Raw genomic sequence first — 288,358 nt, forward strand, 5'->3', positions numbered from 1 at the left:
ATCCCTCCTACAGCGTATCAAACTTGGATTCTTAACGCCATGAATAAAGTTTCAAATGTGAAGGAAATCTGGATCGAAATGCACAATGCTAAGCATAAGGATGATATCGGCGCATGTGCAAGACATCGACAATTAAAATTTCTAATAAATTTAAAGATATTTTCACATTAAATTTTATTTTAGGATCTATGAAAATGGATGGAATTCCGAGTAAATATAGAATAAGCAGGGAGAAAATTTATTAATAAAAATATATATAAATAATGAATAAAAAAATTATTAGTTCTGATTCCAGACTCGAACTTAAGACCTCCAAAAAGAATCGCGAATCAACATGCGAATCTAACCAAAAAGCCACGCACCCCTCGTACAGCGCTTCAATCTTAGATTCTTAACGCCATAAATAAAGTTTCAAATGTGAACTAAATCTGGATCGAAATGCACAATGCTAAGCATACGGATGATATCTGCGCATGTGCAAGACATCGAACCTTAAAATTTCTATTAAGTTTATAGATATTTTCACATTAAATTTTATTTTAGGATGTATGAAAATGGATGGAATTCGTAATAAATATAGAGTAAGCACGGAGAAAATTTATTAATAAAAATATGTAAAAATAATGAATAAAACAAATTATTCGTTCGGATTCCAGACTCGAACTCAAGACTACCAAAAAAAAGTGCAAATAACACACGACTGTATCCATCACGCCACGCATCCCTCGAACATCGCAGCAATCTTAGGCTTTTAACACCATAAATAAAGTTTTAAATGTGAAGGAAATCTGGATCGAAATGCGCAATGCTAAGCATACGGATGATATCTGCGCATATGCAAGACATTGACCCTTAAAATTTCTAATAAATTTAAAGATATTTTCACATTAAATTTTATTTTAAGATGTATGAAAATGGATGGAATTCTTAGTAAATATAGAATAAGCACGGAGAAAATTTATTGATAAAAATATATAAAAACAAAAAATAACAAAAAATATTAGTTCGGATTCCAGACTCGAACTCAAGACCTCCAAAAAGGAAGGCAAATCAACGCACGACTCTATCCATCAAGCCACGCATCCCTCGAATAACGCAGCAACCTTAGATTCTTAACACCATAAATAAAGTTTCAAATGTGAAGGAAATCTGCATTGAAATGCACAATGCTAAGCATACGGATGATATCTGCGCATGTGCAAGACATCGACCCTTAAAATTTCTATTAAATTTATAGATATTTTCACATTAAGTTTTATTTTAGGCTGTATGAAATTTGATGGAATTCGTAGTAAATATAGAATAAGCACGGAGAAAATTTATTAATAAAAATATGTAAAAATAATGAATAAAACAAATTATTCGTTCGGATTCCAGACTAGAACTCAAGACCATTAAAAAGAAATGCGAATCAACATACAACATTAACCTCGAAGCCACTCATCACTCGTACAGCGTATCAATCTTGGATTCTTAACGCCATGAATAAAGTTTCAAATGTGAAGGAAATCTGGATCGAAATGCACAATGCTAAGCTTACGGATGATATCTGCGCATGTCGAAGACATCGACCCTTAAAATTTCTAATAAATTTAAACATATTTTCACATTAAATTTTATTTTAGGATCTATGAAAATGGATGGAATTCCTAGTAAATATAGAATAAGCAGGGATAAAATTTATTAATAAAAATATATATAAATAATGAATAAAAAAATTATTAGTTCTGATTCCAGACTCGAACTTAAGACCTCCAAAAAGAATCGCGAATCAACATGCGAATCTAACCAAAAAGCCACGCACCCCTCGTACAGCGCTTCAATCTTAGATTCTTAACGCCATAAATAAAGTTTCAAATGTGAACTAAATCTGGATCGAAATGCCCAATGCTAAGTATACGGATAATATCTGCGCATGTCCAAGACATCGACCCTTAAAATTTCTAATAAATTTAAACATATTTTCACATTAAATTTTATTTTAGGATGTATGAAAATGGATGGAATTCCTAGTAAATATAGAATAAGCACGGAGAAAATTTATTAATAAAAATATATAAAAACAAAGAATAACAAAAATTATTGGTTCGGATTCCAGAGTAGAACTCAAGACCACTTAAAAAAATTGCAAATCAACACACGGCTCTACGAATCAAGCCACGCATGCCTCGAACATTGCAGCAATGATAGATTCTTAACACCATAAATGAAGTTTCAAATGTGAAGGAAATCTGGATCGAAATGCACAATGCTAATTATACGGTTGATATCTGCGCTAGTGCGAGACATCGACGCTTAAAATTTCTATTAAATATATAGATATTGTCACATTTAATTTATTTTAGGATGTATGAAAATGGATGGAATTCGTAGTAAATATAGAATAAGCACGGAGAAAATGTATTAATAAAAATATGTAAAAATAATGAATAAAACAAATCATTCATTCGGATTCCAGACTCGAACTCAAGACCACCAAAAAAGAAGTGCAAATCGACACACTACTCCATCCATCAAGCAAGTCATCCCTCGAACGTTGCATCAATTTTAGACTCTTAACACCATAAATAAAGTTTCAAATGTGAAGGAAATCTGGATCGAAATGCACAATGCTAAGCATACGGATGATATCTGCGCATGTGCAAGACATCGACCCTTAAAATTTCTATTAAATTTATAGATATTTTCACATTAAATTTTATTTTAGGATATATGAAAATGGATGGAATTCGTTGTAAATCTAGAATAAGCACGGAGAAAATTTATAAGTAAAAATATATAAAAACAAAGAATAACAAAAATTATTAGTTCGGATTCCAGAGTCGAACTCAAGACCACCAAAAAAAAGTACAAATCAACGCACGACTCTATGAATCAAGCCACGCATCCCTCGAACACTGCAGCAATCTTAGATTCTTAACACCATAAATAAATTTTCATATGTGAAGGAAATCTGGATCGATATGCACAATACTAAGAATACGGATGATATCTGCGCATGTGCAAGACATTGACCCTTAAACTTTCTAATAAATTTAAAGATATTTTCACATTAAATTTTATTTTAGGATGTATGAAAATGTATGGAATTCGTAGTAAATATAAAATAAGCACGGAAAAAATTCATTAATAAACATATAAATAAATAATGAATAAAAAATTATACGTTCCGATTCAAGACTCGAACTCAAGACCACCAAAAAGTAATGCAAATCAACATACGACTCTTCCCACCAAGACACAGATCCCGACAAAAGCGCTGCAATCTTAGATTCGTAATGCCATAAATAAAGTTTCAAACGTGAAGAAAATCTGGATCGAAATGCACAATGCTAAGCATACGGATGATATCTGCGCATGTGCAAGACATCGACTCTTAAAATTTCTATTAAATTTATAGATATTTTCACATTAAATTTTATTTTAGGAAGTATGAAAATGTATGGAATTCGTAGTAAATATAGAATAAGCATGGAGAAAATTTATTAATAAAAATATGTAAAAATAATGAATAAAACAAATTATTCGTTCTGATTCCAGACTAGAACTCAAGAGCACCAAAAAGAAATACGAATCAACATACGACTCTACCCACCAAGACACAGATCCCTCCTGCAGCGCTGCAATCTTAGATTCGTAACGCCATAAATAAAGTTTCAAACGTGAAGGGAATCTGGATCGAAATGCACAGTGATAAGCATACGGATGATATCTGCGCATGTGCAAGACATCGACCCTTAAAATTTCTATTAAATTTATAGATTTTTTCATATGAAATTTTATTTTAGGAAGTATGAAAATGGATGGAATTCGTAGTAAATATAGAATAGGCACAGATAATTTATTAATAAAAATATATATAAATAATGAATAAAAAAATTATTCGTTCTGATTCCAGACACGAACTCAAGACCTCCAAAAACAAACGCGAATCAACATGCGACTCTAACCAAAAAGCCACGCATCCCTCGTACAGCGCAGCAATCTTAGATTCTTAACGCCATAAATAAAGTTTCAAATGTGAAGGAAATCTGGATCGAAATGCACAATGCTAAGCATACGGATGATATCTGCGCATGTGCAATACATCTACCCTTAAAATTTCTATTAAATATATAGATATTGTCACAATTAATTTATTTTAGGATGTATGAAAATGGATGGAATTCGTAGTAAATATAGAATAAGCAAGGAGAAAATTTATAAGTAAAATTATATAAAAACAAAGAATAACAAAAATTATTAGTTCGCATTCCAGACTCGAACTCAAGACCACCAAAACAAAAGTGCAAATCAACACACGACTCTATCCATCAAGTAATACGTCACTCGTACAGCGCAGCAATCTGAGATTCTGAATACCAGAAATCGAGTTTCAGATGTGAAGGAAATATGGATCGAAATGCACATATTTAAGCATACGGATGGTATCTGCCGATGTGCAAGACATCGACCCTTAAAATTTCTATTGAATTTATAGATATTTTGATTTCAAATTTATTTTAGGAACTTTGAAAATGGATAGAATACATATTAAATATAGATTATGCACGGAGAAAAGTTATAATTAAAAATATATAGAAATAATGAATAAAAAAAAATATTCGTTTTGATTCCAGGTTCGAACTCAAGACCACCAAAGAGGAATGCAAACCAACATGCGACTCCAGCCTCCAAACCACGCATCCCTCGTAATTCTACGCAAGTTTTTTGTTCTTTTACTCATTTGTTTAAATAATGAACATTTAGCTTTCAGTGTCTTTGGATTTCTAAGTTTTTCTTCAGGGTCTTCAAGAAACTAAACAATTATATTATTTCCGACAATTATTTATGAACTGCTTTCAAATGATTATTTAGATTGCTCGATTGCTACACAGATTGCTCAACTTTTTATTACAATGATTTCAGATTGCCTTGTGTATCCCGAACTTTTCCAAACTATCCCAATCTTCCGACTTGCTCATTTTTATCTAAAAATGAAATTAAAGTTATTGAATAAATATTTTTGACTTTTATTTTACAATTTTATTATTTTAACTATTAATATTAATGCAATTTAAAATAATCTAATCTACACATTTTCTAGGAATTTTGAAAAAAAAAAAACACTTTTTAATCTAATTCCGATGCTTGCTAAAGACATAATTTATGTTAAAACGTTGCGAAAGAAAATATGGAATATTTTAACACCCTGTGTGTTATTTAAAATTCCATTAAACAGAAGCCAAAACTTCTTAATTTACTCTAATTTTTGATAGAAGAAATTTATATAATAAAATTTAAATTTTAAAATGTAAAATAGAAAATATAAACATAAAAATTAAACATACTTAATATTTACATATATTTATTATGTATTACATACGTAATAAAATTACGTATGTTTATTACATACGTAATTATGTATTACGTATATTTATTATGTATTTATTACGTATTTACTTCACAATATTAAGCAAACCTGTCGTGACACGAGACGGATTGGATTCTGAGACCACATTTCGACAATTCAATTTCATTAAGGGGTGAGACGCGGAACGATGATCACATTTGACCTTGGATTTCTCGCATTAGATACTTTTTTAGTTCTATTTTTTTTTTCATGTGTATGTGAGTGTTATGTCATTTCTGACAGCATTTTATTTTAACTGAATATTGATATGGCTAGTTTAATTGGTGTAAAAAAGCTTTCAGGAGTGGTATGAAGAAAATTTTATATGATATCATTAAATACTGTGATCAAGAATCAGAAAATGGGGAATTATTTAGTCCTTTCACACGTTCTTCGAAACGAGCCAGTCAAATTGCTGACGTTTCTATTAGCACTGACTTCATACCGATAGACAAAACATCCGACGAGAAGCAAGAGATGAACTTTTGTTTCACCTAGAAAAAAAAGTGAAAAGGAATGTTCATGAGAAAACATAAATTGACGAATTCGAGGTGCAACTGTGCAGTGCACAAGCACTGGCCAACGCAACTTGCAATGTTGAAAAAATGTGTTTTCTTCTCGTTGCATAGAATGAATAGCAAATTAAATAAGTTCAAAATTAATTTTTATATAATAATATGAATTCTTAAAACCGGTTTTCTTAATTTAAAAACCGGTTTTCGAATGTGACAAATTTACTTTAAAAAACCAGTGTTTTAAAACCGTCAAATCCTAATTACAATGTTAAGAATACGAAGCATTTCTGCGCATGCGCAATTTGCGGAATTTTAGAAGTGTGTTTATTTCATTTATATTTTAGCTAAAAAAATTAATTTTCGGACTTAGAATATGCAGTGTAATTCGTAGTAACCTTACAAATAATCTGAATATGATATTCAAAAAATTTTAATAAAATAAAAATTAAGAAAAATTTTATATAACTATTCACGAGCTCCCAGATTTGATCAGAAGACTTGCAAAATGTTCCAAACGGAAACCCATCAGACCACACTTGCGTCGAAATGGGTGTAGATATAAGGTTCTAAGTTCGGTTAACCAAATTATACTTCGAAATACTATGGGATTCTGAAGAATACGAGCTATCTGCTAAGAATACGAGCCATTTCTTTTTTTGCGCCAATTTGTGGAATTTGAGAAGTCTGTTGATTTTTTTGATAGTTCGAATAAAAATTTTAATTTTCCAACTTAAAATCTGTAGAATAATTCGTAGTAACGTTATAAATAATCTAGAATATAATATTCAAAAAATAAAAATTAAGAATAATTACACAGCTATTTACGAGCTCCCAGATATAAGCTTCTATGTAAATTCGGTTAACCAATTATAGTTCGAAACACTATGGGATTTTGGGTTAAAAGCACAATGGTAAAAATGTGAGTCATTTCTGTGCATGCGCAAACTAGTGGAATTTAAGAAGTGTGTTGATTTTATTTATATTTCGATTAAAAATTTAATTTCTTAAAATCTGTAGAATAATTCGTAGTAACCTTGAAAATAATCTAGATTATTATATTCAAAATATATTAAAATTTAGGCAAATTTTATATAGCTATTCACGAGCTCCCAGATTCGAACCGAAAACCTGCAAAATGCTCAAAATGGCAGGGACGTTCAATCCGCCAGTCTAAACATGCTTCGATGTGGGTGGAGATGTAAAGCTTTTAAGTTCGGTTAACAAATTATAGTTCGAAATGCGATGGGATCATGGTTTAAAGTATAATGCTGTGAAGACGAGCCCTTTCTGAGCACTCGCCAATTTGTGAAATTTGGTAAGTCTGTTTATTTTATTGATATTCCTATTAAAAAATGTAATTTTCGGATTTAAAATCTGTAGAATAATTCGTAGTAACCTTACAAATAATCTGTAATATAATATTCAAAAAATAAAAAATAAAGTAAAAATTAAGAAAAATCCTTTACAGCTATTCACGAGCTCCCATTTTCGAACCGAAGACCTACAAAATGTTCCAAATGGTAAAGACACTCTCTCCAGCAGTCCACATGCGCTGCGAAGCTGATGGAGATGTACGCTTCTAAGTTTGGTTAACCAATTATAGTTCCAAATACGATGGGATTCTGATTCAAAAGTACAATGCCAAGAAGACGAGCCATTTCTGCACATGCGCCAATTTGTGAAATTCGGTAAGTGTGTTAATTTTATTGATATTTCTAATAAAAAAATTAATTTTCAAACTTAAAATCTCTAGAATAATTCGTATTAACCTTACAAATAATCTGGAATATAATATTCAAAAAATAAAATTAGAATTAAGAAATATTGTATATAGCTATTCATGAGCTCCAAGATTCGAACCGAAGAGCTGCAAAATGTTCCAAATGGAAAGGGTCCCCAACCCATCAGCCCACACTTGCTTCGAATAGTTTGGATGTGTAAGCTTCCAAGTTCGGTTAACCAATTATATTTCGAAATACAATGGGATTCTTGTTGTAAAGCACAATGCTAAGACTACGACCTATTTCTGAGGCTGCTCCAATTTGTGGAATTTTGGAAGTGTGTTGATTTTATTCCTATTTCGATTGAAAAATTTAATTTTCGAACTTAAAATTTGTAGAATAATTCACAGTAACCTTACAAATAATCTGGAATATAATATTCAAAAGATAAGAGATAAAAGAAATATTAGCGAAATTTATATTTAACTATTCACTTTCTCCCAGATTCGAACTTAAGACCTGCCAAATTTTTCAAATGGCAAAACTGCTTGATCCATCAGTCTACACTTGCTACGATGTGGGTGGATATGTAAGCTTTTAAGTTCGGTTAACCAATTATAGTTCGAAATACGATGGGATTCTGTTTTAATGACCGAGACTAGTGACTTGTGCGTAGAATTGTCAATGTTAAGAGACAAGCAACACTGTGTGAAATAAAAGCAGGAATTAATGTAGAACGTACAAAGGACTTGTCTTTTAGGGCAGTGCGTCGAAATTTGACTTTCATGAATTATGACTACAAAAGTCCGACTCGAGATCCTTTACTGACAGCAAGATATCGCCTACAGCGCCTCTCCTAGGCTCTTGATTATATCGGTTGGATCCTAGACTTCTGGTAAACCGTGACTTGGGCAGATGATTGACGATTTCAGCTGGTAAGAGCTGATGGTAGGGTTTGAGTGTGCCACAGACCCCCACGAAGCCATGGACCCAAATTGTCAACAAGGTACTGTGCAAGATGGTGGTGGTTCCATAATGGTTTGGGCTGTTTTTCCAAGGAATGGACTCGGTCCTCTGGTCTAACTGATGCGATTTTTAACTGGAAATGGTTATGAACAACTACTTGGACACCACATGCAGACTTTCATGGAGAACGTGTATCCAAACAATAATGTAATTTTTTATTCATGACAATGCGCCATGTCACCGGGTGACAGGATTTTTATTGAACATTTTTGGGGCATAATTGAGAGGTCAGTTCGTGCACAAAATCCTGCATCAGCAATACTTTCGCAATTATGGACATCTATAGAAGCAGCATGGCTCAATTTTCTGCAGGAACTTTCAACGACCTGTTGATCCATGTTACATCGAGCTGCTGCAATTCGCCGTACAAAAGGATGTCCGAAGAGTTATTAGGAGACAAGTCATGACTTTAGTCACCTCAATGTAATTTCTAAATATGGCACTTTTCCTTAAAGTATTCAAAAGGGCACGAATAGTGTAATTCCGAAAGCAATCAGTAAAGGGCAGCTGAAGGCAGATATTAAATTATTTTTAATTATTTCTTTAATTAATTCATCAAAAAGTATTTTCTTCTTTCCTGCAGATATTCCACTCTAACACTTATAATGCAGTTGAAAATTTTCTCTTGAATTAATTCAAAAGAAAAAGTGATAAGTTGTAGATTGGAACCATAGGCGGTCGCATAAACCTTGGAGTTGCAAAAATCATACTTAAGTTCTTGTTTTGAATTCTTTATTACTAGTAGAAAGAAATATTTTGGTCATGTTTCTAAAAATAAGTTATATATTTTACTTCTACCGGAAACTATTCTACTTCTGTTCAGATGAGATAATACTCCAATTACAGGTAGAAATTTGGAGAAGGGGAAAGAAGAAGAATGCTACAGCCCCCTGGAATTTTTCGCGATTCAGCAAAATTTCGTCAATAACCAGCAATGTTTGAAGAGATAATCAAACATGATATTTTATTCTACGCATCTATTATATGTGGATAAATATAATTACAGAGCGAAAAAAAATATTGAAATTTTACTTCACAAATCGAAATTTTTGCAAAATATGTACTGAAAATCAGTTCAAATAATTTAATATCGAAAGAAAAAGTTATTGTCCCTGCGAAAACGGAAAAACTATATTTGCTGTGGGGAAAAAAATGCCGATTTTGTTCCACATTAATGCAATATGCATAGTTTTAATAGAAGTAATAGTAGATTTAGAATATATTTTTGTATAGATGAACAACTAGTTTATATTACTGTTTTAAATGTCTATCGATTCTCTAGAGTTAGTTCTCTAGATATGTATCAGATCACGTATCCAGTGTGATTAGTTGGCAAAGTCTGATGGTGCTAAAAATAAATAATTAAATAAAGCTGCATAAAATTCGTTATCTTAATTAGGAAACAAATGTCAACAGGAAAAAATAAAAAAATAGAAAAATAATTTTAACATATCATATATAATTTCTAGTAAATAAATGCCGCTTTTATTGTTTTTAAACTATATAATTTCCCGATTTGTATATTCATAAACTGATGCGACAAGATTTTTAAAAAATGGGATGATTATTAAGCTTTAGTTCGATAATAACAGAAATTACCAAGCTACACATATTCGTTATAAGTTACGGACACACATAAAAAAAGAAGGTTAATCCCTAAATCAAGAGAAAAAGTCTCATAGTGCACTGGAAGTCAATCTAAGAAAGTGTTTCAATGGGGAAGGTTTATTTAATGTTTTCAAAAAAAATTGTTATCGATACTATTTTTCTCAAATTTTAAAAATTGCTCGCATAATTTTTAGCTCCTTGAAACTATTCGAAGGATTCCATCTACAGTGACATTTTGCTAATGGATCTTATACATGTTTTAGGTTCGACAATTTAAAGAATCAGCCGATGGAAGGTCAGCCAAGTGAGCATGTATTCTATTGTATGCAAAAATCAGGGTATAAATTTTGCTGTTTTCTTCAAAAGTAAAAATTTAGTAATGAACATTTTAATCAGATAGTTTTTTTTTATTTTATTATAATCGCATGTAAAAGTACATTTGAAGATAAAGAACAAAGAAAATTAGTTATTTTTGGTAATAATTTTTAGTAATTTTTGTAACTAAGTTGTGATTTTTGATGTACCATTACTTTTAAGATGACTTTTTTCAGCGACATATATCTAAACATATGCTGAAAATTTACGATTTAAATGAAGTAATGGAACATCTTCATGTTTAAAAACTGCATATTTGGAATGAAAAATATCTCGGGGGGGGGGGAATAATCTCGTAATCTTGGTGACTTCTCCGGAAAGCATTCGAAATGAAATTTCAAAATTAATAGGTTTAATGAAAGCCGAGTATAAAAACATTAATATACCTAGGAAATTTCTGTTTATTTCATGCAGCAATGAAATGAATTTTTTCCTTTATCATTTGTCCTGCTAATTTTGGTAAGATTTATTGTTATTAATTTAAAAACTTGCTAAACAGATCGCCAATGTAATTAGACTTATGATGCAGCTGAATGATATATTTGTAAAATGGTTATTTATGCCTTTGTACATAAGTGAATAAAAAAATCCCACACAAATTAATTACATAGCTTCTTTTTAAATTCAGAACAGATATTATAGTATAAAAAAAATTCTGTAACACCAGATGCCGTTATTACTCATTGATGCAATTTTTTATTTATGGATGGTTAAAATATGTAGATTAAGAAATTTCAAGTAGCTGATCGGTATTTCCAGTAACGAAAAATAACTACTCAGCTAAATCAATAAAATTGATGCGGAATCTCATTTCACAGATGTTTGCAGAAAAATAGCAAAGTTTACTTGTTGAAATAAAAATGCTTCTAAATTCAGTGAACTAGCAAAAATGATCGCTTCGAAAAGATTTAGAATACTGTTTAATAAAAATATTGTCTCCCTTCGCTTCGCAAGACAATTATGGACTTTTGGCAAGGCTGTGACAGTAAAGAGTGCTCAAATTCTTATTTTCATAGTTCCGCACTCGAGAGTTTTATATTTCGTAGTACAGCAAAGTACACCAAATATATTTTTTGGCTGCCTTTTTTTTTTTTTTTTCGATGAATTCAAACCAAACATTGACAATTTTAAGTTATTCGATAGCTCAAATTTGTTACGTAATTATTTACCATTTATTTGCTGTTTGTAACTCATTGCGATAACTCAAATTTGATAAAAATTTTAACAAAAAGATAAAACATCCAATTTTATTTATATAAGTTATTGCATTTTTCAGTTATCTCGTTTGCATGCATGTAAAAGTACAGACCTATAGACGGTTAACCCCATTGACGGATTTGGTTCACAATTTAAAAAAAAAAACTAAATTTTAGATATTAAATCTATGAATCAAATTATATTCATTTAATTCGAACTTTGTAATTAGAGTGTCCACTTGTACTCAGGTAGCCAGACAGATTTCCTGTGAACGGATTTCATTCAAAATTGGTAGAAATATACAAATTTGATTTTAAAACCACATACTGGATTTCATCTGTCAAGCTCGCAGCATTTTTGAGTTATCATGTTACAGACAGACAGATATAATTTCAAAAATGTGTTTTTTGGATTCAGGGAATTCCGCGTCAAAATCTCAAGCTCGAACTTTTTAATGTTGACTGTTCTTTCTTTTTGTAATTTTCGCTTACTGAAAAGTAAAAATGCTTAAATTTTGAAAATATTTCAAGGTTAATATTTAAGTTACGAAATTTTCAACCTTTCAAAATTATTCTTATTATTTTAATATCATCTTTATCTTCAGAAACTTTTTTTATCTTCAAAATGGTTTAGCTAACGCTGATCTTTCCTTTTAAAGACATAGTGATATCCTAGTGTTTCGTGGCTTGTAAACTATTAGTCTTAATTGAAATTCAATAAAGAAAAGTTGTAGACAAAAGTTTGTTTAAAGAAAAGCGCCATGTAATTATTATATAACTCTATAAGATTATTCATAAAGATAAGTTAGATCTGGATACGTTTTGTTTATAGTTCTTTGTGAAGTTTTATTTTTATATTTTTAAATACATTAATTACTTTTCAACCTTTTTTATTATACAAACCACTTCCGCTCTTACACTCTCATTACTTATTAAGCTCTTTGATTGTATGAGATGCAACAGTAGACTTTGCATATATTATAATGCTTTCATTTAAAAATAAATTCAATCAAAAATGATGTAATATTTCATAATATTTGAGCATGTTTATAAGTTAAATAACATAAAAAATATTTGTTTTCAAAGTTAGCAACGTTCATCTCAAGATTTGACATTTTTACTGTTTCACACTCACATCCTTCCAAAAAATGAGAAACTCGTCACGTCCCTGATTACAGATCTTTCAAATGATGTACTAGTTTTTTTTTTTTTTTTTTTTTTTCTTTTTTCGAATAAGAGTTTCAGAACAAAGGTGAGCAAAAAGTGGTGCTGTAGTTATAAATAACTGATTTATGTGCTTCATTGTTTGATAAGGCAGAACACAAATTCTTTATATACTTGCCCGATGTGTCTCCCTTCTTTTTTAAAGACAAATTTGCTCTAATCGCCAACATTATTATTTTCTTTCGCAGAGTGCACCTGGTCTACTTGGATATCGAGAATATGATGGAGAGTTCTACTTTTCATTCAGGCCACGTATGATATACTTTTGCTTATAGAATTTTCAATAAAAACTCTATAAGCAGAAGAACTGGGTGATATCAGGAGAGAAGGGAGATGAGCTATTATAAAGTAAAGGGTGATCCTCTATGTCACACTGACACATTATATTATTATTCTTTTTCATTAAACAAGCAATATAACTATGACACTATCATGTACAAAGTGATGTCTATGTTATCATTTATGTTGTTATAGTTCAAGGATTTCAAAATCTCGTAGCATATTATGATAAAAGTTTTCCATTTTCAGAACTGGTTTGTGCACACATTGCAATGTAATGCACTGAGCGAATATAATGAATATTTATATTAAATATGACTCATTGTCCATTAGCTTATTGTTCTATAAGCGCCATATTTCGCCGAACTTTTAAACAAAAATTATTTATTTGATAAATGGCTTGAATATTATCTGAAGTTTCTGCAAGTTAAATTTTTTCTCTTTTGGAGCTGTAGAACGAATGCCAGTGCCATCTAAAATGGTTAAAGTAGTTTCAGGGTTATTTAATTTTTTTTAATTTTCATTTGATTTTTTATTATAATATACTTAAACATATTCAAACTAAAATCATATTTTGTTCGAATTTCAGATAATTATTCTTAGGATAATTTTTCCATATTTTCAAAGTGGCTTGCAAATAAGTTGTTCTTGTTTCAATTGGTAAATTGATTCGCTAACAGCCTTGGTAAACTTTGCGTTTAGTATTTAGAATGTGTTAAAAAGTTTTTTAATTTTATAATTTTGCTTTAAAATTTAAATTTAATTTTAAAAATTAATTTTATTTTTTCATGTGCGAAGTATTGAAACTAGCTCTCTGAAAACTATTGCAATTAAATATTTTGTTACTTCTGTTTTTTATAGTATGTGTTATTTAAAAACTTATAACATAAAAATTAAATTAAAATCAATAAAAAATTATAAATTTTGAAGTTTGGATGAAAAAAGATGGCTTCAAATCTTGCATTGCCTAAAGCTTCCTACATAATTTAATTCAGCCGTGAATATGGAAAGTTTCCGATGTAAAGATATAAAATTAACATTTTTAGAGTATCTTTACATCACAACAAATAAGAAAAGACTTAATAATCTCATTTACTCGTATGAAAAGAGTGATGATAATTTAAAGTACTTCAGGTCAACACAGGAAATCAATCTGGTAAAGTGAAAAAAAAAATGAAAAAAAAAATATTGACAAATAATTCAGAGCATGACTCTGAATATACATTTTTTTCTATGAGCGGTGTCAATTAAACTTATATCTAATAAAAGCAATCCTTCATTATCATGGCTCATACCCAAATCGCCGAATTAGCACAGGGGCTAAAGTAAAAAAGTTATCGAAAATAAGACTATAGGATTAATAAATGAATTTTTTCATAATATCCAATTGTCTATTTAGAGAATGTTTGCTTGAAATAGTAATTATATGGATAACTTAGCAGATATTAGTTGACTATCGCACTTCGTGCTTCTCGTTTTCCTCTATTGAAAAACTTACACATGGATTCGCTCCTTGGGATTAGACTAGCTCACAACGAATCATCACTGTGAAATTGAAATGCCGTCTTATTGAGAACAGGAAGTTCATCGTCAGATTGACTAAACTCAACTCCTTCGAGGCGTGATTCTGTTGGCTAAGCAATGGCTTCAGATTTGGAAGATCCTGTGACGGACGAAGAAAAGGTTTGTTAATTTTTTTTATTGAGAATATTATTTGTTTTAAAATGTGTTATGCATTAGTAAATCGCAAATTAATCGTGGTGCAAGTGAAATTTATTTGGTTGCGGGTGCAGACGAGTCACTTTTCAGTAATTATACAAATCGCTGTTGATGGGTTGTTTATCAATATTCTCGCAATGTGGCATAATCGGTTTCAATTAAATTTTTTTTGAGACTACAGTAATTTATTTTAAATCTTTCATTTAGATTTGGAAATTGTAGCTTTTACTACACCCTCCGAACATTTTATTATAAATTTTAGTTGATAATATACGGTAACCGGAAGTGTTGGGAAATTGGGGTGTTTTGATAAATCTGTAATTCAAAATCCAGCTAGTTAATCTTTCTCACTTGTGTAATATATCTTTTATCTATTAAAATATTAAGTGTTTATGTTAAAAATATCGGATGTCAAGTATTTTTTTAAGACTTTAGAATATATATGTATTAAGTAAGAATTTGCTTAATTTGGACAGATTGTAATTGATAAATTATTAATGACAATTCACAACATTATATTTATTTTGTAAATGAATTAATTAGTGGGCTACTTGCTCACATTAGATATCTTAAATCAAGAATATCAGTTCTCTTGATGTTCGGATTTGAAGTATCAAAGAGTTTTAATTATCTGTTTAAGAAACCATCGTTAGAAGTGATTTCTGAAGAGTCGGCTTTTTCAGTTGTCATGCAATTTTCAAATTGCATTAATTTGTTACTTTAAACCTTATTAAAAATGTTTATAATATAATTAATGTAGGACAATTGAGGCTTGCCACTTATTATCGTAGATTTATTGAATAAAATGCTTGTTTATTATTTTCCCTTGTGTCTGTTATTCCTTCTTTCAGGGTTTTAACATAAAGACAAAACTGTTTGATTTTTGTTATTCTTTATTGGCAATGTGAATTATTCAATGCAAATCTTAATTAATCATGGTCAAAACTTTTTTCCTAAGTGCTCTTTATTTTTCTCTTTTTCTATCAAACTATCGATAAGTATTTTATAAATTGTTATCATATATCAGCATAGGATAATAAAAAAATTATTTAAATGGTATTTTAATATTTAAAAATCGAATGTATATTAAAATATTCCACTTTTCTTTACAGATAAGAATTGCATCAGATTTCATTCTTCACAGTCCACCTGGGGAACTAAATGAAGTTTTTAATGGCAAGTTTTTTTTACATAACTACAAGCTATTGGAGACAACTAATGATGCTTTTTTAGTTAAAGGCAACAATAGCTTTAAAACAATGAAAAAAATGAAATCTTACCAGCAGAGAACAGTAGACAAAAGTGATCAAAATAAGTATTACTGATGAAGTAAATTTACTTCTGAACGAACTTGATGAAACTTCAATACTTAAGACTATATATGAATTAAATTTAGGTATTATTTGCTAGTTTTGACATTTTTAGGTTATTTTCTTATGTAGTAAGTATTGTAGGTTTCCTTTTCTGGAAACATTAAGGGTGAATGTAAGCAAAGCTGTTTTTTTTTAATTACTTTGTAAAAATTAAAATAGGAATTGTATACTTTTGTTATTTTTTGCAGTTTATACCGTGATGTGTCTTTTTGAATCTCCGTGACCACCTGTAATTTAATCATAAACTAGATATTTTACATGAATGTTATTCCTTCTCTTCCTCCTTTTTCCCATTTTAATTTTCATACCTAAAAGAAAAAAAGTATTCTATTTTAATAATTTTTATATATATATATAGTTACTGATATAGTCAATAAATATTTACAAGTCACACATATTTTGTATATAAGTATGTTCATCTTTAAAATTTAAAATATAAATATAATCTGTTAGATATGTAATGTTGTGTGATTATGTGACTATTTGTCTATTAATATTTGCTCTAAAAATTTTTTTTATAAATGTTAATGTTTAAATGTTATTTATTAAAAAGTAGAGAATAAAAATACAATTGATAAAGATTTAAAGTTGTTAATAAAGTATAGTTTCATTTTGTCCCCTATACATATTGGATTTTATTTAAAAATCAAATTCTATTTTTGCTTTTTTATGTAAGCACATAGGTGTATATATTTATATGTTTTAGACAATAGGAATCAATTTAATGAACTTATTACCTCTTACTTTTTTTATAAAATCTGTATTTTAAAAAAAATTGTTGTTTCAAGTTGGAAACTTGAAGAGACTCAATACCTTTGTAAGCAGTAAAATGTTAAATCATTTTTTCAATTATGTTGCTTAATGTCAATTAGCAAAGATTTTTTTCTGTTAAATCATTCTGTTCCTTCCCCCCCCTATCTGCTTATATTATCAAAATTTGGGTTTATGAAACTAAATGTTTTCATTTTGTTTTTAAAATATCTATCATTGTTATTGAAAATTGATTGATCTTAGCCTTTTATGGTCTCGTATAAAGAAAAATTTCTAGTTTCATTACAGTTTGATTACAAATTCTAATGAAACTTATTTTTTATAGCCCTTTTTTTAGACTAGTACCCTTATGTTGTTGTAATTCTCAATTTTCTAATCAATTACAAAATTCCATTTTTGTTAAATGTTTAAGGAGGCATAATACAGAATTTTAATTAAAGAGAAAGCAAGTTTTATCTTTAAGCAACTGGCTATGTATTTTTTAAAAAAAAATCCCTTTGGATTATTGTGGATAAATTCATTTTGCTCTATTTTTCTATCGACCTTTGTCTCAGTTTGTCATTTTTATACGCTGATTGGATAATTTCAATTTTGTATATGAAATTTTATTGACTGTCAGCTTGTCTGCCTTTATTATCAGCTGTCTTTTTTTCTGTTTGATGATTTTTGAAAGTTTTTTTTTTTTCCTGTTTAACATTGAATGTAAATAGAATTTTAACTCAATTCTGTCTTGTTCTTATAAAATATGTATATTCAGTTTAAATTTTCTTTTTACTCTCAAAATTTAAAATTTATGGGAATTTTTTTTTAAATTTGTAAAATTTTTACTTCACTTTCTTAAGGTTTACTTGAAATGTAGGAACTCTAGTAGAAATTAATATGTCAACTATAAAAAAACAATGCAATGCACCAACACAAGGAGATGTAAAATATTTGCATCCATCTATGTATTTATATGGTTGATAAAATGTTTAACCAAAATCTGCGAAATCTGAAAGAATATTGTCTTATAAATAATTATTTTTTAACAAACAGTTAATTTCAGAATCCGTAAATACATTTATTTGTTTATAACATAAGGCACAAAATATAAATCTTAACTCTTGTTACTAACAAGGTTAAAAAAAAAAGGGGGAAATCCAGTAAATTCCAAACAAACATGCTATTTTTTCAAACATTAATGTTGTAGCTTTAGCATATAGGATTGCAACAAAATTTGAAATTTTTAGATGCATGAAAACTATGCATATCGTTTATTTTTATTAAGTATGCTACATAATACTTTAGTGAATAATTAATAAAAAAAAATTGGTAGTATACTAAATGTGTGCACAGGAAATTGGTTATTTGTGGAAAATTAAGTGTGCGTTATAAACATAAGTTTTGAATTTTGAAAAATTAAGTTAAATTCTGAGCATTCTCAGGAAAAAATAGTTGCTGCTTTTTCTCTCCAGTACTGTAGTTATTGTGAAGTTAAAAGTGCAATATTTAGATCTGCATTTAAATCATATTAAAAAAGAAAAAGAACTTTTATATCTTTAATAAAAGAGGATAGGTTGTTGAAACAGATGAAAATACTAGGTATTATTATGAAAAGTGTTATTGAAAATTTAGAAATCTGAAATCAGTGTATATATTCATATGTTTTAGACAATAAGAATCAATTTAATGAACTTTTTACTTCTTACATTTTTATAAAATCTTTATTTTGGAGAATTTATAAAAATTATGTTGTTTCAAGTTGGAAACTTGAAGAGAATCATTACCTTTGTAAGCAGTAAAATGCTAAATCATTTTTTCAATTATGTTGCTTAGTTCCAATTAGCAAAGATTTTTTTCTGTTAAATCATTTTGTTCCTCCCCCCCCCCCATCTGCTTATTTTGTCATCAAAATTTAGGTTTATGAAACTAAATGTTTTCATTTTGTTTTCAAAGTATTCATTGCATGAATATATATATTCATTGTTATTGAAAATTGACTAATCTTAGTCTTTTATGGTCTCGCATGAAGAAACATTTCTTGTTTCATTACAATTTGATTACAAATTCTAATGAAACTTATTTTTTATAGCCCTTTTTTTAGACTAGTACCCTTATATTGTAATTCTCAATTTTCTAATCAATTACAAAATTTCATTTTTGTTAAATGTTTTAGAAGGCATAATACAGAATTTTAATTAAAGAGAGCACGTTTTATCTTTTAGCAACTAGCTCTGTATTTTTTTTTTTTTAAATCCTTTTAGATTGTGGATAAATTGATTTTGCTCTATTTTTTTATCGACCTTTGTCTCAGTTTGTCATTTTTTATACGATGATTGGATAATTTCAGTTTTGTATATGAAGTTTTATTGACTGTCAGCTTGTCTACCTTTATTATCAGCTGTCTTTTTTCAGTTTGATCATTTTTGAAAGTTTTTTCCTGATTAACAATGAATGTAAATTGTATTTTAACTCGATTCTGTCTTGTTCTCCTAAAATATGTATATTCAGTTTCAATTTTTTTTTACTCTCAAAATTTAACATTTATGGAATTGTCTTTTTATTTGTAAAATTTTTACTTCACTACCTTAAGGTTTACTTGAAGTGCTGGAACTCTAGTAGAAATTAATATGTCAACTATAAAAAAAACAGTGAAATACACCAACTCAAGAAGCTGTAAAATATTTGCATTTGTCTATGCATTTATATGGTTGACAAAATGTTTTACCAAAATTAGCGGAATCTGAAAGAATACTGTCTTATAAATAATTAATATTTAACAAATAGTTACAATTTCACAATCCGTCAATAATTTTGTTTATAACATTGGGTAAAAAATATAAATCTTAATTCTGGTTACTAACAAGGTTAAACAAAAGTGAAAATCCAGTGAATTCCAAACAAACATGCTATTTTTTCAAACATTAATGTTGTAGCTTTAGCATATAGGATTGCAACAAAATTTGAAATTTTTAGATTCATAAAAGCTATGCATTTTCATTTATTCTTTTATTAAGTATGCTGCATAATACTTTAGTGAATAATTAAAAAAAAAAATTGGTCGTATATTAAATGGGTGCACAGGAAATTGGTTGTATGTGGGAAAATCAAGTGTGTGTTATGAATATAAGTTTTGAATTTTGAAAAATTCAGTTAAATTCTGAGCATTTTCGGGAAAAAATATTTGCTGCTTTTTCACTCTAGTACTGTAGTTATTGTTAAGCTTGCCATTATTTTTTTAGGCCATTCCTTGCAATAACAAGCTATGCTCGTCATGTGACTAAAATTTCATTGGAATATGTTAATAATTTAGTTTAAAATTTCTAATGTATTGAATCTGCGATATTGTAACCTCGTAATTACTTGTGTAAATATTGCAAATTATTATCGTATATTTCTCATAAGAACTGATGGATATTATCGAATTTTGATACTCAATTGGATTTCACTCCTGTGAGCGTTAATTGTAAATACCGACCAATATATGTTTTCACTAGAAAAACAAGATGTGAAATAAATACTGTATTAGTAAAAGATTGTGCAGACTTTGAAATTAAAGATGATTGGAAAGATTATGAAGAATTTGAATTCTGCAAGTCGGAAGAAAGTGATGTTGTTGAAAAAGGTCGTCGTTGAAAGCAAGTCGTTGAAAAGTGATGTGTGCTACAGAATAAAATTAGAAGCAAGAATCCCTGGCATTGTAAACAGTGCAGGATTCTTTTTCACGTACCAAAAGGCTTTAAAAAGTGCTACATGCTTGAAAATTTTTAGGTAGGCCTTATTTAAGTGAATTTTTATAATTTTTGCCAATTTTGATATTTTATAATGAATTTCAATTCTATTCAAATTAATAATATAATTTTAATTAACAGTATGTATGAATTATAAATTAAAACATGTTTTTAAAATAAATTAGGTGATAATTTCATGCATAATTTTTCACAAATTGTATCGAAAACTGATAACTGTGATTAGAATTAATAACCAGTAATTATCTTTACTTGCTAAGCTTTTAAATTAGTTATAAGGAGTAATTACCATGGTTGGAATGAATAATAATTATCCATACTAACTGAAGCTAGTTCTTTAATTGCAATATACACAGATCTTCCATTACAATAGATGTGAAAGGAAAATTTATTGCAACTAGAGAGCAATTTCAAATATTTTAAAATTTCATTTATATTTAAAATTGTCTCATAGAAGTTAGGCCTATATATGCTTTGACACCTTTTCTTAGACAGTTGTTTATCTAAGTGCATTCTATATTCAATGACATCAAAGTTGTGTCGTAAATATTTATTGCAATGCCTTTTATTATACTAAGTGCTTGATAGTAAATATTAAAATTCGTATACGAGTATAAAATGTTGCATTTTTAAATATTAGTAATTGTCAGACATTTTATAAGTTCAAATAATAATTTTAAAAAAAAGTGGAGAGAAGAAAACACTTTAAATGCCTTCTTGTATATATCCTTTTAATTTTGAACCCATTCCATCAGATAATTTTTTTACTTATGTTCATTAAAATATAAATTTTTTTTCTGCAATATACAGCATTTAGTGTTGATATCACTGGAAAAAAATGTGAAAGATAGAATTTTAAAAATGTCTATGAATCTTTCTAACTTAAATGTAATCATGCATCAACTAATCAGCCTGCAAATTAAGCTATTATTAGGATTAGAAATAATTTGGCAACTTAAAGTACTTAATTAGGACAGAATACGTTTTTATGAAATAAATTGTATAAAAGACCTCCTAATAATTTCATTAGAAACTATGTTTATATTTTAAAAGATATATCAAATTTTACTTGCTATGGGAGGTTTTCATCTTACATATGATTGTTAAAAATTGATAATTTATTAATATTTTAGTTGTATGCATAAATTATATATAGCATAATTCTAGTAGTTGCATGGTTAAAAAGAGTAAAAATTTTGAATGAACTTCAATTAATTTTTCCATGGGAGGCATGACTTTTACATAAGGACAAATTCGAAATGCGTCCATTCACGCTAGAACACAACAGGAAAAACTAAGGAAACTTTTCACTTTACTAATTTTGCTAAGTGTTACTGATAGGGATTTCTTTGATACATCTTGACCTAGGAAAGGGAATCTTGGATATCTTTGTAAGGAATGTATAGCTGTTAGGGATTTCTATTCCCTTGCTTATGGTGCGAGAAACAAGTGTTGGCAATTTCTTAGAGCATGTATTAGAAATAATTAAATACAAAAAAAGGAAGGGTTGGATTAGGAAATAAGAGAAGATTTTGGAATAAAGTAACATCTGATTTGAATTAATCATTTGCAGTTTTAAAAATAAAGATTGGCTTAAAAAACTAAACACTGATAATACTTGTTGTAGGAATTTTATTAATGTCCAAAATAATTGTGATTTGCAATAATGTTAAGTTTTTGCCTATTGTTTTGCACTAGTAGGTATTGTACAAAATCTCCATGATTGTATCCTTATAAACAAATATTTAAAAAAAAATCAATCTAAGTAATCCACAATATTTCAAACAGAACACTAGTAACAGTATAACTATCAGATAGGCAATTTCAGAGGGTTTTCTGATTACTCTGCATACATATGATTAATAGTGAATATTGATCACTCTGCATACATGGCATTCAGCTGACCATGATTATTCTTTTAGTGTAGGCATTCTGCATCTATATTCTCTTGGCTAACATTTGAACTCACAGAAAATACTTTGATTTTCTTTCTCAGATTGTTTATTCTTGATAAAATCTCTTATAAAATATTGCAAAGGACCTTCACTGTAATGTTATTGACTGAACAAAAATACGTGAAATAATATTTCAGGAGTTATAAAGACGCAATTTTTTTGATATGCTGTAAACTGACACCAGACTCTTCTTAAAATTTAAAAATATATTTGATGTTATTAGTTAAAAAAGAAACTAAAATGGTGTTTGAAAAATGTAATTATTGAAGCACAAGAGTTTGCAGGAATTTGTTTAATATTGAAAACATAATGCATAAAATTGTTTTGAAATACAAACATACAACAAAGGACAAATATGAAGTAATTTTTACTGTACAGCATTGTATTTAATGCTTCTTGATTCTTCCTAGGTTAATTTTTAAAATAGCAGTGTGTACTTCAAGGTTTGTAGGTGTAAGTATGCATATTAAGGTTTGAAATCACTTTTTATTCTAATATATATTTCTTTTTATGCATCCTTTTGTCAGACTACGTTTTATTTCAGGTATAGTAGGTGAATATTCAAAAGGCAAATTCCCCTTTAAAAAAAAAAAAAATCCTTTTCAAGAATTTGCGTATGTCGAGTGGGGCTGTGCCAATTTTCGAATTTATCAAAAAACGATTTTTCGATGTCAGTTTTTGAAAAATATCGATTTATCGAAATCATAATTAATGGTTCACGATGAATCGCGAAACAATAAATCGATATTCACTATTAATTTGCGTTTTCGATTTCGTTTTGATTATCAGTTAGTGTTTATTTTTGTTACTCTTCATTCCTTTTCACTTTCATACATAATTATTGTTAATATTTCTATAAATACTGTAGTATTCTAATATATAAAAATACTTGTTTTAAGCATGTCATTTGGGAATAAGCTTTTCTTTTACCTAACTGAATGGTACCAATATGGAAAAATAATTGCGATAATAATAAAGAAGGTTGTTGATTGTCCTTTGTTTAATTGTTAAATATTAATTTTCAGAAATAAAAGCAAAAAGATTTCTGATTAAATTCACAATTTTATTCGCAGCTCGCATCTTCACACTTAAGGATACTCGCATAAAAAAAAAAAAAAAATGTGCCCTTATACCTCCGCTTTCGTTTGCGTTGCTTCTGAACTTCTTTCGAAACTAGTTTGAGTACTCGATCGGTCTTGATCGAATTTCTTATACTTATCGAATTATCATATTTTTTGATACTTATCAAATTGTCGATATTTAACGAATTTTGGGTAATTTCGATATAGATCGAATTTGCATGACTATTGAGAATCAGTCCTGGCAATATTTTACTTTTTTTTTTCCTGTGGATTTCAAGGCATTGTTTTGCATATCGATGGAAACAAAGTATTATTCTTTTCTGTTTAATCTGAATGCTTTTCTGTATTATGCGCTTTTATATTTCTAAAAGTGTATAACTTTTCTTGTTTTGTATCTAAAAAGCTCTTTTCCAATTATATATTTTTTATTACAATATATTTTTTATTTGAGATTAAGATTATTTTTAATGAATAAATTTTATTACTCCGATTTATTTCACTTTATGTGATTGGATTATATGTTGCACATTTTTCTAATTTTCAAGTAATTTAAAAGTTTTCTTTTCTTTTATTCATTTTCTTTTTTGTTTTTAAATACACAGTATTTTGAATTGATTTAAAAATTCCTCTTTCAATTGACTTAATTGAAATTTTTTTGTGAAATTATTATTCTGTTTTTAATTTAAAGATATTTTAGTAGTGATTTTTTAAATCTTTTAACTGTTTTTTATAATCTTTTTTCCTCTTCTCCTTCATTTTAATTCTCCATATTTTATTTTAATTTTTCATTTCATTCCAAATTTTACAATATGCCAAAATGTTGATAGAACAATTAGAAATAAAATATAATTAGCTATAATTCTTATATTCAGAAAAACAGCATTGTACTTGAGTGTTGGTTATTTTTTTCATCGAGTTTATATTATTGATGATATATAATGGCTTTTTTTCTGTCATTTGATCATGATTAGAACTTTTCTAAAATTTTTTAATATGTTACATCCTTTGACCGTAAATAAATTTACCCCCATAATATTCGTTATTAATGTTTTATTGATTTCGGAATTACTATTTTCTCTGTTTATTTTTGTGTCTGTTTTGAAATAGTAAATTGAATGATTAATTTTAGTTATATAACATACCTGTTGTTAAAGTTCTAGTGCATATTTAAATTAAATCTGCCAATAATGCTATTAAAATAAGAATAAAAATTTATGCAATTCATATACAAGATTAATTTTTCTAGACATTGGATTTTGAATTCAGGGTTTATTAAAACCATTGGTTTTTTATTTTTATGAATGAAATAAACCAAAGTTTTTTAAAGTCGTAGTGAAGAGGATAAAATTTTAAAAATTATTATATTGAAAAAACGCAGTGTTATACATTATAACATGCATTGTTTTGGCAGACTACACTTTATTAAAGGGGTTTTAACATAATTATTCTCTATTTTTATTCAAAAGAAAACGAATGTTATTATATCAATTGAAATTTCCTTTTATTTGGAGTCGTTTTAATCAATATGTTAAGAGAGTCTATTTATTACTTATAATAATATTTATAACTATAAATAATGATACCACAATATATCAAAAAATATTGATATGTATTTTCCAATATATCATGATGATGAAGTTGGGCCATAGCCCAGCCCTAGTCATGATACTTGTAAAGATTAATGAGAAATAACTCATGTTTCTTTGCATCTTAGGGTTAGTCTTTGAAAAAAGGCCTTTGGCTGTGAGCAAACTTCACATGTGCTTAATCTGTTAAGTGATATCTTGCCCTCATAACAAAATTTAAATCCTAATTAGTTTCCTAATTTTTTAATTAATTTAACCCATATTAACTTCATTTTAAAATGGTCTCTTCATTCCCTGTTCCAATTTCACCTTTTTTATTTAATCCTGCAAAACTGTTGTAATCAGCAAGTTCCCGCACTCTGAGTGAAGGGATAAAAATCTGTCGTTCTTAACAAATTCTTTTAAAAGATACCTCTGTTTCTCTTTCCTAAATCAACATGTGTCAAAAAAATCTCTATCAGAATCTCTTATTATAAAATCACCAAGGGAAAATTTTGTCTCTTTTGCTCTTCTCTTGTGTTATGAACCGATGTATCTCTTCGCATCTTGCTTGTACATAAATTATGCCTCTCGGATTGAATAAATAGAGTTTAAAAATTCAAGCGTCTTCTCTTCAGTCGTAAAACTACTTTAAAAATATGTTTTTATGTGTGTATATATATATATATATAATGTGTGTGTGTAATATCTCTTAATCTATTTAAAATTCTTATTAACTTTTTATTCTTTATCTTAAATTAGCCTGTTACTTTACTGTTAAAATTTTCCCTTATTTCCTCATCTAAATCTCGCTTTTTAATTATTTCTACACATCTCAAAAAAATTGCTGAATTTGTAATTCTCAGGCTGAAAGCAAAGGGATAAAAATGCCTAATACTTACAGCATTTTTTAAAGGTTACCCAAGATTCCATCTCCTGAATCTATATATGTCAAAAAAATCCCTATTAGAATCTGTTAATAGTACCTTTTTTTAGTACCTTTGTCTCTATATATAAATCATGTCTTCACATGGAAAAATAAATGGAAGTTAATTCTAAGTTTGTCTTCTTTTTGGCCACTCATTTGCAAAACTATATTGCATATATAGTATATGTAACAATATATAATATGTACCAAAATGATGCAAATACAGAGGAAGTAAAAATTGAATTTTAAAATCAGTGAAATTCTGAAAACACAGTATAGCTATGATAAATCTAATCAACAAAGTAAACTGTATTTATGATTAGTAACAAAAGAGACGAGTTGCTTAATCTAAATTTTGGAAATGATTAAATAAAATCCTGTTCTTAATGCTTTAATCTTTCATTGCTAATGAGACATATGTAATACTCACATTTTAAATCTGTAGTCAAAGGGTTAGTATCAAATTTTGATTCAGAAAATATGAGAGGGAGATAGCTTTTTAAAATTTATCGATATTTAGTTCGAAAATAAATTTTTATTGCTAAGATTATTAAATATTAGTATCTTAATCAAGATTGTGATTAAATATCAAATAAATTAGTATTGTTTCAGGGCTGTTTGATTGAGCATAATGATATATGTTATAGCCCTTATAGTCCAGTTAACCTATCTTTAAGTAAAAGAATTTAAAGCAGATAAATATATAATCTAAGATGAACATGAAGTTGAATGCTGTGAAATATATGAATTTATTTCTGAACTATGTCCCATCATATTTTGTATTTGTGATAATATTCCATTGGCATATTTGGGTTGCTTTTTTTTTTTTTTTTTTTTTTTTAAGGATTTGAATAATTAAATATAAAACCAATAGATGTAAAGTTTATTCTATGGCTGTTTACTTTGTGAGTTTCAGATCATTTTAAGATGGCCCTTTCTCACCTTCATTAGGATTTCCTATTGGTTACAGATACACTAAAAGAAATCATTTTCATTTTTGATCTTGTAAACCTTATGATAATTTTGAAATTTCACCAAAATTAATTCAGTTTACAGAGAAAATTATGGGATATCAATCCTGTAAAATAGTTACAGCATTCAGAACAAAATAATTATCTTAAAAAAATAAAGCATATTAAAAAAAATGCTTTGCTTTTTTAGAATCATGTTCTAAAATAAAAATCTAAGCATTAACTAAATGCCGTTATTTTCAGAAAATATATTGTACTTAATGCGTTTTGTTATACATTGGGTTGGAAATGGAGAAGAACTATGGCATTTTTTAAATGTATTTTTATACAGGTAGCATTAAACTAAAAATTTAGTTTCGTATTTGCAATTAATATAAAATAAGTTATGTTCTAATGTCTAATATTTGATAACTTGTTCATTTTGTCTTATCTCTGTGTTAAGCACTTTCTATATTCCTTAATATGCAAATTTCATTTTATGTTTACCTTTTATATTACTGACCTTTTATGTTACCTTTTATATTACTACCATATACATGCGAGTGCAAAAACATCCCTATAATACAGCAATATCATTTCTACAGAATCTTTGATAGTGTTTTTAATTATTTATCTGCATTTCTTTTTAAATATAATTAATTATTTATATATTTATCTGTTTCTGATATAGCAATAGCACCTTCCCGATGCTGGATAAGAGATTTTCCCTGATAATTGAATATGACTTTTTTGTTTGTTTTGTTATCTGTGATAACTGAAACAGACAAGATTTGTTTTTCAAGTTTCCAATCTGTCAGTCACCTACTGATTATTAAAAATGTGTAATTTTTTGCTCCCCTCCTAAAAATTAAGCAGTGTTGTGAAATATCATGAATATTATCACATGAAAGTTGAGCATTTCTTAGTATGATGATATGCAAATGTCTGCCTATTTACAGGATTGCCTCCAGTTTTAGAAATTCGTAGTGCCTATGATTTAGTTTCATCATATCGTGTGCTGACATAAATGAACATTGCTAAGTAAATTTTATGAAAGTCTGCATTACTTCATCTAATTCCTTCCTCAGTACGTTCTTGAACTTTTTGATCTTTCTTCTTTCCCGGTATGTGTTCAGTTATTTCATCATCATTATGAAAAAGTGTTGAAGGAATTAAATTATCTACATACATTCAAACCTATTCTTTATTTAACCTTTAGCTTTTGGGAACCAGATTTCAAAAAATTTCTCTAAATGTGGCTCTCAATGAGTAAAACTTAAATATGCTTTCCCCTTCTTTTAATCATATATGTTGAAAATGACCTCTGATTTCGATCACCCATAACGTTAATGGGTAGTCTATCCCCTCTTAGTAAGCAGGTTACTCTTTTAAGATTTTGATTTAGTCTGAACCGTAAACTTGTCTTTGTATCGCGATTTTATTTCATTTTTTCTCTTAAGAGTAATTCACTAATTTTGCTAGAGTCTATTAAATATTAAGTTAATGAATACATTTTGCAAATTTTTTCTGCAGTATAATTATTTGACATATTAAACAAAGCTGTACCAATTTTGTGATAATTTATACAGATACTACAAATAAAAATCTGCACTGCGATTGTTTTGAAATTTAATAAATTTCTCAATGACTGTTGAGTTCTGCATTTAGTTCTTTTAAAGCTTGAACATTGCGATATAAACTTCATTTTATTTTTACATTTCTAGCAAATCAATTTTTTATAAACAAGGTAGCGATTTATGCCTACTATTTGAAGATTCTTCTTCTTTGTATTTTCCCTTCAGTAAAAAGTAACTCATATTTTTTTTAAATCTTGATTTAAATTTATGCTTATTTATTTCTAGTTAATTAGGTCCCAGTTATGAGAGATTTTACCGATTTCAGCCATAAGATTTAGACATAAAATAGAATTTCGAAATGGAAATTTTTTGCTATTATGATTTCCCAATATATTTGAAGATTGTAAATTATATATAAACTCATTAAAAAAATTTCTATTTAAAAAAATGTAAAAATTGTAATACATTAAACCACTTTGAATGAAAGAATAATTCTAAGTTATACTATACACAATAATTCTGTATAATACTCAAACAAGATGCAATACCTGCAATGAAGTTTTAACTTTTATTTTCCAAGTTTTATATATGTTATTACAATATATTTTTCCTATCTTCAAATTATATAGATTAAAATTTTAAGATGACCATAATCAACATAAATTCAGGGAATCTTTAATGATATTCACATAATTTTATTAAAGGTTATATATCTGATTTTAAAATAGTTATTTTATAATCTGTAGGCGTATGTAAAAAAAATAGTAACACTGTTATCTGCCTCAGCGTTGCGAGGCAGACAACCAGTAACGAGGTAGAAAATGTGACCTTGAACCGCCTACAGAAAATACAGACTATAATATAAAAACTTTTATGGTAAAACTTGATAATTCTAAGAAATGGCTCTGAAAGTGAACTTTTTTTAAATCCCATTTCATACAGATGTTAATATAATTTTCTAAGTTATTGATTAATCAAGAATCATTTATTGGAAATAGGTTTATTTTATTTAAAATAACTGTAAAATTGCTGTGAATGAATTCCTCATAATTAAAACATGATTGATAATTCATGCTCATGTGTTGCATGTCACACAAAATTGGATAGCCTTAGTTATCTTAAAGGGAAAAAATAATAATAATAAAGAGGAAAGAGGCCAATGTAGTGTCGCAACTCAGCATTAGTCAAAATGCTATTGGATATTTTTCAAAGTGCTTATTAACAACTGAATAGTACATTGAAATTTTGCCGATGCCGAAACTAAAATATTTTAAGGGAATGCTTTCTTATACTATGTTAAGGTAGTTTAATGTTGCTCTCTGCAATCAGATGCAAGTCATCCTCATTATATGACCACAATTCAAAACTATGAAATATATTCCCCCTTCCCCTCGAAAAAGACTCTTGTTTAGCTTGAAAATGGGACAATGATTAAGCTGAACGGAGTTTTAATTAATAGTACATTTCTTTAGTCATTCATTGGCATAAATATCTTTTATACTTCAAATTTGTAAGAAAATTCCAATCAATTTCAAACTTAGTTGATATATGAAAGAAATTATTTAGGTTTACATAAATGCAGTTTATTACAGACAAATTTTACTCACAATAGTATTAAACCTTAAGCAAAAAATTCATTATGTTCTCTCATTCATTTTATTAAAAAAAAAAAAAAAAAAAAAAAAAACGTAAATTTGAATAATAAACAAATGGCAAAGATCAAGTGTCTGCTGTTTCAAAATTTTATAAATTCACTGAACATAAATTTATTCACTCATTTACTTAAAAAATAAAACTCAAGTATATATATATTTATTTTTCATTTGAAAATGTGAAGATAACCTATAATTTCGGCGACTTTCTGTATTTGCGTCGTTTTTCTGTAATATGAAAAAGTAGATTAAATTATTTAAGAAAACTTTTCTTATTCCAATCCATTTTACGAGTACTAAATAATATATTAGTTAAGTTTGGAAAATAAATTTTTTAAAAAAAAAACAAGTTATTTCAAAAAGCAGTAGATATATACAGCAGAATAAAAGATGGTGACAGTTCGAATAAAATTTAAAATAGATTATAAATTAGGATTTTCGGAAAGCTGTAAAAGTGATGAATTTGGGGAGTTTTTTAATTCTTATTACTTTTGAGAGTAACTTAATTGTGAGGACGAAATGATGATATATAATAAATGTAACTATTATTTTCATTCATTTTTTTTCAAACTGTTTAGTATTTAAAAGAAACGTTTAGCTTCTTGAATTACTGTTTACCGATTGATGTGAAAATTAAATCATAAGATTTTCAGTTCTCGATTTTGAAATAACGGGTCTTTAAAATTTAAATATTTCCGATAAAGCTGCTTTGTATTTTAATTCCTTCCTTAGTATATTAGTAATGAATTCTTATTTCATAAAAAATATCAAGTATTGAAAGTATGTAAAGCTTATTGTTTTGATTTTTTAAAACAAACTGTTAACTAGCTTAAAGATCCGCTGAAAATACTAATAAAAAAGGGAGTGTTTCATTAAATCCAAAGTGCAGGGTTCTTCTCCCCCATATCAGGCGTTTTTTGATTGACGATGTAGGAGAGCGAAAGATAACTTTTTACTTAAAGAACGATTCGATGTGCAAGATTAAAAAGAAAAGAGGTAATGGGTGAAGGGCATCATTTAGGTATACTCTGCGATACCACGACCTAGCTAGAGGCCATGCGGGAAATATTGAATTTTTACAGATTATCTTGATTCCTACATTAATAAGATTTTTGTTCATGTATTTATTTTTCTTGATTAGAAATTTTACAAACATTTTATATTTTGCTGACACTTTTTCTTGTTACCTCAAAATATCATGAGAAAAAATGTCACATAAGAAATTAATTTTTTTTATAATTTATTCTGGATAGATTAATGAAAATTGATTTTTGTTTTGTTTAAAGTTGCATGTTTTGTTTAATTTACACAATAAAGCTAATATTCTTGCAATGTCATTTGAAAAATACTGAATCTTACGTGTTTGATGCAATTTATCTTCATAAAAATATACGAATTGAAGGGGCTTATTTCTCCTCCGAACAAAGTTTTTAGAAAGTAGCAGTGTTGAATATCCTCACCTGCCCCTCTGATTACTTCACTTTGCATTATGCGATGAATTTCGTTGAAGTTGAATACAAACCAAATTGGGGGGGGGAATCACATTTCAAAAGTAAATTGGGGCAAGTCTATTCGTAAATAATAATTACGTGGAAAAAATTTATTCACCTTAGATATGCTTAGAATTTTTTTTTTTAAATGTAGCAAATTGTAAAATATTAGTTTTATTTAATTATTTAAATGGTTAAATATTTATCAAATCTCTTTGAAAACTTTAAATTTCAAGACATGCTGGAGTTCTTTCTCGTATATCTGGAAAATAATGTATTCTGCATAATTAAAGATCTTCTATTCATTAGTTTTTTTTTAAAGTTCAAGAGCAATATTTCAAGAACAATGTATTTAAAAATGCATATAATTGTATACTTCCTCCAAACTGTGGAACGAGAGATCTCCTAGAGAGAAGCAGTTTTATTATGTATATATTTTAAAATTTAAATGATTTCAATGAAATTAAATTTTTAATTTTTGTTTCTGAAACTCATTTTATTTCTCTAAATTGTCTTTTTAGATGTACGAGTATTGATCAATGATGATTTTCTTCTGAAAGAAGGTGCATTAGGGTAAGATTACGCCACTTACTCATAGTAATCTTGTTAGAAATTATTATAAAAATATGTAACTGAATTGAATTATATTGATAAAATAATCAGAATTTCGCATTTCAATATCGCATGCTTAATTATTTTAAACAGATTTTTTTTTTTAGTGGTAGCAATTATAAGAGAAGTTTTAATTTTACACTAAACATTACTTTAATTCTGAGCAAAGCAATGCAGTGCAATGTAAATTTGCAGGTAACTGTGCTTTTTCTTCTACTTGTATGTAAAATTATAAATTTAATGTTAGTTCGAATGATTTAAATACCACAATTGATTATTTGGTATTAAAAGATAATATATTTTTTGTGTTTCTTGTAATGTCTCTGCAATTTTCAATTCTATAAACTTTATAAAAATTCGGTTTTCATGTATATATTCATTTGTATGAAGAAGATGGTGTCTTCTCTACTAATTTACATTCAAACGATTTACTTTGTTTCCTTTTACTGCTTAAGAACATTCTAACATTTTTCCTTTACATTGAATAGATGAAATGCTGGATTTTCTATGGGGTGTACTAAAAAAAATTTCATTTATTACTTAGTAGCATAAATTTACTCGTTTAAAGGTAGCGTGAATATTACTTTAAATATTTCAGGGCCGCTGTGGCCTGGTGGTAAAGTCTCGGCTTCGGAACCTGAGGGCCGAAGAGCCGTCGTTTAAGTTGGTCTGGTGCACGTTAAAACCACCTGGGCCAAACGTCATCCTGTTGGTGTGATGTGAAGGGGGGGGGGGGAGGTGCCAGCTCAGGTATTGTCCTCGTCATCTGACCGCGGTTCAAAATCACGAAATCCGTCCGAAATTAGCCCTAGTGTTGCTTTAAAACGGGACGTTAATATAACTAAACTAAACCTTGAAATTTTTCTGTCTGGCATAGAAGGGGGGGGGGTCATTGATGTAACAATGATTTGTATTCCTAGCATTTTTTCCCTTCATTAATCTAATCATCTGTTGCAGATAATTCCTAAATTCAGATATAATAAAACCTATTTGTATTAATAATGTGGGAGCCTAGATAAAGTATTATTATATACTTTTTTTTGCTTTAAATAATTTAAACTTTAATGAAAACTTCAAGAAAAAAAACTTTTAGTAACAATAAGTAAACAATATAAAAGTGTACACAAATGAAAGGGACAAGTATGAGTAGTTTATTCCCCAAGAAAATTACAGATAAAGACTTTATTATAAAAATATAGATATATGCTTATTTTATGTACGTAGTATTTGCATGCACATATATTTTTGCCTATCTAAAGAGTTCAGATGCACGACTTAAGCGTTTAATATTGTTGCAACAAATTCCTAAAGAGTTAATTCAGTATATGGCATGCTCAGAAGAAATTTGAGAACAATCAGCTGTCTCCATTTTAATTACCTGGAATTAATTCTGATAAAATATCTTCATCACTTGCATCGCTGAACGCTTGCACATCTTGTCTGACTTTTTAAAAAATATTTAGCATTGAATGGTAAAAATAATTTGAGAAGCGTTGGAAGACAATAATAGTTTTGCATAAACTGATTTCTTCAGCAAATTTCTCCCTCAATTCGTGTTTTCGTCGCTTTTTCCTTCAGAAAATAAAGTTTTCTTCCTACAATTTGGATCATGGATGCTGTCACTGAATCCCTACTCTGGGGACCAGTCACCTCCTTATTTTTTACATCAACAACATAGAGATTTTGGTGCTTATTATCCAGATTTTAAGAAATGTTTTGAATTAATCTTTATTTATAGTGTCCCTTGAAACATGTGATGATGCTTGAATATAACAGCGGCAGTATCGACGTGCAGTTTTTTGAAAAATTATGAAAGCAACTTGGGGTGTTCTTAATCTCTTTTATCACCATCAAGGAGCCTTTTGTTCAGGATTTCCTTACTCATCTAACCTTCTTATTTGCCTAGTAGTCAACTGTCACACTTTTGACGTTTTTAAATTAACTTGGCTTCGCATATTTTCTTACGACTACTGATATCAATTTATCGGTCCCGATAATACAGCAGTACTGTCAGCCTCTACTACGATTTTTTTTTCATACCTTTACAGTTTTGTCCTTTCGAGATATCTCTTTCTCCGGCATCAACTGATAGATCATTCCTGTTTCATCTGCATCGCATACACATCATCAAAAAGTACATTTCTTCTATCTCCTCTTTTTCCCGCTATTTCCGGGATACGGCATCATGAACTGAAGTTGACTTTTCTTCACGTTGATTTTAAAAACAATCCTGTGTTGTAAGGCGAAAGTTAAGCCATCCATTGCTGGGTTTGAAATCGTTTCTTAGCAAAGACTCGATTTTTCAGAAATTGATCCCATGTTGGACCCGCTTCATTTTCCCATTTCGTGGAGTCAACTTGGGGTAGCTTTGTCAATATCATTTATGGCACCTTTAAATCTTTTTTCGTATGCTGTCCACTTTTTTTTGCAGGATCTTCATTTTTGTTTTCAGAAAAAGTAGCAGTCGTCTTCTGCGAAAGCCAATATTTTTTGCAACATATACTTCAGTCTTTGGTTAATTTCCGAAATGATTCTTAATATTTCTTCAAATGCCAACACCTTTCACCAAGCATTCCCTACAATTAAAAAAAAAAAAAAAAAAAAAACTGGATTGCTATGAATACGTTGTGAAGTGAACCCCTTTTAGGACATTTACTAACACGGCTCAAGCTTGATATTCGGTTCGCCTGATTAGATGGCCCTTTTGCTATCTCTTAATTATAGTAGAGAAGGAGTCATCTAATTAGATAGATGGTTTGATGCAATTAGAAAGTAGGTGTAACCTATAGTGAAGCTTATAGCAGTGAGCGGTTTAAGTTATAAGCAAGTTGGGCAGCCGTAAAGTCTTATGCTCTGTGCACGCAACAAACACACTTCCTTTACAATAGCGATTCCCATAGAACAGGCTTTTCTGAAAATCGGCAGAGATAACTTTCATCTTATTTAAGTTCATAAATTGGTCGCAAAAGCAAATGTATCGATATGGAGAAGGAAACTACTAAGAATTGACATTTTAAGGACTGGTAGTCACTAGCTTGTTTGTTGTATATCCGATAAACAGCAACCACCGATGCACATTCCAATCATTATCCCCCCCCCCTCGTGCGAAATGAAACAACGAAAGAAATGTATAATGTTTCGGTGTTTTGACCTTTTTGCTTTAAAAGGTTAAATCTTGGAAAGAATCAACATCTGAGTACGGAATCATACACCGTTCTTTTGTTATCTTATTTCGGATGATGTTGTGTTGTTTCCCAAGAAAAAGGTTTGTGTTAAATGTGCGATAAGCTTTCTAAAGAGGAAAAATTGTCATTTTATACAAGTGCAGGTAAAGAGCGATTATCTCTGCTTGCACATACATTGAGTAAATAGCAATTTTGTCATGACCAAAGAGAAATATAGTTATAGACAGTATCGTCATACTAAAATTTCGCAGTATACTGTTTTTTTGTTGCGAATTTATAATGTTGGTTATCTGTGCCGTTTTGAAAAGTAATAGCTTGTGAAATATTTGCATTTGAATGAGTTTTCAGAGTTTGATAAAATATATTTTTCAGAGCCTTTGCTCAGTACAACAAGGATCAGCTTACACCTGTTAAAATTGATGGCTCCAATTTTCTTGTAAGTATTTTGAATGAAATCTTTGCAAATTCTCTTTGTCTTTATTTATAATTTCTCAATTGTTCGTTGATCCATTTAGTCATGGAGGATAAAGCTGCTTGCCTTATTTTACTCTTGATTCTCAAAGATTTGGTATGCATTTTGTAATTAATCTAATTTTATTTTCGTTCATAATATAGTCATTATCCATTAAATTTTTAGTCGTTTTAGTCTCTTTTGACTTTTATTCTTAACAGTTACCTATCATAATGTTCGTTTAACTGGAGTCTAATCTTTATTTGTATTTTTCAGTAATCCATCTTAAATATGTTTTTAAAATTCCTTTAGGCTTTGATAACTGATTATAATGATTTGGGAAATGGTCGTTTTTATGATCCCAGGAGTCAACAATCCTTTAAATATGATCATCTAAGGAAAGAAGCTCTTGACTTTAAATTATGGGAGCCAGATAGAAATACGGAAGTGTATCGTAGGGCATTGGAAGAAGCTTGTACACAATATACTCAGGATCATTATAGGCATGGTACATGTTCTGTGTTTAGCAGTTCTCAAGACAAAACTTACACATTAACAGCATGTATTGAAGACCATCAGTTTCAACCTAAGAATTTTTGGTAAGTAAACATCAATTTTCACTTTTTAGATTTATTTGTATATGTTTGCATGTAAATGTTTGTTGTTGTTGAGAATTTACACTGGTATATCATTCCTTTACCATAATGTAACATTTCATTAAATGTCTTGAATATATTTCTCTGAAATGAGTTGCTTAGATGTTAGCAAAGTTTCATTAGAAAAGGATTTGCTGTCTTATGCTTTTGAAATATAATCCCCGACTATAATCTTGCCAGTTAAGCATTACAATGTTAAATCTGCAAGATAATTTCATCAGAAGTGCATCATAATTATTTAAAAAAAAAGGATTATTGACAAAAATTGTTCTTTGTTTATGCTTGATATTATTCAAGCAATTAAATGCTCAAATGCTTTCATGAAAAAGATATGAAGAATAGGATAGAATTATTCTTGAAAAATTGCAAATTGTTTTGAAACACTTATTAATGTAAGTAATTGCTACTTCAATTGAAATGGAAAGAAATTTTGTTAAATTATGTAGTTTTTTGCGGGAGGCTTGATATGCTATTTGTATTTACTCGCAAACTCTAATGTAAAAATATCTCATTCATGATCTCATACCCACAGGATTTTGAGGGTTAGTTTTGTAACTAATTTATTGATTGTAATCAATGCATATGCCGTGTAATATATATGCATTTTATAATAAAATTTGAAGCATTAATATTCTATATGTTGTGTACTATGCATGTTTGTTTGAGCAAATAAATGCCAAATTGGGATTGAACTCTTGAAATTTTGTTGAAATGTTGTTTCATGTTATACTTAAAACCTCGCATGCAGTACTTCAAATTAATTTCTAATAAAAACTTGTGCATGTGCCATTCAACAGTGACTGATCAATGTAGCATTGTAATTTACATCATCTGTCATTTTCTTGCATTTCAGACCGATCACTGATGTTTTTAAACTTCATAAGTAAAGAGTAAGCAGTTTTTAGCCTACAAATTTAGCCTACATATTTTAATGTTATTAATATTGTTTTAATCATTGTTAAAATTTATAAGCTAATTTTGTTTATGTATTTGTGTTCTCAGGAATGGACGATGGCGCTCTATATGGTCGGTAACATTTAGTCCGGATTCAACTACTGCAGATTTAGAAGGCATTGTCAAAGTACAGGTAATTAATCTTTCATATTTGTAGTTTGCTTTTAAAAGCATTATTTATTGCGTCTGTTGCTTACAATTCTTCACTTTATTTTATGTAGATATATATTGACCTTTTTGTCCTCTAAATAATAATCATGGTGATTCATTATTTTTCTTTGCAAAACTACCAACTACTGCTTCCAATTATTATTACATTGCACACAAAAAGCTAGACTTTTTATATTAGCATAGTTTTTATTGTTGGACAACTCAAAAACATTTTTAGGAAATATAGGTGAGAAATATACATTTACAACAATATAACATATTCTTTTGTATTTATATAGACTTCTATGGTTATTGTGCAATAAGTATCTGTAATTCTATTTAAGAATTTGAAATGAATTTCTGACTGTTAAATTAATATTTTTGGGGAGAAACTTATCTGTTTTGGGGCACTCTTAATAAAAGAAGAAAAAAAAGTTTTGTGTGTCCAACATGTGATAATTATATCTTAATTTTTTTAATATCAATGCTTACAAAAAATCATTACATCTTGTACCATTCTTTAATCTCGGTCTGACTGTTTGTTGTTCAAGCTTCATTAAACATATTTCTTAGTACTTTGAGCTTGTTTATACGTATTTAAATATAATGTGAAATTTACTTTGAGAATACAACTTTAATTTTCATTCAGTTGTATTATAAATAACTATTTTATACACTGCCAGGTTTGGGGTAAAAGACGTTTCTGGACTATAGTTATTTCTTTATTATTGTTATTGTTAATTGTATTTGCGCCACATATTGAATTAAATTAATTCGTGTAACAGTTGAATAGGAAATTTGTTTTATTTTGTATGTTTGTTTCTATTTAAATGCATACTTTCATTGATTAGAGTTAAATATCTGTCTGCACTATACAAATTTTATTCAAATTTCGATTTTAGGTACATTATTATGAAGATGGAAATGTTCAACTTGTTACCTCTAAAGAAGTTAAAGAAACTCTATCATTAACGGTACAGAGATTTTCCTTCATTTGCTTTATATTCATGATTCTATAAAATGTCTCATTTGTTTCTAAAATTGTTACTCTTTCAGAAAGTTCTATTTTATTTCTGATTGGCCTTTGGATTCATGGATATTAAATTTCCAGAGTTTTGCAGTCATTTTCTTTTGCTTTACATTACTGCACAGTGCATAACTTCTCTAAAAAATCCCCCTTAAACAACAACAACAACAAAAAAAAAAAACTTCCCACACTATTTTGATAAAATTCAGTTTAATTTTTAATATGAATCGTCAGAAAATTTAATTCATTCTTCAGAAAGGGTCAAATTATTTAATTTTCTAGAAAAAAAAATAAGTTAATTGCTTGGAAAGATGGAAATTATTAACATAAGCTATAAGAATCGTACTATTCCATTTTGACCATATAAATTTTTTTAAATTTTTTAAACTGGAAATACTGAAATAAGTCAGTTTTTGCACAGAATGCTTCTAAAGTTCTGTTTTGTGCAGTAAGCACTAATAACTTCTGCATCATTCATTATTTCTATTATGAACTTTACTGGTGCTTCAATTTAAAAGTTTATCATAATCAACATTCTAGATAATAAATTGATTTAAGAATAATTAGAAATTTTGCATTTCCATTTTTAAAAAAATATTTTTAAACAGTATTTTTGAACTTTGGAGCCTTTTGTAGACAGGTTTCAATAGCATAATTAAGTCTTTAAAAACTGCATATTTGCTGTACTAAAGATTTTTTTAAAATTCACTCTAGATCTGCTGAATTATATAAATGAATTTTCGTTACTGTCTGATCTTTCAACTTTGTTGGAATGCCAATTATTCGAGGGGGGGGGGGTCAGTGTAAAAGGTTTCCCTGTTTAGGGAAATTCTATTAGTGTATGGAAAATGTATCCCTTTCATTAATTTGCCTCTTATTTCATCTTCTCTAGGTATTAGGTGGAATTTTTCCATATTTATACAAAAAATTTTAAGCAAGCATTTTTTTAGAGTCCACTTTTATTCCAATGCCTTTTGCCAGAAAGAAGATATCTCTCAGTATTGTGTTTTTATCATGCATAAATTTGCAATCAAAACTACTTAAATATTGATTCTTATTTTTCTTTTAAAAGACTTATAAATTGCTTAATTTTAAGATTATGTGACTACTTATATTTTATATATTGTATTTTATATAACTTTATATTTGTTTTATTTCAATTTGAAGAAGATTGATTATCCATCGACATCTCAAATGCTGTATGAAATCTTGGTGTAATCAAAATAATGACTTATTCCCAGAATAGAAGTTGCTTTCTAATTGGATAATGGAGAAAATAAATCAGTTAGATAGTTAAAATGAGAGAACTTTAGCTTCTTCCTAGTGCTTTGTTTTTTGAATTTTTAAATAACACATTCTAATTTTCAGATTTGATGTGTGCTTAGGAATTCGTTTTTACTTTTATTTTAACAAGTAATAATGTTGAAAGATTACTGTCCTTTCAAAAGTATCCTTCCTTTTTTGTAGCAGTTTAATGATTTTAAAGTTATTTTTTTAAAACTTTTTAAAGGTGTAATTAGAAATTATTTAGTCTACAGTTTTATCATAAGACCAAAATAGTATGTAATTTTCAAATGCTGATCGAATATTTGATGGAACTATTATAGCATGAATAAGAGCCAATAATTATTTGCATCACATTTTATGAAGCATGTATTTTTAAACCAAATATCTTTTCTATTGTATGTTGTTGAGCTAGAAGATTCCTGCATTAACTGTTTCTAATTTTATGCATGCATTCTTTAATATTCCGGTTATTTTATTAATTTTTGGGAAAAGAGAATTTTGCTTTTTATGTTTCTTCCCATTTACATTTGATGTTTGGCTAAATTTATGAAAGACTTGTAATACCAAACACTTATTTTTATTTAACTTTAATTCCATGGTGTGCATTAGCCTTTCCATCTTTGAAAATACTGAACATCTTTAGAGTTTTTAATTTTATCTTTATGCAGTTTAGGAACAGTTTGAGTAGATTTCCTCTTGTGTTGCGCTTTTATGTCATTGTTTGAAAATGTTTAGATTTTAAAAGAAAATTATAAAACTTCGTATATTTGGCTATTGTTTGCAATTTTTTCACTTATGTCTATAATGATGTTTGATGATGAGATATATTTTAAATCTATAAATTTTTCGACATTTTCTGTCACTTTTAACATATTAATTACCATGTGAGTTGCACTTAACTCATGCTATTTTTGACGAGGAAGATTTGAGACATATGTTTTACAATATTTTTTCCTTCATTTTTATTTATAAGACCTTAGTTCCACAGGGGAAAAAAAATTAATGTATAAAAAGCATCTGGATTCATTAATATAGTTTTATTTTCATTTTGTGAAATGAAAATAAAATCAAGTGAAAATACTGGTTATCTTATGTGATTTCTTTACTGAAAGTAAGTAGACAGTTTCTAAGATGTGTTTTAAGTTTCTTCAGTTTTTATGAAATTCCTCATATGATGCAATCTGTTTTATTTTCTTTCTGTAAGGCAATGTACTTTTTTTGTAATTCTTTTGTTGATATTATTTAAATCTTTTCCATAAATATATTATGTACTTACAGAATAAAAAAAATAATAAATATTTAGCTTTCTTTTTGTAAGGTTTAAAAAATTCGGCTGAGAGGGTAATTGATATCCCATGATTATTGGATCTGTTTAAAATTGAATTTAAATTTCTTTTTATATACTTGCTGAAGAAAAACACAGAAGTTTTATTTTGACTGAATGGCAAAAGACTGAATTTTCTCCAAGTATATTTGTTTTTTATTTAAACAATTTTTGTCCAAGAAATACTATCAAAGTTGCCAGTCTTTTTAGAAAACATTATCATTTTGCATGCTTTTTTTTCCAGACTGAACATCAAACTGCCATTGAATTTATGCAAATTGTGGAAGAAGCGGAGACTGAGTATCAGATGGCAATCTCTGAGAACTATCAAACAATGTCAGATACTACTTTCAAAGCTTTGCGTCGTTTACTTCCAGTAACGCGGACCAAAATAGATTGGGCGAAAATTCTAACTTATAAAAAACTAGGCACTGAATTAAAACATCATTGATAGTAGTGATTTATGATACTCAAAAAGTCAACTGTTGAAAAAAAAAATTATGTAATAGATTTGTACAGTTGGAAGATGTTCCTTTAAAATTGTTTAATCATGTTTAAATCATGTTCATATTATGTTATTTTATCAATAATCTTTGTTATAATAATTTGCTTATGGATTACTGTGCCTAGAAATTGCATTTAATTGTTAGAATAATTCAATTTTGTACGAATGAATTGTGCTATTATATACTTTTAATGTTTTTAGTTTGTTGATTAGATTTATATATATATATTTCCTTCAATGAGGATGAAGAATTGGAGCTTCTTCTTTTAATTGTTCAGATAATTTTTGTATTAATTTATTTCAATGCGAATTTTGTTTGTACTGAATGGGTTTTTTACTAATTCTCAATCATTAATTATCTTCAACTTGCAACTGCACATAATAAATTGTTTAAAAATATTGCCAATTAAAGTATTTTGAGTTTTTTAATGTTTAAAATTTATTTTATAAACTTTTTATTCACACATCTGCCAAATTCAGTATTGCTATTTAGAACAAGGCTGAAAACACAAAGTATTGTTTCTACATCTTACGTAATTTAATTTTAAATAACATAGTCCGTTTGCTGCTAGTCTTAAAATTTACCTAAATTTGGGATGGGCTGTGACAATTTATGTGTCCCACTAGAATGACTTGGTATCTACAATATGGACTTGATTATCTGACTTTCTATAATGAACAACTGTTTTGCATTCTGTATCAAATGTATAACCACACGGGTGGGAGTAAGGGACGACAACGGAACTGTTAGACATTAATTTGTCATTTTTCAATGCAGATTTAAACAAAAGGTATCATTTGATAGAAAATGGCGTCTAAATGTCTAGATGAAAAGTTTATTAAGAGGTTGAGATATTGAGTTTCCTCAAAAGATTCAATTCCATGTTGAGCGAATTAAGCTTTATACATGTCTGTACCAACAAGCAGTAAACATTAAAAACCATCCAAAATTTATTTAATTTTATGTCATCATTTTTTTCTAACAATACATAATATATTTACCCCATTTAATTACTTTTTGCAGAAATTTTAATTTTATTTCATAGTATCTTATGATTCTAAATTATTTAGAACTTGAATCTATTTAAAGCATTAAAATTGGAAGAAAAAATGTCGACATTTTACAAAGAAATTAACCAGAATGCCAAATGATTTACCTTTTCAGTTTCTAAAAATATAGCAACGATTATTAAGTGTACGAAATATTATTTTTAAGAAATTTTCTTTAAGCTGTGTAATTAAAAATAATCATATTAAATATTAAACTTTTTGAAGTGTATTAATATAAGTTTACTATTACATAGGGATAAAATGCCTTGTTTATGTTACAGTCTTCGTTTTCGAGAAATCTGAGTAACATAAATGCTTGTTTGAAAAGCAGGACCAAAATCATAGTTAGAGATTTTATTAACTAACATTAATTTTGAACTAGGCATTTTAAAGAATGATTTATTTTGAAATGCAATAGCCAATCCTATTGTTGATTCTTTGTAGCCTTGAATTTCCATGATTTTTAACAATGTTTTTAAACGTCTGTAAGATGCATATATAAATGCTATTGACTCATCATTTTTAATACTTCAGATTGGAACCGGAATTTGTAATTTTGCAGAGCCCATCCTTTGAGCATTTTCAATTCTGAAGACGATCTATACCATAGTTAGTGATAAGTACTTTAATCAAAGCTGAGCTTTTTTTATAATTCAACACATTAAATATGGTGAAAACACAGGAAGCAAATGGATATATTAATGATATTAAGTAAATCACTCATTAAATTTTAATCGAAACTAAATCAATCGGTCATTCACATCAATATCAATCTACAAGAATGATAATATCAGAGTTTAAAGACTGGTGCTTTTTTTATTTGGATGTTAAGATTAAAATGTTTTAAGTTTTATCAAAACGACATTTTAAATCTTAGAATTATTCTGAGAAATCGAATGATTTATTATCACATGGGTTGATAATTGCATTTTAAAATATATTTTAATAAATAGTATGGTTATCTTACTTGCAAGATATTGTTATCAGGGTGGCGACAGAACCGGGATTTCAGGGAATTTTATCGATCAGGGAAAATTGAGTGCGGAAGCATTTCGCGCCAAGCTTACGCTCAATTAACAATTTCGCAATATTTCTTTACATCTGAAACCTTATGCCGCCAAAACAATCAGAGCAACACTAACTCATTATAAGCTGATTAATATTTCTAACAAAAACCTTTACAATTTTTTTTTCCCCCAAAAAGAGCAGTTTTCGTTTTTTTAAAAACATACTACGAATGAAATCTATTTTCAATCTGCTCTGAACTCAAAACCTTGCAATCGCGCCATATTTTTATTAAAGTTGATTATGATACTTTCCCATGGCAACAGTATTCTTGAAAAGACTTTTGATTTCGTTATGTATGAGATAATATGAAAGAACAAATGCTCAATGCAAAAATAATTATTTATGGCAGCATTCAAGCAAATAGTGGAATAAGTAATTTTAAAATTTAAAAACAATTGATTTTAAGTGTTATTATATGGCTTATGAATTCTTAAGAGTATAAAGAATGGAAAAATTATGTGAAAATTTGGAAATGAGAAGTAGAGTATCAGCTCGAAGAATTTTTAAAGCAAAAAATAAACATTTTTGAGGCAACTCCAAAAAAGTTCAAGAGTTGAAAAATAAATTGCAAGCTGCAAAAAAAAAAAAAAAAAAAAAAAGGGGTTTTAAAGTTTTAATCGTAACCAAATATTTTTTTATTAGTACTCTAATTATTGATATTTCATTTTTGAAATCATTGATTATCATTTGTAAATATTCTGCATTTTAATTGTAATAGATAAGCAATTGAGTTTATCTTTAAATTAGTTTTTTTACGTCTAATATTTTCAATGAAAATGAAATTAAAATACTTTTATTCATTTATTAAAACATAAGTTTTTGATTACAGGAAATAATTTGATTTGTTAAAAAGGGGAAAAAAATGGAAGTAATATTTAATATTTCTTTTGTTTAAATCTTTGCTAAAATATATATTATTAGGTGTGTACATGTGTTATATTTCTACTGCAGCATGCATTTCGAATATGTATGCAAAAAGGATTAATTACTTATTGAACTGTTAAAATTTTCTGCAAAGATCATAACCTTCACTATTAAAATTATTTGTGTTGCAAAGATTAGTTTTAATGTTTCCTAGAATCCTTAAGCAGTTTTAGAAACAAAATATTTTGTTAGAATTTATAGAATTTTTTTTTTTTTTTTTTCATATAAGAAATGTAATATACCGTTTTAATAGTTTTTTTTAGGATGCTCATTCCATTTAAAAAAATTAAATTGCAGGTAAATATATATTTTTATATTAAATAACTCCTAAAACTATTTTAATAATGTATATTGTAAAGTGATTCTGAGTAGGGAGAAAGACAGGAAACTAATATAATTAGTAGCTATAATTCAAGGAATTTTTTTTTACAGTTTCTAAAGCGACCCAATGTTATTGCAATTATCAACAATTTTTAAACTATTAGCATACGATTTCCCTATCTGCTCTCGTCAAAGTTTAAATTTCAAAAGAATAAACTTAAAATTTAATGCAATTGTATAATCCCCCCCGCCGCCTGTAGTAAATTATTAGAGACTGATTCCATTAAATTCATTTTTAATACTTCTGTACCATATCAAAGTTTAAATAATGTTTTCCTGTCTGATTGAAATGCCACAATAATAGAACCCTTTAAAATATTATTTTCATATAATTTTTTGCAATACTTTTAATTCTAAAATAGCAGATATTATTTTTCTTATTTGTTTCAAATACACGACCATGAAAGTTATTTGCCTTTGAGGATGCTCCCTTCCCAAAATTCATCTCTTTCTGGCGAAAAAACAACAACAAAAAACAATAGGAATTAATTTTGCATGACCGTACAAAATGATCCTCATTCATTTTCGTTAAATTTGATATCTGTTGTGTTTTAAATACTTTTTTTAATTTCGAGAAATTAAGATTAATGTCATGGGGAAAAATCTTGAGAATGACTTTTTTTCATAACCAAGGCTTTCCTTTTTTATAAGCATCTCAGTATATCATTGACCACATAAAAGAGAAAGAAATATTTTTCCCGATGATTATATACCATGATATTCTGATACGGATTTCTCTACACGTGTCGATTTAGGTAAGGGGAAAAGAGGTATCTTTTAAAAGAATTTGTTTAGATGGACAGATTTTTATCTCTTCATTCGGAATGTAGGAACTTGCCGATTTCAGCTATTTTAGAAAGCTGTGCAGCATTAATTAAATAAAGAAGTAGGTGGAATTGGATCAGGAAATAAGAGAACGATTTAAAATTAAGTTAATATTGGTTAAATTAAGATAAAGACTAGGAAATTAATTAGGTTTAATTTAGAGATATCATTACATGTATTCATTAAAAATGTACATATATGCAGAGGTAATATAAGCAAGTTTTGAATGTTCTTCTCACAAATGTTCAATATGCACTCCTTTTGTTATACGGCATACATAAATTCTGAAATGTAATTGTTGCCAAGCTTTGTGCGGCATCTCTGTATCAATGCTGGCGATTGCAACTGCATGTATGTGCTTCCAGGTTCAACAACTATGGTTGATTTGAAAGTCCGTATCACAGTTGCTATCGCCAGCATCGATGTAGACATGCTGCACAAAGTTTGTCAAGAATTACATTTTAGTATAACAAAAGAGTACACATCTAACATTTGTGAGCAATACATTCAAAACTTGTTTATATTAACTCTGCATGTATGCACATCTGCATTCAATACATTTTGCGTAGTGCATCTATGAAATTGGGGCATTCATTTTGATTTACCCTGTATATTGCTTAAGCCAATAGATCAACCTTTAAAATATTCATAAAATTTAGGAATGGTGATCATAATTTAAAACACTGCATTTCACTGTTCAGAAATAAATTTGAGCTTAACTCTTTACATCCCTCCATTTAATATATATAAAGGTGTCCCATAAGTTTCTTTGCTATTTCTAATATTAAGGTGCCCCATAAGTTACTTTCCTATTTCTAATATGAAATGAATACACAACAACATTTACTGTTTAAGATGTTTATATATATATATATATATATATATAATGAACTCCTTTGCTCTATTACCTTCCTCCATCTCTCAGGAAGCCTCATTATGCTTTCTTTCCAAAATTGTTGTGTTTTGGACAAGAAATAATCCTCGAGGTGCGCTTTTCTTTCGCTGATGGATTTAAAGAGCCTATCGCGAAGAGAATATTTTAAGGACACAAAGAAGTAATAATCAGATGGAGCGAGATCTGGAGAATACGCAGGATGCGGTAAAACATCCCAATCAAACTGTAAGAGCTTCTCTCTTACGACTAGTGCAATATGTGGTCTCGCGTTGCCATGATGGGAAAAAAAAAAAAAAAAAACGCCTCGTCAATTCATTAATTTTGGATGTTTTTTTGCTATGGCATCTTTCAATTGATCCAGTACAGTATTCTTTACACTGTCACCTTTTTTGAAACAATGAAGCATAACATGCCGTAAATGTTGCCTTTCGCTACCCATGTTAACGCTGTGGATGAAACTCTTAAAAGAGACTGTGGCACAAACGAAACGTACTGTAAAAGAGCTCTGGTACGACTGAAACCGATAACATAGACGGCTAATAGATAAGTCTGCATGTTTGCACAAGCAGAGCCAGATAAAGCCATTCATAGCGCGATGAGAAAGAAACTTTTGGGATACCCTAATATATATATATGTGTAATGATATTTTAAAATCTAATTTAAATCCTAATTAATTAATAATTTTAAATTAATTTAACCTATATTTATGCCTAATTATAATGTAAAAAAAGTCACTTTGGAGGCAGCAATCTGAGATGCTGAAATTGTGGTTTCTATCACTAAAAGATAGAAACCACAATTCCAATGACTATAGCGGAAGTATCATTAATTCCCACTCCCCAATGGATTAAAGCAACTTTTACATGAGGCCACTGCTGAGACGCCTACGATCATGCCAACCTTCAAGATCACGTAACTCCTATGGGATAATGGCAAATAATTGTCCCAATGGGGAAAATATTTTCCATTGTTCCGACAATGTTGTCTTAAATGCTCACATTATTACAATACCGGGCAGCAGAAAGGCAAGCATTACGCGCAATATTTGATCTCGGGCGAACATACCTGAAAGGCACTAAACCATTGCCAATTAATTTTCAAATAGGAACGTTAGAGCATACCCAAGAGATCTCGGAGATCACCTGAGCCAAACGGTGAGTTAACCGTGTCTACTTTATAAAAAAAATTATTTGCAACTTTGAATTAATGACAGATTTAAACATTAAGCATCCTGTAATTCTAAGGATATATTCCTGGACGAAACCTCCCAAGGTACCATCGGCAACAGAGATCAGAACGATAGGACTGCCGCACTTATGAAAGGACAAGATGCAGTAATTTTTCTTTCTCAGAGATGGTCTTAAAAATTGGTGAAAGAAACCCGATACCCGTATGTTTCATTTTACGTTCGCTTCCTACACCATCTATCAATCGAGTTTGAATTACTTTATACAAGATCTCACGTCGCTTGATAAAAGAGCTTTCTCTTTGGTTAGATCTGATTCTTGGCAGGTTCTGAATAAGAGTTAGCGGGTGTGGCATAAGAAATATCCGATGAGTTTATCTCGATAAATTTGGAGATGGGAGTGAATGAAATTTTACAAGGACTGGTAACGTTTCTCTTCGTCATAACACACAATTGAAGGTTTACAAATAATGAGAAATAGGGAAGGGGAGGGGGAGAGAACACAATTATATATATTACAACCATATTACATCCGTAACCCACGCTTCGTTTCATACTTTCCTCCCTCTCAATAAAAGCATTCTCCTTTCTGAGCTCGAAGGTTAACTATTAACCTGTCCGAGTCGCACTATATTATGAGAAGAAAAAGGAAATAAAAATAATAAATTAGAAATATTTTCATTTGAGCTCAAAATGGGAAAACTAATGTGTTGAAGTTAATAGTAGGTGACGCGTTATTGAATACCTGTAATGCTGTAAAGATATTTTAGGAATGAAATTAACAAAAATGAACCAGAACCACAACGAAACGACGTACTAAAAAGATTACGCTGTACGTTGTAAAATCTCAAAAATACATTTAAAGGGAATGAAAATTTCAATTTTAGATATGCTGTAAGTTATAAAAATGAATTAAAATCGCTATTTAATTAGAATATTTCTATCAAGATCTCAAACTCTAACGATTTTATTTTGTCGTTCATATTTTTGGTAAACAAATTAATGAAAGTAAAAAATGAAGAATATTTAAAAAAAATTAAAAACTGTATTCTTAGAATTGAATATTATTAATACGAACTAGAATATTAAATATATAGATTATATACAAATTAAAATATTTATTCTTAGAAATTAGAATATTAACTGACAATTTTTCTTCATGATGGACTTTTATATAACTGTCTGGAATATCGATGTAAGCTTAAAGAAAGCTGACCTATTTTATATAGTAGTTTAGGTATGCGGTATATATTATTATATATTTGACTTAGTAATTACATAATCCTGCTGACGCTGCAACGCCAGACAGCGTTCGGTCAACGAATACAGTTTAATTTAGTTCAGTTATATTAATGTCCCGTTTAACATATAAATTTTTGGTGTTTTATGTACTCTCTCGTATACGAAGTACAGAGAAAGTAATATAATCATCAAAATTTTTTTTGTCGAGATTCTGACGAATCTCCACGTTTCAGCCTTCCCTGAATTCGAAAATGTTTGACATTTTGTCTGTTTGTCAATGAACAAGATAACTAAAAGACTTTGAGTTAAATAAATGGCATTTGGTATTAATATTAACGAACAAATGTGTAGATTTCTATCAAATTTGGAAAGAAATCCATTCACAGGAAGTCTGGCTATACGATTACAAGTGAACTCGATAACTGCAAAACCCAAAGAGCTAGGTAAATGAAATTTGGTACACAGGCTTACACCTAAAATATAAATTCTTATCAAATTTGGAATTAAATCTGTCAATGGATTGACCGTCTGTTGGTCTGTACTTTCGTATATATGTAAATCCAATATTTCATAAACGCAATGACTTACATCAATGGATTGTGATCTTGTAATTACAAGTATAATTCCATGTCAAACTTTGGTTTCTATGGATCGGATAAAGGGCATCCAAGGACATATTCCCACGGCACATTCAGTAAAATTGTTAGATTTATGCAAAAGATCTATATTTCTTAACTAGTGTCCTCTAATGCCATGCAAGGCATTTGCGCCTTTCCTCAAGGTCCATAATTACAACCTTATTACATCCGTAACCACTCTCAATGGTATTTTTTTTAAGCCACAATGAATATTTTAAGAAACAATAGTAAGAAAATAAAATAAAAATCTTTAAAAAGCAACACTTTTAGCAATGTATTAAAAAATAAAGATAATTTTTTAAATCATCAGAACAAAAAACGTAAATGCATGGGTGAAGGGTAAAAAGCCTTAGAAGAAGTCTATAAAGTCATAATGAATATCAAAAGAAACAAAAATATATTCATTATATAAAAATTAAAATACAGAGCATATGTATTTAAGATTCCAATTTACTTAAAACTTTTTCATTTGCACCTCACGCTTTTACAATTTTTATTCTCTGTCCAGATATTCGAAAGCAAAAATCATTGTGATTTATTGCAAATCCTTTTTTGATTTACAAATAAAGGAGACTTTAAAAAAATTTCATTTACCAAAAATGTATAGTAACCTTTCCTGATAAATAATAGCATATTAAAATCACGATAAAATAGTATGACAATTCATACTAATTCTATTGTCATTATTCAATTATTTTAACATAAAACATTCTAATGAAAGGCATTGTTTCTGAATATCTATATAAATATTTGAAAAAATAGTTCGAATTTCAAATGGTATTTCTATTTCCAGTACTTTTTGTGTTTAAATGAAATTTCTAAGACATAATTATTCTTAAACTTTGAAATACAAATAATCTCAGTTTTTAAGTTTTTAGCTGTCATTTTATATATTTTTAAAAATCTGAAGAGAAAGCACTCCTGCGATGAGAGATTTCATAGTTATTGTTTCAAGGTCAGAGGTCAATGACAAGGTAAAGATAGCACTTTACCACACAAGCTACACCCCCATAAATGGTGGAGGCGAATCATGTCATTCGAAAGGAATTGGGTCATTAAAACCAAAACTACTCTGTAGCTTTCTCTTTGAAACTGGTTAACCGGGTTAAAACTATTCTTGCTAAGATTGTTATATAAATAAAATTGATTGTCTTAAGTGCAACTGATTTTGCGAAATGAACTAATACATTTAAAACAGTTTACTATGGGTTGCAGTTCCAAATAAGAATTGTATAGTTTATTTCTAAGGGTTTGAAAATTAAAAAATAAATAAATAAAAACTTTTCCAAAGAAAACTGAGATGCGGAACAATTGTCTTTCACTGAGCTCAAAACAATTTTTTGTGCATGGCAGTGAGCTTCATTAAATGCTGATTACATAATAAACAGGAAGAAATGGTACATTGATTTGGCAGTAGTATTTGTATCCGATGAAAAAGTAATCTAATTCGTTTATAGTATTAAAATATTTTCCATATTATTTAAGTATAAATTTTACAAAATTGATGAACTTTAATGATTTTTTCTGTTTATTGAACTTAAATCCATTATTAATTTATAGGCAAAATAATTATCAGAAAGATTGATGGCATCTTTTAAATGGTGCGAGATTGAGAAATGATTGACTGATGTTTTATAAAGCTTATAAAACTTTAACTTTGCATCTGAAATTTATTTCGACAACGTAAATTAATTTTTAAATATTAATAGTATTTATAATGGCTTTATTTATTCAAATTTAAGTTTTACTGTCAGATAATCATAATTATTTGTCTCCAAATATTTTTTTTCAAACATTACGCAATTAATAGGAATGTTTTAGTTTGCTGTAACAAAAGAGGCATCTTTCCTAAGACCACAATACAACTTTCATTAGTAATTAAAAAAATACTTAAATTAATTTTCTGAAAACTTTAAAATCTTTTGATTCACTTTTGGAAACTTGATAATTATAAAAAAATTTGTAGGCAAACTAATAAATGTTGCTATTCATTTCAAGAACAGTAAGAATTTTGAAGAAACAGTAGAGTTTCTTGACTTTCAAATATTTTGCTTTTAAATTTAAAAATGTTTCAATAATAAATTTGGTTCATTTCTCAAAAGTTTTTTATTCTCTCAAGTATAACTGTGAAATAATACCTTAAAAACAAACTTTTTATAAATTGAATAATTTTTTTCAATGCTTGGAAATTATATGAAAAAACAGATCATTGTTAAAATTCGTTCATTCAGTATTAATATCTAATAAATATCAGTTACTCCAGTTAGAACTACCATCATCATATTGATAAAAACGTGTTAGTTTTTTAACGCCATATGGTAATGTGTTGCAAAGTTCATAAAAACAATAAAAATGTTTTTACTCCAACGGAGAATCCAAACAACCATAGAATAAAGAAGAAACAGGTCAAATCTTGTTTCAATGCAAGTCAGTCTCGTCACGCGTTAGTTAGTAACCTGAAAGCATGACGAGTCTCGGTCGTTAAATGCCAGTCCATAAATGGAGTTGGCCAAATTACGTGTATCTGCAGGGTTTAGAGGTCTGCCAATTACTCTCAGTATAGTTTAATTCAACGATGAAAACTGATACTTACGTGTTTGCCTTTTAAAAATTAATCTGAAAAAAATTTAATTAAATAACTTTTAAGATTTCAAATATTTTAAATTAAAAATATAAATTTAAAACTAATTTTTTAGTTATTTCTATCCTAAACATTCCTTAACATAACTGCTCCTAAAAAAATAAAATATTGGGCAGTTAAAATGAAATAACAATTTTAGCCCTCTTTTTTTGTTGGTTTAAGATTTGCGAAAAATAATTAAACAAAATTATAGAAATAGAAAAATTTTAAAATATTTTTTAAACCATAAAGAGAAATGTACTCAGATTGCGATTGTTTAAGTCTGTGGGTATCCCTCCAGACCTAAGCAATCGCAATCTGTTGTAATAGTTTCCAATCCTAAGTAATTTAATAACCACTTTATATGAATATATAACAATTTATTAGAGAGGAGCTGACAAAATCAAACTTTTTCTAGATTGCACTAGTATGGAAACTATATTTATTGAATATTTGGGCTGTAAAATAAGCAATTTGTGCTGAACAATTCAAATGTCATTTATAGAATCTTTTTTTTTTTTTTTTTTTTAAAGAAAGGAGGGGGTGCTACGTGATTGCAGTTAGAGAACAAGTGTTGACATTTCAAAACCACCAAATAAATACTTTATCAAAAGACTAATAATTTCCATGCTCTTTAAAGTAATTATTGAAACATGTTATTATATTGTCATAAATGAATTTTGGATAGCTCAGTTTATGATAATTTATTAAAACAGTTTAGAGATAAGGTTACGTGAAATGTTTTGTTGGTGTCCAAAAGTTGCTCAAACTAAATCCACAAACAACTGCCTAAATTTGAGTAATAATGAGTAAGTGACTCGATTAGAGTAAAACTAATAATCATAATTGATTAAAGCATTAGGAATATTATATTGGACAATTTATAAAATAAATTAGCTCATTAAATGAAAGTGGAACAAACAAAAGAAGGAGGATATTAAAGATTTCAAAAATAACAAAAGTAAAGTTTTGTATCATATATAGAAACAAAGATAGAAGAAATGATACAGTGAGTACATAAAATGTCATAACCAAGTGATGTAAAATTTAGAATAAAAGACAACTTCTACTTCAATTGTGCTTAAAGAAATTATGGTCAATTTAGAGAAATCAGTTCCCATAACTGGTTCGATGATATAATTTTTATGCTTATTTTATTTTATTTATTATTTTTTTTCCTGTGGTAAATGCATTTCTTAAAACGTTACAATGATTTAAAGATCAATAAACCAAAAAAAAAAAAAAAAAATCAATTAAATTATTCCTATATGCATTAAGAAACGCTTAGGAATTTTAAATTCAGCAATTTTCCCCTATATTACAGGGCGTCACAATTAAAAACTGAACTGTGACAAAGATGGCTTTTTCTTCACTTTATATAATTTTCACCTAATTATACACTTAATAATGATGTATTTTTTCATAAAATGTTTTGGAATCTTTATATTAAAAAATTAAACATAAGGCATTTTTAACTGGGCAGGGATTTTAAAACATTACAGAACATTTTTCAGAAAAAGTTCTCAAAAACCTTCACGGGAAAAACCTTTTTAGAATGATTTATAATACTTTATCTCAGAATATAATAGAATATTTATCAAATTTACGAAATGAAGGTCTTCATCAATAAGATTTCTATTTCTATAAATATCGTACACTGATAAACTTGAAATTTTTCGATGGTGGAAAACTTAATTAGCACCAGTTATGCTTTTTTCTTCTTAATAGAAGAAAACTGAAAAGGAAGTGCGTTAAATAGATTTTTTTTTAAAAACCAGGTTTAAAGCAGGATTTAAGTCCTCCTATTTACAATATTTAAGGAGAAAAAAACTAATGAAGGAACATTTAATTAAACCTTTTATGTGAATTAAATTTTATTCCATTTTATAACGCATTACAATTTTGAAATATACCATACCCTTCACGGTAAATGGATTTCCACTTCCAAAATTCAAAATTTGAGTATTAATTCTTATTTTTACAATAGAATGCAAGAAGACATCTTATGTAGTCGAAAATTTCACTATTTATAAAGTTTATAGGATTTTCAAAATTGTACACTGTTAATACAAAGCTATATGCATTATATTCCCTCATAACGATACTGTTGCAGCGTAATAAAGTTGAATAACCTTTCTATACGTGTATTTGTATTTTAAATTGAGCATAAACGCCGAGAAAAGTAAAATTTTAAGAGCTGTATGAGTATTAATCATTCACATCAAATTAAATTAAATTTCTTAAGCTTTGTTACATCCATTAAGCAGATTAAATATTGTTCATTTGAAGCAAACGTCAGCAGGGGCGGATTGAGCATGCTGGGGAGCCTTGGCGATGAAGCTCTTGGGAGCCCTCCGGAAAAATACACATATGAATTTGTAAATTTCAACTTCACAACTACAATGTTTTAAATTTATTTTACATATTAATAACTATTTTTATTTAAAATATTTTTGTTTTTTAATTGCCTTTTCTTGTATTTTAATTTAGTTGATTATTTTAATTTTTTGTTAATTAATAAACCATAAAATCAGTGGATGAATTTATGAAATTTATATCTGTAATTACTGTATTTATACAGGAATTACAGATATTGTAATTTCTGTATGAAATTTATAGCTGTAATTCTTATGGATGAATTTATGAAATTCATATCTGCATATTTATGAAATTTATAACTGTAATTGTTCGAATCTTTCTAACAAAATTACTTTGAATATAATTGTCGAATAAATAAATATTCTATTCAGCGAGTTATTAAGATGAAAATGATAATTAGTTCGATTCTAAACACTGAAATACGATAAAGGAAGAATAATGATTTTTTTCTATAAAATTTTTCAATTATTTTAGATATGCTAATACTATTTAACAAACTTTGTTTCCCATACAATAGCGCCATAGTATTTAATTTGTCTTCTGACATTGAACTTTTACAATAGTTTTCAATTTTCTTTTTTCAAGACAGAAAATGATCTCTCTCTCTCAGTTGATGAGTTCGTCATGGAGGGAGTCAACAAAATCATATCCTCTTATGCTAATCCTAAGCGACTTATCAGATTTATTGTCAATTTTAACTGTTTCACTTTTCTTCCAGAAGTTGTAGTCGAGTCGATCGTTTTTATAAATTACACATAGACGACATGTGTTCTTTTGAAATCTCATGCTCACTTAAAATTTTGTTGATATTTTTCCAGTCCTGAAAGCCATTAGTTTAAAAAATTTGAATTTAAACGTATAAAATAGTAGTTTGCAAGGTTAGGAATAGACTCACTTACTTGTCCCTAGAATACAAGCCATTTTCTTTTTTTCTTCACTTTCATTTTGAACACTTTTATCAAATAAACATTCAAAAGATAGATCTCTAAAATAACTTTTGTTCCTATTTGCATATAATAATTTTAAGTTATCTACATTCCTGACATTTCATGGCTTGCTTGAAATTATATTTATCATAGCGTCTGTTAAAATATTTGGCCAGAGAGCAATATCCATGTATTTGAAATATTGTGGAACTTGATTTATCTTCTGGATTTATGGTAACTATTTTTGATGTAATTTTATTATTTATAGTATTTTCGTTTCCAAGTACTTCTTAATTTTTACGTTCATCATTATTTTCTGACTCAGCACTAGTGATTCTAGTTCATTCTTGCAGAATGAATTTGATGGCGGAGATGGATTTGTGTCAACAATCAAAAACTTAAGCATAGCATTTTTTTAAAAAAATTGTCATTTTTTTCCAAGTTTCGCTTTACTTTCCCCCCCCCCTACTCCTGACTGATATCGTTTCCGTTTTTGTTTGGCATATATAGATAAAAGCAAGGCATGAAAGAAGACCCTTTTGTAAACTGTTAAATAAATTGTTGGAATTATTATGATAAATAATTTATGAGATAAAAAAATTAAAAACATAAGCAAGGGCATCTAAGATTTACAAATATTATTTTACAAACTATGATTAATTCTCCAAAAAACTTGTGTATTCCTAATATAATCTGATTCTTATGGAGAAATTTATTTTAAGAAAATTATTCCTTTTTTCTTAATTTATTATATAGATTAGTTATTTCTATATCTGATCAAAACACAACATTAAGCTTCGTAGTATAATATTCAATGAGACATAATGAAATCATGCATATTATCAAGTAAGAAATGCATTGTTAAAATTCAACAAAGATAAAATACACATCAACCAACAAAAAAAGTCATGTTTCATTTTCATTTTAAAAAAATACGTTTATACCGCTGATTTTCAATTTGGCCTGATTTTTCATTTTTTTAATGATTTGCAATAAGCATTGCATGATTCAATTACTAAATAATGGCTTCATTTACAATTTATAAATTAAAATCAAAGACACATTCTTAAATAATATTCTAATATATTTTGTAAGAATTTTTTTAATAGAAAAATTTAAATTTAATGCCATGAACTGAAATTAAAATAAATATTTATTGTAAACAAAAAGTTAGATAGTTTTTTAAATTCAGGGTTATCGCTCTGACCTGTTACCCATATATGGAATTAAAGAAATACAGAAATTTAATTAAAAGCTTATTTTTTTATCCAATTATAAGTTGTTTGTAATATGGAATTTAAAATAATTTCTGTTTTTTTTCCAAATACATTCTTTATCAAAAGAAATATACACCATGGATTTTTTTAATGCTATATTTTTATTGGAATTATCAAATTTTTCCCTTTAAATCTATAAAAATCAATCAGTAATCTAAGATCATAATCACTGTCAAGGAGAGGAAAAAAAAAATAGAGTTTAAAAATTTTTATTAAAGCATTTTCTCTTTTTCCTCAACAATAAAAACATTTTTAATTGATTTTGAATTGAAATGAAGGTAGTGAAATTATGTCGCAATTTTCTTCATAAAATAGGGAATATGGTGCTAAATTTGCATATATGAATATATTTAGAATTTTTAGGCAATTAGTTCGACTTATTTTTTTGGAGCTCAGTAATCTAATTACTTCTATTCCAAAGGAGAAGAGTAATTTGTTTAAAAAAGATTACGTAAAATAAATCACACTTATGAATTTACACCTCGAATAAATGAAACTAAAGGGACTTCAAAATCTATTCCATGCACAGCGCAGAGCCAGGAGACAAGTTTTCTGCTTTGCAGTCTTTTCACAAGAGAAATATTTCCCATCTTTTTTTTTTTTTTTTAATTAAATGAATAAAAAGAGCCCAATGAAACGTAGTAGAAATAAACACTAACGAAAACACGGATTGAAAAATCAGACCAATAAACAATATTAAAAGCAGTGAAATTCAGGAAGTTCATGCATATAAAAATGATAAAAGATATAAAAAATTATTAAATTAACAATATTGTTTAAACCAAAAGACTAAAAAGAACTGCTATCCAAAGGGACACATTTTGAGTAAAATCATTTATATCAATCATCGATTTCCGGTGTTTGTAGTTAGATTTTTTCTTTTTTGCTAGAATCAGTGATGCTGTTTAGGGAATTGGATCAACGGTTAAAACCAAATGCGTGAGCAGGACTTCAGAAAAAATAATTACCACGATATTAAAAAAAGAGGGGTAATTTCGAGGCCCCCTAGTGGCCTCGCACCCCTAACCTTTAACCCACGCCTGAATATTAGTAATTTCAGTTCGCAAAATTTTACCCTATTGCAGGATTTCTAAAATGAAACTGGAAATAGGGAATTTGTAAAGGAAGGAAGATACCATCTTACTTTTTTTTTTTTTTTCCATATTGGTGTCATTGACAACATAGAAAAAGTATCTGCTAAATAAAAAACAGTTAACAAAAGGTATAAATTCGTTTCAAACTTAGATAGTCATACAGCTTTTTGAAAGTAAAATTTGGGGACTTTTATGACTTTTCTAAAGTTCCATTTCATTTAAAGCCTCGTTTAAAAAAATTATTTTAAAAATTCAACTTCTTTTACAGGGAAGAAAACAAAAAAAAAAAAAAAAAAAAAAAAAAAAAAATCGATTTTTCATCAATATAAAGAGGTAACAGGAAGAAAGGCAATTTGAAAGTTTTGACTCTGAAATTGTAAATAAATTTGCTAGGAAAGAAATTCCGACTTTTGTATAAGATTAAAAAGCATGGGAAACAAAATCCTTCTAGTTACTTTTAGTCAACCCATCAAAAGTTCAAGAGCCAAGATCCAAATATGCTATTACTTATCTGATTTTTCATGTATAAGAAACAAATTTTTAGAATTTTTTTTTGTAAAAGCTGAAACATTTTATTATGTGATGAAAAGAATGGTGACTTTTGATACATATTTGAGATTTTAATATGCTTCTCATGGCTGAATGTAAAATTCAAACTTAAAGTATTTCTTGATCAGCAGATAACATAACTATAGAAAGTAAAGCTTGCTTTTTGGCAAAACAACATTGCCTGGCATTAAAAGAAGATTTTCAGGGGTTAGAAAAAAAAATATATTGGTGGTATAATCTTGCTCCAGTGATCATATGTTAAACCTCTATTTTAATTGAAATTTCTGACATTTAGTAAATAGACTTAAAAATAATTTCTTTTTGAAAACTAGAGAACTGAAATGAGAAACAAAATTTAAGCATCATAAAACAGCTAATCAAGTTAAAGTTAAGTTCATTCTAATCATATTTTCTATTCCGTGTTTATGCTATCTTAATTTCTATTAAACATATCTAACATAGTGCAGTGCATGATTGAAAGGTTATAATAGTAATAATAATAATAATAAAAGCGAGTTAATTTTAGAACCTAATAAGAATAAATACTTTGTTTATAAATAATGTTACTTTGTTATTAATAATAATATCACTTTTTCAAAACTTTAGCTTAAAGATTAAAATTGAATACACTATTTACAAACCTTTTTTCTGTGATTTTTTTAGATGTCCTACCTAAATGAGATAAGGAAAACAATATCATGTACATATAAAAATTTAAATTTACTATACATAACTTAAACAAGCAAAAAGTATTGCAGAAAACACAACCAATGTCTAAATATAACATAGTGGCAAAAGTTTTCTTACAAAACACTTGAACAATAAACATTGCGTAAACAATTTGAAATTAACAGCAAAAATGATGTTTTGATTCAAAAAAATTCAGTACATTGACTTTCTTGAAATTAAAAGTTTTGTATTAGATTTCAACTTGCATCATTGAAATACCAAATTAATAACGTATTGTAAAGTAAGAACTTAATTTTAACAATAAAAAGCAGCATTGATTCCAGTTGGAAAAAGTCTTGTTCCTTTTATATAGATTCCAGATTAAATTAAAATTTTGCTCACTTTTGTGAACAATAGTATATGAAAAAGACAATGATACTCATCTTTCCTAGAGCTATAAAACCGATGAAATGAAATCCATTGAATTTAAATTATACAGTTATTAAATAAATGAAACAAGAGTAAACTAATAAAAATTTTATTATCTTAAATATAAATATTGCATAAAAATATTAAATTGAAGTCTTAAGATTTCAATAACAGTAGTTGTAGAATATGAAGAGAAAGATTAATAATTCTTTTCAAGCTTGAGACAAACATTTATGAAAATAATTAAGCTACATTTTCTGAAATGAATACAAAGTTTTTGATCAATGAAAGTTTGTAACTCTAAACAATTCTGTTAAGTGCATTCCAGTGATTAGAAATGTGTGTTAGATGAATATAATTTTAATATAAGATTCAAAATTCTGTATTATATAACAGATTAATAGATGGTAATAAACAATGGATAGATATCAAATAAGGCAATGTATTGAGCAACATGAAAATTTTTAATCAAAAAGATACGAAATGGGGGAAAGAGTATGAAAACACATGACATTTGTTAATTATCAAATGCCTTCACAAAGAAAATTACATGGTTTTAAAATAGAAGTATTGTATAATATACAACTATGAATAAATTTAACAATTCTCATTTAAAGAAAGAAATTAATATAAGCAAATTCAAAATTAAATTTTAATGTTAAAAATTTATTTGATAAAGAAATTTAAAACAGAAAATAGTTTCATAAAGAGAAAATAAATTCACAACTTTGCCACTATAAAATAATACGAGTAAATGACTAGTAAAATAATTGCAAATATTAACCATAATTCATTTTTTATACAATTTTCAAGATATTAAATAGATTATACTATTAAATTTTTAGCACATTTAACAGAGCATGAAAAATTCTCCGAGATTAAACTTATATCTACATTTTCTTACATCTAGTTTAAACTAATGTCTTAAAACCAATAAATACTAGCTCTCATTTATCTTAAAATTTAAAATACTTCAACCATCAAAATGGATAAAATAAATATTACTAAAAACACAAAACATTAACTACATAACTATATAAAAAGATATACGTTGTAGTATAATTGCAATTCTAAAAAGCATGAAAATATAACACAATCACCAAAAGCGATTAGTAAAAAACACACACACAAAAAAAAACACAGTAAATATATGAAATTATGATGAAAGTAAAATAGAATAAAATAAAGTATACAAAAGATGATAATGCTTGTTCACAAATTTAATTATGAAATTATTTTGGCTCGTATTGCAAAAAGGGCTCAAAATAAAGTTTTATTAAATTTTTTACAGAAAGCCTGTAATCAGGTAAGGGCAGAGCAGAAAAACTATTGCATGCAACATCCGCATAACAACTAGTACACTGGGCTTGGCGTATGGTCAATCTTGGTGAAGAACTGCCAATATTTGATTCTAACACTCCTATTACTTTAAGTGAATCCCCTTCTTTTAAATTGGTAACAAATTCAGTGCATGCATTGCCTGCAAATAGTATAACTTCAGGAGATGTGCGTGATGAGACCTCTAAAGCTATCTGATATTTATATTCATTCCAGTTATGAAGATGGCATTTATTTATGTTTAAATTTTCATACAGTTTACATCGCTCCTTTTCAAACTGTGATAATGTTTCAGAATCACAATTTGCATAATTTTTACCAAATAGACATACAAACCAGTCCTGTAAGGGTTGTGGCATTATATTTGCAATTAATTGCATATTATTTTTTACATGAATAACATCAACAGCTGTTATTGTACCTTCCAAAGATATTTCTCTTCCTTTCAAAGGAAGACAAGAAATCTGTACTTCAGCAGTATTAGTACGATACCAAGCATGATGATGACAGTAAGTTTGATATTTTTCCCAAGGTATAATCTCCCCAGGTGCAGTTCCTGCTTTCTGTACCTCTGGTTTAACAGCCTGATATGACAGAATTAATAAACTAAAACAAATTAAAGAAGGCCACAATTTGCTCTCATTAGAAGCTCTGAATTTTTTCACAAAGATACAACTTATAAAATATAGTACTATGAATACCAACGACAAGAAAAGTAATTCAACTTTAAAATCATCGACAGTGTATACTTTAAAAAGTGCATATGTTATAAAGGTAAGTACAATGCCAATATAATTTGACAAGATTAAAATGACAAGCCAAGAAAATAAACTAAACAACTGGGTAGTTGTAGTAGTATTTGCCAAATGGATAGATGCCAAATTCATCCAAACAAGTGATATCAAATGAGGAAGTAACACTAAATGCCAACCTCTCTTTTGTCCTAGTGCCATCTTAACATATAAATAAGGCAAAACAAATGGTAGAGCCAAGCACGAGATCAGACTCAGGTGTATATAAATATTTTCCATTATTTCATAAGTTATATTAAAATTCAAGAAAGAAAGAGAATTCCTAAACATATTTTGTAAAGCATTAGCTTTGTATAAACAAGTCAGGGCATTTAAAATTAATGAAACATTTACATAATACCTTTGATGAGTTATAGTTCTATCAACAAACAGCATAAGGACAAGACTTAAAATTCCTAAATCAGTAGATGACATTAGAGTAGAACTTAAGGATACCAGTGAAATGTATACAAATGAAATTAGGAGAAATGTTATTAATGGGCATGTTGTCTTTGATAAAAATTTCCTTTCCACCTGATCTGATCTGATATTTGGCTCAAAAAATTTCACCAAATGCAACCATTTTTTAATATTTTCACCACCAAAATTAATATGAACAACAAAGCAAGTAGATGAAATCATAACTGCCAAGGAAAACAGTGTTACACATTTTAACATAGATTGTTTAATAAAGTTGCTTGTTTCATTGCCAGATGGTGAAAGGAAATTAGCAAGCTGTAACAAAAGGCAAAAAAACAAAAATGTTATTGGATATACCAATGATGAAAGATTCTGAAAAAGATTTTCAGCAGATCTTAAGACAAGATCCCACAAGATTCGAAGATATTTGGTGGACAGCCATCTCTTGTATTCAGCATAATGAGTAACTTGTTTTAATGATACAAGGGGTACATTACCTTCCAAGCATGACTGAACTGAATTAACCACTTCACTGAATGAAACATGAGCCTGATTTCGAAGACTTGCTTCATCTATTTTCTTCTGACATGGCTGCTGCTGTGGAAGCGGTGGATCTTCAGCTGCCTTGGCAGAGAGCTTTTCTTTGCTCTCCTCTTTAAGTATGGTTTCAATCTTTTCTCGGAAGACTTGTTCTGGCACTAGATCTTCAGTATCGCTCATGATTGCTTCGAATAATGAATAAGCAACTCTACGTGATATTTTTTCTTCGTCAGAAAATTTAAGGCACTTTTCTATTTCAGGATGATTTCTGGCATTTATACCAACACCACCGCTGACACACTCTTTTAATAATGAAAATGCTTCTTCTTGACCTTTCTCGGCAGCTTGCAATAACCAATATACAGCTAATTGAGCGTTAAAGCTACGCTCCTCAAAATTATTTGATGGGATAGTTAATAAGCTCTTTGCCAACGCGACTTGACTTTCTTTACAGCCGTCCTCAGCTAAAATGTGTCTTAAACGAAAAGTCCCCAAGCTTCCTGTGCCCAGGTGATGCTCGCGAGGTAAAAGTAATGTTCTTGAAATAGATCCACCCTGACAACTTTCTGGCATCGCGTTGGTCGAGTTTTTCATGCACACGAACCAATTCAGTAAGAGTGTAAATATAACTCACGTGAAAGTTTGTAAAAAAGACACAGGCATCTTGCAGCTGCATTCTAATAATAACACTTTTAAATTTTCGTCTGCTCTGCTCAAAGAATGAACGTGTTGCCATTCCACACTTTTATTCCCAATAATAAAAAAAAAAAACTCTGAATACATTTGATATGGCTCAGCATAAAACAGTGATGTATTCATAGATTTCATTATGCTCCAAGAATGCATTCTAAATCAACTATATCATTTTCTTTTATTTCGTATTCTTTAATTACTCTTGTTCGATGCTGCCGAAATTCAAATGATTTCTTCTTATTATTTTTCTTTTTAATCCTTATCGCATTTTCAAAATTCAACACTTATTGCTTATGAGTTATCAATTTAGTTTTTAAAATTATTTTCAATTTTCATTAGTACTCTGCTTCTTATTTTGTAGGGGGGTGGGAAATCACTCCATGGTAGAAAAAAAAAAAAAAAATCATAATACCGCTGGTAAAAACACCTGCTGTATTTACCGTAGGAGAGATTTTCGCTCCACCAATTAGTATTTACTGTTTACATACAATTGGGTGTTTACGTTTGAGAATGAAAGGTGAGATTCCTTATTTTGAAATATTTTTTCTATTTTAGTAATCATTTCTTAACATTACTCACTTAAAGTTTGTTTAATTACTATATTTTTCGTAGATGTGATTATTATTCGAAGACCTATAAACAATATATCGATCAATAACATTTACTATATAATCTCTTCTTATAGAATGTATAATTTGTTTTTATTGCATTTTCCATTAAAATAACTTTTTTATATAAAGGCAGTTCATTCGCGTCTATTTTTTCTTCTGATGAGAAGCATGGATTTAAGTAATATAATGTCACTTGACATTTAGCAATTAAAACGCTGTTTGATTATAAATTAACTTCGCAAATTACTGTAGAAATCATCTTCTCTATATTTTTTATCGCATGCATTAGAAAGTAATTATTGATTGAAAGCTTTCTGGTTGCATTTTTTTTAAGTTAACTTTTTTTTTGTTCTTACATATTCAGAGTTTTTGTGAAGATGATTTGTTTCCGTTATTCTATAGAAATTACGATTTTTCAGTGAAATAGAAGAATCAGTAAATAAATAGAAAAAGTCATGTTCTTTGATTAAAAATTATTGTTGTAAAGAATACAGGCAGAAGGGATGTATTGTCATATTCTGCTGAATGTGAAAGATATAAATTAAAAAATGAGAATAATAAAAAATGAAAAAGGCTAATTAATTAAAGTCCGAATTTTTCATTTACATATAATACAAAATTAATAATAATGCTTGTAGATTTGAAAATGAATTTTATATGTTAAGTTGAAAAAAATTCAGTCGTATTAAATTAGTATGCTACAAGTATTTTTCTTTAAACAGTTTTAATTTATTTGTTTTAATTATTTTAATAATTAAAATTTAATTTTACTTTATGTTTAGTTAGACATTGCAGAAGCTAAGTAATGTGCCTTAAAAAAAATTTTTTTGAAGATCTGTATACATTATATAAATGTAATAAATATGAAGATTGAATTTGATTAGCATCTTTAATTTGGGTGAAATACAGATATAAATGCATTTATGAATTTTATTATATTCTGTTTGATTTATAAATAGAATATTTTGGCATTATTATGGTTAAATACCTGTCATTCTAGCTACCGGTTAAAAATCCCCTCCATCTTCCTTTCTCTTAAAGGTTTTATCCTAATTTGTTATTAGCAGAAATTGTTAAACTTGATGTAATTTTTTTTTTTTTTTGACATTTTCTTTATCTCTGTGTGTTTCCACACTGGTGCATCCAATATCAAAATTATATATCTAATGAAATTATTTTTTAAAAAAACATTAGCACTGTTAATTTGTTTTTAAGTCAGTTTATAGTTTAATTTATTGTAATAAACATTAGTGGTTATGTCTAAAAAAACAAATTTGGCAGTATAATTAGTCTGATGAGCATGTAATTCAAACATATATTGGGCAGATAATTTTCTTAAAAAGGGCAACATAGTGAACTGCTCTGCAATATATTCTTGAAGCGAAGCTTACCTATTCTGATACTAAAGAAGTCTAATACAATCTATACTGGTATAAGACTCCTCTTAAAAAAAAAAAGAAAAAGGCATGAATATTGGTGTTTTGTTAAAATGAAAAATTACAAATTTTTCTCTTAAAATAAGTAAAATTAATGTAAATCTTCAGATATATTTATTTATCTATTTTTACCATTTCAGTACTGAGATTGAATAATACTTAATAAGCATACAGTTGGTTCAAAATTATAATTATTCTCACAATACCTCTAAGACAATTTTTGCAATTAGTATTTCTTAAAATATAAATTGATTCTAGTTGATGAAAATATATCTATGCCACATTAACACAGTGGTAGGCAGGGCATTCAGAATTATTTTCCCTCTTTTTTCAACTATTTTTTAAAAACTGACTTCATTCTTCATAATTCTCAAATTCATTTATATTACAGCTTTCTAGATTCTTTCTTATCTGACTGTCAGTGATTTCAAGCATTTGCGTAGAAGGTATAACAATGAGTTCGTCTTCTGATGTTGGTATGTATCAATAATGAATAATTTTCCAACCTTTTAAATTTTCATTATATATCCAAGATCAGTTCTTTGCTTTGTCTGTTATATATTAAAAAATTTTTTTTAATTATTTATAATTATAGTGACTCAAATCCTTATACTGAAACATGAATATGTTTCATGTTTGCAAAAAATCTTAAGATTAAATTTATTCAAGTCATAATAAATTAAGATAATTTTTCTGTTTTAAATAATCTGGTAGAATTCCAATTTTGTTTTTGAATAAAATATTTAATTGATGTTTTTTAGGGGACAGCCATAGGATAAGGGTATTTTAGATTTAAAAATCCATTTTGTCTGAAGAGCAAATGCATAATTTTAACTAAGATTGTGGCATTTTATAGCACTAAGCAAGAAAAGAAAGCATTCTGAAAATGTGAACCTCTTAAATCTTAACCTCTTAACTAATGAACTTACTTAATTTCTTAGTTAAATGACTTATCATGTTTGAGATTTTTATTGTTAATTTAATTTTTAATTTAATTTTAGTAACAATATAAATTGCATTTCAAATAGTGAAACATTTGTAAATGATTTTTGCATTTTAAATTACTTAATACTTTCACTTAATTAATTACTGATTTAAAACAGTAAATTAAAACATAAATTCAATGCACTTATCAGATATTATTATTGTATGAAAAGAGGTTAATTATAAATTTGAAATGTATGATTTTGTGTTCATAGAATTTTTGGGTTAAAGAAAAACTATATTTTATTTAAAATTATCAATAAGTGCTATTATTATAAGAAAGTATTATACAAAAAATTGCATTTTATTGGATGATTTGAAATTTTTGAAATTATTATATCTGATAATACAACAGTTGATTAACATTTTTAAATATTTAAAAGTTTTATGGTTTGCAGATTAAATGCACTGTAAAAAACATAAATTAAGTATTTTATTTCATTTAAGTTCCATTACTTTTATATATATATATTGAAATGATACATCATTCTATAACTGAGAAATAAAATTGGCATAAAATTTATATTTTATTTATGATTATGTCTTAATTTAGTTATTTTGATTATGTGGCCTTTTATATGAAACATTGTGAGAAAAATTTTGTGCTTTATAAATTAAATTTTTAATTAAGGCACATAAAGTGTATGTGCAATTCATTAGGCTGAAATTTTCTTCACTGATATATCTTTTTGATTTCTCACACTTATATTAACACTATGAATATGGGTTCACCCCAAATTACCCTGACTCAGGTGCATAGCTGAGATATAAAGGTGAAAAGTAATTCTTGACCATCCACTCATATGGAAGTGATAATTCCATTCTGTGTGCATGCTAAAAATATTACCTTGGGTTTTTATGCACTGGAATTCTCATACTAGCTGGGGTTAAAGAATTAAAGACCTGCATAATCTTTGATTTAGTCTTAGGAGCATTTATAAGCAATTATTTCAGGTTACAGTGTGTATATTGAAAGTATTTGAGTGATGATATTATTCATGTGTGCAATTTCTTATTGAATCAGGATTTTAATGAAGGAAATGCACACACATACAAAAAATCGTTTTTTGGTATTTGGTGGAAGAAAATCGATTATTATTATTCTTTTGCACCAAACATATCATATAGATGCTAATTATTAGATGTAAAAGAGAGGAAAAACAGTAAATTAACCATTTGTCTGAAAAAATAAAATCTGATATGCAAATTTTGTTCAGAAAATGATAAATAAGGAAAGTAGATTTTTTTTAAAATTTGTTCTGGAAAACAGTCTTTGGATTTGTTATCTTTTGCAAACTGCTACCTCATTTGGAATTATATCTGTTTCAATATTAAAGTTAGAATTTATATTGACTTAAAAATGTCATTATTTACTGCAGTTTCTAGTGTTATTTTAGGTTAAAGCTTATCTTTTTTAGAATAAAATCAACTCTTAATCCTACTTTATATTTGTCATTGTTTTATTTCATCATGATTATTCACCTAAGTAAGAAGATTTTGTGTTAGATGATAGCGGTTTCTATGTAGATCAAAAAGTGAGGCATCAAATTCTTAAGCGGCGTTTAGAATATCTGATATCTGAGGGCAGAATATCCACACCAATTCCTGTATGTTGCATAATGATACTAATTTGGTATGGGTTTGAGGTAAAAAATGTTTCACCATTTTGGAGGCTGTGGTATTAAATACCATATATATATATATATATATATATATATATATATATATATATATATATATATATATATATATATATAATTCTTACTAGACAGCATACTCAAAACATGAAGCTTGATCTTCAATGATGTTCAGTTTTTGGTGTCCCAACTATATACTGAATAGAATGCTATACTTCAGTTGTGAAATTATTTTAGTATATTTGCTTTCAGTCGCAAATGGGATGAGCCAAAAATTTTGATAATTCACATTTGATTGTTTCATCTATTCATTTCTTGTTTAATTTTGATGATGTTAAACATCTAATGGATTATAGGTAGGGTTGCCACGACCTTGGGAAAACACAGGGAATTTAAAAACTATCTTAAAAAAAAATAGAAAAATGCAGGGAAATTTGAAAAATGTTCATAAAAAAACAGGAAAATATAGCGATTTCAAGTATCTTAGTTCCTTTTTTCCCCATCTAAAAAAGTGCCGATCTCTGAACATTGTAGGAATGAAAGATCATAGCAATAACACCAAAAACGAAACTATGTAATTGCTTTTTCTACTCGCTTCGCACTTTTTTTATATATATCTATACAGGAAAAAAAGCGATAATTTCAATTTAAGAGACAGTTTTTCTCTTTCCGTGAGATTCCCTGATTGTAGCTAATGAGGATGTCCGAGACTGCTATAACTGCGTGAGAGAATAGAATAAATTTCTCTGGCGAGAATAGTAACATTCAATCTGCCGAAGCATTGAGGTTTACTCACCCACACATGAGTTTATTGAATGATTTGCTTATTTTTTGAGAAATTTGAGCTTATTCAGAATAAATTAGAAAATTGTTTTAAACAATGAGCTGTTCAAAATTTGTATTAAATACAGATTGGACGAATAAAAATATGAATCCTGACTTAGCTGAATGGGTTAGAGAAGTTCCGCAAAATCCGTTTGTAGCATACTGCTCTGTTTGTAAGACGATAATAAGCTTAAGTAATATGGGAAAACAGGCACTTATTAGTCATGCCAAAAGAGGAAAAAATACAAAATTGTGTGCCAGTTTAAAAAAAGTTATAATTGCTATTGGACTCTGTATCTAAAAGGAATACAAAAGAAGATGAAACTTCAAGTTCAAAAACGTCCAATTTGATGTCCGAAAATAATCCGATTTCGAAGTTTTTAGTTCAAGAACAATAATCTAAAGCAGAACTTTTATGGACATTAAAACTTATTGCGTCACATTCTTCCTTTAATGCATTCTGCGATTCATCAGAAATAGTTTCACATACGTTCACTGATAGTAAAATAGCCAAAAAATATACTTTAGGTCGTAAAAAAATGTTATACTTTATTTGTTACGGATTAGCTCCGTTTTTTATACAATCTTTTAAGAAATCTTTAAGCAATAAAAAAAAATGTGATATGCTTTGATAAAGCTTTGAATCATGTTTCATGAAAATATCAAATGGATCTTACCATAAGGTATTAATGTGAATTAACCAATACAATCTCCACAACATATTGGAATTCAATATTTTTAAGGCATATCACTGCTCAAGAATTGTTTGAGAATTTTAAAGAAGTTATATCAAGTTTGGAGATTAGTATGGATGGACCAAATGTAAATTAAAAATTTTTAAAACATGTCAGAGAAAAACTTCCATGCAAAAATGACTGCAAAATTTTAGATCTGGGTACTTGCGGACTGTACATAATCCATTGATCGTTTCAGTATGAATATAAATGTACTGAATGGAAAGTAGATGTTACTCTAAGAGAAATGTACAGAATATTTAAAGATAGTCTAGCTAGATGTGCCGATTTTCTGGAAGTTATTGGTTCTTCTGGATTTTCATTGAAGTTTTGTTCTATCCGCTGTGTAGAGGATATCAGTGTTAGCTAAAGTAGTTAAAAAAATTTTCCCAATGTAAAGATTTCAATAAAGTAAAATGTTTCCTGGATTTAAAACAAGTGTCAATGTTAAAAATGCTTGTCAGGATAAATTGATTATGACTAAAATTAACTTCGCAAATATTGTTAATATTCTCCTGCCACTTTTTGAAAAGGTTCAGACAATGGTACCTTTCTTATGAAAATTCTGTCACATTTTTTAAGCAGTTAATAAAAGACATTGTCAAAAGAAGTATAATCGAAGAAACAAAGATATTAGACACTTATTTTTGATAGAGCTTGATCATCCTAAAAATATAAGGCTGAGAAAAAATACCGAAATTGGAATGATGACTACAAGTTATTGGCGGGGGCAAAAAGAGGCTTCTCAGCAGAATGTTTTATATTTGTGAAAAATACTATAAAAATATTTGAATGCATGTCTATAAATTTAACTGTTTTAAAAATTGCATTTTGTTTGAATCCATTTTTAACGAACATCCTTGCTTTTTCCACTCATTAAAACTATGGAATATTATTATTCCATTATAACTAACACATGAGTGCTTTTCGCGCATTTCCTCTTATATTGCGTATACCTACAGGGAATTTTACCCCCAAATTTGAGGGGCAGCCCTGATATTACACAATCAATATAGTCCCATGGCCAAATTTGCTATGAACTGCACTGCTGCTATGTGCTATCTTAATTGCATCTGTAGTGGACACTGGTTATATTAAATATTGAGATCATTTGTCTATTTTGATGGGTATCCACAACATCTTTGAAGTTATTTAAAAAAAATTATCATTTCATACTCAGATTTCGATTATCTAATAAAGATGCTGACAAAATCATTTGTTAATCATATTCTGTGATCACAATCTCAATGTGGACGATGAAAACTCAAGACATAAAAATGAAACCAGTTTGAATATTCTTCCCTTGATTTTCACATATACTTACTCAATATAGCACATTCTACTTATTTCACCAGATAAAATCTTCATTCCCGAGGAATGTCATGGGGGGGGGGAGGAACTCGTTAACGTGTAACGCTTCGGGATAACGCAACATGATAATCGATATGAAAAAAAAGTGGGATTGTTTCTTTCTGACTTCTGTCTATAATAACACAATATGGTGTTTTGTGCTTTATAATATAGTGATGAAAACCAAGTATGCATTTTGGGCACTTCCCATTCAACTGATTGAGTCCAAAATTTAATAAAAATGTACAATTTTGGTCACATTACTGCATACCAAATTTAAATTATCTGTGTCATTCAGTTTTCAAGCTGACATTCACATGAACATACAAACCAACAGACGTCCAACTTTTGGATTCAAACACTAATACACATTTATAATTATATTGATAAAACTATGTGCCAAATTTTGCTCTCTAGCTCTAGTATTTTTTAATTTTTGTTTTGACATGCAGACAGATGGCCAGACAAGCACACTTCGTACAGACGTAATCCAAAATTGATAAAAAATCTTTGATGTGATGCAAAAACTACATAACAAATGTGTTTTTGAGTTATTTTTTTTACAGTCTGAGATAATTCCAAATGTATGTTTATTGAACTTGAGGTCAAATTTTTTAATGATACAATACCTTCTCTTTCTGCTTCATATGCGGTATCCAAACAATTCAAGATTATGAGTATGATCTCTTTCTGTGCATAACGAAAGCTGAGGGAGGTTACAGGCCAGGTTGATTAAGAAATGTTATTAGCCTTGCTGCCAAATAAATTTTGTAAATATATATATTCTTTGAAATAGAACATATTAGGATGTCAATGTGTGTTTATCATTAATTATTAAAATCAATAAATATAATTATTTACTTATCTATTATATATTAATCATAAACTTAACGTTATATTATATTCCATTTGATATTTACTGAAAAATAATAATTTTTAATGCTATATTTGTGTGAAAATTATTGTTTCCTTATTATGTATCGTAATAATTAAATGCTTTTATACAGAGGCTTACATTCTTAAAATGGAGCCCAGGGCAAATATCAAAACAGCACCACCGTCTTAACAAGCAAACTGTAATGCATATATTTCATCCACCCATCTCTAAACTTAATGCCAGAGAACACTAAGATTGAAATTGCAATTTTAGCTGATATGATCTTGCAACTTTCAACGAGAAGCTAGTTCACTGATAAAATTAATTTTATTAATTTCGCAATATCAATTAACTTTAATTTAGTTATTGAACTTATTTAATTTTTGATACTCTGAAAGTATTAATTGCTACAAACAATAAAGAAATAAACTGAAAAATAAGGATTAGGGTGGGTGGAACACAACTCCCCCCCCCCAAATTACTGTTTGAATTGAATTATGATGTATAAACAAAATGAAAAAATACAGAATATTTGCAGCAAATGAAGTTAATAATTCAGGCAAATATTTGTGGGTGTGATGGGTTTTAATGCATCAGTCCACTTGAATTAGCTTAATCTTTTATTCTTGATTAACAAATGATGATTCTGATGAATTTTACAAATGAGAATTCAATGATGAAGGAATTTATATTACATGAAGATGGACAGTTGATGTTGTTTAAAGGATCTTTCCCACCTGCGCGTGGTTCACTAGCATTTGCAGAGGAATTCTTCAACGTAAGAATTCCAGTTTCGGCCCTTTCTCAGAGTATCACGGCTTCTCGGTTTCCGGTCGCACCCTTCTCGGCGGACGTCCGTTCTCTCCCCTCGTCTAGTGAACTCTGAACTCTGCCCTCCGACTGCTGGCTATCACCGGACCGGATGAACACAGAGTGCCCTCTCGTGGAGTTAATTTACCACATCGCTCGGCCATCGACATGTGAGGTCCTCCGAACTCTGAAACACACAAATGAAGGAGAAAAAAAAGAGAGAGGACATTGAAGACAAAGGATAGAAATAAAAAAAAAAAAAGAGTGATGATGAAAAAAGAAATGTATTGATCTCAAGTTGCAACTGCATCAGTCCAGGGCTTCATGTGATCAGCTGAAGTGGAAGTTGCCTCAGGCCCTTCATGAGATCCTACTTTTGCTACGTCGTAACGATCATGTGGCTTTATCTTGACCACTTTGTAAGGTCCAAGAAACTTAGGTCTTAGCTTCAGACCTTCTCCTAGCTGGGTTCTTTTAATTGCTACCAAGTCGTTTATTTTATAGAGTGGGGCAATTCTACGATGTTTGTTATATTGCCGTCGGTTCTCTTCTTTAATTTTGAAGATATTTGCTTTGGCCTCCTCACGAATTGTTTCTTTTTCTTGAATCATGGAGTGCAAGAATTCTTGATCTAGGATTTCTTTGATTCTTAGGTCCGTTTTGTTTCGCATCTTCACACCTGTCCCGCGAATGACCTCTAGTTCCATCGTTTTCGGTACAACGATGAGTTCACGTCCATCTTTGAGTTCTTTCTCGACCAGAGTTTTCAACAATTGCATACGTTCGTCAGCAGCTTCTTGTGCAGTTGCGATCTTAGATGTAATTTTGCTTTGGGAACGGGTGACCATGCACACTGCATTCCTGCTCAATGCATCTACCTGTTTATTTTCGGTGCTTACCAATTCATTATTCTGAATAAGACTCAGACATTTTGGCGGGAAAATTCCTTCCATTACTAATTGATCACTTATAACTGCCTCAATCTCAACGGGTTTACATTCCTCATTAAAAGCAAATGAAAAGGTTGCAGTTTGAGCAGAAATTTCATTTCCGAAACAAGTTTTAATTTTTATATTTCCCGTAATTTTTTTGATAGGAAAAAATGATTTGTTCACAATTATAAGTTCACTTCCTGAATCTTTTAGAAACTTTACTTTTTTTCCATCCACAAAAATATCAATATATTCTAGCATATTTTTTGGCTTAGTTCCAATTCCCGATATAACAAATTTGTTTTCTGTCTCACTTTCATTTGTAGATTTTTCAAATCGTTTTGGACAGTTACGAGCGAAATGAAAGCTTTCTCCCTTTTCCCCGCATACATAACAAATCCTTTCCGGTTTAACATTTTGATATTTGTTTCGACGAAACGATTCACTTTCCATTGCCTGTTTTTGAAACCTTGATGCTTTCGTTTCACTACTATGTACATTAGAATTACTGACTTCAGATAACGATTTACCCCGAGATGAAAAAAATAAATCACATTCGCGACCTAACTGAGTTGGCGGAAACCATGTTTTTCCTTCGCGAATACCTATGTATTCTTTAGTTTTGAAATCCAAAGTTTCGAACAATTTATTAGCAACAATTAGATCAAATAATTTTTTAAAATCTCTTTTTACTTCTCTTACCTGACAATAGTAATCAAATGTTGCAGTTAATCGCGATGCAAATTGAACATGCGATTCGTTTGGTAAACGTTGAGCATTTTTAAAATTACTAAGACATTCTCGAGGTGTCGGCTGAAATTCAGCTAAAAATAACTCTTTTAATTTTTCATAATCCGACAAATCCTGCTCAGTTGCATACGTTAAAACATTATTAGCTTTAACCCCTAGCAAATTAATTAATATCTCAGCTTGTAAGTCTTTAGGAACTTCTTTAGTAATAAATGCCTTTTCTAAGGAAGTAAAAAACAAATGCATTGCCTCGGGTTTATCAGGAACAGAAATTGTTAGTGTTTTAATACTTCTTATTAAATTTTCAACACTAAAAGGCACGTTTGATCGCTCACTAGGCAATGATTGTTTTTTCAATTTTTCTAGCTCAATCTCCTTCTCGAGTCGGGCCAATTTCATTCTTTCAATCTCTAACTTGGATTGTTCAGTAACTGCCTGAGCCGTACGATCCTCAACGATCGATTTTATGACGCCACGGACAAATTCTTGATCCGTTTTAAAAACATCAGAATTCTCAATTAATTTCTTAAGTTCCAAAATTTTAGCATTTTCTGACACAGTTTCACCGAGTTCTTCGGCAAGTATTTTTAAATCACACTTCTTTAAATTATTCAAGATACTCATTTTGAAGAAATATGAAAGACTAAATATAAAACAGAAGTAGCACAGTACCTTTTAAAATTTGCTGTTCACCGGCTCCGAGCCCCCATGGTTGTGGGTGTGATGGGTTTTAATGCATCAGTCCACTTGAATTAGCTTAATCTTTTATTCTTGATTAACAAATGATGATTCTGATGAATTTTACAAATGAGAATTCAATGATGAAGGAATTTATATTACATGAAGATGGACAGTTGATGTTGTTTAAAGGATCTTTCCCACCTGCGCGTGGTTCACTAGCATTTGCAGAGGAATTCTTCAACGTAAGAATTCCAGTTTCGGCCCTTTCTCAGAGTATCACGGCTTCTCGGTTTCCGGTCGCACCCTTCTCGGCGGACGTCCGTTCTCTCCCCTCGTCTAGTGAACTCTGAACTCTGCCCTCCGACTGCTGGCTATCACCGGACCGGATGAACACAGAGTGCCCTCTCGTGGAGTTAATTTACCACATATTTTTCACTATTAAAAAATTAGTAGGCCTAACGACTTCAAAAAAAAATATAAGATTTTGCTAAAATTATTTATCGTTTTTATCACACTTAAATTTAATTTAAATTATAGTAATTACTTATTACTTCGCTAATTATAAAATAACTTTTTAAACAAATCATAACACATCATGCAGCAACAAATTAATTGCTGCAGAATCTTGTATTTTGAAATTCACCAGATTCAAATGTATGTTAATTAGATGAGGATATTCTCACATTTCAGTATAACTTTCTTTTTGTTTCTACAAAAATAGATTTTTCCACCTTAATTACGCCACTATTTGGTGATTAAAAAGTAGAATTTTAGATAATAAAAGTAAAAGCTAACAATAAATTAAACTTTCGTTGCCAGGAGACGGTTAATTTTTATCTCCTTTTTGTGTGTTGAGTTACACGTAATCGTTACAATAAAAAGACTAGTTAATTCCAAATTATTTGTCACAAACTTCAGAAGTGATCGATTTTCAGTCAGTATGAACATGGAAGTTATAACGTTTTTTAAAGCCATGTTCCTCTTTTGAGGAAACTTGAGGTAACCTGTGGTTGATATTTGCCTAAAGTTATCTATTATTATTTTGATATCTGCCTTTTTCTTTAAAAAAAATCAATGAATTTTCGAGCATACCCTCCCTTTTCCCATTGAGACAGAAATCTTTAAAAAATGAGCTTTCCTTTGGCGGACCTTTCCTTAAATAAATTTGATTTTGTTCATTACATCACTTTAACATAGTGTTATTCGGAATTTTGTTTGGAAAACGTAACTTGAATTAGTTCTCTAGTTTTAAAAAGGACTGTGCATTTTCCGGCACTTGATTGGAAGCATTTTAACTTTTAAGAGGAGTAGAATAAGAATTAAAAAATGTACTTTTCTTGTATGAAACGTGTTTAATTGACCCCTCACTTTTGTGCTCTTTAGTGATGGCACACAGGGCACTTGCCCTACCCTAGTTACGCCACTGCTTTTTTATGTAAGTAAAGAAATCATTAACTAATAATTACATTTATTATATTTTCATTTTGTCCATAATTTACAAAATAAAAACGTTTACACAAAGTTATTGAAATGAGAAAGGTTAAATGAAAATAAATCATTAGCATGTTGATTAAAATAAAAATGTGTAGAAATGTAAAAAGTATATTGCCCAGTTACTAAAAGAGGAGCACTATTATATTGCTTGCCTGAGAAAAGTAAAACAAATTAACATTTCCAGTGTGATCCAAAGTACTTAGTATTTATTTCTAATAATTTGTTTATTAGTAGATTTAATTGTGATTGCAATTTTTTTTAAATTCCTACTATTGAAAACATTATTATGTTCGTATTATAAATCCCTAAAGTTTCCGTTTACCAATAACAAAAATGCGTGGCATTATGCCGAACCCGTGCTGACGTTATTTTCAGTAAGTAGAAATTGTGGTATGTACGTCGTAAGTTAATTGAAAAAAAATCTTGTCATTTTGCAGAAAGTAATATCGTGTCGCAATGAACTTTAGCTCGGTGCATTGCAAAACAACGGCGCTCGTCACAATAAGATAGATTTTTTTTTTTTAAATATTTTGTCTGCGAGAAAATATACACTGCTCTGCGAATTGCGCCTGATCCCCATGTGACTGTCTAGACGCATTCGATTCTCTAAGTTGAGAGGTTGATCGTAGGGACTTATATGTGTTTGTAAAAGTAGATAAAAGAAATAGTTCGAAAGATCGCTACGGCCTGCCAAAGACGTAGAATATGTCTTATTACATAATATAGCAATAAATATTGTATAGATTTGAGATCTGCCTTATCAGATTGACAGTATTGTATATGCGTTTTTTTTTAATATATTAATTTTTTTAGCATCGCCTGTCTCCGGTTTCCTTATAAGAACTTAGTGCTGTTGTCATTTCTTAAAAATTTATATTAAGTTGTACTGCAAACATACTACAATCTCTTTTAATTGAGAAGACCAGATTATCTTAAAAATGCATTTTTTGAAAGATAGCAGTCGATAAAACGAATAATTTTCTAGCGTATTAATTATTTGTTGTCTGATGAACAATAAGTCCATCAGGAATTTCAGTTATTTGCAGAAATATCAAGTAATTATTAGCAATAGTAAAATTTAATTCTTCTGCGAATTGTACGGAAATGAATTTGTTTTAGATGAAAATTGAAATGCATTTTACTTTTATATATATATATTTTCTCTCGTGGGAGTTCAAAAAGGATTATTTGGCTCGTATTAATTAATTATTAAATTACTCTTCCAGATTCTGCAAAATAAAATGTATGCAAAAGATACTTATTTGATTATAAAGATTTCGATAAAATTGGGTTTAATTGAATTTACTTTTATTTATCTTTAACTAATGCTTCATTTTCTTATTTATTTTCTAACTTTGGCATGGAAATGCTCTTTGTGTCTTGAATGGGGAAATTTTCTAAGAAATCCTGATTTGGAGAGAAAAATTATGAGTTCGATCCTTCATTACTGTAGATTGACAGTAATCTGCTCAAAAATAATCTGCTACAAAACAAACTTTTGTCTGTGAAATTATTCAGTATTCGTCAAACTTCTGAAATGACGGTTTACAATTTTTGCATTGTTTTTTCAACATCGCAAAACGTTTAGGTTGACGTTTCTGTGATTTTGTAGTGATTGAACTGATTGTGTAAGAATTTTTCTTTTCTTTCCTTTAACTCAAATTTAGATATCTTTTTCTGGAAAAGTCTATCGGGAAGATGCATCATAAATCTCATGGGTTTTGTTTCTGGATTTTCATTGTCTAGTATAGCAAAGTAAAGTATATATAAAAAAAATAATCCCATGAAAAATTATAATATTGAGATTTCATTAAAGAATAGACATATTAAATCATTTTCCGTTTGTTGAACTCTGGCGTGCCCACAGCGTTCTTCGCTGTGAAATAATTTGTAATCATAGAACAAAAATATTACTTTTTCCATTTATCTATTTCTCCTTATTCGAAAGTCAATGTTTTTTCTACGAAATAGTATTGACTTTCATAACGTCCTAAATGATCCTTAATCCTTTTCTTGTATCTGAAATGGTTTCAATTTTTCGTAGTTCATGAAATTAGTAATCATATTTTTACTAGCGCATTTGAATTCAAAGTTTTTGCTTTTAATATACTTTAATCTTACATTTGAAAATGATCCCTTTTCTTTCAAATGATTTGATATTTTTAATTATGAGACGTGTATGTTTCATTTTTTCTGTCATTTGTAATGAAATTCACATTAGTCTTCACATGTTTTATCTGCTGAAAATAAAGGGCGTCCGAATGTAAGAACCTTTAGAAGAATCTTAACATTTCGAATTGCCGAGCGTATTTAAGTTTGTCCTTTATCAACATGAGATGCTATTTGAAATTTAACTTGATTCAACTCAAGGTATACTAAAAGAATAATTTCTATTAAAAACTGACAAATAAATTCTAAAACGTCCGCGAAGAAATATTTGGATTTCATCAGTGTCACAAATGATGTTTTGTTCCGATTTCTGTTAATATTATTACTATTTGGATAAGATAAACGGATTGTTGCCAGACTTTTTAATGGAGCTCATAAATCATGGAACTCTAAGCATTAAATTTAGCAAGTTATCGTCTAACGAAATTATCTGTATATTTTAGTAAATATTCAAAACTGATATGTAGCTGAACATTTATTTATCTTTATTTATCAACCGTATTCATTTAAACATCTGTATTGGTGTGTAGTATGATATTGCTTTATATATATATATATATATATATATATATATAATACTGAGTGTATTATAAAGAAGTAATGTAAAGAAAAATTGGGAACATGCGACAAATCTTTTACTTTTTTTAATTTTATAGAAACTAAAGGGAAGAGAGAGCAAACAAAATGCTGTATCTTGTCTTTTACAGTAAAATCTTGATTTAGATATCAGCCTTTGGTAATTGCATTGAATAAATGCATACAAATATATTCGCAGATTTCTTTTCTTAAAGAACTTTTTTTACAACTGTTTTTTTAAAGGAAAAAGAGCTCATAATGGAAGCTAAAATGAAAGGTAAAGTTTACAATTATTTTTGAATTCTAACGCTGTGGTTGTAGCAATATTCTGAATGAAATTCAGATATTTCAGTCTGAGTGTAAATTTTCAGGTGAATTACTCAAATTATCAGTTTCTAAACTGTTTTTTTCTTTGTAAATGATTTTCATTTTCTTGTCTTTTGTTGTCTTGTGTGGCATTAAATCTTTTTTTGTTATTGATGATGTTGTTGTTGTTGCTTACGTCTCATCACTGTATTGGAGCATCCAATTATATAATACATATGCGAAATTAGTTTTGTTTAGTCCTTTCAGATATCAAACGGTTTCCTCCCCATCCCTTTTTCTTTCTATATTTCTTATTGCAGATCCAGTTGAAATTTTGAATGTTCTTTCAGTTGTAGCAAATGTAACAGGCCCACTTAAAATGCCGGAAAACCATTTCAACTACAATATTGGTGCCATGCGAACTCCACCACGATAATAATGGATTCCAGCGCTTTTATCATTTCCAAATAATTTTCTATCTATATTCCGTCCTTTTTTCTCGAATGAATGAGATCAGTTTTCAACTGAATACCGTCCAACTTCATTTGCTGCCCTATTTCATAAAGGAAAGCTAAACCATCAAATAAGTCGTATGGTTTCAAATCACCTCCTGGCGTCATTAGATTTAAAATCTCTATTGTAAGATGAATTGGACCGATATCAATTTTTTTTCCTTTTTTAATTTATCGAGAATTAGCTTTTTGTCAAAGAGATTGGCTGTTCTTTTATCTAAATTGTTTAATTCTGTATTAATTAAATTATCTTGGGGATCATACAAATTAAGGCGTATTTTCAACTTTATTATTAGTTTCAAAATGCATTCATCGCGTTCTTAAGCAGGCAATTTTTACGAATCAGCAAAATGTCAGTTTAAAAGAAAAGAAAAAAAGAAAAGAAAACCTGAATATTTGTGTGTATGATGCGACTAATTTATTTAGCGAGTTAATAATATTATGTTTTACTTCATGATTTCATGTTTATTACTTCCTCATTAGCGTTGATTTCATTTTATCTTTTTCCTATTTATTCTGCCTAAATGCTTGCAAATTTTTTGCTTCGTTTAAATTTGCTGACATATTTTCTTGTATTTCAATGCTACTAATTTTTCTCGCCTTTTATATGAATCAGAACTCACTTTCCTCTGTAAATTATATTTAAATCTATTGCGCATTTTTTACACAATACAAATAGAGGGTAACAGTCATCTTCCGTCCTGGAAGTATTGCCTTTCCAGGTAAAAGTAGGTAAATCACCACGCTTGCGCTAGAAATTATCTTGATGTTGCTATGGCAAAATCCATTATCTTTATTTACATTTGAGCGTGTCTAGAAACTTAGGAAGCAAAATTGGAAGATGTAAAAATAATAGGTTCTGGAATATTGATTTTAGTAAATAGAAAATCCATTCGTGTTTCTTGAATTCGATAAAATCTATTTTGGAAAATGACAAAATCGTTTTTAAAAAATTAGTTAATTAGTTGTTATAGTCATTGCATATCAAAAAGAAAAGCAATCTAGGGTTCGTGGTAGGGAAAGAAATAAATGGCTAGAAAATAATATGAAACAGGTTTTTAATATTCAAATTCTAGAATTCTCTAACCTAAAATTCTAATCTAGATTTTAATTTATTTGCAAATACAGAATTTTTTAATAATGATAAACTATAGAAACACCACATTGATTTCTTACTTCGTATACGAAGTATACAAATGATAATTTTTAGTATAATTGATAAATTATTGAAACACCATATTGATTTATTATTTCCTCGTATACGAAATATACAAAAAATTATATTTAAATATGCTTCAAGTTACTTTTTTATTTTGTTATCTGCAAAGTTCTTGATGAAAGAAATTGGATAATGATTCCTCATTACCATTATTAATTCATTTGGATCAGTTTCACCTTAGACATTTTTTTTTCTTTTCTATCAGTATATCATCTTCTGTGTAGTGCTCTTCAGGATCTTTCCCTACTGTTGCTTCCTATGTGTATTATTGTTATACCATTTTTTTTCTTTCTCGTATACAGGGTGAAAGTAATGTAATCATCAAAAAATTTGAAATCGGAATTTTGACGTCAGAAAGGCGTCTAAAATACATAATTAGTTTTATTCTTTGTACTTTGAAGCACAAAATGCTCATGTGTGGTATTCTGAAAATAAAAATCTGAGCACTCGTTCCTTTCACGGCCTTATTTAAAAATTTAACGTTGGAGAGGGGAAATAACACCTTTATTAGGTAAGGTGCGAGAAAGTTTTGGGGAGATAACTCTTGCTGTTATTTTATAACAGCAGTTGTGCAAAATTTTATATTGTGCATTCTTATTTGTTTAATCCTGTTATAAAATTGACATTTTTTAATCTTGTTTAAAAATTGACATGACTGTCGCATCATACAGTTGACATTTTTTTCTAAAGGTAAGTTTATTTATTATTATTATTTGATAATCTATAAATTTCGTAAACATAAAAGAAATTTGTTTTATAAGAATCAAAATAAAACAGCCGCACTACGTATTTATAAAAAATTATTTTTCTGCTTTTAGAATGTGATATTTCTTTATATCAAGTAAAATCGTTTAGCATTTGTCTTTAATTATTCTAAGTGAACAAAAGATTTGAAATATTCTCAACATTCGAACAATTTTATTTTATTTCTTGTATTAACCAAAAATTTAACATTAAATTACGGCTTGTTTTAAGTTTTTTGCTTTTTAAAAATAAAGAAAACAGATATCTGTCACTGCCTATAAATTCTCTAACTGCTGTGGCTAGCGTGAAGAAATTACCAAATGTTTTCACATTCTGTGTGTGCCAATGAGAATCTACACTGCCTGGCGTTAAATAATTCAAATATTTCCAATATATAGCGGGAAAGTACACCATTTTATGTGAAATAACATTATAAAAATTATACTATTCTTTTTTACGCTGTTATATAGTATTTATCTATTTCTTACCTTTCTGCTTTCTTACAGATCTATAAATATTAATGATACATACCTTGTATCGATAAATTTTAAAAATTTTTAGTTTAAGTAAGAGGGTCTGCCAGAAATTGCATTAAATTTCATTTAATCAATTTGATGAAGTTTCTATAAAAAAGTGACCTGGCGACTTACGAATGCTCCTGTTATACTTGAAAAAATAAATAAATAAAAATCCCAAAGTGTGTGAATATACCAGTTAAGAACATTTTTTAGTTTCTAAATGTAATAAGAGAAAAGTTATGGGCATTTTAGTTACACATCAATTAAATATTCTGACTTAAAAACAAAAACGAAAAACTTTACTAGAATTTATTATGAATTGTAAAGTGATTGAAAAAATTTTGTTAAAAAATGTGCTGTATTTTTAAAACAAATACATCTGTTACTAATAGTAATAATACAAACCAAATACGTTTCTTTCTAATATACAACGTATTTTGCAGAAACTCGTGCTCTTTCCAAGTCTTGTCTTTCCTAATTAACTTACATGTTTGTATGCCCGTTCACATCTTTATGACCTATCTTGGGTAGAATAACTCCGGTGTTTTTCTTCCCTCCATATTCTTTTTATAGTGAATAAGCGAGCTTGTGTGTTAAAAAAGATCAGCCAGTGTGGTAAAGTAGGAAAAAGAAAAACGGATGAAAAAATGAAGAGGAGCAGACCATTAATGGTCGGGAAGTACACATACACACGTTCTTCTTCACACACACAAATACAAAAAGAAAGAAGAAAACAACAACAGCAACATTAGTTTAAAATAAAATTTACACTTTAAAAATAGAAAATTATCATGTGATACAGTATATGCACTGCAAATTAAAAATGGAAGTGTGCTAACATTGTAAGAAAAGTTGAAATAAAGCGGAATGGAGAGCATTTTTGCATAAGTATTACAATAAATGTAAGGTGAGGTTTCAGTGAATTTTTGATTGCTTTGGAAGAAAAAGAAAAGCAGAGTATTAGGATTCGATTTCCTCCAAATAGTCTGTTAAAAGGAATGATCTTGCCAAGGCCGCTTAGCTGGTGAATAGTTTTTTGTAATTTAAGTGCCTCATCCAAGAATTTAATTGTCCTTGTTTTATCTTACAATCAGAGAAAAAATTTTTTTTTAATAGTGAGAAGGTTTTTGCTGAAATTTAAAAATTGCAGAATGCTTCGATACTAAATTCTTACAGCATTAAAAAATAGATATTTCTGAAGAAGATGGCATGAATTATCAAAGGAACGGTTATAAACTTATTTTTATTTAATGTCGAGCTGATTTTGAAAAATGATTTGAATTGAACCATTTTTATACTATATTTCCATTGGATTTATTTATATTTTATTCATTTCAGTGTGGTGATGTTACTTTTTTAAAAAGTGGTTTTCGAATAACTCTACTTGACTCGTTCCCCGTCATGCTGTCCATTTGAGGATCGATAATGTTTTTAATGTTTCTTCCTCCTCCCAGTTTCTGACTTTTTATTTGCTTTGAAGTTATGTTTTAACATAATAATCTTCTCTTAATATATTATGAACCACTTATTTATGTGATTTAAATGTATGTATATGTAAATATATTTTAACTAATGCTTGGCCGAGAAGAAGAAACTTTTGAAATTTTAAAACTTCGATTTATTTCATCCTGGGAGGCATAATTTTACAAGAAACGATCATCATACGCCAGTTTACATCGCGGCATAAGAGTAAAAGAGAGACAATTTTTTTCTTTCAATGATTTTACTATGAGATTTTGATAGACACATTTTGACACATGCCAATTTAGAAAAAGGAATTTTAAGTATCTTTAAAAGAATGTTGTAAGCATTAAGGATTTTTATCCCTTCACTCAAAGCGTGAGAAAATGCTGAGAACAGCATTTTTATAGAACGCGTGTAAAATTTATTAAATAAAAAGTGGAAAATGGATTAAGAAATAAGAGAACATTTTAGAATGAAGTTAATGCGGGCTAAATTTAGATAAAAATTAGGAAATTAATTAGAATTTAAATTAGATTAAGAAATATCATTGCATATATATATATATGTTTAATTTTTTATTTCGAAATTTACTTTTAAATGACGCTTTTTAACATTTATCTATTTGTAAATGAATACCTGATTATCAGTATTGAATTGGATTATATTTTAATATAGAGTTTATGTATTCTAAGTAACATAGTATCAGAATTGAGCAAATTGTTTATTTCATAGTTTGACCACCTCTAAAATACAATGATCTCCATTTGGGACTCACAGTGGATGCATGTAAAATGGTTTATTATTTTTACGCTACAAATTAAACTGACATTTAAACTAGCGCAATAATACGCTTTTGAAACATTTCTAAAAATTTCTTTTCAATAAAGTTTGAATTGTGTCTATTTGATAAAAGGAAATATAATGGGGATGGAAGGACGAGGTAGAAAGGAATACCAGGTGTTAGGAGTAGGTGATTTTGAAACATATATTTTAACTTCGTGGTGACGTCTTTACCAATCGTTTTCGTTCACTGGGCAAGATATATTTTTTTTATAATGCCGGTGGCCATGAACTTAAGGCTGAAAAGTTGATTCATTTAGTTGTTTTTATCAGCTGCGTAAAAGAAGCCTGGTTAGATTTTTATAAATGAATTATCTGTTCAGTTTTCTTTAGAATATTTTTTGATATTTTCAATTTGGATTGTAATAGGTCGAAAAAAAATTGAACACTGAGAGAACGTGAAGAATATTGGGATTATAATCTTGATGTAGATGATGAAGACCTTGATAATATTATAAACTAGCCAAGTTTGACTCGCCAGAATTCATGGCCGGAATAGAATTTTAAATATTGTATGTTACTTGGTCTTGTTTCCTTCTTCAGCAAAACATTTTTAAGATTCAAATTTTGAAATATATGTAATTCATACTATTTTAGAAGCCTTACAGTGTTCTTTTCATTTTTCTATACATTTCCCTTATTTTCTGTCAGCTTCCCTAAAATTTGTAAAAAATAGATACACTTTGCTATTTCTAGCTTTTTAACAATGTAATATAATTTCTAACCTAAAACAATTTGACATTTTCTCCATATTAATAGTATTTTAAATATAAATTTAAATCTTTTACAGATTCTTTCCAGAATTAAGTAATTAAATTGCTTGCTTCCCTGAAATCTGCTTCGCCGGTTGTGATTTGTGTTAAGGACAGTATAGTAATTTGGATTGTAAATCGAAAAAAAAAAAAAAAAAAAAAAAAAAAAAAAAAAATCTGCTTTAATATTGTCTTTTATCAATAACTCTGGTGTTCTTCCAGAAATCTTGTTTTTGTATTATCATTCGTAATACTTTTAATATTTGTTCAGAATTCTTACGGTTCTTGTTCGAAAATATACTTTTCTTTAAAAAAAAAAAATTGATCAAATAAAGAAAAAATATTTATACGGCCAAAACAAATGGTTTAATTGAATTTTAAGATGATGTAAAAATCATTTTTGTACCATAATATTTTCAGAAGTTATCGTGAAAAAGCTCCAAAATTGTACTTAATTTTTAATTAGTTTTAAAAAAAATCGCTCTGAAATGCACATTCCCACCCCCAAAAGTATATATGTGCCACAAGTTTGGTGGCTCAAGATCAAACAGCCTAGCCTGTAGAGCGCCAACACACAGACACCCTCGCGCTTACACACACATTCATCTTTATTATAAATGGAAGATATAGCTGAACTGTTATCGGATAGGGCAAATGATGTTTCCGATTTAGGAGATGCAGATGATAACTTACTGGAAGATACCAATTCCAAAAGATGTTCCAGTTTCATTAGAAATATTTGGCGGGAGGTGTAATGAAGAATTTATAGTATCGAGAAACAAGATACCTAAAAAAGAAAATCTCTTATCAAAGTAGGAAATAAAAAAAAGTGCATAACTCATCATTTCTACCAATGGAGAAGAAGATTGCAAGTAACCTAGGATACACAAAATAGAAATAATTAAAGATGAAACATCAATAGAAGTTTTTGAGATATTCTTCACAGATGATTTAGTCAATCATATCGTACATCAAAGAGTATTTTATGCAGCTCAAAGCAATCGTCACCAACTTGTACTCTCTGCAGATTGATTCAAAAATGTTGGGGGATTTTCACAGTTAATTGGATATTACTCTTTACTTCAAGAACAAATGTACTGGTCAGAAGAAAACACATAAATATTTGAATTATAGGAAAATGTGTGACGAAAAAATCATCTAATTGAAATAAACTAGTAAACCTACATTTTAATAATAGTACAAGTATCCCAATAATAAATAAAAACTAAAGTTATTCAAAATACGAGCAATTTTAGATGAGCTAATTAAAAAGTTTATGTAGTTCGGAGTATTTTCATATAATTTGTTTATTGATGAACAAATGGTGCTTTATTATGTTCATCATTTTTTGAAAAAAAATTATTAGATGCAAGCCCATTCGCTTTGGTTTTAATTAATAGACAATATGTTGTGATGTGAGAAAATGCTGCTATAATTCTAAAATTTATGAAAGTCATCTAACTAGTAATTCAGAAAAGGATACATTTAGATTAGGTATGTCGGTTATATTGAATACAATAGCAATAATAGAGAAACAAGAAGAGCACTGCTTTTATTTCAATAGTTGTTTTTTTTCACAAGTTTTGATTTGATGAAAAATCTAAAAGACGGAAATATATATGCAACAGTAACGATGATATTTAATTGGATGAATAAATCTTAAGAATAGATAAAGAGATTAAGAAAGAATTTTATGAAACTTTCGATTACAAACATAGTAAATTAAATGGAATATTGGGTCTTGGGAAGAGAACGGCTTTGTAAAGATGTTATCAAATCATTTGGACGTTCTACTTGTTTGGACGTACGCTAAGATGGTCTAGAACTGAGAAAAAAAAAGTATTAATTCTGCTGCCTAATGCCACTGCGAATTACAATAAGAACATGGCTACTGTTGACAAATTTGGCTGCAATATATAAAAATATGGAAGAATTAGAGGCACAAAAGGGTACTTTTCTAATTTCATCAATGCCATGGATATGGCTCTGCTAATGCTTATACAATGTACTACATTGCTAATAAAAAAATGCCATTTTTAAATTTCAGAAGAAAAATTACAAGCTTTTAAAGCTATCTTCTGTTCTAAAGAGTTTATTATCCCTGTTTGACTCGATAAATAATGGAAATCTATTGTAAAGTGGCACTCCTATAAACGAGTACCAAATGACATGAGAAAAACTCCTCAAGGTTATTCCTGTTATTTAAGAAGAATATTAGACGAAAAATATGTTTATAAACAGTGTGTAAGATTTGATGTTGGATTGCATGTCCAATGTGTTAAACTATGGCTTTATAAACGTGCAATTTTTTACATGCCATTTACCGTAATCCCCAAATCAGGGCGGATTTTTATATCGATAAAACTCATATATTTATATTGTAAAATTTAATGATACGTGTTTGTTTACATACAAAAGCATAGACTTATATTTAAAAAAAAATATTTTTAAAAGATCTGGCAGTTAATATGTTAATGAAAAATTTGAAGTCGAAGTACTTGCAAAAATAATTCGGTGGTGTTCCTTATAATTATGTTATTTTTCAGAGTCTTCAATTTGGATTACTTTCGTTATTTAATCATTGTTTATATATATATATATATATATATATATATATATATATATATATATATATATATATATAGAAACGGATGTATCTGTAGCTTGTGAGAAATAGAACAGAATTTTGCGAATGAATTTTATGGTTGAGCGACATAATAATTGGTAATAGGTATGGATTTTGTCCTGTGTGGTATTGATATAATGAAACAATTATTATTTTTTAACTTTTGGTAAATATCTCTATTGTGTTGATTACGAACTATTTTTTTAAATTTTGGTAAATTGTAGTATTGATATTTTTTTTATTTTACTTAACCCTTTCTAGGGCCGTGGGAAGTATGCTTCCCACCAAATTTATCAATCTTTGTTTGAATTTATGAAAGTTGGCATAAGTTCTGACAAATTTTTTTAGAAAGACAGAAACTTAGATGCTTTAGTTCTTTATTTCACACAAAATGATGCGTCTTGATTTGTTACTTAATTATTAATTAACCAAATTAAGTAATTAATTAAATTAAATTTATCTAATAAGCTAAATGAATCCCTTTTCTTATTCTAATTTCAAGCCTAAAAATATTTTAACATAATATGACTAGAAAAAAATGGCCCTTTAAAGGGTTAATTATCATGCTTTCGAAATATTTTTATTTAAAAATGATTATTTTATAATGAAAAAAAAATGCAGCTACTGATTTGACCAAAATAAATTTCATACATCTTTTTTAAAAAGAATTTGCTTTAATTAGATTTTTTTCCCCTTTGATTTTCAACGTAAGACTGAGTAAGAGCTATTGAAATAAATCAGCATGTTATAGTCAAAACTTTTCTCGTTTGTGAATATTTCTGAAACTATGTGATCTGTACAATTTAAATGACGAAAATTATTGCTTTGTTTACGTCTGAGACAGGGAATGCACATCTGGATATTCCTTTTCCGACAGTCATGGGTGATAATCACTCCCTCCTTGTGGTTCTTGAAAATACAGAAGGTCCCTAAACTTTCTCCCCTCTGAATAAAATTCTGTAAATAACGGGTGGCTGTTTTTAAATTCTTTGAGACAACTCCTGATTTACTGCTACATTGAGGGCCTTCCAAACTGTCCCTTCTGAGAAATTATCTATTTTCTGTGTGTTGTCAGTGAGAAACAAGGAGGAAAGAAATTCCTTTACAGGTTACAAATCTTGAGTTTAAGTTGGTAAAACTTAAAATATCTAATCAGAGAAAAGCAGGTTGGTGTAGAGATAAAATAAATAGCCAAATGATCGAAGGTAAAAGAAGGGGGGGAAAATGAGTAAAACGGGGATTTGAAGATTTTACGATTGGATTTGAAACAACAATTTGCCGTGACTTAATGACTGACCAAGAAAATCTCCAAGCTGTGGAGAATAGCGTCTTTTCAACTTGACATATAAAAGAGGGGATGTAAAGAAGTCAGGAATACGATGTGTGAATGTGGTAGAGCTTTGACTAGTTATCTCTCCTGCATCCTGATGGGAACCAACAACATAAGATGATCTCTTAACGGAAAACGAAGGAAGGAACCAACAACGCACATGAAGAAAAGAAAGGATTGGCTTGCGAACAACTTTAGCAACTTTTAAATTTTTAAAAAATCCCAGTTGATCGAGAACTATCTACTGAATAGTCAATTTGCTTAGACCAATAACAACCTCTGCCGTGACAAGAGAAGGAAACCAATTTCGGGAAGAATGCTGGGGCTGGTTGGAGGGAAGCTGAATGGACAAATCCCCTAAATTGACCCCCTGGAGTTCCCTGTGGGCAAAGGCCGAAAGGGCGTTGACTAAACGCCAACCGGACGAAGAAAGCAGCGCCTTCCCCTCGCTCCCGGAGAAGCTACTAAAAATGGTGGCAGAGAAGCTGCATTTACTGCCTAACTTGTGTCAGCTGAGTACGAAGTGTAACCGCATCGCCGGCACTAAAAAACTATAAAGAAAAGTGTAAATCTTCTTTCACATTTATTCACATTTTGTGGAAACCCATATCTTAAAGTTTGAAGGAGAACTTTAAATTTTTAAATTTCTTATTCTGTGAGTAAGTAAATTTTAAATTAGTTTTTAGTTAAATTCTTTGTTTGTAAATTCGTTTACATGTTAGGTAAATTCGTTTTTAGACCTATTTTTGTAAATTTTAGTTTTTGATATAGAAGCAGTTGTTTTGAGTGGGGACTTTCAGGTTTTTTTCTTAACATGTTAATGCATATTTTATCAATTATTTATTACAATGCACATATTCTAACAAGATTGTACTTGCATAATGTTGTCAATGATAATTTTGATTCTGAAGTCACTCAGGTCTGATTTCTAATCCGGTGATGAGTAAATTATAAAATTTTTATCAATATTGTGCACTTCAGGTGAATATTATTGTGTCATTTTTTGTTCCCTGAATTCATAAGTGAGGTATCAGGTCTTTCTTAACTAAAATTGAGTTTATTATTTAATATTTGAATATTACTATATTATTTTGATAATGAAGTATTTGTTTAATATATGTGAAGAGTACGATAGTATTAAAAGTTGATATAAACATAATGTGCTTTCATCGTTTACATATAATAATTTAATAGTTTGTATTAAAAACTATCAATCTGTTTGTAAATAAGCGTTAGTCTTATCAAAAATTACGAAATGTCTTTGTCAGTCATTTCCTACCATTATAGTCATACGGTATTATTTCCATACTAGATCCTGCAATTCGGTTCCGGTTATTATTAAATGTTAAGTGAATCAAATGGAAAAAAAAAAAATGTGTAGGATACATAACGCAATGCTATTTGTTGTATGGAATGCTTGATGTATGTAGGTTTTAATTACTTTCTAATTAGTGTGTAGATTCTATAATTCAATTTAAATATTTAATTCACCACATTTTGATATCAACAATTCTAATACTTCTAATCTTGAATTCCTTTTTAGAAGTATGAGAGAAGTTTTATTGAAGTATGAGAGATATTAGCATTAAATAAAAAAAGAAAAATATGCCCTTCCTTCTTCCCCAAATAATTACTACATGGAATATTGAGAAAGCGGAGGCAGAGTAGGCTAGGTTTAAAAATGGCACCCCTCCTTCTTGCACGAAAATTTCATAATTTACACATTCCATTTGGACTTCATGTTCCTGGAAGACTTTTTTACGGGAAAGAGTAAAATAAAATAACCTCTAGCACCAAAGATAAACATATTTGATTTTTAAAAAATTAGTTATTGATATAGAGTAAGGCTTTCTAAGTACATTATAGATATGTAGAAAGTAAGTCCAAAATGGTTTGCCTAAAACAATGCTTCTCTTCCCTCCATATTTATGAATTTTTATAGTGATGATAGCGTGGGAAACTATTTTGAAGAGCGAGTAAATGATTTCTTTTATCCTCATTTCGAAAGAATATTTTTGGCTTCTCGAACGGTATGGCTTCCGACATTGAAAGTTATTCAAAGCTGTTAACGCTTCAAATTGAATCAGCTAGGTTCGTCTTTGAAGCTGGTGTTTATGTTACATAATTGCTGTTCGCAATGGGGAGTAAAGTAGTACTTAAACTTGAAAGAAATTTACTTACTTTTCGAATGTACTCTTCTATTCCCCTGATATCATGATATTTTTTCTTAATTCTTGATATTTAACACTTATTTAAATGTCCATAAATGTTAATCAATTTGCTAAAATACGAAAGCCTTTTTTGTCAAATACTCAGTTTAAGAAATAATCCATTCTTTCTGTTGATTTCTATCATTGAAATGGCAACTTTCCCGAATAATTGTTGTTCATTATTAATAGAATTAATCATGGTGTTGTGTATGTCCCGAAAAAAATCACTTAAATATTGCAGTTGGAATTAAAAAATTCAATTTTCTCAAACCATTAAATTTTAGAATTTTGATAAATCTCAAATTAAAATATTCGATTTCCTTTAATAAATATTTAAAAAATGAAAACATAAACAATACCAAAAGTGCAATTAATTTATAAAACATGGCCTGTTTGTAGAAATGTTTGAACCATTTATTTTTTAAACTGTTGGAGAAAATAATTTTAGAACTTGTGTAAAAGAATATCGCAAGGCCAGATTAATTTCTTGAATATTATAACACGGAACTTGAATATCAATACTATCGTAAATGACATAGATATTCAATTAAAGTACATGCGATAAATATTATTGCATTTTTTAGAAGTTATGGAAGTCACAAATATTCGGAAAAGGCGTAAAGTAGTTGGGGCTGTCTAATGTGATTGCTTATTTCAAAAGTGGTTTTATGATAGCATTTAAAAAGGCAGAAGTTTAATGAAAATGTTGTTGTAGAATTTGTGGTTCACAGCTATATGGTCTAGGGATTACTGAAATCACTGAATTCTTTTACTTTTTGCAATATATAGGAAAGAGTAAAGTATTTATTTTAGTTTTTGTCAAATAAATATATATATTTGGATGAATAAATCATAATTTGTTAGAATACAAAAAAAAAAAAAAAAAAAATCTTATATGCCCCTCAAATTTCTTATCTGAACATGAGAAGAATTTGCACGAAGAAAAGCTAATTATTCAACCTAACTATTCATAATATTTATTTTCTAAAAAAGAAAAAGAAAATCTAAAGAGATGAAACAGTTATCACATATTTTGAACTTATCAACATTTATATGAAATGCTGTCATTTGATTTAATTTTTCTTTCTAGGTCATAATTTTGCTTTATTATGAGTATAAACATATTTTAATAATCGTAAATAATAATTAAGTTATAAAAGATTATATTTTTATTCATTCATGCTTTTAAATTTTATTATAATTTCTTGTTATTTGTTTTTATTGATTTGAATTTATAGAAAACAAGCATTTTAACAAACGGAAAAGGAATTCTTAATGAACTTTCTAATGAGATCTTGATACATAAAAAGCTATTAAGAGGTTGTTGAATGATCTGGAATAGTGTAGAAAGAATGAAATTATAAAAAGTTTTGAGAGTGTGTGCTCTAATATTCGGTTTCGTTTTGTTGAATAAAGTGTGGCGCCCCGTTTATTGATCCTGTCGCCGAGTGATGTCACGAGCTGAATCTTATATTGGCCCTTTTCCTCACGTGACCTGTAGGTTTATGTCTGCAGCGAAGAGGCTGAAGACGGTAAGATGGTTAACTCGTTTGTTTGCAATGTGCTTTCGTCGCAAATTTTTATTTCCAATCATAGATGAAGATGGTATTGAATCGTAAGTTGGATAGTTATGTCATTTAATGTATGGTAATTTCTAATTAGGGAATCGTTTCAGCCCTTCCCCTCTAAAAATCGATTGTTCTCAATGGTGAGAATAGCTTCCACTTACTAAAATGAGAATGTGCTTTCACTGCTCGATAACTGTCCAGACAGAAAAGATTTCCATTCCATCTACCTTGTTTGTGCCTATTTTAGTTCCGGTTTCTTCAAAACGTTTACAAGTTCGTTATATATACTCTGGAATATGAAAGATTTACCTCAAAAGTATTTTCATAATTCAATTAACACCAATAAAGTTTTCTGGAAAGTAATACTTTATTACTTGAAGGTGACCGTTTGCGTCCATTCTATTATTATAAAATTGTCTCCGGTGTTATACTTTATGTTTTCCTATATTAATAGATGTTGCAGTTGTATTATCCTTTCATTATGATAATAGATTAATCTCTTTATTATTGTGATAGTTTGATTGCTTATTAACTTCTTATGAACATATTTCTATTTACTAATGATAAAAAATAATTCAGTAACGAATATATGTTTCTTTTTTTGTTTGCTTGTTTAATTTTTATTAATGTTTGTATAACTTTATTTTTATGTGTATCGCGTATGTAAAAATTAAGCTGCATCACATTAATGAAAAGTAATTTTAAGTTTATGTTGTAGTAGATGAAATATTTTAATCAGTGTTTTGTGTTACATTGTACAAGGAATGTTTTTGTTTTATTGTTGTTATTGATTTGTTTTATTTAATTTACTTTTAATACATTTTGATATAATGTATTAAAAATCGTATTACAAATCGATTCTGATGTCAGCTGTTAAAGTATTAAACTTTTAATCGTAACTGAAATTGTAGTTGTAAAAATTGATAGAAAAGTGAACTGCGACGGTATATTATTTTAACGCATTTTTCACATTTAAAACAATATATAATTGAATTAATATCATTTAATCATAAGATTATGTTGAGAGAAATAGTTGAAAATGTTTCTTTTAAAACTTAAATCGGATTTATCATGAAATAATTATTATTTATGTTTTGATATCTGAAAGCATTTAGTCGATATACTGGTTTAGCAATCAATAGTTTAGGAAGCGCTAAATATCTGTTGAAAACATTACTGTATCAGTTTCTAATCTGTTTAATAGATTATTTCTTTTATTTTTTGCCATGAATTTTTGTGACCATCTTTTTTTGTATATATAGATAAAAAGAAGTGAGTATAATCATTTACGTTCTAAAATTGTTATCTGCATTTTAAGTATTGCTTGTGAAGATTATATTTTCATATTCTTATTGGTATTTTTAAAACTTTAATTGTGTTGCTGAATTAAATTTGAGTAAGTTATGAACTTACGAAATTTCTAATGTTTCTTATTGTAGCATAAATTTTCTCAAAATTTATGCTACAATTTGTAGTCTTAAAATGGCAATTAAATAAAATCTTTTCAGTCTTGGAGCTATGGTATTAAGCATTATGTGATGATTACTAAATAGACATATTTTCTGTATTATGATTCAAAATTTATACTTTATTTATCGTATTAAAATTATTTTTTGATTTAAAAAACAGTCCAGTTTTTCATAATAAATTTGCAATTTTATTTGCGTTTTTTTTTTTTTTTTTTCACTTTTATTTCCTGTAACGCGGTGGATTAAGATTTTATTTTCCTAAATTTCAGACAGAGAAATTAAATATTTCATTTAAGTAATAGGATTTTTTTTCAAACATTTTATTCGATATATTCGGAAAAGATGCGTTGTAAGTACGTCTCCCGTTAGTAGTTCTATTTTCTGAAATCTGGTTGAAATCGATAGTGATTATGTTTAGAATAGATGGCAGCAGGCAGAGTAAAAGATACTCTTTTGTTTTACTATCTCTGTATTGGTTTTTTGCATCTAGTCTCAATAAAAACAGATTACGTACGATATCTTCTTAGATCAATTAAATAAAATATAAAATGCGTCTAAAATAAAAATTATAAAATTTTCTAAAAGAAATAAAAAAAAAATATGTCTGGAATGTGAAAATTTCCTATTTCAGATATTTTCAAAATTAATTTTTTGGTTTTTTTTTTTTTTATTCGCATAATATTATCATTCAATTTAATGCATGATAAATCATTCACATGTTTTTTTTTAACATTAAGAAGAATAATTAATTTCGCATCATTAGATTTTCAGAGGAATCCTTTGGCTTCATATTTTACGCATATTTAAGATGTTCTTGAATGCATCATATCTTGGCACATCTTTTATTTAAAATTATATATTTTTGCAGAAACTGATCTTCTCAGCTATGCCAATCCAAACTATCAACTAACCTCTTCTGATGAAAATTGTAATATTGAAGTAGATGGCAGCTATGATGATATATATGAAGGTTTAGATGTTGCATGCAAAATTAATCGAAGATTAAGTATCCGAGGAAGACGTAAATATGCCAGTTTGGATCCTGTGTCTATGGGTGTGGACGTTGATCTAGAAACAGTACCTATGCTTACTACGAATACAGAAAACAATTTGTAAGTTTTTAATTCATTTTTCTTCACAGCAACTGTTCACTCCCCTCCTCTGTTTTGTGTGTTTGTTTAGAATCCCATTTTTGAAACTGCTTTTGATAGCTAATAACCTGTTCAAAAAAATTCTTAATTTTATATCTGATAACTAGTAGCGTTTTTCAAAAATATTTAATGGATATTATTATTTAATGTTTTTTGTGAATTGCAAATAATATGCTTGTTTATATTAAAGTAAATTAATTTGTTCATTTTCAAAATTTATTGCATAACAGTCTTATTATTTAACAGTCTTACTGAAATTAAAAGTTATTTCGCATGATTATCATCATTGGCAGTGTGTGAAATTCAAACATTTTACAAAAAGCTTAGATAAATAATAAAACATGTTTTGTTTCAATATTTTATAGGCGTGTCCAGTGATATAACTAGACAGTATAAGATCCCAAAAAAATGTTAAAGGAAGGATATGTTTTTCAGTCCCTGAATTTAGAGCTATAGCAATGTCTATGTGAGTGAATAATTTTATCACCTTGGGTTTGGGTTCCTTGCCATGAGTCCCTAGAATTTTGTCAGCTTTGGCATCTTATAGTTGCACCATTGGACATCTCCTAAGCATCGATAGTATTCATTAGACATATTTGCAAATCAAGGGTTTACATATACATAGGGTGTTAAGAACATTCCAAAATGTTATTCATGTCTACCTTTTAGCAACGAGCTCTTCAAAATTTGTCTTTATCTTTTTTTAATAAAAAAATTAAAAAAACATTTGTTTCTATACTCCATATTGTATTTCTTATGTTTATTTTGCGTCGTTTCAAAAAAAAAAAAAAATCTTTTGCATATTTTGCCAAAATAAAAAGAAATAAATCTTTCTGAATTTCAATGTAACAAGGAAGCAAGTAAAATAATTATTTTAATATATATATATATATATATATATATATATATATATATATATATATATATGCCCATCTTTACTAGTCACCTTTGTTTTGTGTGTGTGTAATGCAATGAACTTTGACCCCCCCCCTTATTTTGTTTAATGTTTTACATTCTTTCAAATTAAGTTGAGTTTACTTATAGACAAAAATGAAAAAGTAATAAGTCACAGCAAAACAATATATGTTTCAATGAATAAATAAAAATCATTGAAAATATTAAAAAGTAACTTAAAATATTTTTATTCTGATTTTTTATCTTGAAATTGATTATTCTTTGTCAAATAAAATTGCCACAATTTTGTAATATGAAATATAATAATGTCCAAAATGAAATTTATTTCATCCATGCAATAAATATAAAATTTTTATAATTTTGTAAGCATGCATAAATTTAATGAAAACTGAATCATTACATTGCAAAATTAATTTTGCCCTGAATTATATATATTCTTATTTATTTTATAGAAATCAGACACAGGGTTTGAAATCTTCAGATAGAGAAGAAACTTTCCCTGGGAATGACAATGGTAATTCTGTTTTCGATTCAAATGATAACAAAGAAATGGGGAAGAAATCAAGCTTTCTAGATTATTACATAAGTCTAGAAGCAGCAGCTTCTGTCAAAGAAAATAAATCTCCTTCATTTCAAGCACTGTGCAGTTGTGATTCTTCCATTCAGAAGCCAAGTGCATCGTTAGTTTCAGAAAAGTAAGTATTTCAGTGTATGCAATAATTTAGTTTTGATAATTAAAGAAATTAGCCATTTTATAAAAAAAGAATGTTTTTCATGTATTTTGCTATGAATATTGCATATAAATAGGATTTTCATTTTTCTGAATATAAGAATATATGAATTATTCAAAATTATGTGATTATTTATAATGTGCTTTAAAAAAGCTGGAATACTATTGTAGAATTTATGTACATTGTTGAGATTTTTTTTTTAGATTGTAGATTATATAGAAAATGTTAGAAATGTCTATAGAAAATTTCAGTTTCAATCTGTCTATATTCCATTAAAATGCATTATGTAATAGTACAAGCTTTATATATATATATATATATATATATATATATATATATATATTTGTTGATGAAAAGAATATGTTTCAGTATTTTTCATGGATAGTATTGATATTATCTGTTGATTTTGTTTTATGAAATTAGGAACAGAGAAAGAACAATATATGAAAATTGTTATAAAAGAGCGTGATATCTAGAAACTTTAAAATGTCTATTAAAATATTATGTCAGGAAATGTATTGTTTATTGTGAATTGATACATCATTGCTGATGTGAAGATTTATTTAATTTGTGATCTGTTTTCCTGCTTGGATTTTCCAGATGTGATTTACTGTGACCTTATCCTAGAATTAAGTTTATTAACTTGTAATAGCCAGTATACTTAACAAACTTTGTGTATTCAGTAATAATTAATGAAAATCTTCTGGTAAATATATAGTTTCTATCATTTTTATTTATCTCTTAGGTTAGCTGGATCTAACTGTGAGAAACATTCATGCAATGAGTCATCTGACAGTGACTGCCTTCCCTCTGGCTGGGAGCGCCATGAAGGTTCATATATATAGATATATTTTCAAATATAATACTAAAATTTGTATGTGTTATAACTTCTCGGAATAAATTAATGGGGTAAAGGAAGCTGTTTAATATTTTTTTTTAATCTTGAGAAGAAAAGATTTAATTCTATTATTATACATTCTTTGCATATATTTGTAAAATTGTGAATTTCTTTTCAAAGTTTATGAAATCAACATTATTTGTAAGAGTTCCAAATATAACTAACTATACTTAAGTTTTTAAAAAAATTAAAGATGTATTCCTTTCTTTATTTGGTATTTTAAAAATATTTTTCGAAGTTTTAATTTATTTTTGTTTTAATCGGGGAAAAGCACTCACTTAATAAGATCCACAATAAATTCATTGGATTGTTTTTTTAAAGACTAAAGATAAGTTTTAAGACAAAATCTTTTTTGAATTTTGGAATGACTGTTTCATTTTCAATCTTAATTTAAAAAAATAATAATGTTTTTTGCTAATTTGTATTATTTGTGATGTGTTTAATGTATTTTTAATTTTTTGATTCTATATTTTAAACAGGCAAAGCTTGAATTTTTACAGTTTATGCTGGAATACCTGTAACACTTAAATATGTCATAATTTTCATGGATTTTATATGTCACAAATAAGTAACCATTATTAAAGCTATATATTTTTTAAAACAAAATTTTTTTATCTTTCCCTTGCATTTCAGATGATAGTGGACCATATTATTGGCATATTAGTAGTGGAACTATCCAACGAGATCCTCCCATTACATATAGCTGTAACAGAATTTCCAGTAGAATATCAAAAGATTTAGAAGTTGTAAGTTTTTGAAACATTTGTAATACATTTTTTAGGCAATTATTAGAATTCAAGAAAATATCAGTACTTTTCACATATGTTTAATGATTTGAAAGCTAGATTTGCTGCTCTTAAGAATCGCCATGAATATAGATTATTTTTTATTCCGTTTTAGTTTCCTAAAAAAAGACATTTCTTCTGTGAAAGAGGAAGAAAGATTTATATGCTTCCTAAAGGCATGTTGAAAATCATAAAGCATGAAATGAATTTTTGTTTATGCCTACATTTCTGTACACATTTAATCTATTAAAATAGGAAGTAAAAAATTTGTAGTTTATTTAACTAATGGAAGTTATTCCTGCCAGTTTATTTTATTGATAATTCATTGTAAGGTTGCTAGTATATAACTAACTCACAGTTTAAAGTATATGTAAATAAAGAATTATTAAATATTATTATTCATTGGTTGAAATCTTTGAATGTAATGATATAATATGATTTTTTGAAGGAGGTAGGATGAAGGAGATTTGGTACAAATTTTTTTTTCTGCAATTTAAACTAAAATTGCTTCTTTTGTGGTGATTGGATGTAAATTGTGCGAAACTGGAATTAAAAAATTATTTAAGTTTTTTTTTAATTTTCTTAGAAGTAAGCCTTTTAAGAAAATGCTTTTTCTCATTCAATTTTCAATTATTGAGAGCCAGTTTGTTTAATAATCCTTATAATAAACAATAAAATTAGAGATCCGATTTTGAGTATCTAAATTGGTTTTGGATTTTTTTGTTAAAAATTCCAAAATGTGTTAATTTTTTTGAAAATATCAGGTGCTTCCTCTTTGTCGCTTTTTAAAAGTTTTCTAATAAAATTTTTTAAAAATCCATCCTTAATTTTATTAAACTAAAATTTGTGAGTTTTTAGATGTAATTTCAAATAATTTAAAGAAAATATATTTGACTTTTAGCATATTGTTTGAGAAATGATTGCGGAAAAAACTTAACTGAAAAAAAGAATGGGTTCAAAGATTTCAATACAAAAAATATTACAATAAAACAATCTTTTATGAATTCAGATCACAGCAATAACCAAATATATTATTAGTCAGGAAATAATAATTTAATACATGTTCATCATTAACATAGTGAATAATGACTCTATTTTATTTTAGTAATAATTAGAATTTTTTAAAATAAAATTGAGTAAATTTTGACATTCTTAGTCTGTATATTTTCGAAATCATTCTTAATTCCATTCAGCAAACATTCATTAATATTCAAAAGTAACTGTAAACAAACCATTTAAATAAAATGTAAATTGAAAAAGTCCTAACATATTATGAAAAAACAGAACAGATAAAAGTTTTCAGAAAAACAAATGGAATAAAAAGGTTTTAAAACTTCTATATATTTTTGTATGAAACAGAACTATATTGTGAAAACCAGTTTTAAAGATTTTTTGAAACTAAAATGTTCTAGTAAAATCCACAGCATCATTAATTTCGGTTTCATGACTAAGTTAAATGGTCAAATTCAAAACCATTTTCAAAGCTGCTTTATATAGAATATTCAATTTCTGCACTTTTTACCTTTTATCGTTTAAAATAAATGACTTTTTGTTATGCCATGGCATTTCCAAATCTGTCAACAGTAAAATAAGTAATAAATTGTACTTCAAAAAACTTTTTTTTTTCAAAAATTTACAAAAAAAATTAAAAACAACAAAGGTTATAAAACGTTATTTTTAGAAAAATGTTTTGCTTTACTTCATGATAAAAAATTAGTTGATTTATCAATTGAAATATAAAATAAACATGGTGTCTCAGTGAAACATCTATATATATAAAACGCTTACGTGGACACAAAATCTGGTCGAATTTGTTAATCGCCGTTTGGCAACACTTCGACCTCGCCCGGGAACATCAACACGCGGTTTGATAAGATTTCAAGAGAACGCTATTCTTGCATCGGTTTGAAAATTTAAAAAAAAAAAAAAAAAAAAAAATATTAACCGTCAAAAGATTGAGTAAATTTTTTACGATGAGTTTAAGTCGTGCCGTATCTATTTTAAAACGAAATCGTCGAAAAAGAGAAGACAAGTCGAATGAAATGCTCAAGAGTCATTCATAAGAAGATCGGGTTAAACGTTTATGTGTACGAAGCGAAATTTCCAAACTACAGGAGCATAATTGTGGGACTATGTCAATGAAAGTTTTTTTTTTTCTTTTTTTTTTTCCTTGCCAGGCACGTTACTGGGAAAAAGAAGTAAATTCAAGTGGCAAATACACGAAATGTTGTCATGTTAAAAAAATTGATTTGGAACATCTGTTGAATCCACCGGAAATATTGAAAGACTTGCTGATCAGTCATTCTTTTTTTTTATTTGTTTCTTTGGTGGATGTATATAGTTATTTAAATGAAAGGTTGTTTGTGTTTACAAAGAACTTTGATACATGTGATTTTTGCGAGTGTATTTTTTGCTTTACATTTTTTTATTTCCTTCATTGTTTTATCATATTTTGGAATAAATTAAATATGAATATATCTTGCTAGACTAAAGTGGTTTAGTAGATGGCGAGCGAACGAAACGAGCTTGGATCTCCAAGCGATCCGAGAGGAAATGTATTAGCAGTTCCTGGGGTTTGGCGAGGATAAGCGAGCAGGGTGCAGAGCTCCCTAGTACCAATTAAAACATAAAGTCGAAGATGGCATTGTCTGCGATAATGTGACTATAAAAGCGATTTTGTATCACTAAATATTTGCCCTTGTCTTTTTTGGAATTTACGGAGAATTTAGTTTAAGGTTCAGAGATAGTTTTAGGCAAAATTTAAAAAAGAAATGACATTTCCATTAAATTTATGTTACCCAGTCCCCTGAAGTCATTATTTTTTAACAGCATTCCTGTTTTTCTTTCAGCATTATTATACTGATTTAATTTAATTAATAAAAGATAATCATTGTGGCATCAATCCTTAATAGCTACATTTCTACATTTGTGCTAAATTTTTAAAAAATTTCTTTGAGGTGTTTTAACAGTTTTAAAATACCCTGAGTTTAAATATAGCATGCATAGATAGCACAGTGGCAGTCAAAATAACTCAACCTAAAATAACACTTCTGCAATCAAAACAGTCTAATGTGTAAATTCTAGCCATCTGATGCTTCACGTCAATAGATTTTTCTTCACGGATACTTAAATATAAGTAATGTTCTGCTGAAAATTATTCTTTCAAGATTAGGTTTACAACGAATTTCATGCGAGGATATGTTTTTAATTTTGATTTTGTGTATACGACTTAAGCTCCATTTTAAAATATATATTTTGTGATTGCAACTATTTTTATTGAATTTATTGATTATGCAGTGTATCTAGCTTAAAGATCCTCACGATAATAATTTATATTCAAGAGTAATATTTAATTTCGTCAAAGCATATACGTGAACTTCGGTAAAAATGTTTAATAAAAACTTAAAGCAATTCCTTATTGACAGCAGTATCTGCCCTTTAAAAGGCTATTTTTTTTCTAAACATGGTATATTGAAATATATTTAAGATTGAGATTTGCTTAAGAAAAGCAATTCATTTGGCCTATCAGATAAATTTAATTAGATTTATTAATTAATTTGTTTAATTAATAACTAAGTAATAAATCAAAACACACTATTTTGTATGAGGTAAAGTAGTTAAGCATCTAAATTTCTCTCTTATTGAAACATTTGTCAGAACTTTGCCTACCTTCGTAACTTCATTCCAAGATTGATGAATATGGTGGTAAGCTTGCTTTCCATGGCCTTAGAAAGGATTAAACGTGATTCCTCAATATAAATCATTACTTTTGGACGCCTTTAACTGGAGTAGTCTATGTTTATTTTAATCTCCTGAGTGAGACATACAATTTTTCTCTCAAAAAGTGTGTTCTTTTTCACTTAAAGTATAAAATACTGGATTTCTCTTTAATATGTTGAAATTATATTTTTAAAAATCTATATTGTTTTATGATTTTTGATGTATTGAATTTTTAAATTCCAATAAAGATGCTATGTTTCGATATTTGCAAGTATGTAGTTAGTTATATTAAGTGTCTAATCCAATGGTTTCTAAACTGGGCATATTATATTTTTAAGGGATAAGCTATGAGCTTTCAAATGTTATTGATTTGTTTGTTACTGATCTTGTTATTAAATAAATTGATGATGTTTCTATACTTTTTTGATGCTAATCGCTAATTTGTAAAAATTTATCTGATTTTTTTTTGTATTTATTTTACTTCGTTTAACTGTACCATAAGAAATCTACCATTAAAATGGTTATTTCATCATTAAATTGTTATGTTGATGAAAGGAACAAAAAACTGGTCTGCTGTAGCAAGAAAAAAAAATCATGTCACTGAAATTATTTGGCACCATTAAAGGGAGATATTTTAATGCATTAATGAAATCTTTATTTTTGTATACTAAGAAAAATTAAATCCATTGAATTGAAATAAATGAAGCTTTTGTTGCTTTTTCTCTTATTGAGTAGCCAAAAGAAGGCACCATATTTTTTGAGATTGAATATTGTTTTTTGTCCCTGGTGTTTCCTTCATATCTTCATTAAAAAAAAAAATTGAGAATATTTTGGTTACTTAATTTTAAAGGCATAATTCTGAAATATTGGTATTAATTTAAAAAACTATTTATTTTTTCAGATTTTTTCTTTTTTTTCTTCAGAAATAAACAATTTTTTTTTGTTTGTTTGTTCTTTTCCTCAGAATTCTTCAAAGAAGGAATTGTATTTAAATACACGCAAAACATCTTGTGAAAGCAATGCACCAAATGGCATTCACCGTAACAATGTTCTGGGAGTGCATTCCATAGATGAAAAAATAAAGTAAGCTTGTGATTTTTTTAGTCATTTATCTGATATATAATCTTTCAAAATAGGCGTTTGATTTGTGGTTTTTGAAAATATAGAATTTCTCTTTTATTTTTGCTCCTCTCATTAATGAACAATAATTAGTTATTAGCAATTTTACCCTTTTCTTTTATCCATTATTAGTAGTTACCCATAAGTACTCTTTAACCAAGCAATTTATCCTTATATTACTGGCTAGGTGAAGATTACATTACTACTTACAACAAGAATTTTAGCAAAGAAATAGAAAAATATATTCTTTATTCAAATAATTAGTAAATAAGGTCCGAGCTTTCCATCATTTGCTCATGAAGTTATTATTCTTGTTTTCTGTGATTAGTATTGGATATATTCTATCACATTTAAGAATTGTGAGTCATATTGGAAAGTAAACCGATCAAAATGTTTTAGAATAGATGCATATAATTTCAATGGGAGAAGGAAGGTGAAATATTTAATGGTTATTAGTACAGAATCAGTACCAGCTGTAAGGAAAAGGTTAATATTAAAGCTATACTGCAACTTTGTATATGATACATTCTAGTTGTTGTTCGCATTGATTTCAAGGTTGGTTGAAATGTGGCATTTTTGAGACTGCTACTTATAAATCTCTCTTGTTCATTTCATTCTCATTATTTATTTGCATCTTAATATTAACATTTAAATTATAATATTGCAGCTTATTTTATTTTTATTTGTGTGATAGATCTCCTGCTTTAACAAATAAAAATATATATAAATAACATTAGCTTTCATTGTATAAATAGGAATCTGACAAGAAATTGAATTAGTGAAATGAAGAAACATTGCATCGCTAGCCTCTGTGTTTACACCCCTATAAAATGTTTTCTGATTCAAGCATTTTTGAAAATTTATGGTATTTTTTACCTATGAGCAATACACTTTGTTTTTAATATTAGGTGAAAAAATGCTTCTAAAGTTTGATTGTTAATTACACTGCTTTGCAAAGAAAAAAAAATACTTTATAAAAATTGTTTTAATTTTGATGATTGATTTTTATATTACTTTTAGTGCTGATTCTAAAAATGAAACCCATTTATTTCTATCAAGTAAGGATATTTTAACAAAATAATTGCATAATTCGAAGGAAGAAGAAGTCGCGAAATTTTGACATTTCATTAATTTTTAAATCTATATAAATTACATTTACATTTTAGTTCAAATAATTACTAAGTATATGTAGAATCTGGCAGGTCCTTATAATAACTTTTTCCTTTACCTCAAAAGTTCTTTTGCCACTTTTTCTCTTGTGAATTTTGCAGGGATTGTCCATCAGTAGTTGGTTAGCATGCTGACATTCCATTTTCCTTGATATCCGCTTTCCATTTCTTTTATATCTTGGTAAAATCTTTCATCTTGTTCCTTACTAGCCACACCTAAATTTTAAGAAAAATAGTTCAGGCTTGAATATAGAAAATGAACTTTTAATCTCATACTACAGCCTAAAATCTGGAAATTTTTTATAATCTCATCTACAATAAATTCGTAATTTGGGTCCTTTTTGTTCCCAAAAAATCTAATAATTATTAGTTCTGAATATTTAAAGGCTTTTCTTTCATTCATTTCTATTTTAGTCCCAAAATTTTCATTTTTTTGATATCGGATTCAATAACATACATCTTCCAGAGTTGTCACGCCACCGTGAGAACAGGAAAAACGCAGGGAATTTAAAAATCGTCTAAAAAACCCAGGGGAATTCGAAAATATTCATTAAACAGGGAATTTTAAGTTTCTTGGTTATTCTTTCCCATCTAAAAAATCCCAATTTCTAAAGATTGCAAGAATAAAAGATCACAGTCATAGCTTCTAAAACAATACCATTCGCGATTGTGTAATGCGGAAACTCGCTTCTGCATAGATAATTCCAATTTCGATTTGCGAGTTTGTTGTTCTGTTTCCTTGAGATTCCCGAATTGCAGATAATGAACATACGCAAGACTTCTGTAACTGCTTGAAAGAATAGAATATCTTTCTCTGGCGGGATTAGCAACATTCAATCTGCGGAAGCAGCGCGGTAGTATTTATTCAACCATACTTACGTTTATTGAGTGGTTTGTTTATTATTTGAGAAACTGTTTGCTTATTAAAAGCAAATTACAGGATTCTTTTTAACAATGAGCTGCTCAAAATCCGTATTTAATACGAATTAGACGGATAAAATATCAATCCTGATTTTTCAGAATGGGTTCGGAAAGTTCCACAAAATCCATTATCCGCATTGTAAGAAGATAATAAACCTAAGTAATATGAGAACATAGATACTTACTAGTCACGTCAAAAGAAGAAAACATACAAGACTGCGTGACAATTCAAAAGAGTCATCGTTGATGTTGGACTTAGTATCTAAAAGGAATACAGATAAAGATGACAAGTCAAATCTGAAAACGTCAAATTTAATATCCGAAAATAAACCGATTTCGAACTTTTTAGTTAAAAATAAATAATAATTTAAAGCTGAATTTATACGGGCATTAAAACTTGTTGCGTCACATACGTCTTTGAATGTGTTCAATGATATAGCGGAAATATTTTCGCTTATGTTCACTGAAAGTGAAATAGCTGAAAAAAATGTGGTAGCTCATTTGTTCCAGATTAGGTCATTAGCTCCATGAAACTGATGACTGAAAAATCTGCAGAATTTTCAAAAATTGGTGCCCATATACTTGCATTGGCAAAAATGAATAAATAAAAAAAAATAATCTTGCTTTGTTAAGGTTTTTAAGTAATCATTAAATGATTTATATCATGATAATAAAAATGAAATTTGTTTTCATTTCTCTCGAGTCCTTAATTTTATGTGATTTACAGTTAAAGAGAATGAGAGGTAATATATCCCCTCCCCCTTAATATATAAATTTTGTCTTGCTAAATTCTAGATAATAAAGATAAAATCGTTTTTTCTTTTCTGTATGTAAATATAAACCTTCTTTTATTAAGTTATTTCGAATAATTTTAAATTGTTGTTTTCTTTCCTTGCATTTTCCACTCTTTAAAACCATATTCCATTATAACTAGCACATGAGCTCTATTTGCGTATTTTCTCGTATCTTGAATATACGTACAGGGAAAATAACAGGGAATTTTTTTCCAGACTAGCAACCCTGTCTTCAGGTTTATTTTCGATAAATCTGGGAACTGGTCGCAAAGGTAATTAAAGTATTCATCTTCTTTTGGTTAAGCCTTGACAAATAATTCCAAAAAAACCTAATTTTATGTGGAAGTAAAGGAATTTTATGTAAAAGTTTTTTTTTTCCCGCCAATCAGATTTTATCTTTGAATATTTTTGACCCCTGGATCTAATATCTTACTAATTGGCAATTCTTTCTTAATGTATATATTGTTTTCTGTCTTGGTTATCCCATTCACAATGAGAGGGAAATTTTGAAATTTTTGTTACAAGTACAAAAATAACAATCTTTTGCCATGATTTTGTTCTTTCCTAACCATTAATGTACCAAAGTGAAAATATTGTTCTTTACTTTGAATCCATTATTTTTATTCTTCTACACAAATACAACAAATTTTATGTGGATCTCAAAATTTGTTTCGATTACCTGATTTCATGCCAAAATAAACGTAATAGACTTTTTTTTTTTAAACGAATGTTTCTTTGTTGTTCGAAATGTTCCTTTGTTGTTTTTTCATGGTATAATTATCACAAATACAGCTGAAACAAATTGGTGAATTAACACATCCTCTGGAAACCACTGATATCTAATGCAACTAGAAATTAAAAAAAAAAAAAATTAATGACCCTCACAATTGGAATATAAACACATGTGTACAGCTCAGAACAAAGAAAACTACTGCTTAAGGAATAATAATAAAGTCAGTGGAAATGGTGTGATGAAAAGTTGTTGGAAAGACACATGCTAATAGGGTTTTAGCTGGTTTCCTTTTCTTCAGAATTGTGTTTAATAGACAGTTTACCAATTCAGAGGAATCTTCTAGATTGATATAGTTTATCTTTCTTGTTTAGTAGCTTAATCCACCAATTTACTATTTTAAATCCATAAATGAATTTATATAACTCTTATAAATAATATTTTTACTCCAAATTATACTAAATTCTCCCTCCCCCCCCAAAGAAAGACAACAATTTGTGATTAAACTGTACATGATGGAAATGTTTCATTATTTTTCCACTCATCAGCATTAAAGAACTTTTTAAAAAATCGCCACTTGCTTTATTGGTAATTTTTCTATCGCAGGCCTATGTTATTACTTGTTAAAAAATAAAATGAAATTTTATTGTAAAATCTGATCTCCCTATATATTTTGAAGATATTTCTTCATGCAATTCTATGATGTTTTGATTAAATTATGTAAATCATTATATTATTAATATTAGTAAGCATTTGTTTCCTCGTATCTCGGAGACCATTACTAGTTTATTGAATCTATTATTTGTGTATGAAGTTCAGATTTCTATTTATTTGATAATTGTTTTCGTGCTATTTATTCTTACAGAAGAAGAAGTTGTCCAGATGGATCTTGCAGTTTAACCGCAGATAAAGTAAGGAATACACTATTTTTTTAAGTTTGGATATAATTATTAAAATACACTTAAATTCTGGAACTGGTATTAATTGAGTATGCTATTGATATTAATTTTAAATGCATGCTAATGAAAAAAAAAATAATTTCATTATAAAATTTTCAATTTTTTATCAAAATCAAAAAGTTTTGTTATTTAAAACTTTGCGCAATCAAAAATTCCGTGTTTGTATTGTTTTTGTTATTCAGTTAATCTAAACTGCGACATATATATAATCCAAACCTAAATTATTTTACATTTTAGAGGCCTATACGTTTTGCTGTTCGATCACTGGGTTGGGTGGAGATTGCTGAGACAGACTTAACTCCTGAACGAAGCAGCAAAGCCGTTAATAAATGCATTGTCGACTTGTCTATTGGAAGAAACGACATTCTTGATATCGTTGGAAGATGGGGAGATGTAAGTATATATGTAATGATATTTTAACTCTAATTTCAATTTAATTAATTTTCATAGTAACTTCATCTTAATTTAGCCCATAGTAACTTCATTCTAAAATATTCTCTTATTTTGTGATCCAATTCCACTGTCTCTACTTAATTAATTCAAGAGAAGCTTTGTTAAATTGTTGAATCAGCTAAAATCTAACTTTCCCACACTACGCGTGAAGAGATAACATACCGGTGATCAAGCAAATTCTTTTTTTAAATCTTCCTGTGTTTCCCCTACCTTCTCCGCGCCTGTAATGAAAATCCCTATCGAAATCTCATAATACATTAGCACTGTAAAGAAATATTTTCCCTATCAAAATCATAGGTTATATAAGACCAGGGATAAAATGTCCAAGAGCTCTTCCCTCATTCCTCTCTGTGTCGTTCTGTGTGCTCGTCGCTTGTACATATGCTTGCTTCTTCAAAATGAAATAAAACGACGTCACGAAATTAAAAGTATCTTCATTGTCTTCAAACTGCATCATGCTTCGCAACAAATAATATTACATATATATATAATGATATTTAAAAATTTTAATTTAAACTTAATTATTTTCTTAATTTTTAGCTCAATTCAGCCCATATTTTCATTCTAAAAATATTCTTTATTTCCTGATAACATTCCACTTTTTCTATTTAATTTATTCAAGAGAGATTTTGTAAAATGCTTAGGTAGGCAATTCACACGCTCCGCGTGAAAGGATAGAAAATTGTTCAGCGAGCACATTCTTTTTAAAAAGATCCCTGTGTATCCCTTGCTTGGGTCGACACATGTAGCGAAATTCCCTATCGAAATCTCATTGTATTAGCACTGTGAAAAAATATTTTCCTTATCAATATCTCATGTTATATAAGACCAGAGATAAAATGTTCATGAGCTTTTCCTCCTTTCGTTCTGTGTTGTGTGAATGTTCGTCGCTTCTGCTTGTACATAATGCGTGCCTTTCCGGGATGAAATAAAACGACGTCAAAAAATCGGAAGTCTCTTTACTGTCTTCGAAACTGCCTTCTGATTAAAAATTTATATGCTTACATACATACAGACACGCACACAGACACACACACACACACACACACACACACACACACACACACACACACACACACACATATATATATATATAATCATGGGACAAACTTTGAGGCGTGGTAAAGCTCACTATAAGAACAATTATTGTATAGGAATATATGATTGGAAGTGATGCGTTGAGGCACAAACACAAAAAATAACACATGAAATGAAAAACATTGTTTATTTACAACGTCGGCGCTAAATGATATTTTACAGCAATGTCTGAAAAAAATTGCTCCATATTGTGGCCAGTAAGCTTGGTAGCGTCGGTGGAATGATTGGCGAACAGATTCCCATATCCCGGGTATTTCACGTACGGATGCAGCCGCACAGGATAGTCGAGCAACGATTCTTCAATGGAGTCAACTGGAATCTTGTAAATAAGGGCTTTCAAATGCCCCCATAGGAAAAAATCGAGATTCGATAAATCTGGCGATCGTAGTGGCCATCGGACTGGCCCACCACGCCCAATCTAGCGCACTCCAAAAATAGCATCCAGCAATTTTCAGCAATTGTTTTAACACTTTCTGTACGGAATCACTGGTTAAGTTTCCTGCTAATGAACATTTTATGATTCCGTTAATGTGTTATCTCCCCCCCCCCCTATTTAGGAATCGGTGATTAATGTATCAATCGGTTACATTGTAATATTCACTCAAATTATCGGGTATACTAAACTGATACAATCACCAAGTTTTCGATATCAATTTTTGGATTCGATAGTTTATCTTCAATCGCATTCGTCTTCGTTCAAGTGATACTATATCAATCTTGTACAAAAGCATTAGATCGATATAACCTGGTTTGCCATCCTGCCTTGGCAAGGCAATTAGCAAGCATGATTTTTTTGGCTATATATTTCATAACCAGCCATTAAATACTTTATCGTATGTAGCAGTAGCGATATACCACTAATGAATCGCCGCTTCCTCTTATATTAACTATATCAGCAAAGTTTTTCTTCTTCTCATGCACATGTCAATTACTGTCAATACCAAAGCCACCGTTACATCCCCTTCAGTATCCCTTCCTAAAAAGTGAAATCTTAATTTAGAATAATATCAGTATCAGTTGCCAGTTTTGGTATCAATGCTCACCGAGTACGCGAATTAATTATCACGGGAATAGAATCGAATACAGACTACGTCAGGTAGAATTGAGTATTGGTATCAACTTGTATCTAATACAGCAAAATTGAATATCAGTCCAAACCTAATTTAATTGACGAGAACAATGTTGAGTGTTCTTGATAATATAAACAATGTATACACAGTGTACAAGCACATTATTTTTGTATTTTTCATCAGTGATAAGTTTTACTTTAAGTTAGTAATTAACTTCTTCCCAAATAAATACTTATTATTCTTTGATTTATACTTATTAATATTTGTCGCCGTTGCTTGAATTTATAAAATATTTTACATTTCACTTTAACGCGTGTTTCATTCAGTTGAATATATCAAATTGTTCAGAATATTTGAAAATAGCATAATATATTTGGTATATATTTGTAGGGTAAAGATTTGTTCATGGACTTAGATGATTATTCTTTGCGTTTAATGGACACTCAAGACTTAACTGTTCTGAATACCCAGCCTATCCATACGATTCGTGTATGGGGAGTTGGACGTGATAATGGACGGTTAGTAGAATAATATATATATATATATATGATATTGCAATGCGTTTTTATTTTCCGGAAAAACATTATACCAGAAATATTTTTTTATAATTATGTTTTAAATCATTGACAATAAATTGTGGATTTGTAGACATTATATATTACTTAATTATGTAGATTTTTTTTTCATGGTCGCCTGCAGCAGAATCTTCGAGAAAAATAATAAAATGTTATTTGCGGTTGGGACTTTTTTTATTGATTGTTGATCTGTTACTTGTAAAAAATAATAACAAGCAAGATAAAAATTAATGTCGTGATTATATGTCGTTCATTTAAATTTGGTTTTTAATGTTATATACAAAATAATTGTGATTACTTAATTATGTATTAATCAAAGAAATTTCAATACTCACATAATGTGGAAGCATAAAAATAAATGAAATGTTCGAATGAATAATTTAATAGAAAATATTGAGTTGCTTCTATTTGCTTGGAATCCAAGCTTCAGTAAACTTTTTTTTTTTCATTTTATTTTCTACTCTAAAGCGTTTGAGCTTTTTTTTTTTTTTTTGCCTGTTCATTTCAGGTTTTAGTCTTCTAAAATAAAGTCATGCTTATATTTCAAATTTATAACAAATAAAAAAAATTAAGGAAAATATAAAATAAAAATTTTGGATGCATTACTATATAAAGGAAACAGTATGATTTGATATAATTAATTATTATTATTTCACTGGTTTTTTGTTTTCTCTAATTTAGTATCCATATTTGCCGACTCTTATTCTTTATTTTTTTAAATTACATGAATAAATTTTTCCTTTTGTTATAATGTCATAGTAGATGAAATTTGTTTATTTGGCATTTGTAATTTTGATAAAAAATTTTAATATAATTATTTGCTCTTTCCTGCTATTCCATGATCCTGATCTTCAAACAGAGAAAGGTAAAGACATACTTTATGAATCAATATAACTTATGTGTGTGCTTTTGACTACATTAAAATGCTTTTATTTTAGATATTTCAGCTTGCATCTATTGCTTATTCCTATAAGCATGCTAAAAAATTTCAATTGCATTATAAGGAAATGTTGCTCTTTAATTTGTAATGTAAATTGAAGCAATGCTTTTCTTTCTTGTTGTTTTGTACATATTAATTTTGAACATGCTTTTTAGGGATTTTGCTTATGTTGCTCGTGATCGTGTCACTAAGAAATATATGTGTCATGTCTTTCGATGTGACATACCTGCTCGAATTATAGCGAATACATTAAGAGATATCTGTAAAAAAATCATGATTGAGCGTAGTCTTCAGAGAAGTTTAAATAAGCACAGCGAGTCAGCTGTTTTATGTGAAGGAGAGAAATCTGAAGGAATCCATGGGACTCCTGCTCGTCCAACTGATTTACCTATGGAACATGGGCTTTTTCATCATGATGACTCTCTAAGTTCCTATGTAGGTATGTAAACACAATGTTTATCATCTCCATCTTATGATCTACATGAAATTCATCTAGCATATTTGTTATTTATTAAACATAAACATTGCATAATCCAGCAGTTCTTCTTAATTATGTCTTACCTCAGATATAATTAAACTATGATATAATTTCATTGTGTACATTTACATTCATTTTAATTATGTACATTTGGCTTGTGATCATTAAATTGATCATTGAAATACTGTAGGAATTCATTCAACATTTTATTTGATACACACTGATGTATGTTCTACAATAGTGTTTTATAGCATTATTAATAAATAATTTAATGTTAATGCTGTAGATAATTTTGTAGTGCTTATGAACACTATTGTCTGAAGTAGATGAATATCAAACAATTATTTTATGAAAAAAGGAAGAAAAAAAATGAACGTAAAGGTAGTAGATAAAAATTTCCTGTTGTGTTCCTATAATTGATAAGAAGATGGATTTGCTAGTATTTTGTCTTGAAATTGCCATGGCATTTCAATATTGCATGAATGTTGATGGTGGGGTTAAAACAATTGGTTTAAAACAAAATAATTTTCATATTTTTATTTGCAGTTTTCCATTATATTGCAAAATTTATGTTAGTATTACAATATATGTGTTTTATCATTCAGGTCAGCTTTTTCCTACTCCCATGGAGGAGCCCAAGAAAGTTTTGAAGGTTTATTATTTAGGTTCAACAAACGTTGAAAAGGCAACTGGTGTGGATGTATTGAATAATGCTATCGAGGAACTTGCTGCTTCTGTTCGAAAATCTGATTATAAATATGTGAACGTAGCTGTTGCTCCTTCTACTATTACTATATCAGAGCCTGGGGTAAGAAAATTTCATAATTTCTTACGTTTTCCTTAATATAAGAAAAGAAAGCAGTTGTATCTTATTTTTATGTTAAATACGTAGTATGTCTAATTTAAACGTGATCCCATGACGGATTTCTAACTTTTGCATATGCTTCCATTTGAAAAAATGCCCAAATTGAAATGAGTGATTATGCTTGGGTCAGTAAAGGTAGTGCTGAAATCAAATTGCAAAATTTAATTTTTGTACAGTTCTCTACTCCTATTAGTCTTATTTATTGATGTTTTCTTGACACACAATCATTTTAAACAAAAATACTCTGCTCTTCTGCGACCAAAAACTGACTGTGAATTGCGAAACTGACTTAGAATTTCCTCAATTTAGGCCAGTTAGCATTTGCTGGAGGAAACCAGTCCATTAATTGATGGATCTTCTTAAAAGGGTGTATGAATTGCACTAAAATGTTGTGAAATAACGAACGTCAAAGTCCTTCAATCTGTTTAGTAACTTAAAAGAGGAAGTTGTTTTGTTTAAAATGTTAGTTAATTGGGATTATGATGCTAAATACAAGGTGATAATAATTAAAGTCACACTTTAAAAATGCTGTAAAAAAGAACCACTGGTCAGAATGGCTTCAAATTTGAACTGGATATACTTAAAAGGGAAAATGGTATGGTATTAAGAAGAAAAAGAGTTCTAAAGTGTATTGATAGATGGCGGCGTAACGAAAGTGGATTCGGCTATAAGTGACATTTTGAGTCAAAATACGACAACTTTGGCATGAGTTGCACATTAAACCAACTGTACTGTGCAGTGTGCGGGATTATTTCAATTATTTCTTGACTGAGGGCCCTAGGATGCAAGGCATATGCCTCGGTTAGGTGATCAGCCTAATACGGAACCCCCAGTGTTTAGTTCCCAAGCATGCTTGGTCCTCAGTTTATCGACCCATTGAAAACATGAAAGGCTGAGTCGACCTTTTCCAGGCCTAGGATCGAACCTCGGACCTGTGCGTTGGGTACCACTACGCCACAAAAGTTCATAATGATTTGGTTTTTTAATTGTTCATAGGCAATAAACCGCTTAAAAAACAACAATCATAACGCTTGTTAATTATCGCTGTACTTGTCAAGTCGTGTTCAATATGCTGGCCACCATTTTCCACCACAAGTTGAAGCCGATAAACAGCATATTCCACAACAATGTCTCAGGGTTCACATTGTGAAAGTGTTACGTAATCCATGCTTTCAATTTTGCTAAAGTTGCTATCGGGTCGAATATAACATTTTTAAGAACCCCACAGCCAGAAGAGATTGAGGTCCGGTTATTTTGAATTCCAGGCTGTTAGAAAATAACGGCTGATTATTATATTATTTCCGAAATGCCTTTTGAGCAGTTGCATTACTGGTTTTGCAATGTGCGGAGGAGCGCCATCTTGCATGAAAATAATTCTATCCAGACATGAAGTATTGGAATGGTTACACAAGATTCTTATACTTTTTACCATTGACAATACATGTGACGGGACCCGCAGGGCCCATCTCCTGGAAGAAAAAAGGACCTTACAATAATCGATACAATCAACTTGCAGAAAGAAGCGCTACTGATGTATGTGCGAACGGATTTTCCTTTGCCCATATCGTGCAATTTTGTATATTGACAAATATTTATAGATAGAAATGGGCTTCGTCTGTCCAAAAAATGTTCCATGGCCATTCGTTATTCACTTCCATGCAAGCAATAAATTCTAGAGCAAAAGTGTGTCTTACTGACAGGTCAGCAGGGAATAACTGCTGAACATGTATACTTTTGTATAGATAGTACTGCAGGATATTGCGCAAAATTTTATGGATCGTGCTAACAGACATGTCTAAAGATGGGCAGTTATCTATGTACTGCATGTTTGCACACCACTTCTCGTCCCTTCCTGTAATGCTGTGGCCATATCTTCTACTGACGTCGATGCAGTTGACTTCCTCCCTCTGCCAGATTTCTCTTCAATAGATCTTGTCTCTTCGAATTTATTAAACGATTTCTTCAGACCCATGGCAGACATCGGACCACAGATTTTTTTCATACCCTTTAATGACCAGAATTTCTTTAAAGTCGCTATTCTTATAAAAGAACCTCACAAGCATAGCGCGTTCCTTCATTGAGAGATTCGTGACAAGCCGCCCAGATGCAATATGAGGAGAACGCCACGTACTCCGCGTTTTCATAATAAGTGCAATGTGTTGTGGGCATGAGTGTCTTTTAATTTGCATAGTATGCAGTTAACAGCGCTATCCATTGATACCCTTTGAAACCTTTTCTTTTCTTATGCCTTTCTTCATGTATATTCAGTTCAAATTTGAAGTCATCTGACCAGTGTTCTTTTGTTACAGGATTTTTGAAATGAGACTTTTATTATAATAACTCTGTATCTTAAAATAAAAAGTCTTTTCTACTAGACTGACAAGCAAAAGCGCCGCTTGTACAATATATGCAAAGAAATACTATTTATCTCGAAAACGGACTTAATTAAAACTGGTCAAAAGTCAGCATCGTCACCTTGCACCGGTCTCCTCTCTGCATGAAATATGCCATAAAACTTCCGTTTCTATAATTGGTGAAAAAGAAATCTGCTAAAAGGAATTTTGGAACTAATAAACGACCTTGCAGTAGTGGATGGGCTTTCCACTAACAGTGCCACAATTGTTAAATGACTTAAAAGTCATTTTTTTTCCATCAAAAGAAAAAGAAGAAAAAAACGAAACAGTCATGACCTTTGAACAGTGCAGTTGGTTTAATGTGCAATTCATGCCAAAGCAGTCATATTTTATTAAAAATATCACTTGTAGCTGAATCCACTTTCGTTATACCGCACACAGCGCCTCCTATTGATATATTTTTGATTTTTTTTTTCTTATGTCGTACCATTACCCCATTCTTCAAGTATATTTGGTTTAAATTTGAAGTCATTCTGAACAGCGTTTTTTTTTTTTATAGCATTTTGAAAGCAAGGGTTTAATTGTTATCACCTTGTATGACCCATAGGACTGGGAGATTGCATAAAACTTCAAATTTCGTAATTTTTTCAACAGTACATTTATTCACATTTTCTTCACGGTGAAAAATAATTATTTACTGAATTTTTAAAGCATTTTTCCAACAGGAAGTATAACCTTATCTGCATCACTTTAGAAATAGGTTGTTAGAAGAGAGTGGGCATCTTGCATAAACTTTCTATTGTTCAAACAGTAATATTTTTGTTAATGAAAAGTATTTTCAGACAGTACATCTTACTGTCCAGTATTTTGGATTGTTGAATGGCACACACAAACATTTTTACTTATATAACACCAAATGTTTATTAAAAGTTATTTTGAGTTAAAGCATTATGGATAAATGCAATATAATCGCATTTTATTCTACTATGAGTTACCGATTCATACTGTTCACTAAACCTGTTAAGATTAGTTTTTCCAAATCTTATCAACTCATTGTAATTTAACCGAAAAAAAATCAGCTACTCAATCCTGAAAGACAATATATTACTTCATATGCTAATGATTCAAACTATTATTATTCATATAGTTGTATGTTATTATTTAGAAAGTACAAATATTCTATTTTAATAATATAATTAATTAATGTATTTTTAATGAGCTAAAACTATTATACTTAACAATACATCAGATTTCTCCTTTAGTATTTAGAGAAAATACTGAATTGCAAGATGTATTAAGATATTAAAAATTAATGTTAGTAATATTTTCTTAATATTTAAAAAAACTGAAATGATTGGTATAGTTTTCCTTGAAAAATAAAAAAATGCTAATGAATATATCGTAGTTGCTCTCTTATTCATTCAAATGAATGTGAATTGTGATTCTTTTCTGATTATAAAATTGTTTAATGTTTCTTTTATCAAACTCTTTATTTGTATGGATTTATTATAAATTACTTATTTAACCGAAAATTTGAAATAATATGGCTGATTCCCCCCCCCCCCTTTTCTTGGATAGGATGAAGGTAATCAGTTAGCAGAATGTCGTGTTAGATTTCTGTCCTTTCTTGGGATTGGAAAGAATGTTAAGTATGTATACTTCATATTGATTGATTTATTCATGAAAAATTATGTGTGTGTGTGTGTAGTATACAATTGTGTTGTTGTGCTGGAAGTTGTAATGTAGAGTGTTAGGCGCCAATTTTAATTATTATAGAAATGAGCAAGAATAAAATTATTCAGTCGAAAAATGGTACCCAAAACTGTTGTCCTCTCTCTGTGTGTATAAGCAGAAAACATCCATTAATAGTTGAATTCATTTCAGAAAGCATTCATTTCCATTTAAGATTTCTGCATTTAAGAAATCATAAACATAAGACTGCAAAGAAAGAAATTATTAGTAAATTCATAAAAATCTTTAATTTTTTTCCTTGCTAATTTTTCTTTTCAGATATCTATACAAATATCAAATTCTTCTCTCTTTTGATTTCTCCAATTTTCAGTGCATCCATTACAACCAAGTCATTTGATTCATTTTGTTAAGTTGTCTTTCCAACATACTAATTTTAAAGTAATGCTAGAGGTCTTTTTTTTATCATAAAACTTTACATCATTTTAACAATTTTTTAAACTATTTAATAACTTTAATATGGACCATTTTTATGGACTTTTACTTTGAAAATTATCATCCCTTTAGCCATTGAGTCACATATTGCTTATAAAATAGGTATAATGAAAAAACCATGAGCTGATTGAGGTGATGTTTTAAATTTTTAAACCAATTCTTTTGTGAGAAAATTTGAACCCTGGATATGATATCCAAATTAGGTTATATTTAATATGTGACGCTTTTTGCTATATAGTTCCTTAATTTTCAATTTTTTTTTAAATGAATGGCTGTAATATATATTTAAAAAAGTGAGTGATTCTAGTTTTATATACATATGCTTTGCTTAATTAAATTCAATTTACTGTTAGGAATAGTTTTATGTTGAAGAAATTATGTTTGAAATTACAAAATTTAATTTAAAATTTCACTATTACACTGAACTTTTTCTTATTTGATGTGGCTGAATGATCACTTATAGTGAGTTATTTGGTACATGTAAATAAAGGTTTTATTAAAATACAATTATTATAAAAAGTATCATGTTTATCTTTTAATGCATAATTATTGCTGGAATTATGAATTGTCGTAAACAGGTTTTCAAAATTTTTAGGCATTGTGGATTTATTGTGCATACTGCCCTGGATGAATTTGTAGCCCACGTATTTTATTGTGAACCATCCTCTGGAGCTCTCTGCAAAACTATTGAAGCTGCTTGCAAAGTAATTTTTTTATTTAATAATTTCTTTTTTTTTCTGTATTGAGTTTTCTTAGTTGAAATATACAGAGGTGCAAATTTATAATTTCAGTATGTGATTAAGAAGAGGAAGGCTTTTATAATATTTTTATGAGAACATGTTACATTTTTTTTAAAAAAATTCCACTGTTTAAATAATAAAATAAAGAATGCCTTTTAGTAATTTTATCCATTTTTGACTTCATTTACGATTTTTTTTTAAGAGGGGAGGGGGTTGCACAAAGGTAAGCATCAAGTGTACTTGATAGAAAAGATTTCAGAAGTTCATGTTTTTCCTTAGCACTAAAGGTTGATAGTGTCCGAATTTTATTTTGAAATAAATCATTAAATCATATTATATGTAAATCTTGATATAATACTTGCGAATCATTATTCATTATCTAAATTCTTATGTTTTTTATTTATTTTAAATTGTTATAAAATTAAAATTTTGTTTCTATTGACGGTTGCATGAGAATTATTTCACCAAGTTTCTTCCTGTGGTTTTTTGCTTGTGCGAAATCAGATTAAAATTTGACTTTTCCTGTTTAATTGTCTTATTATATTGTTGTCATAGGAACCATCTGTTTTGTTCGAAAAACATGTATTATTTGCTTATATATATTATCATCAATCCATTGTATTCATTATTTTTTATTGTCTGGTGTAGTTTGGTGTGTATTCAATTCGTGTTCTCTGTTCGCATTTCATAAATTATATAATTATCATATCTAACGGTATTATTTGCTATTTTAGTTGAGATATCAGAAATGTTTAGATGCACATAGACAAGATTCGGATTCTAAAAATCTAGAAGCCCAGAGAAAGGTATTTATTTTATCTAATAAAGTTGGCTTGATTATTATTTTGTGCACATTAATTTATTGATCAAGATTATGATTTAGTGATTAGACTGTTATTTCAATGAATTGTTTAAGTTCAAAAAGCCATTTTTTATGTAGGGTTTCCATACCCCGGTAGGTCGGGGCATTGCTTGTATATTCTGTAATGTAGGGTGTCCATTTAAATCGTGGTCCTATAGCTAATTACTAAACTGTTAGAGATAAGTGTATATTTCCAGTTGGAAAAAATTATCTGAATGTTGTAAAGAATTATTTTTTATGTTATTTGAATCAATAAATTTACTTCTGAAAAAAATTACAAAATCAATTTTTTCACAGTCTTTTTATCCTGTTAGTCCTGTTTAGTAAAATATTCTTGAGCCATTCATATTTTAATATAATAAAGTTCCACTATTCTGCTTTTAAAACAGACAAATGTATGAAGCTTTAAATATCAAGAGTTTTGAACATTTCTTTGCTCCTTTGGAGGAAAATTTCCCATCCCTGTTTTTTCGAGGTGACTGTTGATTAACCTGAAACAATTATTGGTTTGATACTAAGTCTTTTGAAGCAGTTGCAACACTATCATAAGCAGTTATCCATCTTAAAATTTCTTCGCATCAACCCAATATCCTTGTTAATGAAATTATTTTCCTCTCACAAGATAGGTGTAAGCTTGAATGACTCGACTTTCTAGGTGTAAGCTTTAAAAACAAGGTAGAAATAAACTAACGAAAAGATTTATATAAAGAATCAAAATACCACAAACTTTCCTCTGTCAGGCTTCAGTACAGGTTTATATATCTACTATTTTAGTACAAGCACCGAGTGGCATTCTTTATTTCTTGTCAACATTTTAAATCATCTACTTCACTAAATATAGGATGAAAATTTCTCTCACAGTAAACTGAAACGATTATTGGATCTGAATACCTTCCAATCCCAGATCAAACCCAGGCACTTCTACAAGGGCCGATGGAATATTTCATCTCTCTGTTGACTTGTACAAATTCAAAAAGTAATGTCATCACCCAACGAAATGTGAAAAGAACAAAGTGAATTAAATACAGGGTGCGGTATATAACTCGTGCATATGAAAATCATAATGAAAATGTAATGCTTAAAAAAATTGCGGTTTGCTGGAATATATTTAAAAATTCTTTGGATTTTTTTCCCATTAAAAAAATTCAAAAAAATGGTTAATAAATGGCATTAAACCGAGATGGTTTATGCAAATTAGGATAGCTATATAAAACAAGGTTGGAAACAGATCGGTCATTCGATGCCAGCAGCATGCTATCGTTACCTGTTCGTGTATTAGTAGTTAAGCTTTTCTATAAGAACGGTGAATCCATGACTAAAGCATTGCGAAAGTTCCGCACGCTGGAAGGAGTCAAGGCAAATAAAAATCCTACTTCATTGAACAGGATATTGAATTGAGTACGCCGCTTTTAGGAAACGTATAATTTGGACGATCGTCCGCGAAATGGCAGACCATCTTTCAGTGAGAACCTCGTCCCTGTAGTACAAAATGTCGTTTTGAATTTGACAGCCGAGACATCAACGGGGAGTAGTAGGGTATGTGAAGCTGAGAGAGTAACGGGGATTCCGGAAACATCGATCTCATGCATTCTACACGAAGTCTTGAAACTGCATCTGTACAAGATGAGGCACTTCACCAGTTATTGCCAGCAGATTCCGATAATAGACAAGCCTTTGCAACATGGGCGCTAACACAAATGGAGCATGATCCACACTGATAAAACCCACTCTTCATTACGTGCACGTGCATTCAGGCACGTGACATCAAGATGCAAAACAGTCATATCTGGACGACATCAAACTCGTGAGAACACGACCAAACAACTATATTCTCCGCATGTGACTGTTTAGTATGGTGTCCCCGCGACCTGTATTCTAGGCCTTTTTGAAGTGCATTGTTTTGTATCCGGTTGGAAAACCTGTTCCATCCCTACAGAACGGTATCTTACGCTTTTGCGAGACCACATTGAATCTGCTTTGCTGTAAAAGCGTTCTTTACCTGCCATCACCTTCATGCAAAATTGTCTCCGTTCTGGCATTGCCGTTAGATAGTGTCACGTGCCTGGACATAAGTGATGACACTTTTCTTGGTAACACAAGTTTATTATATTTTAAGGAATATATGATCGATAACTATTTATATACGTGCAATTAACTTCCAATTTAAATTTAAAATCATTTCGCAGAGTTCCCACCGGAGATTCTACCAACACACATTTACTGTTGTCAACCGCGCACTCCCGCGTTACTGTTCCTCTCACCACTTTATCTCCTTTCAACCGCGGAGTAGGGACAGCTATGTGAAGGTTAAAGGCACGAAAAGATACATTCAATGTAGACCGAGCGATAAGCTGAGGATGTAAGATTAAGTGGCCCTCAATATCGCCAGACTTTACTCCAGCGGACTTTTGGTTGTGGGGATATCTAAAATCTCCTGTATACTGGGGCTCACCAGCCACTTTGGTGGAAATGAAAGATGCCACTATGATACATTCATCTGTAATAGGCGTAGTTATGTGCCTCACTTACTACCAGTCTTCTTCTGGTGGCAGTCATGTTGAACATCATATGCTTTAAAATAAAGATACTGGGTTAAGTTACTGTGCTCTATTTTCCTGATTTGCACAAAATATCTCAGTTTGGCGTGTGAGCACCATCTTTCGGTCATTTTTAAATGATTTTTATTGGAAAAAATCCAGACTCTGAACATATTCCAGCAAACCGCAATTTTTTTCGAGCATTACTTTTTTTATTATGAGTTGTTGAAGTTTGCATGAATTTATGGCACACCCTGTATATAGCAATATTGTATCGATAAAGAATAAATTTACCTTCCAACTTTCAGTTGAAGCTCAAACTTGAAATCAGTATACACTGATGATGACAACAGAGAATTATGAAGCTGATTTACTTTTAATTCTGAATATCATAATTTAAATTAAAAATTGTATGATTTCCACAAATAAATATTGTAACCAGTAATGTATTCAATGCCCATATATCATTTATTTTTGTCTGATTATAACACTTTTTTTTATTTGTATATATTCTGTATTCCTGAAATCTGCACTAAATTGTTTTGTAATCTATTTTTGCTGATTCCATTTTTCAGCTTTCATTTTTATTATGTAGTTTTGAATTTTAATATTTTGATGTTTTAAATTTTAATGCATATTTTTAGATTTTATCATATGTTTGGTGCATTTTACCCACATGATTCTTGCACCACAAAAGCTCAACTAACTTATCTGCATAAAATTATGCTTATAACTTGAATGTGAAGTTTCTGAACTAATTAAAAAAATTCATTTATGATTCATGTCTTTTTTTGTATTAATTCTTTAGCTTTGATCTTTCATTTGTTTCAGGGCTTACGTACGGCTTTAAGAAGTGTTTTTGGGACTTTCTTCATGGCACGGCAAAGAAGAAGTGCTGAAACATGAAAATAGTGGAATTTCCTCTAGAAAAAAATTATCCAGCCATATTTATTTACAATGTTTCTTTTTATTGAACTAGGTATTTTATGTACAATACAGAAGCCATAGAACTTTCCTTTCGTAGATATTTGTTTTTAGTGCATTTAACCCTAGACTAATAATTGTCTAGGTTTGTTAGCTTACATAGAGCGCTTTGTGTCCCTTTTGGATTCATTCATTCTACACGATGCAAACATAGACTATCTTTCCCCGATACTCATTTTCTAATGTAAATATATGTAAAATATGATTTTGTTATAACATATTTTTTTTATGCTAATAATACACTCTTATTTCATAAAAGGAATTTTTGACATGTCAAAATGATAAATAGTAATTTTGAAAATACTGTCTCAAAAGTGGTAATTACTTTTTACTGAAAAATTAATTTATGTTCGGATAGTGTTGGCTGTGCCATTTCATTCCAGAAATCCTAGTTCACATATTATCATGGCCATTTGAGAGAAAATGTTGTGCGTACATCTTACTAAATGATTTCATGCTTAAAATTAAAACTATTGAAAACAAAAGAGCAAAAACATGTATTTATTCTGGTTAATATTTTAAGTAAGAAAAAGTTGAGCAGCTGCAAATTTATGAATTTTTGCTAAAATGAAGTTCTAATAATATTAGATTTGCTGGGTAATATTTTAAATCTAATATGTCATATATTTATATTTTTTGTAGATATGATGATTTATGTGGCATATAAATTTATTGTTTGTATTGGAATTCTTTTTTATTCATTTGTGATATTTAATCTATGTAGATATATATAAAATACATTTCATGTTGTTGCAAATAGATTTTTCTTTTAGAATATTTTATTGATCTTCTGATGCAGCTAAAGTTTTTAAAAATTTGTGTGGTTTTAATATTATTGAAGAATATGTGGCTGCTCTGTTTTAGTGAGTTGTATTATTTGTGAAAAAGGATCAAATCATAGATATTCAGAAATTTGTAAACTAATTCATGAATGGAATTTATGATATATTGTTGATTTTATATATTGGACATCGAATCACTGGCAAAGATTTCACTCTGTTTTGGTTCTGTTAATTTGTGTTTTTGATAAGCTGAAATGTTTTTGAAGATTTAAGAATGTATTATTCTTTTTAAAACAATTACTAAACATTTTAAGAATCCCCATTCGTGCATTTGTTATGCAAATTGTTATTATTGGTGTATTTTACTGAAAAGATTTTTGGTTTATAGACCCTATAAACTATAGTTCGGTACTGCATTTAAAAAAGAGCCTTGCCTATACAAATGATCAGTACATCTGAATGTCTGATTTCTTCAATTATTTGAAGATTTATGAGAATAATATTCACAAGTTCTTTACCATCAAAATTTTAGAAAAAGTATCGTGTGAAAGATGACATAGCTATTCTTTCTATCACTTTAACTGTGAAATAAACCCTTAACATTAAGTGGTCTTGATTTTTAAAAAGTTTGAATTAGGATTCATAAAAATGTAAGACTGATATTTGTATAGTGTCATGGGTTATAAGTTAAGCTGAATTCCCTCAAAGAAATTTTAAAAGCGCAGTAATGTTTGGGTAAATTGAAAGATTAAGTCCTCTTTATTTAAATCAATTTTATTAATGTAATCTGAGCTGGTATCTTTTAACCCTTTGCAGCGCAGTGTTCCACTACATGGAACTTTGCTCGCTTCTTAAATCATTAAATTAAACTATAAATGGAAAAAATATGTTTAAGAATCACATTTAACCTTCTTTTTTAATAATATATGACAATTTAAATTAAGCCGATCCATAATTTTCAGATATAGCACGCTATGTAAAAGCTTATTTTTTTTTCAAGGAATTTTGTTAATTTTTTTCTAGTAAAAAATAATTGTTAGAAAAACAATTGCAATGTTATTTTTATTGTCTGTATTTTAAACTAATTATTGAATTTTTTTTAATTTTTAATTTTAATTTAGAGAAAGCATAGGTACAATCGTTGGATAAAATTAGGTGTTCCATCAGCTGGAAAGCTGCACTCATTGTGTTACCCGGCAGGACGCTATGCCGGAAAGAGAATACCTGTGTCTCTTTCCGGAACGTATATGTAAAAGTATGTTATTTTTTACTTAGTTTTTAATGAACAAAATACTCTTGATTTTATTTAATATTTTGTAAGTTCTTGTCGATACAGCTTTTTATAATAATATTGCAGGTTGCCTCATGTTAATACACATGAATAGACATAACTTTTGCTTAGTTCTGTTACTTGTGATGAATATAGCTGTTTCATTATAATTTCTGTTATTCGTCTACTTTCAGTTTTAGGTTGGAAATTATATTTTTAAGAACATGGATAAATAAAACTTCAATGAATATCCCAAATGATTAGTCGTAGTTTGAAAACAAATATGTATGTGTGTGAAAAATGCTTAAGAATGTCCTGTCATGTAGAAATTGCTTCTAACTAGTCAGAAAACTGTTTACTAGTTTAATCTTTATACACCTCAATGATTTTATTTAAAATATTTAGTTTCTCTTAAAGTTTAAAATGTAATTATGATTACGCTGGTTTTAATATGCTAAGTAAAACAAATCGGGTGTTCATTTGAAAAATCTTATAGATAAAATTTCATAGAAATAATTAATGCAAACTCTTTGTATATAAATTTTGGAAAGAAACATTCATTAATATTTCTGCAAGTGTGATATTTGTATACATTTTTGTTATTGTTGAAATATTGTTCCATTTTTTTTTATTCATCTACGTCCTTTTAAAATTTTGCATATCAACTAAATGTATAGCTTATTTCAGGGCATCAGTGTCAGTTATTCACTCTGAAATTAATCCACATTTCAGAATAATAAATTCTATTGTTTATTTAAAGTATCTTGTTCAATTTAGTTATCTTTTCATCAATCTTTATAAAGTTACTTTCACTCTACTGAAATTTTATCGTGCCATCATAAACGAGTAATTTCTTGTATGATTTTACCTTGACCTTGAATGCAAAAGAGGGAGATACAAATGTTTAATCTGACCACCCCACAACGAAATGCACACTAAGACAATATTTTATTGCTTTTTTTACGTTTCATTTTCAAAGGTCTTTCATTTCCACTTCTAGAGTTGGTTTGTTTTTAAATTGCATTTGGTATTAGGTCTTCCATCCATCTGTAATTTTTAAACTATTTAGCTATTTGTCGAATCGTAGCTAGAGTTTTTAATTGAATCAAATCAAAATTAATTTTTTACAAAATAGTTATGTTATAATCAGCAATTAAATTTTCATTTTCTTGTTTAGGGTGTAAAATATTATAAGATAAAATCATGAAGGTTTTTTTTTTTTTTTTTTTTTTTTGCTGTTGTCAATGAACTGATTTCTAAATGCAAAACAATGGTGAAAAAGAATATGATTAAAATTTAACGCAAAGAATAAAAATGATTTATTTAATGCTAACGTTTGATTTAAACAAAGCTTATTTTTATGAAATGATGCAGAGTATAAATTTTTGTTTATGAAATGACATTTTTTTTTTTTTTTCACTGCAGTTAAATTCCATGAAATCTTTTAATATCTATTTCCTGATATTTCATTATTTGCTTTTAAACAACCGTATGCGAGCCCGTATTATTAAATAGATTAAAATAGGCAATTAGCTTGGGGTTTCAGTATCGTTTTTGCAGTCGTTTCATTATAATTTAATTTGGTACTTTAATTTAAATTACTAGGTCTATGTACTCGAACTTATTAAAATTAAGATGTTGTATTGTTTAAATTTTAAAACACTTTTCTAGCAATATTTTTACTTAATTACTTTACATTATAGATGTTTTATTGTGCTTAAAAAATGCTTTATGATTAAAAAAGTTTCCAGTCTTATAATTAAATATAATTTAGATTAAAATGTTATCATTTGTTTACAGTTTTATATAAAATACTTAAAAATATATATATTAATTGTTTTATGCACAATATACTAAAACCAACTATCCTGAACGTAGCTCATAATTAAGTTTTGTTGTTTCAGTATATCAAAATTTGTTATTTAAAACTACTCATATAGAGATTAAATTAAAATTAATTAAATACATCTAGTTTCGGAAGTTAGGGAAGAAGAAAATAGTGTACCGAAGACTTGCATTGCCTGAAAGGTCCTAGGAGGCTTAATCTGGCCCTGGCTGTGTGATTGCTATATTTATGTATTTCAGAAGAAACTGATTTTCTAACATTATATAGTAAATTCAAATTTATGTTTCTTTTTTATATTTTTTCCATTAAATACTTCCATGTAATTTGCAAAAATATATAAAGCTATGGATAAGTCATATTTTTCTTTCTATTGAATAACCTATTATTTGCATTTAAAATTGTTTTCAATTGTATCTGAAGTCAGTGAAATTTTAAGAATTTATGCAACAAGTCCATATGTGGTTCAGTAGTGCGTGAACTCCATATTGACTTCTCCGTGATTATTTCTTATTAAAAGTTGCTTGAAACCATATATATTATTTACAGTAAAATAATTGCTATGGGTGTAAATTATGAGGCTACTCCGGCACTTTTCATCCACAGGTTTTCGATGCCTACCTCACAAGAGATACCACGCTTACATCAAATTTTAGAAGACACTCAGCAGTATGACATGTAAGAGCAGGAATTTGTAACATCCCATCTGAACTCACATTAGTTCCCTTACCTTTGATTCCAACTAAAATTGATATTTGGAAAAAATACAAAGAATATCATATCGCACATCCATCAAAATTAAATCAATATAAAATCTTATATAAATCAGATATTTAAATTATCAATACCCTAAAAAGAAATTAACATTTTGCATTTCAATTAAACTTACAGAATTAAGGATTAATTTCGAGATAAGAAACAAATTGAACTGATAATTTTATGGTACTTTTAGGTGTTTTAATAAAGAGGGAATGGACTTTTTTATCTCGTCCCGGAAATATTTCTTAACTCCTTTTCATCATCCACATATTTCTGGAATATTCATCATTGATTAAAACTATATTATTCACCTTGAATGAAGAAATTTTACATGGCTGTGGAAGAATATAGGCTGATAGCAAATTAAATAAATATTTTTTCCTCAATCTGTTACAGAAATTATTCAAAAGAGCTTGCTGATATCTAAACCTCTTTACCGAAATATTTCTGTGTACACTTAAAATTCTCAGTTTTGGGTTATATATATGATAAAGACATTTATCTTTACCCTAAAAGAAAATGAGAATGAGTGCGAATCAATGTCGAAGATTCCGGGGGTTTGTTATGCAGATATGTGATAGACCTCGCTTCAATTTAAATAATAATGTCAATTCCTTAAGAAAAAGAAATGAATTATCAATAATTTTCTTGAAAAAAGTTTTAATTGTATCTGTCTCCAAGAATCCTACTTATCATGGGCTCTTTTCAACATTAAATTTCGAAACAATACCCCTGGATTCGAATATATTTATAATTTCATGATTATTGATATGATTTGGCCATTTTCTGAGTTCACAATTTTTAAAGTTTTTTCGCTATCAGAATATAATATAAAATATAAACCTCTACGAGAAATGAATCGTTTGAAACCTAATAATAATGGCTCAGTATTCTGCAATAAAGTTCTGCAATGCCCACACCGTACATATTAAATGAAAAATGTTCGTGAATTCTATCGGAAAATAGTCAAGCTATCCCCTGACCACCAACTTTCATTCTAAAAATGCTTACATATAATGCAGCTATTGAATACTTTTCTTACAATTATCTATGCCCTTGACGTTCCAACACCCGTAAATTGTATCGGGATTCATCATGTGCCGCCAGGTAAAAGCAGAAGTATAACGGAATACCTTTTTTTTTTTTTTTTTTAATGCGAGTACGCTTAGGTGTAAAAATGCGAACTGCGAATAAAACTGTGGATTTAATCTGAATTTATCCTTTTTGTTTTTATTTCTGAAGATGAATATTTAGTGATTAAACAAAGAAAAGTCAACAACCTTTTGATATCCGCAATTATTTTTCCATAATGGTATCATTCAATTAGGGAACAAGAAACAATTTATGCCAAAATGACATGCTTAAAATAAATATTTTTATATATTAGAATATGACAGTATTTATAGAAATATTTACAAAAATTATTTATGAAAGTGAAAAAGAATGAAGAGCAACAAAAATAAACGCTACCCGATAACGAAACCGAAAACGCAAATTAATTGTGAATATCGATTCATTGTATCGCGATTCATGATATCGATATTTTTCGAAAACTAGCATAAAAATATCGATTTTTTTCTCGATAAATCGAAAATTAGCGCAGCCTTACTGCACATTACATATAGTATTAGTCAATTGTTCTTGGAATATGCTTACAGTCTGTGTATTTTCTATAGGCGGTTCAAGGTAACATTTTCTGCCGCTTTACTAGTACCAGACAACCAATAACGAGGTAGAAAATGTGACCTTGAACCTCCTACAGAAAATACACCGACTATAATGTTTTTTTTTAAGTGTACAACAGTGAAGATTTCGAAATGTGTGATAAACGAAAAAAAGTTGTAATGACTGGTGTAACAGGAAAAAGTATAACTTCGGATTTTGGAGTTGGGTATACTGGGAAACAGAAATTGAAAAGTGGCGTGTTACACAAGCTAGTGGAAGTGGAATAAAAGTAAGAAAAACCATTCATATTCTACGTGGCTTGACATGGAGAGCTTAGTAAATAAGAAGTGAGAAAATACGTATTATAACAGCTTGTTTTGTTATAAAAACTTTGTCTTATAGTATAGGTGGGCAAAGAAATGAGTTTATAGAAATCCGGCCCATCCTGCTTTTTTCTTATCTGGCCTACTGTTCCGCCAAATTAAGCCAGATTCTCGGGAGTGTATTGTGAAAGTGACCCATTAATAGAAAAAATGCATTGCCAAATACAAAATAAAAATAATACTGAAAAAAAAAACATTAGAGTAACTTCCAAATGAAGTGAAAATATTATGAATCATCCGATCTCAGCATATTAACTTTTGCTGCGATAAAATGTGAAATTTACGAAATTACGGACTTTCCATTTTAATTAATTTTAAAATGGAAAGTCCGAGTCGTTAGATGCCAAAATAGAGTTTCAAATTTTGGAGAGTAGTTCTATATATTGAATCTAAGCAATAAATAAATAAATAATAATTAAAATCTATTGGATAAAAATACAAAAGAATAAAAAGTGTTTTTCCCCTCACTGAATTATTGCCGATATAAAATAACATAATCAAATTAAAGAAAAATAACTGTAATATTATTTCTATTTTTCTCAACATATATGAAAATTCTCACATGGCAAACTCTTCAGCTGCATCGTCTTTTTTTCCTTTCATCTTCTTCACTTTATTTCAGTACTACTCCCACATAATCATTTTGCATTTCAGGAACAAAAAGATATGATAAGGAAGAACTATTTCTGGTGAAGTAGAAAAATGATGTAGGGCAATGATAGATTAGTACCAAAAATCCGAGTACTGTTACTAATAAATATACAGTATTTGAGGACTATTTTTATACACAATCTTTCAAACTCCGAATATATTGTCAGAATCCTGTACACAGATGATTTTCCTTAATTCATTTCATCCGTAATCATTCGGATAATGAATCAGTGATTGCAAGATACATGAGACCAGACACAGAGCAATCTTATTTGGATTGAGAAAGGTATGAGCGCACAAGGTCCCACGCGCCTCTGACTCATATTGCAAAATAAAAACTCTTTTTATTGTTGTTTTAATCCAAATATATATACAATTGAATATTTTCATGATCTGAGCTCATCTCACGCCTACCAATTTAAGGGAAAGTTGAACTTAAAGTGTCTCTACGTTTATAGGTAGTTAATATCGACAACTTAGTTCTAGTCATAATCGAATCTAGTCATATTTTATCTTTAAGAAAAAATTCAAATTTTATCATGAACATGAGAAATTTTTAAACAATTCGAATAATATTCACAGACTCTCTGATGATGATCTCAAATGTTACAAAATTTTAATACGGTTTTAGAAGTCGATATTGATTTATTTGTTGAAATCAAAATTTGTCTTCGAGTCCTGCCTTCCAGAATTACAATATATATCTAAAAATAAAGTATTTGAATTGTATTAAAATTTTGTTACTATTTTGAAAATTATATTGGTCTTGCGTATATAATTTCCGCTACATCTACAAAATGATTTTTCTCAAGATCTAAAATAATTAAAAATTTCTTGAAATTCAGCAATTATCAAGAAATGCCCACCTCTTTAAACATTTTATCTATCAAATACGAAATAATTATTTAAAAAACACACACTTTCAATTACGATTTTATTATTAAAGTTTCTATAAAACATGTGAAATAAAAACTTCATATTGTAACTTTATTTTAACAATTCACGCACCAAATTGCATTTTATAAGTTAATGAAGCAATTATTTTGTTGTATGATTTATTAACGATTATATAAGTGAAATGTTAACTTTATAAAAATTATCTATCATTATTACTTGAGTTTTTACTACATCAGATCGTACAATTTAATAAATTGTGAAATGCCATAAAATGTTTTAAAAAAATGAAGCCATTTATCTCCTTCTCTAGCAATCGTCATGTCGCTTATTAAGACTTGGTCTAATTGAAAACAACCATTTTCTTCAGTGTATTATCTCCATAAACAATCTCAACATTTAACAAACTAAATGAGAACTTTTTTTAAACTTTCGTTAAAAAATTTACTTCCGAGTTTTTGTTCCATCTTTTTATCAAACTTAACATAGTGGTGTACGGGGGGCAACAGACGTCGGTACAATAATATAATTTTTCCATTACCTCGCTTATGAAAGTTTAGTAAATATAGATGGAGTCTGGGCATAGTCTTTTTTTTTCCGTTCTTGATATTTCATTTAAAAAAATCATACAAATGCAAGCACAAAAAATGTTATCAATTTAAAAAAAAGTTTCGATGGCGCCTGAGGCGTCAATACCCCTAATCGCTATGTCTTTGCCTTGATAAGGGTAAGAAATTAGATGTCACGAAAATAATTTGTTGCTGAAATCATTCTGCTCTGCTATATCTCCAGTACATTCTTAAAAATATTTTCAGTAGTGACCAATGAAATCGCATCCCTTTAGATTGTTTTATTTTATACGCCGACGCTATCATTTAAAGAATGACGCTGCATTAAAAACGATGATACAAGCATGCATTCTTATAGCAAATATCTTCTTTCATAAATATTGTTTGTTCAATATAAATTTGTGTCATTTTTATAAAATATAAAGTAAGTGTGGCTTCGTTTGATCATTACTGTATACTGTTCGTTTCAGTATCCCGAGACTAGCGCTTTTCGACGATTGTACTTCATTAAGGGATGGTAAGCAAAAAGATGAGCTGCTATTATGCCTCTTAATTCCGTAAATAAGAGTCCACCCTATTGCTAAGTGTAAACATCTCCTCCTACTCATTTTTTGACAAAATAAACGCCTCCTGATATATGCGCAAAGGATTTCCGAGTCCGAGAATGAACAGTACCTCCCATTTCATCCTGAATACTCCATTGATGCTGTTGCTAACCACAATAGGGGAAATCACTGTGATCTCAGATAAAGAGGGTGTGTTCCGAATCAGGGCCGCCACGATCAAAATACATCCAATAACTATTTTATTACTTTCTCAGAGGCCCCGACCGAGCGAGACCATTGAAAACGATCACGGTACAGGCTTCACTTTCCTTCGAGGCCGCTAAGAGATCGCATATTAGCAAGACTATTTTATTACCTCTTGTACTGGTAAGCTGTGGTAGTTCTAAGAGATATTAATAACATCATTCAGATTCCTGAAAATTTATATTTGAAGACAATTTTAGGGTATAAAATTTCATTTCGCTTATAGAGCCGTTATATGGATGAATTTTGGTTTTGTAGTTCATATTTAATACCAGCACATGACATAACGGTGCCAAATACATTTTCTCACCTTTATTTAGTTGTGCAGAGGGGAAAATTTTCTTTTATCTATCTACGAAAGGTTGTCCGTTAGGGGTTTCATTTTGTGTAATTTTCCTGACTTCCTGGAAGGATATATTTTAAGTATCTTTCGGTTAGTTTGGATTGCTTTAACCAACTTCCATTTGGAAAAGATCTTTAAAAACGATTATTACCTTTACATTAACGCATTTTTCTATTTGGTACGCAAGCTGCATTACTATGTCCTATTTCAGACTATTGTCACAGATCTATAGCATCCTGTTTTGGGTCTCAAATGCGAGTTACATGACTCGAAACTTTCGAAATATCACTGAAGTTTGTAATCGATGAAAGTTATTTCGACTGTTTAATTGATTCAACAAATAAAATATTTTAATTCCTTTAATAGACTGCACATTTCTAGCATAACTATGTCTATTGTATCAAGAAAGGTCGTACAATGATGTAGTGAGAATAATTTACGTCCGGAGCGTAAATAGACATTTTTCGCCCTCTAATCGTCATCAATGGTTTTTTAAGCACGATAAATTTTAGAAGATATGTAGGTTTTATAAGGGTTCAATTAGCCTTTTATTCTTATACCACATCAGGGTAACTAACAAGGAAAATCAACTGTTAGATCTGTAAATTATATACGATTGGGTGATATACCGGATCTTTACATTCAAAATCAATCCCAGAAACAATAGCCCTCTTAATAACAACCCTCAGAAAGATGCCTTTTTGTTTGGTTCTTATTAATTATTTAAGTGGTTAGCCTACCAACCGATTGATACATAGATCACCTGTACGAAAGGCGCTCTGCAAGACAACACATGGGATGTATTGCTGTCCATTAAAGGTAAATAAAAAGAGACAGAAAGAGGCAACTAGTATGTGAAAGTCCCCCACTTTTCATCAAACGAAAAAAATAGATTACAAAGGCGTTTCATGGAAATGATGCCCATCAAACTTTAAGATGAACCTCGGTTCGTTACATGATCTGTATTAATTCGCATACTTTCCAACACTGGTTACTTAATCATCATCAGCACTTCTTAGATATATTACATTTAATGTAGTATCAACAAATTATTAAAGAATAGATATTTCCATAGAATTTTAATTCATTAAATACAAATATTTTCAAACACTATCCAAAATTATTTAACAATGTTTAGTTAACTAATTCATTTATTATATTATATATTTAGTTAATAGTAAATGAAGTGAAATAATTTTTAAAAAAATCACACAAGCGATTTTGTCGATCAAACAAATTACTCGTTACATCAATTTTTTTTTCACTGAATAGCAGGCATTTTTTACTTTCGAGTCGTCATTGCTCAGTTTTAACATCATAATAAACTACCATATACATTTTTGTAATGATGAGCGATTCGCGTGTTTTTGTATTAATGCTGGAAAAAGGTTCATTTTTTTTCCTAAAATTTTTTCATTAACAGCATTGCTACGAGCGAGGTTTTAGAAAGGGTATTTTCAGTCTTTTGTGCAGTTTATAGTGTAGAAGTTATAGTTTGTGTATCCGTAATTCTGTTGTTTTCACCTAATTTCTGTGGCTGCTTAAGAGTATGCATTCGGCTTCATACATTTCTTGCTACCAAAGATCCTCCTTAATTCCTACCTATTTCAATGTTATGTTGAAAATCATTCGAAAAGGATGGTTTAAATTCATAATTCTTTCACACGAAAAATATCAATTTAATATATGTGTTTGCCTAGATTAAAAGGGAAATTTTTTATTTTCCTCTTGGTATGTTCTACCAGTTTTCTCGGTTAACAGACGCATCTTAATATAAATAAAAGTCACCATGGTTCTGCATGCACATTTCCAAATCTCCTTCGAAACAACTGATCCCAAATTTTGCGCACTTTTTATTTAAGACAAGAGAAAAAATACTGTGAAATTAACCAAAACATTTCCTATCACAGTAACTTTGGAGAAAATGATTGCAAAAAAAAAAAAAAAAAGCCAAACTCCAAAATTTTATTTTTTTAACTGTACTAATCCCATTATTGTTCTATTTCACCTTCAACTGTTAATTCTTTAAAAAAAATTACAGCTTCTCTTTAGCTGGGAAACAGAGAATATTTAATTCAAAATCTACATTATATTTTAATACCTATCGTACGACACTGTTTCTGTTGTTTTAAAATAGTGTATAATGATTCCTAAAAGCAAGCATAAGTCAGTTGTTCAAATAAACATAAAGATTTACTTTCTTTAATAAAAGGGTTTTGGATATTATATTTCAAACAAAGGTTTTTACATTAAAAATATTATACAAGATAAAATTTTAATCCCGAGAAATTCTGGGTATACTAAATATCATATAAAAGGGTATACTAAAACATCTCAGCAACTGTCATAATTTTTTCATAAGTTTTTAATTAGGTGCAACATTAAAGCTTTCGTGACATTCACGACCTTGGACATTTAGAAACTCAGCAGATCTTCAGGTCCTTTTCAATAACAGTGGAGTAGGATTTTCGAGAAACTCTAGTAGGTGACAATGGAAGAGTAAAATTGTTGTGAGACATTTGGTTTATTATGTTAATAATAAAAATTTCAATATGATATCACTGTAAATACTTAAAAAAGATTCAGACAAAAATAAGCGACATTCTTAGTTAAACAAACAAGAACTTTTATCTTAAAAATGAAGGTTGAATAATTTAATGGAGTAGTCCCAAGATAATTATATATATATAATTAAGTCGTTCATCAATGGATTCTATACAATATCAATTTGAAATGTAGCTGCCCATAAATGCAATCTAGCCAGGCCACTGCATCTTTATACTGTCAAAAACACAATTTCTTAAAGAACTAGTGTGTCAGTTTTGATTCCATAGAAATTCTCCATGGAGTTGGTGATAGTTGCATCTGTTAAAATTCATACCTCCACATTAGAGTGCTGTCTTTATTATAAGACCAAAGTTTAAAATTAATTTCTCAACAATTCTCATACAGCCCAATCTAAAACATGATGCTAATTTAATGATTGCTAGAATAGCTTTTAAGGTTTGGTAAGTCAAGTTCATGAAACTTGGTTAATTGTTACAATTACACTAAACATTTTCAGTCATAACGGTTAGACATTTGAATTAAATAGCTGTCTATAGATTATTTTTATTTTGCAACAAACAAAGTAAGTATTATTTGGAAAATTCCGATATTTATTGAAATTAATTTGTGATGCAATTTAAAAATTTTCATCTATAACTTTTTCTAAAATTAGTTGAGATAAATTTTTATTAAACAGAATCAAGATGAAAATTTTACTTTTTTGACTAAGGAAAGTAGATGTAATACAATGACTCAAATTAAATGAATTCACTTAATGATTAAGAAATTATTTAATCATATTGACAATATAACTTTCCAGTTTTGTGTGTGGGGGGATATGATAACTGTGATAGATTTCATATAAAATATATCAAGTTTGTGTGAAATCAAGTTTAAATACAAATGGTAAATAAATAAAAGTTAAACCGAACTTATCACACAAGTGTCGAATTATGTATATACTAATATTTCAGACAACTTTTTATGAAGAGGCAGTAAAACAATCAACATTTAGTAAATCCCTTGAATGAATACACATTTTTTCCAATTTAGAAAACTGTATTCTGAAACAGCAAAGAGGACCAAGCTGTTCAAAAAAGTCATTCACACAACACCAAAATAAATTTTTTGACATTTAATAACTTAATAACAAAACACATTAAAAAAAGTTTAAAATGATTTCACTTTTACAAGATGGATTTAAACATACATGAAATAAAATTAAATGAAAATGAAATTAAAATTTTAAAATTTAAATTGTGGCCTTGGATGCCCCTTCATCTTGGTCAGGTGGCTTGCAGTAAATAACCAGAGGTCTCCCACGTTCTCCAGAAGAGGAGCCATGTGAAGTGGAATCGGTTCCTGAAAAATTGGAAAATAAATCCAATGATACAAAAACTTTATTTCAAGTAACTTGATTAACAGTAGGTTGTAAAGATGGTTAAATTTTTTTTTTGTAAATTCTGATTAAAAAAAATAAACCTATGGAAGTAATACTGACCCCAAGGATTGTTTTTATCTCACCAGTGTCTTGGTAAGCACCACAGAAAAGAAATTTTATAAGCAGATGCATAGAATTTTGAAAATGCCACTCAATATATGATCAATTTGCATTATTAGAGTGCAATCTGATATCAACTGTGTGCAACTATGATCTCTTCATTTGTCATATATGTTGTGTTTGTCCACAAACAAACAATATATTTCTTTGGTAAATCCCACTCAAGTAAGTTTAATCTATTTACAATTTCAAAAGAATATTGCCATAAGTTTGTTGTTTTTGGCAAAGAGAAGCTTCTTTTGATGTGTGACTCAGAATACCTCAATTCAGGTTCTAATTCAAGAAGAATTTGGTCATTGCAAGTTGGCAGAGAGAGCATCTATAGTGGCTTATTGGCAACAACAAGAAATAGAAGTTAGTCACAGATGAGATAGTAAATGACCACTATTCCTACCAGTAAAATTACATTTCTCTAGATCTTACTAATATTAAGATACAATGGATTATACACCACTTTTAGCAGGGGTGTTTGTGGGACCCCAAAAAATCCCCTGAAACTTTTACGGACTTACTACCGACATTTTGGAGTTTCGAGAAGAGGGGGGGGGGAATGAAAAATTACAATTATGAAGTACTGAATGACCTAATTATAAAAGTTCAATGAATTACTTTTTTTGCAAAATTAAGACCTTTGAACCCAGGTCACGTGATCGCACATCTGGTCGAACGAAGTCTCTCCCTTTTTTTTCTGCCGCGCCTACTTGCCGAAAAGAATCCAAAAGAGAATGTCCGAGAACCGGGGGAATGAGTCATAACTCGCAATAAGGAAAGAACAAAAAAGAAGTTTTTCCCCCCTTTTCACGCATTATCACTGCCTTTGGAGAAAGAAAGGAAAAGTTTTCACCACACACACTGACCTTGCGTTTTCTGCTTTCAAAGCAAACAAAATTACCCAGATCAAAATAAATAATTCATTATTATTCCTACTTCCTTTTGAACGACGATCCCCGGAATTTCCGGGTATCGAAGTTCAAAATCCCCGGAATTCCGGGGTCTCCCCGGAGCACAAACACCCCTGCTTTTAGGCCAGTTTACAAACAGAATTCCTAAAAATGAAACATTCATAAAACAAATTAATAGCTTCTCTGAAAAACTAGCGAAAAGTTCTTTAAAAAATGAAAAAATTTGGTGCAGAGCAGTAAAGTGCCCCCCCCCCCCCATTGAGACCTCATTAAATATTGTAGGCATAGATAGCAAACCATAATTACTTTTGATAATTTATTTTCTAAATTAAATATTCTATTTAAATAAAAATCTGGAAAATTTTTATTTTTTAACTTACATTGAAAACTATCGTGAAGAAATAATCCTTTTTCAGTTTGATAAAATGTCTTTATTAGTCTGTTTTAGCACACAGGGCACAGTAATTATAATTTAAGTAACTTTGAAATGCACATGTTATAAGAATCAAGAAAAGTAATAATTTAAATTTCAACCACTATGTGGAAATATATCACATAAAAAAAAAAAATTGGAAACATACAATTTTGACCACAACATTTGATCAACGTATATTCCATTTGAATTAAAGTCTACTATAAAATACTAAACAGTACACCCAAGTACTTTCGAGTAGCTGCAGCAACATGACATGTTATACTTGCTTGTTGTAATAGGCACTTATGATAGATTACCTCACAGAAATTTAAAGGGCGATCTTCTCAAAGAAAAAGCAAAGAATGAAGTCACAGACCATTATAGTCTCAATTAGAATACAACGGATGTTCATATACAATATTGTGCTATATCATCTGACCACAAAAGTTTTCAAGGCCAACATCTTTTCTCGTTAGAAAATGATAACCAAAATCAGTATGTTACTCAGGTTTGGGGATTGAAATTTTTGTATCCCATGAATTTAGAGAAGATATCATTTTAAAATGAATAGCTGAACCTTTCATACTGTAGATCAGGAACAGAATTTCTTTTTATCACAGCAACAGCGAAATCTCCCCCAATCTAATTTGAAATCTGTTCCCATCTTCTTCCTGACAGCATAGATCAATTCCTACAAATATATTAATCGTTCTCTTCAAACTATACATCCTTTCCGCAAGCCTTTCAAATATTAATATTATAACAATGTTCGCAGAATTACAGCTAAACTGTGCCCGAAATTCTGGGAAATGGCTTAAGAGGAGCAACATCTTTCTTTTCTAAACGGGACAGTGAAGAATGATTTTTCAACAGTGAATAAATATTAATATTTTACTAATTTCCTAATTTGCATGAAAAGCACCATCTTGTGAAGATAAAGTGAACTAATTTTCTTAACGACAGACTTCTTTTCCAATAATTTCAACAAAATACGCTAGAACAAGTTATGCTGACAGCTGAATTAAGGATAACCAAACTGTACAAGAGATCTGATTTATGATCATGATCTCAATTTATTTCCCCACACACAAAAGCTTTCATTTTCCAAAAATTCATATTTCTTACTTCAACTATAAATCCAGCATTTGTGTATATAAAAGTGTTATGCATACATTTTCTTATTTAGGATTAAAGATGTTTGCATGTTAATTGAAGTAATAAGAAAACCAAGACGATTCAGTATATGTATCCAAAAGTTAAATATCCCACCAGTAAATGAATACAAATCGCAGTTGACTGTTTTTTTAGCCTAATTTTGGTTTTGAATATTATATTTTCCTAACACACACGACATTCAGATTATTACAATTCCTATGATACTCTAAGAGTGGCTTAACCACAAAACAAAACTGCAGAAACTGAATTTCCTTTAATGCCATCCAATCAGTTTATTATTAATTTTCCAAACTTGATGTAGAAATAGCCTATAAATAACTGTAGTAAAATGAAAATTTCGATAATTAAAAAATAATTTACTTTGTACTAAATAATCAATTCTATTTAAAATGAAATTTCAAGTTTTGCTCTTTCAACTTTACTACTGGCCACTTTACAACTTTATGGCTAGCCATCTTGTTATTTAATCTTCTGAAATATAAATCTACTTGATGAGAAACAGTGACATGAAAATCCTATTTTTTATAATTAATACTTCCATACAATTAACAGAATTGTTTCTGTCACTCTCGGCACATTCTGTAATAATATAATCATATTTCAATTTTTGAAGCATATAATTCGCATTTTCTATTTATTGGAAGGCGTTTGTGGTTGAGAACAAAGAACACAATGAGTATTTAAAAAGAGCTTCTGCATTGTTGTTATGCAAAGGATATAACAAAAGTCTGTAAAAATTCTGGTAACTATACCACATAAATAAGTACAAAACAAGGATAATACTAGGAAGAAGGAGGGTACTCGGGTTAGTGTAGAAAAATATGGCACAAAAGTTAACTTGATTAAAAAATATACCATTTTAAAAGTATTTATTGTATTACTTAACAAACAATATAAGAGTATCAAGAATAGAAGCAAATGCTCAATACTTTTAAATGTTTAATACTAAAATAAGATTATGAAGCCTGACAATAATTGATATTTAATTTCAATATAAAAATACTAACTGATGTAATCTTTCTAGGCCAAGTTCAACATTATAAAATTGCAGAAGGAAAAATAACAAAATATCTTAAAATACAATACAATAAACAAGATTTTTCTACATAACAAATCATGCGCTTCACTTTTCTAATTGTAGATAGCTGCAAATTTTATTTACAGATTTCACTATGGAACAATTCCTTCAATTAATGTCATATTTATACTAAAAGTTTAAAAAAAACCCAGTAGAATGTCTATAAGAGTTATTAATTCATAAAATGTAATGTTTAAAACTTAAGTGACAAAATTAAAAACAGTTTTCTTAATAAAAAGGTATTACATATTAATTAGTTTAGGAATATTTCACACATTGGAAGCGAAACATCAATTTTAGCATGCTCATGTATACTTCTGCATGCTTTATTTTGGATAAAAGCAACTAAGCTCAAGCTAAATAAGCCAAAAAACCTTGTGCAAAAACAAAAAGATACATAAGGCGAATAAAACTAAATAAATCTGTATTGGCTGGATTTTAAATTCAGAAAATAATACAAGTAGCAAAAAAAAAAAAAAAAAAAAAAACCTGTTCATTTTGTCAAAGTTAACAAGATTGAATTCATATTTAAATTGCTTACGCTCTTTCTCCGGCTGAATTTTGTTATCATCATTACTTGGCACAGTTTCTGAAAGAAAGAAGTTCAATAATAATTTTTAAACCAATAGCCAAGTCAAGTTATTGTTAACACAAAACTAACCAATCATTAATATGAATGAATGAACAGAATGAAATGCACAAATAGACAGAAGTTTGACTTAAGTAAACAAATAGAATGGAAATGTAAAGTTCTAGTAATATAATTAGCTGATTTCGCATTAAAAAAAGACTGATAAAATTTGATCCAATGAAATTTATCTCTTCTTTGGTTAATAAATAATCACTGGTGAATGATCTAGACCTTAAAAATACAGTTCAGTTATTATTTTTAATTTTCAGCGGAATTTTCTTTTTTTTACCAGTTCTAAAATAACAAATGAAAACAATTTTTAGTTTGAAAGGCTGAAAATTAGCATGCATGTGGAGGTATGGAATCTGAGCACATAAAAAGGTACCTCAAATTTTAAAAATACTGAATTTCCAGATGGTTTCTTTTTATGTATTGGAAGATTTCATTTATAAATTTCACAATCTCTATCACATCAAAAACTTCCTCCAGATAATGATGCATTATTCCAAAAACTATACTCTTACCTAATATTTTGCCAATTATTTTCAAATAAATAAATTTCAAAAATTCTCTCTTTGATTATTATGCTGTTTACTCAAGAACATCAATAAAAATAAACAGAATCTTATTGTATTCGATTCTGCACAAGTAGTTAACATAGACCTTTGATTTATTAAGAGACAGATTTGCAGAAGAACAAAATGGTCCCCATTCCTGAGACTAACTAAACTCCATTTAATGTCATTACCAATAGATTATAGCAGAAAATTTAAGCAAAAGTAAAGTTTATAAACTTCAAAAAAAAAAAAAAAATTGGCATTTTTAACAGAAAATATATTTTAAATTTTTGGATCACATAAGGCAGTATGTAACGAATTTTAGTAGCTATAAAACAAAATAAGTTACTGCATTTTTTCCTTTCCCAGTGTTTTCCCTGTACATCCATGCAGTAAAGAGGAAATGTGGGAACAGCACTTTTATGCTAATTATAATAGTATAACAATACACCTTAGTTTTTATCAGTACAAAAAACAAGCAACACTTCAGTATTACCTGAACAATAGTATATAAAATGAATGTTTAAATACAGAAAAAAATCTTCTCTTTATTTAAATGCCTAGAACAGGGATGGGCCAACTCCGGCCAGCCGGAAGGTTCTATCTGGCCCGCGGATATAATTTTAATTTTGCCGATCCGCGGCAAATTATAGAAATACCTATTTATATATTATATAGAAGGATCTCCTTTTCTACTTTGATTAAATATCAGTTTTTTTATTCCTTTTTTTTCAAAGGACTGATGATCTTTTTACTTACTCTACTTTTGTTCTACAGAACATAAATCGACGGAAAGAGAAAGCACAGACATCTTTCAATTGATAAAGTGTTAAAAGAGGAAGTTCTTTGTTGGTTATAGTTGTAGATTGGTGACAACAAAACTGCGCATAAAACTAAATAAATCTGTATTGGCTGGATTTTAAACTCAGAAAATAATACAAGTAGCAAAAACAAAAATGTTAAGTTTGTCAAAGTTAACAAGATTAAATTCATATTTAAATTACTTACGCTCTTCCTCCGGCTGAATTTTGTTATCATCATTATTTGGCACAGTTTCTGAAAGAAAGAAGTTCAATAATAATTTTTAAACGAATAGCCAAGTCAAGTTATTGTTAACACAAAACTAACAAATCATTAATATGAATGAATGAACAGAGCGAAATGCACAAATAGACTGAAGTTTGACTTAAGTAAACAAATAGAATGGAAATGACAAGTTCTTGTAATATAATTAGCTGATTTCGCATTAAAAAAAGACTGATAAAATCTGATCCAGTGAAATTTATCTCTATCATTTCTGCCAATCAAATTTAGGTGGTAGGGACGTGCAACAACTGCCTATTCAGCTTTATTAGGTAAAATCCCCTACTTTATACTTTATAAGCTCTGAATGCATCTCCATTGTCTCTTTTTCATATCTTCTGCATCATTATAGCAAGAATATCGCTGGCCATGGTTTAAACAAAAATATTCGAAAGCTTTTATAAAAATGAACAGTTTGTCTACGACTGTAGAACAAGAGTAAAGCTGCGATTTAGAGACATTATTCCCCTGCTTACTTAACAAACATTTCATTTGAATATATATATATATATATATATATATATATATATATATATATATATATATATATATATATACCAAATGTCTGAATATATAACAATTTCTATAATGCAAATTCAATTTTTAAAAAAACCTGCGTCAAATATATACACAATGATAGATGCATTTCTCACTTTTTACAGCTAATACAATATTTTTAATTTTCTAGATAAACTTCTTTGGTTAATAAATAATCACTGGCGAATGATCTAGACATTAAAATACAGTTCAGTTATTATTTTTAATTTTCAGAGGAATTTTCTTTTTCTTTTACCAGTTCTAAAATGACAAATGAAAACAATTTTTAGTTTGAATGGCTGAAAACCTAAATTAGCATGCATGTGGAGGTATGGAATCTAAGTAGATAAAAAGGTACCTAAAATTTTTTAAATATTGAAGTCTTCAGATGGTTTCTTTTTATGTATTGGAAGATTTCATTTATAAATTTCACAATCTCTATCACATCAAAAACTTTCTTCAGATAATGATGCATTATTTTAAAAATATATTATTACCTAATATTTTGCCAATTATTTTCAAATAAATAAATTTCAAAAAATTTCTCTTTGATTATTATGCTGTTTACTCAAGATCATCAATAAAAATAAACAGAATCTTTTTGTATTCGATTCTGCACAGGTAGTTAACATAGACCTTTGATTTATTAAGAGACAGATTTGCATAAGAACAAAATGGTCCCCATTCCTGAGACTAACTAAACTCCATTTAATGGCATTGCAAATAAATTATAGCAGAAAATTTAAGCAAAAGTAAAGTTTATAAACTTCAAAAAAAAAAAAAAAAAAAAAAAAATTGGCATTTTTAACAGAAAATATACTTTAAATTTTTGGATCACATAAGGCAGCATGTAATGAATTTTAGAAGCAATAAAACAAAATAAGTTACTGAATTTTTTCCTTCTTATTTTGGCATTTACTGCAGGATAAAGATGAAAATAAAACAATATTTAAATAAGCGATTCTTACTATTTTAAAAAAACAAAAAAACTACTCTCAGTTGCCAAATTTCAACTGAAAATGAAGAAAATCTATCTACATAAACAATGTACTTAGCGAAGAAATCATTCTCATTACATATAGCTAAATGGCTACAATCGAATGCGAATAAACTACTAAACGAACATTTCAGACTGCTCCACTGAATGTTTTTACAATTGTATTTAATTCAGTGATTTGCTAATTAATGAAGCAGCAAAATATTATTAGAAATTCTCTGGATAAGACTCACTAAAAACTCTTTTCACTCAAAAGAAAATATAAAAAATATCGAGAAATAGATATCAAACAACGTTTAACTGAATTTTAAAGTGGGTTTAACCATACCGATGGATACTGATGACTGCATCTTCCAAACCTATTATTTCACAAAGGTGGTTATTTGCATTATCTTCAAACTGAAAATTATCTTTTTAACATAGCAATTTCGTTTTTGTACAATTTTTATCTTTATTTTTAAAACTTTACTTTGGTTTTCATCTGAAACAATGTTATGATGAAATTCAAACTCAACCATCAAAATGTTTGTGTTCTTTTTGCCAGAATTAAAATTAAGAGTAAAAATTCGCTGTCTTTGGACAATACCTTCCAAGTAAGATTTCACTTCTGCCTTTATTTTGTAATATAAAATTTTTGATATTTGCTTCCCAGTAATTAGATTTAGTAATTAATATATTAATTCAATTTAAATCATATGTTTTAGTTGTATGAAATAACATATTGAAATATTTAAAAAAAAAAAAGCATTCCATCGGAATTGTTTTACTACCTCCAAACTCAATAATCTGCATGAATAAGTTGGTTACTTAAGGTGGCTAGTAAGTAATATTCCTGAAGTTTTCTTTCTCTGGATGTACTGCTAAATGGAAAGATTTAAAATTAATGGCCTAGAGCTAATGAATAAAATAAGAATTTTGATAATATAAAATAAATTCATTGAAGATATTTGATTCAAACTGCGTGTGAATAATATGTTTGTTTTATATTGCCAAAAGAAGATTCTGGGAAAATTTCGAACAAGTGCGAAAGCTTTATCTTTCTGAAATTTAATGTTAAGCTTGAAATGACTGATCATTCCAAACCAACATTTTAATGAAAGTCAATTAGTCAAACACTAAATATATGCCTTCAATTTGTGTGTGTGTGAGTATAAAAGCTCGTTGGTCAAAAGAAAGATTATAATTTAGCACTGATTATCCGCAAAAGAAGCTAAAGTTTTTAAAAATTTCAGTTTTGAAATTTACTTTAAATTCTTTACTATTTATTCAAGCTACCATAAAATAAATTTGATAATAAAAGATGAAATCTAAAAGCATATACAGAATAAATTCTCATAAAACTTGATAAATATCTGAAAATCTTACATTAAGAACACTTAAGGTTTTTTTTAAATATATATATATATATATATATATATATATATATATAAAACTTAGCTGCTAGTTTTAAAACCTGTACTGCCCTTTCAAGCCTAAAACAGTGTTCGTAAACATAGCTTACATTTGATTCCCTGGCATACTAGTGGTTTCACACATTAATTCCAATATGGATTTAAATTTATATTTTAAAACACCCTCCTCAGTGGCAGCTAATTCAATAATCTTGCAGCAATCTGAATCAGACCAATGAATATTTGTATAATATAACTTCACATAATGATGGACAAATACAACCATAGATACATACTAGATTATGTATATGACCTGCTGCAGATTTCAAATATTAAAACAGAATTGCGACTCAAATCTGGGGGAAAAAATTTCCCAGTGTTTTCCCTGTATATCCATGTAGTAAAGAGGAAATGTGGGAACAGCACTCTTATGCTAATTATAATAGTATAACAATACTCCTTAGTTTTTATCAGTACAAAAAACAAGCAACATTTCAGTATTACCTGAACAATAGTATATAAAATGAATGTTTATATTTAAATACAGAAAAAAATCTTGTCTTTATTTAAATGCCTAGAACAGGGATGGGCAAACTCCGGCCCGCGAATATAATTTTAATTTTGCCGCTCCGAGGCAAATTAAAAGAAATATCTATTTATATATTATATATAAGGATCTCCTTTTCTACTTTGATTAAATGTTAGTATTTTTTTTATTCCTTTTTTTCAAAGGACTGATATTCTTTTTACTTTCTCTACTTTAGTTCTACAAAACATAAATCGACGGAAAGAGCAAGCACAGACATCTTTCAATCGATAAAGTGTTAAAAGAGGAAGTTCTTTGTTAGTTATAGTTGTAGATTCGTGCCAACAAGCGTTATCTCTTTCTCGAGGATCAGACATTTGGGAATCCAATATAGGTGAATTAGACCTCAAATATGAGCATTTTAAGCTCCAGCCAGCGGCTTTTTCTTTTGGCCCGAGTTCTAATATTATTGATTGCGTATGGAAAGATTTGCGGACATACAGCATCATTGTGAATAATGGTGAAATTATTAAAAGTATAGCGTAGCTAGTGCTTGTTTGGGTTATTCGTAAAATATTTCAACCCCAAAATGGCTACTAAAAAATGTAAAGTTGATTCAGAGTGCCGTGCTTTTAATGATGAATGGACCACGAAATATGTTTTAAAGTTGTAAAAGATAAACCAGTGTGTCTCATCTGCAATGAAGCTGTAGCAGTCTTCAAAGAATATAACATTTCCTATAAGTTTACATCTAAGCATAAGAATTTAAATTACGAAGCAATGTCCGAATATGAAAGATAACAAAATGCAGAAAGTGTTTGTAAAAAATTAGCAGGCCGACAAAATTTTTTCAATAAGGGAAGCAGCAATATCTAAGAAGCAGCTACACATGCAAGTTACATTGTAGCAAACAATATTGCTAAAAATAATAACGCTCTCAGTGATGGGGAGTTTGTTAAACAATGCATGGTCCAAGTTTGTGATGTTTTATGTCCAGACAAGAAAAATAATTCCGAGACTGTAAGCTTATCTCGAAAAACAGTGACTTCTAGAATCGAAGTCATCGATAAAAATTTGACATCACAATTAGAGTCAAAGATTGGCCAGTTTAAATTTTGCTCTATAGCTATGGATGAAAGCACAGATATAAATGATACTGCTTAATTAGTATTATTTAGTTATGATTATTAGTGTTGATGAGAACTTTGAAATTACCGAGACACTGGCGTGCATGCGTTCTTAAAAGGGAACTACAAAGGGATGTCATATTTTTCGTGAATATCAGGAAAGGCTTTTAACTTTGAAAGTGTCTATAACAAATATATGTAATATTACGACCAATGGAGTACCAAATATGACAGGAAAAAAAAATCTGGATTTCTTGGACTCTTTAATCAAAACTTTCCCGGGAACAATCTTGTTTTTCTACATTGTATTAAACATGAAGATTCTCTATGCAAATCAGCATTGAATATGAAACCCGTGCCTGATGCAGTCATGAAGCTTGTAAATAATATTTAATCTTGTATGCTTACTCACAGGAAATTTCTTCAGTACGTACAATCTTAATATTCTGATGTACTATATTACATGAAAGTAAGATGGTTTAGTGCAGGAGGAGTTTTGAAGTGAGTTTGGCAGCTGAAAGACGACATTGTGTCGTTCTTCCATGAGAAACAATGTTCTGCGGAGTGCAGAATGTTAGAAGATACAGAATGGCCTTCGGACTTTGCATTTTTCATAGATCTTCTTTGTTATATGAGCAACTTGAATGCCAAGATGCAAGAGAAAAATCAATTTATCTACAATATCTGGGCCCATCTCAAAGCTTTTTTACTAAAACTTAATCTGTTTGCTGGGTAGCTAACTAAGAAAGATTTGCCCCATTTCCCGAGGCTCTATTCAATACCCTCAGTAAATGAAGAGAAGCTTAAGAATTATGAAGATGGCTTGAAAAAAAATTGCATTTTCAGTTCGAACACAGATTTCAAGATTTCAGTGCCATTCAAACAAAATTGGATCTTTTTGTCATGCCTTTCAACGTAAATTGTGAAGCAGTGAGGTCGATTTGCAGCTTGAATTAACTGAGTTTCAATCTAACAATCACTTCAAGCAGTTGTTTCTAAACATACAAAAGTTAAGAGTTTTACAAATTATTATCGAAAGAAAGTTTCCTAAATTTAATATCTCAAGCCCAGAAATCAGTGCTATGTTTGCTTCATCTTATATATGTGAACAAGTGTTTTCAACTATGAACCTTAGAAAGAATTATTTCAGAAGTAGACTGACAGATGAGCATTCAGCCTCGTTCCTTAGAATCAGTGCATCTCACTTCGAACCTCAATATAAGTAACTTTTAAAAATGAAATCGCAATTTCATTTATCTTATTAACATATATTTAAACTGTAATACTTTTATATTGTTTTTAAAATTTTAGAAAAATTTATCTTGACCCGCCAAACTTTTTATTTTTCGATTTTTGGCTCACGATCGAAAAAAGTTTGCCCATCCCTGGCCTAGAATTTACCAAGACATAATTTGCATTTTAAAGGGGGGGGGGGAGTACTGATCATACCTCATGCTTTCTAATTTAAAGTCACATAAAATGAAAAATACAGGTGGAATAAAACAAAATACAATGAAACCTCTCTGAGCGGACACTTTGAAGGGTTTTCCCTACAATGCAGGATAATTGCTATAATACACAATATAAACAGGTCTGACACATTTAAAATGAATTTTTGAGACTTATTTAAAGAGGAAATAGAACTTTTTTAATGGTTTTTTTTTCATTTTATTAAAAAGGATATAATTTTACTCTTTTAAATTTTTATGCTTCGTAGAAACAACCATTTTTTTTAAAGTTAATCCATTTTAAAAGTAAATTATCTGTTTTCCTCAAAGTCGCTTGAGCTGAATGTTTAACTGGATTACGATTACCAATCGTATCGGAAAATTCTTCGTCAAAGATAGAATCAGTGCCTTAAAGGCATAATAAATTCATTTGTGAAAAAGTTTAAACACACAAATACTGTTTAGTTAATTTAAAACAATCTTAAATTAATTTCAGATTTGATTAAAGGTGTGTAAAAACGCTCATCTTTGATAAGACTCGGCAATCAAAAGGCGTTCCTCCCTAATGGAACTCGCATCTGTCTCTCAATTTCTCTGCAATTGATACCACAGCTAATGAAACATTTAGTGATCACTTCTTGACTTACTTTCCCCCAAGAGGTTTTAATTCACACAAGAGCATCTCCGACAGTGGTGTATTTGAGGGTGGAAATAAGTTAAAACATTTGTGAGCTGAGCTCTGTGTGCATGACAAGCCGCGTTGCCCGACTCAAGAACTTTCTTGGTTTGATTCTTTTACAAATTTACCAGCTATTCTTCGAAAATGGACGATGTCCTCCATACTTTTTTGTTCGCATACCACCACACACCAAGATGGTTTAAATTTTTTACCTTAAAAACACCTAGATCTTTGACAACTCGTACTGACCAGGGGCTTTTTCTTTTCACTCCAGTTGCGCTCACACAAAAACTAATGATTAACCGCCCCTACGGAAATTTTCCACTTTTGACATCTTCGGATTTTTGAATCAAACTTTTATTGGGCAAAGCGCGAAAGAGTGCCATTTCGTCCATGTTGAATATGTTCTTGTCATCATATACAGAGAAAGCAATGGAAGACGCTCCTGTCAATCTTAATATGAACTGAGGTCAACATCCGCCGCTCTGCCACACAGTGATCGAAAAGTGATGCTATTCCGTGTATGAAATTTGTTCAGCCACCCACTGCCGACTGAGAATTTTTCAATTCTCAGAGCATCTGCAAGTTATTTTGCTTAGTGTTGATTCATAAGTCCACTGACAAGAATTTTCTTTGCACGAACAGATTTTAATCCACTCCAAAAATAGCTTAATTTATGTCGACATATATTTCGTCTGTCATCCGTTTGACGCCACGAAATTCGAAATCTTCGTATATTTTTTCAAAATCTAATCCTTTTCATTAATTATTTTGTTGACTTGTGCTCTTTCGCAGCTAAATAAGTCAGCTAACTTTTTTGATGATTTTCTGTTCTCATATTGATGCAGAATTTAATGCATTGCTCGAGATTTAGAAAAACGCGCTTCCACATCATTGCAACTCAGATCAATAACCAACTAAAGAAAGAAGCGCAACTAATGTTTTTGTTCGAAAATTATCAGTCATCACTAATTAACCAATAGGAAGCAAGAAATACAAACGGCCTTTCTTAACCTGACCTTGAACCATTTGGCTCATAGTTAGAGAAACAGGAAGTAATTACATTCCTAAAAAATGAGACGGACAAACCATGGTGGCAGCAGTTCAGAGAAGGGGTGGGGGTTGGGTGACTACAGACAAGGATTATTTTAACATTAGTTTCATGGGCTAAAATCCATGCCACGAAAAAATTGGCTGTTAAGAGGGGTGACAGCTATACAGAGGTGGGTATTCGAAGAGGTTTCACTGTCATATTCTTGCTATTATGATACGAACCATTTCACAATTACTTAATAAAAAACAACTTTTTTGTTGATTCATATATTTATTACAGTATAAATTTCTGCAGATTTTTCAATCAGTATAAATTTCTGCAGATTTTTCAATCACCAGATTCATTTTTTTTTCTTTTGCAAGCAGCATAGTGTTTGCTGGAATTTTTTTCTTTTCTATGAACCTTTTGCTGCTTTTCAAAAGCTTCATAATATATCACATGTTCTAATTTTGTATATTGAAGTAAATCTCTCAAAATCAGAACATTTAAAACACTTCAATAAAGTTTATATCATACAATGTTCTTAAATCAATTAAAGAATCTTCTTTCAGAATTTCAACCAGCAAATCCTTGTTGATATTAAATCTACTTTCCACAGTCACATTTCCAAGGAACAAGAATTATTTTTAGGACTTCCCATATATTAGAAAATTCTTTGGATTTCAAAACATTAGAATAGAAATCATATAAAAGAATTTCTTCATTCAATAAATCTAGTACTCATTTTTTTTTCTTTTTTTTTTTAGCTTTTTAAAGAAACTTTCAAATTGTATATTTGCACATTCTAAACCAGGAGGAGAAATTTGTGCTTTGGGATAAAAAAAAATCAATTATTGCTCTTCACTTAATACTATATAATTTTTCCTAAATGTGGATTCAAACAAGATGCATTTCTAAAACAGCAAAATTTTTGCATTCAAAATTTTTTTTGTAGTATTCTTTATAAATATAAAACACTCAGCTAAGAAACTTTTTTTTTTTTTCAGCTTCAGCTAGTTTTCAAGTAGTTTACAGTCACTATTCCAATGGACTGATTTATGCAGAATAAAAGGGAGTGGGTAGAATAGATTTAAAATAACAGTACCTGGCACATCCAAATTTGAAACATATTTTTTAGGCACTTTTAAAAATACAACATAGCTGCTTCATTCAATTGATTACTATCGAAGAATTTTTTAAATAGTATTATTTAATAGTATTTTTTTGAATTAATTAGAAATTTTATGATAAATTATATTGACATTTTTTCTTTTCTTTTTTGGTTCTCCCCCTAAAAAGTTAAGCACAATATATCACACAAATGAGTTACAGAAGAAATATTAACAACAAATTAATATACATAACTTACCATGGTCCTCTGGTATGTTTGTAATTTTAGATTCAGAATCTGAGGAGGATGGTGATTCAACACTTGATTTTTCCGATTCAACTGTTTCGACTATTTCTTCAACAACAGCTTCTGGGCATTGAATATTAGCGTCATCACCAAGATCAGGAATATTTTTCTGTTCATCAAGGTACACTACTTTCACTTTTGGCTCTCCAAAAATTATAGATCGAGGTTTCTTAAAAGCTTTTACACCAGATGGTTGACCAGAAATCTTCTTGGAAACTTCATAACAATCAACAATCTGCTTATAATCGATACCTGAAAAACATTTTTCAAATATTACATGAAGTAACAGAAAAAATTAAACATTGTCAATAAAAAACTTTTTAACATTGACTTAACTTTAAAAATAAATTTAATTAAAAATATAAATGAAATCTCAATTTAGAACCTTTTTTAAAAAATAAAATTAAATACAACTTTTGGAAGAAAACAACATTAGACCCCAGAGCTCTATAAATTTTGCCTTGAAACATGCACTTTTAGACAGAAGAAAATTAAAATTACTTATAAATAATTGATTACTTAATACCTAATTAGCTGAAGACATTAAATGCGATAATATTATTAAGATTCGTCATACTGTTAGATTATGAAGAGAGATCTTATTTATATATGAGAGCTTGACATTAGTACTTTCTACTTTAAACTGTTCATAAAAAAAAAAAAAAAAAAAAAAAAAAAAAAAATTCGTCAAAAATAAATGACCACACTGTCATTCACTTAGTACAAAATGCAAAATTACTAAGTAGCAAATAAAGTAGTTACAGTAGTATGTTTATTCAAATTTCCAATGAACACACATTTTTTTTGTGTGTGAAATGAATACTGAATAACTCATTTCATGATAAAAAAATGTATTTGTTTTTAACATTAATAAAAAAAAAATACATTGTCATTAGATTTGAATATTTTATATGGGGTTAAATGATGGATCTGTAATTACAGTAGACTCCTGATTATCCGCGCCTGCAGCACTTTTTTTTTTTTTTTTTTGCTTCCAAGCAAAGAGAAAATGCTTCCAAAGCAAGAAGCAAACACAAATGACTGATTTCTTCAAAAAGGTGTAGTAAAAGGTGTAGTAAAGTAGTAAGGTATGCTTTTGTAATTACATAATATATTACAGTATTAAAACAGTACATATGTATTAATTTTTCTGTGTATCCTTGACGCCTCTCGTAAGTACAAAGCACTTTTCTGTTTTCATTAACAAAATGCATTTTAGGTTAGTTTTGAGTGATATACTAAAATATTAAGCGTTAGTTAAGCATTTCCTGCTGTTTATTTTACGTTTTATTATACATAAAACGCTTTTTCAAAGTTGGAATGACTGTTTTCTCTTTTGCTATACCCGTTTTTAGCTTTTTTCGGATTATCCGCGATTTTTGTTATCCGCGGCGGCCGCGCCACCCAATTCCGCGGATAATCGGGAGTGTACTGTAGATGTTACGAACAACTAACTTTTCCACTATCAGGGTGCATAGTGAGAAACTGTTGCAAAAAATAAGTACTTTTTAAGCACCTTAGCCAAAAAAATTAAACACCTTTGTACATGTACACATATGCAAACTTGCATATTTTCTAAGTGCATACTATTTTCTGTTTTATAATAATGCATAATTTTCATCGAATTTTTTGAATTTTAATATTTCTGTATTTGTGCAATATTTGCACAGCATTTTCTGTTGTAAAACAAATTATGCTTTTTCTGTTTTTGGTAAAAGCAAAGAAAGATTATAAAAATGAAAAACTATCAATACCAAAAAATTAAGTTAACTTTTATAAGATTAACAATAAAAATGTGTGAGTTTTTTTTCAGTATTTCTTAAACTTAACAAACTATCAGTTTATTTAGATGGATACATCATTTTTGAAAATTTCATCATTAATGTAGAATCATATTACGACCAAACAGTTTGCATTTGATCTTTATATATGCAAAAACAAATAAGATTCAATATAGTTAGGATGGACGATGTCAATGTCCTCCTGTACTAACTTGCCATATTTATAAATATTAATTGCAGTCTTATAAAACTAAGAGCTAAGCATTTCGGAATGGCTACCATCATAAGACTGGCAAAACTGCCATGAAATTGACGACAGTAGAATGCCATGTTATAAATGCATTTCTTAAATCATTTTTAATAGAAAAGAATAGCAGCGTTCAGAAATGGTCAGACGATTAAAAAAAATTGTCTCGTCGCTGCTTGCATCTGACGTTCAATAAAAAACTTTTTCAAACTTTACATTCCGAAAAAAAATTGCAATATTATATATATATATATATATATATATATATATATATATATATATATATATATATGACATTTTAAGCTTTAAATCCAAATTAATTCTCAAATTTGTATCTTAATTTAACCCATAGCAATTTCATCCTAAAATATTCTCTTATTTTCTGATCCCATTCCACTTTTTCTATTTAATTAATGCAACAAAAGTTCTGTGAAAATGCTTTCGTCAGCGGTTCCCACGCTCCGCGTGAAGGGATAGAAAATTGTCCAGCAACCACATTCTTTTAAAAAAAGATCCCTGTGCTTCCCTTGCTTGGGTCAGCGCGGATAGCGAAAATCCCTATCGAAATCTCATTTTATTTAAGCACGGTAAAGAAATATTTTCCCTATCAATAGCTCATATTATATAAGACTAGGGATAATTAATTTCGCTTTCTTCTTGCTTTTTTCGCACTTGTGCCGCGCTGAGGCCGAACGTGCCTTGTCCTCCGCGCCTCTTGTAAATAAATCATGCCTTCAGTCTTCGAGGCTGCCTTCTGCTTTCAAAATTATATGCTTATATATTATATATATATATATCAAAATCTAATTTAAACTTAATTAAATTCTTAATTTTTAGCTCACTTTAGCCCATATTAACTTCATTCTGAATTATTCTCTTATTTCCTGACACCATTCCACTAAAAATTTTGAAAAACCCATTCTTTGTGAGCCTCTAATACCCAAGAAGTAACTTTCCAAATGGCTTGTTTCTAACTTGTATCTAATCAACTGGATTTATTTTACCCTGGATTCCTTGCTTGAATTCTTCCCTTTTCTTGGTTTTCTTACTTAATACTTCTGATAAACAAGCCTTTAGGACTATGCTTTCAGACTATCGTATTCAACGTGTCGGAAATAAAAAGAATTAAATGCTGCCTCTGCACTTTTAAAGGACCTTTTTTTAAAAATTAAGCGCTTTTAAGATGTTTAAGCACTTTTCATGACACTATGCACCCTGTATATGTAGATATTCGACACATAGTGCCAGATTTAACATACCAAGTCTCAACAGAATTAGAACTCAATAATATCTAAGTTCTAAAATTGAGAGACACAAAACGCGGTGCAATCAAACAGGTGTAAAAGTCAAGTATCTTTCATTAAAACCAAACTATTTAAAAATAATGAAAATCAATATTTGCTAAATAAACCATTATTCCTTAAAAACAATAACAAAAAATGTTTAGAGAAGGCTTATAGACAATTAACCAAAGAACATGCACCTTCAGCTGCATCAGAAGCTACATAGCATGTGTTATATGTATTAGAGCTATCAGCTTCTTCAGTTTCTGGCACAAATTGCTGAGGAGGATCATCATCAGAAACACCCTCATAATCATGATCCAAAATTCTTCTTCTTTCTTGAAGGATAACTTTGATTTTCTTCTTTGGGGGTAAGAAATTGTAGTTAATTCCAGAAACTTCTCCACTGAAATATGATGATGATGATGATGTACCTGGCTCTGAAGCTCGGTTTTGAGGAAAGTCTAAGGAAAAAAAAAAAAAAAAAGACTGTAACATTTTCAAACAATAACAAAAATGATTATATATTTATATATATTCTGACAAGACATTTTTAAAATGAGAAAACATTCAAATGTTGATCTATAATTTCCCTTTCCATGAAATTTTACAGCATATTTAGCAACTAATAAAAAAGCAACAACTATTAACAAGAGAATTACATAACATGGGATAGATTTTAAACAAACTTATGTTCTAACGTGTTTACAAAATGACATATCTCTAAAATTTATACTATCAAAAATTTAAAACCTAAAAACTTCTGCTCTTAATGTACAATCAGTTTAAAGATATCTTAGACAAAAACACTGACAACCACATTCAAGTTAGAAAAATTATGAATTCTATCTATGAATTCAATTAGAGAAAAATTCTTTTAAACTTTAAAAAGACAATTAAAATCATTTTCTATCCTGCTGTGTGAAGAATAATTTTTTGAATCATGCAATTTCAGAAATAAGCTCTCATATTTATTTAAATCTTTTTTTTCATCATTTGGCAATTTTATTTGTAGGAGAAACTAGATATAATCAGACAAATAGCAGTTTCCAACTTTATTAAATTTTGAAAACTATCTAATTTTTAGGTCCATAACCAAATATATTGTATGCATATACATTTATAAGAACACATGCAAGTAGTAATAAAACACATTATTTGCATGTGTATGCCGATAATTATTAAAGCATACAATAAATGGATTAAAAAAACACATTTTATTAAGCAAAAAGCTTTATTATTAGTTATCACGATGAAAGAAAAATACACAATCCAGATCCATAATAATAAAGTAGTCAATAGGATTTTTGACATTCTTTGCCCCCAAAAAGAATCAATATCTAGATTAAAACTTAAGTTTCAGCCTCATATTATAAATATTAAATTTTGTAATTATGTTTTTTTTTTTTAACTGAAGTCCAAGAACAACATAGTTGTGATGGATAAGTGATTGAAAATCCCATCAAATATCTCAGTGCAAGTTTGACAACTGTTGGATACCATTGCCAAACATTTTTACAGAATGAATTATTTTATAAAAGATGAAATATTTTTTTTCGCTTCAGCATCACTAGTAAGAATTCAACACCATTATCTAATGTCCCATAATAAAGGCACAGATATTTAAAATTCAGTAATGAATATAACGTTATCAATCAGATAAAGTCACAAGTCAAAAAATTTATATACTTAAAGATTTTATAACTTTTCGTTATGTTTATTTAATTCTCAAAAGTCTGGTAAAAGTTGCTAACTCCTTTGAATTTTTGTTGCTAAGAAACAGAAATATCCACATTTCATCAAGTCCTGTGGGCACTTAAATTGCCAGCTAAAAATCACGAAATCCATATAGTGACTTTAAAGCATGTTTATTGCGAGTCACCAAGACAAGTGATTACTTAATATGGCTAGAAATTTATGATAATTACTCTGCATACCAGTAGAAATGTATGATAATTACTCTGCATACCAGTACCAGTGATCAGAAGTTGCTGGTGACAAAATGAGAAAGGCAGTGTAGAATTTCGGAATTAGATTAAATGGGGATTTGGTGTTGAGTCGGAGCCTAAGACTGACGAGATGAATGTTACACTATGGAACCTTTTTATAGTCTGCATTTTCTGTAGGCGGTTCAAGGTCACATTTCCTACCTCGGTAGAAAATGTGACTTTGAACCGCCTACAGAAAATATACAGACTATAATGAGATCAAGGTAGTAGTGATTTGAGTCAACACCAATTTTAACAGTTTAAATGACAGATTTGGTACACACACTGAACACACACATACTGGCTCACATTAATCACACACTAAAAATATACAACAAAAATATCTGGAATTGAGATATTTAATGATGAAGTGTGTTGATATACACAGGACTAGTGAATCACAAAAGAAATATGTCAATCAATACTAAATATTACTGGACAAACATTTTCAAGGCAGCTTCTGCTAGTAATTTCCAAATTTTGCATAGGAACTTATGTTCTGCGATTAACTAGAGTTTTTAAACATTTCTTGTATACTTATTCAGAATAAAACAGAAGATACTGAAGGTATAATAAGGCAAATCAACTGAACAAAGGTAAAATGCACCCATCTTGTGAATAAAACTCTGGATTAATATTTTTCTGAAAAAGTCATCCAGGAATTACATAAAAATCTATGTCAATGAACAGGGGTGTTTAAGGTCTAAAATAATTTCAAAGGATTAAACTTCTCCCTCTCCAGTCTCTAATAAAAGAATAGCAACTTGATTCAGTAAGGTCAAAATGGAGTGCTTTTGCTGAAGTTCCATTATTGGTATAAACCCTTAATAGGATAAAAGAACTCTGAGAATCTAAATCCTAAAATAAGGCAAGCAGATTTTGTTTAAAGAAATACTAAAGGTGCCTCTAAAGTGCTTGTTTTTGCAATAATTATTTGTTGTAATCTGTTTATCATGCCATTGTATTATAATTAAGAATATTTCTTTTCTGCGCAAATATAATTAAGGGTGGTGACATACACACCACCTACAGTTTTCAAATGTAATATTATCCTAAAATAAATAAAGAAAATATTTCGATCTTTTTTTCGTTCACTATTGCGGTTTCTTTTTTATGAAATCGACTGCAATCGGTAGAAGGAATAAAAACACAGGTTTCTATTTAAAGAAATTCAGACTTCTCAAAGTAATTTTAAATATTTATTAAAAGTTCATAACATTTCAACTCCACCATTTAAACAATTCTTGAAAAGTAGCAAATTAACATCCGTTTTGGTATCTTCTTTCCGATGCATATTTTAATTTTTAAAAAATTTATAAAAGCATTATTTTAGTTGCAATATTTTTAAAATATTCTGCACTTTCCACCACAATCCTTTAACTCCGCCTTTTTTGGGGAGGAATATGTAGTAAACCCTCCCTCGTACCACTGATTGATGGTGACAGCAATCTGTTTTCAGTACATTGTAAAATGTTCCCCACAGCAAGTAAATTCTTTTATTTCTTTATTGTTTGTTATCCCAGCTGTGGTCACCTAGACCTTCCAAATGCACATGCATTTCTACGAGTGCTACCTTATCATGAAAAAATAGACTTGTTCTATACTAATTTTTATTTTAATATAATGAAAATTTTAAACAACATTGTCCCGTATCGTAGGTAAAATAAATAAGTATATCATCTTGCTGTTGATTCCAGTATTACAAAATTGTTGATTCGTATAGGGAGAAGGGAAAAATTAACAATATTTGGTTTTCGTACTTGTGTAGTTGTAACTTGACTCCAACGTATCACAATGAAATTTTTTTTTTCGAAATATACTTGGGAGGGGCAAAAGTGCTCTTTACTGCAATAGTTTAATTTTATATGAATCGCAGAAATCCGGAAAAAAAAAAAAAAAAAAAAAAAAAAAGATAATATAATCAGAACAAGAGTTTCATAAAAAGCGTCAGTAACTCCTACGTTCTCTTTAGGGTTTAACTTCATAAATATGCAACACTTCAAATTTCATAAAATGTATCCATTTTTAAATCTTGTTTCTCCTTAATGTAATAAATTATTGGATGTATAAGAATCAATATTAATGAAATTAATTAATATTAGATAAGAATACATTCTATAATACACACAAGCAATGTCGAACAATTCACTATTTTCTGTTCATTTAGAAGGTTTTTGTATTAGTTGGAGTTTAAACACTTTCGTTTTTCAAGTTCCCATTTTATCTGAGATTATTGAAAATTAGAGAAATAATGCATTGCACAAAATGCGAAACGGTATAAGGCTTTTAAAATGGTATTAAATGTTACATGTCAATCGAATTTGAAGTTCAAATATACTTTTGTGAGTAAGGGACAAAAGCAAGCTAAGTAAATTTTAACAACCATAAATCTGGATTATAAAATTAACTAAAACTAACTGGTCACTGCTTTCATAAAAATCTTTTCTTATATGACTAGGAAATAATGCTTTAAATATGTATTAGCATTTGTGTAACAATATATTTCACAACTATTTTTCTTCCAATTCATGGTTATAGAGCAGTAATCATATTTTCTATTTTGAACAAAGCAACATTCCTACCAAGTTATTAAAACTGAATCTCGATAAACTTTTTAAAAATTTTTAGTTATAAAAAAATAAGCAAAAATAGCTAATAAGCCTTCAGAAATGCGGAACAGACTTGTTTTATCCTCAATATCAGAGAAAGGTTTGTGGTCAGTTTACTCCGTTCTTCGTTAAATATAGGGGACCATATTATTACCCATTTAAAAATAAGTTATTGAAGCTGTTCACATCTTGGCAGGCAAAAATCACTAATTTCACAAAAAACGTTTGTCAGTCTGCTGCAGTTGACTAAAAATTCCTATGATTTATTTTATGAAAAAAAGCAGTTATATAATTATCAATAAAAATATAGGTATTAGAAATCTACATTTTTACTATTTTTCCCATTGATTACAAACTTTTAACAATTGACAGCGTTTAAAAAAACTTCAGTTTTGGCGACTTAATTGAACAATGACACTAAAAATATATATCCATTTTGTTTTAAATTACTGTCCAGTTGCAAACAATTTTAACATTATCATAAAATCTTGATTTTGGGCAATTTCTTTCCTCCAAGCGATTTTAAATGGAAAATTCATGAAATTGGGAAATAATTAATACGAAAACTTTTTTCCGATATGAAATTTTCAGATTCTTGAAAATGTATATTCTAGCATTTCACATAGAATATATAAAAGTTAGCAAATATGAGTACTATTTTTAAACAAGTTAACTTATTACTAATGCTAACTTAAACAAGCTAACTTATTACTGATATATTCTGGATTTTGTTCTCTAATCAGAAAACTTTCTTAGAGGACTTTCTCTCCTGTCCTGTCCTTCCTCCCTCCCTCTCATATTACTCAAGACCCTTATGTAAAATTTGAAGAAGAAAATTTAAAGATGAACTGAATATTGCGACTGAACAAAAAACTAAAAAATAGTTCTAAAAACAAATTATAGATGTGCAACAAAGAAAATTGGGCATAGTAAGATTATTTGCAATGAATGAAAAATGTCACATCTCTTTCCCTATGAAACACTAATTGTCAGTGCAGATATTTACCTCATTAATTGTATGTTCTACTTATGAGCAGGGAGGGAATCTGGGGTACAATATTTTCCTAACATTGGAAAAGGACAGTAGAGATAATTTTATGTAGTCAGAAAATATTTGTAAAAAATAATGGTTAATAAATGCAGGGATTTCACTCTTAAACAAGGGGGGGGGATATTCAAGGAACTTTTTTTGGTAAATTCAAACACTACAAAATTAATCTTTTAGATATAGAAAGGAAAATAATTAAAAATGAAAATATTTTATTCATGTACAAATGCATGATTACTTTCATGCTTACTATTTCTAAATGATTAAGGGAAAGGCACTAAGGACACTTGTTAGCTCATTTTCAGTTAGTAAGTTAAAATTTGCAGCTCAAAACAGGATTTTGAGATCACAATAGAAACACCTTTTTCATTACACACCACAGAGCAACAGTTAGATGTTAATTTCGCACAAACTACTAAAAACTTCGCAAAAACATTCATATTTTAGTTGAAACAAAATTCATAAAAAAAAATAATAATTTCAAAAAATCTCTAACTTTATTTTCGATAAGTAATTTCCAGAAGGAACAGAAAACAGATATAAATTAAGAAATCTTTAATAGCATTTAAACAAATGACCTGGAAATATGAGCCATTAAAATTATTTTAAATTACTCAGTTAAAGTCTCAATTCCTAAAACAATTTGATTCTGCTATGCATTGAAAATTGCTTTCACTTTTTTAATAGTTTCGGATCTCTGCAGTGTAAAAATCGTCTCATCACTTTTCATCCTTTTTGATTTTAAATCAACAATGGGTTTCCTTTACTTATATGCTTTTCACAATTTTGAGATAGTAACTATCGCAAGTCCCTTTTTTTTTTTTTTTTTTTTTTTTTTTACATATTCAGAGCACATATTTTTATGCATATATAAATTCATCTGTGATTTGGAAATTCCCTATTCCACTCCATTCTTTTGCAATTTAGCTGCAACCAGATGTTTTGAAACTTATGTTTCTTCTTTAAGTTAATATAAATTTAAACGCTGTAGATATTAAACAGGCCTATACAATAAGCTATTAAATGTTAAGACAGCTAAATAATATCAGGAATAAATTTCAGAAAAACTTAAATTTGGAAATTTTTAATTTTCTTTTTTTCAATTTGAGTAAAAATTTTGAAAATTCCATTGGGTGGGTTAAAAAAGAAAAAATGCAGAGTAAAAACTTTTTTGCTGGTAAAAAAACATTTGTCGAAAAATGACTAAAATGACTGACAAAAAATGTTCTACAATTTCAGATGGTATAATAATGTTTGATTGTCCCAAAAAAAGAGGTGAAAAAAATTTACTTTGTAGCGACTGATTTTTGAAAATCAAATAGTAATGTCCCTGGGCATAAAAGTCATCAGAAAAATGTGTTCAAACTGAATAATTGAAGCAAATTTTTATTTTCAAATTTAATTTTCCTTCTTTTGGGAATTGTAATTATAATGTCATCTGAAATCGTAGATCAACATTTTTAGAATTGCATTTTTTTTTTTGGGGGGGGGGAAGGGCAATCTGGAAATTGAAGAAGGTGTATATTTTGCTTATTTGTCAAGGACTGAAAGGAAAATTCAAGTACTTTCCAGAATACCAAATACAGTAAAATAAAATTTAACAAGTTTTTAAGAATTTTCAAAGACAATGAGAATTCTGTAACATTACCCCTTTCGGGATGGGTGTGTCATAGATGCATCAACTACAAACGTCTCTCACAGCCGGGCATACCACCCATACAATTTTGAAAATCGAACTCATGGGACAGTGAAGCATATGTGCATTTTAAACTGGAATAATTTTTAATCGTTACTAGATGGCTCCCTGTGTCCATTACATTTGAAATATAGTTTTAGTATTCTCACCTTCAATTTGCTCATATTCAATCTGACTTTGGTATTTTAACCTCGCCAGTAGGTGCGGCAGGAGGGGGTGAAGAGTAATATAAATAAACAAAGCTGGGTTGTGTAACTCTCCACTCCATAAACTCATTCGCGTTTCTTCTTCTTTCTTTCTTTTTTTTTTTTGCTATTACTGTATAACTGTAGTTTGTTCGGGTTTTCCCATTAGTTCTGTTGTATTCTGTGTAGCTTTAGGATACATTTTGTGCACTTCTCTTTTTATTACGGAAAGCCTTGGTTTCAGTTTATTATGGCAAGAAAATGCAATTTGTGAGAGGAAAAATGTGCTCGTTTTAAGAATGAACTAATAAGCTACAAAGGTAGCAAAAATGACGATATTAGACTAAAACTTGACTTTTTTTTCAGTTAGGCACAGCGATGCAAACCCCTCGTCCTGTGGGATAATTCCTTTCACATACATTCCGTCCCGTGCGTCTAGGATAGGAGCCTCCCGCCCAGAAAGGGTTAAAATTAATGGAATGAAGAAATTTAAGAACTCTTTAAACACTCTTATAAATAATTTAATATCTCTTTAAGTTGAGTTATTATTATTTTATAAATTAATAACATATAATATTGACATTATCATTAGAAAATTGCCTTGAATTTGCAAAGTTCGAAAGCTCATGACGTATTTTAAACATGGAATGAATTTTGTGGGATTTCCAATTTAAAAAAATTAAAGCAAGATATCAAAATAAAAATAAAACAGCACCCTTAACATCTACTTACATTTACCATACAAAGGATGCAACTCCTCATGAAGATCTATCAAATCTTTCAAGTTACGTTTTCCAAACATTTTTGCCTGTTTTCCCATAATTTTTGCATGTTTTCCCATAAATGGCAGATACAGCTGTTCTGGAGGAATGTTTTCAGAATTTTCTTGCTTTTCATCTTGTTCCTTCTCCTGATCAACTGGTTCAGCAGGTTCCAAAGCTTAAAAAAATTAATAAGATCTCTATAGACTAAGTTTTCAAACTACATTATAAAAATTGCAGGGAAAACACAGGACCTGCTAGCGAATTTAAACATACAGAAATAAGTATTTCGGAAAAAGAAAAAAAAAAAAAAAAAAAAAATTAGAATGGCCTATTTAAATTTGATAGGTAAAATCTAAATATGACACTAAAGAAATATCAGCCAAACTAATTTAATTGTTTGAAGTTAAAAGAAATTATGATTATGCTTTCTTATATGAATAAAGCTCGGTTTTGTATTCCCAATTTTCTATGAAAGGCTGTGATTATACTATTGTGACATTCTGTACAACACAAGTACAATAAAGAGGAAAATAAAAATACTTTTAATAGTAAAAATAAGATATACCTTTTATAGTAAGACTTTCTAATTCTGCATCCAGTTTCTGCACTTCCTGCTCAATCATGCTGTTGACAGATTCTGAAGCTGCCAGCTCTTCAGCCAAACTCTGAAATGAAAGCAAAATTTAATATAATATTTTACAGTATAACATTACTGTACAATAAAAATGGCACAAAAAAAACCCCTCGTAATATAATATTCTGCCACCACAGGACAAAAAATACTATTTTGATGTAATATCAGAATACATTAGCAATGAATTCAATTACTTTGTCAGAAAACTGATTACATATTAGAATTTTCATCTTTTACATTGCATAATATTAAATTTATTGAAAAAATATGGCTTCTTAAATATACTGGTTATGAGTTCAATTCATAATGGAGTTATTATCAAGTAATAATAAAGTTTCAATAACTATCATATTTGCCTTAGACAGCAACTTCATCAAAAAAGAATTCACAAATTATATTTCAACAAAGAAATACAAAATTAATTTTCATATGTTCAATATTTCAATAAAAATTTTAAGTCTAAAAACATTCAATTAAATATTGATGTTTTAAAAGTAAATTAAAATATAATTTCTTTCTATAAGCAATCAACGGTGTGAATGTTAAATAAATTCATCAAATAACGAAATATGCATCAAGTGAAAGAACTTACATCACATTTATCTCGCAGCATTTTATGCATTTGTTGCACAGCATCTTCAGTTTGCCAACAACTAGTAAAATCCCTGCAAAAAGGAACCAATTCAAATACAATTTAACATATATTACTATTACAGAAAAGTATAAAATATCATTTAAGGAATAGATTTCAATATATGCATGAAATGAATATCAAGAGAGATGAATATTTAGAACCATACATATGAATGATTATATATTTCAGATTTATTTCAAGTGCTTGTTTCATAACTTTTCTCTTCTATTCATTATTTTAAGAGAACTGATAACTATAAAGTAGATTCTGAAAAAAAAAATAATCTGAGAATAGTTTTTCAATAACGCATTTTATTAACTTTAGTCCAAAATTGATTTATTTCACAACATTCAGATTTCCCAGGTGTCATGCAATTGCTGGAAAGTCATCGATACTAATTCAAGGATTTAAAACAGCATATAATAACTGCTACTCAATTCATTAGCATATATCATAGCTTTCTATTCAATATAAATAAATTTATAATTTCAGATTGCTGCAAATGCATGGCATGATACTATCACTTAGATTTACTCTGTGTAGCCAAGGGACTTTGCACTGAAACCTATTAGCTTCATTAGGTTTATTTATTGTAAACTAGGCATTCACTTTTTATACCTTCTAGTTTTTCTTTTACATAGTTTTCAATCACATTCAAGACTTGCAAAATACATCACACCTATATCAAATATTCCATGGTAATATTTTTTGATATTTGTAAAATACAATTCCAACATTTTCTAATCAATAAGTAACGTATGTACATTTAAGAATATGCAGAGAAAGTACAATAAGAAAAGGTCATAAAAAACGTCAGGGGGGGGGGTAATGAAGATATGAAACTGGAAAAAGGAAATTTTTATAAAATAACAAAAGCATTTAAAACATTTGATTTGAAAAAGATCTTTTAATTATTCATAAATAAAGGGAAATTATTTCTAAATAATTCCTTGTAAACAAATGAAAGTTTGATTATACTTTTCTAAATAGCCTTTCAATATTCAAACCATAATTAAGCATTGCATAAAGATTAATAGAAAGTAATGAACAGTTTAAATTTAGTTTCATGACCATTATCTATATTATATAAAAAAAAATTTATGGAAACACTGTGTTATTATATTTGCTTTGTAATTGGTATATAGAGTCACCAGATCCATGACATTTGAGGTCTGTTTTGCCAGTAATGTTTGAAATATTTAATGAAAATTATTGTTACACTGTAAGCATTTATATTACACTTGATGGCAAAATGGTGACAAAAAGGAAAAAATTTGTTAATTCTACTTTTAGACATATGCATTTCTAGTAGCAACATTAATGAAAAGCTTTCTGGTTTCTTTATCATTTTCGAAGAACAGAAATTCTGTCTCTTCTCAATCATTAGAAAACTTAAGCAATACACATGTGAATCCTTTTTTTTTTTTTTTTTAAATAGAAATGGGGTGACCAGATATGAGATGAAAAAAAAATTCAAATAAAAAAAAAAACCAATAAAAAAAACCTGAGTGAGAATTTGGCAATTTGAAAAGAAAAACTGATAAATTGGCAGCAACATGTGAAAAAGTGATTCAGTATTTAGATATTGGAGATATAAGCAAATAATGTTCACATTGTGGAGCTTTGATTTTGAATTGGAAGTAAGTCTATCAGAAAATGCATGTTTTTATCATAGAAAGATTAAGCATCCATCACTGAACAAATGGCGATTTTTAAAGATTTGCTAACTCGAACTGACGAACATTGTGTACAATAATAGACAACATCAGGGCTGGTAAGCAAAAACGAGCAGGGGGCAAAGTAAAATAGTAAAAAGAAAGGCGATATGTAATCAATATTCAATAAAATGCGATAAGATAGTGAAAAAATATTAATAACAAACTTACCAAGGAATATCCACAACGGAATCAAAAGTTGATGAATTAATAAATGAACCAGATAATGAACCACCTCTATACTTAGATTTAGTATCCCCAAGGTTCAATAAATTAATTGCCAAGGATTTGAAACTGGAAAGGAAAACCAAATTTCATATCAGAAAAGAATTTAAAATGCTAACTTAGCAACTTTCAATTTGATGATAAGTATTAAGAAATATTACACAGTTAAATATCAATTAGAAAGTACTTACACATCTGCCTTTTGAACAAAAAATGCATAATCATAGGTATGAGTAGCAGTGGTAGGATAACAAGCAGAGCCAAATACACCCAGAATAAGGTGTTCATCACTGAAAAAAATATTTCCAGGAAATAGCCTTCTCAAATTTTTATGCACTATCATTTCTCGAGCACTTGGAAAAGCAACAAGATTTCTTCGGTAACGGTACCAGCCAACTACAGACTAAAGAAATAAAATTTTTAGAGAATGCAATATACCATTCAGATAAATAAAAATTTATATTTTCTTAAAATTAAAATCCTATTTTCAAGTGACAAGTTTAAAAATTTACAAATTATTTTACAATAAAAACACGCCAAACACGAAGAAAATGCTTAAAGCATAAGAATTTTTAGGAAAATTTCAGTACAGTAACATGATTACCAAAATGAAGAATTTTTTAATTTCATGGCAAATGGCAAAAACAAAACTTTCTGGTTTTTAGCAAAAATAAAATAACACAGTTAAGATTTAAGAAAAGTTAATAAAAATTCTAATTATTAATGATATTAATAGAACAGATTGAAATTCACATAAGCTTCCAATATCTCAATATCATTTAAAAAATGCAATATCTTTTTTTGCTAATTCTTAAACAAAAAATTACTAGGAAATCTTTGCAAATTCTAGAAGAGGAAAAAAACATCCTTCAATATAACATCTCCCTGTAATTTTGAACATGAAACATTTGAAGTATATATAAATATGAATTAACTGGCTAACTTATAAAGACATAAATACATGTCTTTATAAAATTATCTTCCCCATTAATTTTTGTTAGCAATACAGCTAACTGCACTCACAGTTTCAGAATACAATAAATTAACTTCGATTAGGGATTTGCCTAGGGCGAGCTCAGATATTTTAATAGGGTAGAGGAATGTTACTCGAAGGGTGACAAAGTATTCAGGAATTTATTGTATAAGCTTCAGTCAGCAGTTAGAGGTTTCATTCAGAAACTCAACAGGTTTATTTAAATATTTTTATATGAATCAAATTGAAGTGTATAGTTTTTTTTTTATAAATGATTAAAAAGAATAAAAACTTTCTTTTTTAGTGTCCCTTTTTTTTTTATTTTTAAAATTCAGTTCTTGTTTTAAGAAGATGATAAATAAGCTTTTAAATTCTAATAAAAAAATGCAATTTTGATCATTTTATATAGAATTAAAAATATTTTTAATAAGATATATCACAACTGATAAGTTTTTTTATGATAAATATTTAAAAAGTTTAAATCTAGTGCAAAATATATATTAAGTTCCATTTGGCTAAATAAATGGCAAATAATATTTTTCCACAAATATTCACTTTTGATTCTAGTTTGGAAACGTTTTGCATTAACATTCTACTTGAAATCACTTTAAAATCATTAATCAAATAATAATAAAAGTATTAAAGAAGAACCTACATTTTTTCTTTCTCCTAAAAAATCATCAACAACAGACTCTTTCACATTGCCACAACTATCATAAAATGACATATAAGCCCCACAAGGAATGCATGAATAAATGCCTATAGGAAAAAAAATGAACAATATTTTTCGTAAAGGTATCAATAAAAAATTAACAATTTTACAGCTATCAACCAATATTAACCCCTTTCAGTAAGATTTAATAATGAAAAGTTGTGCATGAAATAATCAATTAATTTTTGTTTAAGAAAACTTAGTTTATTTTATAATTCTCACATATTGTTAATTAAAATTAGATTATTGATATGGATATAGTTGTAATTCTTAAGTTCATATTGAACAGTTTTTCAAAAACTTCTAATGACTTCAGATTAGCCCCTAGTTCTTGCATTTAAGCCAGGAACTTCAGTAATTTTTTTTCATGCACATTATCTATTTTCTTCCAAATCTATTATTATGATGATGTGCCTATGACTACAGAGCATCCACTAAAATCACTTATTAGACGTTTAATACATTTTCGTCTTGTTAATATTTCATTACCAGTATCAGGTAAATGTATGATATTTTTCCGATTCTTTTTAAATCCCACCTATCACCTTGATCTTCATAGTTTACACTACTCATTATTCATTACGGTGTTTATTTCAGAACTTGTTTCTCCCTTACTAGGAATGATGTTTTCACTAAATGTTTATAAGAATGAAATCCACTGACTAACAATAATTTGGCTGGACTTGTAGCAAGACAATCTAACAGTAAATAATATGTGATAGTGATTTATATCAACTTAAGTAATAAAAGTGCTGCTGGATTCAGTACACTAGAAATTTTAAACCAAATTTATTATATTCAACAATAACTTTAGCCACATGATGAGAATAACTTGTCATTGTGCTGTATTGCATGAAAACCCAATGACGAGCTGTACGTGTCATTTTACCAGAAGGGGGTTAATATTTGATAGAGCATGAAAGCACTTAACATTTGCATAGAAGTATTTAAATTAATTAATTAGTAAATATTAATCATAGACAAAGAGTACCGATTTGTGAATTCAATTAAAATTCCTAGCAATAAATAATAGTAACACAAATGCTTTAGTTATATAACATATTAATGTTATGAAACAATTCTCTCCATTCAAATTGAATTGCTTTTTTGTTAAGTAATTATTAACATAAAATAAAATGTATAACTTTTATCACCAAATTAACATGACAAAAGTCAATAGTATGATTTTAACAGAGGTGTAAACAAAGCCATAGAGAGTTTATAAAGGTGTAAATAAGAATCATTTAAAACATCTGAAGCTCTATCAGAGCTACCTAGAGTAAAAAGGTCAGCAAGAGTAAAAGCAAATTTGCATTCAACTCAGTACTGGTAACAACTGCACATTTTTATGTAATTAGTTCAGTTACTACAGGCATTGAAAGCGTATAAATCTAAAGGTGATTGCGTTAGTATCAACTGTAAAGAAACATGAAGCTATTTAGCTTAGCAAACACAAGGCTACCATTTAACCTTTTCTTATGGGTGGTACAAAGTAAATTATTAGGATTTCACTCTCTCATTTGAAATAATATTTATCCCCATAGATTAAATGATTAATGCATTTATGGGTTAGTTTCAAAATGTCAATGGAGTTTCAATGGAGAAAGATACTAGGAAGTCCCAAAAGTTTATTTCCTTTTTGTTAAAAAAGACATTATTTGTTGTTTAAGCTTGATTTACTGCAATACATGGAATTGTTCTGCTCTGTTATCTTCTACCATCTGAAAAAGTTTCATTATTCTTTCTTTCATCTGCTCCATCACCTTCTACCATCTGAAGAAGTTTCATTATTCTCTCTTTCAACATGTGTTTTTATTTTGCTTATAGAATGGAACTATTCACTATTGAGAGAATTTTTTAATGACAGAAATAAATATTAGTCGAGGAGAGCAATACCTAAGGTGCATGAAGGATGCAAAACATCTCAGCCAAACTGTAAACAGCTTTTATCTTACAGCCAATGTAACATGCAGTTTTGCATTATTTGGCAATTGAGAGTCTCCCCTTGAGAAAGGGGGTGCATAGAAGACTACACCATCCCAGTTCTACTAAATGGAGAAAAATTTCTTCAGATGAAGCCCAAGCTTCATGACAGTTGAAGGTTTACTGTCATTTGATTAGTGCATTTTTAATGACATTTTGATGCAATATCAGCCATCTCCAGCAAAAAACCTCTTTATGAATGGACTGATTTGCTTTATATAAGGTCATAAAGTAAATCATACAGAGACACAGCCCACAAGACTGGTCTTAGTCAATATGTGCGGAAACAAATTGCCTCAATCAACATATCCCATCCTGAACAGGCGATTACGTACCATTGTCTGGGGAATGTTAGTGACATCCACTATCTCAAGCTTAATATACTGTGGATTTTCTGCAAGTATGGCCTTGATAAGCTTTGTATCCATTGTTGCTAGTAGGCTACGGTGGTTTCACCTTTCAAGATAACATTACTGAATCTAAATCTCTTAAGCCAATTAAAGACAGTCACAATAATTGTAGCACTAGTCTACTTTTTATAAAACAATGTATAGTATTCACAAATATTGCTTCTGGCTATCCATAAAGAATGGTGTATAAAAAGCTTTAGAAGAAAATGTATCACTAACAAAACATTCTTTAAAAGAGCTACGAGATTACTGAAATTCATGTTGTACATGGCTAATAAATAAGCCTGTACGTTTACATATATATAGACCAGTTAAAGTCAATGTGAAAGAAATTTATGTTATTCTTAATAGTTAAATTGCTAAAGGGAAAAACAACAGTAGTTCCACAGGCAATGTAGAGAAACTACAGATCTTATTACTCGAGAACAAGGCAAAACACTTTCCGATTTCTTTGTCAAAATCAATGTTACAAGAGATTTCCAATAGTTTCTCTAGTTCATATCTAAATTTTTAATAGTATTTGGAGTAAATATCAGTTCTACTATGCATATTGTTTGCAGGCTCTTCTCCACAGGAGCAATGAGTTCAACTCTCAATGTGACAGAAAATATTTGTTCCAGAAGACATAAATGTTTGTTTCATACCTAATTTGCATGAAAGAAAGAACAAGCTGCATGAAGAAGAATAAAGGGCTTCCTTAAAGAGAATGCAAGTGAATGGTTATGTTAAAGTAAGATGAAGATAAAAGGATTTGTTCTAAATAATTGAAAATAGACTTTTCTTTAAATCTATTTCACCTCTGAATTGGAGCAGTCATTAAAAAAGCAAAATTGATGCGACTAATTGCATACAGACGATAAATATATACGTACATGTCTATATGTAAGATTTTAAGTAGCACGATAGGTATTTTATACTTGTTAAGACTGCAAGTGTATATTAAACCAGAATAAGGATTAGTTAGCTATAAATCTTTGATCTTTGTTTTAAAATAAAGGCACCTTAATATGAATTTCCTGTATGGGATGTGCTGTAATAACCTATTTTGCAGGATTTTGGGTGATTACATATGATGATGAAGTCCTTCATGTGAACAAATATGATATCCTTGTGGCAAAGCACAGAAATTGTTAATGGTTATGAGGATTGGTGAATATGTCTATGTTCAATAACATGATTTCCTTAAATTTAGGTGTACAACTAAAAAGACAGAAGGGATGAAAAGCACAAACTATTTTTTTCCTCCATTTTTGATGTTTTTGCTGTTCAATTAATGTTTGATATCTTAAGTAACCAAAATCTGAAGCAAACCTATCTAATAATTAAAACTATAACCCATGATTATCTTTTTTTTTTTTTTTTTTTTTCAAACTGGAGTTATAATTTAAGTACAGTAATCCTCTAATCATAAAGGTGAAACTGTCACAAGATCACCATGGCTCCTAACATTTTCTTAATGTAATACATAAGTAAACTTGCTAACTACTAACCTTTTAAAAATTAATTCCAAATAGCAAAAAAAAAAAAAAAAAAAAAAACATATGATTCAGATATGCATCACAGTACAGAGTATGATTAAGAAGTCTTAACAAATGATTTACAATACAAATAATTTAGACATTTTTGAGCTCACATTTGATATTTGAAATTTTACTATTCACTAAAGACAAATACAAACACAAAAATACCATTTCACAAACAATTATAAGTTCCTTTTTGATATGTAAAAATGATTCATAGGAAAAACATTATCCATCTGCAGTTGCTACCAAATGGTACATTAAGTTCCTGAAGCACAGTGTAAACAGACATAGGTTTAGTTAACAAGTTCTATCAATGCAATTGATAAGATGATGATAGGTACAAATATTTTGGATTTTTTTTTTCTATATAATAACATGCAAAAAAGACTTACTGACAATTAGATCCTCTTCGGTATTATACATTGACTGATCACTAATTTCTCGCCTAATACACTTCTGTGCATTTCCAATCAAGAAGCCTTCCTGAAAATTTTCAAGTGCAAAAATAATGCTTTATATTATATGCATATATATCACATGATATGGTTTAATCTGCATATTTCTAAAAATACAAATTATAAAATCTGATTAAAAAAACACTTACAAAGAATGTTTGTCTATGTAATGAGCGATCTCAGATTGATTAGACCAACTACTTTCAATCACAATTATAAAATAAGACTGCATTTAACCCCATTGATCAATTTCTTTATTTAATAGCTTTCAACTCTAATAAATGAATTTATAATACATAAACCACACTATTTCGACAAATAAATCAGCAAAATTGGAAAAAATTCTTTACATGTGAAAATTAAGTTTTAGTTATAATACTAACCTTTAGAAGCAACACTAGGATTATTTTAGGATGGATATTGTAATTTTGAACTGTGATCAGATCAAGAGGAGACAACAGAGCTGGCACCCACCCTCTAAACTTTCACACTACTCCAGAGGAGAGGACATCAGGCCTTAGTGGATTAAACATGCTTCAGAGTCACTAACATAGCGGTTTTTCAATAGAAACGGGTTTTGAAACTGGAATACTATGGCCTTGAAGCTAAAACCTTACTACCAGGTCACAGTGGCCTTATAGAAATTTTGAAGACAGTGTAAATAAACGTAAATCAACACAAAGAACGGAAAATAATTTTCTTTTAACCATCTGCCTCACCACTTAGAAGATTAAAAAAAATCTCAATTTTTGTTGAAATACGCAAAGCATACACAATACTTTCCTAAAATGAAACAATTTTAAAAATGCCATATATTTTTTAAAAAAAATCTATTTTAGTATTTATTTCATACTAGCCGCCTTTAGCGACCAGCCGGTTCGCCCATCTGAATGCTCGTTAAAATTTTAATAATTAAATATTTTATGTAACTCCTATTTTAATAGCTTCTTCATCAAAATATTTTAAAGCTTCAAATTTTGATAGTCATATAATTCACTCGTAATATTATAAAGGCCTTCAGTCATAACGTAATATGTATTTCTCCAAGTTTCTGTTAGCTCCCGTAGAATTTATGCTTTAAATTAAAGTGAAAATGATTAAACCGCAATTAATTTAAGAATATTTTTTACTGAAACAAAGCATTTTTTTTTTAAATATGAGCACTGAAAACAGAGCCACTGAGCATTTAAAACTTATGGGCACTAAAGAATATCTTTCTTAATTTATGTAATATCTCAAGGATTTTTCTATTAAATTTTCTGATTCATTATAAACAGATCGATTAATTAACAATGTTTAATTTTAAATGCATCCAACATTAAGAAAATAAACAGAATCGTTTGAAATAATCGGTCGAAAGCACCCTCATAAGCGTGGGGAAAAAAACTACTTAAAACACAATGTACTTAAAACTATAAAAGCATATGCGAAAAATATATAACTAACATAAATACAATTTATTTACAAAAGCACACAACTAACCTAAAGACATTTTATTTACAATGTGTAGCTGAAATAAAACAAAACAGCAAATCAGTTGTCAATAATCAGAACACAATGCACATGCGTGAAGTTTCAACGCCAGTAATAGTATCGCAAATGCTTGAATTTTCTACGCCAGTTGGGGTAACGCTACACAGAATATAAATTTTAATTTCTTTTATTCTGTTTTATTTCAATTGAAAAGTACTTCAGAATAAATCCGAAAAATGGATTAATTAATAATGTTTAATTTTAAATGCATCCAACATTACGAAAATAAACAGAATCGTTTGAAATAATAAGGTCGAAAGCATGTTAAGCATACCCTCGTTAGCGTGGGAAAAAAAAAAAAAAAAACTGCAGTCTTATTCATTTGGTGGTGGGGAAATGAAAAGATTTTTTGGCGGGAAAGTTAGTTTTTAATTAATAATTAAAATTCTAATTAAAAATTCAAAAAAAAAGACCCCAGGTGCACATTTCCGACCTCCAAGGGTACACATGTACCAAATTTGGTAGCTGTTCGTCAAACGGTCTGGCCTGTAGAGCGCCAACATACATACACATTGAGCTTTATCATAAGCACAGATAAAAAATAAATATAATAATTCCTTTCCATCCATTCCAAATATAATTATAACTTTCTCAAATGCATTCCCATCGAAAGGTATTCCTTTTCCCACATTATAAAAAGTCTCAACCAAACTCGATCTCTTTATTTAATATTTATTGATAATTTGTACAATTCACATACTATATTTTAAAATGATCTTGGTCTGGAATTATATCATTATTGCATTTATGTTATTTTTCCTACATTTAAGTCTTAGATTTTAAACATCCTGTAAATACTACAGTAAAAGTTTTTCAAAGTGTTTTGAATTGACAGCAATTCTCTTCAATGTGAATGCTTTTGCATTAAAATGTAAATAAGATAGGATCTGAGGAAAAGTTTAGATTCTGATAAGCCTACTACAAGAAAGCCAACTACCAGAAGAAATTCTTTTAGATTGAAAATTTTTTGTTCCCTTAACGGGAAATCTTTAACTTTTGTGATTAAGACAGAAATTCAGAATCTTTTATTTTTTAAATGGTAAACATCCTGAGTTATGCATATCAATTTACTAGCTAAAACTAACATGGTTGCTTGTTTTACTGTTAAAAAGACAATAACAGCTCTTGGCATAAATATTTTTCTCATAAAAATCTCATCATTTTTTCACATAGAAGTCTCATTAAAAATATGCTTCAACAGAAAATTAATAAATTATAGAGAAAGCTCTCGCTGTATTAAACACAATGAACATCGCTTGAATTCAAGTTTTTATGTTAACAGGATAATGCATATTAGGCTGAATGATTAACACAAACAAAACATACAAGATCAAAATGTATGTGAGTAATAAATAAAATCAAAGTTTTAATATTCATTATCAGAAAAACATTTTTTTAAAAGTCTGATCGAGTTTGATAGAACTCTCTGTGGATTGATGATTAAAACACAAGGATATTTGTAATCATTTTTTTTTTTTTTTTACCTTTAGAAATTTCAAACAATTTTTTTTTTTTTTTTTCATAAGGTAAAAAGTATTTAAAAATATTAATAATTCATATTTTCGAAGAAATTATTTATAAAAATGCATGTTTAGAAGTTAAAACAAAAGTTCTGCACAGAAAAACATCTTTCATTACAATTTTTTTTAAAAAAATAAAGAATAAAAATTTAATGATGTCAAATTATTTACAATTGGTATAACTTTACAAGATCATGGGTGGGACACTGAAAAACGCAAATAATTTGATTTGTTAAATTTGATTTCTAGATAATTTCACAAGTGTATATATGTTTACTATTGTCATCAGTCTCTCTCTATATTTTTTAAAGTTAAAAGGTTCATAAATAATATCAAAAAGGACTGCAAATATATATATAAGGTGCATAGCCTAATTTTATTTTAAAAAATAAGAACCAAACATAAAGTAATTTTTTTTAAATATAGATAGGCAAGTTCAGTGAAATGAATTAAGTTGAGTATTAACTAAGCATCCACTTTTATACAAATATAAGCACAGAATACTACTAAAAATAACCGAATATATTTACTCAATATTGAAACTAAGTTATTTAAAATATTTTTTATGCATGTTTTGTTTGAAAAATCTTATTAAAAGACTTTCAATGTAAATTTTAAATTATTTAATCACACTACAGTTAGTAGTATAAGGGGGGGGGGGAGATTAAGAACTTCAATAAACAAATCTCGAATATAAAAATCATACAAATTTTATTAAATATGTAAATAAAAATTTTCCTTTTAGAGATTTTCCTAAACTCTTTCAATTCATTCAATTTTCTCACAAATAACTTTTCCCTGTTCATAATATTATTTTGTTAGTAGTGAAAAGTTTCTGGTTTGCTGAACAAGAGCCTTAGCTTTATATTCACCTTCAGCAATTTCCTTTCCTAAGTGAAATTTCTTTTGCCATTTTTTCCCCAATAAGAAAAGCTTTGCTTTGTGTGATCATAGACGACATGTTATGAAACGTTTTTCATTCAAATTCCCCACTTTAATATTTTTATTAATGTTGAATACTCTTTCAATAGATGCTTGTTCATGAGAAAGAATAATTATTTTTCAAAATTCTCCACAGTTTTTAAAAATTTATGGTCTTCAAATGAAAGATAAAAATAAATAGTCCAATCTTATTTTCCTGATATTAAAATTATTGAAAAAAGGTGATTTGAACAAGAAATCTATAAACTCATTGAAAATAACATCTTTTTATCTTTTCTAATGAAAATACAATACAAAACATGTCTCTTTTTCCTCCACACTTACATGTTCTCTGCCAAAACATTTTCTTACCAATGCAAAATTTATTACAGATTTATGCGCCATGTATGCCAATGGGAGGTTTTTACATAAGCTATTGACGAAATGCTTGGCAAGCATATAATTTTTTCAGACATTTCTTTCATGAAAAATATGACTTGCAGTAAATTGTTCCCTCTTATACCTACACTTTATCAATTGTATACTAATAGAAAAATTGCATTGGTATTAGCAATTTACTGAGAAATTTTCTTTTAAAATAAATAAAATAAAAATAATACATTCATAGTTTTACTAATTTACAAATATCAGATGCATAAAAAACCAAAAATGGATCAAAACTGCTACATTTGAAAAAAAAGAAAAAGCTTAATATGTTTTGTAATGCATGTGAAACCACTGAAAATATCTCTCCAAGACTTCACGTATACTCCCTAAGTAAGATATTATCACCCGTACCTCTGGCATAAAAAGTAGGAACCTTGGGCGAGGATGTCAAAGCCAACAGTACACAGATTTTTATTTTCAAAGACCCAATATATTTATAAAAAACTGCGAGTATGCTCGGGAATTTTCAGCCAGCTAACTGAAGCCAAAATTATAACAGAACTACAATTTTAGAAACATGATTATCTACAAAATTTCATTTATCTAAGTTGTTTTTTCTGTTACAATATTTATGTGCATGCAGACATAAAGACTGATAGATGGTCAATTCGTTGATGGATTTGGTTCCAAATTTTAAAATGGATGTATACTTTAGATGCTAAAACTGCATGGCAAATTTTACTGATGTAGAGCATTGCATTTTGAAGTTAACATGTTCGTATGTACGTAGATATACTGACAAAAAAAAAAAAAAAAAAAAAACTTTAAAGGAAATGGATTTTGATCAAAATTTCATATTAAGGAATTCCAGATTAAAGCTTTTTGTGTTCTATTTTTTAGCAACAGATATAATTCCAAAAATGTTTTATTTGGAAGTCTGAATCAAGAAAACTGGGCAGAATTTCGAATTCAAATTTTTTGGTAATTACATTTTTTTTCACTGAATAGTTTGTATACAAAAAAGTAAAAAAAAGGAATTTTATCAGCATTATTTTGTGATATTCGTGTTTTGATTTTGTTAACCCGGCACAAGCTAAGAATTCGTTCAGGAGCATACGTCGGAAAGCAAAACCTCCATTTTTTCCTATCAGCATTAATTTATTTTTGGCAGGAATAACAAATGACTGACAAATAACTTTGGAGCATCACACATTTTGCTTTCTTCCATTTTTTGGAAGCCTTGAATAATTTGGTATACTTATTCACTTTTGTAAGTCCACAATGAACTACAAAATTACCAATTTACATTAAAAGTTTCTAGTTCTTTGCACAAAAACTAATTGGAGTAAAAAATATTTAAATTTATTATTAAAGAGTCACTAAATCATGTTGAAATATAACTAACAAATGTTCTTCAAAAAAGTAATTGCATGTAGAAAAACACCGATTCACAGTTAAAAGTCAAAATTGGTGGCTTTATCTGAATACATAAAAATATCTGTAAAGAGAAAGGACCCCTCCCCCCACCTCCTAAAGAAGCTAAAGGTGGTAAAAGAAGAGTCAAGTAAATAAAGAAGATATTTTCCCCATTCTATCAGTATTTCTCACAATTGAGATGAAACTTTTTCCACTGGCCTCAGGATTCACGATATTCGTTAAATGTTGAAAGATCCAACACCACAAAGAAAATACAGTCAAAAGTCGGGCAGATCCAATGTATGAAATGGGAGACTCCCCACCCAAAATCAGAAGGAAAATATAAGTACTTTAATGTAAGGACCATAAAAAATAAGCAGTTTTTAAGAACTTTTAACGACACCAATATCTAATAGGAAACTTTATAACTCAGATGGTTAAAATTTGATCAGTATATTTCTCCAAAAGTGTCACTCTGAATACCATTCTGGTTTTGACCTCATAATGTCAAAAAATAATGCAGCTAAATAGTTCCCTTCTCAACACTTGACATCTTCTTTTTTGAGTCATTCCAGATTAAATTATAGGTATATATAAGTTTAACTCAACATCTCAGATTTTCAGAAATTTAGCACAGATGTACCATATATGTAGATTTTTAAAAACTACCAAATTTTATTGATATATGTCAATTTGGTTTCAAATTACAGATACATAAATTTTCAAAAATTAGTACAAAAAAGTATCAATGACGGAGATGTGACTGACCAAAAAGTAAAAAAGAGGAAATGAAAAAAACGACAAAATAATGCACAAAGGAAAAAGCATGAAAAAATATGAATTAAATAGTCAATATACAGAAAATATTAAACCATAGTCTAATTGGCTTTTATATGTATTTAAAAATATTTATAGAAGTAAGAGATCTAAAGCAAACAATTTTTCCAAATACACATTAAGAAGCATATTATCAAGATAAATTTAAATGTACATAGGTCAATAAATATGAGAGGAAAACCAGTGCTTTATTTAAATACATCTCACAAGCATATTTTAGCAAAAATTTCTTCAATGCACCTTTCTGGCACATCTCGGACACAGAACTGGCCTTTTAAGATATTTTTTATAGATCTTTCATTGACAGGATAGATATTTCATAGTTTGCTTTTAAGCATCAGTCACACTGGCATAGCAAGCAAGTTTATTTGTATAAAAAATTCAAAAGTGGAAGAAATTTTCGAGACCCAAGAAGAAAAAAAATAATACATATATATTTTTTAAGATAAATATTTCTATGCAATTTGACAACTTTTCCAAATATTTTCTTTTCAATTTTTTTTTTTTTTTTCAACATTAGCTTTTCCCTTGGATTCTTATTTTTTTTTTTTTTTTTAATCATAATCATATTCTTTTATTTTTTCCCTAAAAGAACTTCTGCTCTGTAGTTCTTGGCAGCTGAATTCATGTTTCATAGATATTTATGTCTTTTTTATCTTCAAGAAGTCAATTTTATACAGTTGAACAGCAGATTTCATAAATAACAGAAAAGGTGAGAAATAAAAAAAAAGTGAAAAAAAAAACAAAAACACCCCACAGTTTTATGGAAGAATCACATCCCTGCAATTACATTTTTAATTGCTCTCTAGAAGCTCTCCTAACTGCACTCCAAAGTTATAATTTTACAATGATTTTTATGCTCTTTCATATAGTACGCAAAATGTAAAGGAACAAACACACACAAAATTGCCAAAATCTAAAAAATCTTCCCGTTGAATATCACAAATAAGCTAAGATTTACACTTCCATGAAAATAAATATGAATGGTGACATGAAGAAAATATAATGTATCTAAAACAATTAAATCATAGAGACTTGTAATCAGCTGGTAATAAATATTAGCTCACACTTTAGAAATGTTAACTTAAAGTTCAAATGCTTAGACATTTGAACTTTACATTCAAAAACATTAATAAAATATAAATAAAACTTTAACATCCAAAAATGTTAATACAAATAAATGTGGTATTTAAAATTAAACATAAATTATTCTTAAAATAATATATTTGACAAAAACTTTCGAACAAGATTTTTCACATAATCTGCTGCTCAATAAAAAAATTTGAAAAAGCTTTTTGAATTCTTGCTTACATACAAAACATTTTAAAGAGAAATTGGAGTGGCACTTTTCAGCTACAGCACATGGAATCCAATGCAATAATAGGCTTGGTATAGAGACTGACAGCTCATAAAGGCCATATGAAAATCAAACTCTACAATAACTTTTTGAATAGATAATTGAAAATATTATTAAAATAGAAAATGCCTACTCAACCAAACAGGAATATGCTGAATCAATATGGTTCTAGAAAAGTCATTTTGATCAAGTACTGACTATCCAAAGAACACAATATTATGCATTCATTTCTAAAACTACATTAAATTTGAAGGTTTGGAGAAAGGTAATGTTAATATCTACAGAAAAACTTAAATTAGAAGACATTTTGGGCTATATCGCATCTATCTATGAAGAAAACTGATGGCTGAGTTATATTTTAAAGAGAAATAAAGAATCAAACTTATAATTAGTTCCCTTCAAACATCTACATCATTTCTATGTCCCTACGTATGCCAAAGTCCTTTAAATGTCAGAAGTGAATGTTTTGTGAAAAGTGAATCCTATGAACTCGCATTAGAATAAGTTATGTTCTGCTTCAATGCAACTTATATCAAACAAATGTTGTTTTTCAAACATAAAATGATAAATATATCCTTACGACAAGATGAAAAATTTTATTTTAGACTCTTTATTACAACCTTCCTTCAGGTTTGTGTTCATATTTATTTTCATGGAAGCGTAAAAAATGGCAATCTTACGTTATTTCTGTTAAATACAGAATATTACTGAAAAATCAAATTTTAAATTATATATACAGTGGCTCAAAAAATTGAGAGTACACCTTGCTTTTACTTCATAAATCCAACTTTCAATATAAATAACACATTACCGGAAAGTGCAAACATGATTTTATTTTTACACATAACAAATGGCTTAATTTAGAGTAAAAATAAAGAAAAATCAACGAAAAATTTCGTGAATGAAAATTTTCAGAAGCATTTTTTGAAAATTTTCAGAAGCATTTTAAACAAACATACGCAGAATTTTGCCTCAAAAAATTGAGAATACACCAAAGAAATTTTTGCAATATCACACATAGAAATAAAGTGTCACTATTAAATTGCATGTCTTTTGGCTCTTATAATGGCCTCTAAACGTCATGGTACCGATTTGACCCATTTTTGGTGGTATTTGACAATATTTTACCCCATTCTTCTTGCACCATTTGTTTTAAATGGGTTTTGTTTCTAATTTTGTGTTTTTGAACCCCTTTTTTGGGTATGGCCCACGAATATTCAATGGCATTGATGTTGGGGTACTGTGGTGGTGTGTGTAACTGCTATTTATAATGAAAAATACACCATATTTTGAAGTTACGTGTATTCTGTTTGGGGTCGTTGTCTTACTGAAAAATGAAATTTCCATCTAAACCCAAATTTTTAGCACTTTCCTTTAGATTGCGGCGAAGTATATCCAAGTAAACCGTATCATTTATAATGTCATCTATAAAAATTAAATTTCCTACCCCGAATGAAGCCCTGTAACCTCAAACCATCACGAAGTCACCATCATGTTTAACTGTAGGAAGTAAATTTTTTGGATACAGAGCAGTATTAGGCTTTCTCCATACAATAAGATGGTTGTCACTGCCAAAAATGTTGAGGTTTCTTTCATTACTAAATATAGATTTCTTCCAGAGGTTATTGGTCTTCAACTGATGAGTTTTTTCAAACTTCAAAAGCTTTTTCTGAATTTGCAAGCTGGTGAACGGTTTCTCTTTAACAATGCTGCTTTTTTATCCAGCTTGTTTAATGCCATTTAGCACAGTTTCAGCACTTACACTTCTGCCTATGATTTGAAAAGTTTCTGCAACAAGTTGGATGAACCATATGGTAGCAGCAATCTATAGGAAAGTGTTAAAAAATTGGGTTTAGATGGAAATTCCATTTTCCAGCAGGACAACGACCCCAAACAGAATGCACGTAACGTCAAAAGCTGATGTCTTTTTCATTGTAAACAACAGTTACACACACCACCACAGTACCCTGACATCAATGCCATTGAATATTCGTGAGGGATACACGAAAAAGTGGTTCAAAAATACAAAATTAGAACAAAACCCATTTAAAACAAGTGGTGCAAAAAGAATGGGGTAAAATATCTTCAGATACCACCAAAAATGGATCGAATCGGTACCAGGACGTTTAGAGACCATTATAAGAGTCAAAAGACATGCAAGTTAATAGTGACACTTTGTTTCTATGTGTGATATTGCAAAAATTTCATTGGTGTATTCTCAATTTTTTGAGGCAAAATTCTGCGTATGTTTATTTAAAATGCCTCTAAAAAATTTCAATTTAGAAATTTTTCGCTGATTTTTCTTTATTTTTACTCTAAATTAAACCATTTGTTATGTGTAAAAATAAAAACAAGTTTGGACTTCCCGTTAGTGTATTATTTATATTGAAAGTCGCATTTATCAAGTAAACGTAAGGTGTACTCTCAATTTTTTGAGCCACTGTATATACTTTTAGCAGTTAATTCATCAGAATCCCAAATTTATATTTTTAAAAGTGATTTACTATAATACCACAACATAAAGATTGAATTTAAAAATTTTAAAATAGTACTTTTGAAAAAATTTAAAGTTTATGATTAATTATGACCAATTCTTATACATTAACCTAAATTATATCACATATGACAAGAAAAAGTATGAAAAATGCTATAAAATGACATCTCTCCCAGCTGTACAGCTCAATTGGAAGAGTTAAATCAATTAAAAAATGTCTATTGATTTTTGGATAAATTTTTGAATACTTATAGAGCTGTAATTCCAAACTGAACTGACACATTTGAATAAATTTGGCATTTTCCCAAGCTTATATGAATAGTACACCTGTGTCAAATTTTATGGAAATCTAAAATGAAAAGGTTTATTGAGTGTATCAACTTAGAACAATTTTTTGCACATTTTGGCAGATATCTTATTCACAATAATTACTGATTAAGTTGAAAATCAATAATTCCAAATCATGCAATCAGCTTTTCTTTAAGAATTAGAAATAACTGCTCTCACCAATAAATACATCAAAAAAATTAAGATACATATGAATTGTTAAATATTTCAAAATCTAAATTGCCAACATATGTACAATTTAGGAATTCAAACTTCACAAAATTTTAATATTATAACACAATCTCTTCAGTTCTTTAATAAATTACAACTGAAAATGATGAAGTTCTGATATTACATCTTCTACCAAATTAAAGAAATCTTAATTCCTAAAAAATTGTTTAATTTTCAAATAGATAAAATAAAGATTCATTTAATGTTAATCATTATACACAATTAAAAATTTCATTGAAAAGGATAACAAACATACATTAAAATTCTTGATGCATAATTGTTAATGAATCAACTAGGTTAAAAAGAATGTTTCTTAGCCATATGTTGAACACAGCTTTATTCTTGCTTGATATCAAGAATACAGTTGACCTCAGAGAAATGAAGTTTAAATTATTTGATTAGGAGAATCGTTAACAGTGCCATGTACTTCAGTTGCGGCATTTAAAAAAAAATTGTTTTCTTTAACATTTATTAAACCGAATGCTTGCAAATTATATGTTTAAACGGGTTTTCCGATTAATATTTTTATATAAAACATTAAATGTTACATAAAAATATCAAACTTCAACAACGAAACTCAAATTATAAGCAAGTATCAATTTTCTGTTATGGACGACAACTTTCGTTTTTGACATTTACTCCATGTGAATAATGGCCGACATATTTTGTTTTTGACATTTACTCTACGTCAATATTTAATAACAAAAAATGGATCATAAAACTGCAAATGAAACAGAGTAAAATTTCTCTTTTCTTCGCAATTTTATTATTTTACAATGAAACATGCAAAAATAACTTTTTAAAGCAAAACTAATGGGAAAGTGTATTTTTAACAATGATCACTAAAGAAGCAGAGAATGACATTTAACTACTTACTTGATCACCAGGACTGTTGGAGTTATCAAACATTACAGTGGAGAGCACAAATGGGCTCAAATGCAATTTTGGCTGTACAGCCATAATAATTTTTAGATTACAAACTTCAATAACAAGAACCTTTATTACTAAAGGTAAAGAAGCTTCTACATTATACAATCAAACAATTCCGAAGTTGCCAGTTTTTCGAAATAACTTTGCTAACCGAAATAGGAATGTTTTCTGATGTGCTGGTAACATCCATCCGAATCTAGAAAAAATCGGGATGCTTAATCTAATATATTTTAAAAAGAATTTTTCTAAGCGTATTCTTAAATTACTGCTCTATTATTTAAATTTTTCTTACAATTTTTAAAAAGTCTTAAAATTTTATTCACTAAACAACCAGTATACTTTCGAGTCGTTGAATTTGCCCTTCCTTGGTCGTATTTACACCTCAGTAAGATATACTTTCTTTTACAGCAATCGGCAGAATTCACTATGGTAGGTGAATATTTTACGAAATGCCATTTTGCAATCAATATCAAGAAATAGCAAATAACCAGCAAACCATCAATATGATCTTAATCAATTGTAGTTCTTCAATTACGATAGATAATCGTTATCGATTCGATCTGTCCAATCCGGTTACAGCTCTAAACAAAAAATCTGTTAAAGCATAAGCATGGCCGGCCGTCGGACTAGAACAGACTCTAAGACCAGCGCAAAATTTTGCTCATAGAGAGAAACTATAATTTATTACTTATTATTAAGAATAAGATTTATTAATTGTAATTAATACTTAATTGACTTATTTAAGTAAAGTATTGTAGACTTAATTTAACTATTTAAGCTTAATTTTTAAATTTAATTCAATTCGAAACCATTAATTTAATTTATTGATTTAAGTTAGGAATTTTTTTTAAAAAACTGAAATAAAAAAAAATGTCATTTCTTTAAAGATTTCACTTTAGTTCTATATTTTGTCAATAGATGATGCCTATAAAGAACGCCAATGAAATGTCATTTCACAGGCAATTAAAAATTATCCTTATTCCAAATCAATGATGGTGGGCAATTAAGAAGCTACCAATACCATTAAAAAGCGACTTCATACTTTCAAACACTTTCCTGTGAATAAAGCAATTTCAGTGATATGCGGTTTCAAATGATTACAATGATACTGTAATAGGGTCAATTCATGTGACGTAAAAGTCAAATGTCATGTACTTCTTGCGCATGGCATTTAAGTTTCATCTGCACCGCTTTTGTCGATCAGTCTGCCATTAACGTTCTCCGCCAAGTATGAAGCGGATTTTTGGTTTACATTTGAAGTTATAATTTTTGAGTCATTTTCTTTCCTCTTATTATGTGTTAATAGAGGAAATACTGGTGTGCTGATGGATACATGCTTTAATGCGAAACACAAGAGTGACTGTCATGATAAAATGTTTTCTTATTTTCCTTTCAACAATCCTGACGTGGGTTGATAGCTTTGATATAGATTTTTTTCAAGCCTTCTAAATCGGTGATATGCTCCGATCATTTTGAAAATTCATTCAGTGTGTGTCCATTTATTAAATATAGCTGTTCCAGTAATTTGTTAGAAAAACTCTTCGAAGAAAAAGAAATCGGTAAGCGATTTGCCGTCAAAAACAATCAAACAAAATCGTGAGTGCATTTCTAATTTCCTTTATTCACATTTGATGAAATTTCTGATAATTTTGAATATACTTAGAAGGTTTTAAAATGTTTACATGAATATTACATTGCATTTTTTTACAAAATCTTATCTAAATTTTATTAATGTAAGTAAATAAACTCCTGTTGCAAAAATAACAACTGCTATAATGCTAAACTTAGGTGGAAGTGAATATTACTAGTTTTCGAATTACATTTGCAGATTTGTGACGGATTCAAAGTGAATTTATATCAAACAACTTTTCGATTGTTAAAAATGAAATATCAATAGTTTATTGTATTTAAACGGAAATTGACTGTTATCATAATATCCTGTTATAACACTGTGCACCTCAGTGATTTCTGATTTAATAAATAAAGGTCTTTTCCTTGAAAATCAATTTCCATATCAGCATTTATTGTATAATTTTTATTCCCAACTTCATTGCTACATGCATGTTTCCCTTTTTTTTTCTATCTCTTTAACCTATCAATTTTGAATTATAAAATTCTGTGAAAACAAAAAAGTGTTTCTTTCAACTCCTCTTTATATCCTATTTAACTTCTTTCTCTCTCTCCCTGTATATATATATATATATATATATATATATATATATATATATATATATATATATATATATATATATATATATATATATATATATATATATATATATATATATATATATATATATATATATATATATATATATATATATATATGGGGTCGAGCAAAAACAAGCGGCACGGCCGTACCATCCTTTTCTCGAAGCAGTTCAGGCCATTTTCGAACCCCTATAACTTCGTTGTGAATAAAACTAGAAGCCTGAATTTTCAATGGCCAAGCAGGCATTATATAAACACGGTATATTTCAAATTTCATTAAATTTGAACCAGTAGTTTAAGAATTATAACTAGTCAAATTTTGTGAATTTTGTCACTGACTGACTGACTGACCGATCATCAAAACTCTAAGGCACTTCTAGCAGACATAGAAGCTTCAAATTTAGAATACAATTAGTGTTTAGTGTATAAATCAAGGAAAAACTAAAATATGCATATAATAATGGACGGATGGATACATTTCTCGAAGTTTCGAGCATTATCCATTTTGTTGGCAAATTCGTCGCCGAGTCGCCAAATGGTCGCCAAGTTTGTCACTAAGCTCTGGGATCACTGGCTTGGCATCCGACAGCATCCAGAAATAAAACTTACAGCTGTAGATAGCATAGATTGCCCCAGATACCTAACAAAAAGAGCTCGTGAATGCATAAAAAAATATGAAGACGATGCTACTATGACTGCCGGCCTGGAAGAGAACATAATTATAAAAATAGGAGTAAAAGTCATGTTAAGTCGAAATATTGGCGTACTCCATCCATACAAAAATGACTATCTACAAAAAGAAATGAGATGCCATCAAAAACATAACTTGTAAAAAAACCAAGTCTCGCAACTCAGTTCTTCTATCGTAAAAAGTTGTGAGATCCATGTATTACCAAGTCGGTCAATTTATTCAGTCCCTACTTAAGGGTCCTTCTGTCTTAAGTTATTACGTAGTTAGCTAACCTAACAACATCTTATAGTGGCCATATCAATATTAAAAATCTTTTATGGTTTAAATAAATAGATTGAATTGGCAATCGCACTAGACAATCTAATTTAATATAATATGTTAATGTAATCTAATTTAATGTAAAGTACAATGTGTTTTCATGCGATGGCCAAGTCAATCTATTTATTTAAACCATAAAAGATTTTTAATATTGATATGGCCACTATAAAATGTTGTTAGGTTAGCTAATTACGTAATAACTTAAGACAGAAGGACGATAGAAGAACTGAGTTGCGAGACTTGGTTTTTTTACAAGTTATGTTTTTGATGATATATATATATCATGACCTTATTCTTGTTTATTAAGTTTACTGTATTGTATGTTTTTGTTTTATTTTATGATGTTCATTCAATGTAATTTTTATCAATGTAACTTTAGCATTTAAAAAAATTTCATAAATGTTCTGCTTTAAAAGTATATTGTTCAACATTATGTTTTTATTAGTAATAAAAAAAACTGTCCTTTAGTATCTAGGATATTTCTATTGAATAAAATTGATTTCCATTGACATTCTTGTCATACTGTGTTTATATTATTTCTAAGTGTCTAGAAAAATAAATGTTGATAGACAGTAAATAGATTTTTTAGTTTTTTGAATTAGTGAGTACATTAAAACATACATTTGATCATATTTTTAAAAATAATTATCACATATATTTTATCTCTCTCTCTCTATATATATATATTTCTAATGTGTAAATAAAAATTATGAAAACGTGATTTTGTTCATTTTCCTTTAATGATTTCTACAAATTAAAATGAAACTATATATTCATAAGTTGCATAGATCTAAAAAAAGGTATCCATACCTTATAAATTTCATAATTTGAAATTGTAAACATAATTTATTCAATATATACTAATTTGAGTTTCATGTTCTTTCCTCTGAGCAAACTGAAAACATCAAAGTATTTATAAAAGTAATTACATAAGAAAAAAAATATAAAATTTTTATTAGTAAGCTTTAAAATATTAACTTATCTAAGACTAATAATTATTTTTAAAAAGAACTAACTTGGGGAACTATATTCATAAGATTCAACATTCAATAATATTTAAATAATATGTAAAAAAGAACATATGTAATTTTTCAAAAACACTGCCATAGTCATTTGTCAAAATGTATCCTTCGGATAAAAAAAGGGGGGGGGGAGGAAAGAATAAAGCGGCACCAAACGAATTAAAAAGCGATGTTAATTAATTATGCCAAAACAATAATTCCATTGAAAATACTAATTAAAATTTTAATATAAGAAATAAAATTATATAACTGAGAAAATTTGGAGAAAATAATTCAAAATAATATATTTAAAAAAACCTAGAAGTTTTTAATAATTGATCGGCTGGCGTAATATTTACTAAACAATGGTTTCGTCAACGTTATCGGCAGACATCACGAAATGCGCAGAACGGTTGAAAATGCAACAGAAGCGGTTTGTTTGGTACCTGACACGTGACCGTGAATTGACCCCATTGCTCATATTCTTCCTGTGGGATGTCGAGAATTTTCCGGTCATTTTTATGCTTCATTTGCACACCGATCATGAATTCGAAAGGAGTAAATTTTGTACTCCGGGGAGCAGTAGAGTTAAATACACGTTGTGCTGCTTGAACATGAGTGTACCACTTCGTGGGATCATTGATGGAAAGTTTGGCAAGCAGGGGGATAAGAGTTCCATGAACCCTTTCCACCTGTCCATTTCCTCGAGGTATTCCTGTGGTAATTTGAATGTGATTTATATTTTGATCCACGCAATAGTTTGTGAATTCCTTGGAGATAAAAGCGGAACACTGCTTCCTGCAATTGCATCATTTGCAGTGACAGCTTTAACAGGATATAACCAAACAAACTTTCAAAATACATCTATTACGCCGAGAATATGATTGTAATTTTTATTGATTGACACTAAGGGTCCAATAAAGTCAACATGGTAAGTACTTAGAAGAAAGTTTTCCTTCGGAATCGGATGTAAGAACCCTTCAGGTTTACCACGCTTTCGGTTGACTAGAATGCATTCGACACAGTTCTGTATTACCGATTCAATACTTGTTTGCATATTCGGGAAAAAATAGTCACGTTCGATAATGTTTTTAGTTTTCTCCACGGCGAAGTTCCCTTTTGAATGCGCGTTCTTAATTATTTCGTTTTTTATTAGTTCAGTTATTACAAGCAAACGATGGTAGTCCTGACATTTATATTAAATGTTATTTTGTACCACGAAATCAACTTGGTTGTTATCTTTACATAGTTCTTTCCATTTTTTATGTATTCATCTGACATTTGTGCCACTTGCACTTGCGCTGTTAAATCATCACAAAGTGCAGTCATGACTGTTGGGTATCTACTAAGTGAATCAACGTGACACATTTGATTGCCTGAGCGATGTACTATTTCATAATCAAAATCTTCGAAGAATAAAACCCAACGCGCTATTTTAGGAATTAATTCTGTTTTAGTAATAGTCTGTTTGAACGCAAAGTAGACAGTGACAATTTTAATTATAGTTCCTAAAATGTAAGTACGGAATTTTGTTAATGCTTTAATAACAGCTAAAACTTCTAGTTCATAGCTCGATAAATTTTCTTCCTGAGGTGTTGTTTTTTTACTCATATAAGATATGGGATGTAAATTATCATCATCGTCAGCTTGAAGAAGGAGTATGGAGTTCCAGTTTGGAACCTGGTTTGTACAGATGTAAAACTGGATCTTGCGATAAAGCTCTTTTAAGGGTCTCAAACGCTTTCATTTGATAGGGGCCGAATTGAAATGTTACATCATTTCTAAGTAAATCGCTTAGAGGTCTAGGTATTAAAGAATAATCTTTAATGTACTTCCGAAATATCCCGTTAAACCCAAGAAACTTTGGATTGGTTTTTCATTACGTGGTTGAGGACAATTTAGTACTGCTGAATTTTTTTCAGTTGATGGCCTAATTTGTCCATTTTCGATGACTTGACCAAGAAAGTAAATTTTTTCTTTTAGAAACTGACATTTTTTTAAAGATTTAACTGCAGGCCAAATTTAGAGGCTATGTGTAAGACGCGTTCCAATTTTTGAATACCTTCAGAAATGGTTTTAGAGGGGATGTAAATATCATTCAAGTAAACAATTAAAGTTCCGTCATGTATTAATTCTTGAAAAATTACTTCTTAAAAATTAAAAATTACGTTGAAACATAGCAGGTGCATTCGTAAGTCTGAAACAACATTTTTTAAACTGAAATAATCCTTCATGGCTAATAAAAGCCATGTACTTTCTTCTGGCTGGAGTCAAATCAATATGAAAGTAAGCATTTTTCAGATCTAATGTGGAGAAAATTTTGCCTGAGTGTAACTTACCAAAAATATCTTCTATGTTTGGTCGAGGAAATTTATTTTTGATTGTTTTTTTGTTCAGAGAACGGAAATCGATACACAGTCTAGGTTCGGGATTTTTACGTTTCACTAAGAAAATTTGGAGACGCATAATCAGAATAGCTTTTTTCAATTATACCCTGGGCAAGCCATTCCTCGATTTGTTTTGTAACTTATTGTTTTTCTATGGGAGCATAAACTAAGTGCCACACTCTGCCTATCCAGACACAAAACATCGTAACCCGAACTTTTCTGAAAGGTCTAAGATTCTCATTACGGCTGTCCAGCAAAATTTTATATACGGTGTCAATCTGGTCTAAAAGCACAATGCTAAGAATACGAATAAATTCTGCGCATGTGCGTGAACTCGGCAACTAAAATTTCGAATAAATATAGACATTTTTTAAAATTAAATTCTATTTTTGGCGTATATGGCTTGGAATAATTCACTTTAACTATAGGAATGATGGCGAAAATTGGTTATAATAAATTTAAAAAAAAGAAAAATATATAAAAACATTCGTCGGCTTCGAGCCTCGAACTGAAGACATGCCAAAGTAAGTGCCACACTCTGCCGATCCAGCCACCAAGCCTCGTGACCCGAGCTCTTCTGAAAGGTCTAAGATTCTCATTACGGCTGTCCAGCAAAATTTATATACGGTGTCAATCTGGTCTAAAAGCACAATGCTAAGAATACGAAAGAATTCTGCGCATGTGCGTGAACTCGGCAACTAAAATTTCGAATAAATATAGACATTTTTTTAAATTAAATTCTATTTTTGACGTATATGACTTGGAATAATTCACTTTAACTGTAGGAATGATGGAGAAAATTGGTTATAATAAATTAAAAAAAAAGAAAAATATATAAAAACATTTGTCGGCTTCGAGTCTCGAACTGAAGACCTGCAAAACTAAGTGCCATACTCTGCCGATCCAGCCACCAAGCCTGGAAACCCGAGGTTTTCTGAAAGGTCTAAGATTCTCATTACGGCTGTCCAGCAAAATTTTATATACGGTGTCAATCTGGTCTAAAAGCACAATGCTAAAAATACGAATGAATTCTGCGCTTGTGCGTGAACTTGGCAACTAAAATTTCGAATAAATATAAACATTTTTTTTAAATAAAATTCAATTTTTGACGTATATGACTTGGAATAATTCACTTTAACTGTAGGAATGATGGAGAAAATTGGTTATAATAAATTAAAAAAAAAGAAAAATATATAAAAACATTTGTCGGCTAAAGCCTCGAACTGAAGACCTGCAAAACTAAGTGCCACACTCTGCCGATCCAGCCACCAAGCCTCATAACATTAGATTTTCTGAAAGGTCTAAGATTCTCATTACGGCTGTCCTGCAAAATTTTATATGCGGTGTCAATCTGGTCTAAAAGCACAATGCTAAGAATACGAATGAATTCTGCGCATGTGCGTGAACTCGGCAAGTAAAATTTCGATTAAATATAGAATTTTTTTTAAATAAAATTCTATTTTTGACGTATATGGCTTGGAATAATTCACTTTAACTGCAGGAATGATGGAGAAAATTGGTTATAATAAATTTTAAAAAAAAGAAAAATATATAAAACATTTGTAGGCTATAGCCTCGAACTGAAGACCTGCAAAATTAAGTGCCACACTCTGCCGATCCAGCCACCAAGCCTCGTAACCCGAGCTTTTCTGAAAGGTCTCAGATTCTCATTTCGGCTGTCCAGCAAAATTTTATATACGGTGTCAATCTGGTCTAAAAGCACAATGCTAAGAATACGAATGAATTCTGCGCATGTGCGTGAACTCGGCAACTAAAATTTCGATTAAATATAGAAATTTTTTTAAATAAAATTCTATTTTTGACGTATATGGCTTGGAATAATTCACTTTAAAAGCAGGAATGATGGAGAAAATTGGTTATAATAAATTAAAAAAAAAGAAAAATATATAAAAACATTTGTAGGCTATAGCCTCGAACTGAAGACCTGCAAAACTAAGTGCCACACTCTGCCGATCCAGCCACCAAGCCTCGGAACCCGAGCTCTTCTGAAAGGTCTAAGATTCTCATTACGGCTGTCCAGCAAAATTTTATATGCAGTGTCAATCTGGTCTAAAAGCACAATGCTAAGAATACGAATGAATTCTGCGCATGTGCGTGAACTCGGCAACTAAAATTTCGAAAAAATATAGACATTTTTTTTAAATAAAATTCTATTTTTGACGTATATGACTTGGAATAATTCACTTTAACTGTAGGAATGGTGCCGAAAATTGGTTATAATAAATTAAAAAAAAAAAGAAAAATATATAAAAACATTTGTCGGCTTCGAGTCTCGAACTGAAGACCTGCAAAATTAAGTGCCACACTCTGCCGATCCAGCCACCAAGCCTCGTAACCCGAGCTTTTCTGAAAGGTCTAAGATTCTCATTACGGCTGTCCAGAAAAATTTTATATGCAGTGTCAATCTGGTCTAAAAGCACAATGCTAAGAATACGAATGAATTCTGCGCATGTGCGTGAACTCGGCAACTAAAATTTCGATTAAATATAGAAATTTTTTTAAATAAAATTCTATTTTTGACGTATATGGCTTGGAATAATTCACTTTAAAAGCAGGAATGATGGAGAAAATTGGTTATAATAAATTAAAAAAAAAGAAAAATATGTAAAAACATTTGTCGCCTTAGAGCCTCGAACTGAACACCTGCAAAACTAAGCGCCACACTCTGTCGATCCAGCCACCAAGCCTCGTAACCCGAGCTTCTCTGAAAGGTCTAAGATTCTGATTACGGCTGTCCAGCAAAATTTTATATACGGTTTCAATCTGGTCTAAAAGCACAATGCTAAGAATACGAATGAATTCTGCGCATGTACGTGAACTCGGCAACTAAAATTTCGAATAAATATAGACATTTTTTTAAATAAAATTCTATTTTTGACGTATATGGCTTGGAATAATTCACTTTAACTGTAGGAATGATGGATTAAATTGGTTATATTAAATTTAAAAAAAAAGAAAAATATTAAAAACATTTGTCGGCTAAAGCCTCGAACTGAAGACCTGCAAAACTAAGTGCCACACTCTGCCGATCCAGCCACCAAGCCTCATAACATTAGATTTTCTGAAAGGTCTAAGATTCTCATTATGGCTGTCCAGCAAAATTTTATATACGGTGTCAATCTGGTCTAAAAGCACAATGCTAAGAATACGAATGAATTCTGCGCATGTGCGTGAACTCGGCAACTAAAATTTGGAATGAATATAGAATATTTTTTTAATTAAATTCTATTTTTGACGTATATGACTTGGAATAATTCAATTTAACTGTAGAAATGATGGCGAAAATTGGTTATAATAAATTTTTAAAAAAAAGAAAAATATATAAAAACATTCGTCGGCTTCGAGCCTCGAACTGAAGACCTGCAAAACTAAGTGCCACACTCTGCCGATCCAGCCACCAAGCCTCGTAACCCGAGCTCTTCTGAAAGGTCCAAGATTCTCATTACGGCTGTCCAGCAAAATTTTATATACGGTGTCAATCTGGTCTAAAAGCACAATGCTAAGAATACGAATGAATTCTGCGCATGTACGTGAACTCGGCAACTAAAATTTCGAAAAAATATAGACATTTTTTTAAATAAAATTCTATTTTTGACGTATATGACTTGGAATAATTCATTTTAACTGTAGGAATGATGGATTAAATTGGTTATATTAAATTAAAAAAAAAGAAAAATATATAAAAACATTTGTCGGCTAAAGCCTCGAACTGAAGACCTGCAAAACTAAGTGCCACACTCTGTCGATCCAGCCACCAAGCCTCGTAACCCGAGCTTTTCTGAAAGGTCTAAGATTCTCATTACGGCTGTCCTGCAAAATTTTATATGCGGTGTCAATCTGGTCTAAAAGCACAATGCTAAGAATACGAATGAATTCTGCGCATGTGCGTGAACTCGGCAACTAAAATTTGGAATGAATATAGAATTTTTTTTAATTAAATTCTATTTTTGACGTATATGACTTGGAATAATTCACTTTAACTGTAGGAATGATGGAGAAAATTGGTTATAATAAATTAAAAAAAAGAAAAATATATAAAAACATATGTCGGCTTCGAGTCTCGAACTGAAGACCTGCAAAAATAAGTGCCACACTCTGCCGATCCAGCCACCAAGCCTCGTAACCCGAGGTTTTCTGAAAGGTCTAAGATTCTCATTACGGCTGTGCAGCAAAATTTTATATACGGTGTCAATCTGGTCTAAAAGCACAATGCTAAAAATACGAATGAATTCTGCGCTTGTGCGTGAACTCGGCAACTAAAATTTCGAATAAATATAGACATTTTTTTAAATAAAATTCAATTTTTGACGTATATGACTTGGAATAATTCACTTTAACTGTAGGAATGGTGCCGAAAATTGGTTATAATAAATTTAAAAAAAAAAAAAAGAAAAATATATAAAAACATTTGTCGGCTTCGAGTCTCGAACTGAAGACCTGCAAAACTAAGTGCCACACTCTGTCGATCCAGCCACCAAGCCTCGTAACCCGAGCTTTTCTGAAAGGTCTAAGATTCTCATTACGGCTGTCCTGCAAAATTTTATATGCGGTGTCAATCTGGTCTAAAAGCACAATGCTAAGAATACGAATGAATTCTGCGCATGTGCGTGAACTCGGCAACTAAAATTTCGATTAAATATAGAAATTTTTTTAAATAAAATTCTATTTTGGACGTACATGACTTGGAATAATTCACTTTAACTGTAGGAATGATGGAGAAAATTGGTTATAATAAATTTTAAAAAAAAGAAAAATATATAAAACATTTGTAGGCTATAGCCTCGAACTGAAGACCTGCAAAATTAAGTGCCACACTCTGCCGATCCAGCCACCAAGCCTCGTAACCCGAGCTTTTCTGAAAGGTCTCAGATTCTCATTTCGGCTGTCCAGCAAAATTTTATATACGGTGTCAATCTGGTCTAAAAGCACAATGCTAAGAATACGAATGAATTCTGCGCATGTGCGTGAACTCGGCAACTAAAATTTCGATTAAATATAGAAATTTTTTTAAATAAAATTCTATTTTTCACGTATATGGCTTGGAATAATTCACTTTAAAAGCAGGAATGATGGAGAAAATTGGTTATAATAAATTAAAAAAAAAAGAAAAATATATAAAAACATTTGTAGGCTATAGCCTCGAACTGAAGACCTGCAAAACTAAATGCCACACTCTGCCGATCCAGCCACCAAGCCTCGGAACCCGAGCTCTTCTGAAAGGTCTAAGATTCTCATTACGGCTGTCCAGCAAAATTTTATATGCAGTGTCAATCTGGTCTAAAAGCACAATGCTAAGAATACGAATGAATTCTGCGCATGTGCGTGAACTCGGCAACTAAAATTTCGAAAAAATATAGACATTTTTTTTAAATAAAATTCTATTTTTGACGTATATGACTTGGAATAATTCACTTTAACTGTAGGAATGGTGCCGAAAATTGGTTATAATAAATTAAAAAAAAAAGAAAAATATATAAAAACATTTGTCGGCTTCGAGTCTCGAACTGAAGACCTGCAAAACTAAGTGCCACACTCTGTCGATCCAGCCACCAAGCCTCGTAACCCGAGCTTTTCTGAAAGGTCTAAGATTCTCATTACGGCTGTCCTGCAAAATTTTATATGCGGTGTCAATCTGGTCTAAAAGCACAATGCTAAGAATACGAATGAATTCTCCGCATGTGCGTGAACTCGGCAACTAAAAATTGGAATGAATATAGAATTTTTTTTAATTAAATTCTATTTTTGACGTATATGACTTGGAATAATTCACTTTAACTGTAGGAATGATGGAGAAAATTGGTTATAATAAATTAAAAAAAAAGAAAAATATATAAAAACATTTGTCGGCTAAAGCCTCGAACTGAAGACCTGCAAAACTAAGTGCCACACTCTGCCGATCCAGCCACCAAGCCTCATAACATTAGATTTTCTGAAAGGTCTAAGATTCTCATTACGGCTGTCCTGCAAAATTTTATATGCGGTGTCAATCTGGTCTAAAAGCACAATGCTAAGAATACGAATGAATTCTGCGCATGTGCGTGAACTCGGCAACTAAAATTTCGATTAAATATAGAAATTTTTTTAAATAAAATTCTATTTTGGACGTACATGACTTGGAATAATTCACTTTAACTGTAGGAATGATAGAGGAAATTGGATATATTAAATTAAAAAAAAAGAAAAATATGTAAAAACATTTGTCGCCTTAGAGCCTCGAACTGAACACCTGCAAAACTAAGTGCCACACTCTGCCGATCCAGCCACCCAGCCTTGTAACCCGAGCTCTTCTGAAAGGTCTAAGATTCTCATTACGGCTGTCCAGCAAAATTTTGTATACGGTGTCAATCTGGTCTAAAAGCACAATGCTAAGAATACGAATGAATTCTGCGCATGTGCGTGAACTCGGCAAGTAAAATTTCGATTAAATATAGAATTTTTTTTAAATAAAATTCTATTTTTGACGTATATGGCTTGGAATAATTCACTTTAACTGCAGGAATGATGGAGAAAATTGGTTATAATAAATTTTAAAAAAAAGAAAAATATATAAAACATTTGTAGGCTATAGCCTCGAACTGAAGACCTGCAAAATTAAGTGCCACACTCTGCCGATCCAGCCACCAAGCCTCGTAACCCGAGCTTTTCTGAAAGGTCTCAGATTCTCATTTCGGCTGTCCAGCAAAATTTTATATACGGTGTCAATCTGGTCTAAAAGCACAATGCTAAGAATACGAATGAATTCTGCGCATGTGCGTGAACTCGGCAACTAAAATTTCGATTAAATATAGAAATTTTTTTAAATAAAATTCTATTTTTGACGTATATGGCTTGGAATAATTCACTTTAAAAGCAGGAATGATGGAGAAAATTGGTTATAATAAATTAAAAAAAAAGAAAAATATATAAAAACATTTGTAGGCTATAGCCTCGAACTGAAGACCTGCAAAACTAAGTGCCACACTCTGCCGATCCAGCCACCAAGCCTCGGAACCCGAGCTCTTCTGAAAGGTCTAAGATTCTCATTACGGCTGTCCAGCAAAATTTTATATGCAGTGTCAATCTGGTCTAAAAGCACAATGCTAAGAATACGAATGAATTCTGCGCATGTGCGTGAACTCGGCAACTAAAATTTCGAAAAAATATAGACATTTTTTTTAAATAAAATTCTATTTTTGACGTATATGACTTGGAATAATTCACTTTAACTGTAGGAATGGTGCCGAAAATTGGTTATAATAAATTAAAAAAAAAAAAGAAAAATATATAAAAACATTTGTCGGCTTCGAGTCTCGAACTGAAGACCTGCAAAACTAAGTGCCACACTCTGTCGATCCAGCCACCAAGCCTCGTAACCCGAGCTTTTCTGAAAGGTCTAAGATTCTCATTACGGCTGTCCAGAAAAATTTTATATGCAGTGTCAATCTGGTCTAAAAGCACAATGCTAAGAATACGAATGAATTCTGCGCATGTGCGTGAACTCAGCAACTAAAATTTCGATTAAATATAGAAATTTTTTTAAATAAAATTCTATTTTTGACGTATATGGCTTGGAATAATTCACTTTAAAAGCAGGAATGATGGAGAAAATTGGTTATAATAAATTAAAAAAAAGAAAAATATGTAAAAACATTTGTCGCCTTAGAGCCTCGAACTGAACACCTGCAAAACTAAGCGCCACACTCTGTCGATCCAGCCACCAAGCCTCGTAACCCGAGCTTCTCTGAAAGGTCTAAGATTCTCATTACGGCTGTCCAGCAAAATTTTATATACGGTTTCAATCTGGTCTAAAAGCACAATGCTAAGAATACGAATGAATTCTGCGCATGTACGTGAACTCGGCAACTAAAATTTCGAATAAATATAGACATTTTTTTAAATAAAATTCTATTTTTGACGTATATGGCTTGGAATAATTCACTTTAACTGTAGGAATGATGGATTAAATTGGTTATATTAAATTTAAAAAAAAAGAAAAATATTAAAAACATTTGTCGGCTAAAGCCTCGAACTGAAGACCTGCAAAACTAAGTGCCACACTCTGCCGATCCAGCCACCAAGCCTCATAACATTAGATTTTCTGAAAGGTCTAAGATTCTCATTATGGCTGTCCAGCAAAATTTTATATACGGTGTCAATCTGGTCTAAAAGCACAATGCTAAGAATACGAATGAATTCTGCGCATGTGCGTGAACTCGGCAACTAAAATTTGGAATGAATATAGAATATTTTTTTAATTAAATTCTATTTTTGACGTATATGACTTGGAATAATTCAATTTAACTGTAGAAATGATGGCGAAAATTGGTTATAATAAATTTAAAAAAAAAAGAAAAATATATAAAAACATTCGTCGGCTTCGAGCCTCGAACTGAAGACCTGCAAAACTAAGTGCCACACTCTGCCGATCCAGCCACCAAGCCTCGTAACCCGAGCTCTTCTGAAAGGTCCAAGATTCTCATTACGGCTGTCCAGCAAAATTTTATATACGGTGTCAATCTGGTCTAAAAGCACAATGCTAAGAATACGAATGAATTCTGCGCATGTACGTGAACTCGGCAACTAAAATTTCGAAAAAATATAGACATTTTTTTAAATAAAATTCTATTTTTGACGTATATGACTTGGAATAATTCATTTTAACTGTAGGAATGATGGATTAAATTGGTTATATTAAATTAAAAAAAAAGAAAAATATATAAAAACATTTGTCGGCTAAAGCCTCGAACTGAAGACCTGCAAAACTAAGTGCCACACTCTGTCGATCCAGCCACCAAGCCTCGTAACCCGAGCTTTTCTGAAAGGTCTAAGATTCTCATTACGGCTGTCCTGCAAAATTTTATATGCGGTGTCAATCTGGTCTAAAAGCACAATGCTAAGAATACGAATGAATTCTGCGCATGTGCGTGAACTCGGCAACTAAAATTTGGAATGAATATAGAATTTTTTTTAATTAAATTCTATTTTTGACGTATATGACTTGGAATAATTCACTTTAACTGTAGGAATGATGGAGAAAATTGGTTATAATAAATTAAAAAAAAGAAAAATATATAAAAACATATGTCGGCTTCGAGTCTCGAACTGAAGACCTGCAAAAATAAGTGCCACACTCTGCCGATCCAGCCACCAAGCCTCGTAACCCGAGGTTTTCTGAAAGGTCTAAGATTCTCATTACGGCTGTGCAGCAAAATTTTATATACGGTGTCAATCTGGTCTAAAAGCACAATGCTAAAAATACGAATGAATTCTGCGCTTGTGCGTGAACTCGGCAACTAAAATTTCGAATAAATATAGACATTTTTTTAAATAAAATTCAATTTTTGACGTATATGACTTGGAATAATTCACTTTAACTGTAGGAATGGTGCCGAAAATTGGTTATAATAAATTTAAAAAAAAAAAGAAAAATATATAAAAACATTTGTCGGCTTCGAGTCTCGAACTGAAGACCTGCAAAACTAAGTGCCACACTCTGTCGATCCAGCCACCAAGCCTCGTAACCCGAGCTTTTCTGAAAGGTCTAAGATTCTCATTACGGCTGTCCTGCAAAATTTTATATGCGGTGTCAATCTGGTCTAAAAGCACAATGCTAAGAATACGAATGAATTCTGCGCATGTGCGTGAACTCGGCAACTAAAATTTCGATTAAATATAGAAATTTTTTTAAATAAAATTCTATTTTGGACGTACATGACTTGGAATAATTCACTTTAACTGTAGGAATGATGGAGAAAATTGGTTATAATAAATTTTAAAAAAAAGAAAAATATATAAAACATTTGTAGGCTATAGCCTCGAACTGAAGACCTGCAAAATTAAGTGCCACACTCTGCCGATCCAGCCACCAAGCCTCGTAACCCGAGCTTTTCTGAAAGGTCTCAGATTCTCATTTCGGCTGTCCAGCAAAATTTTATATACGGTGTCAATCTGGTCTAAAAGCACAATGCTAAGAATACGAATGAATTCTGCGCATGTGCGTGAACTCGGCAACTAAAATTTCGATTAAATATAGAAATTTTTTTAAATAAAATTCTATTTTTGACGTATATGGCTTGGAATAATTCACTTTAAAAGCAGGAATGATGGAGAAAATTGGTTATAATAAATTAAAAAAAAAAGAAAAATATATAAAAACATTTGTAGGCTATAGCCTCGAACTGAAGACCTGCAAAACTAAATGCCACACTCTGCCGATCCAGCCACCAAGCCTCGGAACCCGAGCTCTTCTGAAAGGTCTAAGATTCTCATTACGGCTGTCCAGCAAAATTTTATATGCAGTGTCAATCTGGTCTAAAAGCACAATGCTAAGAATACGAATGAATTCTGCGCATGTGCGTGAACTCGGCAACTAAAATTTCGAAAAAATATAGACATTTTTTTTAAATAAAATTCTATTTTTGACGTATATGACTTGGAATAATTCACTTTAACTGTAGGAATGGTGCCGAAAATTGGTTATAATAAATTAAAAAAAAAAGAAAAATATATAAAAACATTTGTCGGCTTCGAGTCTCGAACTGAAGACCTGCAAAACTAAGTGCCACACTCTGTCGATCCAGCCACCAAGCCTCGTAACCCGAGCTTTTCTGAAAGGTCTAAGATTCTCATTACGGCTGTCCTGCAAAATTTTATATGCGGTGTCAATCTGGTCTAAAAGCACAATGCTAAGAATACGAATGAATTCTCCGCATGTGCGTGAACTCGGCAACTAAAATTTCGATTAAATATAGAAATTTTTTTAAATAAAATTCTATTTTTGACGTATATGGCTTGGAATAATTCACTTTAAAAGCAGGAATGATGGAGAAAATTGGTTATAATAAATTAAAAAAAAAGAAAAATATGTAAAAACATTTGTCGCCTTAGAGCCTCGAACTGAACACCTGCAAAACTAAGCGCCACACTCTGTCGATCCAGCCACCAAGCCTCGTAACCCGAGCTTCTCTGAAAGGTCTAAGATTCTCATTACGGCTGTCCAGCAAAATTTTATATACGGTTTCAATCTGGTCTAAAAGCACAATGCTAAGAATACGAATGAATTCTGCGCATGTACGTGAACTCGGCAACTAAAATTTCGAATAAATATAGACATTTTTTTAAATAAAATTCTATTTTTGACGTATATGGCTTGGAATAATTCACTTTAACTGTAGGAATGATGGATTAAATTGGTTATATTAAATTAAAAAAAAAAGAAAAATATTAAAAACATTTGTCGGCTAAAGCCTCGAACTGAAGACCTGCAAAACTAAGTGCCACACTCTGCCGATCCAGCCACCAAGCCTCATAACATTAGATTTTCTGAAAGGTCTAAGATTCTCATTATGGCTGTCCAGCAAAATTTTATATACGGTGTCAATCTGGTCTAAAAGCACAATGCTAAGAATACGAATGAATTCTGCGCATGTGCGTGAACTCGGCAACTAAAATTTGGAATGAATATAGAATTTTTTTTTAATTAAATTCTATTTTTGACGTATATGACTTGGAATAATTCAATTTAACTGTAGAAATGATGGCGAAAATTGGTTATAATAAATTTAAAAAAAAAAGAAAAATATATAAAAACATTCGTCGGCTTCGAGCCTCGAACTGAAGACCTGCAAAACTAAGTGCCACACTCTGCCGATCCAGCCACCAAGCCTCGTAACCCGAGCTCTTCTGAAAGGTCCAAGATTCTCATTACGGCTGTCCAGCAAAATTTTATATACGGTGTCAATCTGGTCTAAAAGCACAATGCTAAGAATACGAATGAATTCTGCGCATGTACGTGAACTCGGCAACTAAAATTTCGAAAAAATATAGACATTTTTTTAAATAAAATTCTATTTTTGACGTATATGACTTGGAATAATTCATTTTAACTGTAGGAATGATGGATTAAATTGGTTATATTAAATTAAAAAAAAAGAAAAATATATAAAAACATTTGTCGGCTTCGAGTCTCGAACTGAAGACCTGCAAAACTAAGTGCCACACTCTGTCGATCCAGCCACCAAGCCTCGTAACCCGAGCTTTTCTGAAAGGTCTAAGATTCTCATTACGGCTGTCCTGCAAAATTTTATATGCGGTGTCAATCTGGTCTAAAAGCACAATGCTAAGAATACGAATGAATTCTGCGCATGTGCGTGAACTCGGCAACTAAAATTTCGATTAAATATAGAAATTTTTTTAAATAAAATTCTATTTTTGACGTATATGACTTGGAATAATTCACTTTAACTGTAGGAATGATGGAGAAAATTGGTTATAATAAATTAAAAAAAAGAAAAATATATAAAAACATTTGTCGCCTTAGAGCCTCGAACTGAACACCTGCAAAACTAAGTGCCACACTCTGCCGATCCAGCCACCCAGCCTTGTAACCCGAGCTCTTCTGAAAGGTCTAAGATTCTCATTACGGCTGTCCAGCAAAATTTTGTATACGGTGTCAATCTGGTCTAAAAGCACAATGCTAAGAATACGAATGAATTCTGCGCATGTGCGTGAACTCGGCAAGTAAAATTTCGATTAAATATAGAATTTTTTTTAAATAAAATTCTATTTTTGACGTATATGGCTTGGAATAATTCACTTTAAAAGCAGGAATGATGGAGAAAATTGGTTATAATAAATTAAAAAAAAAGAAAAATATATAAAAACATTTGTAGGCTATAGCCTCGAACTGAAGACCTGCAAAACTAAGTGCCACACTCTGCCGATCCAGCCACCAAGCCTCGGAACCCGAGCTCTTCTGAAAGGTCTAAGATTCTCATTACGGCTGTCCAGCAAAATTTTATATGCAGTGTCAATCTGGTCTAAAAGCACAATGCTAAGAATACGAATGAATTCTGCGCATGTGCGTGAACTCGGCAACTAAAATTTCGAAAAAATATAGACATTTTTTTTAAATAAAATTCTATTTTTGACGTATATGACTTGGAATAATTCACTTTAACTGTAGGAATGGTGCCGAAAATTGGTTATAATAAATTAAAAAAAAAAAAGAAAAATATATAAAAACATTTGTCGGCTTCGAGTCTCGAACTGAAGACCTGCAAAACTAAGTGCCACACTCTGTCGATCCAGCCACCAAGCCTCGTAACCCGAGCTTTTCTGAAAGGTCTAAGATTCTCATTACGGCTGTCCAGAAAAATTTTATATGCAGTGTCAATCTGGTCTAAAAGCACAATGCTAAGAATACGAATGAATTCTGCGCATGTGCGTGAACTCGGCAACTAAAATTTCGATTAAATATAGAAATTTTTTTAAATAAAATTCTATTTTTGACGTATATGGCTTGGAATAATTCACTTTAAAAGCAGGAATGATGGAGAAAATTGGTTATAATAAATTAAAAAAAAGAAAAATATGTAAAAACATTTGTCGCCTTAGAGCCTCGAACTGAACACCTGCAAAACTAAGCGCCACACTCTGTCGATCCAGCCACCAAGCCTCGTAACCCGAGCTTCTCTGAAAGGTCTAAGATTCTCATTACGGCTGTCCAGCAAAATTTTATATACGGTTTCAATCTGGTCTAAAAGCACAATGCTAAGAATACGAATGAATTCTGCGCATGTACGTGAACTCGGCAACTAAAATTTCGAATAAATATAGACATTTTTTTAAATAAAATTCTATTTTTGACGTATATGGCTTGGAATAATTCACTTTAACTGTAGGAATGATGGATTAAATTGGTTATATTAAATTTAAAAAAAAAGAAAAATATTAAAAACATTTGTCGGCTAAAGCCTCGAACTGAAGACCTGCAAAACTAAGTGCCACACTCTGCCGATCCAGCCACCAAGCCTCGTAACCCGAGCTCTTCTGAAAGGTCCAAGATTCTCATTACGGCTGTCCAGCAAAATTTTATATACGGTGTCAATCTGGTCTAAAAGCACAATGCTAAGAATACGAATGAATTCTGCGCATGTACGTGAACTCGGCAACTAAAATTTCGAAAAAATATAGACATTTTTTTAAATAAAATTGTATTTTTGACGTATATGACTTGGAATAATTCATTTTAACTGTAGGAATGATGGATTAAATTGGTTATATTAAATTAAAAAAAAAGAAAAATATATAAAAACATTTGTCGGCTAAAGCCTCGAACTGAAGACCTGCAAAACTAAGTGCCACACTCTGTCGATCCAGCCACCAAGCCTCGTAACCCGAGCTTTTCTGAAAGGTCTAAGATTCTCATTACGGCTGTCCTGCAAAATTTTATATGCGGTGTCAATCTGGTCTAAAAGCACAATGCTAAGAATACGAATGAATTCTGCGCATGTGCGTGAACTCGGCAACTAAAATTTGGAATGAATATAGAATTTTTTTTAATTAAATTCTATTTTTGACGTATATGACTTGGAATAATTCACTTTAACTGTAGGAATGATGGAGAAAATTGGTTATAATAAATTAAAAAAAAGAAAAATATATAAAAACATATGTCGGCTTCGAGTCTCGAACTGAAGACCTGCAAAAATAAGTGCCACACTCTGCCGATCCAGCCACCAAGCCTCGTAACCCGAGGTTTTCTGAAAGGTCTAAGATTCTCATTACGGCTGTGCAGCAAAATTTTATATACGGTGTCAATCTGGTCTAAAAGCACAATGCTAAAAATACGAATGAATTCTGCGCTTGTGCGTGAACTCGGCAACTAAAATTTCGAATAAATATAGACATTTTTTTAAATAAAATTCAATTTTTGACGTATATGACTTGGAATAATTCACTTTAACTGTAGGAATGGTGCCGAAAATTGGTTATAATAAATTTAAAAAAAAAAAAGAAAAATATATAAAAACATTTGTCGGCTTCGAGTCTCGAACTGAAGACCTGCAAAACTAAGTGCCACACTCTGTCGATCCAGCCACCAAGCCTCGTAACCCGAGCTCTTCTGAAAGGTCCAAGATTCTCATTACGGCTGTCCTGCAAAATTTTATATGCGGTGTCAATCTGGTCTAAAAGCACAATGCTAAGAATACGAATGAATTCTGCGCATGTGCGTGAACTCGGCAACTAAAATTTCGATTAAATATAGAAATTTTTTTAAATAAAATTCTTTTTTGGACGTACATGACTTGGAATAATTCACTTTAACTGTAGGAATGATGGAGAAAATTGGTTATAATAAATTTTAAAAAAAAGAAAAATATATAAAACATTTGTAGGCTATAGCCTCGAACTGAAGACCTGCAAAATTAAGTGCCACACTCTGCCGATCCAGCCACCAAGCCTCGTAACCCGAGCTTTTCTGAAAGGTCTCAGATTCTCATTTCGGCTGTCCAGCAAAATTTTATATACGGTGTCAATCTGGTCTAAAAGCACAATGCTAAGAATACGAATGAATTCTGCGCATGTACGTGAACTCGGCAACTAAAATTTCGAAAAAATATAGACATTTTTTTAAATAAAATTCTATTTTTGACGTATATGACTTGGAATAATTCATTTTAACTGTAGGAATGATGGATTAAATTGGTTATATTAAATTAAAAAAAAAGAAAAATATATAAAAACATTTGTCGGCTAAAGCCTCGAACTGAAGACCTGCAAAACTAAGTGCCACACTCTGTCGATCCAGCCACCAAGCCTCGTAACCCGAGCTTTTCTGAAAGGTCTAAGATTCTCATTACGGCTGTCCTGCAAAATTTTATATGCGGTGTCAATCTGGTCTAAAAGCACAATGCTAAGAATACGAATGAATTCTGCGCATGTGCGTGAACTCGGCAACTAAAATTTGGAATGAATATAGAATTTTTTTTAATTAAATTCTATTTTTGACGTATATGACTTGGAATAATTCACTTTAACTGTAGGAATGATGGAGAAAATTGGTTATAATAAATTAAAAAAAAGAAAAATATATAAAAACATATGTCGGCTTCGAGTCTCGAACTGAAGACCTGCAAAAATAAGTGCCACACTCTGCCGATCCAGCCACCAAGCCTCGTAACCCGAGGTTTTCTGAAAGGTCTAAGATTCTCATTACGGCTGTGCAGCAAAATTTTATATACGGTGTCAATCTGGTCTAAAAGCACAATGCTAAAAATACGAATGAATTCTGCGCATGTGCGTGAACTCGGCAACTAAAATTTCGATTAAATATAGAAATTTTTTTAAATAAAATTCTATTTTGGACGTACATGACTTGGAATAATTCACTTTAACTGTAGGAATGATGGAGAAAATTGGTTATAATAAATTTTAAAAAAAAGAAAAATATATAAAACATTTGTAGGCTATAGCCTCGAACTGAAGACCTGCAAAATTAAGTGCCACACTCTGCCGATCCAGCCACCAAGCCTCGTAACCCGAGCTTTTCTGAAAGGTCTCAGATTCTCATTTCGGCTGTCCAGCAAAATTTTATATACGGTGTCAATCTGGTCTAAAAGCACAATGCTAAGAATACGAATGAATTCTGCGCATGTGCGTGAACTCGGCAACTAAAATTTCGATTAAATATAGAAATTTTTTTAAATAAAATTCTATTTTTGACGTATATGGCTTGGAATAATTCACTTTAAAAGCAGGAATGATGGAGAAAATTGGTTATAATAAATTAAAAAAAAAAGAAAAATATATAAAAACATTTGTAGGCTATAGCCTCGAACTGAAGACCTGCAAAACTAAATGCCACACTCTGCCGATCCAGCCACCAAGCCTCGGAACCCGAGCTCTTCTGAAAGGTCTAAGATTCTCATTACGGCTGTCCAGCAAAATTTTATATGCAGTGTCAATCTGGTCTAAAAGCACAATGCTAAGAATACGAATGAATTCTGCGCATGTGCGTGAACTCGGCAACTAAAATTTCGAAAAAATATAGACATTTTTTTTAAATAAAATTCTATTTTTGACGTATATGACTTGGAATAATTCACTTTAACTGTAGGAATGGTGCCGAAAATTGGTTATAATAAATTAAAAAAAAAAAGAAAAATATATAAAAACATTTGTCGGCTTCGAGTCTCGAACTGAAGACCTGCAAAACTAAGTGCCACACTCTGTCGATCCAGCCACCAAGCCTCGTAACCCGAGCTTTTCTGAAAGGTCTAAGATTCTCATTACGGCTGTCCTGCAAAATTTTATATGCGGTGTCAATCTGGTCTAAAAGCACAATGCTAAGAATACGAATGAATTCTCCGCATGTGCGTGAACTCGGCAACTAAAATTTCGATTAAATATAGAAATTTTTTTAAATAAAATTCTATTTTTGACGTATATGGCTTGGAATAATTCACTTTAAAAGCAGGAATGATGGAGAAAATTGGTTATAATAAATTAAAAAAAAAGAAAAATATGTAAAAACATTTGTCGCCTTAGAGCCTCGAACTGAACACCTGCAAAACTAAGCGCCACACTCTGTCGATCCAGCCACCAAGCCTCGTAACCCGAGCTTCTCTGAAAGGTCTAAGATTCTCATTACGGCTGTCCAGCAAAATTTTATATACGGTTTCAATCTGGTCTAAAAGCACAATGCTAAGAATACGAATGAATTCTGCGCATGTACGTGAACTCGGCAACTAAAATTTCGAATAAATATAGACATTTTTTTAAATAAAATTCTATTTTTGACGTATATGGCTTGGAATAATTCACTTTAACTGTAGGAATGATGGATTAAATTGGTTATATTAAATTAAAAAAAAAAGAAAAATATTAAAAACATTTGTCGGCTAAAGCCTCGAACTGAAGACCTGCAAAACTAAGTGCCACACTCTGCCGATCCAGCCACCAAGCCTCATAACATTAGATTTTCTGAAAGGTCTAAGATTCTCATTATGGCTGTCCAGCAAAATTTTATATACGGTGTCAATCTGGTCTAAAAGCACAATGCTAAGAATACGAATGAATTCTGCGCATGTGCGTGAACTCGGCAACTAAAATTTGGAATGAATATAGAATTTTTTTTAAATTAAATTCTATTTTTGACGTATATGACTTGGAATAATTCAATTTAACTGTAGAAATGATGGCGAAAATTGGTTATAATAAATTTAAAAAAAAAAGAAAAATATATAAAAACATTCGTCGGCTTCGAGCCTCGAACTGAAGACCTGCAAAACTAAGTGCCACACTCTGCCGATCCAGCCACCAAGCCTCGTAACCCGAGCTCTTCTGAAAGGTCCAAGATTCTCATTACGGCTGTCCAGCAAAATTTTATATACGGTGTCAATCTGGTCTAAAAGCACAATGCTAAGAATACGAATGAATTCTGCGCATGTACGTGAACTCGGCAACTAAAATTTCGAAAAAATATAGACATTTTTTTAAATAAAATTCTATTTTTGACGTATATGACTTGGAATAATTCATTTTAACTGTAGGAATGATGGATTAAATTGGTTATATTAAATTAAAAAAAAAGAAAAATATATAAAAACATTTGTCGGCTTCGAGTCTCGAACTGAAGACCTGCAAAACTAAGTGCCAGACTCTGTCGATCCAGCCACCAATCCTCGTAACCCGAGCTTTTCTGAAAGGTCTAAGATTCTCATTACGGCTGTCCTGCAAAATTTTATATGCGGTGTCAATCTGGTCTAAAAGCACAATGCTAAGAATACGAATGAATTCTGCGCATGTGCGTGAACTCGGCAACTTAAATTTCGATTAAATATAGAAATTTTTTTAAATAAAATTCTATTTTTGACGTATATGACTTGGAATAATTCACTTTAACTGTAGGAATGATGGAGAAAATTGGTTATAATAAATTAAAAAAAAGAAAAATATATAAAAACATTTGTCGCCTTAGAGCCTCGAACTGAACACCTGCAAAACTAAGTGCCACACTCTGCCGATCCAGCCACCCAGCCTTGTAACCCGAGCTCTTCTGAAAGGTCTAAGATTCTCATTACGGCTGTCCAGCAAAATTTTGTATACGGTGTCAATCTGGTCTAAAAGCACAATGCTAAGAATACGAATGAATTCTGCGCATGTGCGTGAACTCGGCAAGTAAAATTTCGATTAAATATAGAATTTTTTTTAAATAAAATTCTATTTTTGACGTATATGGCTTGGAATAATTCACTTTAAAAGCAGGAATGATGGAGAAAATTGGTTATAATAAATTAAAAAAAAAGAAAAATATATAAAAACATTTGTAGGCTATAGCCTCGAACTGAAGACCTGCAAAACTAAGTGCCACACTCTGCCGATCCAGCCACCAAGCCTCGGAACCCGAGCTCTTCTGAAAGGTCTAAGATTCTCATTACGGCTGTCCAGCAAAATTTTATATGCAGTGTCAATCTGGTCTAAAAGCACAATGCTAAGAATACGAATGAATTCTGCGCATGTGCGTGAACTCGGCAACTAAAATTTCGAAAAAATATAGACATTTTTTTTAAATAAAATTTTATTTTTGACGTATATGACTTGGAATAATTCACTTTAACTGTAGGAATGGTGCCGAAAATTGGTTATAATAAATTAAAAAAAAAAAGAAAAATATATAAAAACATTTGTCGGCTTCGAGTCTCGAACTGAAGACCTGCAAAACTAAGTGCCACACTCTGTCGATCCAGCCACCAAGCCTCGTAACCCGAGCTTTTCTGAAAGGTCTAAGATTCTCATTACGGCTGTCCAGAAAAATTTTATATGCAGTGTCAATCTGGTCTAAAAGCACAATGCTAAGAATACGAATGAATTCTGCGCATGTGCGTGAACTCGGCAACTAAAATTTCGATTAAATATAGAAATTTTTTTAAATAAAATTCTATTTTTGACGTATATGGCTTGGAATAATTCACTTTAAAAGCAGGAATGATGGAGAAAATTGGTTATAATAAATTAAAAAAAAGAAAAATATGTAAAAACATTTGTCGCCTTAGAGCCTCGAACTGAACACCTGCAAAACTAAGCGCCACACTCTGTCGATCCAGCCACCAAGCCTCGTAACCCGAGCTTCTCTGAAAGGTCTAAGATTCTCATTACGGCTGTCCAGCAAAATTTTATATACGGTTTCAATCTGGTCTAAAAGCACAATGCTAAGAATACGAATGAATTCTGCGCATGTACGTGAACTCGGCAACTAAAATTTCGAATAAATATAGACATTTTTTTAAATAAAATTCTATTTTTGACGTATATGGCTTGGAATAATTCACTTTAACTGTAGGAATGATGGATTAAATTGGTTATATTAAATTTAAAAAAAAAGAAAAATATTAAAAACATTTGTCGGCTAAAGCCTCGAACTGAAGACCTGCAAAACTAAGTGCCACACTCTGCCGATCCAGCCACCACGCCTCATAACATTAGATTTTCTGAAAGGTCTAAGATTCTCATTATGGCTGTCCAGCAAAATTTTATATACGGTGTCATTCTGGTCTAAAAGCACAATGCTAAGAATACGAATGAATTCTGCGCATGTGCGTGAACTCGGCAACTAAAATTTGGAATGAATATAGAATATTTTTTTAATTAAATTCTATTTTTGACGTATATGACTTGGAATAATTCAATTTAACTGTAGAAATGATGGCGAAAATTGGTTATAATAAATTTAAAAAAAAAAGAAAAATATATAAAAACATTCGTCGGCTTCGAGCCTCGAACTGAAGACCTACAAAACTAAGTGCCACACTCTGCCGATCCAGCCACCAAGCCTCGTAACCCGAGCTCTTCTGAAAGGTCCAAGATTCTCATTACGGCTGTCCAGCAAAATTTTATATACGGTGTCAATCTGGTCTAAAAGCACAATGCTAAGAATACGAATGAATTCTGCGCATGTACGTGAACTCGGCAACTAAAATTTCGAAAAAATATAGACATTTTTTTAAATAAAATTCTATTTTTGACGTATATGACTTGGAATAATTCATTTTAACTGTAGGAATGATGGATTAAATTGGTTATATTAAATTAAAAAAAAAGAAAAATATATAAAAACATTTGTCGGCTAAAGCCTCGAACTGAAGACCTGCAAAACTAAGTGCCACACTCTGTCGATCCAGCCACCAAGCCTCGTAACCCGAGCTTTTCTGAAAGGTCTAAGATTCTCATTACGGCTGTCCTGCAAAATTTTATATGCGGTGTCAATCTGGTCTAAAAGCACAATGCTAAGAATACGAATGAATTCTGCGCATGTGCGTGAACTCGGCAACTAAAATTTGGAATGAATATAGAATTTTTTTTAATTAAATTCTATTTTTGACGTATATGACTTGGAATAATTCACTTTAACTGTAGGAATGATGGAGAAAATTGGTTATAATAAATTAAAAAAAAGAAAAATATATAAAAACATATGTCGGCTTCGAGTCTCGAACTGAAGACTTGCAAAACTAAGTGCCACACTCTGTCGATCCAGCCACCAAGCCTCGTAACCCGAGCTCTTCTGAAAGGTCCAAGATTCTCATTACGGCTGTCCTGCAAAATTTTATATGCGGTGTCAATCTGGTCTAAAAGCACAATGCTAAGAATACGAATGAATTCTGCGCATGTGCGTGAACTCGGCAACTAAAATTTCGATTAAATATAGAAATTTTTTTAAATAAAATTCTATTTTGGACGTACATGACTTGGAATAATTCACTTTAACTGTAGGAATGATGGAGAAAATTGGTTATAATAAATTTTAAAAAAAAGAAAAATATATAAAACATTTGTAGGCTATAGCCTCGAACTGAAGACCTGCAAAATTAAGTGCCACACTCTGCCGATCCAGCCACCAAGCCTCGTAACCCGAGCTTTTCTGAAAGGTCTCAGATTCTCATTTCGGCTGTCCAGCAAAATTTTATATACGGTGTCAATCTGGTCTAAAAGCACAATGCTAAGAATACGAATGAATTCTGCGCATGTGCGTGAACTCGGCAACTAAAATTTCGATTAAATATAGAAATTTTTTTAAATAAAATTCTATTTTTGACGTATATGGCTTGGAATAATTCACTTTAAAAGCAGGAATGATGGAGAAAATTGGTTATAATAAATTAAAAAAAAAGAAAAATATATAAAAACATTTGTAGGCTATAGCCTCGAACTGAAGACCTGCAAAACTAAATGCCACACTCTGCCGATCCAGCCACCAAGCCTCGGAACCCGAGCTCTTCTGAAAGGTCTAAGATTCTCATTACGGCTGTCCAGCAAAATTTTATATGCAGTGTCAATCTGGTCTAAAAGCACAATGCTAAGAATACGAATGAATTCTGCGCATGTGCGTGAACTCGGCAACTAAAATTTCGAAAAAATATAGACATTTTTTTTAAATAAAATTCTATTTTTGACGTATATGACTTGGAATAATTCACTTTAACTGTAGGAATGGTGCCGAAAATTGGTTATAATAAATTAAAAAAAAAAAGAAAAATATATAAAAACATTTGTCGGCTTCGAGTCTCGAACTGAAGACCTGCAAAACTAAGTGCCACACTCTGTCGATCCAGCCACCAAGCCTCGTAACCCGAGCTTTTCTGAAAGGTCTAAGATTCTCATTACGGCTGTCCTGCAAAATTTTATATGCGGTGTCAATCTGGTCTAAAAGCACAATGCTAAGAATACGAATGAATTCTCCGCATGTGCGTGAACTCGGCAACTAAAATTTCGATTAAATATAGAAATTTTTTTAAATAAAATTCTATTTTTGACGTATATGGCTTGGAATAATTCACTTTAAAAGCAGGAATGATGGAGAAAATTGGTTATAATAAATTAAAAAAAAAGAAAAATATGTAAAAACATTTGTCGCCTTAGAGCCTCGAACTGAACACCTGCAAAACTAAGCGCCACACTCTGTCGATCCAGCCACCAAGCCTCGTAACCCGAGCTTCTCTGAAAGGTCTAAGATTCTCATTACGGCTGTCCAGCAAAATTTTATATACGGTTTCAATCTGGTCTAAAAGCACAATGCTAAGAATACGAATGAATTCTGCGCATGTACGTGAACTCGGCAACTAAAATTTCGAATAAATATAGACATTTTTTTAAATAAAATTCTATTTTTGACGTATATGGCTTGGAATAATTCACTTTAACTGTAGGAATGATGGATTAAATTGGTTATATTAAATTAAAAAAAAAAGAAAAATATTAAAAACATTTGTCGGCTAAAGCCTCGAACTGAAGACCTGCAAAACTAAGTGCCACACTCTGCCGATCCAGCCACCAAGCCTCATAACATTAGATTTTCTGAAAGGTCTAAGATTCTCATTATGGCTGTCCAGCAAAATTTTATATACGGTGTCAATCTGGTCTAAAAGCACAATGCTAAGAATACGAATGAATTCTGCGCATGTGCGTGAACTCGGCAACTAAAATTTGGAATGAATATAGAATTTTTTTTTAATTAAATTCTATTTTTGACGTATATGACTTGGAATAATTCAATTTAACTGTAGAAATGATGGCGAAAATTGGTTATAATAAATTTAAAAAAAAAAGAAAAATATATAAAAACATTCGTCGGCTTCGAGCCTCGAACTGAAGACCTGCAAAACTAAGTGCCACACTCTGCCGATCCAGCCACCAAGCCTCGTAACCCGAGCTCTTCTGAAAGGTCCAAGATTCTCATTACGGCTGTCCAGCAAAATTTTATATACGGTGTCAATCTGGTCTAAAAGCACAATGCTAAGAATACGAATGAATTCTGCGCATGTACGTGAACTCGGCAACTAAAATTTCGAAAAAATATAGACATTTTTTTAAATAAAATTCTATTTTTGACGTATATGACTTGGAATAATTCATTTTAACTGTAGGAATGATGGATTAAATTGGTTATATTAAATTAAAAAAAAAGAAAAATATATAAAAACATTTGTCGGCTTCGAGTCTCGAACTGAAGACCTGCAAAACTAAGTGCCACACTCTGTCGATCCAGCCACCAAGCCTCGTAACCCGAGCTTTTCTGAAAGGTCTAAGATTCTCATTACGGCTGTCCTGCAAAATTTTATATGCGGTGTCAATCTGGTCTAAAAGCACAATGCTAAGAATACGAATGAATTCTGCGCATGTGCGTGAACTCGGCAACTAAAATTTCGATTAAATATAGAAATTTTTTTAAATAAAATTCTATTTTTGACGTATATGACTTGGAATAATTCACTTTAACTGTAGGAATGATGGAGAAAATTGGTTATAATAAATTAAAAAAAAGAAAAATATATAAAAACATTTGTCGCCTTAGAGCCTCGAACTGAACACCTGCAAAACTAAGTGCCACACTCTGCCGATCCAGCCACCCAGCCTTGTAACCCGAGCTCTTCTGAAAGGTCTAAGATTCTCATTACGGCTGTCCAGCAAAATTTTGTATACGGTGTCAATCTGGTCTAAAAGCACAATGCTAAGAATACGAATGAATTCTGCGCATGTGCGTGAACTCGGCAACTAAAATTTCGATTAAATATAGAAATTTTTTTAAATAAAATTCTATTTTTGACGTATATGGCTTGGAATAATTCACTTTAAAAGCAGGAATGATGGAGAAAATTGGTTATAATAAATTAAAAAAAAAAGAAAAATATATAAAAACATTTGTAGGCTATAGCCTCGAACTGAAGACCTGCAAAACTAAGTGCCACACTCTGCCGATCCAGCCACCAAGCCTCGGAACCCGAGCTCTTCTGAAAGGTCTAAGATTCTCATTACGGCTGTCCAGCAAAATTTTATATGCAGTGTCAATCTGGTCTAAAAGCACAATGCTAAGAATACGAATGAATTCTGCGCATGTGCGTGAACTCGGCAACTAAAATTTCGAAAAAATATAGACATTTTTTTTAAATAAAATTCTATTTTTGACGTATATGACTTGGAATAATTCACTTTAAAAGCAGGAATGATGGAGAAAATTGGTTATAATAAATTAAAAAAAAGAAAAATATGTAAAAACATTTGTCGCCTTAGAGCCTCGAACTGAACACCTGCAAAACTAAGTGCCACACTCTGCCGATCCAGCTACCAAGCCTCGTAACCCGAGCTTTTCTGAAAGGTCTCAGATTCTCATTTCGGCTGTCCAGCAAAATTTTATATACGGTGTCAATCTGGTCTAAAAGCACAATGCTAAGAATACGAATGAATTCTGCGCATGTGCGTGAACTCGGCAACTAAAATTTCGATTAAATATAGAAATTTTTTTAAATAAAATTCTATTTTTGACGTATATGGCTTGGAATAATTCACTTTAAAAGCAGGAATGATGGAGAAAATTGGTTATAATAAATTAAAAAAAAAAGAAAAATATATAAAAACATTTGTAGGCTATAGCCTCGAACTGAAGACCTGCAAAACTAAGTGCCACACTCTGCCGATCCAGCCACCAAGCCTCGGAACCCGAGCTCTTCTGAAAGGTCTAAGATTCTCATTACGGCTGTCCAGCAAAATTTTATATGCAGTGTCAATCTGGTCTAAAAGCACAATGCTAAGAATACGAATGAATTCTGCGCATGTGCGTGAACTCGGCAACTAAAATTTCGAAAAAATATAGACATTTTTTTTAAATAAAATTCTATTTTTGACGTATATGACTTGGAATAATTCACTTTAAAAGCAGGAATGATGGAGAAAATTGGTTATAATAAATTAAAAAAAAGAAAAATATGTAAAAACATTTGTCGCCTTAGAGCCTCGAACTGAACACCTGCAAAACTAAGCGCCACACTCTGTCGATCCAGCCACCAAGCCTCGTAACCCGAGCTTCTCTGAAAGGTTTAAGATTCTCATTACGGCTGTCCAGCAAAATTTTATATACGGTTTCAATCTGGTCTAAAAGCACAATGCTAAGAATACGAATGAATTCTGCGCATGTACGTGAACTCGGCAACTAAAATTTCGAATAAATATAGACATTTTTTTAAATAAAATTCTATTTTTGACGTATATGGCTTGGAATAATTCACTTTAACTGTAGGAATGATGGATTAAATTGGTTATATTAAATTAAAAAAAAAAGAAAAATATTAAAAACATTTGTCGGCTAAAGCCTCGAACTGAAGACCTGCAAAACTAAGTGCCACACTCTGCCGATCCAGCCACCAAGCCTCGGAACCCGAGCTCTTCTGAAAGGTCTAAGATTCTCATTACGGCTGTCCAGCAAAATTTTATATGCAGTGTCAATCTGGTCTAAAAGCACAATGCTAAGAATACGAATGAATTCTGCGCATGTGCGTGAACTCGGCAACTAAAATTTCGAAAAAATATAGACATTTTTTTTAAATAAAATTCTATTTTTGACGTATATGACTTGGAATAATTCACTTTAAAAGCAGGAATGATGGAGAAAATTGGTTATAATAAATTAAAAAAAAGAAAAATATGTAAAAACATTTGTCGCCTTAGAGCCTCGAACTGAACACCTGCAAAACTAAGTGCCACACTCTGCCGATCCAGCTACCAAGCCTCGTAACCCGAGCTTTTCTGAAAGGTCTCAGATTCTCATTTCGGCTGTCCAGCAAAATTTTATATACGGTGTCAATCTGGTCTAAAAGCACAATGCTAAGAATACGAATGAATTCTGCGCATGTGCGTGAACTCGGCAACTAAAATTTCGATTAAATATAGAAATTTTTTTAAATAAAATTCTATTTTTGACGTATATGGCTTGGAATAATTCACTTTAAAAGCAGGAATGATGGAGAAAATTGGTTATAATAAATTTAAAAAAAAAGAAAAATATATAAAAACATTTGTAGGCTATAGCCTCGAACTGAAGACCTGCAAAACTAAGTGCCACACTCTGCCGATCCAGCCACCAAGCCTCGGAACCCGAGCTCTTCTGAAAGGTCTAAGATTCTCATTACGGCTGTCCAGCAAAATTTTATATGCAGTGTCAATCTGGTCTAAAAGCACAATGCTAAGAATACGAATGAATTCTGCGCATGTGCGTGAACTCGGCAACTAAAATTTCGAAAAAATATAGACATTTTTTTTAAATAAAATTCTATTTTTGACGTATATGACTTGGAATAATTCACTTTAAAAGCAGGAATGATGGAGAAAATTGGTTATAATAAATTAAAAAAAAGAAAAATATGTAAAAACATTTGTCGCCTTAGAGCCTCGAACTGAACACCTGCAAAACTAAGCGCCACACTCTGTCGATCCAGCCACCAAGCCTCGTAACCCGAGCTTCTCTGAAAGGTTTAAGATTCTCATTACGGCTGTCCAGCAAAATTTTATATACGGTTTCAATCTGGTCTAAAAGCACAATGCTAAGAATACGAATGAATTCTGCGCATGTACGTGAACTCGGCAACTAAAATTTCGAATAAATATAGACATTTTTTTAAATAAAATTCTATTTTTGACGTATATGGCTTGGAATAATTCACTTTAACTGTAGGAATGATGGATTAAATTGGTTATATTAAATTAAAAAAAAAAGAAAAATATTAAAAACATTTGTCGGCTAAAGCCTCGAACTGAAGACCTGCAAAACTAAGTGCCACACTCTGCCGATCCAGCCACCAAGCCTCATAACATTAGATTTTCTGAAAGGTCTAAGATTCTCATTATGGCTGTCCAGCAAAATTTTATATACGGTGTCAATCTGGTCTAAAAGCACAATGCTAAGAATACGAATGAATTCTGCGCATGTGCGTGAACTCGGCAACTAAAATTTGGAATGAATATAGAATTTTTTTTTAATTAAATTCTATTTTTGACGTATATGACTTGGAATAATTCAATTTAACTGTAGAAATGATGGCGAAAATTGGTTATAATAAATTTAAAAAAAAAAGAAAAATATATAAAAACATTCGTCGGCTTCGAGCCTCGAACTGAAGACCTGCAAAATTAAGTGCCACACTCTGCCGATCCAGCCACCAAGCCTCGTAACCCGAGCTCTTCTGAAAGGTCCAAGATTCTCATTACGGCTGTCCTGCAAAATTTTATATGCGGTGTCAATCTGGTCTAAAAGCACAATGCTAAGAATACGAATGAATTCTGCGCATGTGCGTGAACTCGGCAACTAAAATTTCGATTAAATATAGAAATTTTTTTAAATAAAATTCTATTTTGGACGTACATGACTTGGAATAATTCACTTTAACTGTAGGAATGATGGAGAAAATTGGTTATAATAAATTTTAAAAAAAAGAAAAATATATAAAACATTTGTAGGCTATAGCCTCGAACTGAAGACCTGCAAAATTAAGTGCCACACTCTGCCGATCCAGCCACCAAGCCTCGTAACCCGAGCTTTTCTGAAAGGTCTCAGATTCTCATTTCGGCTGTCCAGCAAAATTTTATATACGGTGTCAATCTGGTCTAAAAGCACAATGCTAAGAATACGAATGAATTCTGCGCATGTGCGTGAACTCGGCAACTAAAATTTCGAAAAAATATAGACATTTTTTTTAAATAAAATTCTATTTTTGACGTATATGACTTGGAATAATTCACTTTAACTGTAGGAATGGTGCCGAAAATTGGTTATAATAAATTAAAAAAAAAAAGAAAAATATATAAAAACATTTGTCGGCTTCGAGTCTCGAACTGAAGACCTGCAAAACTAAGTGCCACACTCTGTCGATCCAGCCACCAAGCCTCGTAACCCGAGCTTTTCTGAAAGGTCTAAGATTCTCATTACGGCTGTCCTGCAAAATTTTATATGCGGTGTCAATCTGGTCTAAAAGCACAATGCTAAGAATACGAATGAATTCTGCGCATGTGCGTGAACTCGGCAACTAAAATTTCGATTAAATATAGAAATTTTTTTAAATAAAATTCTATTTTTGACGTATATGACTTGGAATAATTCACTTTAACTGTAGGAATGATGGAGAAAATTGGTTATAATAAATTAAAAAAAAGAAAAATATATAAAAACATTTGTCGCCTTAGAGCCTCGAACTGAACACCTGCAAAACTAAGTGCCACACTCTGCCGATCCAGCCACCCAGCCTTGTAACCCGAGCTCTTCTGAAAGGTCTAAGATTCTCATTACGGCTGTCCAGCAAAATTTTGTATACGGTGTCAATCTGGTCTAAAAGCACAATGCTAAGAATACGAATGAATTCTGCGCATGTGCGTGAACTCGGCAACTAAAATTTCGATTAAATATAGAATTTTTTTTAAATAAAATTCTATTTTTGACGTATATGGCTTGGAATAATTCACTTTAACTGCAGGAATGATGGAGAAAATTGGTTATAATAAATTTAAAAAAAAAGAAAAATATATAAAACATTTGTAGGCTATAGCCTCGAACTGAAGACCTGCAAAATTAAGTGCCACACTCTGCCGATCCAGCCACCAAGCCTCGTAACCCGAGCTTTTCTGAAAGGTCTCAGATTCTCATTTCGGCTGTCCAGCAAAATTTTATATACGGTGTCAATCTGGTCTAAAAGCACAATGCTAAGAATACGAATGAATTCTGCGCATGTGCGTGAACTCGGCAACTAAAATTTCGATTAAATATAGAAATTTTTTTAAATAAAATTCTATTTTTGACGTATATGGCTTGGAATAATTCACTTTAAAAGCAGGAATGATGGAGAAAATTGGTTATAATAAATTAAAAAAAAAAGAAAAATATATAAAAACATTTGTAGGCTATAGCCTCGAACTGAAGACCTGCAAAACTAAGTGCCACACTCTGCCGATCCAGCCACCAAGCCTCGGAACCCGAGCTCTTCTGAAAGGTCTAAGATTCTCATTACGGCTGTCCAGCAAAATTTTATATGCAGTGTCAATCTGGTCTAAAAGCACAATGCTAAGAATACGAATGAATTCTGCGCATGTGCGTGAACTCGGCAACTAAAATTTCGAAAAAATATAGACATTTTTTTTAAATAAAATTCTATTTTTGACGTATATGACTTGGAATAATTCACTTTAAAAGCAGGAATGATGGAGAAAATTGGTTATAATAAATTAAAAAAAAGAAAAATATGTAAAAACATTTGTCGCCTTAGAGCCTCGAACTGAACACCTGCAAAACTAAGTGCCACACTCTGCCGATCCAGCCACCAAGCCTCGTAACCCGAGCTTTTCTGAAAGGTCTCAGATTCTCATTTCGGCTGTCCAGCAAAATTTTATATACGGTGTCAATCTGGTCTAAAAGCACAATGCTAAGAATACGAATGAATTCTGCGCATGTGCGTGAACTCGGCAACTAAAATTTCGATTAAATATAGAAATTTTTTTAAATAAAATTCTATTTTTGACGTATATGGCTTGGAATAATTCACTTTAAAAGCAGGAATGATGGAGAAAATTGGTTATAATAAATTAAAAAAAAAAGAAAAATATATAAAAACATTTGTAGGCTATAGCCTCGAACTGAAGACCTGCAAAACTAAGTGCCACACTCTGCCGATCCAGCCACCAAGCCTCGGAACCCGAGCTCTTCTGAAAGGTCTAAGATTCTCATTACGGCTGTCCAGCAAAATTTTATATGCAGTGTCAATCTGGTCTAAAAGCACAATGCTAAGAATACGAATGAATTCTGCGCATGTGCGTGAACTCGGCAACTAAAATTTCGAAAAAATATAGACATTTTTTTTAAATAAAATTCTATTTTTGACGTATATGACTTGGAATAATTCACTTTAAAAGCAGGAATGATGGAGAAAATTGGTTATAATAAATTAAAAAAAAGAAAAATATGTAAAAACATTTGTCGCCTTAGAGCCTCGAACTGAACACCTGCAAAACTAAGCGCCACACTCTGTCGATCCAGCCACCAAGCCTCGTAACCCGAGCTTCTCTGAAAGGTTTAAGATTCTCATTACGGCTGTCCAGCAAAATTTTATATACGGTTTCAATCTGGTCTAAAAGCACAATGCTAAGAATACGAATGAATTCTGCGCATGTACGTGAACTCGGCAACTAAAATTTCGAATAAATATAGACATTTTTTTAAATAAAATTCTATTTTTGACGTATATGGCTTGGAATAATTCACTTTAACTGTAGGAATGATGGATTAAATTGGTTATATTAAATTAAAAAAAAAAGAAAAATATTAAAAACATTTGTCGGCTAAAGCCTCGAACTGAAGACCTGCAAAACTAAGTGCCACACTCTGTCGATCCAGCCACCAAGCCTCGTAACCCGAGCTTTTCTGAAAGGTCTAAGATTCTCATTACGGCTGTCCTGCAAAATTTTATATGCGGTGTCAATCTGGTCTAAAAGCACAATGCTAAGAATACGAATGAATTCTGCGCATGTGCGTGAACTCGGCAACTAAAATTTGGAATGAATATAGAATTTTTTTTAATTAAATTCTATTTTTGACGTATATGACTTGGAATAATTCACTTTAACTGTAGGAATGATGGAGAAAATTGGTTATAATAAATTAAAAAAAAGAAAAATATATAAAAACATATGTCGGCTTCGAGTCTCGAACTGAAGACCTGCAAAAATAAGTGCCACACTCTGCCGATCCAGCCACCAAGCCTCGTAACCCGAGGTTTTCTGAAAGGTCTAAGATTCTCATTACGGCTGTGCAGCAAAATTTTATATACGGTGTCAATCTGGTCTAAAAGCACAATGCTAAAAATACGAATGAATTCTGCGCTTGTGCGTGAACTCGGCAACTAAAATTTCGAATAAATATAGACATTTTTTTAAATAAAATTCAATTTTTGACGTATATGACTTGGAATAATTCACTTTAACTGTAGGAATGGTGCCGAAAATTGGTTATAATAAATTTAAAAAAAAAAAGAAAAATATATAAAAACATTTGTCGGCTTCGAGTCTCGAACTGAAGACCTGCAAAACTAAGTGCCACACTCTGTCGATCCAGCCACCAAGCCTCGTAACCCGAGCTTTTCTGAAAGGTCTAAGATTCTCATTACGGCTGTCCTGCAAAATTTTATATGCGGTGTCAATCTGGTCTAAAAGCACAATGCTAAGAATACGAATGAATTCTGCGCATGTGCGTGAACTCGGCAACTAAAATTTCGATTAAATATAGAAATTTTTTTCAATAAAATTCTATTTTGGACGTACATGACTTGGAATAATTCACTTTAACTGTAGGAATGATAGAGGAAATTGGATATATTAAATTAAAAAAAAAGAAAAATATGTAAAAACATTTGTCGCCTTAGAGCCTCGAACTGAACACCTGCAAAACTAAGTGCCACACTCTGCCGATCCAGCCACCCAGCCTTGTAACCCGAGCTCTTCTGAAAGGTCTAAGATTCTCATTACGGCTGTCCAGCAAAATTTTGTATACGGTGTCAATCTGGTCTAAAAGCACAATGCTAAGAATACGAATGAATTCTGCGCATGTGCGTGAACTCGGCAACTAAAATTTCGATTAAATATAGAATTTTTTTTAAATAAAATTCTATTTTTGACGTATATGGCTTGGAATAATTCACTTTAACTGCAGGAATGATGGAGAAAATTGGTTATAATAAATTTTAAAAAAAAGAAAAATATATAAAACATTTGTAGGCTATAGCCTCGAACTGAAGACCTGCAAAATTAAGTGCCACACTCTGCCGATCCAGCCACCAAGCCTCGTAACCCGAGCTTTTCTGAAAGGTCTCAGATTCTCATTTCGGCTGTCCAGCAAAATTTTATATACGGTGTCAATCTGGTCTAAAAGCACAATGCTAAGAATACGAATGAATTCTGCGCATGTGCGTGAACTCGGCAACTAAAATTTCGATTAAATATAGAAATTTTTTTAAATAAAATTCTATTTTTGACGTATATGGCTTGGAATAATTCACTTTAAAAGCAGGAATGATGGAGAAAATTGGTTATAATAAATTAAAAAAAAAAGAAAAATATATAAAAACATTTGTAGGCAATAGCCTCGAACTGAAGACCTGCAAAACTAAGTGCCACACTCAGCCGATCCAGCCACCAAGCCTCGGAACCCGAGCTCTTCTGAAAGGTCTAAGATTCTCATTACGGCTGTCCAGCAAAATTTTATATGCAGTGTCAATCTGGTCTAAAAGCACAATGCTAAGAATACGAATGAATTCTGCGCATGTGCGTGAACTCGGCAACTAAAATTTCGAAAAAATATATACATTTTTTTTAAATAAAATTCTATTTTTGACGTATATGACTTGGAATAATTCACTTTAACTGTAGGAATGGTGCCGAAAATTGGTTATAATAAATTAAAAAAAAAAAAAAAGAAAAATATATAAAAACATTTGTCGGCTTCGAGTCTCGAACTGAAGACCTGCAAAACTAAGTGCCACACTCTGTCGATCCAGCCACCAAGCCTCGTAACCCGAGCTTTTCTGAAAGGTCTAAGATTCTCATTACGGCTGTCCTGCAAAATTTTATATGCGGTGTCAATCTGGTCTAAAAGCACAATGCTAAGAATACGAATGAATTCTGCGCATGAGCGTGAACTCGGCAACTAAAATTTCGATTAAATATAGAAATTTTTTTAAATAAAATTCTATTTTTGACGTATATGGCTTGGAATAATTCACTTTAAAAGCAGGAATGATGGAGAAAATTGGTTATAATAAATTAAAAAAAAAGAAAAATATGTAAAAACATTTGTCGCCTTAGAGCCTCGAACTGAACACCTGCAAAACTAAGCGCCACACTCTGTCGATCCAGCCACCAAGCCTCGTAACCCGAGCTTCTCTGAAAGGTCTAAGATTCTCATTACGGCTGTCCAGCAAAATTTTATATACGGTTTCAATCTGGTCTAAAAGCACAATGCTAAGAATACGAATGAATTCTGCGCATGTACGTGAACTCGGCAACTAAAATTTCGAATAAATATAGACATTTTTTTAAATAAAATTCTATTTTTGACGTATATGGCTTGGAATAATTCACTTTAACTGTAGGAATGATGGATTAAATTGGTTATATTAAATTAAAAAAAAAAGAAAAATATTAAAAACATTTGTCGGCTAAAGCCTCGAACTGAAGACCTGCAAAACTAAGTGCCACACTCTGCCGATCCAGCCACCAAGCCTCATAACATTAGATTTTCTGAAAGGTCTAAGATTCTCATTATGGCTGTCCAGCAAAATTTTATATACGGTGTCAATCTGGTCTAAAAGCACAATGCTAAGAATACGAATGAATTCTGCGCATGTGCGTGAACTCGGCAACTAAAATTTGGAATGAATATAGAATTTTTTTTTAATTAAATTCTATTTTTGACGTATATGACTTGGAATAATTCAATTTAACTGTAGAAATGATGGCGAAAATTGGTTATAATAAATTTAAAAAAAAAAAAAGAAAAATATATAAAAACATTCGTCGGCTTCGAGCCTCGAACTGAAGACCTGCAAAACTAAGTGCCACACTCTGCCGATCCAGCCAACAAGCCTCGTAACCCGAGCTCTTCTGAAAGGTCCAAGATTCTCATTACGGCTGTCCAGCAAAATTTTATATACGGTGTCAATCTGGTCTAAAAGCACAATGCTAAGAATACGAATGAATTCTGCGCATGTACGTGAACTCGGCAACTAAAATTTCGAAAAAATATAGACATTTTTTTAAATAAAATTCTATTTTTGACGTATATGACTTGGAATAATTCATTTTAACTGTAGGAATGATGGATTAAATTGGTTATATTAAATTAAAAAAAAAGAAAAATATATAAAAACATTTGTCGGCTAAAGCCTCGAACTGAAGACCTGCAAAACTAAGTGCCACACTCTGTCGATCCAGCCACCAAGCCTCGTAACCCGAGCTTTTCTGAAAGGTCTAAGATTCTCATTACGGCTGTCCTGCAAAATTTTATATGCGGTGTCAATCTGGTCTAAAAGCACAATGCTAAGAATACGAATGAATTCTGCGCATGTGCGTGAACTCGGCAACTAAAATTTGGAATGAATATAGAATTTTTTTTAATTAAATTCTATTTTTGACGTATATGACTTGGAATAATTCACTTTAACTGTAGGAATGATGGAGAAAATTGGTTATAATAAATTAAAAAAAAGAAAAATATATAAAAACATATGTCGGCTTCGAGTCTCGAACTGAAGACCTGCAAAAATAAGTGCCACACTCTGCCGATCCAGCCACCAAGCCTCGTAACCCGAGGTTTTCTGAAAGGTCTAAGATTCTCATTACGGCTGTGCCGCAAAATTTTATATACGGTGTCAATCTGGTCTAAAAGCACAATGCTAAAAATACGAATGAATTCTGCGCTTGTGCGTGAACTCGGCAACTAAAATTTCGAATAAATATAGACATTTTTTTAAATAAAATTCAATTTTTGACGTATATGACTTGGAATAATTCACTTTAACTGTAGGAATGGTGCCGAAAATTGGTTATAATAAATTTAAAAAAAAAAAGAAAAATATATAAAAACATTTGTCGGCTTCGAGTCTCGAACTGAAGACCTGCAAAACTAAGTGCCACACTCTGTCGATCCAGCCACCAAGCCTCGTAACCCGAGCTTTTCTGAAAGGTCTAAGATTCTCATTACGGCTGTCCTGCAAAATTTTATATGCGGTGTCAATCTGGTCTAAAAGCACAATGCTAAGAATACGAATGAATTCTGCGCATGTGCGTGAACTCGGCAACTAAAATTTCGATTAAATATAGAAATTTTTTTAAATAAAATTCTATTTTGGACGTACATGACTTGGAATAATTCACTTTAACTGTAGGAATGATAGAGGAAATTGGATATATTAAATTAAAAAAAAAGAAAAATATGTAAAAACATTTGTCGCCTTAGAGCCTCGAACTGAACACCTGCAAAACTAAGTGCCACACTCTGTCGATCCAGCCACCAAGCCTCGTAACCCGAGCTTCTCTGAAAGGTCTAAGATTCTCATTACGGCTGTCCTGCAAAATTTTATATGCGGTGTCAATCTGGTCTAAAAGCACAATGCTAAGAATACGAATCAATTCTGCGCATGTGCGTGAACTCGGCAACTAAAATTTCGAATAAATATAGACAATTTTTGAAATAAAATTCTATTTTTGACGTATATGACTTGGAATAATTCTCTTTAACTGTAGGAATGATGGCGAAAATTGGTTATAATAAATTTAAAAAAAAAAGAAAAATATATAAAAACATTTGTCGGCTTCGAGCCTCGAACTGAAGACCTGCAAAACTAAGTGCCACTCACTGCCGATCAGGCCACCCAGCCTCGTAACCCGAGCTCTTCTGAAAGGTCTAAGATTCTCATTACGGCTGTCCAGCAAAATTTTGTATACGGTGTCAATCTGGTCTAAAAGCACAATGCTAAGAATACGAATGAATTCTGCGCATGTGCGTGAACTCGGCAACTAAAATTTCGATTAAATATAGAATTTTTTTTAAATAAAATTCTATTTTTGACGTATATGGCTTGGAATAATTCACTTTAACTGCAGGAATGATGGAGAAAATTGGTTATAATCAATTTAAAAAAAAAGAAAAATATATAAAACATTTGTAGGCTATAGCCTCGAACTGAAGACCTGCAAAACTAAGTGCCACACTCTGCCGATCCAGCCACCAAGCCTCGTAACATTAGATTTTCTGAAAGGTCTAAGATTCGCATTATGGCTGTCCAGCAAAATTTTGTATACGGTGTCAATCTGGTCTAAAAGCACAATGCTAAGAATACGAATGAATTCTGCGCATGTGCGTGAACTCGGCAACTAAAATTTCGATTAAATATAGAATTTTTTTTAAATAAAATTCAATTTTTGACGTCTTTGACTTGGAATAATTCACTTTAACTGTAGGAATGGTGCCGAAAATTGGTTATAATAAATTTAAAAAAAAAAGAAAAATATATAAAAACATTTGTCGGCTTCGAGTCTCGAACTGAAGACCTGCAAAACTAAGTGCCACACTCTGTCGATCCAGCCACCAAGCCTCGTAACCCGAGCTTTTCTGAAAGGTCTAAGATTCTCATTACGGCTGTCCTGCAAAATTTTATATGCGGTGTCAATCTGGTCTAAAAGCACAATGCTAAGAATACGAATGAATTCTGCGCATGTGCGTGAACTCGGCAACTAAAATATCGATTAAATATAGAAATTTTTTTAAATAAAATTCTATTTTGGACGTACATGACTTGGAATAATTCACTTTAACTGTAGAAATGATGGAGGAAATTGGTTATATTAAATTAAAAAAAAAGAAAAATATGTAAAAACATTTGTCGCCTTAGAGCCTCGAACTGAACACCTGCAAAACTAAGTGCCACACTCTGTCGATCCAGCCACCAAGCCTCGTAACCCGAGCTTCTCTGAAAGGTCTAAGATTCTCATTACGGCTGTCCTGCAAAATTTTATATGCGGTGTCAATCTGGTCTAAAAGCACAATGCTAAGAATACGAATCAATTCTGCGCATGTGCGTGAACTCGGCAACTAAAATTTCGAATAAATATAGACAATTTTTGAAATAAAATTCTATTTTTGACGTATATGACCTGGAATAATTGTCTTTAACTGTAGGAATGATGGCGAAAATTGGTTATAATAAATTTAAAAAAAAAAGAAAAATATATAAAAACATTTGTCGGCTTCGAGCCTCGAACTGAAGACCTGCAAAACTAAGTGCCACTCACTGCCGATCCAGCCACCAAGCCTTGTAACCCGAACTCTTCTGAAAGGTCTAAGATTCTCATTACGGCTGTCCAGCAAAATTTTGTATACGGTGTCAATCTGGTCTAAAAGCACAATGCTAAGAATACGAATGAATTCTGCGCATGTGCGTGAACTCGGCAACTAAAATTTCGATTAAATATAGAATTTTTTTTAAATAAAATTCTATTTTTGACGTATATGGCTTGGAATAATTCACTTTAACTGCAGGAATGATGGAGAAAATTGGTTATAATAAATTTAAAAAAAAAAAGAAAAATATATAAAACATTTGTAGGCTATAGCCGCGAACTGAAGACCTGCAAAACTAAGTGCCACACTCTGCCGATGCAGCCACCAAGCCTCGGAACCCGAGCTCTTCTGAAAGGTCTAAGATTCTCATTACGGCTGTCCAGCAAAATTTTATATGCAGTGTCAATCTGGTCTAAAAGCACAATGCTAAGAATACGAATGAATTCTGCGCATGTACGTGAACTCGGCAACTAAAATTTCGAATAAATATAGACATTTTTTTAAATAAAATTCTATTTTTGACGTATATGGCTTGGAATAGATCACTTTAAAAGCAGGAATGATGGAGAAAATTGGTTATAATAAATTTAAAAAAAAAGAAAAATATATAAAAACATTTGTAGGCTATAGCCTCGAACTGAAGACCTGCAAAACTAAGTGCCACACTCTGCCGATCCAGCCACCAAGCCTCGGAACCCGAGCTCTTCTGAAAGGTCTAAGATTCTCATTACGGCTGTCCAGCAAAATTTTATATGCAGTGTCAATCTGGTCTAAAAGCACAATGCTAAGAATACGAATGAATTCTGCGCATATGCGTGAACTCGGCAACTAAAATGTCGAATAAATATAGACATTTTTTTAAATAAAATTCAATTTTTGACGTATATGACTTGGAATAATTCACTTTAACTGTAGGAATGGTGCCGAAAATTGGTTATAATAAATTTAAAAAAAAAAAGAAAAATATATAAAAACATTTGTCGGCTTCGAGTCTCGAACTGAAGACCTGCAAAACTAAGTGCCACACTCTGTCGATCCAGCCACCAAGCCTCGTAACCCGAGCTTTTCTGAAAGGTCTAAGATTCTCATTACGGCTGTCCTGCAAAATTTTATATGCGGTGTAAATCTGGTCTAAAAGCACAATGCTAAGAATACGAATGAATTCTGCGCATGTGCGTGAACTCGGCAACTAAAATTTCGATTAAATATAGAAATTTTTTTAAATAAAATTCTATTTTGGACGTACATGACTTGGAATAATTCACTTTAACTGTAGGAATGATGGAGGAAATTGGATATATTAAATTAAAAAAAAAGAAAAATATGTAAAAACATTTGTCGCCTTAGAGCCTCGAACTGAACACCTGCAAAACTAAGCGCCACACTCTGTCGATCCAGCCACCAAGCCTCGTAACCCGAGCTTCTCTGAAAGGTCTAAGATTCTCATTACGGCTGTCCTGCAAAATTTTATATGCGGTGTCAATCTGGTCTAAAAGCACAATGCTAAGAATACGAATCAATTCTGCGCATGTGCGTGAACTCGGCAACTAAAATTTCGATTAAATATAGAATTTTTTTAAAATAAAATTCTATTTTTGACGTATATGGCTTGGAATAATTCACTTTAACTGCAGGAATGATGGAGAAAATTGGTTATAATAAATTTAAAAAAAAAGAAAAATATATAAAACATTTGTAGGCTATAGCCGCGAACTGAAGACCTGCAAAACTAAGTGCCACACTCTGCCGATCCAGCCACCAAGCCTCGGAACCCGAGCTCTTCTGAAAGGTCTAAGATTCTCATTACGGCTGTCCAGCTAAATTTTATTTGCAGTGTCAATCTGGTCTAAAAGCACAATGCTAAGAATACGAATGAATTCTGCGCATGTACGTGAACTCGGCAACTAAAATTTCGAATAAATATAGACATTTTTTTAAATAAAATTCTATTTTTGACGTATATGGCTTGGAATAATTCACTTTAAAAGCAGGAATGATGGAGAAAATTGGTTATAATAAATTTAAAAAAAAAGAAAAATATATAAAAACATTTGTAGGCTTTAGCCTCGAACTGAAGACCTGCAAAACTAAGTGCCACACTTTGCCGATCCAGCCACCAAGCCTCGGAACCCGAGCTTTTCTGAAAGGTCTAAGATTCTCATTACGGCTGTCCTGCAAAATTTTATATGCGGTTTCAATCTGGTCTAAAAGCACAATGCTAAGAATACGAATGAATTGTGCGCATGTGCGTGAACTCGGCAACTAAAATTTCGATTAAATATAGAAATTTTTTTAAATAAAATTCTATTTTGGACGTACATGACTTGGAATAATTCACTTTAACTGTAGGAATGATGGAGGAAATTGGATATATTAAATTAAAAAAAAAGAAAAATATGTAAAAACATTTGTCGCCTTAGAGCCTCGAACTGAACACCTGCAAAACTAAGCGCCACACTCTGTCGATCCAGCCACCAATCCTCGTAACCCGAGCTTCTCTGAAAGGTCTAAGATTCTCATTACGGCTGTCCTGCAAAATTTTATATGCGGTGTCAATCTGGTCTAAAAGCACAATGCTAAGAATACGAATCAATTCTGCGCATGTGCGTGAACTCGGCAACTAAAATTTCGAATAAATATAGACATTTTTTTAAATAAAATTCTATTTTTGACGTATATGGCTTGGAATAATTCACTTTAACTGCAGGAATGATGGAGAAAATTGGTTATAATAAATTTAAAAAAAAAGAAAAATATATAAAACATTTGTAGGCTATAGCCGCGAACTGAAGACCTGCAAAACTAAGTGCCACACTCTGCCGATCCAGCCACCAAGCCTCGGAACCCGAGCTCTTCTGAAAGGTCTAAGATTCTCATTACGGCTGTCCAGCAAAATTTTATATGCAGTGTCAATCTGGTCTAAAAGCACAATGCTAAGAATACGAATGAATTCTGCGCATGTACGTGAACTCGGCAACTAAAATTTCGAATAAATATAGACATTTTTTTAAATAAAATTCTATTTTTGACGTATATGGCTTGGAATAATTCACTTTAAAAGCAGGAATGATGGAGAAAATTGGTTATAATAAATTTAAAAAAAAAAGAAAAATATATAAAAACATTTGTAGGCTATAGCCTCGAACTGAAGACCTGCAAAACTAAGTGCCACACTCTGCCGATCCAGCCACCAAGCCTCGGAACCCGAGCTCTTCTGAAAGGTCTAAGATTCTCATTACGGCTGTCCAGCAAAATTTTATATGCAGTGTCAATCTGGTCTAAAAGCACAATGCTAAGAATACGAATGAATTCTGCGCATGTGCGTGAACTCGGCAACTAAAATGTCGAATAAATATAGACATTTTTTTAAATAAAATTCAATTTTTGACGTATATGACTTGGAATAATTCACTTTAACTGTAGGAATGGTGCCGAAAATTGGTTATAATAAATTTAAAAAAAAAAAAAATATATAAAAACATTTGTCGGCCTCGAGTCTCGAACTGAAGACCTGCAAAACTAAGTGCCACACTCTGTCGATCCAGCCACCAAGCCTCGTAACCCGAGCTTTTCTGAAAGGTCTAAGATTCTCATTACGGCTGTCCTGCAAAATTTTATATGCGGTGTCAATCTGGTCTAAAAGCACAATGCTAAGAATACGAATGAATTCTGCGCATGTGCGTGAACTCGGCAACTAAAATTTCGATTAAATATAGAAATTTTTTTAAATAAAATTCTATTTTGGACGTACATGACTTGGAATAATTCACTTTAACTGTAGGAATGATGGAGGAAATTGGATATATTAAATTAAAAAAAAAGAAAAATATGTAAAAACATTTGTCGCCTTAGAGCCTCGAACTGAACACCTGCAAAACTAAGCGCCACACTCTGTCGATCCAGCCACCAATCCTCGTAACCCGAGCTTCTCTGAAAGGTCTAAGATTCTCATTACGGCTGTCCTGCAAAATTTTATATGCGGTGTCAATCTGGTCTAAAAGCAAAATGCTAAGAATACGAATCAATTCTGCGCATGTGCGTGAACTCGGCAACTAAAATTTCGAATAAATATGGACAATTTTTGAAAAAAAATTCTATTTTTGACGTATATGGCTTGGAATAATTCACTTTAACTGCAGGAATGATGGAGAAAATTGGTTATAATAAATTTAAAAAAAAAGAAAAATATATAAAACATTTGTAGGCTATAGCCGCGAACTGAAGACCTGCAAAACTAAGTGCCACACTCTGCCGATCCAGCCACCAAGCCTCGGAACCCGAGCTCTTCTGAAAGGTCTAAGATTCTCATTACGGCTGTCCAGCAAAATTTTATATGCAGTGTCAATCTGGTCTAAAAGCACAATGCTAAGAATACGAATGAATTCTGCGCATGTACGTGAACTCGGCAACTAAAATTTCGAATAAATATAGACATTTTTTTAAATAAAATTCTATTTTTGACGTATATGGCTTGGAATAATTCACTTTAACTGCAGGAATGATGGAGAAAATTGGTTATAATAAATTTAAAAAAAAAGAAAAATATATAAAACATTTGTAGGCTATAGCCGCGAACTGAAGACCTGCAAAACTAAGTGCCACACTCTGCCGATCCAGCCACCAAGCCTCGGAACCCGAGCTCTTCTGAAAGGTCTAAGATTCTCATTACGGCTGTCCAGCAAAATTTTATATGCAGTGTCAATCTGGTCTAAAAGCACAATGCTAAGAATACGAATGAATTCTGCGCATGTACGTGAACTCGGCAACTAAAATTTCGAATAAATATAGACATTTTTTTAAATAAAATTCTATTTTTGACGTATATGGCTTGAAATAATTCACTTTAAAAGCAGGAATGATGGAGAAAATTGGTTATAATAAATTTAAAAAAAAAGAAAAATATATAAAAACATTTGTAGGCTATAGCCTCGAACTGAAGACCTGCAAAACTAAGTGCCACACTCTGCCGATCCAGCCACCAAGCCTCGGAACCCGAGCTCTTCTGAAAGGTCTAAGATTCTCATTACGGCTGTCCAGCAAAATTTTATATGCAGTGTCAATCTGGTCTAAAAGCACAATGCTAAGAATACGAATGAATTCTGCGCATGTGCGTGAACTCGGCAACTAAAATTTCGATTAAATATAGAAATTTTTTTAAATAAAATTCTATTTTGGACGTACATGACTTGGAATAATTCACTTTAACTGTAGGAATGATGGAGGAAATTGGATATATTAAATTAAAAAAAAAGAAAAATATGTAAAAACATTTGTCGCCTTAGAGCCTCGAACTGAACACCTGCAAAACTAAGCGCCACACTCTGTCGATCCAGCCACCAATCCTCGTAACCCGAGCTTCTCTGAAAGGTCTAAGATTCTCATTACGGCTGTCCTGCAAAATTTTATATGCGGTGTCAATCTGGTCTAAAAGCACAATGCTAAGAATACGAATCAATTCTGCGCATGTGCGTGAACTCGGCAACTAAAATTTCGAATAAATATGGACAATTTTTGAAAAAAAATTCTATTTTTGACGTATATGGCTTGGAATAATTCACTTTAACTGCAGGAATGATGGAGAAAATTGGTTATAATAAATTTAAAAAAAAAGAAAAATATATAAAACATTTGTAGGCTATAGCCGCGAACTGAAGACCTGCAAAACTAAGTGCCACACTCTGCCGATCCAGCCACCAAGCGTCGGAACCCGAGCTCTTCTGAAAGGTCTAAGATTCTCATTACGGCTGTCCAGCAAAATTTTATATGCAGTGTCAATCTGGTCTAAAAGCACAATGCTAAGAATACGAATGAATTCTGCGCATGTACGTGAACTCGGCAACTAAAATTTCGAATAAATATAGACATTTTTTTAAATAAAATTCTATTTTTGACGTATATGGCTTGGAATAATTCACTTTAAAAGCAGGAATGATGGAGAAAATTGGTTATAATAAATTTAAAAAAAAAGAAAAATATATAAAAACATTTGTAGGCTATAGCCTCGAACTGAAGACCTGCAAAACTAAGTGCCACACTCTGCCGATCCAGCCACCAAGCCTCGGAACCCGAGCTCTTCTGAAAGGTCTAAGATTCTCATTACGGCTGTCCAGCAAAATTTTATATGCAGTGTCAATCTGGTCTAAAAGCACAATGCTAAGAATACGAATGAATTCTGCGCATGTGCGTGAACTCGGCAACTAAAATGTCGAATAAATATAGACATTTTTTTAAATAAAATTCAATTTTTGACGTATATGACTTGGAATAATTCACTTTAACTGTAGGAATGGTGCCGAAAATTGGTTATAATAAATTTAAAAAAAAAAAGAAAAATATATAAAAACATTTGTCGGCTTCGAGTCTCGAACTGACGACCTGCAAAACTAAGTGCCACACTCTGTCGATCCAGCCACTAAGCCTCGTAACCCGAGCTTTTCTGAAAGGTCTAAGATTCTCATTACGGCTGTCCTGCAAAATTTTATATGCGGTGTCAATCTGGTCTAAAAGCACAATGCTAAGAATACGAATGAATTCTGCGCATGTGCGTGAACTCGGCAACTAAAATTTCGATTAAATATAGAAATTTTTTTAAATAAAATTCTATTTTGGACGTACATGACTTGGAATAATTCACTTTAACTGTAGGAATGATGGAGGAAATTGGATATATTAAATTAAAAAAAAGAAAAATATGTAAAAACATTTGTCGCCTTAGAGCCTCGAACTGAACACCTGCAAAACTAAGCGCCACACTCTGTCGATCCAGCCACCAAGCCTCGTAACCCGAGCTTCTCTGAAAGGTCTAAGATTCTCATTACGGCTGTCCTGCAAAATTTTATATGCGGTGTCAATCTGGTCTAAAAGCACAATGCTAAGAATACGAATGAATTCTGCGCATGTGCGTGAACTCGGCAACTAAAATTTCGATTAAATATAGAATTTTTTTAAAATAAAATTCTATTTTTGACGTATATGGCTTGGAATAATTCACTTTAAAAGCAGGAATGATGGAGAAAATTGGTTATAATAAATTTAAAAAAAAAGAAAAATATATAAAACATTTGTAGGCTATAGCCGCGAACTGAAGACCTGCAAAACTAAGTGCCACACTCTGCCGATCCAGCCACCAAGCCTGGGAACCCGAGCTCTTCTGAAAGGTCTAAGATTCTCATTACGGCTGTCCAGCAAAATTTTATATGCAGTGTCAATCTGGTCTAAAAGCACAATGCTAAGAATACGAATGAATTCTGCGCATGTACGTGAACTCGGCAACTAAAATTTCGAATAAATATAGACATTTTTTTAAATAAAATTCTATTTTTGACGTATATGGCTTGGAATAATTCACTTTAAAAGCAGGAATGATGGAGAAAATTGGTTATAATAAATTTAAAAAAAAAGAAAAATATATAAAACATTTGTAGGCTATAGCCGCGAACTGAAGACCTGCAAAACTAAGTGCCACACTCTGCCGATCCAGCCACCAAGCCTCGGAACCCGAGCTCTTCTGAAAGGTCTAAGATTCTCATTACGGCTGTCCAGCAAAATTTTATATGCAGTGTCAATCTGGTCTAAAAGCACAATGCTAAGAATACGAATGAATTCTGCGCATGTACGTGAACTCGGCAACTAAAATTTCGAATAAATATAGACATTTTTTTAAATAAAATTCTATTTTTGACGTATATGGCTTGGAATAATTCACTTTAAAAGCAGGAATGATGGAGAAAATTGGTTATAATAAATTTAAAAAAAAAGAAAAATATATAAAAACATTTGTAGGCTATAGCCTCGAACTGAAGACCTGCAAAACTAAGTGCCACACTCTGCCGATCCAGCCACCAAGCCTCGGAACCCGAGCTCTTCTGAAAGGTCTAAGATTCTCATTACGGCTGTCCAGCAAAATTTTATATGCAGTGTCAATCTGGTCTAAAAGCACAATGCTAAGAATACGAATGAATTCTGCGCATGTGCGTGAACTCGGCAACTAAAATGTCGAATAAATATAGACATTTTTTTAAATAAAATTCAATTTTTGACGTATATGGCTTGGAATAATTCACTTTAAAATCAGGAATGATGGAGAAAATTGGTTATAATAAATTTAAAAAAAAAGAAAAATATATAAAAACATTTGTAGGCTATAGCCTCGAACTGAAGACCTGCAAAACTAAGTGCCACACTCTGCCGATCCAGCCACCAAGCCTCGGAACCCGAGCTCTTCTGAAAGGTCTAAGATTCTCATTACGGCTGTCCAGCAAAATTTTATATGCAGTGTCAATCTGGTCTAAAAGCACAATGCTAAGAATACGAATGAATTCTGCGCATGTACGTGAACTCGGCAACTAAAATTTCGAATAAATATAGACATTTTTTTAAATAAAATTCAATTTTTGACGTATATGGCTTGGAATAATTCACTTTAAAAGCAGGAATGATGGAGAAAATTGGTTATAATAAATTTAAAAAAAAAGAAAAATATATAAAAACATTTGTAGGCTATAGCCTCGAACTGAAGACCTGCAAAACTAAGTGCCACACTCTGCCGATCCAGCCACCAAGCCTCGGAACCCGAGCTCTTCTGAAAGGTCTAAGATTCTCATTACGGCTGTCCAGCAAAATTTTATATGCAGTGTCAATCTGGTCTAAAAGCACAATGCTAAGAATACGAATGAATTCTGCGCATGTGCGTGAACTCGGCAACTAAAATGTCGAATAAATATAGACATATTTTTAAATAAAATTCAGTTTTTGACGTATATGACTTGGAATAATTCACTTTAACTGTAGGAATGGTGCCGAAAATTGGTTATAATAAATTTAAAAAAAAAAGAAAAATATATAAAAACATTTGTCGGCTTCGAGTCTCGAACTGAAGACCTGCAAAACTAAGTGCCACACTCTGTCGATCCAGCCACCAAGCCTCGTAACCCGAGCTTTTCTGAAAGGTCTAAGATTCTCATTACGGCTGTCCTGCAAAATTTTATATGCGGTGTCAATCTGGTCTAAAAGCACAATGCTAAGAATACGAATGAATTCTGCGCATGTGCGTGAACTCGGCAACTAAAATTTCGATTAAATATAGAAATTTTTTTAAATAAAATTCTATTTTGGACGTACATGACTTGGAATAATTCACTTTAACTGAAGGAATGATGGAGGAAATTGGATATATTAAATTAAAAAAAAAGAAAAATATGTAAAAACATTTGTCGCCTTAGAGCCTCGAACTGAACACCTGCAAAACTAAGTGCCACACTCTGCCGATCCAGCCACCAAGCCTCGGAACCCGAGCTCTTCTGAAAGGTCTAAGATTCTCATTACGGCTGTCCAGCAAAATTTTATATGCAGTGTCAATCTGGTCTAAAAGCACAATGCTAAGAATACGAATGAATTCTGCGCATGTACGTGAACTCGGCAACTAAAATTTCGAATAAATATAGACATTTTTTTAAATAAAATTCTATTTTTGACGTATATGGCTTGGAATAATTCACTTTAAAAGCAGGAATGATGGAGAAAATTGGTTATAATAAATTTAAAAAAAAGAAAAATATATAAAACATTTGTAGGCTATAGCCGCGAACTGAAGACCTGCAAAACTAAGTGCCACATTCTGCCGATCCAGCCACCAAGCCTCGGAACCCGAGCTCTTCTGAAAGGTCTAAGATTCTCATTACGGCTGTCCAGCAAAATTTTATATGCAGTGTCAATCTGGTCTAAAAGCACAATGCTAAGAATACGAATGAATTCTGCGCATGTGCGTGAACTCGGCAACTAAAATGTCGAATAAATATAGACATTTTTTTAAATAAAATTCAATTTTTGACGTATATGACTTGGAATAATTCACTTTAACTGTAGGAATGGTGCCGAAAATTGGTTATAATAAATTTAAAAAAAAAAAGAAAAATATATAAAAACATTTGTAGGCTTCGAGTCTCGAACTGAAGACCTGCAAAACTAAGTGCCACACTCTGTCGATCCAGCCACCAGGCCTCGTAACCCGAGCTTCTCTGAAAGGTCTAAGATTCTCATTACGGCTGTCCTGCAAAATTTTATATGCGGTGTCAATCTGGTCTAAAAGCACAATGCTAAGAATACGAATCAATTCTGCGCATGTGCGTGAACTCGGCAACTAAAATTTCGAATAAATATAGACAATTTTTGAAAAAAAATTCTATTTTTGACGTATATGACTTGGAATAATTCTCTTTAACTGTAGGAATGATGGCGAAAATTGGTTATAATAAATTTAAAAAAAAAGAAAAATATATAAAAACATTTGTCGGCTTCGAGCCTCGAACTGAAGACCTGCAAAACTAAGTGCCACTCACTGCCGATCCAGCCACCAAGCCTTGTAACCCGAGCTCTTCTGAAAGGTCTAAGATTCTCATTACGGCTGTCCAGCAAAATTTTGTATACGGTGTCAATCTGGTCTAAAAGCACAATGCTAAGAATACGAATGAATTCTGCGCATGTGCGTGAACTCGGCAACTAAAATTTCGATTAAATATAGAATTTTTTTTAAATAAAATTCTATTTTTGACGTATATGGCTTGGAATAATTCACTTTAACTGCAGGAATGATGGAGAAATTTGGTTATAATAAATTTAAAAAAAAAGAAAAATATATAAAAAATTTGTAGGCTATAGCCGCGAACTGAAGACCTGCAAAACTAAGTGCCACACTCTGCCGATCCAGCCACCAAGCCTCGGAACCCGAGCTCTTCTGAAAGGTCTAAGATTCTCATTACGGCTGTCCAGCAAAATTTTATATGCAGTGTCAATCTGGTCTAAAAGCACAATGCTAAGAATACGAATGAATTCTGCGCATGTACGTGAACTCGGCAACTAAAATTTCGAATAAATATAGACATTTTTTTAAATAAAATTCTATTTTTGACGTATATGGCTTGGAATAATTCACTTTAAAAGCAGGAATGATGGAGAAAATTGGTTATAATAAATTTTAAAAAAAAGAAAAATATATAAAAACATTTGTAGGCTATAGCCTCGAACTGAAGACCTGCAAAACTAAGTGCCACACTCTGCCGATCCAGCCACCAAGCCTCGGAACCCGAGCTCTTCTGAAAGGTCTAAGATTCTCATTACGGCTGTCCAGCAAAATTTTATATGCAGTGTCAATCTGGTCTAAAAGCACAATGCTAAGAATACGAATGAATTCTGCGCATGTGCGTGAACTCGGCAACTAAAATGTCGAATAAATATAGACATTTTTTTAAATAAAATTCAATTTTTGACGTATATGACTTGGAATAATTCACTTTAACTGTAGGAATGGTGCCGAAAATTGGTTATAATAAATTTAAAAAAAAAAAGAAAAATATATAAAAACATTTGTCGGCTTCGAGTCTCGAACTGAAGACCTGCAAAACTAAGTGCCACACTCTGTCGATCCAGCCACCATGCCTCGTAACCCGAGCTTTTCTGAAAGGTCTAAGATTCTCATTACGGCTGTCCTGCAAAATTTTATATGCGGTGTCAATCTGGTCTAAAAGCACAATGCTAAGAATACGAATGAATTCTGCGCATGTGCGTGAACTCGGCAACTAAAATTTCGAATAAATATAGACAATTTTTGAAAAAAAATTCTATTTTTGACGTATATGACTTGGAATAATTCTCTTTAACTGTAGGAATGATGGCGAAAATTGGTTATAATAAATTTAAAAAAAAAGAAAAATATATAAAAACATTTGTCGGCTTCGAGCCTCGAACTGAAGACCTGCAAAACTAAGTGCCACTCACTGCCGATCCAGCCACCAAGCCTTGTAACCCGAGCTCTTCTGAAAGGTCTAAGATTCTCATTACGGCTGTCCAGCAAAATTTTGTATACGGTGTCAATCTGGTCTAAAAGCACAATGCTAAGAATACGAATGAATTCTGCGCATGTGCGTGAACTCGGCAACTAAAATTTCGATTAAATATAGAATTTTTTTTAAATAAAATTCTATTTTTGACGTATATGGCTTGGAATAATTCACTTTAACTGCAGGAATGATGGAGAAAATTGGTTATAATAAATTTAAAAAAAAAGAAAAATATATAAAACATTTGTAGGCTATAGCCGCGAACTGAAGACCTGCAAACCTAAGTGCCACACTCTGCCGATCCAGCCACCAAGCCTCGGAACCCGAGCTCTTCTGAAAGGTCTAAGATTCTCATTACGGCTGTCCAGCAAAATTTTATATGCAGTGTCAATCTGGTCTAAAAGCACAATGCTAAGAATACGAATGAATTCTGCGCATGTACGTGAACTCGGCAACTAAAATTTCGAATAAATATAGACATTTTTTTAAATAAAATTCTATTTTTGACGTATATGGCTTGGAATAATTCACTTTAAAAGCAGGAATGATGGAGAAAATTGGTTATAATAAATTTAAAAAAAAAGAAAAATATATAAAAACATTTGTAGGCTATAGCCTCGAACTGAAGACCTGCAAAACTAAGTGCCACACTCTGCCGATCCAGCCACCAAGCCTCGGAACCCGAGCTCTTCTGAAAGGTCTAAGATTCTCATTACGGCTGTCCAGCAAAATTTTATATGCAGTGTCAATCTGGTCTAAAAGCACAATGCTAAGAATACGAATGAATTCTGCGCATGTGCGTGAACTCGGCAACTAAAATGTCGAATAAATATAGACATTTTTTTAAATAAAATTCAATTTTTGACGTATATGACTTGGAATAATTCACTTTAACTGTAGGAATGGTGCCGAAAATTGGTTATAATAAATTTTAAAAAAAAGAAAAATATATAAAAACATTTGTCGGCTTCGAGTCTCGAACTGAAGACCTGCAAAACTAAGTGCCACACTCTGTCGATCCAGCCACCAAGCCTCGTAACCCGAGCTTTTCTGAAAGGTCTAAGATTCTCATTACGGCTGTCCTGCAAAATTTTATATGCGGTGTCAATCTGGTCTAAAAGCACAATGCTAAGAATACGAATGAATTCTGCGCATGTGCGTGAACTCGGCAACTAAAATTTCGATTAAATATAGAAATTTTTTTAAATAAAATTCTATTTTGGACGTACATGACTTGGAATAATTCACTTTAACTGTAGGAATGATGGAGGAAATTGGATATATTAAATTAAAAAAAAAGAAAAATATGTAAAAACATTTGTCGCCTTAGAGCCTCGAACTGAACACCTGCAAAACTAAGCGCCACACTCTGTCGATCCAGCCACCAAGCCTCGTAACCCGAGCTTCTCTGAAAGGTCTAAGATTCTCATTACGGCTGTCCTGCAAAATTTTATATGCGGTGTCAATCTGGTCTAAAAGCACAATGCTAAGAATACGAATCAATTCTGCGCATGTGCGTGAACTCGGCAACTAAAATTTCGATTAAATATAGAATTTTTTTAAAATAAAATTCTATTTTTGACGTATATGGCTTGGAATAATTCACTTTAACTGCAGGAATGATGGAGAAAATTGGTTATAATAAATTTAAAAAAAAGAAAAATATATAAAACATTAGTAGGCTATAGCCGCGAACTGAAGACCTGCAAAACTAAGTGCCACACTCTGCCGATCCAGCCACCAAGCCTCGGAACCCGAGCTCTTCTGAAAGGTCTAAGATTCTCATTACGGCTGTCCAGCAAAATTTTATATGCAGTGTCAATCTGGTCTAAAAGCACAATGCTAAGAATACGAATGAATTCTGCGCATGTGCGTGAACTCGGCAACTAAAATGTCGAATAAATATAGACATTTTTTTAAATGAAATTCAATTTTTGACGTATATGACTTGGAATAATTCACTTTAACTGTAGGAATGGTGCCGAAAATTGGTTATAATAAATTTAAAAAAAAAAAAAGAAAAATATATAAAAACATTTGTCGGCTTCGAGTCTCGAACTGAAGACCTGCAAAACTAAGTGCCACACTCTGTCGATCCAGCCACCAAGCCTCGTAACCCGAGCTTTTCTGAAATTTCTAAGATTCTCATTACGGCTGTCCTGCAAAATTTTATATGCGGTGTCAATCTGGTCTAAAAGCACAATGCTAAGAATACGAATGAATTCTGCGCATGTGCGTGAACTCGGCAACTAAAATTTCGATTAAATATAGAAATTTTTTTAAATAAAATTCTATTTTGGACGTACATGACTTGGAATAATTCACTTTAACTGTAGGAATGATGGAGGAAATTGGATATATTAAATTAAAAAAAAGAAAAATATGTAAAAACATTTGTCGCCTTAGAGCCTCGAACTGAACACCTGCAAAACTAAGCGCCACACTCTGTCGATCCAGCCACCAAGCCTCGTAACCCGAGCTTCTCTGAAAGGTCTAAGATTCTCATTACGGCTGTCCTGCAAAATTTTATATACGGTGTCAATCTGGTCTAAAAGAACAATGCTAAGAATACGAATCAATTCTGCGCATGTGCGTGAAATCGGCAACTAAAATTTCGAATAAATATAGACAATTTTTGAAAAAAAAATTCTATTTTTGACGTATATGACTTGGAATAATTCTCTTTAACTGTAGGAATGATGGCGAAAATTGGTTATAATAAATTTAAAAAAAAGAAAAATATATAAAAACATTTGTTGGCTTCGAGCCTCGAACTGAAGACCTGCAAAACGAAGTGCCACTCACTGCCGATCCAGCCACCAAGCATCGTAACCCGAGCTCTTCTGAAAGGTCTAAGATTCTCATTACGGCTGTCCAGCAAAATTTTGTATACGGTGTCAATCTGGTCTAAAAGCACAATGCTAAGAATACGAATGAATTCTGCGCATGTGCGTGAACTCGGCAACTAAAATTTCGATTAAATATAGAATTTTTTTTAAATAAAATTCTATTTTTGACGTATATGGCTTGGAATAATTCACTTTAACTGCAGGAATGATGGAGAAAATTGGTTATAATAAATTTAAAAAAAAGAAAAATATATAAAACATTTGTAGGCTATAGCCTCGAACTGAAGACCTGCAAAACTAAGTGCCACACTCTGCCGATCCAGCCACCAAGCCTCGGAACCCGAGCTCTTCTGAAAGGTCTAAGATTCTCATTACGGCTGTCCAGCAAAATTTTATATGCAGTGTCAATCTGGTCTAAAAGCACAATGCTAAGAATACGAATGAATTTTGCGCATGTACGTGAACTCGGCAACTAAAATTTCGAATAAATATAGACATTTTTTTAAAAAAAATTCTATTTTTGACGTATATGGCTTGGAATAATTCACTTTAAAAGCAGGAATGATGGAGAAAATTGGTTATAATAAATTAAAAAAAAAAGAAAAATATATAAAAACATTTGTAGGCTATAGCCTCGAACTGAAGACCTGCAAAACTAAGTGCCACACTCTGCCGATCCAGCCACCAAGCCTCGGAACCCGAGCTCTTCTGAAAGGTCTAAGATTCTCATTACGGCTGTCCAGCAAAATTTTGTATACGGTGTCAATCTGGTCTAAAAGCACAATGCTAAGAATACGAATGAATTCTGCGCATGTGCGTGAACTCGGCAACTAAAATTTCGATTAAATATAGAAATTTTTTTAAATAAAATTCTATTTTGGACGTACATGACTTGGAATAATTCACTTTAACTGTAGGAATGATGGAGGAAATTGGATATATTAAATTAAAAAAAAAGAAAAATATGTAAAAACATTTGTCGCCTTAGAGCCTCGAACTGAACACCTGCAAAACTAAGCGCCACACTCTGTCGATCCAGCCACCAAGCCTCGTAACCCGAGCTTCTCTGAAAGGTCTAAGATTCTCATTACGGCTGTCCTGCAAAATTTTATATGCGGTGTCAATCTGGTCTAAAAGCACAATGCTAAGAATACGAATCAATTCTGCGCATGTGCGTGAACTCGGCAACTAAAATTTCGATTAAATATAGAATTTTTTTAAAATAAAATTCTATTTTTGACGTATATGGCTTGGAATAATTCACTTTAACTGCAGGAATGATGGAGAAAATTGGTTATAATAAATTTAAAAAAAAAGAAAAATATATAAAACATTAGTAGGCTATAGCCGCGAACTGAAGACCTGCAAAACTAAGTGCCACACTCTGCCGATCCAGCCACCAAGCCTCGGAACCCGAGCTCTTCTGAAAGGTCTAAGATTCTCATTACGGCTGTCCAGCAAAATTTTATATGCAGTGTCAATCTGGTCTAAAAGCACAATGCTAAGAATACGAATGAATTCTGCGCATGTGCGTGAACTCGGCAACTAAAATGTCGAATAAATATAGACATTTTTTTAAATGAAATTCAATTTTTGACGTATATGACTTGGAATAATTCACTTTAACTGTAGGAATGTTGCCGAAAATAGGTTATAATAAATTTAAAAAAAAAAAAAGAAAAATATATAAAAACATTTGTCGGCTTCGAGTCTCGAACTGAAGACCTGCAAAACTAAGTGCCACACTCTGTCGATCCAGCCACCAAGCCTCGTAACCCGAGCTTTTCTGAAATTTCTAAGATTCTCATTACGGCTGTCCTGCAAAATTTTATATGCGGTGTCAATCTGGTCTAAAAGCACAATGCTAAGAATACGAATGAATTCTGCGCATGTGCGTGAACTCGGCAACTAAAATTTCGATTAAATATAGAAATTTTTTTAAATAAAATTCTATTTTGGACGTACATGACTTGGAATAATTCACTTTAACTGTAGGAATGATGGAGGAAATTGGATATATTAAATTAAAAAAAAAGAAAAATATGTAAAAACATTTGTCGACTTAGAGCCTCGAACTGAACACCTGCAAAACTAAGCGCCACACTCTGTCGATCCAGCCACCAAGCCTCGTAACCCGAGCTTCTCTGAAAGGTCTAAGATTCTCATTACGGCTGTCCTGCAAAATTTTATATACGGTGTCAATCTGGTCTAAAAGAACAATGCTAAGAATACGAATCAATTCTGCGCATGTGCGTGAAATCGGCAACTAAAATTTCGAATAAATATAGACAATTTTTGAAAAAAAATTCTATTTTTGACGTATATGACTTGGAATAATTCTCTTTAACTGTAGGAATGATGGCGAAAATTGGTTATAATAAATTTAAAAAAAAAGAAAAATATATAAAAACATTTGTTGGCTTCGAGCCTCGAACTGAAGACCTGCAAAACGAAGTGCCACTCACTGCCGATCCAGCCACCAAGCATCGTAACCCGAGCTCTTCTGAAAGGTCTAAGATTCTCATTACGGCTGTCCAGCAAAATTTTGTATACGGTGTCAATCTGGTCTAAAAGCACAATGCTAAGAATACGAATGAATTCTGCGCATGTGCGTGAACTCGGCAACTAAAATTTCGATTAAATATAGAATTTTTTTTAAATAAAATTCTATTTTTGACGTATATGGCTTGGAATAATTCACTTTAACTGCAGGAATGATGGAGAAAATTGGTTATAATAAATTTAAAAAAAAGAAAAATATATAAAACATTTGTAGGCTATAGCCTCGAACTGAAGACCTGCAAAACTAAGTGCCACACTCTGCCGATCCAGCCACCAAGCCTCGGAACCCGAGCTCTTCTGAAAGGTCTAAGATTCTCATTACGGCTGTCCAGCAAAATTTTATATGCAGTGTCAATCTGGTCTAAAAGCACAATGCTAAGAATACGAATGAATTTTGCGCACGTACGTGAACTCGGCAACTAAAATTTCGAATAAATATAGACATTTTTTTAAATAAAATTCTATTTTTGACGTATATGGCTTGGAATAATTCACTTTAAAAGCAGGAATGATGGAGAAAATTGGTTATAATAAATTAAAAAAAAAAGAAAAATATATAAAAACATTTGTAGGCTATAGCCTCGAACTGAAGACCTGCAAAACTAAGTGCCACACTCTGCCGATCCAGCCACCAAGCCTCGGAACCCGAGCTCTTCTGAAAGGTCTAAGATTCTCATTACGGCTGTCCAGCAAAATTTTGTATACGGTGTCAATCTGGTCTAAAAGCACAATGCTAAGAATACGAATGAATTCTGCGCATGTGCGTGAACTCGGCAACTAAAATTTCGATTAAATATAGAAATTTTTTTAAATAAAATTCTATTTTTGACGTATATGGCTTGGAACAATTCACTTTAAAAGCAGGAATGATGGAGAAAATTGGTTATAATAAATTAAAAAAAAATATATATAAAAACATTTGTAGGCTATAGCCTCGAACTGAAGACCTGCAAAACTAAGTGCCACACTCTGCCGATCCAGCCACCAAGCCACGGAACCCGAGCTCTTCTGAAAGGTCTAAGATTCTCATTACGGCTGTCCAGCAAAATATTATATGCAGTGTCAATCTGGTCTAAAAGCACAATGCTAAGAATACGAATGAATTCTGCGCATGTGCGTGAACTCGGCAACTAAAATTTCGAAAAAATATAGACATTTTTTTTAAATAAAATTCTATTTTTGACGTATATGACTTGGAATAATTCACTTTAACTGTAGGAATGGTGCCGAAAATTGGTTATAATAAATTTAAAAAAAAAAAGAAAAATATATAAAAACATTTGTCGGCTTCGAGTCTCGAACTGAAGACCTGCAAAACTAAGTGCCACACTCTGTCGATCCAGCCACCAAGCCTCGTAACCCGAGCTTTTCTGAAAGGTCTAAGATTCTCATTACGGCTGTCCTGCAAAATTTTATATGCGGTGTCAATCTGGTCTAAAAGCACAATGCTAAGAATACGAATGAATTCTGCGCATGTGCGTGAACTCGGCAACTAAAATTTCGATTAAATATAGAAATTTTTTTAAATAAAATTCTATTTTTGACGTATATGGCTTGGAATAATTCACTTTAAAAGCAGGAATGATGGAGAAAATTGGTTATAATAAATTAAAAAAAAAAGAAAAATATATAAAAACATTTGTAGGCTATAGCCTCGAACTGAAGACCTGCAAAACTAAGTGCCACACTCTGCCGATCCAGCCACCAAGCCTCGGAACCCGAGCTCTTCTGAAAGGTCTAAGATTCTCATTACGGCTGTCCAGCAAAATTTTATATACGGTTTCAATCTGGTCTAAAAGCACAATGCTAAGAATACGAATAAATTCTGCGCATGTACGTGAACTCGGCAACTAAAATTTCGAATAAATATAGACATTTTTTTAAATAAAATTCTATTTTTGACGTATATGGCTTGGAATAATTCACTTTAACTGTAGGAATGATGGATTAAATTGGTTATATTAAATTAAAAAAAAAGAAAAATATATAAAAACATTTGTCGGCTAAAGCCTCGAACTGAAGACCTACAAAACTAAGTGCCACACTCTGCCGATCCAGCCACCAAGCCTCGTAACATTAGATTTTCTGAAAGGTCTAAGATTCGCATTATGGCTGTCCAGCAAAATTTTATATACGGTGTCAATCTGGTCTAAAAGCATAATGCTAAGAATACGAATGAATTCTGCGCATGTGCGTGAACTCGGCAACTAAAATTTGGAATGAATATAGAATTTTTTTTAAATTAAATTCTATTTTTGACGTATATGACTTGGAATAATTCACTTCAACTGTAGGAATGATGGAGAAAATTGGTTATAATAAATTTAAAAAAAAGAAAAATATATAAAAACATTTGTCGGCTTCGAGTCTCGAACTGAAGACCTGCAAAACTAAGTGCCACACTCTGCCAATCCAGCCACCAAGCCTCGTAACCCGAGGTTTTCTGAAAGGTCTAAGATTCTCATTACGGCTGTGCAGCAAAATTTTATATACGGTGTCAATCTGGTCTAAAAGCACAATGCTAAAAATACGAATGAATTCTGCGCTTGTGCGTGAACTCGGCAACTAAAATTTCGAATAAATATAGACATTTTTTTAAATAAAATTCAATTTTTGACGTCTTTGACTTGGAATAATTCACTTTAACTGTAGGAATGGTGCCGAAAATTGGTTATAATAAATTTAAAAAAAAAAAAGAAAAATATATAAAAACATTTGTCGGCTTCGAGTCTCGAACTGAAGACCTGCAAAACTAAGTGCCACACTCTGTCGATCCAGCCACCAAGCCTCGTAACCCGAGCTTTTCTGAAAGGTCTAAGATTCTCATTACGGCTGTCATGCAAAATTTTATATGCGGTGTCAATCTGGTCTAAAAGCACAATGCTAAGAATACGAATGAATTCTGCGCATGTGCGTGAACTCGGCAACTAAAATTTCGAATAAATATAGACAATTTTTGAAATAAAATTCTATTTTTGACGTATATGACTTGGAATAATTCTCTTTAACTGTAGGAATGATGGCGAAAATTGGTTATAATAAATTTAAAAAAAAAAGAAAAATATATAAAAACATTTGTCGGCTTCGAGCCTCGAACTGAAGACCTGCAAAACTAAGTGCCACTCACTGCCGATCCAGCCACCAAGCCTTGTAACCCGAGCTCTTCTGAAAGGTCTAAGATTCTCATTACGGCTGTCCAGCAAAATTTTGTATACGGTGTCAATCTGGTCTAAAAGCACAATGCTAAGAATACGAATGAATTCTGCGCATGTGCGTGAACTCGGCAACTAAAATTTCGATTAAATATAGAATTTTTTTTAAATAAAATTCTATTTTTGACGTATATGGCTTGGAATAATTCACTTTAACTGCAGGAATGATGGAGAAAATTGGTTATAATAAATTTAAAAAAAAAGAAAAATATATAAAACATTTGTAGGCTATAGCCTCGAACTGAAGACCTGCAAAAGTAAGTGCCACACTCTGCCGATCCAGACACCAAGCCTCGGAACCCGAGCTCTTCTGAAAGGTCTAAGATTCTCATTACGGCTGTCCAGCAAAATTTTATATGCAGTGTCAATCTGGTCTAAAAGCACAATGCTAAGAATACGAATGAATTCTGCGCATGTACGTGAACTCGGCAACTAAAATTTCGAATAAATATAGACATTTTTTTAAATAAAATTCTATTTTTGACGTATATGGCTTGGAATAATTCACTTTAAAAGCAGGAATGATGGAGAAAATTGGTTATAATAAATTTAAAAAAAAAGAAAAATATATAAAAACATTTGTAGGCTATAGCCTCGAACTGAAGACCTGCAAAACTAAGTGCCACACTCTGCCGATCCAGCCACCAAGCCTCGGAACCCGAGCTCTTCTGAAAGGTCTAAGATTCTCATTACGGCTGTCCAGCAAAATTTTATATGCAGTGTCAATCTGGTCTAAAAGCACAATGCTAAGAATACGAATGAATTCTGCGCATGTGCGTGAACTCGGCAACTAAAATTTCGAAAAAATATAGACATTTTTTTTAAATAAAATTCTATTTTTGATGTATATGACTTGGAATAATTCTCTTTAACTGTAGGAATGATGGCGAAAATTGGTTATAATAAATTTAAAAAAAAAGATAAATATATAAAAACATTTGTCGGCTTCGAGCCTCGAACTGAAGACCTGCCAAAGTAAGTGCCACACTCTGCCGATCCAGCCACCAAGCCTCGTGACCCGAGCTCTTCTGAAAGGTCTAAGATTCTCATTACGGCTGTCCTGCAAAATTTTATATACGGTGTGAATCTGGTCTAAAAGCACAATGCTAAGAATACGAATGAATTCTGCGCATGTGCGTGAACTCGGCAGCTAAAATTTCGAATAAATATAGACATTTTTTAAAATTAAATTCTATTTTTGATGTATATGACTTGGAATAATTCACTTTAACTGTAGGAATGATGGCGAAAATTGGTTATAATAAATTTAAAAAAAAACGAAAAATATATAAAAACATTCGTCGGCTTCGAGCCTCGAACTGAAGACCTGCAAAACTAAGTGCCACACTCTGCCGATCCAGCCACTAAGCCTCGTAACCCGAGCTCTTCTGAAAGGTCCAAGATTCTCATTACGGCTGTCCAGCAAAATTTTATATACGGTGTCAATCTGGTCTAAAAGCACAATGCTAAGAATACGAATGAATTCTGCGCATGTACGTGTACTCGGCAACTAAAATTTCGAAAAAATATAGACATTTTTTTAAATAAAATTCTATTTTTGACGTATATGACTTGGAATAATTCATTTTAACTGTAGGAATGATGGATTAAATTGGTTATATTAAATTAAAAAAAAAGAAAAATATATAAAAACATTTGTCGGCTAAAGCCTCGAACTGAAGACCTGCAAAACTAAGTGCCACACTCTGTCGATCCAGCCACCAAGCCTCGTAACCCGAGCTTTTCTGAAAGGTCTAAGATTCTCATTACGGCTGTCCTGCAAAATTTTATATGCGGTGTCAATCTGGTCTAAAAGCAGAATGCTAAGAATACGAATGAATTCTGCGCATGTGCGTGAACTCGGCAACTAAAATTTCGATTAAATATAGAAATTTTTTTAAATAAAATTCAATTTTTGACTTATATGTCTTGGAATAATTCACTTTAAAAGCAGGAATGATGGCGAAAATTGGTTATAATAAATTTAAAAAAAAACGAAAAATATATAAAAACATTCGTCGGCTTCGAGCCTCGAACTGAAGACCTGCAAAACTAAGTGCCACACTCTGCCGATCCAGCCACTAAGCCTCGTAACCCGAGCTCTTCTGAAAGGTCCAAGATTCTCATTACGGCTGTCCAGCAAAATTTTATATACGGTGTCAATCTGGTCTAAAAGCACAATGCTAAGAATACGAATTAATTCTGCGCATGTGCGTGAACTCGGCAACTAAAATTTCGATTAAATATAGAAATTTTTTTAAATAAAATTCTATTTTTGATGTATATGGCTTGGAATAATTCACTTTAACTGTAGGAATGATGGAGGAAATTGGTTATATCAAATTAAAAAAAAAATATGTAAAAACCTTTGTCGGCTTCGAGTCTCGAACTGAAGACCTGCAAAACTAAGTGCCACAATCTGTCGATCCAGCCACCAAGCCTCGTAACCCGAGCTTTTCTGAAAGGTCTAAGATTCTCATTACGGCTGTCCTGCAAAATTTTATATGCGGTGTCAATCTGGTCTAAAAGCAGAATGCTAAGAATACGAATGAATTCTGCGCATGTGCGTGAACTCGGCAACTAAAATTTCGATTAAATATAGAAATTTTTTTAAATAAAATTCAATTTTTGACTTATATGTCTTGGAATAATTCACTTTAAAAGCAGGAATGATGGAGAAAATTGGTTATAATAAATTAAAAAAAAAAGAAAAATATATAAAAACATTTGTAGGCTATAGCCTCGAACTGAAGACCTGCAAAACTAAGTGCCACACTCTGCCGATCCAGCCACCAAGCCTAGGAACCCGAGCTTTTCTGAAAGGTCTAAGATTCTCATTACGGCTGTCCAGCAAAATTTTATATGCAGTGTCAATCTGGTCTAAAAGCACAATGCTAAGAATACGAATGAATTCTGCGCATGTTCTTGAACTCGGCAACTAAAATTTGGAATGAATATAGAATTTTTTTTAATTAAATTCTATTTTTGACGTATATGACTTGGAATAATTCACTTTAACTGTAGGAATGATGGAGAAAATTGGTTATAATAAATTTAAAAAAAAGAAAAATATATAAAAACATTTGTCGACTTCGAGTCTCGAACTGAAGACCTGCAAAACTAAGTGCCACACTCTGCCGATCCAGCCACCAAGCCTCGTAACCCGAGCTCTTCTGAAAGGTCTAAGATTCTCATTACGGCTGTCCAGCAAAATTTTATATACGGTTTCAATCTGGTCTAAAAGCACAATGCTAAGAATACGAATGAATTCTGCGCATGTACGTGAACTCGGCAACTAAAATTTCGAATAAATATAGACATTTTTTTAAATAAAATTCTATTTTTGACGTATATGGCTTGGAATAATTCACTTTAACTGTAGGAATGATGGATTAAATTGGTTATATTAAATTAAAAAAAAAAAGAAAAATATATAAAACCATTTGTCGGCTAAAGCCTCGAACTGAAGACCTACAAAACTAAGTGCCACACTCTGCCGATCCAGCCACCAAGCCTCGTAACATTAGATTTTCTGAAAGGTCTAAGATTCGCATTATGGCTGTCCAGCAAAATTTTATATACGGTGTCAATCTGGTCTAAAAGCACAATGCTAAGAATACGAATGAATTCTGCGCATGTGCGTGAACTCGGCAACTAAAATTTGGAATGAATATAGAATTTTTTTTTAATTAAATTCTATTTTTGACGTATATGACTTGGAATAATTCACTTTAACTGTAGGAATGATGGAGAAAATTGGTTATAATAAATTAAAAAAAAAGAAAAATATATAAAAACATTTGTCGGCTTCGAGTCTCGAACTGAAGACCTGCAAAACTAAGTGCCACACTCTGCCGATCCAGCCACCAAGCCTCGTAACCCGAGGTTTTCTGAAACGTCTAAGATTCTCATTACGGCTGTGCAGCAAAATTTTATATACGGTGTCAATCTGGTCTAAAAGCACAATGCTAAAAATACGAATGAATTCTGCGCTTGTGCGTGAACTCGGCAACTAAAATTTCGAATAAATATAGACATTTTTTTAAATAAAATTCAATTTTTGACGTCTTTGACTTGGAATAATTCACTTTAACTGTAGGAATGGTGCCGAAAATTGGTTATAATAAATTTAAAAAAAAAAAGAAAAATATATAAAAACATTTGTCGGCTTCGAGTCTCGAACTGAAGACCTGCAAAACTAAGTGCCACACTCTGTCGATCCAGCCACCAAGCTTCGTAACCCGAGCTTTTCTGAAAGGTCTAAGATTCTCATTACGGCTGTCCTGCAAAATTTTATATGCGGTGTCAATCTGGTCTAAAAGCACAATGCTAAGAATACGAATGAATTCTGCGCATGTGCGTGAACTCGGCAACTAAAATTTCGATTAAATATAGAAATTTTTTTAAATAAAATTCTATTTTGGACGTACATGACTTGGAATAATTCACTTTAACTGTAGGAATGATGGAGGAAATTGGTTATATTAAATTAAAAAAAAAAGAAAAATATGTAAAAACATTTGTCGCCTTAGAGCCTCGAACTGAACACCTGCAAAACTAAGTGCCACACTCTGTCGATCCAGCCACCAAGCCTCGTAACCCGAGCTTCTCTGAAAGGTCTAAGATTCTCATTACGGCTGTCCTGCAAAATTTTATATGCGGTGTCAATCTGGTCTAAAAGCACAATGCTAAGAATACGAATCAATTCTGCGCATGTGCGTGAACTCGGCAACTAAAATTTCGAATAAATATAGACAATTTTTGAAATAAAATTCTATTTTTGACGTATATGACTTGGAATAATTCTCTTTAACTGTAGGAATGATGGCGAAAATTGGTTATAATAAATTTAAAAAAAAAGAAAAATATATAAAACATTTGTAGGCTATAGCCTCGAACTGAAGACCTGCAAAACTAAGTGCCACACTCTGCCGATCCAGCCACCAGGCCTCGGAACCCGAGCTCTTCTGAAAGGTCTAAGATTCTCATTACGGCTGTCCAGCAAAATTTTATATGCAGTGTCAATCTGGTCTAAAATCACAATGCTAAGAATACGAATGAATTCTGCGCATGTACGTGAACTCGGCAACTAAAATTTCGAATAAATATAGACATTTTTTTAAATAAAATTCTATTTTTGACGTATATGACTTGGAATAATTCACTTTAACTGTAGGAATGATGGAGAAAATTGGTTATAATAAATTTAAAAAAAAAGAAAAATATATAAAAACATTCGTCGGCTTCGAGCCTCGAACTGAAGACCTGCAAAATTAAGTGCCACACTCTGCCGATCCAGCCACCAAGCCTCGTAACCCGAGCTTTTCTGAAAGGTCTCAGATTCTCATTTCGGCTGTCCAGCAAAATTTTATATACGGTGTCAATCTGGTCTAAAAGCACAATGCTAAGAATACGAATGAATTCTGCGCATGTGCGTGAACTCGGCAACTAAAATTTCGATTAAATATAGAAATTTTTTAAATAAAATTCTATTTTTGACGTATATGGCTTGGAATAATTCACTTTAAAAGCAGGAATGATGGAGAAAATTGGTTATAATAAATTTAAAAAAAAAGAAAAATATATAAAAACATTTGTAGTCTATAGCCTCGAACTGAAGACCTGCAAAACTAAGTGCCACACTCTGCCGATCCAGCCACCAAGCCTCGGAACCCGAGCTCTTCTGAAAGGTCTAAGATTCTCATTACGGCTGTCCAGCAAAATTTTATATGCAGTGTCAATCTGGTCTAAAAGCACAATGCTAAGAATACGAATGAATTCTGCGCATGTACGTGAACTCGGCAACTAAAATTTCGAATAAATATAGACATTTTTTTAAATAAAATTCTATTTTTGACGTATATGGCTTGGAATAATTCACTTTAACTGTAGGAATGATGGATTAAATTGGTTATATTAAATTAAAAAAAAAAGAAAAATATATAAAAACATTTGTCGGCTAAAGCCTCGAACTGAAGACCTACAAAACTAAGTGCCACACTCTGCCGATCCAGCCACCAAGCCTCGTAACATTAGATTTTCTGAAAGGTCTAAGATTCGCATTATGGCTGTCCAGCAAAATTTTATATACGGTGTCAATCTGGTCTAAAAGCACAATGCTAAGAATACGAATGAATTCTGCGCATGTGCGTGAACTCGGCAACTAAAATTTGGAATGAATATAGAATTTTTTTTTAATTAAATTCTATTTTTGACGTATATGACTTGGAATAATTCACTTTAACTGTAGGAATGATGGAGAAAATTGGTTATAATAAATTAAAAAAAAAGAAAAATATATAAAAACATTTGTCGGCTTCGAGTCTCGAACTGAAGACCTGCAAAACTAAGTGCCACACTCTGCCGATCCAGCCACCAAGCCTCGTAACCCGAGGTTTTCTGAAAGGTCTAAGATTCTCATTACGGCTGTGCAGCAAAATTTTATATACGGTGTCAATCTGGTCTAAAAGCACAATGCTTAAAATACGAATGAATTCTGCGCTTGTGCGTGAACTCGGCAACTAAAATTTCGAATAAATATAGACATTTTTTTAAATAAAATTCAATTTTTGACGTCTTTGACTTGGAATAATTCACTTTAACTGTAGGAATGGTGCCGAAAATTGGTTATAATAAATTTAAAAAAAAAAAAGAAAAATATATAAAAACATTTGTCGGCTTCGAGTCTCGAACTGAAGACCTGCAAAACTAAGTGCCACACTCTGTAGATCCAGCCACCAAGCCTCGTAACCCGAGCTTTTCTGAAAGGTCTAAGATTCTCATTACTGCTGTCCTGCAAAATTTTATATGCGGTGTCAATCTGGTCTAAAAGCACAATGCTAAGAATACGAATGAATTCTGCGCATGTGCGTGAACTCGGCAACTAAAATTTCGATTAAATATAGAAATTTTTTTAAATAAAATTCTATTTTGGACGTACATGACTTGGAATAATTCACTTTAACTGTAGGAATGATGGAGGAAATTGGTTATATTAAATTAAAAAAAAAGAAAAATATGTAAAAACATTTGTCGCCTTAGAGCCTCGAACTGAACACCTGCAAAACTAAGTGCCACTCACTGCCGATCCAGCCACCAAGCCTTGTAACCCGAGCTCTTCTGAAAGGTCTAAGATTCTCATTACGGCTGTCCAGCAAAATTTTGTATACGGTGTCAATCTGGTCTAAAAGCACAATGCTAAGAATACGAATGAATTCTGCGCATGTGCGTGAACTCGGCAACTAAAATTTCGATTAAATATAGAATTTTTTTTAAATAAAATTCTATTTTTGACGTATATGACTTGGAATAATTCACTTTAACTGCAGGAATGATGGAGAAAATTGGTTATAATAAATTTTAAAAAAAAGAAAAATATATAAAACATTTGTAGGCTATAGCCTCGAACTGAAGTCCTGCAAAACTAAGTGCCACACTCTGCCGATCCAGCCACCAAGCCTCGGAACCCGAGCTCTTCTGAAAGGTCTAAGATTCTCATTACGGCTGTCCAGCAAAATTTTATATGCAGTGTCAATCTGGTCTAAAAGCACAATGCTAAGAATACGAATGAATTCTGCGCATGTACGTGAACTCGGCAACTAAAATTTCGAATAAATATAGACATTTTTTTAAATAAAATTCTATTTTTGACGTATATGACTTGGAATAATTCACTTTAACTGTAGGAATGATGGAGAAAATTGGTTATAATAAATTCAAAAAAAAAGAAAAATATATAAAAACATTCGTCGGCTTCGAGCCTCGAACTGAAGACCTGCAAAATTAAGTGCCACACTCTGCCGATCCAGCCACCAAGCCTCGTAACCCGAGCTTTTCTGAAAGGTCTCAGATTCTCATTTCGGCTGTCCAGCAAAATTTTATATACGGTGTCAATCTGGTCTAAAAGCACAATGCTAAGAATACGAATGAATTCTGCGCATGTGCGTGAACTCGGCAACTAAAATTTCGATTAAATATAGAAATTTTTTTAAATAAAATTCTATTTTTGACGTATATGGCTTGGAATAATTCACTTTAAAAGCAGGAATGATGGAGAAAATTGGTTATAATAAATTTAAAAAAAAAGATAAATATATAAAAACATTTGTCGGCTTCGAGCCTCGAACTGAAGACCTAAAAACTAAGTGCCACTCACTGCCGATCCAGCCACCAAGCCTCGTATACCGAGCTCTTCTGAAAGGTCTAAGATTCTCATTACGGCTGTCCAGCAAAATTTTATATACGGTGTCAATCTGGTCTAAAAGGACAATGTTAAGAATACGAATGAACTCTGCGCATGTACGTGAACTCGGCAACTAAAATTTCGAATAAATATAGACATTTTTTTAAATAAAATTCTATTTTTGACGTATATGACTTGGAATAATTCTCTTTAACTGTAGGAATGATGGCGAAAATTGGTTATAATAAATTTAAAAAAAAAGAAAAATATATAAAAACATTTGTCGGCTTCGAGCCTCGAACTGAAGCCCTGCAAAACTAAGTGCCACTCACTGCCGATCCAGCCACCAAGCCTTGTAACCCGAGCTCTTCTGAAAGGTCTAAGATTCTCATTACGGCTGTCCAGCAAAATTTTGTATACGGTGTCAATCTGGTCTAAAAGCACAATGCTAAGAATACGAATGAATTCTGCGCATGTGCGTGAACTCGGCAACTAAAATTTCGATTAAATATAGAATTTTTTTAAAATAAAATTCTATTTTTGACGTATATGACTTGGAATAATTCACTTTAACTGCAGGAATGATGGAGAAAATTGGTTATAATAAATTTAAAAAAAAAGAAAAATATATAAAACATTTGTAGGCTATAGCCTCGAACTGAAGTCCTGCAAAACTAAGTGCCACACTCTGCCGATCCAGCCACCAAGCCTCGGAACCCGAGCTCTTCTGAAAGGTCTAAGATTCTCATTACGGCTGTCCAGCAAAATTTTATATGCAGTGTCAATCTGGTCTAAAAGCACAATGCTAAGAATACGAATGAATTCTGCGCATGTACGTGAACTCGGCAACTAAAATTTCGAATAAATATAGACATTTTTTTAAATAAAATTCTATTTTTGACGTATATGACTTGGAATAATTCACTTTAACTGTAGGAATGATGGAGAAAATTGGTTATAATAAATTCAAAAAAAAAAGAAAAATATATAAAAACATTCGTCGGCTTCGAGCCTCGAACTGAAGACCTGCAAAATTAAGTGCCACACTCTGCCGATCCAGCCACCAAGCCTCGTAACCCGAGCTTTTCTGAAAGGTCTCAGATTCTCATTTCGGCTGTCCAGCAAAATTTTATATACGGTGTCAATCTGGTCTAAAAGCACAATGCTAAGAATACGAATGAATTCTGCGCATGTGCGTGAACTCGGCAACTAAAATTTCGATTAAATATAGAAATTTTTTTAAATAAAATTCTATTTTTGACGTATATGGCTTGGAATAATTCACTTTAAAAGCAGGAATGATGGAGAAAATTGGTTATAATAAATTTAAAAAAAAAGATAAATATATAAAAACATTTGTCGGCTTCGAGCCTCGAACTGAAGACCTAAAAACTAAGTGCCACTCACTGCCGATCCAGCCACCAAGCCTCGTATACCGAGCTCTTCTGAAAGGTCTAAGATTCTCATTACGGCTGTCCAGCAAAATTTTATATACGGTGTCAATCTGGTCTAAAAGGACAATGTTAAGAATACGAATGAACTCTGCGCATGTACGTGAACTCGGCAACTAAAATTTCGAATAAATATAGACATTTTTTAAAATAAAATTCTATTTTTGACGTATATGACTTGGAATAATTCACTTTAACTGTAGGAATGATGGAGAAAATTGGTTATAATAAATTAAAAAAAAAGAAAAATATATAAGAACATTTGTCGACTTCGAGCCTCGAACTGAAGACCTGCAAAACTAAGTGCCACTCACTGCCGATCCAGCCACCAAGCCTCGTAACCCGAGCTCTTCTGAAAGGTCTAAGATTCTCATTACGGCTGTCCAGCAAAATTTTATATACGGTGTCAATATGGTCTAAAAGGACAATGCTAAGAATACGAATGAATTCTGCGCATGTACGTGAACTCGGCAACTAAAATTTCGAATAAATATAGACATTTTTTAAATAAAATTCTATTTTTGACGTATATGACTTGGAATAATTCACTTTAACTGTAGGAATGATGGAGAAAATTGGTTATAATAAATTTAAAAAAAAAGAAAAATTTATAAAAACATTCGTCGGCTTCGAGCCTCGAACTGAAGACCTGCAAAATTAAGTGCCACACTCTGCCGATCCAGCCACCAAGCCTCGTAACCCGAGCTTTTCTGAAAGGTCTCAGATTCTCATTTCGGCTGTCCAGCAAAATTTTATATACGGTGTCAATCTGGTCTAAAAGCACAATGCTAAGAATACGAATGAATTCTGCGCATGTGCGTGAACTCGGCAACTAAAATTTCGATTAAATATAGAAATTTTTTTAAATAAAATTCTATTTTTGACGTATATGGCTTGGAATAATTCACTTTAAAAGCAGGAATGATGGAGAAAATTGGTTATAATAAATTAAAAAAAAAGAAAAATATATAAAAACATTTGTAGGCTATAGCCTCGAACTGAAGACCTGCAAAACTAAGTGCCACACTCTGCCGATCCAGCCACCAAGCCTCGGAACCCGAGCTCTTCTGAAAGGTCTAAGATTCTCATTACGGCTGTCCAGCAAAATTTTATATGCAGTGTCAATCTGGTCTAAAAGCACAATGCTAAGAATACGAATGAATTCTGCGCATGTGCGCGAACTCGGCAACTAAAATTTCGAAAAAATATAGACATTTTTTTTAAATAAACTTCTATTTTTGATGTATATGACTTGGAATAATTCTCTTTAACTGTAGGAATGATGGCGAAAATTGGTTATAATAAATTTAAAAAAAAAGATAAATATATAAAAACATTTGTCGGCTTCGAGCCTCGAACTGAAGACCTGCAAAACTAAGTGCCACTCACTGCCGATCCAGCCACCAAGCCTCGTAACATTAGATTTTCTGAAAGGTCTAAGATTCTCATTATGGCTGTCCAGCAAAATTTTATATACGGTGTCAATCTGGTCTAAAAGCACAATGCTAAGAATACGAATGAATTCTGCGCATGTGCGTGAACTCGGCAACTAAAATTTGGAATGAATATAGAATTTTTTTTTAATTAAATTCTATTTTTGACGTATATGGCTTGGAATAATTCACTTTAACTGTAGGAATGATGGAGGAAATTGGTTATATTAAATTTTTAAAAAAATATGTAAAAACATTTGTCGGCTTAGAGCCTCGAACTGAAGACCTGCAAAACTAAGCGCCAAACTCTGGCGATCCAGCCACCAAGCCTCGTAACCCGTGCTTTTCTGAAAGATCTAAGATTCTCATTACGGCTGTACTGCAAAATTTTATATGCGGTGTCAATCTGGTCTAAAAGCACAATGCTAAGAATACGAATGAATTCTGCGCATGTGCGTGAAATCGGCAAATAAAAATTCGAATAAATATAGACATTTTTTGAAATAAAATTCTATTTTTGACGTATATGACGGAATAATTCAATTTAACTGTAGGAATGATGGAGAAAATTGGTTATAATAAATTAAAAAAAAAGAAAAATATATAAAAACATTTGTTGGCTTCTAGTCTCGAACTGAAGACCTGCAAAACTAAGTGCCACACTCTGCCGATCCAGCCACCAAGCCTCGTAACCCGAGCTCTTCTGAAAGGTCTAAGATTCTCATTACGGCTGTCCAGCAAAATTTTATATACGGTTTCAATCTGGTCTAAAAGCACAATGCTAAGAATACGAATGAATTCTGCGCATGTACGTGAACTCGGCAACTAAAATTTCGAATAAATATAGACATTTTTTTAAATAAAATTCTATTTTTGACGTATATGACTTGGAATAATTCACTTTAACTGTAGGAATGATGGATTAAATTGGTTATATTAAATTAAAAAAAAAAAAGAAAAATATATAAAAACATTTGTCGGCTAAAGCCTCGAACTGAAGACCTGCAAAACTAAGTGCCACACTCTGTAGATCCAGCCACCAAGCCTCGTAACCCGAGCTTTTCTGAAAGGTCTAAGATTCTCATTACGGCTGTCCTGCAAAATTTTATATACGGTGTCAATCTGGTCTAAAAGCACAATGCTAATAATACGAATGAATTCTGCGCATGTACGTGAACTCGGCAACTAAAATTTCAATTAAATATAGAAATTTTTTTAAATAAAACTCTATTTTTGACGTATATGGCTTGGAATAATTCACTTTAACTGTAGGAATGATGGAGGAAATTGGTTATATTAAATTTTAAAAAAAATATGTAAAAACATTTGTCGGCTTAGAGCCTCGAACTGAAGACCTGCAAAACTAAGCGCTAAACTCTGGCGATCCAGCCACCAAGCCTCGTAACCCGTGCTTTTCTGAAAGGTCTAAGATTCTCATTACGGCTGTACTGCAAAATTTTATATGCGGTGTCAATCTGGTCTAAAAGCACAATGCTAAGAATACGAATGAATTCTGCGCATGTGCGTGAAATCGGCAAATAAAATTTCGAATAAATATAGACATTTTTTGAAATAAAATTCTATTTTTGACGTATATGACTTGGAATAATTCAATTTAACTGTAGAAATGATGGCGAAAATTGGTTATAATAAATTAAAAAAAAAAGGAAAATATATAAAAACATTCGTCGGCTTCGAGCCTCGAACTGAAGACCTGCAAAACTAAGTGCCACACTCTGCCGATCCAATAACCAAGCTTCGTAACCCGAGCTCTTCTGAAAGGTCTAAGATTCTCATTACGGCTGTCCAGCCAAATTTTATATACGGTGTCAATCTGGTCTAAAAGCAAAATGCTAAGAATACGAATGAATTCTGCGCATGTACGTGAACTCGGCAACTAAAATTTCGAATAAATATAGACATTTTTTTAAATAAAATTCTATTTTTGACGTATATGACTTGGAATAATTCACTTTAACTGTAGGAATGATGGATTAAATTGGTTATATTAAATTAAAAAAAAAGAAATATATATAAAAACATTTGTCGGCTAAAGCCTCGAACTGAAGACCTGCAAAACTAAGTGCCACACTCTGTAGATCCAGCCACCAAGCCTCGTAACCCGAGCTTTTCTGAAAGGTCTAAGATTCTCATTACGGCTGTCCTGCAAAATTTTATATACGGTGTCAATCTGGTCTAAAAGCACAATGCTAATAATACGAATGAATTCTGCGCATGTACGTGAACTCGGCAACTAAAATTTCAATTAAATATAGAAATTTTTTTAAATAAAACTCTATTTTTGACGTATATGGCTTGGAATAATTCACTTTAACTGTAGGAATGATGGAGGAAATTGGTTATATTAAATTTTAAAAAAAATATGTAAAAACATTTGTCGGCTTAGAGCCTCGAACTGAAGACCTGCAAAACTAAGCGCCAAACTCTGGCGATCCAGCCACCAAGCCTCGTAACCCGTGCTTTTCTGAAAGGTCTAAGATTCTCATTACGGCTGTACTGCAAAATTTTATATGCGGTGTCAATCTGGTCTAAAAGCACAATGCTAAGAATACGAATGAATTCTGCGCATGTGCGTGAAATCGGCAAATAAAATTTCGAATAAATATAGACATTTTTTGAAATAAAATTCTATTTTTGACGTATATGACTTGGAATAATTCAATTTAACTGTAGAAATGATGGCGAAAATTGGTTATAATAAATTAAAAAAAAAAAAAAGAAAAATATATAAAAACATTCGTCGGCTTCGAGCCTCGAACTGAAGACCTGCAAAACTAAGTGCCACACTCTGCCGATCCAGCCACCAAGCCTCGTAACCCGAGCTCTTCTGAAAGGTCTAAGATTCTCATTACGGCTGTCCAGCCAAATTTTATATACGGTGTCAATCTGGTCTAAAAGCACAATGCTAAGAATACGAATGAATTCTGCGCATGTACGTGAACTCGGCAACTAAAATTTCGAATAAATATAGACATTTTTTTAAATAAAATTCTATTTTTGACGTATATGACTTGGAATAATTCACTTTAACTGTAGGAATGATGGATTAAATTGGTTATATTAAATTAAAAAAAAAGAAATATATATAAAAACATTTGTCGGCTAAAGCCTCGAACAGAAGACCTGCAAAACTAAGTGCCACACTCTGTCGATCCAGCCACCAAGCCTCGTAACCCGAGCTTTTCTGAAAGGTCTAAGATTCTCATTACGGCTGTCCTGCAAAATTTTATATGCGGTGTCAATCTGGTCTAAAAGCACAATGCTAAGAATACGAATGAATTCTGCGCATGTGCGTGAACTCGGCAACTAAAATTTCGATTAAATATAGAAATTTTTTTAAATAAAATTCTATTTTTGACGTATATGGCTTGGAATAATTCACTTTAACTGTAGGAATGATGGAGGAAATTGGTTATATTAAATTTTAAAAAAAATATGTAAAAACATTTGTCGGCTTAGAGCCTCGAACTGAAGACCTGCAAAACTAAGCGCCAAACTCTGGCGATCCAGCCACCAAGCCTCGTAACCCGTGCTTTTCTGAAAGGTCTAAGATTCTCATTACGGCTGTACTGCAAAATTTTATATGCGGTGTCAATCTGGTCTAAAAGCACAATGCTAAGAATACGAATGAATTCTGCGCATGTGCGTGAAATCGGCAAATAAAATTTCGAATAAATATAGACATTTTTTGAAATAAAATTCTATTTTTGACGTATATGACTTGGAATAATTCAATTTAACTGTAGAAATGATGGCGAAAATTGGTTATAATAAATTAAAAAAAAAAAGAAAAATATATAAAAACATTCGTCGGCTTCGAGCCTCGAACTGAAGACCTGCAAAACTAAGTGCCACACTCTGCCGATCCAGCCACCAAGCTTCGTAACCCGAGCTCTTCTGAAAGGTCTAAGATTCTCATTACGGCTGTCCAGCCAAATTTTATATACGGTGTCAATCTGGTCTAAAAGCACAATGCTAAGAATACGAATGAATTCTGCGCATGTACGTGAACTCGGCAACTAAAATTTCGAATAAATATAGACATTTTTTTAAATAAAATTCTATTTTTGACGTATATGACTTGGAATAATTCACTTTAACTGTAGGAATGATGGATTAAATTGGTTATATTAAATTAAAAAAAAAGAAATATATATAAAAACATTTGTCGGCTAAAGCCTCGAACTGAAGACCTGCAAAACTAAGTGCCACACTCTGTAGATCCAGCCACCAAGCCTCGTAACCCGAGCTTTTCTGAAAGGTCTAAGATTCTCATTACGGCTGTCCTGCAAAATTTTATATACGGTGTCAATCTGGTCTAAAAGCACAATGCTAATAATACGAATGAATTCTGCGCATGTACGTGAACTCGGCAACTAAAATTTCAATTAAATATAGAAATTTTTTTAAATAAAACTCTATTTTTGACGTATATGGCTTGGAATAATTCACTTTAACTGTAGGAATGATGGAGGAAATTGGTTATATTAAATTTTAAAAAAAATATGTAAAAACATTTGTCGGCTTAGAGCCTCGAACTGAAGACCTGCAAAACTAAGCGCCAAACTCTGGCGATCCAGCCACCAAGCCTCGTAACCCGTGCTTTTCTGAAAGGTCTAAGATTCTCATTACGGCTGTACTGCAAAATTTTATATGCGGTGTCAATCTGGTCTAAAAGCACAATGCTAAGAATACGAATGAATTCTGCGCATGTGCGTGAAATCGGCAAATAAAATTTCGAATAAATATAGACATTTTTTGAAATAAAATTCTATTTTTGACGTATATGACTTGGAATAATTCACTTTAACTGTAGGAATGATGGATTAAATTGGTTATATTAAATTAAAAAAAAAGAATTTTATATAAAAACATTTGTCGGCTAAAGCCTCGAACTGAAGACCTGCAAAACTAAGTGCCACACTCTGTCGTTCCAGCCACCAAGCCTCGTAACCCGAGCTTTTCTGAAAGGTCTAAGATTCTCATTACGGCTGTCCTGCAAAATTTTATATGCGGTGTCAATCTGGTCTAAAAGCACAATGCTAAGAATACGAATGAATTCTGCGCATGTGCGTGAACTCGGCAACTAAAATTTCGATTAAATATAGAAATTTTTTTAAATAAAATTCTATTTTTGACGTATATGGCTTGGAATAATTCACTTTAACTGTAGGAATGATGGAGGAAATTGGTTATATTAAATTTAAAAAAAAATATGTAAAAACATTTGTCGGCTTAGAGCCTCGAACTGAAGACCTGCAAAACTAAGCGCCACACTCTGGTGATCCAGCCACCAAGCCTCGTAACCCGAGCTTTTCTGAAAGGTCTAAGATTCTCATTACGGCTGTCCTGCAAAATTTTATATGCGGTGTCAATCTGGTCTAAAAGCACAATGCTAAGAATACGAATGAATTCTGCGCATGTGCGTGAACTCGACAACTAAAATTTCGATTAAATATAGAAATTTTTTTAAATAAAATTCTATTTTTGACGTATATGGCTTGGAATAATTCACTTTAACTGTAGGAATGGTGGCGAAAATTGGTTATAATAAATTAAAATAAAAAGAAAAATATATAAAAACATTTGTCGGCTTCGAGCGTCGAACTGAAGACCTGCAAAACTAAGTGCCACACTCTGTCGATCCAGCCACCAAGCCTCGTAACCCGAGCTTCTCTGAAAGGTCTAAGATTCTCATTACGGCTGTCCTGCAAAATTTTATATGCGGTGTCAATCTGGTCTAAAAGTACAATGCTAAGAATACGAATGAATTCTGCGCATGTGCGTGAACTCGGCAACTAAAATTTCGAATAAATATAGACATTTTTTTAAATAAAATTCTATTTTTGACGTATATGACTTGGAATAATTCACTTTAACTGTAGGAATGATGGATTAAATTGGTTATATTAAATTAAAAAAAAGAAAAATATATAAAAACATTTTTCGGCTAAAGCCTCGAACTGAAGACCTGCAAAACTAAGTGCCACACTCTGTCGATCCAGCCACCAAGCCTCGTAACATGAGCTTTTCTGAAAGGTCTAAGATTCTCATTACGGCTGTCCTGCAAAATTTTATATGCGGTGTCAATCTGATCTAAAAGCACAATGCTAAGAATACGAATGAATTCTGCGCATGTGCGTGAACTCGGACTCTAAAATTTCGATTAAATATAGAAATTTTTTTAAATAAAATTCCAATATTGACGTATATGGCTTGGAATAATTCACTTTAACTGTAGGAATGATGGCGAAAATTGGTTATAATAAATTAAAATAAAAAGAAAAATATATAAAAACATTTGTCGGCTTCGAGCCTCGAACTGAAGACCTGCAAAACTAAGTGCCACTCACTGCCGATCCAGCCACCAACCCTCGTAACCCGATCTTTTCTGAAAGGTCTAAGATTCTCATTACGACTGTCCAGCAAAATTTTATATACGGTGTCAATCTGGTCTAAAAGCACAATGCTAAGAATACGAATGAATTCGGCGCATGTGCGTGAACTCGACAACTAAAATTTCAATTAAATATAGAAATTTTTTTAAATAAAATTCTATTTTGGACGTACATGACTTGGAATAATTCACTTTAACTGTAGGAATGATGGAGGAAATTGGTTATATTAAATTAAAAAAAAAAGAAAAATATGTAAAAACATTTGTCGGCTTTGAGCCTCGAACTGAAGACCTGCAAAACTAAGTGCCACACTCTGTCGATCCAGCCACCAAGCCTCGTAACCCGAGCTTCTCTGAAAGGTCTAAGATTCTCATTACGGCTGTCCTGCAAAATTTTATATGCGGTGTCAATCTGGTCTAAAAGCACAATGCTAAGAATACGAATGAATTCTGCGCATGTGCGTGAACTCGGCAACTAAAATTTCGAATAAATATAGACATTTTTTTAAATAAAATTCTATTTTTGACGTATATGACTTGGAATAATTCACTTTAACTGTAGGAATGATGGATTAAATTGGTTATATTAAATTAAAAAAAAAAGAAAAATATATAAAAACATTTTTCGGCTAAAGCCTCGAACTGAAGACCTGCAAAACTAAGTGCCACACTCTGTCGATCCAGCCACCAAGCCTCGTAACCCGAGCTTTTCTGAAAGGTCTAAGATTCTCATTACGGCTGTCCTGCAAAATTTTATATGCGGTGTCAATCTGGTCTAAAAGCACAATGCTAAGAATACGAATGAATTCTGCGCATGTGCGTGAACTCGGCAACTAAAATTTCGATTAAATATAGAAATTTTTTTAAATAAAATTCTATTTTTGACGTATATGGCTTGGAATAATTCACTTTAACTGTAGGAATGATGGCGAAAATTGGTTACAATAAATTAAAAAAAAAAAGAAAAATATATAAAAACATTTGTCGGCTTCGAGCCTTGAACTGAAGACCTGCAAAACTAAGTGCCACTCACTGCCGATCCAGCCACCAAGCCTCGTAACCCGATCTTTTCTGAAAGGTCTAAGATTCTCATTACGGCTGTCCAGCAAAATTTTATATACGGTGTCAATCTGGTCTAAAAGGACAATGCTAAGAATACGAATGAATTCTGCGCATGTACGTGAACTCGGCAACTAAAATTTCAATTAAATATAGAAATATTTTTTAAATAAAATTCTATTTTGGACGTACATGACTTGGAATAATTCACTTTAACTGTAGGAATGATGGAGGAAATTGGTTATATTAAATTAAAAAAAAAGAAAAATATGTAAAAACATTTGTCGCCTTAGAGCCTCGAACTGAAGACCTGCAAAACTAAGTGCCACACTCTGTCGATCCAGCCACCAAGCCTCGTAACCCGAGCTTCTCTGAAAGGTCTAAGATTCTCATTACGGCTGTCCTGCAAAATTTTATATGCGGTGTCAATCTGGTCTAAAAGCACAATGCTAAGAATACGAATCAATTCTGCGCATGTGCGTGAACTCGGCAACTAAAATTTCGAATAAATATAGAAATTTTTTTAAATAAAATTCTATTTTTGACGTATATGGCTTGGAATAATTCACTTTAACTGTAGGAATGATGGCGAAAATTGGTTATAATAAATTAAAAAAAAATATATAAAAACATTTGTCGGCTTCGAGCCTCGAACTGAAGACCTACAAAACTAAGTGCCACTCACTGCCGATCCAGCCACCAAGCCTCGTTACCCGATCTTTTCTGAAAGGTCTAAGATTCTCATTACGGCTGTCCAGCAAAATTTTATATACGGTGTCAATCTGGTCTAAAAGGACAATGCTAAGAATACCAATGAATTCTGCGCATGTACGTGAACTCGGCAACTAAAATTTCAATTAAATATAGAAATATTTTTTAAATAAAATTCTATTTTGGACGTACATGACTTGGAATAATTCACTTTAACTGTAGGAATGATGGAGGAAATTGGTTATATTAAATTAAAAAAAAGAAAAATATGTAAAAACATTTGTCGGCTTTGAGCCTCGAACTGAAGACCTGCAAAACTAAGTGCCACACTCTGTCGATCCAGCCACCAAGCCTCGTAACCCGAGCTTCTCTGAAAGGTCTAAGATTCTCATTACGGCTGTCCTGCAAAATTTTATATGCGGTGTCAATCTGGTCTAAAAGCACAATGCTAAGAATACGAATGAATTCTGCGCATGTGCGTGAACTCGGCAACTAAAATTTCGATTAAATATAGAAATTTTTTTAAATAAAATTCTATTTTTGACGTATATGGCTTGGAATGATTCACTTTAACTGTAGGAATGATGGAGGAAATTGGTTATATTAAATTAAAAAAAAATATGTAAAAACATTTGTCGGCTTAGAGCCTCGAACTGAAGACCTGCAAAACTAAGCGCCACACTCTGGCGATCCAGCCACCAAGCCTCGTAACCCGAGCTTCTCTGAAAGGTCTAAGATTCTCATTACGGCTGTCCTGCAAAATTTTATATGCGGTGTCAATCTGGTCTAAAAGCACAATGCTAAGAATACGAATCAATTCTGCGCATGTGCGTGAACTCGGCAACTAAAATTTCAAATAAATATAGACAATTTTTGAAATAAAATTCTATTTTTGACGTATATGGCTTGGAATAATTCACTTTAACTGTAGGAATGATGGCGAAAATTGGTTATAATAAATTAAAAAAAAAATATATAAAAACATTTGTCGGCTTCGAGCCTCGAACTGAAGACCTGCAAAACTAAGTGCCACTCACTGCCGATCCAGCCACCAAGCCTCGTAACCCGAGCTTTTCTGAAAGGTCTCATATTCTCATTACCGCTGTCCAGCAAAATTTTATATACGGTTTCAATCTGGTCTAAAAGCACAATGCTAAGAATACGAATGAATTCTGCGCATGTACGTGAACTCGGCAACTAAAATTTCGAATAAATATAGACATTTTTTTAAATAAAATTCTATTTTTGACGTATATGACTTGGAATAATTCACTTTAACTGTAGGAATGATGGATTAAATTGGTTATATTAAATTAAAAAAAAAAGAAAAATATATAAAAACATTTGTCGGCTAAAGCCTCGAACTGAAGACCTGCAAAACTAAGCGCCAAACTCTGGCGGTCCAGCCACTAAGCCTCGTAACCCGAGCTCTTCTGAAAGGTCTAAGATTCTCATTACGGCTGTCCAGCAAAATTTTATATACGGTGTCAATCTGGTCTAAAAGGACAATGCTAAGAATACGAATGAATTCTGCGCATGTACGTGAACTCGGCAACTAAAATTTCGAATAAATATAGACATTTTTTTAAATAAAATTCTATTTTTGACGTATATGACTTGGAATAATTCACTTTAACTGTAGGAATGATGGAGAAAATTGGTTATAATAAATTTAAAAAAAAAGAAAAATATATAAAAACATTCGTCGGCTTCGAGCCTCGAACTAAAGACCTGCTAAACTAAGTGCCACTCACTGCCGATCCAGCCACCAAGCCTCGTAACCCGATCTTTTCTGAAAGGTCTAAGATTCTCATTACGGCTGTCCAGCAAAATTTTATATACGGTGTCAATCTGGTCTAAAAGGACAATGCTAAGAATACGAATGAATTCTGCGCATGTACGTGAACTCGGCAACTAAAATTTCAATTAAATATAGAAATATTTTTTAAATAAAATTCTATTTTGGACGTACATGACTTGGAATAATTCACTTTAACTGTAGGAATGATGGAGGAAATTGGTTATATTAAATTAAAAAAAAGAAAAATATGTAAAAACATTTGTCGGCTTAGAGCCTCGAACTGAAGACCTGCAAAACTAAGTGCCACACTCTGTCGATCCAGCCACCAAGCCTCGTAACCCGAGCTTCTCTGAAAGGTCTAAGATTCTCATTACGGCTGTCCTGCAAAATTTTATATGCGGTGTCAATCTGGTCTAAAAGCACAATGCTAAGAATACGAATCAATTCTGCGCATGTGCGTGAACTCGGCAACTAAAATTTCGAATAAATATAGACAATTTTTGAAATAAAATTCTATTTTTGACGTATATGGCTTGGAATAATTCTCTTTAACTGTAGGAATGATGGCGAAAATTGGTTATAATAAATTTAAAAAAAAAGAAAAATATATAAAAACATTTGTCGGCTTCGAGCCTCGAACTGAAGACCTGCAAAACTAAGTGCCACTCACTGCCGATCCAGCCACCAAGCCTCGTAACCCGAGCTTTTCTGAAAGGTCTCATATTCTCATTACCGCTGTCCAGCAAAATTTTATATACGGTTTCAATCTGGTCTAAAAGCACAATGCTAAGAATACGAATGAATTCTGCGCATGTGCGTGAACTCGGCAACTAAAATTTCGATTAAATATAGAAATTTTTTTAAATAAAATTCTATTTTTGACATATATGGCTTGGAATAATTCACTTTAACTGTAGGAATGATGGCGAAAATTGGTTACAATAAATTAAAAAAAAAAGAAAAATATATAAAAACATTTGTCGGCTTCGAGCCTTGAACTGAAGACCTGCAAAACTAAGTGCCACTCACTGCCGATCCAGCCACCAAGCCTCGTAACCCGATCTTTTCTGAAAGGTCTAAGATTCTCATTACGGCTGTCCAGCAAAATTTTATATACGGTGTCAATCTGGTCTAAAAGGACAATGCTAAGAATACGAATGAATTCTGCGCATGTACGTGAACTCGGCAACTAAAATTTCAATTAAATATAGAAATATTTTTTAAATAAAATTCTATTTTGGACGTACATGACTTGGAATAATTCACTTTAACTGTAGGAATGATGGAGGAAATTGGTTATATTAAATTAAAAAAAAAGAAAAATATGTAAAAACATTTGTCGCCTTAGAGCCTCGAACTGAAGACCTGCAAAACTAAGTGCCACACTCTGTCGATCCAGCCACCAAGCCTCGTAACCCGAGCTTCTCTGAAAGGTCTAAGATTCTCATTACGGCTGTCCTGCAAAATTTTATATGCGGTGTCAATCTGGTCTAAAAGCACAATGCTAAGAATACGAATCAATTCTGCGCATGTGCGTGAACTCGGCAACTAAAATTTCGAATAAATATAGAAATTTTTTTAAATAAAATTCTATTTTTGACGTATATGGCTTGGAATAATTCACTTTAACTGTAGGAATGATGGCGAAAATTGGTTATAATAAATTAAAAAAAAATATATAAAAACATTTGTCGGCTTCGAGCCTCGAACTGAAGACCTACAAAACTAAGTGCCACTCACTGCCGATCCAGCCACCAAGCCTCGTTACCCGATCTTTTCTGAAAGGTCTAAGATTCTCATTACGGCTGTCCAGCAAAATTTTATATACGGTGTCAATCTGGTCTAAAAGGACAATGCTAAGAATACCAATGAATTCTGCGCATGTACGTGAACTCGGCAACTAAAATTTCAATTAAATATAGAAATATTTTTTAAATAAAATTCTATTTTGGACGTACATGACTTGGAATAATTCACTTTAACTGTAGGAATGATGGAGGAAATTGGTTATATTAAATTAAAAAAAAGAAAAATATGTAAAAACATTTGTCGGCTTTGAGCCTCGAACTGAAGACCTGCAAAACTAAGTGCCACACTCTGTCGATCCAGCCACCAAGCCTCGTAACCCGAGCTTCTCTGAAAGGTCTAAGATTCTCATTACGGCTGTCCTGCAAAATTTTATATGCGGTGTCAATCTGGTCTAAAAGCACAATGCTAAGAATACGAATGAATTCTGCGCATGTGCGTGAACTCGGCAACTAAAATTTCGATTAAATATAGAAATTTTTTTAAATAAAATTCTATTTTTGACGTATATGGCTTGGAATGATTCACTTTAACTGTAGGAATGATGGAGGAAATTGGTTATATTAAATTAAAAAAAAATATGTAAAAACATTTGTCGGCTTAGAGCCTCGAACTGAAGACCTGCAAAACTAAGCGCCAAACTCTGGCGGTCCAGCCACTAAGCCTCGTAACCCGAGCTCTTCTGAAAGGTCTAAGATTCTCATTACGGCTGTCCAGCAAAATTTTATATACGGTGTCAATCTGGTCTAAAAGGACAATGCTAAGAATACGAATGAATTCTGCGCATGTACGTGAACTCGGCAACTAAAATTTCGAATAAATATAGACATTTTTTTAAATAAAATTCTATTTTTGACGTATATGACTTGGAATAATTCACTTTAACTGTAGGAATGATGGAGAAAATTGGTTATAATAAATTTAAAAAAAAAGAAAAATATATAAAAACATTCGTCGGCTTCGAGCCTCGAACTAAAGACCTGCAAAACTAAGTGCCACTCACTGCCGATCCAGCCACCAAGCCTCGTAACCCGATCTTTTCTGAAAGGTCTAAGATTCTCATTACGGCTGTCCAGCAAAATTTTATATACGGTGTCAATCTGGTCTAAAAGGACAATGCTAAGAATACGAATGAATTCTGCGCATGTACGTGAACTCGGCAACTAAAATTTCAATTAAATATAGAAATATTTTTTAAATAAAATTCTATTTTGGACGTACATGACTTGGAATAATTCACTTTAACTGTAGGAATGATGGAGGAAATTGGTTATATTAAATTAAAAAAAAAGAAAAATATGTAAAAACATTTGTCGCCTTAGAGCCTCGAACTGAAGACCTGCAAAACTAAGTGCCACACTCTGTCGATCCAGCCACCAAGCCTCGTAACCCGAGCTTCTCTGAAAGGTCTAAGATTCTCATTACGGCTGTCCTGCAAAATTTTATATGCGGTGTCAATCTGGTCTAAAAGCACAATGCTAAGAATACGAATCAATTCTGCGCATGTGCGTGAACTCGGCAACTAAAATTTCGTATAAATATAGACAATTTTTGAAATAAAATTCTATTTTTGACGTATATGGCTTGGAATAATTCTCTTTAACTGTAGGAATGATGGCGAAAATTGGTTATAATAAATTTAAAAAAAAAGAAAAATATATAAAAACATTTGTCGGCTTCGAGCCTCGAACTGAAGACCTGCAAAACTAAGTGCCACTCACTGCCGATCCAGCCACCAAGCCTCGTAACCCGAGCTTTTCTGAAAGGTCTCATATTCTCATTACCGCTGTCCAGCAAAATTTTATATACGGTTTCAATCTGGTCTAAAAGCACAATGCTAAGAATACGAATGAATTCTGCGCATGTGCGTGAACTCGGCAACTAAAATTTCGATTAAATATAGAAATTTTTTTAAATAAAATTCTATTTTTGACGTATATGGCTTGGAATAATTCACTTTAACTGTAGGAATGATGGAGGAAATTGGTTATATTAAATTTTAAAAAAAATATGTAAAAACATTTGTCGGCTTAGAGCCTCGAACTGAAGACCTGCAAAACTAAGTGCCACACTCTGCCGATCCAGCCACCAAGCTTCGTAACCCGAGCTCTTCTGAAAGGTCTAAGATTCTCATTACGGCTGTCCAGCCAAATTTTATATACGGTGTCAATCTGGTCTAAAAGCACAATGCTAAGAATACGAATGAATTCTGCGCATGTACGTGAACTCGGCAACTAAAATTTCGAATAAATATAGACATTTTTTTAAATAAAATTCTATTTTTGACGTATATGACTTGGAATAATTCACTTTAACTGTAGGAATGATGGATTAAATTGGTTATATTAAATTAAAAAAAAAGAAATATATATAAAAACATTTGTCGGCTAAAGCCTCGAACTGAAGACCTGCAAAACTAAGTGCCACACTCTGTAGATCCAGCCACCAAGCCTCGTAACCCGAGCTTTTCTGAAAGGTCTAAGATTCTCATTACGGCTGTCCTGCAAAATTTTATATACGGTGTCAATCTGGTCTAAAAGCACAATGCTAATAATACGAATGAATTCTGCGCATGTACGTGAACTCGGCAACTAAAATTTCAATTAAATATAGAAATTTTTTTAAATAAAACTCTATTTTTGACGTATATGGCTTGGAATAATTCACTTTAACTGTAGGAATGATGGAGGAAATTGGTTATATTAAATTTTAAAAAAAATATGTAAAAACATTTGTCGGCTTAGAGCCTCGAACTGAAGACCTGCAAAACTAAGTGCCACACTCTGCCGATCAAGCCACTAAGCCTCGTAACCCGAGCTCTTCTGAAAGGTCTAAGATTCTCATTACGGCTGTCCAGCAAAATTTTATATACGGTGTCAATCTGGTCTAAAAGGACAATGCTAAGAATACGAATGAATTCTGCGCATGTACGTGAACTCGGCAACTAAAATTTCGAATAAATATAGACATTTTTTTAAATAAAATTCTATTTTTGACGTATATGACTTGGAATAATTCACTTTAACTGTAGGAATGATGGAGAAAATTGGTTATAATAAATTTAAAAAAAAAGAAAAATATATAAAAACATTCGTCGGCTTCGAGCCTCGAACTAAAGACCTGCAAAACTAAGTGCCACTCACTGCCGATCCAGCCACCAAGCCTCGTAACCCGATCTTTTCTGAAAGGTCTAAGATTCTCATTACGGCTGTCCAGCAAAATTTTATATACGGTGTCAATCTGGTCTAAAAGGACAATGCTAAGAATACGAATGAATTCTGCGCATGTACGTGAACTCGGCAACTAAAATTTCAATTAAATATAGAAATATTTTTTAAATAAAATTCTATTTTGGACGTACATGACTTGGAATAATTCACTTTAACTGTAGGAATGATGGAGGAAATTGGTTATATTAAATTAAAAAAAAAGAAAAATATGTAAAAACATTTGTCGCCTTAGAGCCTCGAACTGAAGACCTGCAAAACTAAGTGCCACACTCTGTCGATCCAGCCACCAAGCCTCGTAACCCGAGCTTCTCTGAAAGGTCTAAGATTCTCATTACGGCTGTCCTGCAAAATTTTATATGCGGTGTCAATCTGGTCTAAAAGCACAATGCTAAGAATACGAATCAATTCTGCGCATGTGCGTGAACTCGGCAACTAAAATTTCGTATAAATATAGACAATTTTTGAAATAAAATTCTATTTTTGACGTATATGGCTTGGAATAATTCTCTTTAACTGTAGGAATGATGGCGAAAATTGGTTATAATAAATTTAAAAAAAAAGAAAAATATATAAAAACATTTGTCGGCTTCGAGCCTCGAACTGAAGACCTGCAAAACTAAGTGCCACTCACTGCCGATCCAGCCACCAAGCCTCGTAACCCGAGCTTTTCTGAAAGGTCTCATATTCTCATTACCGCTGTCCAGCAAAATTTTATATACGGTTTCAATCTGGTCTAAAAGCACAATGCTAAGAATACGAATGAATTCTGCGCATGTGCGTGAACTCGGCAACTAAAATTTCGATTAAATATAGAAATTTTTTTAAATAAAATTCTATTTTTGACGTATATGGCTTGGAATAATTCACTTTAACTGTAGGAATGATGGAGGAAATTGGTTATATTAAATTTTAAAAAAAATATGTAAAAACATTTGTCGGCTTAGAGCCTCGAACTGAAGACCTGCAAAACTAAGTGCCACACTCTGCCGATCCAGCCACCAAGCTTCGTAACCCGAGCTCTTCTGAAAGGTCTAAGATTCTCATTACGGCTGTCCAGCCAAATTTTATATACGGTGTCAATCTGGTCTAAAAGCACAATGCTAAGAATACGAATGAATTCTGCGCATGTACGTGAACTCGGCAACTAAAATTTCGAATAAATATAGACATTTTTTTAAATAAAATTCTATTTTTGACGTATATGACTTGGAATAATTCACTTTAACTGTAGGAATGATGGATTAAATTGGTTATATTAAATTAAAAAAAAAGAAATATATATAAAAACATTTGTCGGCTAAAGCCTCGAACTGAAGACCTGCAAAACTAAGTGCCACACTCTGTAGATCCAGCCACCAAGCCTCGTAACCCGAGCTTTTCTGAAAGGTCTAAGATTCTCATTACGGCTGTCCTGCAAAATTTTATATACGGTGTCAATCTGGTCTAAAAGCACAATGCTAATAATACGAATGAATTCTGCGCATGTACGTGAACTCGGCAACTAAAATTTCAATTAAATATAGAAATTTTTTTAAATAAAACTCTATTTTTGACGTATATGGCTTGGAATAATTCACTTTAACTGTAGGAATGATGGAGGAAATTGGTTATATTAAATTTTAAAAAAAATATGTAAAAACATTTGTCGGCTTAGAGCCTCGAACTGAAGACCTGCAAAACTAAGTGCCACACTCTGCCGATCAAGCCACCAAGCCTCGTAACCCGAGCTCTTCTGAAAGGTCTAAGATTCTCATTACGGCTGTCCAGCCAAATTTTATATACGGTGTCAATCTGGTCTAAAAGCACAATGCTAAGAATACGAATGAATTCTGCGCATGTGCGTGAACTCGGCAACTAAAATTTCGATTAAATATAGAAATTTTTTTAAATAAAATTCTATTTTTGACGTATATGGCTTGGAATAATTCACTTTAACTGTAGGAATGATGGAGGAAATTGGTTATATTAAATTAAAAAAAAAGAAAAATATGTAAAAACATTTGTCGCCTTAGAGCCTCGAACTGAAGACCTGCAAAACTAAGTGCCACACTCTGTCGATCCAGCCACCAAGCCTCGTAACCCGAGCTTCTCTGAAAGGTCTAAGATTCTCATTACGGCTGTCCTGCAAAATTTTATATGCGGTGTCAATCTGGTCTAAAAGCACAATGCTAAGAATACGAATCAATTCTGCGCATGTGCGTGAACTCGGCAACTAAAATTTCGAATAAATATAGACAATTTTTGAAATAAAATTCTATTTTTGACGTATATGGCTTGGAATAATTCTCTTTAACTGTAGGAATGATGGCGAAAATTGGTTATAATAAATTTAAAAAAAAAGAAAAATATATAAAAACATTTGTCGGCTTCGAGCCTCGAACTGAAGACCTGCAAAACTAAGTGCCACTCACTGCCGATCCAGCCACCAAGCCTCGTAACCCGAGCTTTTCTGAAAGGTCTCATATTCTCATTACCGCTGTCCAGCAAAATTTTATATACGGTTTCAATCTGGTCTAAAAGCACAATGCTAAGAATACGAATGAATTCTGCGCATGTGCGTGAACTCGGCAACTAAAATTTCGATTAAATATAGAAATTTTTTTAAATAAAATTCTATTTTTGACGTATATGGCTTGGAATAATTCACTTTAACTGTAGGAATGATGGAGGAAATTGGTTATATTAAATTTTAAAAAAAATATGTAAAAACATTTGTCGGCTTAGAGCCTCGAACTGAAGACCTGCAAAACTAAGTGCCACACTCTGCCGATCCAGCCACCAAGCTTCGTAACCCGAGCTCTTCTGAAAGGTCTAAGATTCTCATTACGGCTGTCCAGCCAAATTTTATATACGGTGTCAATCTGGTCTAAAAGCACAATGCTAAGAATACGAATGAATTCTGCGCATGTACGTGAACTCGGCAACTAAAATTTCGAATAAATATAGACATTTTTTTAAATAAAATTCTATTTTTGACGTATATGACTTGGAATAATTCACTTTAACTGTAGGAATGATGGATTAAATTGGTTATATTAAATTAAAAAAAAAGAAATATATATAAAAACATTTGTCGGCTAAAGCCTCGAACTGAAGACCTGCAAAACTAAGTGCCACACTCTGTAGATCCAGCCACCAAGCCTCGTAACCCGAGCTTTTCTGAAAGGTCTAAGATTCTCATTACGGCTGTCCTGCAAAATTTTATATACGGTGTCAATCTGGTCTAAAAGCACAATGCTAATAATACGAATGAATTCTGCGCATGTACGTGAACTCGGCAACTAAAATTTCAATTAAATATAGAAATTTTTTTAAATAAAACTCTATTTTTGACGTATATGGCTTGGAATAATTCACTTTAACTGTAGGAATGATGGAGGAAATTGGTTATATTAAATTTTAAAAAAAATATGTAAAAACATTTGTCGGCTTAGAGCCTCGAACTGAAGACCTGCAAAACTAAGCGCCAAACTCTGGCGATCCAGCCACCAAGCCTCGTAACCCGTGCTTTTCTGAAAGGTCTAAGATTCTCATTACGGCTGTACTGCAAAATTTTATATGCGGTGTCAATCTGGTCTAAAAGCACAATGCTAAGAATACGAATGAATTCTGCGCATGTGCGTGAAATCGGCAAATAAAATTTCGAATAAATATAGACATTTTTTGAAATAAAATTCTATTTTTGACGTATATGACTTGGAATAATTCAATTTAACTGTAGAAATGATGGCGAAAATTGGTTATAATAAATTAAAAAAAAAAAGAAAAATATATAAAAACATTCGTCGGCTTCGAGCCTCGAACTGAAGACCTGCAAAACTAAGTGCCACACTCTGCCGATCAAGCCACCAAGCCTCGTAACCCGAGCTCTTCTGAAAGGTCTAAGATTCTCATTACGGCTGTCCAGCCAAATTTTATATACGGTGTCAATCTGGTCTAAAAGCACAATGCTAAGAATACGAATGAATTCTGCGCATGAACGTGAACTCGGCAACTAAAATTTCGAATAAATATAGACATTTTTTTAAATAAAATTCTATTTTTGACGTATATGACTTGGAATAATTCACTTTAACTGTAGGAATGATGGATTAAATTGGTTATATTAAATTAAAAAAAAAGAATTTTATATAAAAACATTTGTCGGCTAAAGCCTCGAACTGAAGACCTGCAAAACTAAGTGCCACACTCTGTCGATCCAGCCACCAAGCCTCGTAACCCGAGCTTTTCTGAAAGGTCTAAGATTCTCATTACGGCTGTCCTGCAAAATTTTATATGCGGTGTCAATCTGGTCTAAAAGCACAATGCTAAGAATACGAATGAATTCTGCGCATGTGCGTGAACTCGGCAACTAAAATTTCGATTAAATATAGAAATTTTTTTAAATAAAATTCTATTTTTGACGTATATGGCTTGGAATAATTCACTTTAACTGTAGGAATGATGGAGGAAATTGGTTATATTAAATTTAAAAAAAAATATGTAAAAACATTTGTCGGCTTAGAGCCTCGAACTGAAGACCTGCAAAACTAAGCGCCACACTCTGGCGATCCAGCCACCAAGCCTCGTAACCCGAGCTTTTCTGAAAGGTCTAAGATTCTCATTACGGCTGTCCTGCAAAATTTTATATGCGGTGTCAATCTGGTCTAAAAGCACAATGCTAAGAATACGAATGAATTCTGCGCATGTGCGTGAACTCGACAACTAAAATTTCGATTAAATATAGAAATTTTTTTAAATAAAATTCTATTTTTGACGTATATGGCTTGGAATAATTCACTTTAACTGTAGGAATGGTGGCGAAAATTGGTTATAATAAATTAAAATAAAAAGAAAAATATATAAAAACATTTGTCGGCTTCGAGCGTCGAACTGAAGACCTGCAAAACTAAGTGCCACACTCTGTCGATCCAGCCACCAAGCCTCGTAACCCGAGCTTCTCTGAAAGGTCTAAGATTCTCATTACGGCTGTCCTGCAAAATTTTATATGCGGTGTCAATCTGGTCTAAAAGTACAATGCTAAGAATAAGAATGAATTCTGCGCATGTGCGTGAACTCGGCAACTAAAATTTCGAATAAATATAGACATTTTTTTAAATAAAATTCTATTTTGGACGTACATGACTTGGAATAATTCACTTTAACTGTAGGAATGATGGAGGAAATTGGTTATATTAAATTAAAAAAAAAAGAAAAATATGTAAAAACATTTGTCGGCTTTGAGCCTCGAACTGAAGACCTGCAAAACTAAGTGCCACACTCTGTCGATCCAGCCACCAAGCCTCGTAACCCGAGCTTCTCTGAAAGGTCTAAGATTCTCATTACGGCTGTCCTGCAAAATTTTATATGCGGTGTCAATCTGGTCTAAAAGCACAATGCTAAGAATACGAATGAATTCTGCGCATGTGCGTGAACTCGGCAACTAAAATTTCGAATAAATATAGACATTTTTTTAAATAAAATTCTATTTTTGACGTATATGACTTGGAATAATTCACTTTAACTGTAGGAATGATGGATTAAATTGGTTATATTAAATTAAAAAAAAAAGAAAAATATATAAAAACATTTTTCGGCTAAAGCCTCGAACTGAAGACCTGCAAAACTAAGTGCCACACTCTGTCGATCCAGCCACCAAGCCTCGTAACCCGAGCTTTTCTGAAAGGTCTAAGATTCTCATTACGGCTGTCCTGCAAAATTTTATATGCGGTGTCAATCTGGTCTAAAAGCACAATGCTAAGAATACGAATGAATTCTGCGCATGTGCGTGAACTCGGCAACTAAAATTTCGATTAAATATAGAAATTTTTTTAAATAAAATTCTATTTTTGACGTATATGGCTTGGAATAATTCACTTTAACTGTAGGAATGATGGCGAAAATTGGTTACAATAAATTAAAAAAAAAAGAAAAATATATAAAAACATTTGTCGGCTTCGAGCCTTGAACTGAAGACCTGCAAAACTAAGTGCCACTCACTGCCGATCCAGCCACCAAGCCTCGTAACCCGATCTTTTCTGAAAGGTCTAAGATTCTCATTACGGCTGTCCAGCAAAATTTTATATACGGTGTCAATCTGGTCTAAAAGGACAATGCTAAGAATACGAATGAATTCTGCGCATGTACGTGAACTCGGCAACTAAAATTTCAATTAAATATAGAAATATTTTTTAAATAAAATTCTATTTTGGACGTACATGACTTGGAATAATTCACTTTAACTGTAGGAATGATGGAGGAAATTGGTTATATTAAATTAAAAAAAAAGAAAAATATGTAAAAACATTTGTCGCCTTAGAGCCTCGAACTGAAGACCTGCAAAACTAAGTGCCACACTCTGTCGATCCAGCCACCAAGCCTCGTAACCCGAGCTTCTCTGAAAGGTCTAAGATTCTCATTACGGCTGTCCTGCAAAATTTTATATGCGGTGTCAATCTGGTCTAAAAGCACAATGCTAAGAATACGAATCAATTCTGCGCATGTGCGTGAACTCGGCAACTAAAATTTCGAATAAATATAGAAATTTTTTTAAATAAAATTCTATTTTTGACGTATATGGCTTGGAATAATTCACTTTAACTGTAGGAATGATGGCGAAAATTGGTTATAATAAATTAAAAAAAAATATATAAAAACATTTGTCGGCTTCGAGCCTCGAACTGAAGACCTACAAAACTAAGTGCCACTCACTGCCGATCCAGCCACCAAGATTCGTTACCCGATCTTTTCTGAAAGGTCTAAGATTCTCATTACGGCTGTCCAGCAAAATTTTATATACGGTGTCAATCTGGTCTAAAAGGACAATGCTAAGAATACGAATGAATTCTGCGCATGTACGTGAACTCGGCAACTAAAATTTCAATTAAATATAGAAATATTTTTTAAATAAAATTCTATTTTGGACGTACATGACTTGGAATAATTCACTTTAACTGTAGGAATGATGGAGGAAATTGGTTATATTAAATTAAAAAAAAGAAAAATATGTAAAAACATTTGTCGGCTTTGAGCCTCGAACTGAAGACCTGCAAAACTAAGTGCCACACTCTGTCGATCCAGCCACCAAGCCTCGTAACCCGAGCTTCTCTGAAAGGTCTAAGATTCTCATTACGGCTGTCCTGCAAAATTTTATATGCGGTGTCAATCTGGTCTAAAAGCACAATGCTAAGAATACGAATGAATTCTGCGCATGTGCGTGAACTCGGCAACTAAAATTTCGATTAAATATAGAAATTTTTTTAAATAAAATTCTATTTTTGACGTATATGGCTTGGAATGATTCACTTTAACTGTAGGAATGATGGAGGAAATTGGTTATATTAAATTAAAAAAAAATATGTAAAAACATTTGTCGGCTTAGAGCCTCGAACTGAAGGCCTGCAAAACTAAGCGCCACACTCTGGCGATCCAGCCACCAAGCCTCGTAACCCGAGCTTCTCTGAAAGGTCTAAGATTCTCATTACGGCTGTCCTGCAAAATTTTATATGCGGTGTCAATCTGGTCTAAAAGCACAATGCTAAGAATACGAATCAATTCTGCGCATGTGCGTGAACTCGGCAACTAAAATTTCAAATAAATATAGACAATTTTTGAAATAAAATTCTATTTTTGACGTATATGGCTTGGAATAATTCACTTTAACTGTAGGAATGATGGCGAAAATTGGTTATAATAAATTAAAAAAAAAATATATAAAAACATTTGTCGGCTTCGAGCCTCGAACTGAAGACCTGCAAAACTAAGTGCCACTCACTGCCGATCCAGCCACCAAGCCTCGTAACCCGAGCTTTTCTGAAAGGTCTCATATTCTCATTACCGCTGTCCAGCAAAATTTTATATACGGTTTCAATCTGGTCTAAAAGCACAATGCTAAGAATACGAATGAATTCTGCGCATGTACGTGAACTCGGCAACTAAAATTTCGAATAAATATAGACATTTTTTTAAATAAAATTCTATTTTTGACGTATATGACTTGGAATAATTCACTTTAACTGTAGGAATGATGGATTAAATTGGTTATATTAAATTAAAAAAAAAAGAAAAATATATAAAAACATTTGTCGGCTAAAGCCTCGAACTGAAGACCTGCAAAACTAAGCGCCAAACTCTGGCGGTCCAGCCACTAAGCCTCGTAACCCGAGCTCTTCTGAAAGGTCTAAGATTCTCATTACGGCTGTCCAGCAAAATTTTATATACGGTGTCAATCTGGTCTAAAAGGACAATGCTAAGAATACGAATGAATTCTGCGCATGTACGTGAACTCGGCAACTAAAATTTCGAATAAATATAGACATTTTTTTAAATAAAATTCTATTTTTGACGTATATGACTTGGAATAATTCACTTTAACTGTAGGAATGATGGAGAAAATTGGTTATAATAAATTTAAAAAAAAAGAAAAATATATAAAAACATTCGTCGGCTTCGAGCCTCGAACTAAAGACCTGCAAAACTAAGTGCCACTCACTGCCGATCCAGCCACCAAGCCTCGTAACCCGATCTTTTCTGAAAGGTCTAAGATTCTCATTACGGCTGTCCAGCAAAATTTTATATACGGTGTCAATCTGGTCTAAAAGGACAATGCTAAGAATACGAATGAATTCTGCGCATGTACGTGAACTCGGCAACTAAAATTTCAATTAAATATAGAAATATTTTTTAAATAAAATTCTATTTTGGACGTACATGACTTGGAATAATTCACTTTAACTGTAGGAATGATGGAGGAAATTGGTTATATTAAATTAAAAAAAAAGAAAAATATGTAAAAACATTTGTCGCCTTAGAGCCTCGAACTGAAGACCTGCAAAACTAAGTGCCACACTCTGTCGATCCAGCCACCAAGCCTCGTAACCCGAGCTTCTCTGAAAGGTCTAAGATTCTCATTACGGCTGTCCTGCAAAATTTTATATGCGGTGTCAATCTGGTCTAAAAGTACAATGCTAAGAATACGAATCAATTCTGCGCATGTGCGTGAACTCGGCAACTAAAATTTCGAATAAATATAGACAATTTTTGAAATAAAATTCTATTTTTGACGTATATGGCTTGGAATAATTCTCTTTAACTGTAGGAATGATGGCGAAAATTGGTTATAATAAATTTAAAAAAAAAGAAAAATATATAAAAACATTTGTCGGCTTCGAGCCTCGAACTGAAGACCTGCAAAACTAAGTGCCACTCACTGCCGATCCAGCCACCAAGCCTCGTAACCCGAGCTTTTCTGAAAGGTCTCATATTCTCATTACCGCTTTCCAGCAAAATTTTATATACGGTTTCAATCTGGTCTAAAAGCACAATGCTAAGAATACGAATGAATTCTGCGCATGTACGTGAACTCGGCAACTAAAATTTCGAATAAATATAGACATTTTTTGAAATAAAATTCTATTTTTGACGTATATGACTTGGAATAATTCAATTTAACTGTAGAAATGATGGCGAAAATTGGTTATAATAAATTTAAAAAAAAAAAATATATAAAAACATTCGTCGGCTTCGAGCCTCGAACTGAAGACCTGCAAAACTAAGTGCCACACTCTGCCGATCCAGCCACCAAGCCTCGTAACCCGAGCTCTTCTGAAATGTCTAAGATTCTCATTACGGCTGTCCAGCCAAATTTTATATACGGTGTCAATCTGGTCTAAAAGCACAATGCTAAGAATACGAATGAATTCTGCGCATGTACGTGAACTCGGCAACTAAAATTTCGAATAAATATAGACATTTTTTTAAATAAAATTCTATTTTTGACGTATATGACTTGGAATAATTCACTTTAACTGTAGGAATGATGGATTAAATTGGTTATATTAAATTAAAAAAAAAGAAAAATATATAAAAACATTTGTCGGCTAAAGCCTCGAACTGAAGACCTGCAAAACTAAGTGCCACACTCTGTCGATCCAGCCACAAAGCCTCGTAACCCGAGCTTTTCTGAAAGGTCTAAGATTCTCATTACGGCTGTCATGCAAAATTTTATATGCGGTGTCAATCTGGTCTAAAAGCACAATGCTAAGAATACGAATGAATTCTGCGCATGTGCGTGAACTCGGCAACTAAAATTTCGATTAAATATAGAAATTTTTTTAAATAAAATTCTATTTTTGACGTATATGGCTTGGAATAATTCACTTTAACTGTAGGAATGATGAAGGAAATTGGTTAAATTAAATTTAAAAAAAAATATGTAAAAACATTTGTCGGCTTAGAGCCTCGAACTGAAGACCTGCAAAACTAAGCGCCACACTCTGGCGATCCAGCCACCAAGCCTCGTAACCCGAGCTTTTCTGAAAGGTCTAAGATTCTCATTACGGCTGTCCAGCAAAATTTTATATACGGTGTCAATCTGGTCTAAAAGCACAATGCTAAGAATACGAATGAATTCTGCGCATCTGCGTGAACTCGGCAACTAAAATTTCGATTAAATATAGAAATTTTTTTAAATAAAATTCTATTTTTGACGTATATGGCTTGGAATAATTCACTTTAACTGCTAGAATGATGGAGAAAATTGGTTATAATAAATTAAAAAAAAAGAAAAATATATAAAAACATTTGTCGGCTATAGCCTCGAACTGAAGACCTGCAAAACTAAGTGCCACACTCTGCCGATCCAGCCACCAAGCCTCGGAACCCGAGCTCTTCTGAAAGGTCTAAGATTCTCATTACGGCTGTCCAGCAAAATTTTATATGCGGTGTCAATCTGGTCTAAAAGCACAATGCTAAGAATACGAATGAATTCTGCGCATGTGCGTGAACTCGGCAACTAAAATTTCGAATAAATATAGACATTTTTTAAATAAAATTCTATTTTTGACGTATATGACTTGGAATAATTCACTTTAACTGTAGGAATGATGGATTAAATTGGTTATATTAAATTAAAAAAAAAGAAAAATATATAAAAACATTTGTCGGCTTCGAGCCTCGAACTGAAGACCTGCAAAACTAAGTGCCACTCACTGCCGATCCAGCCACCAACCCTCGTAACCCGATCTTTTCTGAAAGGTCTAAGATTCTCATTACGACTGTCCAGCAAAATTTTATATACGGTGTCAATCTGGTCTAAAATCACAATGCTAAAAATACGAATGAATTCTGCGCATGTGCGTGAACTCGGCAACTAAAATTTCAATTAAATATAGAAATTTTTTT

General features: G+C 30.9%; 4 protein-coding genes across 8 annotated transcripts; 2 read left to right on the plus strand and 2 right to left on the minus strand.

Annotated features, from left to right (window-relative positions):
* Window positions 1–14,875: 14,875 nt before the first annotated feature.
* Window positions 14,876–42,706, plus strand: LOC129960115 (F-actin-capping protein subunit alpha-like). The gene is made up of 8 exons (XM_056073247.1): window positions 14,876–15,019; window positions 16,168–16,231; window positions 32,648–32,699; window positions 36,296–36,359; window positions 36,687–36,973; window positions 38,033–38,117; window positions 39,037–39,108; window positions 42,017–42,706. The coding sequence occupies exons 1-8, from the start codon at window positions 14,978–14,980 to the stop codon at window positions 42,221–42,223; spliced, it is 873 nt and encodes a 290-aa protein (XP_055929222.1). The 5' UTR covers window positions 14,876–14,977; the 3' UTR covers window positions 42,224–42,706.
* Window positions 42,707–61,155: 18,449 nt separating this feature from the next.
* Window positions 61,156–64,229, minus strand: LOC129960812 (wolframin-like). Its single transcript, XM_056074472.1, has one exon. It carries the CDS (start codon window positions 64,111–64,113, stop codon window positions 61,663–61,665), a length of 2,451 nt encoding a protein of 816 aa, XP_055930447.1. The 5' UTR covers window positions 64,114–64,229; the 3' UTR covers window positions 61,156–61,662.
* A 361-nt stretch (window positions 64,230–64,590) lies between these two features.
* Window positions 64,591–127,482, plus strand: LOC129960087 (protein Fe65 homolog). 4 transcript variants are annotated; one of them, XM_056073184.1, is made up of 16 exons: window positions 64,591–64,729; window positions 66,651–66,735; window positions 96,505–96,748; window positions 98,155–98,397; window positions 99,179–99,264; window positions 99,965–100,077; window positions 104,801–104,919; window positions 109,435–109,480; window positions 109,766–109,921; window positions 112,540–112,667; window positions 113,820–114,103; window positions 114,748–114,950; window positions 118,940–119,010; window positions 120,141–120,249; window positions 121,020–121,091; window positions 124,516–127,482. In XM_056073184.1, exons 2-16 carry the CDS (start codon window positions 66,714–66,716, stop codon window positions 124,588–124,590), a joined length of 1,971 nt encoding a protein of 656 aa, XP_055929159.1. In that variant the 5' UTR covers window positions 64,591–64,729; window positions 66,651–66,713; the 3' UTR covers window positions 124,591–127,482. The 4 variants fall into 4 exon arrangements, with proteins under 4 accessions (XP_055929159.1, XP_055929161.1, XP_055929160.1 ...); XM_056073186.1 differs by lacking the exons at window positions 64,591–64,729; window positions 66,651–66,735 and adding an exon at window positions 94,076–94,131; XM_056073185.1 differs by lacking the exons at window positions 64,591–64,729; window positions 66,651–66,735 and adding an exon at window positions 94,115–94,214.
* A 10,821-nt stretch (window positions 127,483–138,303) lies between these two features.
* On the minus strand, window positions 138,304–186,692 carry LOC129960415 (BRISC complex subunit Abraxas 2-like). Of its 2 annotated transcripts, XM_056073836.1 has the most exons (13): window positions 186,506–186,692; window positions 174,544–174,634; window positions 170,179–170,282; window positions 168,742–168,953; window positions 168,497–168,619; window positions 166,569–166,641; window positions 165,908–166,007; window positions 165,311–165,517; window positions 157,253–157,516; window positions 153,694–153,993; window positions 144,512–144,559; window positions 142,857–142,904; window positions 138,304–138,545 (listed from the first exon to the last, which is right to left on the minus strand). In XM_056073836.1, exons 1-13 carry the CDS (start codon window positions 186,587–186,589, stop codon window positions 138,436–138,438), a joined length of 1,764 nt encoding a protein of 587 aa, XP_055929811.1. In that variant the 5' UTR covers window positions 186,590–186,692; the 3' UTR covers window positions 138,304–138,435. The 2 variants fall into 2 exon arrangements, with proteins under 2 accessions (XP_055929811.1, XP_055929812.1); XM_056073837.1 differs by lacking the exon at window positions 142,857–142,904.
* Window positions 186,693–288,358: the final 101,666 nt, after the last annotated feature.

This window comes from Argiope bruennichi, chromosome X2 (genome assembly GCF_947563725.1).
Source record: "Argiope bruennichi chromosome X2, qqArgBrue1.1, whole genome shotgun sequence".
NCBI lineage: Eukaryota > Metazoa > Arthropoda > Arachnida > Araneae > Araneidae > Argiope > Argiope bruennichi.

What these genes read in the sequence shown, in the direction of transcription:
- LOC129960812 (XM_056074472.1), bottom strand. Translation starts at nt 64,113, where the DNA reads ATGAAAAACTCGACCAACGCGATGCCAGAAAGTTGTCAGGGTGGATCT.
- LOC129960115 (XM_056073247.1), top strand. Translation starts at nt 14,978, where the DNA reads ATGGCTTCAGATTTGGAAGATCCTGTGACGGACGAAGAAAAG. An exon ending in CTGAAAGAAGGTGCATTAGG is followed by an intron (nt 32,700 to 36,295) that starts GTAAGATTACGC and finishes TATATTTTTCAG; the next exon opens with AGCCTTTGCTCAGTACAACA. An exon ending in TTGATGGCTCCAATTTTCTT is followed by an intron (nt 36,360 to 36,686) that starts GTAAGTATTTTG and finishes AAATTCCTTTAG; the next exon opens with GCTTTGATAACTGATTATAA.
- LOC129960087 (XM_056073184.1), top strand. Translation starts at nt 66,714, where the DNA reads ATGAGTTCGTCTTCTGATGTTG. An exon ending in TCGTTGGAAGATGGGGAGAT is followed by an intron (nt 109,922 to 112,539) that starts GTAAGTATATAT and finishes ATATATTTGTAG; the next exon opens with GGTAAAGATTTGTTCATGGA. An exon ending in GTTGGACGTGATAATGGACG is followed by an intron (nt 112,668 to 113,819) that starts GTTAGTAGAATA and finishes CATGCTTTTTAG; the next exon opens with GGATTTTGCTTATGTTGCTC.
- LOC129960415 (XM_056073836.1), bottom strand. Translation starts at nt 186,589, where the DNA reads ATGGCTGTACAGCCAAAATTGCATTTGAGCCCATTTGTGCTCTCCACT. An exon ending in TCCGTTGTGGATATTCCTTG is followed by an intron (nt 166,642 to 168,496) that starts GTAAGTTTGTTA and finishes TCCTTTTTGCAG; the next exon opens with GGATTTTACTAGTTGTTGGC. An exon ending in AAACATACCAGAGGACCATG is followed by an intron (nt 144,560 to 153,693) that starts GTAAGTTATGTA and finishes TCTTTCTTTCAG; the next exon opens with AAACTGTGCCAAATAATGAT.